The sequence below is a fragment of the Equus asinus genome, unplaced genomic scaffold (assembly GCF_041296235.1).
Source record: "Equus asinus isolate D_3611 breed Donkey unplaced genomic scaffold, EquAss-T2T_v2 contig_197, whole genome shotgun sequence".
NCBI lineage: Eukaryota > Metazoa > Chordata > Mammalia > Perissodactyla > Equidae > Equus > Equus asinus.
Genome location: NW_027224846.1, coordinates 224,840 through 513,197, shown reverse-complemented (window position 1 = coordinate 513,197; position 288,358 = coordinate 224,840). Strand labels below are relative to the sequence as shown.

Here is a 288,358-nt window from a genome sequence, read left to right as displayed (position 1 = left end):
GACTTGGACCTGGGCCAGGCTCTGGGCTCCAGACCTTGGGGCAGAGGAGCTGAGACCTTGTAATCTAACCCTCTCTGATGACACATGGGGAGACTGAGGCCTCAGGCAGGAAGGGACAGCTCAGCCACTGATGTGCTTCCTGACTGGGAGGGGCCCGACTTTTCTTCCCTCATGGGCAGGGCCAGAGGGAGACGCTGAGTCCAGCTCAGACACCACCTCCTGTGGCCACACAGCCAGGCAGCTCTGAGCCTCAGCGGCCCAGGGAATCTGGATGGTGGCCTAGGCAGAGCCTCCCATCACTCATTGCTGAGATGGGCCTGATGCCCTGGCTTCCACAGGAGGCTGGGAGGCTCTGCAGAGGACCTTTCCAAGTGTGAGAGCTCAGGGCTCAGGCAGGACTCTCTCCTCCCAAACCCTCAGGAGCCTGATCCCAGGGTCCCACCTCCAGGCTCACTCACCTCCACATAATAATCCGTCTCATCATGCAGCAGCTCCAGGTAACTGAAGATCAGCTCGAGGGAGGGGATGACACCCTGCTCCATCAAGGTGGGGATGGTGATGAGTTCCAGCACTCAGGTGCCCCCATGAACCCTCCCCTGAAACCCCTTACCCCAGCCACCTGCCCACCCCAGGCTCCCACGTACAGTAGCCTAGGACCCTCAGGAGCCCCCACCACACACAATGCCCTCCTCCCCTCCCCTCCAGGAACACCAAACTCCCCCAGTCACGTCCCAGGGCTGGCTGTGGGCCAATCCCAGGGGGTGTGGCCCCTGTCCCTCCCCACCCCAAAACCATCCTGCTCCCAGCCCTTTCAGGCCTCCTCCTGCTCACTGCCAGTGCAGGCACTTCAGGCTCGGCAGCCCCAGCAGATGCGCTGGAGGAGGAAGGCCCCTCTCCTGGGGCAGGCCTCTAGCTGGGAGGGCGAGCACCCTCGCCTCTGACTCCTGGGCACCTCCCCCCCAGGCACCCTCACCTGCTGCCGCCGCCTCTGCCGGGCTCCATGGCGGCCCCTCTGTGCAGTGGCCAACACGGAGGTCGCCTCCTGTCAGTGCCGAGGACAGGGTCAGAGAGGCCCTGCTCCATTCCACATGTCCCCCAAGGCCCCTGACCTCAGACCCTGGCCATCTGGCTCCAGTCCCCTGCTGCCCATGCTGTTCCCACCTCCAGGGTGCTCTGATTCTAGACCAGTCCTGGCTCCAGGACTCACTCTTGTGTGACCTTGGGCCTGCCCAGGCCTCCCTGAGACTCTTTCCTCATCAGGAAAGAGTGGGGAGAACTCCACCTGCCTCCAGGGCTCTCCTGAGGAGTCCCTGTCATCTGACTGTCATCACCGCTCTCCCCTCAGCTCTCGAGGAGGAGCCAGCACAAATCTCCTCCCATTCCTGTCCGCCCTTGGACGGTATCACCCCACCGTGAGGCCTGCACCACATCATCTCCCTCCATTTCCCAGAGGAGGAGACCGAGGCCCACAGAGGGGCAGAGACTTGCTCAAGGACCCACTGAAGAGAGTCCACTCTCTGTCCCAGCCAGAGTCCCTGTCCCCGCTGCCTTCACCCCTCGCCCTGCCCCACCACTGACCACGGTCCTGACCTCTGCACTCCCAGAGTGTGTCCCAACAATAGCCAAACTGAGACATGGAGGGAGAGGGCAGAGGGTGTTGGTGGTGGCCATGTGGCATCTCCTTCCTACCCCACCGACAGGGGTCTCTGAACCCCAGGATGGCCTTACCATAGCCTCGCTTCCTAGGATGCCCTCAGGATGTTCCCGGGCCCTGGCGCACCCCTCCTCCCAGATCTCCAGCCCCAGGTTACCTTCAGGAACAGTCTCTTGCTCACGTGCTGCTGTCCCCTGCACCACTTCTTAAAGGTGTAGGATCTCTCCCTGGGGGAGTGGGTAAAGAAAGAAAGAAAGAAAGAAAGATTATGGGGTGGTTGAAGGGCAAATCCCATTTGTTTGAGATCCCAGAAGACCCAAACAGCCTGGGGCCTGGATGAGGGATTTCACTGGGTTGCTCTGAGCCCCAAGGTCCCCATGGGACTGGGGAGGGGCCTCTCCTGTTGTCACCTGGGGCCTCCATTCCCATATCTACCACACAGATCTGTTTTGAACACTCTTGGTTTCAGTTGGATGGAGATTTCTGTTGCTGCAAAGGAAACACTTGAGAATCTCCAACTGGGCTCAAGTCAGGATCTGATATTGAAGGAAATGAGTTCCTGGGCAGAATCGCTGGCCTAAGGGCCCTGAGAGGCTCAGAGACCCAGGAACCAGATCAGTCCGTGTCCCAGGCATTCACTGTCTCCCAGGTGGTCTCAGCTGACTGCGGGGGCCATGGCCACCCAATGCCGGGTGCAGGGTCCACCTCCCCCTCGTGGTGCTTGGATGGAGAGCAGCCTACCCACCTGGACACTTGTCCCCAGGTGTCTTTGAGACGCTTAATGGCAGGGCTCTGCAGAGCAGAAAGGATCGTGTGGAAGGATGCGAAATTTCTGAGGCCTAGGCACCCCTAGGGAAGGGAAGAGATTGAGCTGTGAGTGGGGGCTGGAGCTCTCCAGCTCTGGATTCTGTCCCCTCATGGACTTCTCCTGTCCCTGATGAGACAGATGCCCAGGAAACCCAGGGAAGGCACACCTGGGACCTGAGGAGTAGCACTGCCAGGCACAAGGATTTTTAGCTGAACATAAGGAAGGAGCACAGGAAGGAAGTGAGCTTGCCACCACCAGGACCTCAAGTCAAGGTCAGTGTGGCCCTGGCAGGAGTGTCTAGGGCCAGTGCAGGGACTCAGACCACAGACTTCAATATCGACAGCTGAGAAACAAGAGGCAATTCCCATGACTCCAGACAGGGCCTCCATGGGCCTCCCATGACTTACCTCGGCCACATGAATCCACAGCTCCACCATCCTGGCCCTGTCCTGCGCTGTCATGCCCAGGGCCCCGAGGCACATAGCGATGACACTGTTGGCCAAGGTGTTCGTGTGTGCCACAGTGTCACGGATGGTGGGTGCCAGGTACTTGTGGTCCCTGCGGTCTCGCTGGGACCAGATGGAGCCCAGGCAGTGGGCAGGCACCAATTTCTTGAACAGCTCCTGAGGAAGATTCAGAGTGTAGCCAGCACTGCCTCACCCCAGGTCGGCTTCCATGGTCCTCCACAGTCCCAGGCGGGTTGAGGACAGAGCGGGAGCTCAGGAATCAGAGGATGTGATCTCTGAGGTGTGTGGGATTCCCTGGGTTTTGTCTGTATCCACTGAAGGTGTCAGCACAAGATGACCCGGGACACAGTGCTGTGCAGAAGGGAGGGCATTTGCTCCCAGCCCCATCTCACTTCCTCCAGGCTCCGGAAAACAGCCCTCACCGGCCCACCCCAAGGGACATCTTCCACCCATCACAGTCCCCCTCGGGTCCCACTCCCCATTCCCATGCACATTCCCCCGAGGCAGGGAGAAGCACCGGCTTTGTGTGATTGTCTCCACTGGAGTCAGTACACATCACATGCCTGATGTGTGCTGAGGATTTGAAGGCCCCCTGGGCACACGCGTGATAGGCCCAAGGACCTGGCAGCACTTCAGTGAGCTCCCTCCTGCACCAAAGGGCCAGACCCTGCCCAACTTCCTCTCTGTTCCACCTCATTCATCGACACAGCCACCCCGTGCAGCAGGTGCCCTTAGTGTCCGGCTCTGCTGTGCACATGGGGACAGCGAGCGCTTGGGGTTAAGAAAGTGCCCAAGTCGCAGTGTTGGTAACAGGGGAGCAGGAATGTGGATCCAGATCATCAGATTTTGGATCAGGGAATGGCAGGTGTGGGGCAGCTCATGGCACAGGAAGGCAGGGCCCCCCTGCCCTGCAAGCCCCGCTGCTCACCGCCTCCATCCTTGTCAGCTGCTCTGCCACCAGCCGGGGAGGGAAGTCCAAGATGTTCGGCTTCTCCTCCCCCAGCTGGTTTTCGGTGGTCACAACCCAGGGTCTAGTGGGCTCTAGTTCAGGAGCTGGCACTGGGGCTGAAGCTAATGGTGCCCCTTCCTCCAGCCCTGTAGGGTCCGATGCAGGTAACGCTGGCTCCAGCTCTGCCACGGGTGGTGGGGCTGGAGCTGGAGCTGGCTCTAGCCCAGGGGCTGGTTCTGGCTCTGGCTCTGGATGTGGCAGGAGCTTTGGAGCTGGCTCTGCAGCAGGATAAGGAGAAAGTTTCACCCACACACCTGACAGTTTCTCTGCCTTTCCAAAGACAGGAAGGACTCCACTGCCTTTAAGGGAACTCTAGCCCATGAACCTCAATACAGACAGTCTTCTCAGACTCCAGTCCCCTCACCTTTCCGTTTGGCCTCAATGGCCTTGAGGTGCTCCAGGTGGCCTGGCAGAAGGTAGGCATGGCCCTCCACATGTGAGCCACCAAAGCTGACGTGCAGAGTGGCCAGCTGCAGGGTCCAGCATGGAAACTGTAGGGGCTCCCTGCAATCTTGCCCTTGGCCCAGCCAGGTTCCCAGCAGGAAATAGATAGCACTGCGGGGAGGCAGATGGGCCAGAGAGTCAGTGGCCTGGCCTTTCCTTAAACACTGCCCGCCCAAAGCACTCTTGTTAGCATCTGGGCCCCTGTGCCATCCCCTCCCCCTCCAGAGGAGGGGCCCATCCCAGCTCTGAGCCCCGGCTGACTGTCCTGGCAGTGGCAGGCCTGCTCATCCAGCAGGCTGAACACAGAGTCTGTGAGAGTCTCTTGTTCCCACCGACACTCTCCTCCCCAAGGGTCTGGACACAGCCCACCCCAGCCCTCCATGCAAATGGGCCACTGGAATGAAGACACCAGCACATCTGTGAGCAGCTTGCTCACACACCTCCTACTATGGACCTGGTGGTGCCGCTCACAAGAGGTGGATGTGGACAAAGGGAGGCAGAAGGAGCTGGGACTCTGCTGGGATTGGGTCTCTAGGAGGCAACTCAGCCCAGCCTCCCTTCCTGTTCTCAGGGGGCCTGGGACCCATGCATAGCTCTCTTTGAGTCCAGCCCTGCTGGAGTGGAAGCCACCAGAACTCAGCCCTCCCATGGGAATCACAAGATGGGTGAGATGCAGGGTTCTCCCAGGCCTGACCCGGCCACAGCCTCCGTCCTCTCCCCGCACTCTGTTTGCTAGAGACAGGAGGCCCTCGGTCTGCACCCAAAGACCACTCACTTTGGGAGGTGGTGCTGTCCTCCAGCATCCTGCACACAATGGGCCAAGCTGCCTCCATGTGTCCCAAAGGGGATGAGGGCATCGGCCGGGATGGAGGGTAGATGGGACCTGTGAATGATGTCAAGTGTGACTGACTGACTCTCAGATTAGAGGAGAGGCCCAGGGAGGCTGTCTGCTTCATTCACTGAGTGACACTTAGTGTGTCCAGATGCTCTGCACACAGTACGTCCTTCATAGACATTGTTAAATGAACTCCAACCTGAACCACCCCAGGTGTCTGAGTAGGCCTGGGGCCCCTCTGGGGCCCCAGAGATCCCTAAATGGCTACACCAAAGACAAGCACCAGGACCAGCTGGATGGCATCTCAAACTCCTTGACAGGATGCTCTCCAGGTGTTTTTCCAAACTCAAAAAGCCACAAGCCAGTGAAGGGAGAGGAAGACTACTTTCCGTGGGGGACAGAGAAATAATCAACACCAGCAACCACAGCATGACCCACCACCCTCTCTGCAGAGCCAGGCACCAGGGCAGCACCTGGAGGGCTGATCCCATTCATCCCTGGGAGAAGCCTAGCAAGTTCATCCTCTGCCACCCCACATTTCAGAGGAGCCAACTCAGGCTCAGAGAGATGTGGTGACATTCCCAAGACAAGACACAGCTGGCAGTGGGCAAAGTCACCACTGTGCTGAGGAGGAGGTGGGCAGTCACCTGGGAAACAGCTGGTCCAGCACCTGGTGGGCTGTGCTGGAGCCTGAGTAGCTGCAGAGGGAGGTGATGACACTGCAGAGGACTCTGCTGGGGAAGGCTGGCAGCACAGACTCTGAGAGCCTCTGCATCATGCCTGCCTGGAGGGCACGCATCCTGCAGGCCTCAGTGACAGAGTGGACTCATCTTCACTCTGGGTGGGACGAGGAGGGACACAGAGTCAGGGTCACCACTGCAAACCACCAGCATTATCGAGGTCTGCAGCTGACCCAGGAACTCCTAGCCCCTCCCAGACGTGTGCGACAGGAGACACAGGAGCTCCCACACTCAGCAAGGTTCTGGGCTCTCAAAGTACAATCTGACTTTGGTCCTGCGAAGGACTTCACATTGATCTCCCGCGAGGCCATTTGCTCACTGAGGGACAACACACCTCCCTCTGTGCAGAGCACCAGCCCAGTGAATCCTCAACAGACATGCCCTCTCTAGAGAGGAGAACAGAGGCTTAGACATGCCAGGTGGCTTCTCTAGGTCCTGTGGGTCAGAACTGAGAACCGCCCAAACTGGGGGCTGAGGGCCAGCCCTTCTAACTGCCTGAGGCTTCATCGGACCCTGACCCGGAGGGAAATGTTATGTGGCCACCTCACCCCTCACAGGTCTGGAAACAGTGTACAGGGCAGTGACACACTCTGAGAATCCCTTTGACTTCCAAAACACGCTGATGGTTATCTCTCTTACATTAAAGGGAGTTTGGAGACCCTCATTATCGAGGTTCCATTTTCCAAAAAAGGCAAAATTCAAAGATACTCAGGGCCTATTGGGAAGTGACAACGACAGCAACGTTTTCTCTAATCTTCCTAGGGAAATGCAAAGAGTGCCCTCCTACCCTCCTATGCAGCTGGTGGGGAGAAGCGGAAGTCCAGATTCCTTTGGGAATGGGACTGTGGGACACTCATGGGGGACAGCCCTGTTCGGGTCCCAGGAGAACGGCAGTTTGAGGTTGGATTCTGGGCCGGCCCTGGTTATCTCAGGGTTCTGGGTGGGAAGACCCCTCTGTGCCCACTCTCACCTCAGAGCAGCCCTGGTTATTGATGATGGTGCGGTGCAGCTGGTCCCTGTCCAGGGAGATGGAGTACCCGAAGACATCCGCCAGATCTTTGACCACCTCCTGCGTGCAGCTCTGCAAAGACAGTGCCCGAGATCCCGGCCGGGAGGTCTCAGGGGCCTGCCTCGACTTGGCCACAGGAGGAAACCCCAGCACAGATCAGGTACCAAGCAGCATTTGCATAGACCTCCAGCCAGGGAGGGAATGAGATGACAACCGGATGGCTCGGGACTAACCTATGGGTAAAGGAGCTTGGTTCCCAGCACCCACTCTCCCATCCTGCTAGCCACCACCTAGGCTGGGAACATGACACACTGCCAGGCTTCCAACACCGAGCAAACGGCTCCTACCCAGGGTGGGTCCCCGCTCTGCCCCGCCGTCCCTCACTCACTCCCCTCAGACACACAAGTAGGCTCAAAGGGGTGTGCGGGTGGCATCCAGTTTTGGCCTAACCCGGATGGCCTGCCCTGTGTTACCTGAGTGCTCCTCCTGCCAGTTGGACAGAGGCGGTGCAGGTGAGGGCCAAGCCAGTGTCTATAGTGACTGAAAAGGCTCTTTTTCTTGGCTTTCCTGAAGCCAGAGCCTCCACAACTCGGGAGACAGCAGGAGAACATCCTCTTGTCTTCAGTGTCGCCACTCAAGTGGGCTCGATAGGATGCTATGTCTAGAATGTGGGCACCTGGAGACCAGTGTGCTAAGTTCTGTTGGGGTCTGTCTCCAAGGAAGTGAGGTCACTTCCTCAAGGTTCCCTTACCTGGGCCCCTTCCTTCAATCACACCCACCGAAAACCTCTCTGGGATCTTGGCTGCTCACCCTCCTTGCCCATGTCACCTCCAGAACTGTACACAAATAGCCAGCACAGATCCCAAAACAGGACCTTGAGATGGAACCAGGGTGCCAGCTTGAGGACATGCAGCTGAGTTCCGACCTCTTTTTTCCTACAAGCTCTGTGTCCTGGAAATGCCAATGGGCCTCCCAGGGCCTCCTCAATCACCCAACCTGCACAATGGAGACGAGGCCAGAAATATCTCCCTCCGGACATCCTCAGGTGTAGAAGAGACAATAGCAACAACACTTGTGGTCTGGTTTGCATGTGTCTGATGCACACACTTAGAGATGAAAGAATGACAAGAGGGGGTGGGATGTAGTGTGGAGTACCCCTCAAAACAGGCCTGGGTTCCAGCTCTGTGACCTTGAGAAAGTCACTGCCCCTCTGGGCCTCGTTTCCAGGTCTGCACCTTTAAGAGGTGGAAATTAGCGGAAATTCAGATATTTCCATTTACTGGCATGAACCTTGCACGGTCTCCTGTTTGACTTAGAATCAGACCCAAGTGCCTCATGTCGGCCTATGTGGTGGGCATCCTCCACCATGGCTCCCAGTGCTCACTGCCTTCTGCTGTGCATGTCCTTGTGGAACCACAAGTGGTCAGGAACTGCCTTCTGAATAGAATGCAGCCAAGGTCATGGGATGGCCTGCAACCCAGGGTTAAGAACAAAAAGCCTGGCCCTTCCTTCTTACTCATTGGCTTTAGTCCCCTCCGTCTTTCCCTCCTTCTGTTTCCATCTCTCTCTCTGTTTGCATCTTATATCTCTGGAACTGGGGGAGCAAGTGTGCATGTTTTCAGTTGCCCTATGTAGAGGCTCCATAGGAGAGAAGGGAAGGAATGATCGGCCAACAGACAGGCAGGAACTCAGACTTTCAGTCCAAACAAACCCCGTCAACATGCATGTGAGTGAACTTGGGAGCAAACCCTCCCCGTGTCGAGCCGCAATAGAGCCACAGCCCCTGCTTCACAGAGACCTTGAGGCAGAGGCACCCAGCTAAGCTGTGCCCCATTCCTGGCACACACACTTTGTGAGATGTTAAGGATTTGTATTTTCTAGGTGCAATGTCTTAGAGCAGTGTCATCAGAGAGTGACGTGAAAAGCACAGTCTGCCAGTTCCTGCCTTCTGGCCCTGCCTGTCCCCATCTGCCCTCCTCTCTCTTCTCAGGCTCCTTCCAGCTACACCGCCATCTTTCTGACCTTGTCTGGTCAGACCCACTTCTTCCTGTGAGCCTCTGCGCCAGCGGTGCCTTCTCCCTGACACTCAAACTGTTCCCAGACACAGGCAGGCGTGCCTCTCATCTGGCACCCTGCTCACAGCAAATGTCACCCCTATGATGCCTTTCAGAGCCTCCCAGGAACAGGCTCCACTGTCACAGGTCTCCCACCTGCAAGGGCATCTCATCATGTCCTCCTTCTTGGTCTCATCTGGATAAAGTGAGTCCATGAAGGAGGGCTTTCTGCTTGGCGGATGAGGAGGCAGCTTCTTCTGGTTTCCTCAGGATCATGACTGTCTCTTCTGGGCTGAATGTTTCCCCTCCCAAGTCCATTGTGAAAGGAAATTCTCATTCCCTTGCTTTCAAGGGTCTGGTTTCCCCAAGAACACAGGGAGACTCCCCTCTCCCTGGAATGCAGCACCAGCCCCTACACCCAAAGCCTGAAAATTAGCACCCAGCTTGAAACACAACCAGATCCTGAAGTCACTTCCTGCTGAGGCCCCCCATCCATTTTGTAACCCCATTGTAACTCCTTTGCTCACCTTTCCCCTGAGACACAGCTCCCAGCCTGCCCTTGGCTTCTTACAGGAACAGTGGGATTTCCCAGAAGCACTCCCAGCCTGGGCAAGAAATGTTTTGAAATGTTCTCTATGTATTTTCCAGGACATGGGATATGGGGAGAAGTCATTTTGGTTGTGTATGTGCAACAGTTTTGATGCGAATAGCATCTTTTTCAGACAGAGATCAAAGAGTGGGGCTACCGGGTGTAACAAGAAAATGGATACACTGAGCCATCGTCTTCATGGTGTGAAGTCTTACAGAGCAAAGAACATGGTTAAGAGCAGAGACTATGGAGCCAACATCTTATGTTCAAATTCCACCTCAATCACTTCCTAGATATTGGTAGAGGGCAAAGTACTTACCTCATTGGTGCCTCAGTTTCTTCATCTGTTGTTGGCAAGAAGGATAAGCGTACCTAATTTGTGAGGATATGGAGAGTGCTAAAGGAGTTAATGTTTCAAAACACTTGCAACATCCAGCACATTGCATGCCCTGTACGCATACATTACAAATGAAATGCAAATGTTCTTCTGACGCTGTCTGTTTGCTCCAGACGGGAGACTAGGGGCTGGAAGGCTGTAGACAGCACTCCCTGAGACAGGATGAATCGATGAATGAACAACACTGTTGAAGGCATTACCAATGGCACATCCGCCTCCCTATGGACATTCCCAAGCACAATCACACCCAAGCATCCCTCCTCTGTCCTGCATCGTCTTCTGGGATTCTATCCAGGAATCACGGGGGCTTCTTGAAACCTGGGACCCACACCCACCACAGGTTCTCTTCTCTCTGACAGCAAACCCCAGGCCTTGTCCTAATGGCTTCAGCCCACAGGCTCTGAACTGACATCCTTTTCTTCACTTGAGGGAGACATGTCATTCCCAGAGCTGGGCACACAGAGTGTCAGCCTTGGAGGAAATGCCTCCCTGGCCAGTGGCAGGTGGAAGAGCGCCGTGATGGAGTAGGATTTGGGGAGAATCCTCCAGGTGTGGTCAGAAGGGGCCCAGCCAGGGCATTTGTCAGCAAGGTCTGGTTGGTGGACCTTGGTGGCAAAAGAGTGGCGGGGGCAGCATGTTTTAGAGGTCCTGGCATGAGACAATCCACAGGATGGTCATGAAGTCAGAATCAGCCTAGTGAGGTCCAGCTCAATCCACTGTCATCTGTTCCCTGACTGGCTCACTAATCCAGGAGTGATTTACAAGGGCGATATTCGTCTTCTACCATCTTTTCGTTGATTGGCAGGAGCTAGTATTCTTTACAAAACTTGTGTATTTTTACATAGGAAACGATAGGTGAGTTCTGTAACAACCCTTCTTGCAAAGTTCTCACTAATGTATTGAGTCTCTAACAGAATCCACCGCTGGGAACTTCACCAAAGATCCTGACCTTGACTCTCTGGTTTTAGATCTTCCTGATTGGTAAATTTTCTTGACTCCTGGCTCCTTTCCTGAGGTTCGTCCACTTAGAACAATGTAGGACTGCAAGCTCTTGCCACTTGAGAAGTAGTGGTTCAACTCTATGATGATGTTGGTCTTGCTTTCTAAGTGTGTGTGTGTGTATGTATGTGTGTATGAGACTGTTGTCTGCATCTTGCCACGTGGGTCAGATTGACTCCTTTCCTGGGAAAAATTGTCCCTAACCACTTTCTCTGGGCTTCATTTTCACGTCTTGAACAGTGCTGTCCAACAGTAGAATTTCACACTCTATCTAATGAAATTTAAACTTTTTTTAAATACTGACATTTAAAAAAGTAAAAATAAACAAGTGAAACTAAGTTATAATTGTATACGTAAACCCATTATAACCAAGATATTACCATTTGTCCAGGCAATCTATATAAAAATTAATAGTGAGACAGTTCACTTTTTTTTTTTATTGGGATCAACAAATCCATTTACATAGTCTCCATTTGTAAGTTGAAATTTTTTACATATACGGTTTCTGTGTCCCCCACGCAGAACCTGGGCTGACGTGTTAGAGAGGATATAAAGCAGAACAGGCATAAGTAACGATCACTGTCAATCCAGCTCAGCACGAACACTCACCACTGACAAAAAGGCTGTCCCTGAGCAGGGAGTAGAGGCCCCTCGGGGTGACAGGGTGGATCAGCTGGTTCCACACCCAGGAATGCTGCTCTCTGTCACATGGGGTCTCTGTCACACTCTCCATCATGAGCCATGGGGTCAGGGTGTTAGGTGCAGACAGCTTCCATGCTGGAGGCTGCCCCTTCCTCCGCAGGCCCGGGGAGAGAGGAATGTGGGGACTCTAGAGAGATGTCCTGAATCCTCTGATAATGGGGGCCAGAGGGAGGGAGGAGCAAATTGGCAGTCAGTGGGAAGAGTGAAAACTGGGGTGGTCACCGAAAGTGTTCATGACTCTCAAATGCTCAGAAAAGGGACTTCCCTGAGGGAGATCAGTCTACAGCCCAAGACAAGGGGCCCAGGCTGCTCTTCTTGAACAAGGATCCAAGCTGGGGAGGAGGCAGGAGGACGACGAGCAGGAGAGACAGCAGGTGGACAGTGGCTGGCTGGGACTCATCCAGCCAGGAGCTGCTGACACCAGGGTCTCATTAGGGGCTGCAGGCCTCTCTCAGTGGAGTTCAATGTGGCTGAGCTCTTGCTCATGTCTGTCAAATACTGGATGTTGGAGAGGGTGGAACTGAGTGTGAGGGCCTTCAGGTCGTGTCCCTTGGCTGCAAGAAGAGAGGGGGAGAGATGGCCATCACTGAGAGCTGAGCTGAGACCAGATCAGAGTCCTGAACTCAGTATCATCTGTTGCCTTTGCTCCCAGTGGAACCACCACCCAATGCTGTGCTCATCCAAGTCGAAGCCAGCATATCTCTCAGCTCCTCCTCCCTCACCTGCCAGTAACACCAATTGCACTTACAGATTGCTCCTCAATGCGTTCCTTCTGTTCATTCACGTCCCAGGTAGGTCTTACCTTTTCTCACCGGAACCAACACCCTAACATGCTCACTGGATGCATTGTCTAAAGGATGTTCTCTGCCTTGAACATTAGAAGCATTTTTCTGAAGTGAAGATCTCACTAGAACACTCCTGCTCTAGCATCACCCATGGCTCCCTAAGGCCTTCAGGGTTAAGTTCAAGCTTCTTGACCTGGCACTCAAAGCCCTTGCACATCTGGCTCCTGCTGACTCTTCAGCCTTATTGATCCATTCACTCTGAGTTAGGCTTTGTGCTTCAGGCAAACCAAATTCCTGTCAATTCTCCCATACACTATGCTGTTTTTGCCTACAGGGCCATTGCTCATGCAATTTCCTCTGCCAGGAACACGCTCCACACCCTATTTCCCTATATAACTCCTACTCCTTCTTAAAGACCCCAATTGGGCAAAACTTCCTCCAGAGAGCCCTTCTCACCCAAAGGATGCCAGGTGCTTCTCCTCAAAACATCCCACCTTGTATTAGAATTTTCTGTGACTTTCACAAGACCAGGGGCTCTCTGAGGGCTGCATCAGATTGAAATATTGCTATAATCCTTGTGATCAGCATGCTTGCCCTCAAAGCAGAATTGCACACCTCGGCTTCCCAGCTGCCCAGTAATAATTGTGCAGTGGAGTTGTGGGGCTGGAGAGCTCCTCTGGGGAAGGAAGAGGGGCCCCCTAGGCCTGTGGTGGCTTCTGGTTGCTCAAGCAATGAGGAAGTAGGCAGGAACATGCTGCCCGGCTCAGGAGCTGTGGAAAGGGCTGTCGTCTGGGAGACACAGAGACCCCCACACAGTGGGTGAAGCCCCACAGGCTCATCTGCACTCCAGCAGTGGCTGTCCCAGGACAACCATTCACAGGTGAGCCATAAATGTGACAGAAGGAGGGATTGTGTGAGTAGAGGGATGTTCGAGCCTGTGAGTGAGATGAACCCAAGAGAGACAGTGTGCTTGAAGAAGAGAGAGACGCGACAAAGAGATAGGTAGAGGCACAGATAGAGGGGATACCTGGATGGACAGAAGAAGAGCGGACAAATGGAGGGTCACAGGGAAAGCAGGAAGAACAAAGACAAGGAAGAGAAGTTGAGACATGGGAGGAAAGAGGATGGAAGGAGAGAAGGAGAAACAGGCGAACAGGCAGGAGGACAGTTGGACAGATTGATACCTGGACAGATGCTCGGGTGGATAGATGGAAGGAAGGAAGGAAAGAATGGAGGGAGGGAGGGAGGAATGAAGGATAGAAGGAAGAGAGGAAGGAAGGAGTCTGAGAGGAGGGAGAACTGGGAAAATCACCTGCCCACGTTCAGAGGGTGCTTTAAAGGGAGGGTAAGGCTGAGAATACAGGACCCCGAACTCCCAGGCTTGTGTCCACCTGTCCCAATGCTGCCTGTTATTACTCGTAGAGATGAGCATATGGATGTAAACGAAACCTTGAGCCGTACCCTCACAATACACAAAACTCAATTCCTGGACACTTTGACCTAAAGGGGAAAGGTAAAATAATGAAACTTCTAGAAGACAACATAAGAAAACATCCTCGGGACCATAGGGTAGAAAAAACTTCTCAAAGAAGACACACACACACAGACACACTCTCCATAAAAGAAATATCGGTAAACTGGGATTCATTAAAATTTAGGCTTTCGGTTCATCATAAGACACATTACAAGAGGGAATTGGCAAGTCACAGGATGTGAAGAGATTGTCCCAGTTCCAATATTCAACAAAGGATTCACATGGAGAATACAGAAAATCTTCAGCGTATTTATTAGATAAAATGCAGTGAAAGAGATACATATTAATGCTGCTTATTTTAATGAGCCACATTTATTTGACAAGGACAGTGAACAAAGCAATCTGAAAAGCAGGGGGTGAAAAATGAACAGTAGATAAACAGAATCCCAGGAGGGTTTGGAAAAAGCAATAGAAGCCCCTTACATAACAGTTCATTGGCCTTAGAAAAGGAAGGTACTACTGGATTGTGTTAGGAAGTCAGATTGAAATATCTAGTGCCTTCAGTGGAAAAATAAGATAGGAAAAAATAACTATGATAGTTATTTGATTTTCCTCCAAATGACTTTATCCCTTAGATAGCAAGCCACTTTTCTTTTCAATCATCAACACATCAAAGTTTAATTTCCCTCCATTTAGCCTTTTTTGTGGCCATAGGTTAGAAGCAGCAAAGGGGCTCAGCAGGCTGAACCAGTCTGCAGACATACTCTGTCCTGTTCCACACTGGCTCACACACGTGCAAAGTGGGCGCTTCTCACAGGGGAAAAGCCTGCAGGGCTGAGGGGCAGCCACCCCTTGGACCCTGTTTGTTAGTACCATTGGAAATTTCTCCTGAGTCCCTACTCAAAAAGGAAGTGGGTGGGGGGTAGAATAAGAAGGCCATATATTTGAAGGAAATAGGAGAAAATATTTCATTGTGAAAGTAATAAATGTTGCTTTTCAGAAGTCATGTGTATGTTGAAAGTCTATGTCTTAAGGTACCACAATGAAACAACGTACACCTCATCTTCTCCCTCTTTTATCTGAGCATAAGGTTAAAATCCATGAAATTCCTAAGATTAAAAAAACACACAAAAATCACAAGGAAAGTTTTGGAGGTCATGGATGTGTTCAGCACTTGGTTGTGGGGATGATATGATGGGTGTATGCATATGTCCAAACTAATCAATACACATATAGAAAACGTGTGCATTTTTTGTCTATTACTCATACCTCAACAGAGCTAAAAATTAAAATAAATTCCTAAGTTTACTTTTTGAGGGTGTATAAAAGTCAAAATTTCTAATAAAATTCAGATTGTTAATTTCTGAACATAAATAGCATTCCTGCTTTGATGGGTGACCCCACAACTCTCAAAAAAATCAAGAGCAGTTGCTACTGTCAATCTCAGTGGAAGTTATTTTCAACACCTCACCCCCTTCTTTACACCTCATTATTTAAAAACCAAGGAAATAGTCTTCAGCTTTTAAAATGAACAAGTAAATGAGGCAGCTTGACATTATACTTTATTCAAGATTTAATGTTAAGTAAAGGAAATAACTGAGCATGAGCAGAATACCTTCCATAACTCATCTTTTCTCCTATGCTGATAATAAAAATGACACTCTACTTAAACGTAGTTTGCATGATATATTCTCAAGTAAATATACTTAACTGCTGGACATTTGATTTCATTTTTTTCTTTTTTTAATCAATAATTTACACAAAAAAATCAATTTAGGAGATAAAACGTATTGCTATTTAGAATTACTTCCTGATTGTAAATTACTAGAAGTGTAACATGAAGTCAACGCTAAGGACGTTTGAAGTCCTTTAATACATTTTGCCAAATTTCTTTTTTAGAAAATAATGTTAATATAGGACTTTAAGTTTGAGAAACCTGTTTCATGACACCCTAATCTGTTGAAGGATAATTTTGAGATTCTTATTCACTTTCTTCATATTCATCTATAAAACTTATTTGGCATCTTTCATCTTTTTAACATTTTCATCTTTTTAACTTTCAAAGGTTTAACTTTCCAAGAGACGATTTTTTAATGATGAGCTAACTGATGAATTTGTGCACCGACTGTTTTTTTGAGACTGAATATACAAATGGACAAAGGCCAGATCATATATGACAGTATAACTCTGACCCCCAACGTGGGAAGTAAACATCCCAAGAAGCCAAGTCACAGCCCCTGCAGCATTCAGCACAGAACAGTCAGCACTTGGTCAGTAACTGCCAGTTTCCAAAACTCTCGTTCTGCTTTCAACACAGGACCGCCAGAGAAAGCCACGTATGCTCCCTAAACCATCACATAGGATGCCTGCCTTCTACTTAGTGAGCTCCCGCTTCTCCACGTCAACAACTTCCAATCAGGCCACCCCTCCCCCACTCCCCTGACCTCTGCCACCCTCTCCCCTCCCTTTCCCTTCTCTCCTCTTCTTGTGCATGCAACAATCCTCTCCTGTCGCATTACAGTCTCTGCAATATTTTTAACGTGTGATAGAACAGTTCCTCCCTCAGAGTTCTTCCTGGTCCATATTTTCCTAGCTTAGCTTATGCGTTTATTTTTTCCATGTAGGATCATTTATCTAACTCAACAGAAAAGCTCGTTAAAATTTTTATTGGCATTATATTCAATTTATAAAGTAATGGGACTGACCATTTAATGAAACTTCCTAACTTAGAACATAGACTGACTTTCCATTTGCCAACTATTTTTAATTGAAATTTATAGTGTGATCGTTGTAGATTCCACACTGCTGTAAGGAATAACTCCAAAAGTTCCAGTGTACACTTTACCCAGTTCCTTACAATGATAACATTCTGCAAAACTATAGGACGATACCACAGCCAGCTTGTTGGCATTGATGCAATCCACTATCTTATTCAGGTTTCTTCAGTTTTACTTGTACTAATTTGTTCCTGTGTATTTAGTTCTGTACAATTTTATCAGAAGTGCAAGTTTGTGTATCCATCACAGCTAAAATAATGACTAGTTTTATCACCACAAGGTATTCTTGTATTGCCTATTAAAAAATAAACGGATGTTACTTTTTAGAGCAGTTTTACGTTTACAGCAAAATTTAATGAAATATACAGTGTTCTCATATAGTCCCTGCCCCCACATATGCATAACCTTTCTGTTGTCAATATCTCTCGTCAGAGTAGTATACTTCTCACAATTGATGAACATACATAGGCACACCATTATCACTCAAAGTCCATAATTTACATTAAGGTTCACTCTTGGTGTCAGAGATCACTAGGGTATAACTCTGTGGTCCATTTCTGGATTGTCTACTCTGTTCCATTGATTTATGTAGCTGTCCTACAATGAAAATGACGATGCTGTGATTACACTATCTACAAGGCAATACTAAATATTGTTAAAGTGTTTACTGCCACATTATTCTTCCTGTCACGATTGTTTTAGCTACTCTCAGCTATGTGCCTTTCTATATAAATTTTAGAAAAAGGTGTCTCTGTCTACAAACTGTGGTGGAATTTTTATTAGAATAATATTAGACCTATAGATCAATTTGGGGATAATTGAGACCTGTACTCTTTATTCTATCCAGTAGTATGGTGAGGACTGCAGAATTCTCAGCACATAACAACTCCTTCCAAACCCCCACACCAGGAGGAGACTCAACCAAACTCTGGCGTGGCTTCTAGCAGCATAAGGCTGTGTAACCGGAATGACTCCAGCCCACCATTAAAATGCCTTCCTGAGAGCTCAAAGCTAACAGAAAAATTTGCTATTTATTTTAGTCAACACCCAATTATAGGCCTCTGATCCCCCTCCTTAGAGTATTTACTAAAGAGGGCTTACAACTGTCGATATGTATCTCTCACAATTCTCTAAAGGACCTAAGAGCCACTCCTTTGAAATACGATCATTAAGACAGATAGAGCCTCTTTCTCTCAACTTCTGAGTGAGGATAGAATCCTAACTTTGATAACTGCAAAGTAACGAACACAGTGGGTCTAATCACAGTTACACTGACCAACCTTTGTACTTTTTCACTTCTTTGACTCCACTGAGCCCCTGAACCCTGCTCCTTCATTCCCTTTAAAATTCTAAATTCACCTGCGTACAAATCTGAGCGCAGCTCAGCTTCTGTGAGCCGTTACTGAATAAAATCTGCTTTCACCACTTTAACTAATGTCTGTTGCATTTGTCTTTGACAATAGTAAGGCTCTCAATTTATTTGCATCTTCTTTAATTACCGTAATCGGTATTTTATAATTTTCAGCATCAGATCCTGTACACATGTTCCTGAATATATGCCTGAATGTTTCATGTTCTTCGGAGTGGTTTTAAATGATACAGCATTTTCAAGTTTATCATCTGCAGGTTCATCATTAGTTGTAGAAATAAAATGGTCTTTTGTGTGTTGATCTTGTACTTGGTGAACTTTTTGTACTCATGTATTAGTTCTGATTTTTTTTTTTTTTGTAGATTCCCAGACTTTTTTACACAGACAACAATGAAACTAAGAATGGTTATATTTTTCCTTTCTAAACTCTATGGCTTTTATTTCCTTTACTTCTGTTATTGCCAGAAGCTTCAGTATTTTATTGAATAAGAATAGTGAAAGTGGTATTCCTTTCCTTGTTCCTTATTATGGGGAGAATCCTTTAGTCTTTCCCTGTTAAGCATGAAGTCAACTGTGCATTTTCTGTAGATGACCTTCAACAAGTGAAAGTAATTTCCATCTATTTCAAACTTGCTAGAAAATTTTATGACAAACAGGAGTTCGATTTTATCAAATGTTTTCTCTACATCTCTGGCTTATTAACAAGTCTTGACCTTAAACAAATAGACAGCCAGTTATTTCTCTGGTGAAAATTGGTTTACCTGGGATTAGCAAAGAATAGCCATTTGGAGTGTGAAACCATGGCAAGCTATGCAGGAGCACCCAGCAAGAAAGAGAGGAGAAGCTCTTTTATCTCAGAGTGGGGAAAATTGGGGGGCTATTGGACACAGTCTTGAGGGCAGTGGCTTTTCATCGGCAGAGTTGTGACAGTCTCTCCTTGGCTTAGTTTCTGACTGGTCAGGAAGAGAAAGTCTTTATTCTTCCTGTTGCACTGCGCTTTTGACATAGGGCATGAGAACTCCCTCTATTAGCCTTCCAACACTATTTCAACTACGTTTCCGTTTATTAACTTTCACATGTCCCCATTTTGATTGTGATCTTTCTCTGAAAGCATTGTTGATCTGCAGTCAGATTTTTCCAGTTTCAGTAGCCTCTCGTCCCTCGAGGCCAGGAAGGACCTTCTCTGGGAGTCATGTCCCATGTTGGAGGAAAAACACACAGATTGGAAACCTATCGTGGCCACATTTGAGGAACACGGAGTGAGAGGAAGGAGAACTCTCTGGCACTTTTGACCTAAAGTTTGCATGTTATCAAGATCATAGGCATTGGAGATGATCTGAAGTGTCATGTCATCATCAAAGGTTTGGCAGACAAACTTCCAACAGACCTGGTCCGGACACTTTGGAAACCTTCGCATCAGATACTGTCTGCTTCCATTTGGAGAAATCTTTATTTTTAAGTCACCAAATGATGTGCAGTCCCCCAGGGTTTTGTGCTTTCTTTAGGTGTGTCACATGAATCCAAGTCTTGAGTTTTGTGGCAAAAAGCTTGGCTGGCAGTGCCCGATCGAGGAAAATACTATCATCTTGGTTGAGTTTTGTTAGTTTGAAATTTTTGGTAAGTTGTTCCTTGTTTTCAAGTTGTTAAATTTATGAGAATGGAGCTGTTTATATTATTTTCAATGGCTGAAGAACCTGCAGTGATCTATCCCTCTAGTGTGTCTCAGGCCTTTGAGGGTGAAGAGGCTTCCCCAAAGCATCTTGTGGCAGAACCCTGTTTGCTGTTGGCCCCTAACAGCTTGAGTGCATCTGGGTTGGGGAGGAGACAGAGACTTCCAAGAACAAGTTGTTTCTTCTTGAAGGAATGCTGAAGATGCCCAAAGTATGGTACTTTGACATACAAATTATTTTGAGCCAAAAGCAATCGAGAGCCCGCAGATGCAGAAAAAACTCTTGATCTCCACCTTGACTGCTTTAAATGAAGGATAGACTTCCTCTTTGGAAAGGAAATTTATGTTTATAAAGGAAATTTCCATTAGTAAAAGCATCTGCACCAGAAAGAGAATGACTCTTAGAGAATTTTTTTTTGAGGAAGATTAGCCCTGAGCTAACATTCCCCACCAACCCTCCTCTTTTTGCTTAAAAAGATAGGCCCTGAGCTAACATCCTTGCCCATCCTCCTCTACTTTATACGTGGGATGCCTGCCACAGCATGGCTCAATAAGTGTTGTGTAGGTCCGCACCTGGGATCTGAACTGGTGAACCCCAGGCCATCAAAGCAGAATGTGTGAATTTAACCCGTGTGCCACCAGGCCAGCCCCTAGAGAATTTTTTTTTTTTGAGGAAGATTAGCCCTGAGCTAACTGCTGCCAATCCTCCTCTTTTTGCTGAGGATGACTGGCCCTGAGCTAGCATCCACGCCCATCTTCCTCTACTTTATATGTGGGACACCTGCCAGAGCATGGCGTGCCAAGTAGTGCCATGTCTGCACCAGGGATCAGAATCGGCGAACCCCAGGCCACCGAAGCAGAACGTGCGCACTTAACCAGTGAACCACCAGGCCAACCCCTAGAGAATTTTTTTAACTGAGAGATTTATCTGCATAACAAGGCAAGCTTTATTTATTATACATTTTTTCCCCTCCTCTTCCCATAATTTTTCTTCAGCCACTTCCTGCTGCTGCTCACCCAGATGGCTGCCTGCTTCCAAGCTCCCCCATGTGCACCCAGTGTGGACTGGACTTGCAACTGGCAGCTGGTGTGGAGCTGCCTGCTCGAGGGCTGCAGAGCACCATCCTAAGTGTCATCCCCAGCATGACCTACATGGCCAGCAATACTCAGGATCTGCCTCCACTGCACAGGATTGGGGCAGCTGCACTGATGGTTCAGATTGTGGGCAATACCCAGCCCAATTCCCACCCACTTTTGTTGACCACACACCTGTGCTGTTTGCAGATGGTACAGATTTAAAAGAGAAGTCATATCCTGTCGTTAAAGCGGAACTGGTGGGCTGCCTTGAGGAATTTTTCAACACCTGTAAAACTAAAGAGAAACTAGGAGAATTATCAGAAGAGTTCTACAAAAATGAACTACTATTGATTGAAATGTTGAATATACATGTCCCTGCAGTTGCTAAATTGAGACGTCTTTTAGACAGTTCTCCTAGGGAAGATTTACTAGACATTCTGACATCACTTATCCAAACAAGCAACAGAAATGCTCCAAATTTTAGATACTGTGACTCTGGAGGAAACTGTCCAAGATGATGATACCACTGCTGGTGAAACAAATGCAAGAATTGAAATTGCTTTAAAAAAACAGAAAGCTTGGGGCCAGCCTGGTGGCACAGTGGTTAGGTTTGCATGTTCTCCTTCAGTGGCCTGGAGTTTGCCGGTTCAGATCCTGGGTGCAGACCTATGCACCACTCATCAAGCCATTTTGTGGCAGGAGTCCCACATATAAAGTAGAGGAAGATGGGCATGGATGTTAGCTCAGGGCCAGTCTTCCTCAGCAAAAAGAGGAGGATTGGTGGTAGATGTTAGTCAGGACTAATCTTCCTCAAAAAAAAATGATAATAACAATAAAACAGAAAAAGCGAGAAAGATGATAATAAATGCATTATATGAATATGCCTCAATAGGATTTCACACATCCTAGGTACTTTATTTTCTGGCACATTGTTATGGGATATCATGCAGGTGATTTCGACATATCCTGTGTGTTTTCCATGCGTGTCCGACAGCTGATTCTGGCGCGTCCGGCAGGTAGTTTCAGTGAATCAGGCACCTGGTTCCGGCGTATCCAACAGGTGGTCCCGGCATGTCTGGTAGGCGATTCCAGCACATGTGACATGTGGTTCCGGTGTATCCGGCAGGGGATTTCGACGTGTCCGGCAGGTGGTTCCAGCATGTCCAGCACCTGGTTCTGGCATGTTTTGCAGGTGGTTCCGTCATGTCAGCACCTGGTTTTGGCATGTGTGACACCTGTGTCTGGTGTATCTGGCAGGTGGTACTCACAAGACTGGCAGGTGGTTCAGATGTGTCTGGAACCTGGTTTTTGGCATGTGCGACACCTGCATCTGGTGTATCCGGCAAGTGGTTCTCACAAGACTGACAGGTGGTTCAGGTGTGTCAAGCAGGTGGTTCTGGCATTTCAGGCACCTGGTTCTGGCCTCTGCTGTACCTGTTTCTGGTGTATCCATCACATGGTTCCAGCGTGGCTGGCACATGGTTCTGGCATATTCGGCAGGTGGCTTCAGCGTACTGGGTGCCTGGTTCCGGCGTATCTGACAGTGGGTTCCATGGTTTCTGGCAGGTGGTTCCTGCATGTCTGGCATGTGGTTCCGGTATGCTCTGAATGTGGTTCCAGCGTGTCCGTCAGGTGGCTACCATGTGTCCAGGACCTGATTCCGTCGTGTGCGGTTGGTACTTTCAGAGTGTCCAGGTGTTGGTTCCAGCATGTCTGGCCATTGGTTCCCGCATGTCCAGGGGTGATTCCGGTGTGTCCAGCAGGTTGTTCTGGCCTTTTCCAGAAATTGCTTCTGGCGTACCCAGGACCTGGTTCTGGTGTATCCGGCAGGTGATTTTGGCGTGTCCAGCAGGTTGTTCCGACGTGTTACGCTGGTGGTTCCGGCCTCCGTGGCAGGTGTTTGTGGCATGTCTGGCACCTGACTCTGGCGTATATGGCAGGTGGTTTCAGAGTATCTGGTACCTGGTTGCGGCATATCCAACAGGTGGTTCCGAAGTGTCTGGCAGGTGGTTCCGGCGTGTCAGTGAGGTGGTTCCGGCATGTCCAGAAGGTGGCTCTGTCATGTCCAGTGGGTGACTCTGCCACTTCCCTCAGATGGTTCCGGTGTGTCTGGCAGGTGGTTCCTGTGTGACTGGCATGTGGTTCTGGTACGTTCAGAAGGTGGTTCCGGCGTGTCTGGTGGGTGCTTCCGGCATGTCCGGCAGTTGGTTCTGGCATGTCTGGCAGGTGGTTCCGGTGTGTCTGAGTGGTGGTTCCAGTGTGTCCGGCCGGTGGTTCATGCATGTCTGGCGGGTTTTTCCAGCATATAAGCTGCCTGTTTCCAGCGTTTCTGGCAGGTGATTTTGGCATGTCCAGCAGTGGTTCCGGCAAGTCAAGCAGGTGGTTGCAGCTTGTCCGGCACCTGATTCTGGTGTACTTGACAAGTGGTTCCGGCGTGCCCAGCATGTGGTTCTGGAGTTTCCATCAAGTGGTTCACGCGTATCTGGCAGGTGGTTCAGGGTGTCCAGCAGGTGGTTCAGGCATGGCCAGAATGTGGTTCCAGCATGTCCGGCGGGTAGTCTGACATTCTGAAGCACCATGCCAGGCACACTAAAACCAGATGTCCAACACGCCAGTACCACCTGCTGGACACGCCCGAACCACCTGCCAGACTTTTGTGAACCACCTGCCGGACACGTTGGAAGCACCTGCTGGATATGCCAGAAACAGTTGTGGCACACGCCGAAACCTGGTGCCGGACATGACTGAAGACCTGCCAGACACTATGGAGCCACATGCCTGATACACCATAAACAGGTGTCTCACACCTGAACCAGGTGCTGGACATGACTGAAACACCTGTTGGAGAAGCCTGAACCACCTGCTGGACGAGACTGAACCACCTGCCTGACACTCCTTAACCATCTTCAGGACACGCTGGAACCCTCTGGTGGACACGCCAGAACGACCAGCCGGACAAGCTAGAACCACTCGCCTGCCACGTTGGAGCAATGTGCGAGACACGCCGAAATCACCTGGTGGATATGCTGGAACCGGGTCCTGGATACGCCAGAACCAACTTCAGAACAACATGCCGGACATGCCAGAACCATCACCTGGAGATGCTGAAACCACCAACTAGACTCGATGAAATCAGGTCCCAGACATGCCGTAGCCACCTGCCAGACATGCTGGAATCACCCGCCAGACATGCGGGAACCAACTGCCAGACTCACCGGAAGCACCCAATGGACAGGTCAGAACCACCTTCCAGACATCCCAGAAGCTCATGCCAGACACACAGGAACCCCCTGCCTGACACGCCGGAACCATCTGAATGATAAGCCAGTAGCACCCACCGGATATGCCAGAACAACCTGCCAGACAAAACTGAACCACGTGTCAGGCAAGATTGAACCACCTGCCGGATATGCCTGAACCACTTGACAGACACTTCGGAACCACACGCCGGGTACGGCGGAACCACCTGTCAGATATGCCAGAACCAGCTCTCAGACACGCCGGAACCACCTTCCAGACAGGCCTGAACTACCTGCTGGACACACCTGAACCACCTGCCCGACAGTCTGGAACCAACTGCTTGACTCTCTGGAACCACCTGCCGGACAAGCCAAGATTCCCTGCTGGATATGACAGAACCAAGCTCCTTATACACCAGAACCACCCAGGACTCATGCTGGAATCACCCACCGGACACACTGGAACCACCATTAAGACACACCGGAACCACCCCCCACACACGTGGGAATCAGGTAGGGGACACAGTACAACCTGCTGCCGGATGGTCCGGAACCACCTGCCAGACACACTGGAACCAGGTGCCTGACACTCCAGAACCAACTGCTGGACACGCCAGAACCACCTGCCAGATTTGCGAGAACCACCTGCTGGATGCACTGGAATCACCGGACGGATACTCCAGAAACATGTGTCGCACACGCCAAAACCAGGGTCCAGACACGACTGGACCACCTGCAAGGCATGCTGGAACCACCTGCCAGACACGCCAGAACCACCTGTTGGATACGCCAGAACCAGGTGCCTGATTCGCAGAAACTACCTGCCGGACATGCCAGAACCAAGTGCCGGAAAAGGGAAAATAATACTGGGTGAACACTGGGTTTCACCCAGGGGTCAGTGATAGGGAGGGCAAGGAAAGAGACCTAGGAGTCCAGAAAAGCCAGACTGTGGACAAACAAGATTGATGTCGAGCATCCTCAACAAAAACCAATGACAAAAAAACAGACTCACCAACTCCAGAGGGGGCTTGACCGCATCTAAAGGGACCCCTCTCCGATCACAGACATAACACAAAGACAGACTCAGTGACTTCGGGTGGGAGCCTAAAAGCCCCACCTCATCATTCCAGAGGAGATTCATTCTCCAGAGGGATCCGGAACCCTAGACTAGTCAACAGGGATTGCTCCTGTTTCACCAGAGCCAAGCATCGTCCCATCCTGAGTAGCTGGGTCATGCAATCCTTCCATTCAGAGGGGACTCTCACTCCCCTGAGCCAGGCTACCCCCAGATGGGACTCAAACCCTGAAGCCAGACATTAACAGGAAGACTTTATGAGGCAACTTAAAGAAATAAATCTTATAGCCATGCTGTGCGGTTGGCGCCACTCACCTCCATTGAAAGATCCACAGAGCAACGCGCTCAGTGCAGCTGCTGCTGGGTCTCCCGAGGGGGCGGAGACATCAAGCTGGCAACATGAGCACCACAAAGAGGCAAACCCGATATTGGGTGCCAATTTGTTACTGAAAGCAAAACGCGTTCCATCCTGGTGAGTTACATCAGACTCTCTACCAGAAGTAGTTGTCTCACAAAGTAAGCTATATTTGCAGCAAATAGGAGACCATGAGGAATCATTTCCAGAGTCATGGTGTCCCCAGACAAAGGGAAGGAGGGACATTTATTTCAGATGGGGAATGAATATTCAAAAGGGAGAGGTGAGTATCCTCTTGCACAGACTCAGATAGAAAGCATGCTTCCACACACACTGCAGGTGATGGTAACAAGGCCTACGCTCCTCCTGGAGAGAACTTAGCATTAAAAATAAGGCAAAGGTCATACATGTAGCTCTTGTGGGATGGTCTGGTCTGGCACCAGGAGGTTGGTGATGGCATCTTCTTAACATAACAAAAGGAAAAAATTTGGAAAAAGTTAAATTCTTGTAAACCCACTCTTGAGTTCCTCAGGACAACTAGTCAGTGATAAGGGCAGGTCCCTGTCAGTTCTGACAGGGTCACTGTGAATTCAAGGGAGGACTCTGTGAGGTCAGAGGGGGTATATGTGAGGTCAGGGGAGGTATCTGTGAGGTCAGGGGCACTCCCCCTGAGTTCAGGGGTGGGTCTCTGTGAGGTAAGTGGGTGTCTCTGTGAGGTCAGGGCAGGTCTCTATGAGGTCAGATTTGGTCTCTGTGAGGTCAGAGGGGTTGCCTCTGATCACATGGGAGAGCCATGTGGCCAGGGAAGTTCTCTGTTAGGTCAGGGGAGGCCTCTGTGAGGTCAGAGGGAGTCTCTGTGAGGACAGATGTTGTCTCTGTTTGATCATGGGTGGTCTTTCATGTCAGGGGAGGTCTCTGGGTGGCCATGCAGGTCTCTGAGTTCAGGGTCATCTCTGTGAGGTCAGAGTTCTGCAGGGGAGGAAGACATTTCCTCCATCCACTCTGGGTCCTTCTGGCTGTACAATGAATTAAATTCACATGAGACAGAATAGCAGGAGAAAATTAAAGCTTTATAACATGTATACATGGGAGAGACCTAGAAAAACTGAGTAACTCCCCAAAATGGCTGAAGCCATCACCTTAAATACCATCTTCAGCTAAAGACAAAGGAGGATGTTGGGGGTGGAGGGAGTCAGTTATGGGAGATTATCAGAAAAGCACAGTACACAAGAGTAAGGTTATATACAGATATAAGTCCTTGCCTTCTGCATTGATAAGAGTTTCTAGAGATAAGGTCATCCCCCTTCTTCCTGGTACAGAAAGGGAGATATCTTTACAGATGGAGATTTCCTTTACAAATGTAAATATCTCTTAACAGAGGGTAAGTAAATTCTACTTTTCAGAGTTTCTCTCATGTCTGCAGTTTTTTGAAAGATTTTTAAATTTTTTTTTATTTTTCCTTTTTCTCCCCAAAGCGCCCCTCTACACAGCTGTGTATTCTTAGTTGTTGGTCCTTCCAGTTGTGGCATGTGGGATGCTGCCTCAGCATGGCTTGATGAGCGGTGCCATGTTCACACCCAGGACTCAAACTAGCAAAACCCTGGGCCACTGAAGAGGAGCGCGCAAACTCACCACTTGGCCATCGGGCCAGCCCCCATGTCTGCAGTTTTTAAAATTAACCAGCCCAAAATAATCCTCATGCTAAAGAGACGTATCTTGGGATGGCCAATTCCAGTCCCCCACAGTTCTCTGTGTCTTCATGGGAGGTCTCTGTCAGGTCAGGGAGATCTCTGAAATCAAGGGAGTTCTCTGAGTTCAAAGGAGGCTTCTGCGAGGGGATGTGAGGTCTCCGAGGTCAGCAGAGGTCTGTGTGTTGTCAGAGGAATTCTCTGTGAGGTCAGAGGAGATATCTATGATATAAGGGGAGGTTTCTGTGAGATCAGGGTAGGTCTCTGTGATGTAAGGGGATGTCTCTCTGAGGTCAGGGTTGTCTCTCTGAGGTCAGGGTTGTCTCTCTGAGGTCAGAGAGGTCTCTTGATGTCAGCTGTGGCTTCTGTGAGGTCAGGGAGTACTCTGTGGGGTCAGAGGTGGTTTCTGTGGGGTCATGGGTGTTCTCGGTGAGGTCTTGGGAGGTCTCTGTGACATCAGAGTGTGTATCTGTGAGGCCAGGGGAGGTCTCAATGAGGTCAGAGGGGCTTTCTGTGAGTTAGGGGGAGGTCTCTTTGTGGCCAGATGGTGTGTCTATGAAGTCAAGTAAAGTCTCTGTGAGGTAGGAGAGGTCTCTGTGAAGTCAAGGATGTCTCTGTGAAGTAAGGGATATCTCTGTGAGGTCAGAGGGGCTGTCTCTCAGGTCAGGGTAGGTCTGTGAGGACAGAGATGTGTCTCTGATGGTAGGCGAGGTCTCTGTGAGAGAAGGGAGGCCTATCTGATGTCTGGGGAGATTTCTGTGAGATCTGGGTGTTTCTCAGATGGCAGAGAGGTCTCTGTGAGGTCAGGAGAGACCTCTGTGATTTCAAGGAGGTCTCTGTGAGATCAGAGGTCTCTGTGAGATTAGATCTTGTCACAGTGAGGTCAGAGAGCATGTTGTGATGTCAGGGGAGGTCTCTGTGAAGTCAGACCAAGTTCTGTGTGGCAAGATCAGCTCTGTGTGAGGTCAGAGTGGGTATCTGTGAGGTCATGGGAGGTCTCTGAGATCAAGGAGATCTCTGTGAGTTCAGGCAGGCCTCTGTGAGTTCAGGGGAGGTCTATGTGACATCAGGGGAGGTCTCTATGAGATAAAAGTGGGTCTCTATAGGTCAGGGAAGGTCTCTGTGAGATCAGAGGGTGTCTTTCTGAGGTCAGGAGCGGTCCTCAAAGACAGGGAGGTATCTGTGATGTCAGGCAAGGTCTCTGTGAGACAGGGGAGGTCTATTCCAGGTCAGGGGAGGTTTCTGTGAGATCAGAGAATGTCTCAGAGGGCAGGGAGGTCTCTGTGTGTTCAGAGAATGTCTCTGTGAGGTTGGAGAGGTCTCTTTGAGGATAAAGATGGTCTCTTTGAGGTCACTGGAGGTCTCTGTGAGGTCACATGAGGTCTCTGTGAGGTCAGAGTGGTCTCTGTGACATCACTGGATGTCTCTGTGACCTCACACAGGTCTCTTTGATGTCAGGGAGGTGTCTTTGAGATCAGAGAGGTCTCTTTGTGCTCACTTGATGTCTCTGAGTTCAGTGGAGGTCTCTGATGCCACTGAGGTCTCTGAGGTCAGTGAGGTCTCTGTGAGCTCAGGGGAGGTATCTGTGCAGTCAGGGGAGGTCTTTTAGGTCAGGGAGTTCTCTTTTAGGTCAGGGGAGTTCTCTCTGAGGTCAAAGTGGTCTATCTGAGTTCGCAGGAGGTCTCTGCTAGCCCAGAAGACATCACTGTGAGGTGATGTGAGGTCTCTGTGTCATCTGAGGGAGTCTCTATGAGGTGTGGGGAGGTCTCTGTGAGGTCAAAGGGTTTCTCAGTGAGGTCACGGGAGGTCTTTGTGAGGGCACAGTTGGTCTCTGTGAGGTTAGGGAGGTCTCTTGATGTGAGATGGGGTCTCAGCAAGGTCATGGAGGTCTCTGTGAGATCAGGGGATGTCTCCGTGTGTCAGAGCGGGTCATCATCAGGGCAAGGGAGGTATGTGTATGGTCAGAGGGGCTATCTGCAAGGTCAGAGGAGGCCTCAGTGAAGTCAGAGGGCTCTCTGTGAGGTCAGGGGAGGTCTCTGTGTGGTCAGAGCAGACCTCTGTGAGATCAAGGAGGTCTCTGTGAGGTCAGGGGGGTCTCTGTTTGGTTAGAGGGGGTCACTGTGAGGTCAGGAAGGACTTTGTGATGTCAAAGGTGGTCCCTGTGATGTCAGAGGAAGTCTCTGTGGGGTCTCTTTGAGGTCAGGGTGTGTCTTTATGAAACCAGAGGATGAGTTTGTGAGGTCAGATGGCATCTCTTTGAGAACAGAGGAGGTCTCTGTGAGGCCAAATGGGGTCTCTGTGAAGTCAGGGGAGGTCCCTGTGAGGTCACAGTAGGTCTCTGAGGTCAGCTAACGTCTCTTTGATGTCAGAGGAAGTCTTTGTGATTTCAGAGGAGTTCTCTGTGTGGTCACAGGAGGTCTCTATGAGATCAGGGATGTCTCTGGGGTCAGGGAGGTCTTTGAGTTCAGGGGAGGAATCTATGATGTCAGGGGATGTTTCTGTGTCATCACCAGGGTTCTCTTTGAGGTCAGAGAAGGGGTCACTGTAGTCAGAGGTGGTCTCTGAGGTCACTTGACATCTCTATGAGATCAGATGGGGTGTCTGTGATGTTGGACATCTCTGTGAGGTCAGGGGGATGTCTCTGTGAGGTCAGAGGGGGTCTCTATGAGTTCAGCGGAGGATGTGGCATCAGAGTAGGTCTCTTTGAGGTCATAGGAGGGCCCTTTGAGGACAGAAAGGGGTCTCTGTGAGGTCTTGGTAGGTCTCTGTGAGGTGAGAGGGTTTCTTTGTGAGGTCAGGGGAGATCCAGGTGAGGTCAGATGGGGTGTCTCTGAGGTCAGGCGAGGGCTCTGTGAGGTCAGGAGAGGTCTCTCTGAGTTCAGAGGGCATCTCTTAGATTAGGGGAGGTCTCTGTGAGGTACGAAGATCCCTCTCCCCACCACTGCCGAGACAATCAACCTCCCTTGGGACGCAGGGCATGGCTAGCAAGGACCCAGATGAAGCAGGCACTACCTCCCATGTTGGGCACATGACAACCCCGGGGCTCCCTCTCCCAGCAGGGCCAGTGACACCTCCCAGAAAACCTTCAGGACTCAGGGCCCTTTTCTCTGTCCTTGCCCCACTGACAGAGTCTTGGCCCAAATGAGTGGGACAGTCAGCCTCCTTTGGGTATATCAGGCAAGCCCTAGGGTGGTCTCCCTCCGCCCCTCCTCGGTGGACTCAGGGAGTGGGCCAGGAGAGGGCTTCTCTCAGCCCTTCTTGTCAGGTATCTCCCAAGGGGAGCACCCTAGGCGGAAGGAATGCGGGCTTTCCTCAGTCAAGAGTGGAGGATGGGAACCGCTGATAGGAGAGCATGCCTGTGGGTTTCCCCTTCGTTCCCTGGGTGGCATGCCTGTGCTGCCACACTCCTTTGGCAAGCCTTTCTCAGCCTTCTGACTTGACACAGCTTTCCCAACTCCTGGGGAAGAAAGGTTCATTTGTGATGAGAGGCTGTGTTTTTTCCAGCAATAAGTGAGGATGGGGATGAACCAGCTGGCACAGGGAGTCTTGCTGCCCTTCTGGGTCAGTTGGGAGCAAACAGGGCCAGAAAACCTCTTCCAAGGAGGAAAGCAGCTACCTGAGCAGAGAGGGGAAAGGGTCATGAGAAGCCCTGAAGGAAGTGGGAACCCCAGCTCCCTGGCAGCTGCACGGGGCCTCCGCCAGAGGGCGCCCCCACCCCGCCAGATCCCCCCCACCCAGTGCGGGGCTCCCAGTGAGGCCAGAGGCCGGATTCCTCCCCCCACCCCTCCCTCCCACCCGTGCATGCACAGTGGGAGGAATGGTCCTCAGGCCAGGGAGCAGGGCTCCCACAGTCGTGAGAGTCAGTCAGAACCCTAGGTCAGGTCGGGGAGGTAGAGAGGCCATGGGTGCACCTGCCCTCCTCTCCTCAGGTCCCCAAGATTCTGGATGCCCACGTGGCAGCCCACGAAGCCAACGTCCAGCCGTCCCTACAGGTTTTTCTCCCACCGCTGCCCTACAAGGCGCAGGGAAGGCCAGACAGGGTGCTGAAAGGCAGTTTCCAGGCGTCATCCGTGGCCTCCAACCTGGATCTGGGTGCAGGAGGATAGCATCCGACGGGGAAGGCGGGGCGTGACACAATCCCTGCGAAAGATCCCCGAGGGCTGCTCCTGGTGAGGATGATGCTGGCCACCACCCATCTCGACCCTGAGGCGGCTCCCTCCCCTAGACTTGGCCAGAGGTGGCCCGTTCCATAAGGCCACCACCCAGGGATCTCTGACTCTCCCAGGGAAGCCCAGGCAACTGTGGAACGCCCCCATCACCGCAGGCATCCCTCAGGCCAAGGCCAAGACTAAGTCTGGCATCCTCCCTGGGGAGCCCAGGCAGGGCACTAAGGACCCGGGTGAGGCGGGCAGCAGCTCCCAGGTCGGGCACACCAGAATTCCAGCAGCTTCTACCTCTGATAGAGCTGATGACCCTTCACCGAAAACTTTCTGGACCCAGGGCTCTTTCCTTCCTAGCAGTCCCATGGACACCGTCTTGGCTCGAGGGGCTGCGTTGGCTGGCCCTCTTTGGGAAAGTCGGCAAGTTATAGGGTTCTCCTCTCCCTCTGCCCCAGAGTGGCATGTGGGTGGGTCCTCCCAGTGCAAGCACTTACCTGGGGGGATGCCCCATCCGTTACGTAGGTGGCCAGTCTGCTGTGCCGCTCTTCTTTGCAAGGAGCTCCAGGCCTTCTGACAGACTAGGCACAGTCTTCCCTCCTCCTGGGGTAGAAATGTTCAAAGGTGAACTAGGGTCCACCTTTCCTTCTCCTGTTTCTCACCTCCCCTTCTGACCTTCGGCTCAGGTGGCTGCTGGCCTTCTCACAGGGAGGCCTTCTGACCCTGTTTTCCAACAACGACTAGGGGAGGACACCCAGGCTGTCTCTCTGCCAGCTGGCTCATTCCAGGCCTCAGTGACTGGTAGAAAAATCACAGCCCCACATCACAAATGAACCCTTTGACTCCAGGAGGAGGAAAGGCCCTGTCTATTCAGAAGTCCCAGAATGCCTTGCTCAGTAGTGTGGCAAGGCAGACAGGCCACCTAGGGAGCAAACCAGGAGCCCTCCATGCAAGCTCTTCCCTCAGCAGGACTCACCCTCAGCTCCAGGAGTCAGACAAGCCTGATGTCCTGCTGCCTGGGGCACTACCCTTGCCAGAAATCCTAGAATAAGGGCGGAGAGACACCTTCTCTTGGCTCTTTCCCTGAGTGCACAGCCACAGGGCACAGGGGGAGGCGCACTCTGGCTTGCCTGCTTTCCTTCAGCTGTGTTTCACATCCCCTTCCCCCGTTCCGCTCAGGTCACTGCTGCCTCCTTGGAAGAGATTTTCCAGCCCTGTTTGCTCACATCTGACCCAGAAGGGCAGCAAGACTCTCCCTGTGCCAGCTGGTTCATCCCCATCCTCACTTATTGCTGGAAAAAACACAGCCTCTCATCACGAATGAACCTTTCTTCCCCAGGAGTTGGAAAGGCTGTGTCAAGTCAGAAGGCTGAGAAAGGCTTGCCAAAGGAGTGTGGCAGCACAGGCATGCCACCCAGGGAACGAAGGGGAAACCCACAGGCATGCTCTCCTATCAGCGGTTCCCACCCTCCACTCTGGACTGAGGAAAGCCTGCATTGCTGCTGCCTAGGGTGCTCCCCTTGGGAGATACCTGACAAGAAGGGCTGAGAGAAGCCCTCTCCTGGCCCACTCCCTGAGTCTACCGAGGAGGGGCGGAGGGAGACCACCCTAGGGCTTGCCTGATATACCCAAAGGAGGCTGACTGTCCCACTCATTTGGGCCAAGACTCTGTCAGTGGGGCAAGGACAGAGGAAAGGGCCCTGAGTCCTGAAGGTTTTCTGGGAGGTGTCATTGCCCCTGTTTTGGGAGGAAGCTCCTGTGCATGTCATGTGCCTGACATGGGAGGTAGCACCAGCTTCATCCGGGTCCTTGCCGACCATGTCCTTCCTCCTGAGGGAGGTTGATTGTCTCGGCAGTGGTGGGGAGAAGGATGTGAGTGGTGAGACAGGCCTTCCATCATTTCCTGTGTTGCCCTGGGAGGAGCTGGGTACCCCAGGTTTTGGGACCAGGGAACGGGCTGCCTCTGGCCTGGTCTTGGAAGGACTGTCTTGTGGTCCAGAGATTGTCAGTTGCCATGACCATACACTGGAATGGGACTCAGGGATCCTCACCACCCATGCCTCAGTGGATTTCATCCTGCCTCATGCCCCCCTTCCCCATGAAACCAGGTCTGGTTCAGAGGCCACAGATGTGACCTGGGGACCCAGCTTTCACCGCTCTATTGGGCCTATGCTGATATATTATTGGCAGTGGTGAGAGAAAGGGTGGGGGGGGTGGCAGTGGCTGCTTTGGTGGGGTGTGGAGGTGGCTGTAATCCAGACACCTGGCATCTTGGGAATCTGAGGAGAGTGTCATGGACCACTCACACCATCCCCAAGTCCCTGACCTTTCCCAAAGTTCCTGCTGACTCTCACCCCTTTAGAAGCCCTCTTGCCTTTATTTAAGCCCATCACTCCAACTACACACGCCTTGTGACTGGTGCCTGTGGCCTCGCAGTGACCCTAACGATGGCTGAGTATCGGGTCAGCAGGGCTCTGATGGTGTGGGGCACACTCTTCCAGTGATCATTTGCCAGTGAAGGCAGTGGTCCCCATTTCCCTCAGCTGTGCCTCACATCCCCTTCTACTTTTCCAAGGGCCCATTTGCATTGTTTGGCAGTGGTGGTTTTCTCACCCTCTTTGCCTGCAACAGACCGCAGAGTCAGTCAAGCTGTCCCTCTGCCTGATGGTTCATTCCAGGCCTCATTTGTTCTTCTGACAGACACTGCCTCTCATCACAAATGAATCTTTTGACACCCAGAGAGGGAAAGACTTCGTCAAGTCACAAGGCCGAGAACAGCTTGCCAAAGGAGTGTGACCACACAAGGCAGACACCCTAGGGAACAGACAGGGAACTCATCAGGCATGCCCTTCCATCAGCAGGTACTGCCCTCAACTCTGGAGTCAGGAAATCCATGCTCTCCTGTTCCCTAAGGCACTAACCTTGTGAGAAATCTGTGACTGTGAGCTGATACTGGCCCTCCCCTGGCCCTCTCCGTGAGTGCATACATGCGGGACAGTAGGAGAGGAGCACCCTGCAGCTTGCCTGCTTTGTCCAAAGGAGGCCAGCTGTCCCAGCCACCTGGGTCAAGTGATAAATGTCAGTTATAAAACCCAGTGGGGGCTATGACAGATGCAGCTGTGGGATGGGGAGATAGTATTATCCTGTGGGCTTGAGGCTTGGTCATCAGCCATGCTGAAAGGTCAGAGGGGCCTGAGACTTTTTTGCGTGGTGAAACTGACATGTAAAGCAGAGGAAAGTTGCGGCTGATTTGGGGAAGTTGGTTGAGCACCCTTGAGGACCCCTGCGGTGGGAGAACCTGGGCATGGAAGACTGTGTAAATAGGCTGCACTGGGAAGCACTGTGATAAGAAGAGGTGTCTCTGATCACTGATCTGAGAGGTGACATATCCAGGTAAAGCTAGAGTCTGGGGGCCACCCCTCAAGACCACCGGGTTTAGGAATTTGAGATTCAGAGACAGGCAGAGCTAAGTTCAAGTTCTGGCTCTGTCATTTTCTAGCCTCATGATTTTGTCATTTTAATCAAGCTTTCTGAACCTAGCTCATGTCACTTATAAAATGAATAACTTGTCTATAACTAGCAGGGTTATGGTAGAGGTTAAAGAAGCAAATACATGTAAATCCCCATCGCAGGGTTTCAATTAAAGCTACGAGAAATGTTTTCTCTTTTTGGGACCTCCAGGGTCAAAGTGTTTTAAGCCATCCTTGTTCCTGACACATTATCAGTATTTGACCTTGCAGTAGTTAATGATTAATATTGATTTAGGGCCAGCCCCGTGGCCAGGTGGTTAAGTTTGTGTGCTCCACTTCAGTGACCCAGGATTTCACCGGTTTGGATCCTGGACACGGAGATGGCACTGCTCATCAAGCCATGCTGAGGTGGCGTCCCACATAGCACAAGCAAAGGCACCCACCACTAGAACATACAACTACATACTGGGGGGCTTTGGGGAGAAGAAGAAGATTGGCAACAGATGTTAGCTCCAGTGCCAATCTTTTAAAAAAATATTGATTTAGGTGGTACTTTACAGTTTACAAATATATATGTATATACGTAAATTGTGAGGTGAAGAATGTTTCTGCCAATGCTAATGACTAAGACGGAACTCTAGCTAGCATTTCACTAAGATATCTGCAGGAGTCAACTCAATTCCCCCAAATTAAACTCCTGCACTCTCTGTTTGCTCCGCCTGTCCACCCTGTGGGGACTGTGGGACACGACTGGACTTGTGATGTGTGCACTCCTGCTTCTTCCCTGGGTGAGAGGGGTTAGTGCCTGACTTGTGTAATGAGAGTCACTGACATGAGTCCTTAGATCGTTCCACTCACCACTAAAAAGATACTACAGGGGCCGGCCCGGTGGCGCAGAGGTTAAGTTCGCACATTCTGCTTTGACAGCCCAGGGTTTGCTGGTTTGGATCCCGGGTGCGGACAGGGCACTGCTTGGCAAGCCATGCTGTGGGAGGTGTCCCACATATTAACTAGATGAAGGTGGTCATGGATGTTAGCTCAGGGCCAGTCTTCCTCAGCAAAAAGAGGAGGATTGGCAGCAGATGTTAGCTCAGGGCTAATCTTCCTAAAAAAAAAAAAAAAAAGAGATACCACAGGAGCCTGGCCACATGTCCGAGGCCATGTTAAGCAGAGCTAGGGCTGAGTTTCTGATGTTATCTGAATCCCACATGTGGAGGAGCCAAGGGGACTGAAGGCAGGTGCATCCAGAGAGTGGTGGCAGGGCACAGCAGGGAGGGTGGGGGCTCTAAAGGGCTGGGGTGGTGTTGGAGAAGCAATCGGGTGCACCTAACCAAGAATTATTAACCCATAAATTCCAGAGTGGTGTGCTGCTGTGGAGACAAGAATCCCCATGTGACAATTGTGAGGGTTTCCTAGGATATGGTTTTAATCCTAGGAATTAAAAATTAAATAACAACTATGAACAGGAGGTCTAATTAAAGTCTAAAACTATTATTATTTGGCAAGGGCTGCCTTAACCAAATACTACAAACTGGGCTTAAATAACAGAAATGTATTTTCTCGCAATTCTGGAGGCTGAAAGTTGATCAAGATGTCAGCAGGGTTGGTTTCTCCAGAGACCTCTCTCCTTGGCTTGCAGACAGCTGCCTTCTCACCACGTCCTCACATGGTCTTTCCTCTGTGTGTCTTCCTCTTCTTACAAGGACACCAGTCTTATGGTTAGGGCCCCACCCAGAGGACCTCATTTAATGTTCATTAGCTCTTTAAAGACTCTGTCTCTAAATACAGACACAGTGGGGCTTGGCACTTCAACATGTGAGTTAGGGGGACACAGTCCAGCCCATAACACCCCCGATGCTCATTTTGTTATCTGTAAAATGGGGATATTGCTATCTTCCTATGTGCGAAGTCACCAAAGCCTTCTTACTTTTGACCCTGGGAGGGGAGAGGGTCTCCCTGCTGGTCTTCACTCACAGGGCATTCCTGTGGGTTGGGCTGGGTGGGGGCCACTCCCAGGTGAATGTTCAGGGGTTCGTGCCTGGTGTATCCAGCGATACTCCCTACCTATGTGGTCTCTCTTTTGTTTTAAAGACTGGATTCTCATGACTTCCTTCTTTTTCATCAGCTTTATCTGCTTAGTTTTCAAACTGTTCCTGGATGAGACACAGAGGAGGACGGGTGGCAGCTGAGCTCCTGACAATGACACAACAGGTGAGAAGGGACTTGCTCTCATTCCTGGATTGATCCCTCTTTTGCCAAGTGGTCGGGTTTCTCCTTCGGGCCTGGATCCTCTAAACACCCTGGGAAATATTGGTGTCCATTATGTTCACCACCCTGTTAGGCGTGCAGCAGGTGAGGGATGGGTGTGGAAATAATCTTCCCAGCATTCACACTCACTTGCTCTAGTCTCCATTGAGGCTGTGTCTTCACAGAAGAGATGGGAAAGTTTTTCTTCTCATCCAGTGGCTCAGTGGAGAAATAATTCCCTCACTTACCATGTTAGTAGCTGCAGTGGCCTTACATATGTGTGAACACAGGCAATAGAGATGAGTGAGGGCAGAAGCTCCTAGACCAGTGGGGAGGTAGGTGTTTCAGCAGGTGAGTCCAGTGTCACAAGAGCTGGAGTGGAGGCTGTGCAGCCTGGAGGTGGGGGAAGAGGATAGGACGAGAGAGAGCGATGAGGAACCACTTATTTATGTCCCTCAATTTTGAACATATTAAAGTTTTTATAAGCTATAGTGTACAGAGGAAAGACCATGTGAGGATGTGGTGAGAAGACCAACTCTTCATTTCACAGTTTACATATATAACAGCATTTGTAATCTGTAAAGTACCAACTAAATCAATATTTTTTTTTAAGATTGGCACCTGAGCTAACATCTGTTGCCAATCTTCTTTTTTTTTCTTTTTCTTTTCTCCCCAAAGCCCCCCAGTAAATAGTTGCAGCCTGGAGGTGGGGGGAGAGGATAGGACCAGAGACAGCAATGAGGAACCACTTATGTATGTTTCTCAATTTTGAACATATTAAAGTTTTTATAGACTATACTTGAACATTTTGATAGTACCAAAAAAAGATAAAATTCTCTTAACAAAGACAACTCAATTTCCCTCTCTTACTAACCTTGGTTCAAGTTTGAAAGCCAAATGCAATATATGCATAATATTGTTTTCTTAATTATGATTGTGTGCTCTGGAGAAGGAGTGGAGTAGAAAGAATAAAATGCAATGGCAGATTAGGAAGCTCCAAGCTCTCAATTTGTGGTAACATCAAACAAACAAACAAACTTGAATCAGCTGGGGGTGACAGCTTAGGGGACCAAGAAGTGGCAGCGATGGTCTCCTGAAATTTTTTTTACTACCACCACTGCTGGGCCCCAGCAGGAGGACCAACTGGCCCTTGGGGAGTGTGTGAGTGTATGTGTTGTGTGTGTCTTTCCCCTGCCTGCTGGGTAACCCTGGACCTAATGAGAGCTCATGCCTCCCATGAGAGCAGTGGATATCAGTAGGCCAGTGGGGCCTGAAGCATCAGTCATCTTGTTTCTCCAGAGTGGAGGGCACTCAAAGTTTGTAAGATGGGGTCCAGGTGCAAAGGGATGCTGCCCCCTTGGCTCATCCCTGCCATGTGACAGGAATATCCTTCCCTTGGGAAAGCAGCCTGAGTCTCCTGCAGAGCAGGACTGCACTGGCCCAGAGATCAGGACTGCCAGCCCCAGGTCTTGGAGGGTTGGGACAGCCCACTGAATCTCCAGGGGCTCTGGTATATGGAAGAGGCCAATGACCTAGAGGCTTGGGGTCCCACCCACCCTGGTTGGCCCCAGGTCAGGGTGGAGCAGAGAGATTGAGGGGCTGGGATACCAGCACCTGCCTGGCTCTGTGGCGGACAGGGGCAAAGAAGTGGGGATGGGCTCCTCCTTGTTTCTGAGGACACTCTGGTTTCTGCTCCTGATGCCAGAATCTTCTCCTTCTCTTTCTACCTCTCTGGATGCTCCTCCGCAGGAATGTTTGCCAGCAGAGCCTCATCTGCCTGGGTTTTAATAATTGAAGTGCTCCCATGCTCAACTCAGGGCCGTAATCTTTTATCTCTATGCTTTCATTGTTTTAAATAACCTCTGGGTGATCCAATCCATTCTGAAGGCATTCATTACCACCTTAGTGCTTATGCACCCCAGATTTATCTCCACCCAGAATCAGACATACAACTGCCTGGTTGATCTTCTGGCTTGGATGTTGCCTGAACATTACATTCCAAGAATGATCTGACACTAAAAGTTTGTTCAGCGTCATCTGGGCCGTGCCCCAGGCTTCCCCGCTGAGTGGACTGTATCCCTGTTCACCTGGTGACCTCACTCTTTCCAAACTCCAGAAGTGTGTCCTCATCCTGTATCTCCCCAAATCACACACAATTCATTGCCCGGTCCTGCCCAGTCCTCCTCTGGTATGTGTCTCCCAACACCTCTCTCCACTTCCACCCACTGTTCAACTAACCCCCAACCCTATGTTTAGCCATTTGCTCTTTGAAGGACATTGTGTGGTTTCCAGCTTGGAGCAGTGATGAACAGAGCTGCTGGCATCATTCATGTCTAGGATTTGGCATGAACATCAGTGTTGTGGGCCCAAGGGTGGGGTCCTCCAGATCACAGTCAGGTTTGATACTTCACCTCCCAGAAGGACTCGTGGGACTGCTCAAAGCTGGCTGACTTCCTGGAGGTTTCTTTGGTTTTCAGGTTCCTTTTGGAATCAGGGTTGGGAATACAGCAACTCTTTTGTCTTTAGATTCCTTCAGGGCTCAGGGCTAGGACTCCAGAGACTTTCTTGGGTTTTCAGAGGACATTTCGGAAATGGGATCCCAGTCATCTAAATGTTCTGAGGGAAATCCTCCTTCAGGGATGCCAGCCGGGTTATGTTTAAGAACTGTGGGCCTCTATATGTGCACTTTTAACTAAGTGGGATGAACTGACCAAAAGCAGTTCAGAATTGCAATGGCCATCATGGAGAACTTTCAATCTCCCCAAACTAGCTTTTCTTAAAATCATATTGGAAGACCATGGCTCTAAAATGAAGCAAAACAAATGGTAAGTGTATTTTCACTGGATACCCACAAAGCTCTAAAATTGCCTCACTACTAGACATCTTGTCTAAATTCACCAAAACAACTAAAAAGCTGAGGGAAAACAAAAAGGTTTCTTAAGCCTCCTGCTCCCTTCCCCCTTTCTCTGTCTCAGGCACCATCTTGTCTTCCCAGACTCCTTTGTCTCAGGCTCCACCCCAGATGCCACCTTCCACTCTTCCTCTCTGCAAAAACCTGCCCCTTTAAAATCAGACCTCTGAGGATTCAAAAGCTTAACTCCTTATTGCTATTTCTAAGTTAACTGGAACAAATAAAAACTAGAAGGAAAAGTTTAAATATCAACTACCCTAGACTTTTGATGATAGACAAAATGACTCCAAAAGTAGCTCTAAAATGATGCAAATAAAAACCTTCAGTAAGAGACTTCAGCCGTCTCTGAACAGCTAAACTTCACCTTAGTCCATCTGCCAGAAATACAGCTTGGATCCGATTATTCTTTTGAGACATGTCTAAAGTTCTTTAAATGAAAGCTATGAGATCTTTCTTTGTGTCTGTCTATGTGTCTATGTATGCATGTTATAGAGATGTGATATTTTTCTACCTCCAAATGATGTTACTAGAATTGACTTGTAAAAAGCTCAATTTAATTGGCTTGAAATTAACTACTTATAAATTAAGTATTCCTAAATCTCAGAAATATAAAAGAAACTAACTCAAATGCTTTTCAAGTTTATGTGATCTAGAATTAATCTTTAGTAAATAAAAGCTGGCTGAAGGTTGTTGGTGTAAATAAAAAGTAGGCATATCTTCAGAGTCATTAGTTGGGTGTAATGCAAACGTGCAACTTTTCTCTCTGCCTGGGTTCACGAGTCATGTAGGCTCATGCTGTCTCTGTCTGCTACAAAATTTGTCAGCAAGAAAGTAACAAGATGACGGTTGGCTGTTTAATGTCTACTCCAAGCATGATTGCTAAAGCAAGTAATTAAAATAAATGTAAATGAGATCAAAGTTTATACTAAGTTAAACTAAATAATGGCTACTCATCGAATCCCTAAATCATTTTCCAAACTAAACAAAATACCAAAACATTAATTACCGAAGATAAGTTTATCTCATTTTGGCTTCCTGTGGCAGAAAACTAAAGATATTTGAGTCTATTAGTGAACAAGTTCTATGCCATGCTGAGAAATTTTCCACAGAAAAAAGGGCAATGTTTCTAGAAATTTATAAAAGGTATTTTAGGTTTGCTAAGCCACAAAATGCTAATACAGTTCACAATTTCTTATTTCTTAATTTTTACCAGGAATTGGGGACTCTAAGGGTTAAGAATTCTAATATATGTAACTAAAGCTACAAGAAATAAAAAGGGAAACACCCCTGTATGCAAGGGAAGTAGCATGTGTTTTCGGTAAAAGAAGGTATAAGGATTGGAAATGCATTTTATTGAGCAAAAAGAAAGTAATTTTGTCTTAAAAAGAAGCTGGTTATTTTGGAATGGGAAAGAGGGAATCATAGGACAAAATCTAAATGTAAAAAGAAAGCTGTAGAAGGTTTATGGAAAAGAATCTTGTGAAAAGAATTTTAATGTGTGGTCAGGCTGGGTAAGATTAAAATGAATTTATTAAAATGAGCTTTAATACTAAAATAAGGTGATGCAAAATTAAAACTTGGCCTTCTTTTCTATGGAAAGGACAAGGTTTTCTTGGGCTATTGGTCTGCTCGTGATAACAGATTTGGAAAGCTTCTTTGCCTTTAAGTAATATGCCTACAAAACAGAGATTTTATGTTTTATCAAAATGATTTCTTGTGCTTTTTAAAATTAGGTCTCTACTTTCTTAGGAAAACTCAATCTTCTTAGGGTTGAAGTTGAGTTTTGCTTATCACCACGTGACTTTTTTATTTGCCTTTGAAACCTGTTCTGTTACTTTGGTCAAATAGATACTTAAATATTATTTTATACTGATGTGTGATCCTATTTGGTCAAGCGTCCAAACCTTTTGCCATTTTGACAAGCTTCCCAAAATATTCAAATTCTAAATGAAGTTTTTTTCAACCTGGATATAATTTTGGGATTTTCTGAGTGGCACCTCGGACATCTCAAAAGATTTATTCCCTCTCCTTATAAAAAGAGACATATTACACTAATTAGGCTTATTTGATATATCAAATTACATGAGAAACATGGCCAAATAAGCAATAATAAATCTTTTTAGGTTTATTGTATGGGTGAACGTTACTAATGTGTTGTAGAAATTGTATATAATTCCTAAAAATCTGATATGTCCTATTATAACGTTATTAACTGCAGTTCTAGTTACTATCTAAAATGTACATCAAAAAATACCCAAATTTCCTTGTCAATTGTATTTACCCATTGCCTTTTTGTAAGTCTTTTGTCAGTCACAGTCAGTTATTGTTTTACGCTGATGCTTCTACAAATATGTTCCATTTTCAAAGAGATTCTTGAAAAAAGACTGACAAGTACCCTGGAACACAGATTTTGACAACTTTAAAATCATAACTCTGAACTGGGTGGAAATTTCTGGAACTCGAGTGGAAAACTGATTGCTTTGACGTTTTGTTTTCCAGATGTAAACGACCCCTTTTTCTCCTCTACTTTAAGCAATCTATAACTTACAACATTTTGGTAAAGTGTATCTTTGCAACAAGGTTGAAACATTTTTTTTCTCTACCTGATCCCTCCAGAATTTAGGGACTTTTAAGTATTCTTTTTGTGATGATATATGTATTTGCACAGGCTCAGTGAAGATCTGTTCTCCTTGTAACAAAACACAATTAGAAACATTGGTTGCATTGCGCAAGCCAAAGCTTTGACTAGAAGGTTATATTTAAGAAAAATGTACATAGACTCAGACCTGACTGATGGCTTTAAGAAACTGCTTGAAAAATCAGCATAGTACCTTGCTTACAAGGTTCCAGAAAAGCAATCTTTAAAAAGAGCTTATATGGTCAATCACTATCCTTGTTTCATTTATATAAATAATCAGGCGGAGTTTAATACAAACAAATTAGTTTTACTTTGATTACCTTTAATAAAAGCCAAGCTAATTGTGGAGGAAAAAATTCTGTTTTCACCTGTATAGATATTAAATTCTAGCCCTATTAATTGCCTTTAAGGTTTTGTTATACCTGTAAGCTAAATTGGATCCTAAATTCTTCCTGTTTCCTTAAATGTCTGGATACAACACTCCAAAGTGATGTTCCCAATTTTACTGCCCTTGAGACTCTTAGAAGGGACTATACCAGGCCATCCTGACCACCAGAAGGCAGCCAAACTTCAGGGACTTGAGACTTGGGTGCACATCTCACAGCCGAAGAAGGTTCCACCTGACATCTGGTCCTGTACAAACCCTGGGGATCTCCGAATCAAATTGGCTAGGAAGAGAAGCAGCTGACATCTGAGGCGGACAGGTTTCCCAAGATGACCGGACCACTCGTATATACCCGCATCCCACTGCTGTTTCTTATTTATTTTCTCCTTCCCTTTCCTGGAAGGAAAATGCCCTTGTTCACGTTTCCCAATCCCTTTCAAAAGAGGGAAACTTCTCTGATTTTTGGGTTTACCATCAAAAACCTCTGTCTGTTCAAGACAGTAATGACCCCTTAGTTCACCCTATAAGTATTTTCACTGAGATTCCAGATGCTGCTGTTTGTCTAAATTGCTCTGCTGGTCCATTTTGCCAAGTCAGGATGCTATGCTCGCCTAAACTTGTCCTTGCTTTACTTTAATCCATCCTTGGGAGGAGAAAACAAGATGTTTTGAATATTTGTATGAAAAATTTTGTGGGACCATCAATGTAAGTTGAATCATTTGCATATTTCTTAACATGCCCATGTATTTAGGCAACCTTTCAGTATCTAACAACATACTATCTGAGCCTTGGTTATACAATGCTAATTCCTCTATGTTGGTGAATGAGTCTGTAGATGATATCATTTGTGCTGGGACCTTATTTACACTCCCTGATTTATGTTATCTGTGGAGGTTTCAGTAAAGGCCTTTATGCTTGGACAACTCGTTGCTTTGACAGCAGCTGGAGAATACAAGGACAGTGTGCCCTGGCCATATTCACTGTCCTGTTCTCTCTGCATAATGAATCAGAGGGCTCTCATTGGTCTCTCCCATTGAATCTCCATAGTTCCTTTAAATGAGAACTTCCAGGAGGTCTACATGACTCTGGGTTTGCCTCCGTGGGCAGAGCTTTCTTCCCATGGATCAGAGTGAGTGCCAGAGAAAAAATGACCAGAAATCTCTCCTTGACACTAGCAGAACTGGCTGATTCCACAGCCAAAGCAATTTCAGCTCAGCGAAGGTTGCTTAACTCATTGGCTGAGGTAGTTTTGGATAATCATATAGCCCTTGATTATCTACTTGCTAAGCAAGAAGATGTCTGTGCTGTGGTGAACACCTCCTGTTCACTTGGATAAATGCCTCTGGGGACGTAGAAACCCAATTACATAAGATTAGAGAGAAAGCACATTGGCTACCATTAATTTCACTTAGCCCATTGTCCCTTGATCTGTTCAGCTGACTGCCTTCCTGTTTGGGCTCTGGTTTAGAACTATCCTGAGAACTAGGCTTATAGTGTTGCTCTTCATCTTGCTCTGTAAACCTGTTGTGAAGTTCTGTACCCTTTGCCTGTCAAACCTCTGTAAAAATTACGTGCCCAATAAGGTGATGTTATCTCAGCACTTTGAGATGAACTCCAATACCTATGACCTTGGAGAAACATAGACTTCAGATGAGAAATGCCTCAGAGTTCCCCCTCCTAACCTTCCTTGGTACTCAAATGTGGCCTAAATAGTTTCCAACCACTAGGTACTTTACCTCCAACATGGGACACAACAACCAGCAATGGTTCTTCCTGGCACAGAGGGACATTCAGCTTGAAATAGTCCACATACCGGTGTGGCACATCTTGGAGCAGCCTGCCCTGAACCCTATCAATAGGAACCAATCATATAAAAGATCCAAGAAGAAGCTGAATGAGAAACATGTCAGATTTGTGGGAGAAAAAACTACGAAACAACAAAAAAGTGTATAAAATAGTACAAAATAAAATGAGTACTATTCCTAGGTAACTAGGAAGAGAATGTTATTGTGAGTGTGAATTGTTTCTAAATTAATGTTAGTTGAATGCAATTCCCAAAAAAAGCACTTTTCCTGACTCTTCGCCAGCTAATACTAAACTACATATGGAAGAGTGAAAGAGCAAGGAGAACAAAGAATTCTTGGAGTGAACAAAAATAAGAGGGTCCTGCAATACAAGTTATGAAAAAATATTCTAAGATTATTATTGTATTGGTACAAGAAAATGTGTGTTAAGATCTACAAGACATACTATTGAGTCAAAAAAAATAAGCTGCAGAGTAAGTTCTGTACACAAATGTTAATCACGCAATCAAAAGTCAAAAAAATTTTAAGGATATGCATGTGCTTATAAAACTGATCTGAAGGATCAGTGTTTGTGCTTGGGAGTGCATCTGGGAAAGAAACTAGTGGCACTTTCTGGCTCCTCTAAGCTTTGGAGTTACTCAGGGCTCTGACCTAGACCCCTTCTTTCTCTGTCTCCATACTTGGTCTAGCTCACCTCACCCAGTCAGACGGTTGGCTGTGTGCATTAGCTATGTGCTAATGATGTCCAAATCCACATCTCCAGCTTTGGAGCTGCAGACCCATCCAACTAACCATTTCATCGTCTCCAAGGAGGTCAAATATGTGTTTCCAATGTAATCTGAGAAAAACAACTCAAGATTCCTCCCATGCCCAACTTACTTCTCTCCGGTAATTTTCATCTCAGTAGATGGTACCACAATCCATGAAAATACAGATAGTATCCATGGTTCTTCTATCTCCCTCGTCCACCACATCTACTCAATATATCTCACCTACTAAATCTGCAAAATGACCACGTCCCTCTAATGCCAACACTGCCAGGCTAGTCCCAGGGACTGTCATATCTCCCTAAAAAACTGCAAAGACATCTTCTGACCTCTCTGCTTCCACTCTTGTACATCTACTGTCCTCAACGGGTGGCACAATTGTTTAAAAACATCAGTATAACTATTTCACCTACCCTTTTAAACTCATGCAAATGGACTTTTGTTTCTGGCAATAAGAGGGACTAGATTTCTTCTGAGATATTTCCTATTGTATTTTCCTAAGTGATGATACAGAAAAAAAATTAATTTACTACTCTGATGATACAAGCAAAGAAAATCCAGAGAAGCCAGAAATTAGGAGACAGTGTGAATCCAGAAATATATTTCAGAATTGACTCTGGGTCTTGGGAGCAATTCTGGTCTATGGAAGCTGAGAGGCAGGCATTTTGTGTGTGTGGTAAAATATACATAACATAAAATTCACCACATTTAAGTATACAGTTCAGTGGCATTATATACATTCACCTTGTTGTGCAATCATCACCACCATCCATCTCTAGAACTTTCACCCCTCAAACTGAAACTCTGTATCAATTAAACACTGACTCTCCATTCCCTCCTCCCCCAGCCTCTGGTAACTACTGTTCTACTTTCTGTCTCTGTGAATTTGACTATTCTAGGTACCTCATATTAATGGAATCAAGCAGTATTTGTCCTTTTGTGTCTGGCTTCTTTCACTTAACATAATGTCTTCAAGGTTCATCCATGTTTTAGCATGTATCAGAATTTCCTTTCTTTTTAAGACTGGATAATATTCCATTTTATGTACTGTTGATTTAAGAAAATAAAAAAGGCGGTTATTCAGGAATAGCAGAGGAATTACAATTCAGGACAAGCAAAAGCCATAGGCAAGTCCAGCACACAAAGGAGAGGAATGCTATTTTATAGAGAAAGAGGAGTGATTTGGGAGGGTTTGATTTGAACAAAAGTCCATTGGTGGAAAGCAAGAGTTCACAGTGATGATTTCTCAACTCATTGGCTGAGTTGCTGGGGTAGTCAATTTCTTGTTGGGAATGCAATGGACATCTTTTCCTGTTGGGGTCTGTAACTGATGATTCTTCTTGTAATTGATATCAAGTGGTAGCACATGAAGGCTGCCCCTTCTGGCCTCCCAATATCATTTCAAATGAGGTTTCCTTTATTCTGTTTCACAGTATATACAGTATTTTATTTATCCATTCATCCATCAATGAACACGGGTTGTTTCAATCTTTTGGCTATTGTGAATAATGGGGCTGTGAACATTGGTGTACAAAACTCTATTCGAGTCCCTGCTTTCAATTCTTTATATGTAGATAGATAGATAGAGAGAGAGATGGGATGGATCTCCAGAAGTGGGGTTGCCGGATCATATGAGAGTTCTATGTTTAACTTTTTGAGGAACCACTACATTGTTTTCCACAGTAGCTGCACCTTTTCGTATACCCACCAGCAGTGCGCAAGGGTTCCAATTTCTCCACAACCTTGCCAACACTTGTTTTCTGTTTTTTGCACAGTAGTCATCCTAAGGAAGTAGTAACTCATTGTGATTTTGATTTATATTCCCTTAAGGATTAGTAACTGTTGAACATCTTTTCATGTGCTTATTGGCCATTTGTATATCTTCTTTGGAGAAAAGCCTATTTAAGTTTTCTGCCAATTTTTAACCTTTTGTTGTTGCTGTTGGGTTTTAGTAGTTCTCTATATATTCTGGATATTAATTCCTTATCATATATGTGATTTACAAATATTTTCTCCTATTCTGTGGGTGAGAGGCAGGCATTTTACAGGCTGTGTCCACAAGGCAGGAAATAGACCAATGTGGAGAAAGGATCAGACCTTTCTTGCATGAAGTCAGGAACCCAGTGGATGAGCCAGAAAAATCTCGATCCAGAGAAGGAGGATAAGGAATTCTTCCTTTACCATTTTTATTCACCAAAAGGAACAAAATAAAACCCAACTGTCTCCCACTTCCCATATAACAAACTCACTCTAGTTTTAGGTTAGAATTAACACTACCTTTGTGGACTAAAAATGTTAGTTTACGTGTACCAAATTTGAAGATGTCTAACAGAAAACATATAAAATTTATTCTACAGGAATGTACTTTAAAACAAGTTTTTTCTATTGAAAAAACATTTAAGGAAACAATCCAAAGCCGGTCAATATGTTAATAAAAGATGAGAACAACAAAAGGAAAAACAAAGCAGATCCTCAAGATTGAAAATTGAAAATGACAAAATCTATATATTTACTGTCTCATTTTCAAAAGACTGTATTGACATCAAGATGAAAGATTACCAAAAAGGTACAATTGAAAAGAACCAAATGAAACTTGTAGAATTGACACATCACTGAAATTATAAACTCAGCTAGTGGGCTAAGCACATACAAAAGAATTAGTGAACTGGAAGCCAGATTTGAAGATATTATCAACTGTGCCGCAGGGATAAAAAGATGGAAAATGTTAGTGTAAAACTCTCCGTGGAATTTCAAAGCACTTATAAACTTGTGCTCACTTCCAAGGCCTATTGGGGTGGGAATCTTTCTTTTCTTCCTCACTGACCTCATTTGGTAGCATCTTCCCCATTCCTTATAAGCTTCATTCACTCTTGTGGAACATGTTGCAACAGTTAACTTTATGCGTCAACTTGATTGGGCCACAGGGTGCCCCATTTGGGTGAACATTATTCTGGGTGTGACTATGAGGATACTTTGGGATGAGATTAACATCTGAACTGGTATTGAGAAGAGTAGATTGCCCTCCCTAATGTGAGTGGGCCTCATCCAATCAATTGAAGATCAGAACAGAACAACAAGGCTGAGCAAGCGGGAAGTGCTTCTCTCTGTCCGGCTGTCTTCTCCTGTCTTGGTCACACATATGTGAGCCAATTTCTTATAGTCTCTATCTCTGACATCCTCTTCCTATGTATATTTCCTACTGGTTCTGTTTCTCAAGAGAACTCTGATTAATACACACGCAATGTCCCTATCCTGACTTAGTGCCATTGATTCAGTTCTTTCTCTACCTTGGGACATTTTTCCTGATCTTGGCCTGACTGATTATTCTTGCTATGAAGATTTCAGTTAGGGCACCTCAGAGAGGTCTAAAGTTACCATGTCACCAATTGCTGTCCCTTCACAGCTCAGCACAGCGGCTATCTGATCCATCCTTATTTGTGTATTGATCCCTTGCTTTGTCATGGTCTCCCTCCCTCAACTAGAATGTAAGCTCACATAGCAGGCCCTGGAGCTCTTATTCATTTCTCTCCATCATGGAACTGAACTGTTCCACATTGGAGTGAATGACATTTGTCCTTTTGGTTGTGTGTGCCCAAAATAAAGGAGGGTCCTTGACAACCCTGCTCTCTCACCCACACCTCTGCTCCCTCTCCATCACATCCCCTGTGATCTCCTCTGGAGAGCTGTGTTGTCTGGTCATGTCTTCAGGGAAGATTTTACCTGACCTCCAGAATAATTCTAATCCCTTTAGTTCATGCTTTCAGGACAGCAGTTTCTGTTCTGTATAAAAGGAGATGGGAGAAGCAAGTTTTAAAATGAGAGAATTCAATACTATATTAGAGCTACAAGTCACAAAGGGGTATTAGGCATTACATAGCCAGGATGAAAAGAGCAAATTAACAATCAAATGGTGAGTGGGAGGGGGCAGAAAATACATCATGCCGTTCCTTTCTATCTTGTAAGCTTTCTGCTGAAAAGTCAGCTGATAACCTTATGGAGTTTCCTTTGTATGTCATTTGTTGCCTTTCTCTTGTGGCTTTTAGGATTCTCTCTGTCTCTTTAACTTTGGACATTTTAATTATGTGTCTTCGTGTGGGCCTGTTTGGGTTTATCTTGTTTGGTGATCTCTGTGCTTCCCATACATGGATGTCTGTTTCCTTCCTTAGGTTAGGAAAGTATTCAGCTATCGTTTCTTCAAATAGATTCTCTGTCCCTTTGTCTCTCTCTTCTCCTTCTGGGACACCTATAATATGGATGTTAGTGCACTTGATGTTGTCCCAGAGGTCCCTTAGACCGTTCTTGTTCTTTTTAATTCTTTTTTTCTGTCATCTGTTCAGCTTGGGTGATTTCCTCTATTCTTTTTTCTGTCATCTGTTCAGCTTGGGTGATTTCCTCTATTCTTTTTTCTGTCATCTGTTCAGCTTGGGTGATTTCCTCTATTCTTTGGTCCAGCTCGCTGATCCGTTCTTCTGTATCACCTACTCTACTATTGAGTTCCTCTACTGAATTTTTTGCTTCCAGTATTGTATTCTTCATTTCTGATTCATTCTTTTTATATATTTTCCAATTCTTTGTTGATATTCTCACTGTATTCATCCATTCTTCTCCCAAGATCAGTGAGCATCCTTATGACTTTTTGCTTAAAGTCTTTGTCAGGTAGATTGTTTATTTCTGTTTCATTTAGTACTTTTTCTAGGGTTTTGCCTTGTTCCCTTGATCAGAATGTACTCCTTTGCTTCCTCATTTTGCCTCTTTCTTAGCATATATAGCTAAGTATCAGGTGGGTCAGCTATGTCTCAAGATCTTGGAGAAGTGGCTTTATGTAGGAGACACATTTTCAGGCCCAGCAGTGTGCTTCCCTCTTGTCACCAGTTCCAAATGTTCCAGGTGTGAACCTTGTAGGCTACATGTGTATTTCTGTTGTGGTGGTAGAGTTGCTTTTGCTGCAGGTGCCCAGGGAGCCTAGCCTGTCCCCCTGGCCAGCTGGTTGTAATGCTTAGCTGCATGTGGCTGGTATGGACCCTTCAATCTGTTTACCAGGGTTGAGGAGCCCCCAGCACAGTTGGATGCAAGATGTAATAGCGCACTCCTGTTGCAGTTTTCTGTTAAGTGGGTAGATGCCCAGTGTGGCCAGTTGTGAGGCTCAGGTGTTTAAAACTGCTGCAGTCCTCTTGCTTGCAACGCTGATGTCAGCTCTGTCAGGATTGCAGCTGAGTGGGCCTGGCCCCAGGCACAGGACTACCCAATTGTTTCAGGCCTTGGAAGGCGGTGCCAATCCACTATGTGGCTGTTTGAGAAGTACAGGTCTTCTATCTTGATAAGCCCCACAGCCCACATGTCCACACCCACTTTCAAGACAGTGCTGGCACATATACACATCCAGATCACCTGGAGCAGATCCAGTTTCCCCACTGCAGAGGCCCACACACACTCAACCAATGCCGCACACACTTCACCCACTCCTCATGCCCACCCTACCCTGCAGAGGTGGACCAACTCACATGACTGCAGAAGATCCAGGCACACAGTCTATGCAGGCCAAAATGTTCCTTTAGGGCTTGCGGTTGGGTGGGGCCAGTCTCTAGGGTGGGCTGTCTGCCCTGGCTGAGCTGGATTTATTCTACACTCTAGTGGGTGGGGCAGACTCTGGGCTAACAGGCCAGGGGAAGAACTCCACTGGCATCTGGAACATCTGTGTCAGCACACCTGTACTAGGTCATAATAATGGCTACTGTCAACGTCCCCGTCACTGGAGAGGTCTTACGTCTCACAGAGATGCACCCAGAGCCTATCAGGTGAGTCTCTTTTCACCAAAGGACTTTATACCTTTCTTTCTGAATTTAGGTTGCTTCCCAAAACAGGGAAGTTTGTGTGTGGGCCCTTTAAAAGCAGGCTTTTTTTGCCTCTTCTGTCCAGTAACTTTTCTAGTGGTATTCCCCGTTGTAGTTAATAGCCAGCAACATCAGATATTATGACACTATTTTCAGTTATGCTAAATGTAAAGGATGCTTTAGGGGTAACAATCCCCGTCAGGTCCCCCACTCCTCCAGGGAAGGCTGTACACCTTAGGACTGCTCCTAGCTAGCTGTGAAGCTCTGCAGCTCAGGAAGTTGGCTTTTTTTCTCTCAGACAGGAAATTCTGGCTCTTCTGGCTCAGTCAGGAAAGTCTCATGAAGCAGGGGTTCTTTTTATCCACTTTTCAGTTCAAGTTGTATCTTGGTTCTGTTCGTGGGAGGAGGAGAGTTCAAAGTCCCCCTACACCTCCAACATGACCTCTCAAGTTGTGGCTCTTCCAGATCATCTTTGTAAGTGACTTTTAATAGACAGCCATTCAGTCTACACACAGGCTCGGATCGCATGTGATGAAGGAAAACTATTGCTGAGCTCAGCTTGCAAGGAGCTGGAAGTGACATTTTCCCGGGAGAGCACTTAAGCATTTCACTACAGCTGGGAGAAAATAAGTATAACACGTTCAAGCAAAGTACATTGTGCAGCAAAGCTCTGGCTTCTGGCTGTTTCAGATCATCTAGGTAAGTGCCTCACGTATTGCAGTTCGTGGCCTTCACTCAGGATCTCTACGACATCATGAAAGCCTGTTCCTGCTGTACTCAGCTCCCCATAGCTGTGAAGGGACATCTTCCAAGGAGAGACTGAAAACCTTTCACTTTCTCTGGGACAGATCATCTGTAACATTCACCCAGTGCTAGCACACACATTGGAAAACGTTCTACTTTTGGCTCTTTCATTTTGTCTTCATAAGTGACTTTTAACTCAGTGCCAAGCAGTCTAGTCACAGGCTCTCATACCCATGTGAGGAAGGAAAACTATTGCTGAAACCACCTTGTCAGAAGCAGGATGTGACATTTCCCAGGAGAGCTTTAAGATTTTATTACAGCTGGGAGAGATTATCTATAACACACATTCAAGCAAAGTACACTGTGCAGAAAATCTCTGGCCTGTAGCTCTTTAGGATCATCCTGGAAAGTGCCTCTTCACAGCTTGCAGTTCACCGCCTTCACTCGGGCTCTCTCCTGTGTCATGAAAGCACCTTATTACTGAACTCAGTTGCCCATAGCTGTGAAGGGACTTCTTCCAGGAAGAGATTTATAAGTTTTCACTATACCTGGGACAGATTATCTGTAAGAAATATTCAATGAGGGTTCACAGAAAACCTCCTGCTTCTACCTCTTTAGTATCTTCTTGATAAGTGACTTTTAATACGCTCCAGTTCAGTCTACACACAGGCTCTGATCGCATGTGATGAAGGGAAACTATTGCTAAGCTCTGCTTGCCAGGTGCTTGTAGTCACATTTTCCTGGAAGAGCTCCTAAATTTTCACTACAGCTGGGAGAGAATATCTATAAAATCCATTCAAGGAAAGTACACTGTGCGGAAAATCTCTGGCCTGTAGCTGTTTAGCATGGTCCTAGTAAGGGCTCTTGCACACATTGCAGTTCACCGCCTTCCCTCAGGCTCTCTCCCAGGTCATGAAAGCATCTTCCTGCTGAACTCAGATGCCCATAGCTGTGAAGGGGCTGCTTCGAAGGAGAGATTTAAAAGCTTTCACTTCAGCTGGGACAGATTATCTGTAACTTTCATTCAATGAGGTTACACTGTGTAGAAAAATCTCTGGCTTGTGGCTCTTTAGTATCGTCTTCATAATTGACTTTTCATACATGCCATTCAGTCTACACAGATTCTCTCACTCTCATGTGATGAAGGAAAACTATTGCTGAGCTCACCTTGACAGGAGCTGGAGGTGACCCTCTCCTAGGAGAGCTTTTTAACATTTTATTACAGCTGTGAGAGAGTATCTATAGCATCCATTCAAGGAAAGTACACTGTGCAGAAAATCTCTGGCTTGTAGCTGGTTAGGATCGTCCTTCTAAGTGCCTTCTCACACACTGCAGTCCTGAGCCTTCGCTCGGATTCTCTCTTCCATTGCATGAAACATGTTCCTGCTGAACTCAGCTGCCCATATTGTGAAGGGGTTTCTTCCATGGTGAGATTGAAAAGTCTTCACTACAGCCAGGACAGGTTATCTGTAACGTCATTCAAAGAGGGTATACAGTGAGGAAAAGGTCCTGCTTGTAGATCTTTTGGATCTTCTTGATAAGTGACTTTTAATACATTGCCATTCAGGCTACACACAGGCTCTCACGTGTGATGAAGGAAAATTCTTGCTGAGCTCTTCTTGCTCAGAGTCATATTGATATTTTCCTAAAAGGGCTTTTAAACATTTCTCTACAATTTGAAGAGAATATCTATAATATCAATTGAAAGAAAGTGCACTGTGCAGAAAAGCTCTCAACTCTAGCTCTTTAGGATCATCAGCAAGTGTCTTTTCCCACATTGCAGTTCAGGCCCTTCACTCAGGCTCTGTCTCACATGTATTGGAAGAATGCTCCTCCTGAACTCTGCTTCCTGGTAAGTGTGAAAGGTTTTGTGTCTAGAAGAGATTTAAGACTTCTTACTCTAGCTGTGCAATATCTATAACATCCATCGAGTAGAGTACGGTGGTGGGGAAAACTCTTGCTTCTCCCTCTTGAGAATCATCTTGACAGTTGCCTCTTCAATCTTTGCAGTTTTAGTCCTTCATTCAGGCTCTCTCTCACATTTATTGAAAGAGTGTTCCTGAGGAGAGTGGTGTCGAGATGGTGTTGTAGGTGGACTCTGAACTCACCTCTTCCCATGAGCACAACGAAGTTACAACTGTGTTTGAAGCAATTACCCCTAAGAAAGAACTGAAAACTGGGTAAAAGGAAGCCCCGCATCATGAGACATTCCTGACTGAGGCAGAAATTCCTGTCTGGAGAGAAAACAGCCAACTTTGTGAGCTGCAAAGCTTCACACTGGGTGGGAGGAGCCCTAAGGTGTGCAGTCTTCCCCAGAGGAGTGGGGTACCTGACCAGGGGAACACCGCCCCTATAAGCATCCTTCAGACTCAGTACAACTGAAATGAGTGTTATAATACCTGGCTTTGCTGACTATTAACTACAATGAGGAATATCCCTAGAAAGCTATTGGACAAAAGCAGAAAAAAGCCAGCTCTCAAAAGGCCCACACACAAACTTCCCTGTTTTGGAAAGCAACCTAAAATTACCACAAAGAAAGGTGCAAGGTCCTTTGGTAAAAAGAGACTCACCTGATAGTCTCTGGGTGCATCTCAGTGAGATGTAAGACCTCTTCAGGGACTGAGACATTGGCAGCAGCCTTTATCGTGACCTAGTACAGGTGTGCTGACACAGATGCTGGCAGATGCCCTTGGAGTTCTTCCCCTGGCCTGTTAGCTCAGAGTCTGCCCCACCCACTAGAGTGTAGAATAAATCCAGCTCAGCCAGGGCAGACAGCCCACCCTAGAGACTGGCCTCACCCACAGCAAGCCCTCAAGCAACTTTTAAGCCTGCATAGACTCTGTAAATGCATCCTCTGCAGGCAGGCAAGTGGCCCTGCCTCTGTGGGGAAGGGCATGCATGAGAAGTGGGTGGAGAGTGTGGGGCACTGGTGGAGTGTGTGGGTGGCTCTAAAGTGGAATGACTGGGTCTGTTCCAGGGAGTTGGGAAGTGTCCACAGGGCCAGGACTGTGTTGAGGGTGGATGTGGACCTGTGGGCCATGGGGCTTATCAGAGGCAGAAGGCCTGTGCTTCTCAAACAGCCACATAGGGGATTGGCCCATCCTTCCAAAGCCTGGAACAACTGGATACCCCCATGCCTGGTGCCAGCCCCACACAGCTGCAATCCTGAGAGAGCTGACAACATTTTTGCAAGCCAAAGTCCTGCAGCAATTGTAAGCCCCTGAGCCTCATGATCAGCTCTGTTCTGGACCCACCCGCTTAACGGAAAACCTGCAACAGAAATGTGCTATTAGACCTTTTGTTCAACTCTACTGAGGCTCCCCAAAGCCAATAAACAGACTTAAGTGTCCATATCCGCCACACGCAGCAGAGCACTACAACCAGTCAGCCAGGGGCACAACCTAGACTCCCTGGGCACCTACGGCAAGAGCAATCCTGACACAACAGGAGGACACACATAGCCCACACAGCGGTCACTCCTGGAACATTCGGAACTGGTGACAAGAGGGAAGCACACTGCTGGGTCTCCAAAGATGCCTCCTACATAAGGCCACCTCTACAAGATCAAGACACGTAGTGGACCCACCTAATACACAGAGAAAGAGACAAAGTGAGGAGGCAAAGGAGTATATTCCAAGCAAGGAAACAGGACAAAACCCCAGAAAAAGAACTAAATGGAAAAGAAATAAACAATCTATCTAACAAAGAGTTCAAGTAAAAAGTCATAAGGATGCTCACTAATCTTGGGAGAAGAATAGATGAATACAGTGAGAATATCAACAAAGAATTGTAAAATATAAAAAATAACAAATCAGAAAAGAAGAATACAATACTGGAAATGAAAAATCACTAGAGGATTTAATAGCAGAGTAGATGATACAGAAAAACAGATCAGTAAGCTGGATGAAAGACTAGAGGAAATCACCCATGCTAATCAGATAAAAGAAAAAAGATTATAAAGAATGATAACAGTTTAAGGGAACTCTGGGACAACATGAAGTGCACTAACACTGATGACATTCATATTATAGGTGTCCCAGAAGGAGAAGAGAGAGACAAAGGGGCAGAGAATCTATTTGAAGAAATAATAGCTGAAAACTTTCCTAACTTAAGGAAGGAAACAGACACCCAAGTACAAGAGCACAGAGAGCCACAAACAATATACACCCAAAGAGGCCCACACCAAGACATATTAGAATTAAAATGTCCAAAGCTGAAGAGAAAGAGAGAATCCTAAAAGCCACAAGAAGACAACAAGTGGCATACAAAGGAAACCCCATAAGGTTATCAGCTGACTTTTCAGCAGAAACCTTACAGGATGGAAGGGAGTGGCATGATATATCTATTTAAAGTGCTGAAAGGAAAAACTCTACAGCCAAGAATACTCTACCTGTCAAGGTTATCATTCAGAATGGAAGGAGAGATAGTTTCCCAGACAAGCAATATTAAAGGAGTTTATCATCAAGAAACCAGCTTCAGGAGAAATGATAAAGAGACTTATTTAAGTGGGAAAGAGAAGACCACCAATAGGAATTAGAAAATTATCAAAAGAAAAAAAGAGGCAATAAAATAACTGATAATGGCAAAAATAAAGTTAGAAGATACCACCTATGAAGAGAATATGAAGGTCTAAAGAAAAGGTGCTGGGGCTGCCCCGCGGCCGAGTGGTTAAGTTCTTGTGCTCCACTTCAGTGGCCCAGGGTTTCGCTGGTTCAAATCCTGGGTGCAGACATGGCAGCATGCATCAGGCCACGCTGAGGCAGTGGCCTACATAGCACAACCAGAGGCACTCACAACTAGAATATACAGCTGTGTACTGGCGGGCTTTGGGAAGAAAAGAAAAAGAAGATTGGCAACAGTTGTTAGCTCAGATGCCAATCTAAGAAAAAAAGTGCTAAAATTCCCTGTTTCAATGATAGGAGGATAATGGATACATGCACACAAAATGAGAGGTTAGATATGATCAAAAACATAAAACGTGGGCAAAGAGGAATAAAAGAGAAGAGCTTTTATAAAGACGTCAAACTAAACAGACCATCAACTCAATATAGATTTCTATATACATAGATTATTATGTATGAACCTCATGGTAATCATAAACCAGAAAACTATAGTAAATACACACATAATTAAAACAAGGGAAACGAACATAATACTAAAGAAAGTCATCGAACCACAAGGGAAGGGAGTAAGAGAAGAAGAAAGGAACAGAGAAGAACCACTAAAACATCCATAAAAAAGTAACAAAATGGCAGTAAGTACATATCTATCAATAGCTATTTTAAGTGTCAGTGGACTAATGCTCCAATTAAAAGGCATAGGGTGGACAATTGGATAAAAAAGTAAGACCCACATATACGCCGCATACCAGAGACACACTTCAGACCTAAAGACATTCACAAACTGAAACTGAAGGGATAGAAAAAGATATTCCATGAAAATGGCAAAGAAAAGAAAACAGGGGTAGCAATACTTATATCAGACAAAATAGACTTTAAAACAAAAACTGTAACAAGAGACAAGGAAGGACACTACATAATGATAAAGGGAACAATCCAACAAGAAAATATAACACTTGTAAATATCTATGCACCCAACATAGGAGCACCTAAATATATAAAGCAATTATTAACAGACATAAAAGGAGAAATAGGCAGTAACACAATAAAGTAGGAGATTTTAACACTCCACTTACACCAATGGACAGATCAGCCAAACAGAAGATCAATAAGGAAACACTGGCTTTAAACCACACATTAAACCAGATGGACTTAGTAGATATAAACAGAACATTCCATCCAAAAACTGAAGACTACACATTCTTTTCACATCCACATGGAGCATTCTCCAGGATTGATTACATACTGGGCCACAGAACAAATATCAGTAAATTTAAGAAGCTTGAAATAATACCAAGCATCTTTTCTAACCACAACAGTATGAAACTAGAAATCAACTACAGGAAGAAAACCAGAAAAGTCACAAATAGGTGAGATTAAACAAAATCCTACTGATGAATGATTGAGTCAATGAAGAAATCAAAGGAGAAATCAAAAAATACGTGGAGACAAATGAAAATGAAAATAAAACATGCAAAAACCTGTGGGATACAGCAAAATTCGTTCCAAAAGGGAAGTTTATAGCAATACAGGTGAAACTCAACAAACAAGAAAAATATAAAATAAGCAATCTAACAGTGCACCTAAAGGATCTGGAAAAGAAGAACAAAAATATCCTAAATCAGTAGAAGGAAGGAAATAATAAAAATCAGAGCAGAAATAAACGAAATGGAGACTAAAAAATATCAATGAAACCAGGAGCCGGTTCTTTGAAAAGATAAACAAAATTGACAAACCTTAGCTAGACTCACCAAGAAAAATACAGAGAAGGCTCAAATAAATAAAATCAGAAATCTAGAGGAGAAATTTCAATGGACACCTGAGAAATACAAAAGATTATAAGAGAATACTATGAAAACCTATATGTCAATAAATCGGATAAAGTAGAAGAAATGGACAAATTCTTAGAATCATATAACCCTCCAAAACTGAATCGATAAGAAACAGAGAATTTAAGTAGACAAATCACTAGTAAGGAGATTGAAAGATTAATCAAAAACCTGCCATGGGGCCGGCCCGGTGGTGCAGTGGTTAAGTGTGCACGTTCCGCTTCTCAGCGGCCCAGGGCTCACCAGTTCAGATCCCAGGTGCGGACATGGCACCACTTAGCTAAAAGCCATGCTGTGGTAGGCGTCCCATGTATAAAGTAGAGGAAGATGGGCATGGATGTTAGCTCAGAGCCAGTCTTCCTCAGCGACAAGAGGAGAATTGGCAGTAGTTAGCTCAGGGCTGATCTGCCTCAAAAAAAAAAAAAAGAAAAGAAAAACCTCCCAGGAAATAAAGGTCAAGGACTCCATGGCTTTCCTGGTGAATTCTACCAAACATTTAAAGAAGAACTAATACCTATCCTTCTCAAACTCTTCCAAAAATTGAAGAGGAGGGGAACCTTCTCAACTCATTCTAAGAAGCCAACATCACCCTGATACCAAAACCAGACAAGGACAACACAAAAAAAGAAAATTACAGGACACTATCACTGATGAGCATCGATGCAAAAATCCTCAACAAAATACTAGCAAATCAAATACAGCAATACATTAAAAAGATCATACACCATGATCAAGTGGGATTTAGTCCAGGGATGCAGGGATGGTTCAACATGTGCAAGTCAATGTGATACACCACGCTTAACAAAATGAATAAAAATCATGTGATCATCTCAATAGACGCAGAGAATGCATTTGACAAGTTACAACATCCATTTATGATAAAAACTTTGAATAAAATGGGTATAAAAGGAAACTACTTCAATATAATAAAGGCCATGTATGACCAGCCCACAGCTAATATCATTCTCAATAGAGAAAAGCTGAAATCTATCCCTCTAAGAACAGGAACCAGACAAGGATGTCCACTTTCACCCTCTTACTTAACATCATATTGGAAGACTTACCTAAGGCAATCAGGCAAGAAAAAGAAATCAAAGGGATCCACATTGGAAAGGAAGAAGTAAAACTGTCACTATTTGTTGGTGACATGATTTTATATATAGAAAACCCTAAAGCACTCACTAAAAAACTTTCAGAAATAATAAATGAATATAATTTACAGGATATAAAATCAACAAAGAAAAATCGGTTGCAATTCTATACACTAACCATAAAGTAGCAGAAAGAGAAATTAAGAATATAATCCCATTTACAATTATGACAAGAAGAATTAAATATCTAGGAACAAATTTAAGAAAAAGGGGAATGATCTGTACACTGAAAACTAGAAAACATTGTTGAAAGAAGTTGAAGAAGACACAAAGAAACGGAAAGATATTCCATGCTCTTGAATTGGAAGAATTAATATAGTTAAAATGTCCATACTTCCTAAAGCAATCTACTGATTCAATACAATCCCTATCAAAGTTCCAGCAACATTTTTCATAGAAATAGATCAAAGAATCCTAAAAGTTATATGGAACAACAAAAGACCCCAAAGCAATTGGAATCCTGAGAAAAAAAAGAACGAAGCTGGAAATATCACACTCCCTGATTTCAAAGTATACTCCAAAGCTCTAGTAACCAAAACAGCGTGGTACTGGCACAAACAGACACACAGATCAATGGAACAGAATCAGGAGATCATAAATATACCCAGACATCTATGGATTATATCAGCTAATTTTCAACAAGGGAGACAAGAACCTACAATGGAGAAAGGAAAGTCTAATAAACGATGTTGGGAAAACATGCAAAAGAATGAAACTAGACCACTATCTTAAACCATACACAGAAATCAACTCAAAATGGACTAAAGACTTGAACATAAGACCTGGAAATATTAAAATTCTGGAAAAAAACAGTCAGTATGCTCTTCAACATGGGTCTTAGAAGCATATTTTCAAGTATCATGCATGATCAGGCAAGGGAAACAATAGAAAAAATGAACAAATGGGACTACATCAAACTAAAAAGCTTCTGCAAAGCAAAGAAGACCATCACCAAACAAAAAGACAACCTAACAACTGGGAGAAGATATTTGCAAACCATATATCTGATAAGGGGTTAATATCCAAAAAATATAAAGAATTCGTACATCTGAACAACAAAAACACTATCAACCCAATTAAAAACTGGGCAAAAGATCTGAACAGACATTTCTCCAAAGAAAATATACAGATGGGCAACAGGCACATGAAAAGATGTTCAATATCATTAGCTATCAGGGAAATGCAAATCAAAACTACAAGATATCACCTTACTCCTGTCAGAATGGCTATAATTAACAAGACAGGAAACAAGTGTTGAAGAAGATATGGAGAGAAGGGGACCCTCATACACTGCTGGTGGGAGTGCAAACTGGTGCAGCCACTATGGAAAACAGTATGGAGATGCCTCAAAAAATTAAAACTATATCTACTATATGATCCAGCTATTCCACTGCTGGATATTTATCCAAAAACTTGAAAATACAAAGGCATAAAGATACACACACCCCTACGTTCATCACAGAATTATACACAACAGACAAGATTTGGAAGAAACCTAGTTGCCCATCAAGGGACGAATGGATAAAGAAGAGGTGGTATATATACAGAATGGAATACTACTCAGCCATAAGAAATGATGAAGTCCGGCCATTTGTGACAACATGGATGGACCTTGAGGGCATTATGCTGAGTGAAATATCAGAGGGAGAAATTCAAATACCATGTGATCTCACTTATAAGTACAAGATTTTAAAAAACGACAGACAAAAGCATAGAGACAGAGATTGGATTGGTGGTTACCAGAGGGAAAGTGGGGAAGGAGAAAGGCAAGTGGGGTCATTAGACACATGTGTGTGGTGATGAATTGTAATTACTCTTTGGGTGGTGAACATGATGTAATCTACACAGAAATAAAAATATATAACAACGTACACCTGAAATATGTATGATGCTATAAACCACTGTTACCACAATAAAATAAATAAATAAATAAAAAATAAAAAAAAGAGAAGAATGTTCCTGCTGAACTCTGATTCCTGGTAGGTGTTAAAGGTTTTGTTTCTAGAAGAGATTTAAAATTTTCTTTTAAAATTGCCACTACAGCTGGGACACATTATCTGTAACATCCAGTACAGTGCTGAGAAAAAACTCCTGCTTATAGTTCTTTAGGATGATCTCATAGTGACTTTTGATAAGTTCCTGTTCAAGTTTACACACAGGCTCTCATTTCTATGTGAGGAAGAAAGACTATTGCTGAACTCAGCCTGCCAGGAGCAGGAAGTGAAATTTCCCAGGAGAGTTTTTTCTTTTTAAAGATTGGCACCTGAGCTAACAGCTGTTGTGTTGACAAAAATAATCCATAACCAATCTATAAGTAAAAATTTGACACAGTGTATTCTGAGCTGAAACCTGAGGACCATGGCCCGGGGCCTTTCTTCCCGAAGGAAGAAAGGGCACCAAAGAAGTGGGGTGCCCAGAGTGGTTATATACCCCCAGAGAGGATGTTTCACATAGGATTGAAATGTCCCTTTTACAGTAGTCGCGAGACTGCTCTGTCCGCACAGCGATTGATGGAAACAGCAGGTAGGTCTGCTGTCTCAGTGAACGCAGCAGGGTGGCAGTCTGTTGTCTGCAGCTGGGTTGTCACAGGTGAGCTGGGTGGTCCAAGGTGAGTGCAGCAATCAGTTCCTAGCCTAAGGAAAGATGCTTATCCCTAAGGAAATGCCAATGTGGGGGGAAGTTGCACCTTTATCTCAAGGGCCTTTGTTCTTGCCACAGGAAATGTCTAAGCAGATATGCAATGCGTGCTCAACAGCCACAGTCAGGCCCTTTTGGAAAAAACAAGGTCAGGCCGAATTAGGTTTATACCAAATGGCTTGCTCATATACTCCAATATATCCTAATGCTTGCCATTTTTATTTGTCAGTTGCCAATCTTTTCTTTTTCTTCTGCTTTTTCTCCCCAAATCCTCCCAGTAAATAGCTGTATGTTTTAGTTGTGGGTCCTTCTAGTTGTGGCACATGGGACGCCGCCTCAATGTGGCCTGATTAGCAGTGCCATGTCTGCGTCCAGGATCCGAACCAACAAAACCCTGGGCCACCGTAGCAGAGCACGTGAACTTAACCACTCGGCCGCGGGGTTGGCGCTCCCAGGAGAGTTTTTAACCATTTCTCTACAGCTGGGAGAGAATATCTATAAGCTCCATTAGAGGAAAGTGCACTCTGCAGAATCGCCATGGCTTCTAGCTGCTTCAGATCGCCTAGGTAAGGCTCACACAGTGCAGTTCACCGCTTTCACTCAGGCTCTCCCATGTCATGGAAGCATCTCCCTGCTGATCTCAGTTGCCTGTAGCTGTGAGGGGACTTCTTCCAAGGAGAGATTTAAAAGCACTCACTGCCCCTGGGACAGATGAACTGTCTGTTCATTCAATGAGGGTACATGGTGGAGAAAATCTCCTGCTTGTGGCTCCTTAACATCTATTGAAAAGTGACTTCTAACACATTGCAGTTCAGTCTACGCACAGGCTGTCACTTGTATGTAGTGAAGGAAAACTGTTGAGAAGCTCAGCTTGCCAGGAGCTGGGATTGACATGTTCCTAGGAGAGCTACCAAAAGTTTCACTACAGCTGGGAGAGAATAGCTATCATATCCATTCAAGGAAAGGACACCGTGCAGAAAATCTCTGGCCTGTAGCTTTTTTGGATCACCTGGTTAAGTGCCTTCTCACACATGGAAGGACAGGGGCTTCACTCAGGCTCCCTATCCTCTGTCATGAAAGCACGCTCCTGGTGAACTCAGCTTTCTGTAGCTGTGAAAAGTCTACTCCCAAGGAGAGGTTTAAAACCATTCACTACAGCTGAGACAGATTATCTGTATATTCATTCTATGAGGTCACATGGTCAAGGAACTCTCCTGCTTGTGGCTCTTTAGGATTTTCTTGATAAGTGACTTTTAATTCAGTGCCAAGCAGTTTACACCCAGGCTCAAGGACATGTGATGAATGAAAACTATTGCTGAGCTCAGCTTGCCAGGAGCTGGAAGGGACACTTTACTAGGAGAGCTTTTAAACATTTCACCAGAGGTGGGAGTGAATACCTATAACATCCATTCAAGGAAAGCACAGTGTGCAGAAACGCTCTGACCCGTAGCTGTTTAGGATCATCCTGGTACGCTCCTTTACACACATTGCACTTCACGGCCTTCACCCAGCCTGCCTCTCCCCTGTCACGAAATCATATACTGGCTGAACTCAGCAGCCATGTAGCTGTGAAGGGACTTCCAAGCAGATATACAATGCGTGCTCAACAGCCACAGTCAGGCCCTTTTGGAAAAAACAAAGTCAGGCCGAATTAGGTTTATACCAAACGGCTTCCTCGTTTACTCCAATATACCCTATTGCTTGCCATTTTTATTTGTCAACATTTTATCAATACAATGAAACACTACGTAGCCAGTAAAAAGAGTGATATAGCTCCTATGTGTACTTTAGAAAAGCATCCCAGATGTTTTATTAGCTGAAAGAAACCCAAGGTGCAGAATTGTATGCACGGTAGGGTCGTATTTGATATTTTCAAAGGACATTTATATGTCTTGATAAGCATACATGATTTCTGGAAAGATACACATAATATGCCTAGTTACTTTGGAGAGTTCGATAATGGATCAATCTTTTATTGTATAGCAGTCTCCCCTTATCCGTGGTTTTGCTGTCTGTGATTTCAGTTACTTAAGGTCTCTCACGATCTGAAAATATTAAATGGAAAATTCCAGAAATAAACAATTAATGAGTCTTAAATTGTATGCCATGCTGAGTGTTGTGATGAAATCTCACGCCATCCTGCTCTGTCCCTCCCCCCGAAAATGAGCCATCCCTTTGTCTAGCGGGTCCACACTGTACCCACCACCTGCCCACTAGTCACATTAGCAATCTTGGTTATCAGATCAGCTGTCAGTATTGCAGTGCTTGTGTTCAAGTAACCCTTATTTTGCTTAATAATAGCAAAAAAGTGCAAGAGTAATGATGCTGGCAATTTGGAAATGCCAAAGAGAAGCCATAAATTGTTTCCTTTAAGTGGAAAGGTGAAAGTTCTTTACTTAATAAGAAAAAAAGTCATATGCTGAGGTTGCTAAGGTCAATAGTAACTTTCATTACAATATGTTGTTATCATTATTCTATTTTATTATTAATTATTGTTGTTAATTTCTTACTGTGCCTAACTTGTAAATTAAACTTTATCATAGGTATGTATGTATGGGAAAAATCATAGTATATTTAGGGTTTGGTACCATCCGTGATTTCAGGCATCCACTGGAGGTATTGGAATGTGTCCCCTGCAGATAAGGAGGGACTACAGTATACTATTTTATAATGATTAATATTTTAACTATGCAAATATTAAGTAGTTTCATTCAACTTAAAGAAACTAGTTAATAGAAAAAAACAGTAAATATAAACGAGTTTGCTTGTTCAAGAAGTGTTTTGGTTAACAAACTGTGAGCTAGTATGGACTACAATTTTAGTTGCTAAACTGTGAAAATATTTGGCTATGTCTAATAGAATATAAGGTTAAAAAAAGTGTGTTTTAACTGGTTTTTTAAAAATAGTGGGAAAACTTTGCACATACTTAGCTGAAAGGAAGCAGCCTGAGAAGAGGAGGAAGGGATGTGCAGTTAATGAAAGAAAGTCTCTGATGACCCGAAAGGAATCTGTTCAAGAGCACAGAGGAGGATCAGCCTTCCACAACTGTGCTCATGGTTGTTGACATGGTTGTCTATGTTGTCATTGTAGCCACTCACGTTTACTGAAGATTTACTATGTGCCAGGCACTCTGTTATATGCTCTACATATGTTTTTTCACTTAATTTTCCAATTATGTTCATCAAGAAATATTTAATGAGCACGTACTATGTGCCAGATGTGATTTTAGGCTCAGGAGGCACCTGGTCAATAGAATAGAAAAGCACCTGCTCTCATAGAACTATGATTCTCTGAGGGCGATGGATAGTGCACAAATCTCTCTCTCTAGTCCTATCTCTATCTCTGTCTCTATCAGGTGGTGGTGAGAAGAGGAAAAGCCAGATCAGAGGAGAGAGAGAGTGATAAGGTGGAGGTGGGGTGAGGGTGATAGTTTCTTATGAAACACATTCTTGTGGGAAGAAGCAGACAATACAGAATAAACATGTAAGTAAAATAACATGATGAGAAGAGAGGCCACTTTAGATGGGGTATTCAAGAAAGGCTGAGGGAGGGGACCTTTGAGGTGAGACCTATATGATAAGAATTAGCCAAACTTAGCAGGTGGGAGAGAGGGCTTACCAGACAGAGGGACAAGTAAGTCAAAGAACCCAAGCTTGTAAGTTTGCCATGTGTCTGAGGCATTGAAGGAAGAAGGCCCCCATAGCTGGAACATTTTGGGCAGTGGAGAGAGGTAGATGGCGCCAGGTCCTGTGGGGCCTTGTGGGCCATGATGAAATGTTTGTATGTTATTCTATTGGTGAAGGGAAGCCTATGGAAGATTTTAAGCAAGGGAGTGAAAATGGATTCACTAATTCCTTCCAACAAGATTTTCCTTTCTATTTCACTATGAAAGTAGAAGCAGCCAGAAGAAACTTTGCACTGACTCCTGTCAGCCTGTCTACCCACCCACTTGTCTGTGCCCATTTCCCTCATCTTCTAGCTTGCAATAAGTTGAACAGCCGTCTTCCACTCTAACAGTCTCCCCACCGGTGCACTGGATCCTACCCCTTCCTGCATACTCTTCTCTCTCTTGCATCATCATTTCCCCTGTTCAAATAAACCAGTCACATCAGCAAATAGGTCTTAATTTCTCCCTTCTTGGATACCTAATAGATACTGCGAACTAAAAATGTCTGATACTAAATTCATGATCTTCCCCTCAAATCCACAGTTTTCCCCTGCTCAATCCACAGTTCTCTACATCTTAATTGATGGCAAGTCCAACCTTCTGGTTACCCAGGCCACAAACGATGGAGTCCTGTTGCTTAACTTCTTTCTCTCCAAGTTCACCTTCAAAGCACCTGAGAATTCTGTTGTGGCTACCTTGAGAATATTCCAGAATATGACCAGTTATCACAACTTCTGCTATCCATCTGATCTCAAACAGCATCATCTCTCTCTGAACTCACCTCCATGTTTCCATCTTTGCCCACCCCCACTGCCAGTCTATTCTCACCACACCAGTTTGAATGATCCTTTAACAATGAAAGTTAGGTCATGTTAATCCTCTCTCAAGATGCCCAGGACCACCCATCCCAATTTTTCTCAGAATAAACCCACAGTCTCACTGTCACCCGAGCCTCACCATAACCCTGCCCCTTGTTACCCCCTGGCCTTACCTCCACTCTCCCTTTTTTTCTCTCCACTCCAGCCACATCAGGTCTCTTGGCACTTTCTTGAATACTAGTCAGTCTCCTTCTCTTTTTGCTGAGGAAGATTAACCCTGAACTAACATCTGTTGCCAATCTTCCTCTTTTTTTATATGAGCCACCACCAAGCATGGCCACTGACAGATGACTGGTGTGGTTCCACACGTAGGAACCGAACCCAGGCTGCTGAAGTGGAGCATGCTGAACTTTAACCACTAGGCCATCAGGGCTGGCCCGACAGGCTCCCTCTTAATTAAAGGATTTGCACTGGTTATTCTCTGCCTGTTAGGCCCTTACCTGAGATAGCCATAATTTTTTTCTTCCACTTAATTCTGGTATCTACTCAGATGTCACCTTCTCAGAACTCAGTACAAAATAGCAACTCTCTTGTCTGCCACTTCTGTTTTTTTACTCTTCCTTTTCTTTTAAAAAATTATAACTTTCAGACATAATATCTATGTATTTATTTGTGTATATATTATCTGTCTCCTCCCACTAGAGTGTCACCTGTATGAGGTTAAAGACATAGTTTTTGTTTACTCCTTATTCCATGCACTTAGAAAGACTCTTGGGGTATGGTAAACATTCAATTAAAAATTTTGCTTATTCAATCACTCAATAAATTTGTATTGATGTAATTTCTGGAAAGATACATAGAATACACCTAGTTTCCTTTGGAGAGGAGGACTGAGTTAGAAAATAGACCTACCCTTGGTGGTGGCACCTGTGACCCCAGCCCACTTGAAGTGGCGATGATGCCTGCAAAGCCAGAACCCCCAGTAGTGGTGGTGCCAGCACCCCTAGAAAACCCAGGAACAGCAGTAGAGGCAGCACGAGTGACTCCAGCCCCCCTAGTCACAGTGGCACATGAATCTGCAAAGAGCCAGGTAGAAATGGCAGTGGAGCCTGTGACTCCAGTCCCCTCCAGCTAGAGCAGTGCCTGAACCCTGGCCCCTCACCTGTGGCAGTAGCACCTCTGGACCCAACAACTTCAGATGTGGCAGAAGTGGTCCCCAGCTCCTGCCTCATTCTCTCCCTGCCCCCATTGCAGGGGAGAACCCACAAACCAGGTAACACTGGAAGCAGCAGAGGGACACGCCAGCCTGGACCTTGGTGGTGATGCCTGCTACTGCTAAGACACCAGCAGCAGCAAGCCACCAGCAACATCGGAGGCACAAGCAGCACAACAAGGGCACCAAGGACACTGCTAACAGAGGCAGTGGAGGGTGAAAGTACCGGTTCTCAAATACAACCAGAAGCAGCTCAGAATCAAAGTGAACAAAGCATTACCTGAATAAGCAAGATACTCACTATTACAAATGCACCAGCAGAGGAAAAACTCCTCAAGCACCATGAAAAATTATGGTGACATGTTATTACAAAAAGAAAATGACAATTCTTCAGAAAGCAAACTTGAAGTTATGGAAGATTGTAATTTAACCAACAGAGAATTCTGAATAGCTGTCATAAAGAAACTCAATGAACTAGAAGAAAACTCAGAAAGACAGTTCAATGAACTCAGAAATAAAATTAATAAACAGAAGGAGTACTTCATCAAAGAGATTGAAATTCTAAAAAAGAACCAAGCAGAAATTCTGGAGTGGAAGAACTCAAAAAATGAGATGAAAAAGACAGTAGACAACACTGGAAATAGAGCAGACCATGTGGAAGGGAAAATTAGAGACGTTGAAAATAGAACTTAGAAATGATGCAGGTAGAAGAGGAGAGAGAACTAAGATTTTTTAAAAGTGAAGAAATTCTATGAGAAATATCCAACTCTATTAGAAAAAGCAACATAAGGATAAGGGGTATCCCAGAAGGAGAAGAGAGGGAGAAGGGAGCAGAAAGCCTACTTAAAGAAATAATAGCTGAAGGGCCAGCCCCATGGCTGAGTGGTTGTGTTCACGCACTCTGCTTCAGCAACCTGGGGTTTCGCTGGTTCGGATCCTGGGCACGGACATTGTGCCACTCATTGGGCCACGCTGGGGCGACATCCCACATGCCACAGCTGGAAGGACCTACAACTAGAAATACACAACTATGTACCACGTGGCTTTGGAGAGAAAAAGGAAAAAAGTAAAACCTTTGGAAAAAAAAAAAGAAGTAATAGCTGAGAACTTCCCAAACCTAGGGAAAGAACTGGATATATAAGTATGTGAAGCTAATAGAACACTTAAATATCTCAACACAAAAGGACTGTCTCCAAGACATGTTATATTAAAACTATCAAAAGACAGGGACAAAGAAAGAATTTTAAAGACAGCCAAGGAAAAGACAGTAACCTACAGAGGAACCCCCATTAGGCTATCAGATTTCTCAGCAGAAACTCTACAGGCCAAGAAAGAGTGGAACAATATATTCAAAATATTGAAAGATAAAAACTGTCAGCTAAGAATACTCTATCCAGAAAAATTATCCTTCAGGTATAAAGAAGAAATAAAGACTTTCCCAGACAAATGAAAGCTGAAAGAGTTCACCACCACTAGACCTGCCTTACAAGAACTGTTGAAAGGAGCTTTACTACCAGAAATGAAAAGGCAAAGGTAAAACTTTGAGTAAGGTGATAAATAGAGAGAACCAGGTAATTTCAAAGCTATTACAGAATAGGGTGTTAAACACTTAATTGTAGCATAAAAGTTAAAGGAGAAAAAACCATTAAAAATAACTAAAGCTACTTCAATATGGTAATGAACTCACAACATAAAAAGAGATAATTTGAGACAACAAAAACATAAAAGGGGAGGAGGAAAACCTGTATAGGCAAATCAAGATATGATTTTATCAACAGATAAAAGACTATTTTATCTCTGAGACATTGTATACAACCTCATGGTAACCACAAAACAAAAATCTAGAGCAGACACACAAATACAAACAAAAGGAGAAACTGAGAAACACATCACAAAAAAACCACCAAACTAAAATGGCAAGCAGAAACATAAGGGAAAAGAAACAATGGAAATATAGAACAACCAGAACACAAAAGATAAAATAGCAGTAGTAAGTCCTCATATAACAATAATCACCCTAAATGTAAATAGATTGAATTCACAATCAAAAGGCAAAGAGTGGCTAGATGGATTAAAAAACAAGACCCAACAATATGCTGCCTCCAGGAGACCCATCTCAGCTCTAAAGACAAGCATAAACTCAAAATGAAGGAATGGAAGAAGATACTCCAAGCAAATTGCAACCAAAAGAAAGCAGGTGTAGCCATACTTATTTCAGACAAAATAGACTTGAAGCTAAAAAAGGTAACAAGAGACAAAGATGGACATTACATAGTGATAAAGGAGACTCCTTCAAGAAGATATAACGTTAATTAATATTTATGCACTCAATGGGAGAGCACCAAAATATATAAAACAACTATTGACAGAACTAAAGGGAGAAATTGAAAGCAATATAATAGTAGGGTTCTTTAATACCCCACTAGCATCAATGGATAGGTCATCCAGGTAGCGAGTCAACAAGGAAACATTGGCCTTAAATGACACATTGGACCAGATAGACTTAATAAATATATACAGAACATTGCATCCAAAAGGAACAGAATATGCATCCTTCTCAAGTGCACATGGAAAATTCTCAAGGATAAAACATATGTTGGGAGACAAAACAAGTCTCAATAAATTTTAAAAGATTGAAATAATACCAAGCCACAGTTTTTCTGACCACAACAGTATGAAACTAGAAATCAACTACAAGAAGAAAACTGAAAAAAATCACAAAAATGAGGAGACCAAACATCCTACTGAACAACTATTGGGTCAATGATGAAATCAAAGGAGAAATAAAAAAATACAGAGAGACAAGTGAAAATGAAAATAAGACATACCAAATTTATGGGATGCAGCAAAAGCAGTACTAAGAGGGTAGGTTACAGCAAAAAGGGACCTACCTCAAGAAACAAGAAAAATCTCAAATAAACAGTCTAACCTTACACCTAAAGGAAGTAGAAAAAGAAGAACAAGTCAAGTCCAAAATCAGCAGAAGGAAGGAAATAATAACAATCACAGGGGAAATAAATGAAATAGAGACTAAAAAAATCAGTGAAATTAAGAGTTGGTTCTCTGAAAATATAAACTAAACTGACAAACTTTTAGCTAGACTCACTAAGAAGAAAAGAAGACTCAAATACATAAAAACAGAAATAAGAGAAGCCGTAACTGATACCACAGAAATAGAAGTGATCATAAGAGACTACTACAAATGGCTATACACCAACAAATTAGAAAATCTAGAAGAAATGGATAAATTCTTGGACCATACAACCTTCTGTGACTGAACTATGAAAAAAATAGAAAATCTGAATAAACAGAACACCAGTAAGGAAACTGAAACGGTAATGAAAAACTTCACAAAAAATAAAAGTCCAGGACCAGATGGCTTCACTGGTAAATTCTACCAAACATTCATGGAAGATTTAATGCTTATCCTTCTCAAACTCTTCCAAAAAATTGAGGAGGAGGGAATGCTTCCTAACTCATTTTAAAGGCCAACATTACCCTGAAACCAAAACCAGACAGGGACACCACCAAAAAAGAATATTACAGGCCAGTATCTCTGATGAACATACATGCAAAAATTCTTACCAAAATATTAGCAAACTGAATACAACAATACATTAAAAGGATCATACAGCTCAATCAAGTGGGATTTATTCCAGGAATGCAGGGATGATTCAAAATCTGCAGATCAATCAACATGAAAGACCACATTAATAAATTAAGGGATAAAAGTCCTTGATCATCTCAACAGATGCAGAGAAAACATTTGACAAGATTCAGCATCCATTTATGATAAAAAAAATTCTGAATAAAATGGGTACAGAAGGAAGTACCTCAACATAATAAAGACCATATATGACAAACCCACAGCTAACATCATACCCAATGGTGAAAACTGAAAGATATCCTTTTAAGAAAAGGAACAAGACAAGGATGCCCACTCTCACCACTTTTATTCTTTTTTATTGCGATAACATTGGTTTATAACATTGTATAGGTTTCAGGTGTACAACATAATAATTTCACATCTGTATATACTACAGCGTGCTCACCACCAAAAGTGTAGTTTCCATTCATCACCATATAATTGACCCCCTTTGCCCATTTTGCCCCCACATCCTTCCCCTCTGATAATCACTAATCTGTTGTCTGCTTCTAAGAGTTTGTTTCTGTGTCGTTTGTTTTGTTTTGGTTAATCAGCTGTGGGCTAATATAGACAAATTTTTCATAGCTAAATTGCGAAGATACTATGCTGTATCTAATGAGATAATACAGAGTTCAGGAAGCTATACTTTAATTTAAATTGAGTGGTCAGGGAAGGCAAAGATATTTGTTAAAAGATAAACTGAGGCACATTAACATTTTTTAGTTTATTTGAGCAAAAATTGATTTGAATCAAGCATCATCTAATTTAGACTGGATTGCAATATCTTCAAGAGTTAAGGAGAGCTTCCTGAACATAGCCTCATTTGCACTTACTCCTAGCCAGGGGAGTAGAGATCTGCTGAAGGAAGTGAACTTTTTAAATCATGGATGCCTCCTGGCAATTCCAATTTTTGTCTGTGGCTCAGGACTAGAAAGTTGACAGCCATGGAGGTGAGTAAAACTTAAGGGACTGTAGACTGCATGGGTGGTTTTATTCTGGTTGCCTTTATCTTGTGTCCCTTTCTTTGTACAGAGCCTAGAAGCAAGGTCCCCTGGGTTTGGAGCTGTTAACCAGAAGCGGGGAAATGGACCCCCAGGTTTGGAGAGTCTGGCATGATAGAGAAAGGAGTCAGATTGTCCCGAGAAATGGAGGCATTGGAAATCAGGGAGAAGTTTGTGAGGGCAGGGTCAACACCACTGTGGCAAATCCAACAGCCATGTTGAGGTGGGAGTACCCTCCTCTGCAGTGGCCTGAGATGTGTGAACAATGATATTATCTTTCCAGGCCAGAGCAAGACAAAACGTGAACAACCGCAACAACAAAAATAAAGACATTCATGGTGTAAAAATTAGGAAAAGGAAGGTCAGAGAGGGGAGGAGGACTGGAAAGAGACGTTCTCGATCTGACATCTTGGGAGGAAGCATCTACCTCGATGTTGGCCACTGCTCTTCCTACTTAATTTGATTTCGATGTCTCCAGCATTTGCACAGGACCAGATGTCAGGTGGAGCTTTCTTCGGTTGTGAAATGTGCACCCAAGTTTTGACACTTTGTAATTTGGCAGCAGAGTCATGGTCCAAGAGTACTTGGTAGGGTCCTTTCCATGAATCTTCCTTTTGCAAAAGCATTAGAGTAAAATAATATCTGTTTGGAAATGACAAAAGACTTAAAAATCCCCATGGTTAAAGATCTGATCAGAGTTCATTATAATGGAATTGACAAGGAAATTTTGTTATGTCTGTGACCTACGACATTTTAAGACAATTAGTGGAATTACAACTAATAACATTATACCAGGACATATCAGATTTTTAGGAATTTCATATGGCTTCTAGAACACATATTAATAACATGTGTCATACGAATATAATCTAAGAGTGTTTATCATCAGTTATTTGACAATGCTTCTGCTGTAATTTTTTTTTTTTAAAGATTTTATTATTTCCTTTTTCTCCCCAAAGCCCCCCGGTACATAGTTGTATATTCTTCATTGTGGGTTCTTCTAGTTGTGGCATGTGGGACGCTGCCTCAGCATGGTCTGATGAGCAGTGCCATGTCCGCGCCCAGGATTCGAACCAACGAAACACTGGGCTGCCTGCAGCAGAGCGCGCGAACTTAACCACTCGGCCACGGGGCCAGCCCCTCTTCTGCTGTAATTTAACATACCAAATAAGCCTATTAGTTTAATATCTCTCTTTTACAAAGTGAAAGACAAATCTTTTGAGATTTTTCCAGGGGCCATCTGAGAAATTTTAAAGTTATGTTGCATTCAAAAAGATTCCACTTAGAGTCTGATTTGGGGAAGTTGTCAAAACATCTAAAAGTTTGAACCATTGACTTGGGATCACAAACCATTATGAAATAACACTTCATTATCCATTTAACCAAAGTGACAATAGAAAAATTTAAAGTCTAATACAGAAGGTTACATAGTTGTAAACAAAACTTAGCTTTTTTAATATTGAGAAGATTGGGTTTTCTTAAGTAATCAAAAACCTAATAAAGACAATGTGAAGCACAGTAAATCATTTTGGTAAGACACAAAATCTTTGCTTTCAAGCTTTCCAGTTAGATTTAACCAAAAGGTAAAACAAACAAACAAACAAAAAAACCCCAAAAAACAAAAACTTTCACAACCTCTTATCAAGGGCAGACCATAGTCTAAGAAAACTTTGTTCTCTTAACAGAGTGAAACCAAATTCTAGTTTTGCACCAGTGCACTTTTGATATTAAAATTCATTGTTAAAAAACTTAAATAAATCCATGCCGAACACATAAAATTTCTTTCCCAAGATTCCTTTTTCTACAAACCTATAGCTTTTGATATCCATTCAGATTTTATCCTATGCTGTTTCCTCTTTCTCGTTCTGGAACAATCAGTCATTTTGCTTTCCTTACCTACTTTTCATATGCATTGTTTTCTTCCACTCTTGTTATTTCTAAATAGTTTTAATTAAATGTATTTATTAGAATTCTTGGCCCTTAGAATCCTTTATTCCTAGTGATAACTAAGAAGTAAGCAATTGTGGACTATTACACAAGCATTCTGTGAGTCGGCAAATTTGTAAACACATTTCATAATTTCTGGAAGTTTATCTTCCTCACAATGAATTTTTCAATGTGGCACAAAACATTGTGACACATTCCTTGCTAATAGACCACAATATCTTTAGTTACTTTGTAAAAGGAAGCCAAAAGTGGATAAACCTATGTTCAGTAATTAATGTTTCAGTATTTTATTTCATTTGGAAATGATCTAGACGTTCAATTAATACCCATTATTTAACATATTTCAGTATAACTTTAAGGTTTCAAGTTACCAAAAAAGATTTTGGAAACTATTTTTAAATAGATATACTATAAAGAATAATTATTGTTGAAAAGTTCACTTATAAACTTTTATCTATTACATTTATTTAATTCATTTGCTCCCTAAAAATTATGCTTAGATTAGTCATTAAAACATCACAAGATATTACACAGCTAATCATCATCTTAAGTTATCTTTCCTGCTGACAAATTCTGTAACAGAGAGAACATGAGCTTATTTGACTTTTGCTAAACCTAGGTAGAATAAAAGTTTTATATTTAATGCTGATAACTCTCAAGACATGCCTGTTTTAATTAAACCAAAAAACTTAAACTAGCTTTTATTTACTGAAGATTATTCTAGATCACATGAAATTGAAAAACATTTGGGTTAGTTTGTATATTTTTGAGAGTACACTTGATTTATATAAACTCTTGTTTGCCTTTAAGCCAACTAAATAGAGCTCTTTACAAATTAATTTTGGCAATACCGATGCGGGGTTGGTGAGCCGAGGAGTCGAAAGAAAGATTTCTTGGATTCTCAAGGTCTGGCAGTAGTGTTCTTTTATTTAGAGAATAGTGTGGAATAGCATGGGGACAGGATCCATGGGCAGTCAGAGCTGCTGTGTGGGGACAGGACCCATGGGCAAGAGGAGCTGCTGCTGCCACTTCTGCTACAAACATGGGTGGAGAGTAAGGCTAAATTTAAGGCATAGGTATGTGAGCCATCTCTTTACAAGACAAAGGAAAGAACATGTAAAAAAGTTAAAATGTTATCAGTGCAGGTGGGGTCTGGCCATTGGGTGGTCCCACAACTTTTAGATAAGAATCAAATCGGATTCAGTAAAGGCCAGAAGCCACCACCCTAAATCAGTTACATGAGGTTGCCAAACAGTAACCAACTTAAGTCCTTGCCTTCCCCATTAAGAGTTCCCAGAGATAAGGCCATCCTGCCTTCTTCCTGACACAGAGAGGAGGCATCTTTACAGATGGAGGTTTCCCTTACAAATGTAAATGTTTCCCAACAAAGAGCAAGCAAACTCCTCTCCTGCTCCTCGGAGCCTGCTTCTCATCTTCAGTTTTAAAATTAACCAGCCTAAAACCCTCATTAATACCATCTGGAGGTAGAAAAAATACAGATTTATAACATACATACATAGACAAACATAAACACGCAAACAGATCAAACAAAGATCTCCTAGCTTTTATTTTAAAATTTTAGCTGAGAGACAGGTATGGTAATGCAAGACTCACTAGTTTATAAAAAATCAGTTTCATCCAAGTTGTGTTTCTGGCAGAGGGAGTAAATTAACTGCTCAGATGGCTAAAGCTTTTTACTATTATTTGTGGAAGAGATTTTCAATAAGCCTAGTTTTCAAAATTGCCTTTTCTTTTTCTTTCTTCTGATATGAATGACCTTGGTTCCTAGAGAAGACCAGGTAGAATATTTACATTTCAAAAGGCACAGAGAAAGAATACAAGTTCCACTTAGAAGGACTTTTGTTTCTGAAGCCCAGATCCTTTAGAATATCTGCAAGTCTTCTGAGATGAATATCGGAGGTTTTGGATTGGTAAAAAAGAGAGATGGGCTTTGAATTGTTTCTAGATCCACATTTCTGTTCTTGTAAAGACTCAATTTGTAAGACAAGTATGGTTGTTTTTAATTTCTCAGAGAATGGGATTGCAACCAGATTAATATCAAGGAGGGACCCCATCTACCAAGCACATTATCCTCAGTTTGCTTCTTTATATAAGGGAGAAGATCATCAACTAAGATGGAAAACAAAAGATCCCTATGTTCTAGAGTTAGAGCTGTGTGCCTTTGGAATATTTTAGTAAATTCTTCCACAAAGATTTCAGAATTTTCTTCTTTCCCTCTGGGTATATAGTTTCATTCTAGCTTAGGGGAGAAGGCCTAAAAAATTGTTTTCTATCAGGCTCTAAATATCAGCTTCTTATTGGGCCAACTTTTGACCATAGAGATACTTAAAAAAATCCTTTTGAATATCTTGTCAGATTTCAGCCAGGGCAAATAGTGAATATTCCTGGCAGTACTGAACAACTCCATGGACACAAGAGGTGTCCTCAAAGAGGAAAAAAAGATACTACCTTCTCAGGATCCAGAGCCACTCTCCAAGATAATCAAAGCAAGAAAGAAATAATTCCCCTGAGAGCTGGCAACAGTGGGTAGAATCCCAGCTGCAAGTGGAGTGCAACCCACATTTCTGTCCAGCCATGTCCAGCTGCAGATGGGGTGCAACCCACATTTCTGTCCAGCCATATCTAGCTGCAGATGGGGTGCAACCCATATTTCTATCCAGCCATATCTAGCTGCAGATGGAGTGCAACCTACATTTCTGTCTTGCCTTATTGTAGGGGTCCACAACCCGATGATTGCCAGGCCAATTTCTCTGGCCACTAAAGGAGACAAACAATAAGGCAATAGTTATCCCTAGGAGGGAAAGGATCAACAACCAATGGGTACCTGAAAGCAGATTCATACTTTCAGTCAAGATCTAATTCTTACAAATGTTTTGTCCTGCCAATCTGAGTTTGGAATAGAAGGAATAATGTGAAATTTTACCTTCCTCTCTCAACCAGGCACCACAGATAGAGATCTGGAGGGTGACTTTGGTAAGAATTCTCACCCTTTGGCAGCTTCTACCAGTTTTCCTGGATCCTGTCTGCAGGCTCTGGAGCGAGTGGGGTGTCCCAGCAGGCTTCATCCTGGTACCAGACACAGTAGAGGAGGAAAAATAATTTTCCCTCTTCGTGTTTTGTGTTTGGCTGAGACCCCTTTTTCACCAGGGCATCTTCTAAATGGATAATCTTAGCTAGGTTAAAAGTTCTCCACCATGGCCACTATAATTCAAGACTGTCTTTGGTAAGGTTAACTTACTTGCCCATCCTTGAAAGAAAATTTTATCCACTCAAGGTCTCACACTGGACCCAGTCCAGCTTAAGTCACGTCCAGTCCAGACCCAGACCCAGCCCATGTTTTTTTTTTTTTAGATTTTATTTTCCCTTTTTCTTCCCAAAGCCCCCCGGTACATACTTGTATACCTTCAGCTGCAGGTCCCCCCAGCTGTGGCATGTGGGACGCCGCCTCAGCATGGCCCTACCAGCAGTGCCACCGCCGTGCCCAGGATCAGAACCGAGAAACCCTGGGCTGCCAAAGCGGAGGCGTGAACCCAACCACTGGACAACAGGGCCAGCCACCCCCTCCCCCGCCCCTGTACCGCCCAGCTTGTAAGTCGGACCCAATCTGACTCCCGTCAGTTTCCAGACCCAGTCTGGAAAAAGAAATGTTCAAATAAAGTTTGAAAACTCATAAAGCAAGAGCTGCAGAGCTAGGATCCCAGAAGGACTTAACAACCACCTCCAGAGGCAGCGAGAAAGCAGTGAGCTCAAGGGGCTCCACACACACCCACCTGGTTGCTCATTTCTCGGGGGCAGGCACCTTCAGGGTCTCCCTCAGTTCCCTCATTTAACACCAGGACTGTCAACAGGTACAGAACTGTTAAAAGACAAACTTAGGGATACTTAAAAATTTTAAGAGTTTATTTGAGCAAAAATCAATTTGAATTGGGCAGCATCCAATGTAGCACGTAGAAAGGAGCCCCGAGGGGCTGTACAAGATGAAAAACCTTTATAGGCTGAAGGGAGTGGGGACAAGGAAGTTATACTAGGCAAGCAAATTAGTTATTGAAAAGTCACTTTCCTTTAGAGGATGGAAGGGGCCTATCAGGCAGATTACCTAACTAGTGCTGGTGGGGTGATTCCTGGTTGACTGGTGTAAAGTTCCTTCTCTGGGAAAGCTGAACCTGTAATTAAGTTAAGTCTTGGTTTGATGACGTGGGGCTTAGTATAAGTGACTCCATTTTGGGCCTGTTGTCTTGTTTTGAACAGATTAAAGAACTTCAGTTATGGAACTTCTGGAGAGGGAGGCTTGAAATTTGGATGCAAGCTATTGCTCTAAGTGGTAATTAAAATTTTTGTTGATTAACTTTTTTCTTGCCTGAAAGATTAATACATGCATATGATAAAAAATTTAAGTAGTACAAGAAGAAGCACAGTGAAAAGTAAATATTCCCACATCTGATCCCTGAGTGCCAGTTTGTCTCGCCAAAGGCAACTGTGCCATTTCCTAGAGTGTTACCCTCAAATTAATCTGTAGATATGGACCTATATGTATCTTTTTCTGTATTGCATATCTTTTTATATAAATAGGTACCTGCTATACAGGCTGTAGTATACTTTGCTTAAAATATGATCTTTACATAAATATCTTCATTCAATTCAAGAAGGTAAAGTGAATTTCTGAGGCATGTTAATTGCACATACTTGCATGTTGGTGTTCTCATTATTTTTTCCCCCAAACTGTATTCATTTCTGCTAAAGCTGCAGAGGGCACCGTGGTCCTTCCAGAGGGAGGCATGGCCTCACATAGTGTTTGGCAGTTCTTGATTATGGTGCAAATTTTAGGGGTCAGAGAGCTCCTGGTATTACAAATATACATGAATTTGAAATACTTACCTGTGCTCACTTACTTTATGAATTTCATATAAAATTAATTGCAATGTATATTTATATCATTCCATCCCCTTCAACAGGAGTAATTTTTGTTTAATAGATAAACAGTGTTTAATTTCAAAAGCACAAGTCTTTAATCTTGCAACAATTATCTGCAATGATTACAGACATAGTGTCCCTTTCCTTTTAGTCATGGTTACAAAGGAGTTCAGTGGCAGATGGAAACTGTACTGGCTTGGGTCAGTCCAACTCCACCATTTATAAGCTATGCCACACTAGAAAATCATTTATCTTGTAATTCACCATTGTCCCATCCACAAAATGAGAAAATTGTATGAGAATATTTCTAAGGTTCCTTTCAGCTTCAATAAGTCTATGACATCTTCATAAAAAAAGAAACTTGCTAAAATTGAGTATGGATGAGTGTCAAATAGAATACAGATGTATGAGAGGAAGGGAAAAGCAACCTAGGTTACAGAGAAAATCTAAGGTAGTCAGAGTGTTGCAGAGGCTGATGGCAGTCCACCAAAATCCACTCTCCTCTTTCCAACCAGAAAGCGAGACTACATTCCCAGCTTGTGTTTGACAAATAAAAATGGCAAGCAATAGGATATATTGGAGTATATGAGCAAGCCATTTGGTATAAACCTAATTCGGCCTGACCTTGTTTTTTCCAAAAGGGCCTGACTGTGGCTGTTGAGCACGCATTGCATATCTGCTTAGACATTTCCTGTGGCAAGAACAAAGGCCCTCGAGATAAAGGTGCAACTTCCCCCCACATTGGCATTTCCTTAGGGATAAGCATCTTTCCTTAGGCTAGGAACTGATTGCTGCACTCACCTTTGACCACCCAGCTCACCTGTGACCACTCAGCTGGAGACAACAGACTGCCACCCTGCTGCGTTCACTGAGACAGAAGACCTACCTGCTGTTTCCATCAATCGCTGTGCGGACAGAGCAGTCTCGCGACTACTGTAAAAGGGACATTTCAATCCTATGTGAAACATCCTCTCTGGGGGTATATAACCACTCTGTGCACCCCACTTCTTTGGTGCCCTTTCTTCCTTTGGGAAGAAAGGCCCTGGGTTATAATCCTCAGATTTAAGCTCAGAATAAACTCACCCAAATTTTCATTTATAGATTGATTATGGATTATTTTCCTTGACAATGTCAACCACTTAACATATTTATTGGCATTTAATGTGTTTTCAGTCATTTGCTACTGTCAACAATGCCGCAACTGATAGCCTGATATACATGTCCTTGCACAGTCATTCAAATATATGTATACATTCTTAAAAGCAGAATTGCTCGCATAAAGGGTACATGCGCCTTCCATTTTTTGATATTGCCGAATTACCTTCCAAAATAGTTTTATTAAATCAATAGTGTTTTCTACTCCTAAACAACGAACAATTATTAGCAACTGCAGGTCATGTTTTTGGTGAGAGAAAGGAGATAATTCTTGATGCTTCTTAAATCAACTAAGAAAAGGACTGAAAGGAAATGAAATTGCCTAAAGAAAATGTTAATACTTTACTGGGATACATATTTAAAACAAAGGAAAACCAAGCACTATTTCTGGGAAAGAATTCAGAATCACTTTTCCACTTTCGCTAATAAAAGTTTGAGCTCATTACTAAGTGAGTTTTTCCACTCTTCAATAATTCTTTTCCTAAGTCAACCTTTTAGGAACTTACAGCCAATGGGAACAGGAGTTCAAACAAAAAGAAAGAGGAAAAACCTAAAACTCACAGTTTCTAAGGAGCACAAGATTCTTTTGTTTCTGGGCTGGGTAGTAACTTTCAACTCTTGTCGTTTTAAAGGTTTTTAGATTAAAACAGGAAAAAGTATGACTGTTTAAAGGTGGTAATTCTCTTTTGATTGTGGAAAAAAATTTCTCTGCCGTGTTTTCCCACCGATTGCGAAGTCTTCAAGGGTGGGCGAAGGACGGCGTTCGTACCGGCTGCCCGCCCTCCAGAGGCTTCCAGCAGACGGCCGTCGTCCCCGCTGCCGCCAGGACAGCCGCCCTGCGCGCCCCGTGGCCGCCTCTGCTCCAGACGCTGGAAACGCGCCTCCCCCGCGGCGAGCGTCCGGGGACGCAGGGGACGACGCGTGACGCCACGGGGCCGCCGCCCAATCAGACGCGGCGTCGCGGAAATTTTGACCTTTAAGGCGGCGCGGGCGTCTAGCCGGCCGGCGCTCGGCGGGATGGCGGAGGAGGCGGCGGTGGCCGTGTGCGTGCGCCTGCGGCCGCTCAACAGCAGGTAGGCCGTCGGCAGCTCGGCCGCTCGCCCTTGGTGCGCGGTCCCGGCCCGGGCGAAAGACGGGCCGGCCGGGGCTTCTCTCGACGCTGCGCAGCCGGCTCCCTGCGCGCTGGCCGCTGGCCCGGCCGCCCGGTGTCCCGGGGCGCGAGGCCCAGGCTGCTCGCTGCGCCCAGGCTTCGCTCCGGCGGCGGCTGGCTCAGCGTTCAGGACGCTGCGAGCCTGATATTCGCCCATTTGGAATTCTTTCCTTTTGGTACAGTGTAGACACTACCGTCGTTGCTCCGTGGATCTTACATTCTAGAGGAGGAGACACAGAGGTCATGAACCCTATAGAGAGAGCAGGAAGGGCAAGAAATGATGTCTGTTTGCTTCTCTAGTCTCTGCTCCTCCCTCAGAATACTAACACATTTTTGCATTTGAGAAATATGTGTTAAATGTTACTGTGTTAAATAAAGGGGAATATCAAGACGAGGACTTCCCTCTTGTCTAGGAGCTCATTATCTAATGCGTTAGAAGACAGCTCCGGAACAAAACCATCACGACACTGTGACAGGTGCTGTGACGGGCAGGTGGGGAGTGTGCCGGAGGGGTCATTAGCCCCACAGCGAGATGACGGCGTGGGAGACGGGCAGGGCTGGTGTCAGGAAAGTCCTGACACTTTTCAGGGAGAAAGAATAGTTACGTTACTTGATGGAAACGGAAGTCGGGGTATTCCAGGCACAGAGGGATTAAATCTCTTCTCTTGGGGGAACCTTCAGATAGTTGATTTGTCTTGAGTTAGGGTGTATATAGGAAGTCAGAGGAAGCAAAGGTTGAAGAGAGAAATAAACATGATCGAAGTCTCACGTGCCGTGTGTTGAGGATTTCGGATGGTTTTGAAAGATGTTAAGCAAGAAGGATAATCGGAGTTGCGTTTGAATGTATCTTTTCAGCATACAGTGCTGGGTGGGGGAAGGGCGTGAAGACCTTCCCAGGGACGCTCCGGTGAGAGGGCAGGAGGTCAGGGAAGCCCCATTGAAAAGTGGTGACCCCTTAAAGGTGGACTTTCCACATTTCTCCCAATTATAGTATAGGTCATTACCATCCTTTAAAATATTCTTCAGAAGACGAAATCTTTTAAATTATCTTTCATATAACAGACTTCAAAACTAGTTATAAAATGCACTGTTTTTATTCTTTTAGAGAAGAAGCTCTTGGAGAAGATACGCAAGTTTACTGGAAAACTGACAATAATGCTATTTATCAAGTTGATGGAAGTAAATCCTTCAATTTTGGTAAGCTTATAATAGCATCAAAAGTAAACATATTATCCTTTTCCTTTTAAGAGTACAAAAGGCTTATCCAGAATACTGGATTTGACATTAAAGATAAGACTAAGCCGTCTGTAAACTGCTTCAGTGGAAGATTTGAAAAATTGCTCATCCATCCTTTATGATAAGTAAGATAATGAATTGATGTTTAAAACACAGTTATAGTCATAATGCCTTATGACTGAAACTAACATTTTTCCTCTTATTCATTAGTGTATTTGTGGCCTAAGACTCCGTAAGCCCAAAATATGTTGCTTAATGTCAAGTCATCTTTAAGATCTTTCAGTTAGGTATATTCTTTCCACAATTATTTTCAAGAAAACTCTTTAAAGAATAAATAGTGAAGATATTCCTTCTTGGCTAGAATACAGCGGGTACCTACTGCCCCTTTTGTGGAGCTTGTCATATGGTGGGAAGAAAGACTTTAGACTACTAATTACACTTATGATGACATGGCTTTGTGGGAGTTTCTAGCAGGGGATCTAACTAGCTTAGGTACCCGGCACCTGTAGGATGAGCGAGAGCTAGCTAGGGCAAAAGGACTTGGAGGCCCTCAAGGTTGGCCAGGCTGATTTGTGTATTGATTTAGCACATTCTGTATAGTGCTGACCATGTGCCGGACACTGTTCTAAGCACCTCATATATATTAACTCATTTAATCCTCCTAACAAGCCCATGTGATAGGTACCTTCCCATTTTAATGAGGAACTGAAACGCAAATCACACAGCCAGCAAATGGAGGAGTCAGATCTGTGTTCCAGCCACACTGCCATGCTGCCACGTAGGCACCACAAAGCACAGTAAGGTCCCCTCAACAACCTTAGGAGTGAGAGTGATTAGGTTGTTGACTTAGTGTTATGCTAGAAAGCCAATATCTAAGCCTTTAGAGTAAAGATGTATAGAATAGAAAATGATTCCTGGTAAAGGACTATTTGATAGTATCAACATAAATTTTTAAAAGGTAGAACAGTATGTTCCAGAGATGATAAAACCAAGAACAAGGGATACACAGGCATTCTGACTCAAGTGCTGCAGGTTCTCAGTAGCTGTGTATGCTCACAAGGGGTTTGGACTCACCTACCTGTCTAAAGCAGCTGGTATTAAGATTTGAATCATCCTGCCATCTCTCCTTGCCCTGAACTCCTGACCCCTGGCAGCATTCAGATGGCACTTTGGTTTTCCATAGGGTTCTACCTGCAAGTGCAGATGTTGGTCATGGTGCAAGCCGTGTGAGCACTGAATTTCTCAAGACAGTTGATACATTTCCCTCCTGACTGACAAATCCATTTCTTGGGGGCTTTCTAATGTGAGCCCACCACTGAGAGAGTGGTCCATTTTTGATGCACCAACAAAGGAGAGACCACATCCTGGACTGGTGGATTCATCATGGCAAATGCTACCTACCCCCAGCCCTCAGCAGCCAGCCAACCAGCTGTTCTCTGTAACACTTCAGCTTGGCTCGGTGCTTTTCTTCCAATTGTCTGTGTTTCTTGGTTTAGTTTGAGCCAGGCCTTCTTGCTAGATATGTTATAAACACTAAAATTTCTCAAAGAATAGTAATAGTTTGCATTTCCTAAGTATTAACCATATGTTCACAGTAATTCTCTTAAGGAAGATAATATATATTCACTTTACAGGTTAGGGAAGTGAGGCACAGAGACATCATCCACGTTGCCCGAGGTCACATACCTTGTAAGTGACAGAACCAGGATTTGCAGGCAGTCTGATTCCAGATCCCCAGGTTCAGCCACTATGCCTCACTGCCTCTTGAAAGCACATAAGATAGCTGACTTGTGTTTTTTTGTGTGAGAACCAGCACATTTTACTTTATAGAGAAGTGTATTTTCAGAGGACCAATAAGTTGAAGAAAATATTGTGAGTTAAATATTTTATCATACCATATCCTGACAATTTTATTTCTTTGGGCAGCTACTAATTCAAAGTGAAAACACAGTTGATTTGTTTAGTTTAACTTGTGTGGTTTTTTTTTTAGATCGTGTCTTTGACAGTGATGAATCTACTAAAAATGTGTATGAGGAAATCACAGTACCAATCATAGATTCTGCCATACAAGGCTACAATGGTTTGTATCCACTGCAGAAACGTTTTATTTAGTCTTGGGTGTGTGTTCAACGGTATTGATAGTTTTACATACTCTCGATGCTTTTTCAATCTTTGTGTGTGTGTGTTTTTGTGTCCCCAGGTACTGTATTTGCCTATGGGCAGACTGCTTCAGGAAAAACATATACCATGATGGGTTCAAAAGATTATTTGGGAGTAATACCCAGGGCAATTCATGACATTTTCCAAAAAATTAAGAAGGTAAATAGCCAAATTTCCGGTACATACGGGTAAAAGCAGTCACCTCTTGTCATGGTGGAAGGAAGCAGGTTTACAGTTCTCTTTCGATTATCCACGGGGAAGGAAGAAAGGCATAGCGTACATTTGCTTTCCCCACAGCCTTGCTTTAGAGCTTAGAGTCCTTTCATTCTTTCCCTTGAATCCTGAAGCAGTGCTGCTCCTGTCACAAAGCAGGCATTGAGGAACAAGAAATCTTAACCCTGCCTTTGAGGAGCTGTCCGTGATCGTTCAGGAGCAGGAGAGGGTAGATGTGGTGAGAAGACCAGGATAGGCAACCTAATCAGTTAAGGCGGGTTTTCAATTTGTTTTTTCCTTACTGTTTTAATGATTTTTAATGTTCTTATTTGAACATCTGTTTGTAGGGTTTTATTTTAAGCTTAGAGAGTTGGACTGGGCACCCTCTTCTTCGAATTTTATGATGCCATACTTTTCATTATTTCTGAAACAATGCTTTTATATTTCTTTTTTTTTTTTTAAAGATTTTATTTTTTCCTTTTTCTCCCCAAAGCCCCCCGGTACATAGTTGTGTATTCTTCGTTGTGGGTTCTTCTAGTTGTGGCATGTGGGATGCTGCCTCAGCGTGGTCTGATGAGCAGTGCCATGTCTGCGCCCAGGATTCGAACTAACGAAACACTGGGCCGCCTGCAGCGGAGCACGCGAACTTAACCACTCGGCCACGGGGCCAGCCCCAATGCTTTTATATTTTTGTGTTTACTTTTGTCAATATAGAACCATAGGATTTTTTTTGTTTGTTTTACAAAGATAACTTCTCAAAGAATATTTTAATGTTTATTATGAGCACATCAACATTCAGTATTAGGTTTTCATAACTGGGTGATCTCTGATGTTTTTACATATGTTTTCCCCTAGTTTCCTGATAGGGAATTTCTCTTACGTGTGTCTTACATGGAGATATACAATGAAACCATTACAGACTTACTCTGTGACACTCAAAAAATGAAGCCTTTGATAATTCGGGAAGACTTCAATGTGAGTAACAGTGGCTCAAACAATACAGTTACTTATTGGGATTATAGTTCATGAACATTAACCTTTACTTTCCATTATTTTTTAAAATGTCTCCTGTTTCTGTGATTTGTTTTTTGTTTTCTTTCTTAAATGTTTATGAGATCATCTTTTAAGTGATGTGTATCATTTTGAAATATTGACAGTTGTAATATTTTTGTGTAAGGGCCTCAAAAGAACAAGATGGAAGTATCAGGTTAGAATTTGGTGTGCTTTGGTATAGGATATAAATTGTAAATATCATAGATTTACTTCTTATTTTTATACAGAGTAATATTCTCCATTTTCTACTTTTAACTTCTACAAATTAATTCTGTAATAGTTTGCACCTTCTCTTGAGATGCACACTTTTAAGTGACTTCTATTTCTCTACTCTTCCCATCATTAACCTTGTTTCAGAGGAATGTATATGTGGCTGATCTCACAGAAGAAGTTGTTTATACACCAGAAATGGCTTTGAAGTGGATCACAAAGGGAGAAAGTAAGACTTTATGCTGTATTTCCTCAAAACACTTGTAGAATAGTAAAAACTATTCACTTGAATGTATTTAGGCTTCAAATCACACTTTTCACTTTTAAGCTACAGTAAAAGTTAATGTTTTTCTTTGGATTTTAATATATGCCGCTGAAATATGACTCATTTTTACAGAGAACAGACACTATGGAATCACAAAGATGAATCAAAGGAGCAGTCGTTCTCATACCATTTTTAGGATGGTGGGTAATTCTCTCTCTACTTGGTCTTTCCAATTAAGAAGACACTAATTTTTCTACAAGTTGCCTTTTCTGTCTAGATTTTGGAAAGTAGAGAGAAAGGTGAACCCTCTAATTGTGAAGGATCTGTCAAGGTGTCCCATTTGGTGAGTATTGGTAAACCCTGCTAATGTACTCTATGGGCCAAAGCAAAATTTAATTCAGCTGCTGGATGTTTGGTTTCATAAGAACTGTTAACTAAATAGGGAAAAACATCTATAAATTGGTAGTTTATTCTTATCGGTAGCATGAGATAACTAGTTAAAATATAGGAAAAATTCGGGGGTCTTTCTTCCTGTTATGTTATGGCTGCCATCTCCTAAAATTTAGATGTAATGGTTGTAGGAGTTGAGGCCTTTCCTAACCAGTAACGAAAGAGGATTTGGGTTTTTTTTTCCAATCTACATTTAAAACTTAATCTTGGAATTTGGTGATTTTTTTTTAACTTAGTCTCAGCCAGTAGAATTGAGACTTGTGAGATCAACAGAAACCTAGATGGGATGGTTAAAAAATAAATCACATATTCAAGTTCGTTCTTAAGTACAATAAAAAAATACGTTTTATATTATGAGCACAATGTTTTATGGTTTTTATTTTTTTTAATGAAAAAAATTACATTTATTTAACCGATGGAAATGTTGCCACTGTTGACGATGTATTCAAAGTATGCATTCTGTAGATGGCACTCTCTTTGGTTTACAGCACAGGCCTTCCCATGCATCCTCCAAGTTGTGTTGGATCATATGCTGATTCACCCAGAGTTTCTTTTTGTTTTCAAATGGAGTGTTTCTTCCAATAAACTTTATTTTTCCCCCAAGGTAGTTTCTTTCTTTCTTTTTCTTTTTTCTTACTGTTCTGTTGGACATGCGTGTCAGTGAAAGCAAATTAAAATGAATTGAGGGGGTTTGCGGCATTCTACAGATCTGAAGAATTTATTGCAACAGGAGAAACCATTGTGGTCTTTCTTATCATTTAATTTTAACAGTCCGTAGATACTGGGACTTTTTGTTCCCCCTTAATTGCAATTTTTCTCCCAAATGGTGGGTTGAATTTATTTATTTATTTATTTATTTTTTATTGAGTTAATGATAGGTTACAATCTTGTGAAATTTCAGTTGTACATTACTGTTTGTCATTCGTGTTGTAGGTGCACCACTTCACCCTTTGTGCCCACCCCCCACCCCACCTTTCCCCTGGTGGCCACTAATCTGGTCTCTTTGTCTACATTTTTAAATTCCTCATGTGAGTGGAGTGAATCAGAGATTATCCTTCTCTAACTGGCTTATTTCACTTAACATAATTCCCTCAAGGTCCATCCATGTTGTTGCAAATGGGATGATTTTGTTCTGTTTTGCATCTGAGTAGTATTCCATTGTATATATATATACCACATCTTCTTTATCCATTCATCTGTTGATGGGCACTTAGGTTGCTTCCATATCTTGGCTATTGTAAATAATGCTGCAGTGAACATTGGGGTGCATAGGACTTTTGGAATTGCTGACTTCAAGCTCTTTGGATAGATATCCAGTAGTGGAATGGCTGGATCGTATGGTAGTTCTATTTTTAATTTTTTGAGGAATCTCCATACTGTTTTCCATAGTGGCTGCACTAGTTTGCATTCCCACCAGCAGTGTATGAGGGTTCCATTCTCTCCACAACCTCTCCAACATTTGTTAATATTAGATTTAGATATTTTTGTCATTCTAATGGGTGTAAGGTGATATCTTAGTGTAGTTTTGATTTGCATTTCCCTGATGATCAGTGATGATGAGCATCTTTTCATGTGCCTATTGGCCATCCGTATATCTTCTTTGGAGAAATGTCTGTTCATGTCTCCAGCCCATTTTTTGATCGGGTTGTTTGATTTTTTGTTGTTGAGTTGTGAGAGTTCTTTATATATTATGGATATTAAGCCTTTGTCAGGTATATGACTTGCAAATATTTTTTCCCAGTTAGTGGGTTGTTTTTTTGTTTCAATCCTGTTTTCATTTGCCTTGAAGAAGCTCTTTAGTCTAATGAAGTCCCATTTGTTTATTCTTTCTATTGTTTCCCTTCTCTGAGTAGACATGGTGTCCGAAAAGATCCTTTTAATACTGATGTCAAAGAGCGTACTGCCTACGTTTTCTTCCAGAAGCCTTCTGGTTTCAGGTGTCACCTTTAGGTCTTTGATCCATTTTGAGTTTATTTTGGTGAATGGTGAAAAAGAATGGTCAATTTTCATTCTTTTACATATGGCTTTCCAGTTTTCCCAGCACCATTTGTTGAAAAGACTTTCTTTTCTCCATTGTATGCACTCTGCTCCTTTGTCGAAGATAAGCTGTCCATAGGTGTATGGTTTTATTTCTGGGCTTTCAATTCTGTTCCATTGATCTGTGCACCTGTTTTTGTACCAGTACCATGCTGTTTTGATTACTGTAGCTTTGTGGTAAGTTTTGAAGTCAGGGATTGTAATGCCTCCCGTTTTGTTCTTTTTTCTCAGGATTGCTTGAGCAATTTGGGGTCTTTTGTTGCCCCATATAAATTTTAGGATTCTTTGTTCTAATTCTGTAAAGAATGTCATTGGGATTCTGATTGGGATGGTGTTGAATCTGTAGATTGCTTTAGGTAGAACGGACATTCTAACGATGTTTATTCTTCCAATCCATGTACATGGAATGTCTTTCCATCTCCTTATGTCGTCATCCAATTCTCTCAAAAAGGCCTTGTAATTTTCATTATATAGGTCCTTCACTTCCTTAGTTAAATTTACCCTAAGGTATTTTATTCTTTTTGTTGCTTTTGTGAATGGTATTGTGTTCTTGAGTTCTTTTTCTGTTAGTTCGTTGTTAGAATATGGAAATGCTACTGATTTATGCAAATTGGTTTTATACCCTGCAACTTTGCTGTAGTTGTTGATTACTTCTAAGAGTTTTCCAATGGATTCTTTGGGGTTTTCTATATATAAGATCATGTCATCTGCAAACAGCGAGAGTTTCACTTCTTCCCTCCCTATTTGGATTCCTTTTATTCCTTTGTCTTGCCTGATTGCTCTGGCCAGGACTTCCAGTACTGTGTTAAATAAGTGTGTACAGTACTGTGTTAAATAAGTGATGATACATGTCTCGTCCTGTTTTCATGGGGATGGTGCTCAGTTTTTGCCCATTGAGTATGATGTTGGCTGTGGGTTTGTCATATATGGCCTTTATTATGTTGAGATAGTTCCCTTCTATGCCCATTTTGTTCAGAGTTTTTATCATAAATGGCTGTTGGATCTTGTCAAATGCCTTCTCTGCATCTATTGAGATGATCATGTGGTTTTTATTCCTCAGTTTGTTGATGTGGTGTATCACGTTGATTGATTTGCGGATGTTGAACCATCCCTGTGTCCCTGGTATGAATCCCACCTGATCATGATGTATGATCCTTTTGATGAATTGCTGAATTCGGGTTGCCAAAATTTTGTTTAGAATTTTTGCATCTATGTTCATCAGTGATATTGGCCTGCAGTTCTCTTTTTTCGTGGTGTCCTTGTCAGGCTTTGGTATCAGCGTGATATTGGCCTCATAGAATGTGTTAGGAAGTGTTCCATCCTCCCTAATTTTTTGGAATAGCTTGAAAAGGATAGGTATTAAATCCTCTCTGAAAGTTTGGTAGAATTCCCCAGGAAAGCCATCTGGTCCTGGGGTTTTATTCTTTGGGATGTTTTTGATTGCTGTTTCAATCTCTTGCCTTGTGATTGGTCTGTTCAAATTGTCTGCTTCTTCTTGAGTGAGCTTTGGGAGATTGTAGGAGTCTAAGAATTTATCCATTTCCTCTAGGTTATCCATTCTGTTAGCATAGAGTTTTTCATAGTATTCTCTTATAATCCATTGTATTTCTGCAGAGTCTGTTGTTATTTCTCCTCTTTCATTTCTGCTTTTGTTTATTTGAGCTTTCTCCCGTTTTTTATTTGTAAGTCTGGCTAGGGGTTTGTCAATTTTATTTATCTTCTCAAAGAACCAACTCTTTGTTTCGTTGATCCTTTCTACTGCCTTTTTTGTTTCAATAGTATTTATTTCTGCTCTGATTTTTATTATTTCTCTCCTTCTGCTGACTTTGGGCTTTGTTTGTTCTTCTTTCTCTAGTTCAGTTAGGTGTAGTTTAAGATTGCTTATTTGGGATTTTTCTTGTTTGTTAAGATGTGCCTGTATTGCAGTGAATTTTCCTCTTAACACAGCTTTTGCTGTATCCCATATGAGTTTGTATGGCATGTTATCATTTTCATTTGTTTCTAGGTATTTTTTCTTCTTTAATTTCTTCAACGATCCATTGCTTGTTCAGTAGTGTATTGTTTAGGCTCCACATCTTTGTGCCTTTCTCAGCTTTTTTCTTCTAATTAATTTCTAGCCTTATAGCATTATGATCGGAGAAGATGCTTGTTATTATTTCAATTTTTTTTAAATTTGTAGAGGCTTGCCTTGTTTGGCAACATATGGTCTATCCTTGAGAATATTCCATTTGCACTTGAGAAGAATGTGTATTCTGCTGTTTTAGGATGAAGTGATCTATATATGTCTATTAAGCCCAATTGTTTTTTCATTTAGCTCCACTATTTCCTTGTTGATTTTCTGTCTGGATGATCTGTCCATTGATGTGAGTGGGGTGTTGAGGTCCCCTACTATTATTGTGTTGTTTTTAACATCTTCCTTTAGGTCTGTTAATAGTTGCTTTATGAATCTTGGTGCTCCTGTGTTGGGTGCATAGATATTTATAAGTGTTATTTCTTCTTCATGAAGTGTCCCTTTGATCATTATATATTGTCCCTCTGTGTCTCTCTTTACCTGTCTTATTTTGAAATCTGCTTTGTCTGATATAGGAATTGCAACACCTGGTTTTTTTTTGCTTGCTATTAGCTTGAAGTATTGTCCTCCACCCTTTCACTCTGAACCTGTGTTTGTCCTTGAGGCTGAGGTGTGTTTCCTGGAGGCAACAAATTGTTGGATCTTGTTCTTTAATTCATTTTGCCACTCTGTGTCTTTTTATTGGAGAGTTCAGTCCATTTACATTGAGAGTGATTATTGATTCATGTGGACTTAATGCTGTCAATCTGTTGCTCGTTATCTGGTTTTCCTGTGTTTGTCTTCCTGTGTGCTTTAGCCTACCCATTTAATACTGCACTTTCTTATGCTGGGTTTCTTAGCTTTTTCCTTATTTATGTTTTGTGGCTTTGTTGTGTTTTTTAGTTTAGTGTCTACCCTGAAGTTTGTATTTTGAATCTCGTGTATAATATAGTCTATTCTCTGGTGGTCTCTTACTTACTTGGCCTAGACTAATTTAGTCCCTTTGCTCTTCCCCTCCTAAATTATTATTTTCATTTCTTTTTTTTTAAGATTTTATTTTTTTCCTTTTTCTCCCCAAAGCCCCCCAGTACATAGTTGTATATTCTTCGTTGTGGGTCCTTCTAGTTGTGGCATGTGGGACGCTGCCTCAGCGTGATTTGATGAGCAGTGCCATGTCTGCGCCCAGAATTTGAACCAACAAAACACTGGGCCGCCTGCAGCAGAGCGCGCGAACTTAACCACTTGGCCATAGGGCCAGCCCCGTTATTTTCATTTCTTATTCCAACTCGTGTTATGAGTTTGTAGTTAGAGTGATAAGATCCACTTTGCTTTGGTAGTTTCCTTACCTTTGTCCTAATGCTATAGGTGAATATTTGCTATCCTATTCTGGTTCTATTTATCTGTCTCCCTACTCTGTGGATTGTGTCCCCTTTCTCCCTTTTTTCTTTTTTCAGGTATGAGAGCCTTCTTGAGGATTTCTTGTAGTGGAGGACTTTTGGTTACAAATTCCCTTAACTTTTGTTTGTCTGGAAAAGATTTAATTTCTCCCTCACATCTGAAGGATATTCTTGCTGGATAGAGTATTCTTGGCTGAAGATTTTTATCTTTTAAAGTTTTGAATATGTCACTCCATTCTCTCCTAGCTTGTAAATTTTCTGCAGAGAAATCTGCTGAAAGTCTGATAGGAGTTCCTTTGTAGGTTATTTACTTCTGTCTTGCTGCCCTGAGTATTCTTTCTTTGTCTTTCATTTTTGCCATTTGTACTACTATATGCCTTGCAGTAGGTCTCTTCACATTGACAAATCTAGGAGATCTGAAAGCTTCCTCTACACACATTTCTCCCTCAATCCCTAGATTTGGGTAGTTCTCTTCTATAATTTCATTAAGAACACTTTCTGCTCCATTTTCCTTTTCCACGTTCTTGGGAATTCCTATTATCCATAAATTCTTTCTTCTCATTGAATCCGCTATCTCTCAGAGATTTTCCTCATTTTTTTTAACTCTTAGTTCTCTTTCTTCCTCTGTCTGGAGCCATTCGGCCTGTATATCTTCAATTATGCTAATTTGCTCCTCTCTGGTGTCTACACAGGCATTCAGGGAGTCCGTATTCTGTTTTATCTGGTCCATTGTGTTTTTCATCTCTAGTTATTCTGTTTGATTCTTCTTTATAATTTCAATCTCTTTTGTGAAGTAACTCCAGAACTCGTTGGCTTGTTTCTCTATCTTTCTCTCTATCTCATTGGGTTTTTTGATTATAGCTGCTCTGAACTCATTTTCACTTAGTTTACCTATTTCTAAGTTCTCAGGACTTAATTCTGTGTTTTTATTGTTTTCCTTCTGGTCTGGAGCTTTTATAAATTGCTGGATGGTAGAGGAGCGGTTTTTTCACATGGTGGTAGAATTGAGTTGCAGTTACAGCCTGTTGCCACTATATGGGGGTTGAGAGCCGCGTGTTTTGAGCTCTCCGCCTTCGGACAAGATGGCAGCACCCAGCATTGTTTGCCAGGGGGAGGGGCTGTTTTTCTGGCTCGCCGATCTGGATTTGGATCAGTTCTGTTTTCTGGTCTCCTGAGGCCCTGGGTTTATGGGGTCCCCACACACGGAAGCTTTCCCCCATCAGCGGGTTTCCACTATACCGGCGGCAGGAGTCCTGGGCAATCCCCCGGTCACGTGGCCCCTCCCCCACTCCTTCCCTCACCTGCGGCAGTGATCCCAGACTCTAGGGGAGGGAGCGAAGTTCTCTCCTACCCTGTTCCAGCTCCTCTGAGGCCAGCAGCAGGGTCTCTGTCCTCCGTCTTTTTGATACTCTAGGTCTCTGATCTCCTGGCATTAGGTTTATTAGCTGAAATTCAGTTTTTTTTCAGTCCTTTGTTGTAGTTTGGAGGGGAGAGAGTCCCAGGTCACCTCACCCCGCCATTTTGCTCTACCCACCCCGTCCATGAGCACAATGTTTTAGACTGTAAATCACTTGAAGGGAAGAGTAATGTCTAATTCATCTTTATAGCCCCAACACATCGTATGTAGTTTATATTCAATACCTGTTTGTTGAATGAGTGAACATAAGCATTATGCAAACACTCCTTACCACATAAGTAAACCTCCCATTTCCTTCTTGCTGCGCTGTATCAATTCTCTCTGTTTTTGTGCTTCCTTCCTATTCCTTACCATTATTACTTTATTCTCTGTCTTCAGGACCTAAATTCTTTAGCTTGATGTGGGATACGATTTAAGATTATTCTGTTTGGGAGCTGGCCCCGTGGCCAAGAGGTTGAGTTCTCATGCTGCTTTGGAGGCCTGGGGTTTCGCCACTTTGGATCCTGGGTGCGGACCCAGCACCGCTCATCAGGCCACGCTGAGGTGGTGTCCCACATAGCACAGCCAGAAGGACCTACTACAACTAGAATATACAACTGTGTGCTGGGGGGCTTTGGGGAAAAGAAGAAGTCGGGGGGAAGATTGGTAACAGATGTTAGCTCAGATGCCAATCTTTAAAAAATAAAGATTATTTTATTTGAAAACTTCAGGGAAAAAACGAGTAAATCTATAATATGTTTATTCACTTTGAGATTTTGAAAAATCACTCAAGTATCTAATTCTAGTTCACCCCAGTTATTTTACTACACAGTATAATGTCTATTATAATAGCCTATTCTTTCTTCAGTTTAGCAATAAAAAACCCCACAAAACCTAACTTCTGTTTTGTTTTCCAAACCTGGCCTGTGATATTTCACTGCAATTTTTAACTTTTCTCTTAATAATGTAGCTTTAATACTCTTGACATATTCAGTGATCCATTTGGTGACTTTTCTTGTGTTCTTTGATGTTCTATTATCTGGCGACCTTAGATATCATCAAGTCCAGCCCTCCAGCCTCCCGCTCACTCTAAGTATCTTCTTGGAAAGAAGTCTTCCCCAGAGTCATTTTCTGGCTCTTTGGAGGGAGTCTCTGAGTGTCTCCTGGCCTTTCTGGGAGAATAATGTCCAGGTTCTCTTAGCTCTGCTCCGTCTCTGTTCCCTTCTGTGGCTTCTTTTCCCTACCTTTCTAACAAAAACTCAGGCGTGTTCTGTGGCCTTTCTTACTTCCCCGTTGCCCTCTGACATTTGGTTCACATTTGTCTTTTGATGACAGCCATATATTTATTTTGTCTAGAGCTCTGAGTTCTAATTCATATCTTCCTAAAGATTGTTATAATGGTGTGTCTCACTGATATCTCAAATTTTAGTATGTCTAAAACCAAGTTATTTCTTCCTACCATGGTGAATATTCCTTTTTTCCAGTATTATCAGTGTTATCCTGGTCACCTAGGCTGGAAACCCAAGTCAGTTTCACCTCATCTTTTTCTGCCTTCTCTTTTGTCCCGTCATCCCCGTTTTTTATTGATGCTACCCTTTAGCATTCCATGGGTGTCATACTCAAGTCCTCATCTCTTGATTTACTGTATCATTCCCCTGGACCTGGCCCCCATGACCTGGTTTTGCTTCTTCAGTCTGTTATGCAGATTTCTGATGTCACTAAGCTTGTGTCGTGTCACTTCCTTGGACAAGATCTGGCCACTCTTAACCAGTCTAACTTGACGTCCTTCTGCTCCATGTGCGCTCCTCTCTTAAGGATAGGTTGGGCCACTTGGTATCTTTGAACACTAATGCTTATTCCCATCTTTATACCTAAGTTCATGCTGCCTTCACCACCACTTCACCCCTTTATTATGTATCTAGGCCATCTGTGGTAGATACTACACAGGAAAGGTGAGACTTCTTTGAATGTTTTAAAGAAAGAAGTATCTGAGACAGGACTCCAAAGCAGAAGTGTGTAATCACCTGCTCATCACTGGAGGTCTCCACAGAGACAAATAATTTAAATCTTTGACTTTCTTTTAATGCATTAAGAATATTTGCGGAGGCTTTACAGTGTTCTGAGCCCAGGACTGGGCTCTGAGATTAAAAGAGTAAAGAAGACATCCCTCCATACTTACTGTCTCCATGGCAACCTCCCTAGTCCAGGCCACCTTGTCTCCATTCACATTCCTGCCCCAGCCTCCTAACTGGGCTCCTGGCTATGGTCTTGCCCCTCTCCAATCTGTTTGCCCCCCAGGGGCCCAGGTGACCCTTGAGGAAGTTCAGTCAAGCATGTCACTCTTGTCAAAGCCGTCCAATGGCTTCCCATTGCATCCGAAAAACCAGCTTCTGTACCCTATCTTGTCCCATCTCTCCTTCACCAACTCTGCCACACTGCCCTTTCCATTTCTTGAACACACCAAGCTCATTTCTGCTTTGTGACTGGTGTGCTGGTTGTTCTTTAATCTGGAGTATGGTTCCCTTGGTCTTTGCAGGGCTGGCTCCCTCTTCTCCGTCCTTCCAGATCTTAGCTGAATTGGGGGACTTCCCCTGCCATCCTGCCCAAAGAGCCTGTCCTGTCCTTTCCTCTTCCCACTTCTAACACTCTGTTTAAATTGTCTGTATTACGCTTAACATGCTATGTTTCTTATTTGTTTGTCTTTTTCTCTCCTCTCACTAACTTCCTCCTCCCCGAGTCCCACCCTGTGCAGAACATAAGCTGAGAGCAGGGTCCTCATTTGTCTGTTGCGCTGCCATATCCCTAGCACCTAACGTGCTGCCTGCAGCACGACAGGCAGTCAGTTTTTTCCAACAATATTTGTGAAATGGAAGAGAGGCCCATGGTTTTAAAGATGCTACAGTGTGGTCAGAGACGCAAATAAGTAGCTCAACACAGTAAGTGCTATAATAACCAGTCATATCTATAAAGACCTCTGGGTACACCGTTGAAAGGTCAATTCATTCACGGTATAGGGAAGGAAGGATCAAGTTGACAAAGCTACACTGGGAAGGTGGCAGTTGCCTTTGGTCGTGAAGGAAGAGTAGGGGCAGACTAGAACATCAGAATCAGCGAAACACAGGGAATGGCAAAGGGTAGCTGTGCATGGTGTGGAGGGCATAGTCCGTAGTTCAGCCAGAGTTAAGAGTAACTGATGGACAGAAATGAGGCTAGAGCAACACAAGTGCCGGATTATAAAGAATCGTATTCACCATGGTAAGATTTCGAACTTTGTGTAGGAAAGTGAACCTATTCTGGCAGCATTATGGAGGAGGTATTATAAAGAAGGAACAAGATGTTGAGCTCAGTTTGACTCAGACAAGGGAAGGCTTAAATAGTGAGGTGAGAAACAAGGAAACAGATGGGGTGTTCAGATAAACCATGGGTTAAAAATGTTCTTCCAGTACTTTGGATTTTATTATTTCAAGTTACACTTCCTAAAGGTTTATTTTCATGTCTTGCAGAATTTGGTTGATCTTGCAGGCAGTGAAAGAGCTGCTCAAACAGGTGCTGAAGGTAATGAAAACTCATGAAATATTTTGGTCTGAACGTCCTCCTGTTCTTTAACAGAGTAAAAGTGCCACCATGCATTTTAGAGACTAATAAAGTAATGATAATTTTGTGATAAAAGTCTTTAACAGAAAAAGCAGCTTCCTTATCTGGCTTATTATCTGCTTTGTGCTGCTGTAGCGTTAGTTAAAAAGATGAAACTCTGTCGTTGACAGGATTTATAGTTGGAAAGCTCCTGAGAGTCCCATGAACACCATAATCAGTAAGGAAATTCAGAAAAGTGGCAGGATACAAAATTAATCTATAGACATGAGCACCTCCTAACACAACAGCCGGTTGGAATATTTAATGTACGAAAAGACCCCCTTTGCAATAATGACTTAAAAGGCATAATACCTAGGAAGAAACTCAACAAAAATTGTATAAGACCAAAATAAGGAAAACATTAAAACAGACCTGAAAGAGGTAACCAAACACTGAGACAAATGAAAACGCATACTTAGATGGGAAGTTTCAGAACCATAAAGATGTCAGGCCTCTCTCTGTGTTAGTTTCCTGCAGCCTGACATAGAGACACTCAGCTGAGTGTGGCCTGTACCCACCACACCAGTGGATCCTCAGACCTGTGAACAAGAAATAAATGCCTGTTGCTTTAAGCTGGCTTGTTAAACAGCAGTATTCCAGCAATAGCTGAATAACGCACCTGTGCAATAACTGCTGTTCAGAAGGATTTGTTGCAGTATTTTTTTGTGTACATGGCAGATTGAACACCTGCATGTCCCTCAGCAGGGTGCTAGGTAAATAAATTCTGATACATCCATACAATGGAATTCTATGCTGTAAAAAAGAGTGAAAAAGACCAATGTTTACCAATAAGATAGATGATATATTGCCAAGTGAAAAAAGCAAAGTGCAAAATAGTGTGTATAGTATGTTACTATTTATGTAAAGAAGAAAGGGGAAAAATTAATACGTATGAACTTGTATTTCTAAAAATCTCTAGAAGAATAAACTAATAATAGTTCTTGGTTAGAGCGATAGGAACTGGTTGAAAGGAGAATAAAGTGAGAGAAACCTTTTTCAGTAGACTTCCGTTTAAGACATGTGAGCATATTAACAGTTTAAAAATAAGGACTTTTGGTTGTGAACCTCTAGGAACTAACTTGGTTGCACGTCATTAGTTGCCTGTATTGGAGGTTTGGAAAAATAGATTTGAATTGAGGAGTTCGAGGAGCTCTTTTAGGACGTGGTGCAGACATGGGCTTTCCTGCATTCTTATTCTTTTCTTAGTCGTCTTTTTCGAGCTGTTTCTCTTGGGTGAGAGCCTTTCTGCTTCACGTGATGGGTGGGAGGAAGGGAAGGGCGCCTGTCAGCAGTGGGAGGAAAGGTGGGCGCAGATCTAATTTGAAGCACAGACTGTAGCATCTGACCCTGCAATTTCTAATTTCTCCCATAAATTACTGATAAATAAGTTCATCATCTAGTACAGGGGCCAATTTGTTTTCTTATTTATTTAATAAATGCAGGTGTGCGACTCAAGGAAGGCTGTAATATAAATCGTAGCTTATTTATTTTGGGACAAGTGATCAAGAAACTTAGTGATGGACAAGTTGGGTAAGTTTGTCCCATTGTACATTTACCTATTAATGCTTACGTTTTTCATTAGGTTGAAAATTATGATATTTCAGTGACACTCAAATAAATGTACTGATACCCCTGTATGTTCAAAAGCTTCTGTGATTCTATGAGCATGCGTTGCTTCTTATATGTATGACCGTGACCTACTAAATTTACTTTATATTTTAAATATTTTCTAGTTAGTAGTTTTGCTCTGCCTCAAGTAACCAGTAAAGAATGAATTTTTTAAACTGTAGCAAATTTAAGGTTCTGCGTTAAAAATAAACCACTTTTGTTATATAAAAAGTTTTACTCTTTTTCTCCCCAAACTCATCTCTCACTAAGTGGTTTCATAAATTATCGAGATAGCAAATTAACACGAATTCTCCAGAATTCCTTGGGAGGAAATGCAAAAACACGCATTATCTGCACAATTACTCCAGTGTCTTTGGATGAAACCCTGACTACTCTCCAGGTGAGTTTGATTTTTATCTCGAATCAATATGGGGGAAATCATCTTTCAGAAGGAAAAATTAGCTACTAAAATTAGGTGTAATTTTTTGTAATTGACATAACATACCTGTTAAAATAAAATTGGTGTGTCTACTAAATAGCATTCCTTAATCTTCCCAAACTTCAATCATTCATATCCTGCCTCCCCAATTTTTGCCACATCCAACAATATTTTATTGAAATTGACTTGATTTTTTCTTAAATAACTCACTTTTTAAATTTAACTTATTATAAAAGGAAACTTTCTATCAGTCCCATAAATGAAAAACTGGTTATCACTTGGAACAAACAGAAGGTGACCCAAAAAATGGGTGTGCGTGTTTATAACAAAATAATTCTTAAGTTCCTGCTAACAAATTGTTGCCTGCCTTTGCTCTGAGCCTAAGGCCTGTATTTTCTGTTTTCAAAAGAAAAGAAGAATGAGAACTGTCAGTAGAATAGCTGTCTCAATGAAGGGTTCAGTGTTATTTAATGGGCACCCTCACGTACCCAGTTAAAGTTACTTTTGACACTCATGCTCTAAGAAACATCACTTTAAGTAGCTATTGAGCGCTGGATCAAGGTTCTGTCAGAGAAACAAAGGTAGGAGATAGCGTTCCTGGCTTCACAGAATTTATAGTCTTATAGTGAAGATAAGACCTGTCTTCCAGCGTGATTTCCTTGGATTAAAAGTTAAGTGGCTAATAAGTAGGACAGAGTTCAAAGGAAGGAGAGGTGCTTTTGACTGGAAGTGAAGCTTCAGCGCAGAGGGAGCATTTGCCCTGGACTTTGAGGAGTAGATGGATTCCAGTGAGCCAGGGTGTGTAGGCTCTCTGTTGGCATCTGTCTTCAAGATATTTCTCTGACCCTCCTGAAGACTAGTGGCAAAGGTAAGTTATGGACATTGTTACAGGGACGTAGAATGCTGTGTGTTCAGAAGCTGTAAGCCACCTGGGAAGCTTTTACTGATGTTTCTTTACAAAAGAAAATTACAAGAAACCTAAATATTAATTAAACTAATCTTTTGGTGTCAACGTTTAACACTCTTGTATTTTTTCCCAGTTTGCCAGCACTGCTAAATATATGAAGAATACTCCTTATGTCAATGAGGTGTCTAGTGATGAAGCTCTCCTGAAAAGATATAGAAAAGAAATAATGGATCTTAAAAAACAATTAGAGGAGGTATGTATGAACTGTGTATTTCAGTAAAGAATAGAGATGGATTTAGAATTGAGATCTGCCTACATGCCCAGAGACTCTTAAATCCTCAATATCTGAGTTCTACAATCTAAATTTAAAACAAGTAGTTTTTAACTAAGGAGAAATCAACCCGTAAAAACTTTACTATAAACTGCAAGATTTGGTTTCTTGAAATTATTTTAGATTTTGTTTTTCATTTCCAAAGGGCAAAATTTGAGATTTTCAAATGGGCCAAGTAGAGATACGTTTTTTTAAGAGATAAAAACTGTCACAAATACAGAGAATTAGGTTAAAAAGAGAGACGATGAATAGTGTTTAAAACTACTTTGTTTCATTTTACATTATCTTGAATTCCTCTTCTAGCCCTAAGATAGCAATCTAATAAGATAGCATAATTGCTTGTCATTACCATTTGTTTGTTTAAACCATCATGGTCCCCAGTCTGTAAAAAACTTACATTTTACTGATCTTTTTAAAAATGACCTAAAATGTCAAATGGCGGTCTTAGAAGGATCTCTCTTCCTTTGCTATAGGTATTCAAGTCTCTGCTTTATGATTTCTCTGCCTATTTATATATTTTTAGTCAATTAATAGAATTGCTTTAACAGCATTGATATAATCTTATACATGGCATATAGAATAGTGACATGAGGAGAAATGTATATTTTACCCTATTATAAGTTTGAGAAATTATTGATTATGGTAACTGCATATTGGTGTTCTGCAGGTAGGGCATATTTTATTTCAATAAAATTAAAATTCTCAGGCCAGCCCTGTGGCCTAGTGGTTAAGTTTGTTGCACTCCACTTTGGCAGCCCGGGTTCAGTTGCCATCCGCAGACCTACACCACTTGGCGGCCATGCTGTCCTGTTGTCCCATGTACAAAATGGAGGAAGATAGGCACAGATGTTAGCTCAGGGCAAATCCCTTTCAAGCAGAAAGAGAAAGATAGGTACAGATGTTAGCTCAAGGTGAATCTTCCTCAGCAAAAAAAAAAGAAAAGAAAAATTCTCAAAACTCACATACAAATTTATATTTTTTTAAACTATACTTTCAAGGTTTTAAAACCTACCTACATTTATTAATGTAACCCAATATTACATTCTTTAGGTTTCTTTAGAGACTCGGGCCCAGGCAATGGAAAAAGACCAATTGGCCCAACTTTTGGAAGAAAAAGATTTGCTTCAAAAAGTGCAGATTGAGAAAATTCAAAACTTAACACGAATGCTAGTGACCTCTTCTTCCCTCACATCACAACAGGAATTAAAAGTAAAATTTAAAAGACAACAGCTTCTTTTCTTCTTCTTTTTTATTATTGTTTTTTTTAATTGCAGTAACTTTGGTTTATAACAGTATATAAATTTCAGGTGTATATCGTTATATTTCAATTCCTATGTAGATTATATCATGCTGACCACCAAAAGACTAATTACCATCACCACACATGTGCCTAATCATGCCTTTCAACCTCTTCTCTCCCCCTTTCCCCTCTGGTAACCACCAATCCAATCTCTGTTGCTATGGGATTGTCTTTTGTTGTTTTTATCTTCTATTTGTGAGTGAGATCATACAATGTTTGACTTTCTCCCTCTGACTTTTTACTCTCAGCAGCAATACCCTCAAGGTCCATCCTTGTTGTCACAATTAGCCAGATTTCATCCTTTTTTATGGCTGAGTAGTATTCCCTTGTGTATATATACCACATCTTCTTCATCCATTCATCCCTTGACGGGCACCTAAGTTGCTTCCAAGTCTTGGCTATTGTGAATAAGCCTACAGTGAACATAGGAGTGCATGCATCTTTACGCATTCACGTTTTGACGTTCTTTGGATAAATACCCAAGAGTGGAATAGCTGGATCATATGGTAGGTCTAGTCTTAATTTTTTGAGCCATCTCCATACTGTTTTCCATAGTGACTGCACCAGTTTGCACTCCCACCAGCAGTGTATGAGGGTTCCCTTCTCTCTACATCCTCTCCAACACTTATTGTTTCCAGTCTTGTTAATTATAGCCATTCTGACAAGAGTGAGGTGATATCTCATTATAGCTTTGATTTGCATTTCTCTGATAGTGATGTTGAACATCTTTTCATGTGCCTGTTGGCCATCCGTATATCTTCTTTGGAGAAATCTCCATTCAGATCTTTTGCACATTTTTGAACTGGGTTTTTGGTTTTTTTGTTGTTGAGATGTATGAGTTCTGTGTATATTTTGGATATTCACCCCTTTTTTGATATATGGTTTACAAACATCTTCTCCCAATTGTTAGGCTGTCTTTTCCTTTTCTTGATGGCTTCCTTTGCTGTGCAGAAGCTTTTTAGTTTGATGTAGTCCCATTTGTTTATTTTTTATATTGTTTCTCTTGCCCAGTCAGGCATGGTATTTGAAAATATGCTGCTAAGACCAATGTCAAAGAGTGTACTGCCTATGTTTTCTACTAGAAGTTTCGTGGTTTCAGGTCTTACATTCAAGTCTTAAATCCATTTTGAGTTGATTTTTGTGCATGGTGTAAGGTAATGGTCTACTTTCATTCTTGGGCATGTGGCTGTCCAGGTTTCCCAACACCATTTATTGAAGAGACTCTACTTTCTCCATTGTATGCTCTTGGCTCCCCTGTCAAAAATTAGCTGTCCATAGATGTGTGGGTTGATTTCTGGACTCCTGATTCTGTTCCATTGATCTGTGTGTCTGTTTTTATGCCATACCATGCTGTTTTGGTTACTATAGCTTTGTAGTATATTTTGAAATCAGGGAGTGTGACGCCTCCAGCTTTGTTCTTTTTTCTCAGGGTTCCTTTGGCTATTCTGCGTCTTTTGTTCCATGTAAATTGTAGGATTCTTTGTTCTATTTCTGTGTAAAATGTTGTTGGAAATTTGATTGGGATTGCACTGAATCTGCTTTATTATGTTGAGGTACTTTCCTTCTATACCCAATTTATTTAGAGTTTTTATCATAAATGGATGCTATATCTTGTCAAACGCTGTCTCTGCATCTATTGAGATGATCATGGGATTTGTATTTTTCATTTTTGTTAATGTGGTGTATCACGTTAATAGATTTGCAGATGTTGAACCATCCCTGCATCCCTGGAATAAATCCCACTTGATCATGGTGTATGAAATTGTTAATGTATTGTTGTAGTTGATTTGCTAGTATTTTGTTGAGGATTTTTGCATCGATGTTCATCAGTGATATGAGCCTGTAATTTTCTTCTTTTGTGTTGTCCTTGTCTGCTTTTGGTATCAGGATGATGTTGACTTCGTAAAATGAATTTGGAAGCTTCCTCTCTTCTTCAATTTTTTGGAAGAGTTTGAGAAGGATAGGATTAAGTCTTTGAATGTTTGGTATAATTCACCAGGGAAGCCGTCTGGTCCTGGACTTTTATCTTTTGGGAGGTTTTTGATAACTGTTTCAATCTCCTTACTGGTGATCGGTCTATTCACATTCTCTACTTCTTCTTGATTCAGTTTTGGAAGGTTGTATTAGTCTAAGAATTTATCCATTTCTTCTAGATTATCCAGTTTGTTAGCGTATAGCTTTTCATAGTATTCTTTTATAATCTTTTGTATTTCTGAGGTATCTGTTGTAATTTCTCCTCTTTGATTTCTGATTTTATTTATCTGAGCCTTCTCTTTTTTTCTTGGTGAGTCTAGCTAAAGGTTCGTCGATGTTGTTTATCTTTTCAAAGAATCAGCGCTGAGTTTCATTGATTTTTTTTCCTGGTTTTTTTTAGTCTCTATTTCATTTATTTCTGCTCTGATTTTTATTACTTCCTTCCTTCTACTGATTTTGGGCTTTGTTCTTCTTTTTCCAGTTCCTTTAGGTGCACTGTTAGACTGTTTATTTGGGATTTTTCTTCTTTGTTGAGGTAGGCCTGTATTGATATAAACTTCCCTCTTAAAACCGCTTTTGCTGTATCACATAGACTTTGGCCTGTCGTAGTTTCATTTTCATTTGTCTCCAGATATTCTTGATTTCTCATTTGATTTCTTCTTTGACTCAATTGTTGTTCAATAGCATTTTGTTTAAGCTCCATCCATTTGTGGCTTTTCTGATTTTCTTCCTGTAGTTGATTTCTAGTTTCATACCACTGTGGTCAGAAAAGATGCTGGGTATTATTTCAGTCTTCTTAAATTTATTGAGACTTGTTTTGTGGTCTAATATGTGATCTGTCCTGGAGAATGTTCCATGTCCGTTTGAAAAGAATGTATTCTGCAGGTTTGGGATGGAATGTTCTATACATGTGTACTAAGTCCATCTGGTCTAATATGTCATTTAAGGCCATTTCCTTATTGATCTTTTGTTTTGATGATCTCTCCTTTGGTGTAAGTGGATTGTTAAAGTCCTCTACTATTATTGTGTTGCTATTTCTCCTTTTATGTCTGTTAATAATTGCTTTATATGTCGAGGTGCTGTTATGTTGGGTGCATAGATATTTGTAAATGTTAAATATTCTTGTTGGATCATTCCCTTTATCATTATGTAGTGCCCTTTGTCTGTTGTTACAGTTTTTATTTTAAAGTCTATGTTTTCTGATATGAATATTGCTACCTCAGCTTTCTTTTCATTGCCATTTTCATGGAGTATCTTTTTCCATTCCTTCTCTTTCAGTTTGTGAGTGTCTTGAAGTCTGAAATGCATCTCTTGTATGCAGCACATATATGGGTCTTATTTTTTTTATGAAAGATGACAGCTTAAACTTGATATATAGGGAATAGAATTGGTATTCTTATATGCTTATTATATAGCTATGTGTTTCTTATCCTTTGATACAGTATATTTTAGGAAAGAACCTTTTGTGTATTTGCCTATACCTCAACAACACCTAGAACGTTCATTAAAAATACTTAACCCTGATTCCCATATGAAGAGATCCTAATTCAGAAAGTCTGGGATGTAGTCAAGGAATCTATTTGCACTATACTTCTTATGAAATTCTAATGAAATTGATTAGGTGATTGGAAACCACAGGTGTCTAGAGTATGTGGTAATATTTTCTATTTAATGAAACAGAAATAGTAATCTCAGGAAAATTTATCTAGACTATAAATCAACATAGTAATCAAAATTCTGGCTTCCAGTCTGTGTGCTTTTGTTTTTACCAGAGTAGGGGTTTATTTATCCAGCAGATGTTTTGGGGAGTGATAGTGTCATGGTTAAGAGAATGGCCTCTGGAGCTGGACTTTCTGGATTTGAATCCCAGTTCTGTCAATTCCTAACTCTCGACCTTGGGCCCTTTCTTAAATACTTTTTGCTGCAGTTTCCTTATCTGTGAGAAAGCTTGATCCCCACCTCATAGGACTGATGTGACAATTAAGTGAAGTGATATATAGAATGTGCTTAACACTATACTCTCCATACAGCAAATCCTCAATAAGTGTATGCTGTTAAGATTATTATTAATAGACGCTACCTTTAAGTCCACCATACCAGGTAAATGGAAGGCATCAAAACCATCTGTTGGCTCAGCCATGAGTAGGAAACAGCCCAAGGAAAGGGGTAGGGAAAAGTATGCCGGTTAGACATCTACATGTACAAAAGCTTGGAGTCGTGAGAAAACATATTTCTTGGACTTAAAATATTCTGGTGGCAGGGGCATTTAAACCACATTGTAGGATTCGAACATTGCATTATGCTAAGGATATGGGAAAGCCTTGTAGGTAACATGATTGGAATTGCTGTTTAGAAAGATGTGGCTACTGTGTACCTACAATTGATTGGGCCTCCACAAGGCTTGTGGCTCTGGAGATGGAAAAAACATGGGTAAATTGGAGAGCTATTTGGGAGACAGACTCGACAGAACTTTGTGATTGTTTCAACATGGGGACATGGAAAGGGAGAAGGAAGCATCTAGAATGACATGCACACATTACTGGGCTTGCTGGATAGCTGGTAGCAGTATTTGTTGAGTTAAGGAACATTGAGTGAAGAGCAGTGGAGCTGTCCAGTGTTTTATTTGGGTCAGCTCTAGTTTAAGGTGTCAGGCAGTTGAAAATGCAAATATATGAAAATCAAGTGAAAGATCTGGGATGGAGATATCAATTTGGGCATTAACTACTGCAAATCCAAATTAAAGTCGTGAGAATGGATGAGCTTGCTCTGGGAGCATGTTGAGAATGAAAAGAACAGAGGGCCAAAGATAAGATCCTCCCAAACAACTTTTTAGGTAAAAGCAAAAAAGAGGAATGCCTAAAGGAGCCCAGGTTTAGCTCTAGAGTTAAGAAAGAAACCAGGTGAACGTGGTAAACTAAAAGAAGAGAATGTTGCATAGAGAGGTCACATTCTATGTCAGTGATGTCACGTTCTGCTGAGAAGTTAAATAAGACAAATATAGACTAAAACTTTTTGGATTTAGAAACAAGAAGCTCCTTCGCAAAAACAATTTGAGTTATGTATTGGGAATGAAAGCCACCTTGCAGTAGGCTGAGATGGCCAGTAGAAGGGTCTGGCCTTAGATAGAAGGAGAAACACTCCTTCATTATAACAAGGACAGAGGAAAAGGGTAGGAATCAATGCAAGTAATGCTTTTGTAAGTTTAGGCTTGTATTTTCTTTGTGAAATAGGAGGTTTAATTTTTCTTCTGTGGTGGCTGGAGATGGTAGAGACACAGTTTGTAGACCTGCTAAGGGTTTGAAATAGTCTCGCCTTTGTAGGGAATGGAAAAGAAAGCCAACGAGGGGGCAAGGAGTCTTGCCAGGCAGCCTTAAGGGCCCAGGTGATGTTGGTAGCCAGTCTTCTGGCTGTCCACACAGTGTTCAGGAGGCTAATAAAAGCTCAGATGGCAGTGTAATTCATCTGAGTGTACATTGTGATAGGATAAGTGTGGGGAACACAGAATGGGTCTAATAGTTTGAGACCATTGACCCAAAAATGTGATTGAACTGGTGATCTATAGAATCTAAGATGATGGGATGAGAGCCCAAAGGTAGCTGGCAGAAAGAAAACAGTGGATCAAGAGACTAGATGTCCCTCTTAAGCTAACTAGCTATAATGGGATTAACTGAATCACTGGGGTGGAAGGAGTTCTAGGTTTATGAGTTTCAGATGACAGGGTCCAGTGGCTTTGGGAGCGAATGGAGTTGAGCTGAAGGTCATGGGAATCAAGGATTTATATATGAATGTGCTTTTGCAGAGCAGGCTGTGGAAAGGGCTGGCCATTTCAAGCAGAAGCCATATATTCTGGGGACAACAGATAATCTTGACAGGCAACGCAGTGGAATGGGTGGTGGATAAGGTCTGAAGTTACAAGCATGGGCTCAGCCACCAATTGGCTGTATGACTGTACACAACTCATGCAAACTTTTTGGACACTCAGGCATCTATAAAGTGGATGTAGTAAGAGAGGATTGTTGAGAGGATCAAAAAAGATGAGATAATGCTTGTTCTAGTAAAGGGACAAGAGAGGAATATACCTGTAAAATATGGAAAAACACTTAGGCGGTGGTCAGAGAAAGAGAAAGCAGTAAAGCCAAGTGAGTGATGAGGACAGCTAGCTGGGTGGGACAAGAACCAGGAGACAGAGGTATCCCAGGAGGGATGAGGAAGAAGTAGAGAGACGAGGAAGAAGAGAACATAGAAACTAAAAGAAAATGTTGGCTAGAGAGAAGGAAGGAGTGAAGGGTTTGTTTTTGAAAAAATCAAAAGCAGAAAACAGAGGCTTGAGCATTCTTAAAGCCCAGTGGAAGAAGGTAGTGAAGACGACAGATAAACAGATACCTGAGGGAACAGAGTCCCAAGGGAGAACGGAAGGAACAAGATTAGGAGCGCTGGTTGGATCGTGAGCTTTATAAACTGGCAAAGAATTGGCATGGGAATGGCCCTGTGGAAGATTTACTTGCTGAGGGAAGTTCAAATGGGCTGCCTGTCTGTTCCTTCCCAGTTAAGGCTGGGTTCCCAGAAGTGCTTTTGGTCACTATGTTGGTGGCTGTGCTGTCTTCTGTAACACCAGATTACTTGAAGGATTGATACTTAACTAATTCCTTTCAGTAAATTTGCAGAAATTCTTGTAAGTAAGCCTTCAAATACAAAATGAAATTTAAATAATAGTTTCATCAAATTTATTATGAAGTTAACACTAATTTGAAAAGTTTGAATATGTTTTCTTATCTCAGGATGTCCTTAGACTGATAAGATATTAAACTAGGCTGAATAAGAATTCTACCAAGTCAATGGTTGTTAAAAATGGAAACTAGTTCCCTTGTTTTATGATGTTTGAGCCAGATCTGTGTGAGGTAATTTTGATTTCTTCTTCTTTAGGCTAAAGAAAAACGAAGAGTCACTTGGTGTGTTGGCAAAATTAACAAAATGAAGGATTCAAACTATGTAAATGAGTTTAATGTACCAGAGAATGTAACAACAAAGACACATAAGTCTGCTCTAACTTTAGGAGGAGAAATTGATGAATGTGAGTTCTTCTTCAACTACTTTTAATTATAAAAGTATCCCTATAAAGAGAGACTTTATTTATAACTCAGTTAATGTGATAAACACAGTTAAATAAAATGTATGTATTTTAGATGTGATTACGATGATAAAAATAAGTAATTTTAAGAAAGTGAACATTCATGAAGTTCTCTATTTTTTCCATATCTCTTAAGAATGATGTGCTGTAGTTGAAACATTTGAGACAGATATTTTTATTTTTTGTTTTTGTTTTAATCACTGCTCATTAAGTTAGTACCCATATAATGTCTGGCTTAAACTTTGCTAATCTTGAAAGGGTAGCATTTACACAGGAATCTGTTGCAAAGTTTGTCTCTAACATTATAAGTATTTTTTAGGGGCATTTAAAAATCTGCTTACAATGATTAAATCTCAAATTTAGAATTTGTCCTTTTAACCTATACAGTCGCACGTTGATTAATGATGGGACGTGTTCTGAGAAGTGCATCTTTAGGCAATTTTGTTGTGTGAACATCACAGAGTGCACTTACACAAACCTAGGTGGTACACCCTGCTACACACCTGGGCTCTGTGGTACTAATCTTGTGGGACACTTGTTGTATATGCAGTCCATCCTTGACTGGAACGTCCTTATGCCGTGCATGAATGTGTTGTACTAAGGATCCTACATTTTATCACTAATTCTAACCAGTGATCTTAATTCACACGAGTATATAAATGATCACATCTGTTTATATATTCTTGGCATTCATACTGTGAGCACATATTAACTAATTTGAGCTTATTACCTCAGATCAGAATTTTTTTAATCTTTAATTTGAGTTTTAGGAAACTTAATAACATGTTTATGGATAAATTTCTTTTCCCCCTAATTATAGCTCTCTATTCAGAGTCTGATATTTTCAGTAACACTCTTGATACATTAACTGAGACAGAGTGGAATCCAGCAACAAAACTACTAAGTCAGGTAACTTAAATGTATTTTACAGAACATTATCCTTTTACTCTTCTTTAAATTCATTTGTTATTGATGTTTGCTGTTGTGGCACATTTCTAGCTCTGACTGTTTCAGTAGTAGTTGAGGTTCTTATTAAGGCTTCCCCAACTTGTTACACTCCTCGTTGGTAACTGTGGCATACAGAGAGAGGCTAAACATTTCCTAAAGTATGGTAATAGGTAAACCTTTGCTTCTAGTTTTTACCAGCAGATCTTGGTATCTATGATTTTTTGGTAAGTTTCTGTTTTGCCTTGGGCCATCCCTTGAAGGTAAAAAGGGCTGATTTTAAAAGTATCAAAATTCTCAGGCATAAAGTAGAATGGTGTATCAGGGAAGGGTAATATTGCCAAATAATGCTGAAAAATGAAAGTAAATAAAATTATATAGTCTTATGAAAACTTTAAGAAATAAGGAATACTGTAGTGAATACTTTAGTAAGTTTAGATTCCATGTTTGCTTTCTAGGCTGCTAATATTCAAAGAAATATAACATAGTCATATAAATGTATTTGTTAAAGAAAATTTCATTTTAATTTTGAAATAAAATTGCAGTGATTCTTGGGAATTGTTATTATCATTAGCTAACCATTATAATTAGTTGTAATGGTTCTTATAATTAATTATTATGGGGAATTATATGCTTTTGTGTCCCTAAAACACTCTGGAAGGTTTGTTGTTTTTTTCAAATCCCTAGTGTTGGTTTAGTTTCTTTTAACTCATGGCTTACTCTTCCTCATGATGGAACAGAAAGCAGAAACAGGCCTCTGCTCAGCACGGTGAGGCCTGGCAGCCGTTGGAGTTTTAGAGGTCAATAAATAATGGCTCCGTGTCACTTCCTAAATTCAGAGCTGTCTGAGAAATTAAACAGGAGTCAAGCAGGTGGAGAATTACATTATTAGCTTTATTACCAAGGAGCTTAAGGATCTGTGGTCAGATGACTTCCCATTATGTGCCCTACTCCTACTCCCGACTGAATTTTAACAGTCAGGCACAGGCAGAGCATTTGTTTATATGATCTTTCTTTCTTTCTTTCTTTCTTTTTTAATTCTATCTCTTTGAAAATAGTCTTCCTCTATTCTATGTTAGCTAGTTTACCAAAAGGCAGACCTTCTGTTATGCTGTGGATCAAGCTAGACCATTGGGAAGATATTGGAGAATGGCCCAAACTACCAAATGATTCAAGGTTAAATGAATTATTTGACTAATCCAGATTTTAGTTAACAAAACAAAGAACTTGAATCCTCTCTGACTTGAAAATCTGGTTTTGTTTATAATAGGAAAACTTAGAAAGTGAGTTGAATTCACTTCGTGCTAACTATGATAGTCTGGTACTAGACTATGAACAACTAAGAAGAGAAAATGAAGAAATGGAATCGAAATTAAAAGAAAAGAATGGTTTGCATGAATTTGAGGCTCTAGAAAGAAAAGCGGAAAAAGATCAAGAGGTAAAAGATGAAAAGATGTGGAAACACAAAACTAAACTAAAACTACACTTTGTGTGTGTGTGAGGAAGATTGGCCCTGAGCTAACATCTGCTGCTAATCTTCCTCTTTTTTTTGCTTGAGGAAGATTGTCCCTGAGCTAACATCTGTGCTGGTCTCCCTCTATTTTGTATGTGGGACACCATCACAGCATGGCTTGACGAGTGCTATGTAGGTCTGCACCTGGCATCCAAACCCATGGAGTGCACAAACTTAACCACTACACCACCAGGCTGGACCCTAAAACCACACTTTTAAAAGTATCATTTTCTTAAAGATGTTTATTTCTAAGGTTGATATATTGAAAACCCAACCATTTTCCATTTGTACATACAATTTAGAGAATTTAAGAAATAATCAGTTCATTTATATTGCTTTAAAAATAGTTAAATCATAATTGTTTCACTTGTGCTTGTGTGCAAGAAGAGGAAGGAATCAAAAACATCTTTGAGCAGGTTTGGTGAATCTGCCTATTGATGAATTAATCTTGAAGAAATTATTTCCTGATAATTTGTATGTTATCAATAATTTATTGAGTATACCAGAATTGCTGCCTAGAGCATAGCTGTTTCCTTCTGAGACCAATATGAATTTTAATATCTAGTGAATGTTTTATGTATGGATACTACATATTAATGGACTTCATTTTCTTTAGAAAGTATGTACCTAAGTAGTTAGAACATTATTAGAATAGCTGGGAAAGCTGATTTTGCATGTTTCTTTTTCCATAAGAGAGTTATTGTAAAAATTAGTATAACTAATATCAAGTAGTTTTAATGGAATTTTTAGAAATGAAACAGATTAGTTAAATTTTCTCAGTGTATAATGTTAGGCTACATGTTAAGAGAACCTAATCCCCAAATCATCAGACTTTGGAGACAGAAATTGTCCAAAAGATTCAAGAGATTTCTTAGTGCAGAGAGTCATTTACTTAGAGTTTATAGACACGATGAAATTATTTTGCAGAAGTTTTGAACTCACTCATTTTTTGGGAACGAGAATCCATAGCTGTTATCATACTTGTGAAGTGATCTGTGATTCCCTCCAAAATTAAGAGCCAGTGTTTGGTGTGGTTAAAGTATGAGTTAATTTGCAGCTGCTTCTCAGATTTCTGTATGAATAGCCCAAAGGGACACAATCATTTTTCCTCTGTGTCATTGTTTAGTTTCTCACCCTCTTTTCCTTTTTAAAAGGAAAAAAGAATCCTGTGCCAAATATGTTATTTCCATTCTACCTACAAGTTAGTTAATCCTACATTTCATAGGTATTATATCCTAAGACGCAAAAGTTTGTAAGTTCTCCAGAGTTTCATTTACCTTTTTTAATATTCTCATATTGACAAAATGCAAAATGTCATGAAAAAAACAGTGGACTTCAGTCAGTAAAACTGGATTTTATTGAGAGGAGGTGGTCTGGCGTCGTGGTTAAGAACAGGTTCTCTGGGGCCAGACTCCATGGATTTAAGCCCCAGTTTTGCTGCTCCCGACCTCACTGCGGATTCAAGCCTGGCACGCATTATTGACAAGGCCTTGAGCAAGCACCGAATTTCATAGGGCTTCCTTCCTGCGCGTCTCCACCCCTGAGGTTAGATCAGGTGCTTGCCAAGGCCCCTTCGAACTCCAAAATTTCATCTAAGTTTTTGTGTATTTCTTATTATAAATAATATGATGTAAAATTAACTTCGGGCATAAGTGTAGCAGTAATTTCTCTAATTTTTTATTACGTCATTTATATGTTCAATTAGTAAAAACTGAAGCTCACTGAATTGTCACACTCAAAAAGATTACAAAATAACAGAATGTATGACTTGAATCTCACATCTGGATTTTTTTTTCTTTTTTAACCACAGTCAAAGGGGAAAATAATCCTATTCTCTTCAGTTTTTCTTGGACATAAATTGAAATTCTAGGTTCTGTAAGGTAACATAAAAGATCAAGTAATAAAAACTTATTCTTTTCAAAGACAGTTTTACAATATCCATTCCATTTTAAACTGAAAATATTGTAAGTTTATGTGTATGCAGTAAAATATGTTCCAAAACATATATTTTGGGGAAAAGTTTAACCAAAAAAGAGTAAAAGTCAAATTATGGCTTTAGGACCTATGTCATTGCTCTGGTTTGCCAAAGGGTTTCACCAAAAATCACCAAAGCTGTGGATAATTCTCAAGTGGGAATATCATAATATAGGATGTTTAAATAGTGATTTTAGAGGGAGAAATAAGGTCAGTATCATCAAGCTCAGGGAACAAGAGAAATTTCAGTCCTGCTGCTTAAGAAAACAATGCAGATTTCAGCTCTAAGTTTCAGCAGGTGAAATGAAATACTTAAGTTCTTAAGACAAAAACTTGATTTATTTAATTTTATAATTTTCACAACTTGGAGATTTTTGTCTTAAGAACTTAAGTATTTCATTTCACCTGCGGAAAATTACAGCTGAAATCTACATTGTTTTCTTAAGCAGCAACAGATTAACTTTTGATCGTATTGTACACTTTATGCTCAGCATCTTAAACAATATGTTATTGGAAGGTTACACTCAGATCTTTACAAAAGTTGCTTCATCTTTTTCTGTTTATGAGAACCAATACTTCAAATGAAGTGCTATTTCAAATGAGAAGTGGGAGAATTTTTCCTTCTAAATCTTTATTTTCTAAATATTTTCCAAAATTAAGAATGATCATTTAGTTCTTTCTTTTTGGTAAATGTGCTTTTCTTGCACAAAAATTAGAAATAGGCAGCTTTCTTGCACGAAAGTTAGAAACAGAGAAGAAGAGGTAAAAGATGAAGCCAGTTTAAATTACAACCTATACAAATGTCTAAAACTTTGCCAAACAATTGGGCAGCCACTCACCACATGTGGCAGCTGGGCACTTGAATTGGGGCCAGTCTGAATTGACTTCAGTATGAAAAAAGAATGTAAAATATTTCATTTTTTTTATATTGATTACATAAAGAAATGACAATATTTTGGATATATTAGGTTAAATAAAATGTATTATTAAAATTAATTCTACCTGTTTTATTTTTTAATGTGGCTACTAGTAAATTTTAAATTACAAATTTGGCTCACATTATATTTCTGTTGGATGATACTGCCCTAAAATAAGAACGTCAACACTAGTCTGAAATCTGAAACTAGTTTAGGATGGAAACAGCCAGTCGCTTGCATTCTACTAGAATTTGCTTTTACTCTTTAAGGACTCATCTGATTATTAAGATTAAATAATTCTAAGGAAAAATATGTTTATCTTAGGAAATTGTAGTTTACTTGTTTTGAACACAAAAGTTTATGGTACTGAGATAGTTAATGCTATAGCTATTTTGATAGAAAGGAAACTTTAATAGAAATACTTATATCTTTAAGTATTCTTTATACTTTTAGACAGTTGGACAATGTAAAGCGATAACATCATCTTTCCAATATTCCCTGTGGAATAAACCAACAGGGTAGATAGTTGGTAATGCTGTGCATACCTCTGTAGCTTTGGTGAGCACCACATGGAACCAGCCTAATCCAAACCTGCATTCCAGATCACAACGCATTAACAAGCACGCCAGTGTAAAGCTAAATGGCTAATTCATGGGAAGAAAAAATCTTACGGGGTAAATACATTTATGCATTTAACTTACCCAAAACAAAAATCTATTCAGAGAATGTTTTTTAAAAGTTTGATTACAGTTCATCTCCTCCAAGTGATGCCTACTAATGTACTTTTGATGTTATTGTAACTTTATTAACAGATGATGTAACTGTTATTTGGGTTATGCTGAGGTTTTCTTCTTTGTTTTGTGGGGTTTTGGGATTTTTCGTTTGGTTAGTTGGGTTTGGTCTTTTGGGAGAGTTTTTGTATTTTTAAATAATGAGGTGCTCTGCTGCAGTAGCTTGAACAGTTATCTCTCAGCCCTTCTTACTGTGTTAGGTGATTCTGAAGCAGTGAATGAATGCTGTCTTTTTTTTTTTTTTGCTCTGTTTAACTATTGGTTTGCTCTGTTGCCTGTTCACATGCTCTTACAGATGCAACTAATTCATGAAATTTCCAACTTAAATAAAGAATTTAGTTAAGCATGCAGAAGTGTATAATCAAGATCTTGAGGTGAGCTTTTATGTTGATATTTCTGTTGATAAGGGACTAGAGCTATAAAATATACATCATATGTAATTGAACATGATTTCAGAAAAGAGAAGGAATTATATTTTTTAAGTATCAACTTTTAAATTTTACTGTCTAAACTATTAAATGTAAATTCTTTTTAATCCCTTAGAATTTAGATCCAATTAAATTGTGTTTCACTCTCCTTTGATTCTTTTAGAATGAACTAAGTTCAAAAGTAGAGCTGCTTAGAGAAAAGGAAGACCAGATTAAAAAGCTACAGAAATACATAGACACTCAAAAATCAGAAAATGTGAACATGGACTTGTCATACTCATCGGTAAAAATCAGGTTTATTTTGTTGTGTAATCATGTTGGCATTTATAGTGTACCATCACCATCATCATAGCAAATGCTTACGTTGAGCCTACTGTGTGCCGAGCGTTGTTGTAGTTGTTTTACATTTAGTATTTTATTTAATCCTATCACTAACACTATGGGAAAGGGACTGTTGGTATCATTGCCATTCTACAGATAAAGAATCGCTCAGAGAGTTGAGGACATCATTCTTTGAGTGCATGTAAGTAAGTTAGGAGTGAGCTTCCATTAAAAACCAGTAATTCAAAAAACATTTTAATTTTTTCAATTGTTTTATACAAATGCATGAAGAAGTATGTAGTTGATCTCAGCCAAGATATCAGATCTTGGCATTAAGTAACATTTGAATCTCATGGTGAAATTGTTAAATTTTTTTATTTGCTTTCAATCCACCTGATTACTTCAAGAAAGTATCTGTTTGATTCTAGTTTTTAACACCCTTTTTTAAAAGGCAACAGTTTCTAGCTAGAATTTTTTTCTTTTTTTAAAGATTGGCACTTGAGCTCACATCTGTTGCCACTCGTCGTCATCATTTTTTTTTTCTTCTTCTTCTCCCCAAAGCCCCCCAGTACATAGTTGTATGTTCTAGTTGTGGGTCCTTCTGTCTGTGGCATGTGTGATGCTGCCTCAGCATGGCCTGATGAGTGATGCCATGTCCGCACCCAGGGTCCGAACCAGCAAAACCCCGGGCCACTGAAGTGGAGCTCGTGAACTTAACCACTCGGCCACGGGGCTGTCCACTAGCTAGAATTTTTTTAATCTTAGTTTCTGTTGTTCTTTTGTTTTCATTTGAACTTGTCAGAGTACTTTTTGTTACCTTCTATTAATCACAAATGATTCTTTTTAAAAGTGTTGTTACTGTTTGGAGGCCCTGGGAAGAAAGGTACTTTCATATAATCTTCGAGTGTCTACTGACAGAGTGGCAAGCAGAATTGCCCACTTTTTAAAAGTTGTTCTTTATTTCTTTCTCTTTATTCATTCATTCATTCATTCATGCATTAATGTTTTCCCAAGGACATATGGTTGAATTCATGTCAGCTAAAGTCATGTTAAAATGCTGCTTCTCTTTAAAAATGACACAGTGGATCTTTTTATGTATTTATCAGTTATATTTTCTCTTCTGTGAGTTGCCTGTTCGTATCTTTTCTCTCTTTTGCTTTTGGATTGTTTGTCTTTTTTTTTTCAGTTTGTGATTTAATATTCTTAATTTTAACTATTAATTGCTCACCTGTCATGTTTTGGAGAGAATAATTTAAAAATACGTAGGAAACTTTAACAGGCTAGCTGAGCAACAATTGTGTTAATCTTTTTTAAACAATAACAGATTTCTTAAATTACAGTACTTCTATATATATAGTGCTTTTATAATTTGGAAAAAGATAACCAGAATTTTTAAAAATATTTTTATTTTCGAAAATGTCATTTCTTTTCATCTATCCTAAAAAAAATTTGGTGATTAACGTATTTTCACCATTTTTGATTTGTTAGGAATGACATCTGTGTGTGTGTTCTCTAAAGTCTTTTCCAACTCTAAGAAAGTTAGCTTTCAGGAAATCCTTTTTGTTGTGTGTATAGGAAAACATTCAAGACCTCAAACAGATGAAACAGACTCTGTTCGATGCTGAGGCTGTAGCCCTCGATGCCAAGAGAGAAGCAGCCTGTCTCAGGAGTGAAAATCTGGAGCTGAAAGAGAAAATGGTAAGTGATTTTTGTTATATTTATAATAAAGCAGTTGTAATGATCACTACATTTTTGTGAATTTGTATTGTTTCTCTCATAGAAAGAACTTGCAAGTGCATGCAAGCAAATGGAAAATGATATTCAGTTATATCAAAGGCAGTTGGAGGCAAAGAAGAAAATGCAAGTTGATCTGGAGAAAGAATTACAATCTTCTTTTAATGAAATAGCAAAACTCACCTGCCTTATAGATGGAAAAGTTCCAAAAGGTATTTTATAATTTCAGACTTACCTCTTTGCAAATCCAACTGCCTAAAGGATTTTGCACCTCCATTCCAATGATTAAAAGTCCATTGTTCTCTGATGTTTGTAAGTAGCCTAATATTAAATTTCAATATCATTTGGTGTCAGTATTTATAAGTGTTTCCATGGACTTCAAATTATAAAGGTTTAAGAATTATTTTTCAAATGAATTGGACCCGATCTTGAAAAAGGCGATTCAAGAACTTTTAACAATTGGATTACCTGTTGACCAACACTGGTTCTTTCTTTAATAAATTTTATATAATCTGATTAAGTAATCTAAGTTTGTATGTAATTTAAATTGTCCCAATAACTGCAAACTGTTTAATTTACCAAAAATATCCTAGATTTGCTCTGTAATTTGGAATCAGGAAGAAAGATTACTGATCTCCAGAAAGAACTGAATAAAGAAGTTGAAGAAAATGAAGCTTTGCATAAAGAAGTTAATTTGCTCTCAGAGTTGAAATCTTTACCCTCAGAAGTAGAAATGCTAAGGAAAGAGGTAAATATGTTTTTAAGCAAATAACTCTTACTTTGAAATAAAAACCCTTGCAATATTGCCTTAAATATTTTGCCATAGTTTGTTTTAAAGTAACAGTGAAGAGACTGTAAACATTTGACCCTGCTTGTTAGGAACATTTTCAAAGAATATGTAACAGTATACTTAGTAATGAGATCCATGTAGGGGCCATTTCTATAGTCCTCAGATGTAGTGCTTTTCAACAGAGATTGATGGCCCACCCTTAGTCTTTATCTTTTTTGGTGCTGTTGCTGTGGTCATATCACTATGTTGAATAAAGGAGAGTAAGGAGGTAAAGAGGGTGGCATTGATGAAGTTTTAGAGGTTGACGTAAATATTGCAGCCTAGTGAGCAATTCCAGAAACCTTCTGCCAGCCTTTCCTTTTTCTGCCTTTCTGAAAGAAATAAAAAGGACAAGAATTTGAGTACTTACTACATGGTGAGCATCATGCTAAACAACTTTAGCAACGTTATTTAGTCATCCTAAAAACTCTTTAAAGTACATGCTGTTTTTTAGCCCAACACATAGTTATGGATCTAAAAGCTGAGTTACACAGACCTGCCTCCTACCCTGAGCCTGTGGTTACAAGAGCTCTACTGTCTCGCTCCCTCTCCTTTGTCTCAACTTTGGCTCTCCTCTCTTTTTCCCACTTCCTTCTCCTTTATCTTTCACAATGATTAAACTATTTATAAGCTGGATATTGTTGGTTTAAATTAATTACTTAAATAATAGTTTAAATTTAAGTTATTTAAAATTTAAATTATTCATGGATTAAGTTTTTGGAAATCTGAGCTGCATTCAAAGCCTTTAGAAAGAAAATAATAAGTCAAATTCTAAGAAAAACCATAAGATGCCTGAAACACCATAAAGTTAGAAAACACTTTAGAATGATAGATAAGGAAATAAAGACATCCTAATTAAGTGTTTCTTCTCCACTCAATCCTTACTAGAACCCAAACAAAACTTTGATGGTAAAGTTAAGCAGGATAATATATTGTTATAAAGATGTGACAATAAAAATATTACCTTTCCTCAGTCAAATCTGTGCTTAATTTCAATGTCTTTTTTCTTTTTTGCAGATAAAGCTTTTCTTTTCCTGATAACTGCTGTAGTGGATCTTATATTGCTAACATAGCTAAATTTTATTTCTTTTCCGTAGATAAATGACAAATCTGAAGAGCTCTGTAAAATAACATCAGAAAAAGACAAATTGTTTTCTGAAGTAGTTCATAAAGAGAGTAGAATTCAAGATTTACTTGAAGAAGTTGGGAAAACTAAAAGTGACCTAGCAGCTAGCCAGTTGAATTATAAAAGAACTGATCAAGAATTCCAAGATTTTAAAAATCGACATGTTGAAACTGAGCAAAAGTATAAGATGGTCCTTGAGGAGAATGCAAGAATGAGTCAGAACATAGGAAATCTCTCTAAAGAAGCTCAAACACTTGGTTTAAGCTTGGATGCTTTGAACATGGAGGTTGGTACAACACACCCTCTATGGAAATGGTCTTTAGTTTTCTGGGGTTTGGCTTCTATATAGATGCCACAGAATGCTCTGCTTCTCACAGTAACTTTTTCTTATTTTAAAGCTTTCTTACAAAACCCAGGAACTTCAGCAGAAAACAGCTGAGAGTCAAGAAAGGTTAAATGAAGTGAAAGAGCTGAAGCAACAATTAGAAAGTAGAGATTCTAGGCTGCAAACTGTCGAAAGGGAGAAAGCACTGATTACTGAGAAACTTCAACAAACCTTAGCAGAAGTAAGAACCTTAACCCAAGAAAAAGATGGCCTGAAACAGCTCCAAGAGAGCCTGCAGATTGAGAGGGACCAGCTCAGAAGTGACATTCAGGACACCGTGACCATGGTGAGGCTTTGACAGAGTAAACTGAAAACTCAGAGCCTCTTCAAGACGTTCAGGAGCCATCAGTTATTATTTATGATCAAGCAGTAACTATAAAGTTATTTTCATTGTTTCACATTATTCTAATTGAAATTGTGTTCCCTTTCTCTGACAAAGAACATAGATACCCAAGAACAATTACGAAATGCTCTTGAGTCTTTAAAACAACACCAAGAAACAGTTAACACACTGAAAATGAAAATTTCTGAGGAAACTTCCAGGAATTTGCGTATAGAGGAAAACATAGGAGAAAATTCGGATGAATTTCAGGAAAAGGTAAAGGGTATTTCTGTTCGAGTTTTCATATACTATATGTGAGCTTTCTCCTTAACTTCAGACACTTAAGTACATAATGGTGACCTCAATCTTATTGATTATTCACAGTGAATAACTAACAACAGTTTACAAGATTAGCCCTAGTGTCTTTGAAATAACTTCAGATATAACTGCTTACAATCAGTTGGAAAAGGAAAAGGCAAAAATGTTAGTTCAAACTTTGAGCTGATATTTTCCGAGGCCTGGTGTATTTTAAACATCTTTAAAAGCCCCTCTGAATTCTAAGAATGTAAGAAAGATTGAGTGCTTATTATTACTTATGGGTAAAATATTTGTTTTATATCAGATTTTGTGTACTAGTTGAGAGTTCACTATCGATGTGTGTGTCGTGTTCATGTCTGTTTCTAGAGCTGTGCTGTGCTTAAATCTCAGCTTATTCTAGGCAGCATGGTTCGTTTTGTCCTGAAACCTGGGGAGAAGAGCTGCTTTGTTATTTAATTATATACAAGAAAGGCTAGGATGCTAATGATGATTTTTTAAAAGGGAGGTATATTAGTCTGCCATCACAAAATATCATAGACTAAGTAGCTTAAACAACAGAAATTTACTTTTTCCCAGTTGTAGAAGCTAGAGGTCCAAGGTTAAGGAGCTAGAAAATTCAGTTTCTTGTGAGCCCTCTTCCTATCATGCAGATGGCACCTCTCCTCACATGGCCCTTCTGTGTGTGAGCCGAGAGAGCTCTGGTTCTCTTCTGCTTCTGGAGTGGACACCAGTTCTATGGGGTTAGGGCCCCAGCCATATGATCTCATTTAACCCTAATTACTCTCCTTAAAGGCCCTCTCTCCAAATACAGTCATTTTGGGGCTTAGAGCTTCAACATGTGGATTTTGGGAGGACATAATTCAGTCCATAACGGGATTGCCTGTAATTTTATATAACTGATTTATTTACAATGCATTTCTACTTTTCAAAAATGCCTTTTATATGTCAGAATTTTTTATACTATTTTTCATTGTTATTATACTTAATACTATTTAATCCAGAATAATTACTACTGGGAATTTAAAACGTTCACCAATAGGAGAATGGTGAAATAATCTTTCATACATCCATAGCTTGGAGTAGTAGTCATTCATATATATATATATATATATATATATGTATAAATTTATTTTTGTTTGTTTTGTATCTTTAATTGTGGTAAAATATACATAGCATAAAATTTACCATCTTTATCATTTTTAAGCAAACAGTTCAGTAGTGTTAGGTACGTTCACGTTGTTGTGCCACCAATCTCCAGAATTCTTTTTATCTTGTGAAGCTGAAACTCTATACCCACTAAACAATTCCTCATTCCCTCCCTCCTCTAGCCCCTAGCAACCACTTTTCCACTTTCTATCTCTCTTAATTTGGCTACTCTAGGTACCTCACATAAGCGGAATCATGCAGTATGTTGTCTTTTTTTGACTGGCTTATTTCATTTAGCATAGTGTCCTCAAGGTTCCTCTATGTTGCAGCATACATCAGAAATTCCTTCCTTTTTAGGGCTGAATAATATTCCATTGTATGTATATACTACATTTTGTTTAACCATTCACCCATTAATGGGCACTGAAGATTGCTTTCACCTTTTTGCTGTTGGGAATAATGCTGCTATGAACATGGTGTACAAATATCTCTCTGAGACCCTGCTTTCAATTCTTTTGGATGTCAGATTTACTGGATCATATTTTTTATCTTTTGAGGAACTGTCATACTGTTTTCCATCATGGCTGTACCATTTTACATTCCCACCAGCAGTGCATAAGGGTTCCAATTTCTCCAAGTTCTCACCAACACGTATTATTTTCTCCTTTTTTCACAGTAGCTATCCTAATAAGTGTGAGATGATATCTCATTGTGGTTTTTATTTGCATTTCCCTAATGACTAGTAATGTTGAGCATCTTTTCATGTGCTTGTAGGCTATTTGTATATCTTTACAGAAATGTCTGTTCAAGTCTTTACTCATTTTTAAATTGGATTGTTTGGTTTTTGTTGTTGAATTTTAGACATTCTTTATATAGTCTGGATATTAACCCTTTATCAATTGTGTGACTTGCATATATTTTCTCCCATTCCTAGGTTGCCTTTTCACTCTGTTGATTGTGTCCTTTGGTGCACAGAAATTTGTAGTTTTTATGTAGTCCAGTTTATCTCTTTTTGCTTTTGTTGTCTGTGCTTTTGGTGTCATATCCAAGAAATCATTGGCAAGATCCACTTTATGAAGTTTTTCTCCCATGTTTTCTTCTAAGCATCTTACAGTTTTAGTTCTTATGGTTAGGTCTTTGATCTACTTTGAGTTAACTTTTTTATATGATGTAAAGTAAGGGCCCAACTTCTTTCTTCTGCATGAGATATCCAGTTTTCCCAACACCATTTGTTGAAGATACCATCCTTTATGATTGAATGGTCTTGACATCCTTGTTAAAGATCATTTGACCATATGCAAAGGTTTATTTCTGGGCTCTGTTTTCTATTTCATTGGTCTATATATCTGTCTTTATGCCAGTACTGAGCTGTTTTGATTACTATAACTTTGTAGTAAGTTTTGAAATCAGGGTGTGTGAGACCCTCAGCTCTGTTCTTTTTTCAAGATTGTTTTGCCTGTTTGGAGTCCCTTGAGATTCCATATGAATTTCAGGGTGGATTTTTCTATTTCTGCAAAACACTATTAGGATTTTATAGGGATTGCATTAAATTTGTAGATCGCTTTGGGTAGCATTGACTTCTTAACAATATTAAGTCTTCCAATCTGTGAACATGAGACGTCTTTCCATTTATTTGTGTCTTTAATGTATTTCAGATACATTTTGTAGTTTTCATTGTACAAGCCTTTGCCATCTTGGTTAAGTTTATTCCTTAATATTTTATTCTTTTTGATGCTTTTGTAAATGGATTGTTTTCTCTATTTCCTTTTTTAATTGTTTATTGTTAATGTATAGAAATGTAATAGAGTTTTGTATAGTCATGGAATTTCTTTAAAGTAGACATTATCTACAATTGGAAAATTTCCAGGATACATTATTAAATAAAAACAGATACATACTAAAGAACAATTCAGTAAGATCCAACTTATGTAAAGAAACCTCTATATACCTTTATATACTATTACTCTATATAATGAGCTTCTTTTTTCCCATTTACTCTGGGGTACAATATTCCTGCCTTGGAAAAGGAGCTTTCTCTTCCTCTCTCCCTATGCTTCAGTCATTCTTTCCTAGAAAGCATTTTCACTTGCTCTGTATCTTGTATTCTCAGTTTATCTATATTTTGGGTCAACTATGGGCCAAAGGCACTTGACCTTGATTTAAAATTTATGACTTCCACTTTTATAAGGGGAAAGGTTTTTCAATAGTTTTTTGAAAATAAATGCACAGTCAGTAGCCGCTTTTAAACAAATGCAAAATGCAGTCACAGGGCCCCATGAGAAGGAGCAGTAGAGGCGGAGTGAGGGAAAAGGAGAGTTACACTCACCGGACCAGCCAGTCTGTGGTATTAAGTTCATGCTGGAATCATCTGTGTTGATAAAAGGGTCTAACTGGAAATTCTCCTGGGCCATTCTGTTCATCAGGGTTTCTGAAATCTGGGATGCAATGCTGAGGTGAGCTTGGTCTTGTGAAATCGTGTTCATGCTGGAATCACCCATGAGGATAAAGCAGTGGGTCTAGGGATTTCCAGATAAATCTGTTTATCAGAGCACCAGAGGGCAGCCTATGATAGCCTAGTAGGTCTATCATGAAGCCTCTAGGAGTGCCCATTTTCAATCCTGCTTGATGTGTCTCTCTCTGGAAATGAGTTTCTCTAGTGTGTCTCAACAGAAATTTTAAACTTTGTGATTAGTAGGCTTATTCTCATATAAAGGACACAATTTTTTTCCTTATTTAATAATTAGACCTATTAGATTTGCTCATAACCATGGTAGCTGGAATACTTTCTAGGCTGAGTTCAGTTTTGCACTTTGTCTCAATCTGCTTTGTTTTGTGTACATTTCCATATTTAGGAGTAAAGATGCAAGATTCTGAATTATAGTAGCTGACTGACTAATCCCAAAGACTCTGTGTTCCTGCCTTAATTTCTCCTGTAGTTGTAGTTAGCTCTCTGCTCATCCTTGTAGAAGCTCATGCAGATTGCCAAAAAGAAGGGGCTAACCAAATGAAATATGGTTTGTCTGTATCCACTCTAGAGAATTGAGCAACTACTAAAAATTATAATTTGGAGATTATGTAACAGCATGGGAAAATGCATATCATCTAATCTAAGTGGGAAAGAAAAACTAAAAAGGATCTTATATGTAAAGTAGTCATAATTGCAATGTTAAAAAAATTCTTTTAATAGAAGAAACTCTGGAAGGAAATATTCCCAAATTCTAATAGTGGTTGTGTGAAGTTGGTGTCATTGGATGATTTTTTTTCTTGTTCTTTTTTTTCTAATTAAATATAGATTATTACAAAAACTTTTTAAACATCTGTGACCAATATTCAGCTGAGTGTTTTTACTGGGCTAGTATAGGATTATATGGTGATACCCTAATTTCATACTGGTAACATCAATCTTTGTCTCCTTTTACCAAGGAGTCCATGTATCAGGTTACCTTTGGTTAAGACTTATTTATGGATAAATGGATTTATATAACATGCTTTTCTCAAGCAGTATATGAAAAATATGAAAAGGTGAATTATGCTACTATAATATGAAATATGTTTCTAACAAAACTCTTTTGCCCTCTTATCTATAATAAAACTCTGAAAATAAAGATTTGTTAGTAGTAGGGCATAAGTTATGGTTTCCAGCTTTTGAAGGAAAGAAATAAAGAGGGAGAGTTTAAGCTGGCTTACTCCTTCATAAAGTCAGGTTAACCCATCATACATGAAGATAGTTGTGAATTATCTATAGCTGTCCACATAGCTCTTACCAGTGAACAGGCACAAGAGCACGAGCTCTGGAACCAGACCACTTGGATTCAAAGCCTGATAACTTCTCTGAGTGACCTTGGGCAAGTGACCTACACTCTCTGGGATTCAGTTTCCTTGCCTGTCAAACGGAGATAGTAATAGTGCCTACCTTGTAAGGTTATGGGGAAGATTAAATGTGTCACTATGTGAAAATAGTGCCTGGTACATAATAAGTAATAGAAGTTTGGCTATTTTTATTATTAAAACTGTTACTAAGAAATTCTTCTCTAATGTATTAATATTTTAGATGGTTGGCATAGATAAAAAGCAGAGTTTGGAAGCCAAAAAAACCCAAGTGCTGATTGCAGATGTTGATAATGAGCTAACTGAACAACAGAGAAAGATATTTTCTTTAATACAGGAGAAAACAGCACTGCGACAAATGTTAGAGAGGGTTACTGCAGAAAAGGAGCAACTGAAGACTGACCTGAGGGACAGTATTGGAATGGTGAGATTCAGCAATGTGTTTTTGTCTTTGTATGTTTTAGATTTTTACAACTTTATTGAGGTATAATTTACATGCAATAAATGTATCTGATGTGAGTGTCCAGTGTGATGACTTTTGACAAATGTCTCTACTTGTGTTCTCTCCACCCCAGCAAGTTCCCTCCCACCTCCACCCAGGCAATCCTGATCTCATCCTCTGCCCCACATAGTCACTGTCCTGATGTTTTCCACCTCAGCTCACTGTCTCTTCTAGAAGTTCACACAAATAGAATCACACTGCATGTGCTCTTTTGTCTCACTTCTTTCTACACTCCTTTTTACTGCTTGGTAGTCTTCCAGTGTATGAATAGGCCACAATTTGTTTAGCCTTTCTCCTATATTGATGGAAATTTGAGTTATCTCTACTATTTGGGTATTTTGAATAAAGCTGCTATAAACATTCTCATACAAATGTTTTTATGAACATATATTTTTTATTTCTCTAGAGTATGGATCTAAGTGAAATAGCTGGGTCATAGGGAGATGTATGTTTAGCTTGGTAAGAATTTACTAGGCTGATTTCCAAAGTATAGTTGCACCGTTTTACATTCTCATCAGCACATTAAGAGAATTCTGATGGCTCCACATCCCCACCAACACTTCATATTATTGGTGTTTTTAATTTTAGCCATTTCTATTGGGTGTAACCTTGTTTTGATTTGCCTTTCCCTAATGACTAAAGATGTTGAGCATCTTTTTATGTGCTTATTGTGTATCTTTCTATAAACTGTTCTCTCAGTGATGTGTTGTATAGATTTCAATGTACAGATCTTGGACATATTTTGTTAATTGGTTCCTAAGTGTTTCTATTTTATTTATGCTGTTGTAATTTTTCTTAAATTTCATGTTTAATTGTTGTTAATGTTTGCCAATATTTTCAAACCTACTTTAGTTTTTGTTTCTATATGTGGGGGCAATCTAATGTGTAATAGATTGAAATTAATATTTTCAGAAGTTTGCTATGGATCACAGTAGACCCTGACCTTTTGTGTAATTTTCCATGTTTCTTAGGATTGTCTGTTTGGTCAAAGAGCTGAATGTAAATAAGAGTACAGACAAAAGTTGTATTTTCTTCTCGGTATCTGTCTTGTAATGTTTTTTGGTCTTGATACTTGAGAATGTCACTCTTTAAGCATAATAACTAAGATTAGTCCAATTCATGCTAGCAAAGGACGGCTGCTGTTTTGAGCTTGCTCAAAATCAAAGCCATCCCAGCATATGAAAAGCCTATAACCTGCAGTCTCATCGTCTATCGATGAAAGCTTAGAAACAGTCTCTTTTGGCTTCAGGGTAGAAAACAAGCAAACCTCTTATGATGGAATACTAAATCCAGTTCTAATTCTCGTGGTAGGAATGTAAGTTGAGCAATAAAGAAACAGCATAAGAAAGCAGATTCTTGGCATTTACATGATCAAAATAGACTCACTTTCTTTTTAAGTTAGTCTTTTCCAATATAGTTTGCCATGATTTCTCCATTTTCAGGCTGAGGTAAATGCTGATTTTTACCTGATTTCCTAAATGTAAGCTAGTGTCATTTAATCTCAACTTTTTAAAAATTCTAGACCATTGAAAACCAGGAAGAATTAAGAATTCTTAGAGGTGAACTTAAAAAGCAACAAGAGATAGTTGCACAAGAAAAGAACTGTACCATAAAGAAAGAGAAAGAGCTTTCTAGGACCTGTGAGAAACTGGCAGAAGTTGAAGAAAAGCTAAAGGAAAAGGTGAATTTTTAAAGTTATCTTCCTGGCCATATTTCCTGACTAAACTTTTTTTTTTGGTGATAAATTTTGGTTCTAATAGACCTAAATTCCAGAAATAGAATGTACCTCCCAAATGAACAGCTCTCAATGCTAATATTTTGGACAGTTTGAACTCACACTAGGATCTTAGCTAACCTCTTTTGTGTGTATTATATTATCCTAGAGTCTTTCAATGAGAGGGGGCCTTGGTTCATCTAAACTACTCATGATGTATTCATTCATTCATCAAATATTTATTGAGCATTACCGTGGGCCAGGCACTGTTCTGGGCACTTGATATACATTAGTCAGTAAAACAAAGCTCCTGCCCTTATATAGAGCTATATTAGTCATTCTCTAAACTCTAAGATTTGTCACTATTACCATCTCTTAGATGTTTGCAAGTTCCTGAATTATTTCTTTTTTAGAAGTAAGGTGCTGTTGTAATATAATTGTGTAAGAGCTAAGACTGTTAGAACAATTGTACTGCTCTAGTAATTCTAAAATGGACCCACTGATATCTTTCTGTTTATCCTAAGAACAGTGCTACATGCATTATAAATAGCGTAGTGTTTCCATTGTGCTTCTGTGGAATGTTTTTTTCCTAATATATGTTCTCTTAATTCTCATCCCTTTCACTATAACCTAATTGAATTTACTAAAACCTCCTGTCTATTTCATACTCCTCCCAAAGAGGTGATATCAATAGGCTTATGTAAAAGTTAATGCCTCAGTGTTTGTGTGGGCCATCCCCTAAAGACCTTATTGGAACTAAAAATAAATTATCCAAAAAGGTTTTAAGAGATGAGGAATTACAGTTTATTTGCCAGGTACATCTATATATTTAGTCAGTCTCTTTTCTTTTTAAATTTTTCGCATTTTTACTTTGCCTCCTTGATTAACCAAGTGACACTATGTTAGTTTCTTAGGACTTCTGTGTCAAATTATCATAAACTTGCTGGCATAAAAACAATGGAAATTTATTCTGTCACATTTCTAGATTCTCGAATTCCAAAATCATGGTGTCGGAGGACCATGCTTCTTCTGAAGGCTCTAGAGAAGAGTCCTTCCTTGCCTCGTGCTATCCTTGGCTCCCGCTGTCTTCGATAGTCCTTGTTCTGTAGCTGCATCACTTCAATCTCTGTCTCCATCTTCACAGGATCTTCTCTGTGTCTCTGTGCGTCCTTTCCCGTCTCTTATGAGGACATTCTCATTGGATTTAGGGCCCAACCCTAGTCCAGTAGGGTATCTTCTCAATCCTTAACTAATTACATCTGCAAAAACCCTCTTTCCAAATCGGATCACATTGAGGTTCTGGGTAGACTTGAATTTTGGGTGGGACCCTCTTCAGCCCAGTACAGACACTATGCCTAGAAGCTGCTTTACTTTCAGTGCTGCTTGTCTGTTTCCACTAGGGTAGTGTGCAGAGCTGTGATAATGATTCTCTCAGTTTGGCAAAGTACATTTTACATAAGAATTTTAAGATAATATGGCAAAATGGTAATAATAAAAACTTTATTTCTTAAGAGCCAACAACTCCAAGAAAAACAGCAACAACTTCTTAGTGTACAAGAAGAGATGAGTAAGATGCAGGAAAAGATGAATGACGTGGAGAATATAAAGAATGAATTAAGGAACCGAGAATTAACGTTGGAACGTATGAAAATGGAGAGGCTAGAGTTGGCTCAGAAACTCCGTGAAAATTATGAGGACATAAAATCCATAACCAAAGAAAGAAATGATCTACAGAAATTACAAGAGTCCTTTGAAGTAGAGAGAGAGAAACTTAAAGAATACATAAGAAGAATTGAAGTTAAGGTCAGTTAGACCCTTTTCTTCATCTGTTGTGTTTCCTTAAAACTGAGCCAATTGGGAAGGGGGGCAGTGTTGAGATGATGTTGTTAAAATATTCTTTAAACTTCACATGCTAATAAAGGGTCTGGAAACAAAAGAAGAACTCAAAATTGCTCACATGCATCTAAAAGAACACCAAGAAACTATTGATGAACTAAGAAGAAATGTTTCTGAGAAGACAGCTCAAATAATAAATATTCAGAAGAACCTGGAAAAATCCAGTACTGAATTAGAAGAAGAGGTTTGTCTTTTCTTCCTTTCTTTCTCCTTTGAAGGAAAGATAAGCAGTAAGTAGTGACTGAAGTCTGGTTTATTGATTTACTGGATATTATTTGTTGAGTATCTGCTGTGGCAGACACATCCCTGGGTTATACAAGTAAAATGGCAACAAGGTGGACAAAATCTCTGTGATCATGGAGCTTACTCTGTAGTGGAAAGAGGTAACTGATAAATAAGCAACCAACTGAATGAGATCACTTGAGATGATGACAAATACTATGGAGAAAATGAAACACTGGGATAACTGGACCAACCTGTTAAAAGCCTATGTGCCAGACATTGAGACTATGGCTCTGAATAAGACATTGTTCTTTCTCCCCTAGTAAAAAAAATCCTTCAATTCCAGTATGTTAAATGCAGAAATATGACATGCAAACTTATGTGGTATCACTAATGATCATGGGAAAGGGGAACCAATCTATGCATAAAAAAATTGAGAAGTAGCATTGGAGCTCATTTGAGAATGAGAACCAGTCATTTATTGGTATATAATCTGTTCAACTATGACTTTTTTTCTCCTGTAGCATTTGGAAACTAGTATAGAAAAATGGAGAAGCATGCAACTGACCGAATTAACAATTTGTTGGGAAAGTGCAAGGATTAGTTCACTTTGGATGTAAGCTGGAGAAAAAGAAAACTATGACAATATGACTGGCAGAACAGTCATGAGTAGCTTTAGTAGGAATCAAAGGAAAATGAATAAATAGGAGTTTGTAATTGTAATAGGCCATGAGGGTTCAAGATCACTTTCATTGCTCTGGAAAGAAAAGTTATGATAATACTCTCCAGATAATAACTTTGGTATTTTATGAATCTCAAAAGATCCCAGTGCTTCATGAGGAACAGGAGCTACTTCTTAATGTGGAAGAAGTCAGTGATACTCAGGAAACGATGGATGAACTGGAGCTAGTGAAAGATGAGTCCAAAACCAAGGATTCAACAACACTGGCAAGCACGGAAACGGAAAGGCTCAGGCTGACTGAGAAACTCGTCAAAAGTCCTGAAGAAATAAAATCTCTAACTGAGGAAAGAGATAACCTTAAAATGGTAAAAGAAGCTCTTCAAGTTGAACAGGAACAGCTGAAAGAAGACTTTAGAGAAGCTTTGGCTAAAGTAAGTTTCATCCTTTCCTCCTATTTAAGTGTTTTATAAGAATCAAGTCTTTGGGAAAGGGGGCATTTGTGTTATAGTTATGTTACTACCAATTTTGTTTAAATGTCTCTTAATTATGAAGTGATTGGAAACAAAGCAACTAAAAATTGCTCATAAATGCTAAGAAACTATTGAAACTGAGAGAAAATGTTTCAGAGAAGACAGCTATTTTCTTAAATATTCAAAATTTTTTAGAAAAAGCAAGGCTAAATTATAGGAAAGGATAAAGCGAACAAAGCTATTTTCAACCCTTCTTTAAATCTATTCCTCCACATCTCGTAAAGCGCTACCTTCTTCCTCAAGGCTTCAGTCAGAAGTCTGGCTGTCATCCCTACTAGTGTCCGTTCCTCCTTGCTCACTCTCTAATCCAAGACCAAACCTTGTTGATTTTAAGGTGTGTTTGTGTGAAATCCTCTTTCCTCTCCACATGGCCAACACCCGAATCTGAGCCACTATTCTTTCTTTCCCTGGCTTTCTGCAATCTCCTCCTAACTGGTTCCCCACATTCATTCTTATTCTTCTCTAATTCATTCCCCATTCGGAACCCAAGTGATCTTTTCTTCTTAAAGCCGTTTAATAGCTTATTGTTACTCTTGAAACGAAGACCAGAATCCCTCATATGGCCTGTGAGGCCCTGGATCACAGACCTGGCTGGTCTCTGGCCTTATTTCAGCTCCCTCTCCTCCTGCTCAGATTCCTGCAACTCCAGTCTACTGCTCTTCCTCATCTCATGGCTTTCACATGTTCTGGTCTCCCTACGTGCAGTATTTCCATACCCTCCTTTGCCTAACCATGGCTCTCATCCTTCAGATCTCAGCTGAAGATTTCCATCCCCTAGGAAGTCCTTCCTCACCACTCACAGTGGGTTAGGTTTGTTCTTAATACCCTGGGAGAACCCAGCACATCTGTTTGGTAAGATTTGGCATAATGTCTTTCTCCCTAAAGTATAAGTCTCAAAAAAGCAGAGATCGTATAAGTCTCATTTACTATTTTATCTCCAGCCTCTAGTAGGGTACTGATAACACAGTGAGCCCTCAATAAATAAATGTTAAATATCTGAATGATGGAAGAGTAGAAAGATTGCTCTATAAATGAGCCATTGAATCCTGACTTAATTGTTTTAGAAAATATCCTGATTTCTTTTCCTCTAAAATAAAATAAAGTATCTTTGGATATCAATTGTGTTGTGATTCTCTTAAGATCCAAGAGGCTCAAGACAAACAAGAAGAGTCCTGCAATATGAAAGAAGAAGACAATGAGACTAAGAAAATAGTGAGTGAGATGGAGCAATTGAAGGAGCAACTCCAAGCCCGAGAGTCAGCACTACTAAGAACAGAGGTGGAAAAGCTCAGGTGGTCTGAGAGACTTCAGGACAGTCGCGATGACATGAACTCTGTAGCCAAGGAGAGAGATGACCAACAGAGGCTGCAAGAAGTTATTCTGTCAGAAAGTGACCAACTCAAAGGAAACAGAGAAATAATGGCTAAAGTAAGTCTCACCCTTTTCCCCATGTGTGTGGTTTTTAAATAGTTTGGGAGCAAATATTTTCCTAAAAACTAAACCTTTGGAAAAAGGAGTTAAAATGTCGTGGTTATAGTGTTTCTATACATTTCTTACAATTTCCTTTAATAATAAAGCACCTAGAAAGTGAAGAGGAACTTGGATTTGCTCGTGGTCACCTGAAAGAACAGGAGGAAACTATTGCTAAGCTGAGAGAGAATCTTTCAGAGAGAGGAACCGAACTGTCGACCTCTCAAAAGGAATTAGAAACAAACAATGAAGAATTACAGAAAAAGGTAAATTGGGGGTGAAGGAACAGTGGGAGAAAACCTGAGGAAGGTACCTAACTGAATTGCACAGGTTACTGTGTACATTCTCAATTGTTGTGGAAAGCATCCTGGGTTTTTTCCTTTAAAAAAAAAATATATATATATGCATACAGAGGCCAGCCTGGTGGTTCAGCGGTTATGTTCTGTGGCATGTGTCCCACATATAAAGTAGAGGAAGATGGGCATGGATGTTAGCTCAGGGCCAGTGTTCCTCAGCAAAAAGAGGAGGATTGGTGGCAGATGTTAGCTCAGGGCTAATCTACCCCCCCAAAAAAATATATATATTATATACACACAGACACACACACACACACACACACATAAACACACATGTTTTATGTATGTGTGTATTTTGGCTACTTAACTTATTTTATCATTATTTTAAGATCCAAGAGTTTCATGAGGAACAGGAACAGTTTATTAGCATCGAAGAAAACAGTGAGACTCAGGAAAAAATGAGTGAACTGGAACAATTAAAGGAGCAACTCAAAGCTGAAGAGTTGTCCCTACGAAGTATAGAAGGCGAGAGGCTTGAGTTGACTGAGAGACTTCAGGAAAGTCAAGAAGAAATAAAAGTTATAATGAAGGAAAGGGATGAACTGAAAAGGGTACAAGAGGCCCTTCAAATGGAGAGAGACCAACTCAAAGAAAACATTAAAGAAATTGTAGCTGAAGTAAGTTTCCTTCTTCTAACGTTTTTTGGATATAAAAATGGGGTTAAGGTGCTGACAAAGATGTTCACTATTAAGTTTTACTAATTTTCTTCTGATGATAAAGGGACAAAAAATGAAAGAGGAACTGAAAATTACTTATGTTCTTCTGAAGGAGTACCAAGAAACCATTAGTACAAGGAATGTTTCAGAGAAGACAGATCAAGGAGCAAATATTCAGAGAGATTTAGAAAATTCAGATGCTGAATTACAGGAAAAGGTAGGTCTTGTTTTGTTAAGTTGGGGAATGATGTCTGATTGTAGTGTACCTCAGATCCCTGTGGAAGAAAACAGTACATACAGTGGACTAAAATGTAAAAGTGATTACCTTTTTTTTTTTTTTTAAAGATTGGCACCTGAGCTAACATCTATTGTCAATCTTCTTTCCTTTTTTTTTCCCTCCTCCTTCTCCCCAAAGCCCCCCAGTACACCGTTGTATATTCTAGTTGTAGTAGGTCCTTCTGGTTGTGCTCTGTGGGACGCCACCTCAGCATGGCTTGGTGAGTGGTGCCATGTCTGGGCCCAGGATCCGAACTGCTGCAACCCTGGGCTGCCAAAGCAGAGCATGCAAACTTACCCACTCAGCCATGGGGGCGGCCTCAAAAGTGATTACCTTAATGTAGTAACAATTGTCTTTTTCCTAAAGATCTCTGCCTGTGTCCTAACTTGTTTTATGATTTTCTCAGATTCAAGAACTTCAGGAAGAAGAATATCAGCTTCTTAAGATGAAAGTTGTCAGTGAGATTCAGGAAAAAATGTGTGAAATGGAATACTTGAAGAAGCAATCTGAGGCTCAAAAGTCAACTCTGGAAAATATAGAAATGGAGAACGTAAGGTTAACTCAGAGACTCCAAGAAAACCTTGAAGAAATGAGATGTGTTACAAAAGAAAGAGATGACCTTAGGAGTGTGGAGGAGACCCTCAAAGTAGAGAGAGACCAGCTCAAGGAAAACCTCAGAGAGACCATAACCAGAGTGAGTTACCATCTTTCCCCATATAGTAAATAGGACATTTTGTCCTACAAGAGCCGTGGGCAGTAGGGTTGGTGGGAGTGTAAAATTGGTCCAACGTTGGGGAAAGCTGGAGGGGGCACATTTGGTAATATCTTCCAAATATTTCTGTGAGTTTATTCGTTGACCCAAAAAGTACAGTTGTAGCTATTTATCCTGCACACATTAGCACAATTGTCAAGGATATTTGTAGAAGGATAGTCATGGCAGCAAGTTGCAATAACAAAATAAAGCTAACAAAAAAATAGGAAAAATTCTAACTGTGCATTAGTAGCAACCTAATTAAATAGTGCAGCACATTTGGACCGTAGAATCCGGGAACAGATAGAGGGTGCGGTGCAGCACGGCACTGATCTGGCAGCATCCTGTTGGGGACAAGGGTGAGTTGTGGAGTGGTGTATTTAGCATGTATTGACTCCTAAAAGTAACTTAGAGGATAAGGACTGGGAGGAGTAGGGAGGGAGGGTAATCTTCTTACCCTGTAGCTTTCTACATACTGTTTGAATTGTATTACTCTGAATGTACTGTTTTTCTGTCTCTAAAATAAAGGACCTGGAAAAACAAGAAGAACTCAAAATTGCTCACATGCATCTGAAAGAACACCAAGAAACTATTGATAAACTCAGAGAAGTTGTTTCAGAGAAGACAGATGAAATATTAAATATGCAAATACATTTAGAAAACACAAATACTGCCTTAAAAGCACAGGTATTTTTTTAAAGTTGTTATCTGAGTAGCTGAGAGTTTGAATCAGGTCTTTTGTGTAAAGAAACAAGATATGAGTTAGCCTAAAATTGGAGACAAGTAAAGATTTGCCTATTAATTTAGAAACTATTATTTAGCTTTTTATCAAATCTATCTATATCATAATTTATTGTATGCTTATCTCAAGATCCAAGAACTTCAGGAGAAAGAACATCAACTTCTTAAGGCAAAAAATGATCTCAAGGAAAATATGCATCAAACAGAGCAATTGAAGAAGCAATTAGAGGCCCAGAATTCAACTCTGGAAACTATAGAAACAGAGAAGTTCAAATTGACTCAGAAACATCTTGAGAACCTTGAAGAAATAAAACTTGTTGCTAAGGAAAGAGATGGCCTCAGAAGAGTGGAGGAAACCCTCAGAACGGAGCGAGAGCAGCTCAGGGAAAGCCTGCAAGAGACGGAAGCTACAGTAAGCGATACTCCTTCCCTCCCTTGTGAGGAAGCGTGGGCTTTGCTGACAGCAGTGAGCCCTGCTTTCACATGATGGTGCTGCTGGTGTGAGTGAACTGATAGAAACTTTTAGGCACGTAACTTGGTATTGTTCTTGAAAATTGTAAATTCTGTAAGCAATATTTTCTTCATAGACTTTATCCTACATGTATACTTAATCAATTGTTAAGATAAAGAAATATATATATATACATACACATATATACACCACAGTGTTGTTCATTGTAGCAATTTGTAATAAAAAATGGGATACAATCTGAATGTCCATCAGAAGGAAACTGGGTAAACAAGAGCAATATGTCAGAATACTATGCAACACCTAATAAAAGAATGGAATAGATTTGACCGTCCTAATATGGAAAGCCCAGAATGACTCTTAGGAGGAAAAGCAAGCTGTAGAATAGTGCACATATAACATGTTTGCCTCTGGAAAGTGGAAGCAGGCTGTGGGAGGTGGGGACAGGGAGGAAAAGCTTATCACTTTCTAACAACAAAAATACAGAGTAAGAAGTAATAGTTTTATTATTTTTACTAAGAAAATATGTTATTTTCATTAAAAAAATACTAACATTTTAACATTAAGATATGTCACTGTTCTCAAAATTTCTCTAATGATGAAGAATCTGGAAAAACAAGAGGAACTAAGAATTGCTCACATGCATCTGAAGGAGCACCAGGAAATTATTGATAAACTCAGAGGGATTGTTTCTGAGAAGACAGATGAAATATCAAATATGCAGATGGATTTAGAAAATTCAAACACTAAATTACAAGAAAAGGTATGGGGGGAGGGGAGGGTTATTTGATTGGCTGTCTGACTTATTTGTGCCTATAATCCTCTGGGGATATGAAATAGTTTAGCCACATTGGAAGACACGTTGGCAGTGTTTACTGACACTGAACATGTACATGCCTGTGGCCCAGCGATTATAGGTATGTACCTGAGAGAAAAGAACGCATACTTCCACATAAAGATATGTACAAGAATGTTCATAGCAGCTCTAATCATAATAGTGGAAAACTGAAAACAACTCAGATGCCTTTCACTGGGAGAATGGATTTACACCTTGTGGTTTATAAGTTCAAAAACAGGCAAAGTCACCTAAGATGACCAAGGTCATGATAGTGGTTGGCTGTAGTAAGGGGGCACACAGGAACTTTTTGGGGTGCTAGAAATGTTCTATATTTTAATCTGGGTTGTTATTACATAGATGTAAACATATGTCAAGAATAATTGAACTATACACTTAAGATTAGTGCACTTATGTGTATATGTACATGAGTGCATCTATATACATGTGTATATATGCACAAGTATATATATGTATCTATATGTACACTTGTGTGTATATGTACATATGTACACACTTGTGTGTATATTATATATACACTTACGTATATAATCTCAAAAGAAAATAAATTCTGTGTGGAATTATGCAGAATATTAATGAGTGACATTAGAAGCCTATTGTCTTAATCAATTTAGAAACTATTCTTTATACTTGTCTTAAAAACCATCTGTATCCTGACATGTTATTTTATGATTATCTTGATAAGATCCAAGAACTTAAGGCAAATGAACATCAGCTTTTTAAGTTAAAAGAAGATGTCAGTGAGACACAGAAAAAAATGTCCGAGATAGAGCGATTGAAGAAACAATTCAAGGCCCAAAGTTTAACTCTGGATAAAATAGAAACGGAAAACTTAAACTTGGCTCAGAAACTTCATGAAAATCTTGAAGAAATGAAATCTGTAATGAAAGAAAGAGATAATCTAAGAAAAGTGGAAGAGGCACTCAAACTGGAGAGAGACCAACTGAAGGCAAACCTACAAGAAACCATAGCTAGAGTGAGTTATACTCTTTCTTCCTGTCCAGCACACATATTTTTAATACAAGAAGCTTCCTTCTCTTTTAAATAAATGATACTGTTGGTGAAAAAGTAAATGTTAGAGCCTTTTAGGGAGACAGTTTGACAATATCTTATTAAAAATTTATCAGCATATACGTTTGTTACAGCAATTCCATTCCTAGGAATTTATCCAACCAATATATTCACACATTTGGGCAGAAATACAACAGCATTCACTGCAGCATTGTTTGTGGTAAACAAAAGCTAAAAGCAATCCAAGTGTCCGCCATAAGGCACTGGCTAAGTGGGGTTTGTCTGTATAAGGGAACACTAAGCATAAGAATGGGACACTTTTTCTGTGACGTTGATCTAGAAGGGTGTCCAAGGGGTCTGAAAGGAGAAGAGCAAGCAGCCAGTTCAACAAGGAGCAGGACTAGGATGGGCGAGGTGAGGGACAGGGTCTGTACTCTCTATCCTTCCATACTGTTCTGATTTGGGGGTGGTGTGTTGGTGGTTTTTAACTGTGAGAATGCATTTTTTTACTTTAACTAGTTCATCATTAAGAAAAGATAATGTGCCTTTATATTATCATATTTCTCAATTTCTTCTAATAATAAAGGATCTGGAAACACAACAAGAACTGAAAATTGCTCGTATGCATTTGAAAGAACACCAGGAAACTATTGATAAATTCAGAGAGAGAGTTTCAGAAAAGACAACCCAGATTTCAAATATTCAAAAGGATTTAAATAAGGCAAAAGATGAATTACAGGAAAAGGTATTGTTGTTTTATTCTTTTGGGAGTAGTTGTGTCCAAAATTATTTGTAGACTCAGCAAGGAGATAGAAATAGATATATAGACATAGATATGTGCTTGTATGTAACAAATAGACTATTTTCCGTCCTTGAAGGAGTTCTGTTTGCATTCTAACTTGTTTTATAATTATCTCAAGATCCGAGAACTTCAGAAAAAAGAGCTTCAACTTCTTAAAGTGAAAGAAGATGTCAGTAAAACTCATTAAAAAATGAATGAAACGGAAGGATTGAAGAAGCAGTTTGAGGCCCAAAATTTATCTATGCAAAATGTGGAAATGGATAACTTACACTTGACTAAGAAACTTTATGAAAGCCTTGAAGAAATAAGAATTGTAGCTAAGGAGAGAGATGAGCTAAGGAGCATAAAAGTCTCTCAAAAATGGAAAGAGACCAATTCAGAGAAACCTTAAGAGAAATGATAGCTAGAGCGAGTTCAGAATCTACCCCTATCTAGTAACTATTTATAAGAAACAAGCTTTTTTGAAAAGGGTAGCAATGTTTTTACTTTTTTTTTCCGGGAAATTTCTACAAACGGAGGATAATGGGAAAACTATTACTATAACTTTTCACACAAACAGGCAAGTACAGTTTTAAAAAAAGCTAAAATCTATTTCAGAAAATACCATTTTAATTCTTTATTTTTAAGAAAAAATTTGTTAAATAAGCAGACTATTTTCTTTAATGAAATTTTAAAAGAGTTTTTAAACCAAGAAATAGCATTATTCTCAATGGAGAAATAGTTGAAGGATTCGATTTACAAAAGATTAAATAGCCCATCTCTCTATCTCTACCTGATAGGGTTAGACGTGGGCTCTTGTTAGTGACATTAGAAGGGAAGAAGGCAAGATGAATACAAAAAAAGAAATTGAACTGAATCGTCTAAAAAGTAATGTAAACTTCAGATCAATAAGAAAGTTTATGAAATCTATAAAAATCTTTTTCATTCTCATATTTCAATAGTGAAGAAAGAATAAAGTGGAAAACAGTATCATTTGCAATCTCAATAGAAACATCAGACACTTGGGAATCATATTTATGTGGACCCTAACTAAATTTATAAAGAGATTTAATTCATTCAACCAATAATCATTGAACAATTAGTCTTCTGGGTACTGCAGTAAATAAGATAAACAAATGGGAGAAAATGTTTTGTTTTGTACTTGTAGTCAGAAATACAAAATGTAGGCAGGGTATGAATTTTCTGGTCCAAGGTGCTGGGAAGAATATATGAATGGAGCTTGGAGCACCATGGACAGTACAGACAGTCGTGCTAGCATGTTTAGTTGGCAATAATTATTCTAATGCAGAGATCTGGAAGAGTAGGAACCAGAGATAAATCTAAAACCTAATTTGCAGCTATGAACGTTACAGGAACAGATTCTGTCTCCAAAAAATATGTGGTTCTCCCACTTTTTTCCCCAATGAGTTGAGGTTACTCACTAAAAGACTTCATGATACTATTATTCATTTTCTGACCATTTTTTACATTTTTTTGTGTTACAAGTATAATATTTGATTCCATTATTGAAATAATGTACAATGTGTAATTGAAAAAGTAAATGATTAGACATTATATATGAATGGAGTTATAGCTGAAGCCTTGTTTATTTCTTTCCATCCAAGCAGGACCAACAGAACATCAAAGAGGTATTAAAATATGAAAAAATGTTGCTATGTGATGGAAAACAGCACCTTACAGAAAGCCTGAGAGAAAAGTGCTTTAGGATAAAAGTAAGTGCCCCTGTTCAAATTACAAATAAATATTGGGGCCCTTCCAAAGGCCTGTGGAGTCACAGGCACCTCTATGGAATGAATAGATAATGCTCAGTATTCTTCTAAACTTCATAATCTAGTACAGATATGTGTGTGCATACATGCATACATACACAAACAAAACAGTGGGGTTTGGGGCCGGCCCTGGGGCCAAGTGGTTAAGTTTGTGCTCCCGCTTCGGCAGCCCAGGGTTTCCCCAGTTCAGATCCTGGGCACAGACATGGCACCGCTTGTCAGGCCACGCTGAGGCAGCATCCCACATAGCAAAACCAGAGGCACTCACAACTAGAATATACAATTATGTACTGGGGAGGCTTTGGGGAGAAGAAGAAAAAAGATTGGCAACAGATGTTAGCTCAGGTGCCAATCTTTGAAAAAAAACAGTAGGGTTTATGACTTTGAGGCTTCACTGGAAAGGTGGTATTTCAGCAGATACCTGAAAGGAGTCAATGGTTGAGACATACAGGTATCTGGTGGAGAGCAGAACAGGCAGGGAGAACAGCAAGGACAGAGCTCCTGAAGCAGAAGCTGCCTAGTGGGCTCCAGCAACATCAACAAGGGGGAAAGCTAATGAGAAACGAGGTCAGAGTTAACAGGAGGAAGCAGGCTGTGGGGCTTTTAAAAGACTTTGGGTTTTATTCTGAACGAGATGTGGATCCACTGGAGAGTTTTGACCACAAGAGAGACATGGTCTGACTTACATTTTAAAGGGATAGCTCTGATTGTTGTGTTGAAAATTAAGTGATAGCAGGAAGACTATTTGAAAGACTAATTTCAGTAATCATGCGAAGATGGTGATGGCTTGGCCCAGAGAGGTAGTAGTGGAAGCAGTGAGAAGTGTGTGGATTCTGAACATGTAGTGAGGGTAAAGCCAACAGGATTTACTGTCACCCCTATTAGAACACAAGATCCCTAAAGACTTCTGTGTGTTGTTTATGGCTGCATCACTTAGCACAGTCCTGACAGAAGTCAGCCTTCAATATGTATTTATTAAAAGTACAAATGAATGACTAGACAGTGCTGCTCCAACCATAAGGTGATTCCTCCTAAGACCAAAGGCAAGAATCCCCTCTCCAACATCCCAGATTAATGAACATCTATCTAGGTTTTCCTTAAATTATTAAAAGGAGAGCTCATTATTGTCAGAAGCCCCTTACTCTATTGTTTAGCACCCTGAACTAAATATGTTAATACCCGATTGAATGTAAAGTGTTCTTCCACCTGTGCCCTGACCAGCTTGTCACCTGTCTGGTCTCTAGAAAGTTGAGCTGCTGGGCCTAGGCCTAATGGGTGTCTGCCATACACAAGGCACTAGACTGGGTGCTTTACCTCATGAGACAGAGTTTATTGTTCCATTTATAAACAAAGAAATTGAGGCCCAGGAGGAAGTTTAGTCATTGCCCAAGGTCACACAGCTGGTAAATTGGTAAAATTAGGATTTGAAACCAAGTCTAAAACTTGGGTATAGAAGCATTTCTACAAATGTAATTTTATTTCCTTTAATTTATAGTGTCTGTATGTATTTTATAGGTTATATTTAGATATTATCTAACATTTTACTTAATTCCCTAGAAAACTTTGTGGAAATTATTGTAGTCTTCATTTTGTAGTTGGGAGAATGGCTCAAGGATTTCCCCAGTCAGGAAGTGACAGGGCTAGAACCTGAACTCTAACTCTGATAAAAGGTGAGAAATCTCAGATTCTAGGCAGATAATAGAACGTAGGTCATGTGATTTGTTGTCACTCGTTTTGATGCTGGCTCAGTGAGCTGAGGAGTCAAAAGAAACATTTCTTGGACTCTCAAGGTCTGGCAGTAGTGCTCTTTTATTCAGGAAGTAGCATGGAGTAGCATGGGGACAGGACCTATGGGCAGTGAAGAGCTGCAAACATGGGTTGAGGGTAGGGCTAAATTTATAAGGCATAAGTATGTGAGTTGCTTCTTTACAAGACAAAGGAAAAATTAGGTAAAAAAAGTATCAGTGCAGGTGGAGTCTGGTTATCAGGTGGTCTTATAACTTTGGGTAAGAATCAGATTGAATGAGGTCAGGATGTCCCATGCTTCTGTGAGGATGATATAGATTGGTATGTAGGCCAGGAAGCCTTGGGCTTTTCTCCCTGAGGCATCCTTGATCCTCATCAGTTTTATCTGCTCACTCACACCACCTATTGTCAACAGAAGCTAGCATTCAGCCTTGAGCTACAATACATACTAGATTGAATTCATGCAAATTTCTCTTCCAACTTTGTAAATGTTCATTCAAATCATGGATGTTTGGAAGACTAAAAGAAAATGTATCAAAATGATAACAATGGTTGTTTCTGGTTTTCTTTGTTATAGCTGTTTTATAGAGGATTAGAATTGGCCACCCCAAGATATATCTCTTTGGCATGAAGATTATTTTGGGCTGGTTACTTTCAAAAACTGCAGACATGAGAGAAACTCTGAAAAGTAGAAGTTACCCTTTGTAAGAGACATTTCCATTTGTAAGGGAAATCTCCATCTGTAAAGATGTCTCCCTCTCTGTACCAGGAAGAAGGGGGATGACCTTACCTCTAGAAACTCTTATCAATGCGGAAGGCAAGGACTTAAATCTGCATAATAACCTTACTCTTGTTTACTGTACTTGTCTGGTAACCTCCCATACTGACTCCCCCTACCCACAACATCCTCCTTTGTCTTTAGCTGAAGATGATATTTAAGGTGAGAGCTTCCGCCATTTTGGTGAGTTGCTCAGTTTTCCTGGGTCTCTCCCATGTATACATGTTATAAAGCTTTGTTTAATTTTCTCCTGTTATTCTGTCTCATGTGAATTTAATTCGCTGTCCAGCCAGAAGGACCTAGAGCGTGTAGAGGAAATATCTTCCTCCCCTACAGTTTAAACTTCTTAAATTTCCACAATGATTATAATTATTTCTATAATCCAAAATCGACAATAACATTTTCTTTTTGTTTTTTATACACAAAAGTCTCAATTTATTTCTGCCCTATAGAAAGTGTTAAAGCATAAATTTTGTTACAATTCCAGAGCTAGGACTACTTATTGTTAAAGTAGAATGAATTATTAAATTGAATGAATTCTCACTGCCTTTAGGAGCTTCTGAAGAGATACACAGAGATGGATAGTCATTATGAGTGCTTAAATGGACTCTGCCTTGACTTGGAGAGGGAAATTGAAACCCAAAGAGAGCTTTCAATTAGAGTAAAAGCAAACCTCTCACTTCCACATCCACAAACCAGACAGATTCAGAAACTTCTCACTGTCAACCAGAGATGTTCCATGGAGTTCCACAGAGTCATGAAGAAACTCAAGGTACCACCTGTTTTAGTAATATCTTTGTAAATATTGCCATTAATTTCAGTTACAAACCAGTATATTTAAGTCCTGCTTTGGGAGTTGGTGTATTTGCTAATTAGTACATTTGCTACTGAATTAAAGATGGCATGGGTCTGAGAATAGCATGTGCAGGATCCTCAGTGCATCTAGGACCTGCTCATTCAACAAAACCTGAGCTCTGCCTTTGGCCTTAACAATGTGTCAGGGTGCTGGGGAGACAGAGATGAGCAACCGCTAAATCTCTCCTAGTCCAGTGGGTGAGGCAGACATTTGAACAGGTGAGAAGTGCAGTAGTGGACAATGTCCTGGAGAACAAGTTGAAGACAAGACTGGACTGGAAGCTGGGCTCAAGCAGTAAAGCTTAGAGTTCATTTTAGAGATGAGGAGGGGTCACTGGACAGTTATTTTAAGTGGTGGCAGTAATGTGATCGGGTTGCCATTGTAGAGACTTCACTACAGACAAAGAAGAAATGAGTCTGCAGGGGATGATAAGCCTGGTGGCAGAGAGAAGAGACAAGAGGCAGTTACAATTGTCCTGATGAGATGTGATGGGTGACAGTACTATGGGGGAAGGATTCATAGGGATGGAAAGGATGAAAGAAGTTAAAGAAATATTTGGCAGTTTACAATAGTAGGTCCATGTGCTTGACAGTGGAGGGAGGGGAGGGAAGTTCAGACTGAGCCCCAGGATTTGGGCTTAGCCGGGTTTGTGGATAGTGGTGCCATTAACTGATAGAAAGAAAAAACGAAAGGGAGAAGGCAGGTGAGGCAGGAGGAGAGATCTGGTGTTTAATTTGAGATGTTTTGAGATAGAAATACCTATAATGGAACATCCAGGAAGAGAAACCAAGTAGGCTTTTAGTTGTGAATCTGAGGTTTGTCAGGAGAAAAATCAGGACCACAGATAAAGATGTGGGATCCATCAGCATTTGGTGATAGATAGTACAACAGGTGTGAATGAGGCCACCCAGAAGCATAATAGAGTGAAGATAAAAGAGAACTCTGGAAAAGATCAGTTCTCAAGAGGCAGTAGCAGAAAAGAGAGCAACACATGAGTTTGAGGTTGGAAAAGTCAGAGAGATAAGAGAGAACTGAGCAAAAGTGCCATTGGTCAAGTCAGTGGAGGAGAGTGTGTCAAAGATGAAGTGGTCAAGAGTGGCAGATGCTTCAGACAGCCAGAACATGAATGAAGAGATCCCCTCAATTGTTGACAATAGAGCTTACTGGTGACCTTTGTCAGAGCAGTTTTAGTTGAGTGGTTAGGAAAGAGGCCAGATTGTAAATTGTTAAGGAATGGTGGAAGTTGAGGAAGTAGGAAGCGGTATCTTCCCTACCTAGGTAGATTGCCCCTCAGGCTCTAATAGTCTTCAAAAGCCTAACAATCAGATATCCAGAACTTATTCATGAGGTCCATAGAACCAGGGCATTCGAATTCTTGTCCCCTTTAAGCCACACTTGACAGGTAAGTCCTGAGGCAGGGCACACTCACGTTGGCCACCCAGCTGACATAGGCAGGAGAGGATGTTGAAATGAATCTCACTGGGAAAACTGCGTGATATAATTAACCAAAAGGAGGCAATAGAAAAAGGTGGGTTTATAGGGAAAGGCATCATGTTACATTGTAAACATATTGAATCTGAGGTAACTGTAGGACATCCCTGAGGTAGCTCCAGAAGGAAGTCAGAAATAAGAAACTAGAGGTCTGGAAGTCACTCTCCGAAGACGCTGAGAGTAGAAACTTGGGAATAGAGAGAGGTTCTTCCCTTCTTCCTCACTCCTCAGAGGATAGAGACAAACAAGACAAGCCGCCCCACCTCTTAGTCTTGAGAGTTTAGAACTTCCTCTAAACGTGATAAAAGTTTCATTTCCCAATTTGTTTCATGTTTTCCTGCAAGTATGTGTTAAGCTATGTTACAAAGATAAAGGAAGAACAACATGAATCCATCAGTAAACTTGAAATGGTTTTTATTGATGAAGTGGAAAAGCAAAATGAACTGCTAAGTAAAATGCAGCATCTTCAACAAGATGATGATGTACCATCCAGAGAATTAGGGGACCTCCAGTTGAGCCAGAAAATGGATCTACATATTGAGGTATGATTTATTTAAAATGGATTTAATTAGATTTTAAGTCTTTTTATCAAATAGAAAGGTACCTCTTCATGTGCTTAGAGTCATTTTCATTTATGAAATTAAAAACAGCTTGCAGAGGGGCCAGCCTGGTGGCGTAGCAAGTGGGTTCCTGTGCTCTGCTTTGGCAGCCTGGGGTTCGCTGATTCAGATCCTAGGCGTGGACCTGGCACTGCTCGTCAGGCCATGCTGTGGCAGTGTCCCACAGAGAAGAACCAGAAGGACCTAGAACTAGGATATACAACTATGTACTACTGGGGCTTTGGGGAGAAAAAAAATAGGTTGCAGGATGACAGCTGGCCAGATGTAAAGAGTGCCAAGTCATAGACTAGCCTCCTTTCAGAACTACACAGATATAGAAAAGTAGACTTAATATCAGCAAGTAGGATTTCTTGGAAGGCCAGAATAAGTTTCCAAATGCCTTCTAAAACTTCCTAGATCTGTGACTGGGAGTCACAGACATTTGTATTGTAGCAACCCCACATGGAGTGTCCTGCTCTCACCCAGCAGTGTGAGGCCCCTGCAGTTCCCAGTATGCATGCAAGGCCTGCTGTATGCACAGAAAAGCTGCATCCAGAAGCACTTCAGACACTGTCACAGATTCATAGTTTCGAACAGGTTTTAAAAATGCCAAAAGGCAGAATTTGTAGATGTGCCTCTGTTACATAGCCTATACTGCCAAAATTTTATTATTTAAATTAGAATTATATTTCTAATATAATGAGGATAAATTAGAATTATGTTTACTTCAAAATATTAGAAGTGAAAGTTCAGTAAGGTTATTTTCCCCTTTTTATGATATTTGTCTGATATTTAGATAAAAACTTTCCTAAGATTCAGGAGATTCAATGCTTATTTTTCACACAGGAAATTCTCAAAGATTTTTCGGAATGTGACTTCCACAGCATAAAGATGGAATTTCAACAAGTACTGAGTAATAGGAAAGAAATGACCCAGTTTTTGGAAGAGTGGTTGAATACTCATTTTGATATAGAAAAGCTTAAAAATGGCATCCAGAAAGAAAATGATAGGATTTGTGAAGTCAATATCTTTTATAATAAAAAGATAATTGTAAGTAGTACTTTTTTTGTGCTCATTCTTTTTTTTTGTTTGCTTTAACTTTTCTGCCTCATTCTTAAAAAGACTTAGAGCAACTTAATTTTAAGTATATTTTCTTTCATTTATTTGTATATGCTTCTTTATTTTTTTATTTGAAAAAGAGTGACTGTAAATGTGTTCTTCCTCTAACACATTTTGCTTCCTTAAGGTAATTAAATATATCAACTTGTAAAGAAGATAATAAAATGTTGCAGTATAACAATCCATTTCCACTGGTGAAACCTCAAATCTTGCCATTTTCCTCTGTCCTTTCTCGCTTCCGTAGGACCTGAGCCTTTTCCCCCAAGTATCCTCAAACAAGGTGAGATGCTAGCCTGTTTCAGGGCTGTGGGCAGCACCTGTGGTCAAGCCAAAGACAGCTCTAGTCCACTAATTAGTGAGGCCTTGTGCTTCTCACCTCGGTGCTGTTGCTATCATACGTGCTGATCCTTCAACTGTGAGGTTCAAACATGTGGTTTGTATCATTGTTCCCAAGGTGACCAGCCCTTGTGGACAGATTCATATGAACCAAGATTGCTTGAGATCAGTTTTATTAATTTGTTTTACTTTCCACTGATGAGAAGATTCATTCAGCTTTCTGAAGTAATCTCTACCTCATACACCTGGTAAAATTGTCATTAATCAGAAAGTTGCTTGTTATATAGGCAGTTGGAGCAAAGGGAGCTAGATTAATATTATAGCTCCTAAGATTGGTTTTATATTTCATTTGTTTGGGTAGTTCTTTCCTGACACTTTAATTTCATCTGGAAACTATACTTAAATCACATTGAAATGTAGATAACATTTTTAAAAAAGGTTTTCCTGTGGATAGTGAATCCCATTTGTCGAATACCCCAAGCTAGCAAAACAGTAAATGAGCTTTTAAAATAAAAAAAAATGGTCCACAATCAATGAAGAAAAGCATAAAACCAGTGTTTGGGATAAGATAATTTCCATATAATTCAGTGTTTTTCTCATAATATTGAGGGCTCACTTGTGGTTAGAAAGTAGAGATTTCTGCTCTGTGGATCAGCATGGATATGTGGCTTCTTCCACCATCTGAGCATAGCAATTGATAACTTGGTGTGGTGTGGGGTCAGTAGTCCAGAACCAAGGAGAGTCCAGGGTGCCAGCAAGAACACAACTAATTTAGGATCCGCATCTCACAGAACTACCATAAAGCCACAAAGAAAGATACAGGTAAGGCCAAGAAGGCATTCATGATGAGAGCAAAAAGTACATCCCATAAGAATAGGAAGTAAAAAGATGATAGAAGCAATTTCAGAGTGAGTCAGCCTTTGATGTAACGAGGGTATGGATTGGCTGTGACTCCCTGCACGGAAATAGAAGATTTTCAGATTACGAAAAGTCAGTAAATTTTTTTCCTTATAAACACTGAGGTTTGAAATGAAAGAGGAAAATAGATTGTTATTAAGTTTACTGGGTATGCTCTGCTATTAGATGTCAGTTAATGTTTATATATGACATTATATATGTCATAACATACATAATGATTTTAACCTGACCAGTTCTTCAGATTCCTCTTCATATGTCAGTGCTGATCTAATAGAATGAGATTATCATCTTGCAAATCAATATGAATCCTCTCTAGTCCTTATTCTTCTTTTATTCTCATAATCAATATCCAGCGTCTTCTGAAATGTCAGGAACTGGTGCAAGCCACAAAGAATGTTCACATTCTTTTAAAGTACTATTCTAGAATGTTCTGAATAATGAATTTCAACATATGCCTTGTCCTAGAACTCTAGTATTTTCCATAGTGGTTTTTTTAATACGTAATTCATTTTAGAAGCTATAGTGTTGTCTTTACTACTCAATAGGCTATAATAAATGAATCAACAGAGTTTGAGGAAAGAAATGTGACCATCACCAAAGAATGGGAACATGACCTGAAATCAGTGAAAGAGAAAAATGAAAAACTGTTGAAAAACTATCAAACTTTGAAGATCTCTCAAACATCTGGTGCCCTTGTTAATCCTACTACACAAGGCGATAAGAATCTTCATGTCACATCAAGAGCTACACAACTAACCACAGAGGTATGAGATTTCTTATAAGATGTTTTTCAATTTGCAGCTTCATTGTAGAGTTAAAGATGTATCATATGTAACATTTCAGAGCAAAATCACAGTATTGAAGGTATTAGGGAACATGCATGATGGACTTGTTTTTTAAATATAGTTCTATTGGGGCGCTCACTCAACTAATTATAAAGCTACATGTTACATAAGATCTTACCTTTGAATTATAAAATAGAAGTAACTCATGCCTTAATTTGATTAATAGGTATGTATACCACTTAAGGTGTTATTACCATACATTATAAGTTTTCTAAATCATGTGACTTTCTATTAAATTATAATCTATGTCTATAGTACCAAACTAGTTTAGAGAGAAAGAGCAATTTAGCTTTTCTCTAATTATCATCAGTGTCTTTAATATTGGTTAATGTGATCAAAACAAAAATGGAAGAGGCTAAAAGTATAATAAATTTCTTATACAGATTAACCTGTGCCCAAGAATCAGTACATTATTTGAATAATCCAATAACTGTATTAACTGCCCTTACTTGGGAATCTGTACAGCAAACATGCTGTTTTATTTTGTTAGCACACACGTCTTAGTGGGGAACCCGAGTGAATTACAACTTAGCATTTTTACCAAAATAAATATTTATAATAAAACATCAACTGCCAGTTTAATAATTATTACTAGTGGAAACTAGAAGATCACTAATATAGAGTTTATTGATTTGCTGATCACTACAGACCTCAGTCAGCTGCAGAGGTAAAAATAGTGGAAATATGAAACCCATCTTCCAAAGCAATAAGATAAACAAGCACAAGGAAATCCCATTTTCAATGACCCCAGGAAATACCCCATCAGATAATAAATCGTATGTTATTAGTTTGATAATTAGGCCAAATCAGAGTAGCACAGAGCAGGTCAGTGATGTGGAGGTAGAGCAGTGGGGCAGGCAGAGAGTTGGGCAGTCCACCCAAACAAGTAGGAGAATTCAGTGCATGACAGTAGGAGCAGTCAACTCAGGGGGGAAAGATAGTCTGCTTAATGTTTGAATCAGAACAACCAACTAGCCATCTTAGAAGAATAAGTCTGGACTCCTACCTCATTCATTAAACAAAAGTAAATTCCAGGTGGACCAAAAAGAAACGTTTTCCAGGAAAACCTGCATGTGTGTATATGTGAACAGTCTTATATTATGAACAAATTAAGATATTTTTGTACTTATAAAAAACTGGAAATAACCTAAATGTTCATTAGTAGGTGACAGGTTAACTAGTTTATAGTACCTCCATGAAATAGGATATATTTACCCATGAAAACAAAAATGCGAGAGATCTATGTGTTGATAATGAAAAGATCTGGAAAATATATTATCAAGTGAAAATAAAATTTTTAATTTTTTAAAAAGCAGGAGGCCAGCCCCATGGCATAGTGGTTAAGTTTGCATGCTCTACTTCGGCGGCCCAGTTCATGGTTCAGATCCCAGGCACGGACCTACACCACTCATTGGCAGCCATGATGTGGCAGCAATCCACATATAAAATGGAGGAAGATTGACATAGATATTAGCTCAGGGCTAATCTTCCTCAAGCAAAAAAAGAGGAAGTTAGCTCAGGGCTCATCTTCCTCAGCAATAAAAACCCACAAAAAACCAGAAGTATATATTTATTGTTGTTATGTGCTGTAGAGTCAGCTCTGATTCCTGGCAACTCTATGAATGAGTGATGTCCAATATCCTGTCCTCAAGAGCCCTACTCAGCTCCTGTAGACTCACGCCTATGGCTTCCTTTCTGGAATTACGCCATCTCGTATTTCGTCTTCCTCTTTTCCTGCTGCCTTTTACTTTTCATCATGTCCCCAAGGTAGGATAGTCTCAGTTTTACAATTTTTGCCTCCAGAGATAGGTCAGGCTTAATTTGCTCTTGGACCCACTTGTTCATTTTTCTGGCAGTCCAGGGTATCTGTAGAGCTCTCCTCCAACACCATATCTCAAATGAGTCCATTTTTTCCTGTCAGCCTTCTTCACTGTCCAGCTTTCGCACCCACACATAGTAATTGGGAATGCGAGGGTGTCGATAATCTTGGCCTTGGTCTCTAATGATACTCCCTTACTGTTGATGATCTTTCCTGATTCTTCCATCGCTGCCCTTCTGAGTCACAGTCTTCTCTTGATTTCTTGGCTGCGGTCTCCATTTAAACTGATGACTGAACCAAGGGAAACAAAACCTTTAACAATTTCAGTGTCTTCATGGTCTACATTAAAGTTGTATAGTTCTTCTGTAGTCATATCTGTCTTCTTCATGTTCGAATGCAGTCCTGCTTTGGCTCTTTCTTCTTTCACGCTATTCTGTGTGAACTTTCTTCTTACACACTATTGTGTGTGTGACTTACTGTTTTTGTAAACTGTATATTCACATGCGTAGATACATATAGAAAATTTCTAGAAGGATACACTTGAAAGAGTTTAGTAGTCATCGCTTTAGAGTCAGTGGGGGTTCTGAGATGGGGGAACTTAATCTTAATTATATGCCTTTGGATTTTTCCACATACTTGTATTTTTCAGCATAAAAACTAGGTAATAAAAATAAAGGGAAAGATATGTTACATGTATTCCTCTAAAGTGTCAATTAACAAATATACTTTCTGTAAGTAGTGTTAATTTAAAATGTAAGTGCCTATTTAATATGCTTAGCACCATGCTAACTAGTAAATAAAATAAGTACTAACCTTATATAAAATCTGGGCCTCTTTTAGTCCTAAATGATCAGCTTCTAAATGAAAAAAATAATACATGTATAAATTGAGTGACATTTGGAGTCTCCATCTATCCTATGTTGATGCAATCTGAAAGATTAATACCTATATATGATCTTTGTTTCATATAAACTGTGATTCTGTCTTCAAGGCACACCTTATATATGTGTGTTTTTTTTAATAGAAGATTCAAGAGCTGGAAACTTCACTACGTGAAGCTAAAGAAACTGCCATGCAAAAGGAAGACAAGATTATAAAGATGCAGAAAGAGCTTGAGATGACTAATGATATAATAGCAAAACTTCAATCACAAGTTAATGAATCAAATAAATGCCTTGAAAAAACAAAAGAAATGATCCAAGTACTTCAGGTAACTTAAAACTCATTTTATAAATAAAGGCATAATTTTATAAATTATGCATAATAAATATAAATAAATGCATACGTTTATTTTCATGCCAAATAATGATTGTTTTCATCTTCCTGTAAAAATTATTTTTAAAAAACATAAATATTCTTGACAGTTTAAAATATATCTTATTTTTTTAATTTTTTTTAATTTTTTTACTTTTCAAAGTAAGGAAATTTTTTATTTTCACTTTAATTTCTGAATGCCAAAAATGTAGAGGATGTATGTTTGTATATCTCTAGTAGTATATTGAAACATTTTTTCATAAATATGTTTTTTTTTAATTTTTTATTATTGCAGTAACATTGGATTATAACATTATATAACTTTCAGGTGTACATCATAATATATTTCGAATTCTGTGTAGATTACATCATGTTCACCCCACAAAGACCAATTATCCATCACCACAAGTGTGTCTAATCACCCCTTTTGCCCTTCCCCCTCCTCCCTTCCCTTCTGGTAACCACCAATCCAGTCTCTCTTGCTCTGTGTTTGTTTGTCATTTTTATCTTCTACTTATGAGTGAGATCATATGGTATTTGACTTTCTCCCTCTGACTTATTTCACTTAGCATAATACCCTCAAGGTCCATCTATGTTGTCACAAATGGCCAGATTTCATCATTTCTTATGGCTGAGTAGTATTCCATTGTGTATATATACCACATCTTCCATTCGTCCCTTGATGGGCACCTAGGTTGTTTACAAGCCTTGGCTATTGTGAATAATGATGTGATGAACATAGGGGTGCATATATCTTTTATGCCTTTGTGTTTTCAAGTTCTTTGGATAAATACCCAGCAGTGGGATAGCTGGATCATATGGTAGATCTATTCTTAATTTTCTGAGGCGTCTCCATACTGTTTTCCATAGTGGCTTCACCACTTTGCACTCCCACCAGCAATGTTTGAGGGTTCCTTTCTCTCCACATCCTCTCCAACACTTGTTGTTTCCTGTCTTGTTAATTATAGCCATTCTGACCAGAGGGAGGTGATATCTCATTGTAGTTTTGATTTGCATTTCCCTGATAGCTAATGATGTTGAACATCTTTTCATGAGCCTGTTGGCCATCCATATATCTTCTTTGCAGAAATCTCTGTTCAGATCTTTTGCCCACTTTTTAATTGAGTTGTTGGTTTTTTTCTTGTTGAGACTTTCTTTTTATTTTTCAAAAAAATATGCTTCTTATCTAAATATTTAATACTCTGTTAGATAAGTACATTTTAAAATTATATTTTTTTCTACTTAATCCCCTGTTATTGAGTCCCACCTGGTAGCCTATGGGCTTAATCTAACCTGTTTTCTCTAGAAAGAGCAGAGTTGAAATGTTTTTGAGCTTGAATGCTGTTACACAAGTCGCACCCTCCTTCATCACAGCCTTCCTTCCTCGTCTGAGCCACAGCTACTTCTCACTCTTCTGCTACTTGGGTCGGATCCTAATAGGCATTTTGTTCACTGTTCCTGCTCCAGTATCTCTTCTCTTCATTCCAAAATTAGAAACAAGCCAAGAATGCCTACTCTTTTCATTATTTAACATTGTTCTAAAAATTCTGGTTATTTCAATGAGACATGAAACAGAGAGGCAAGAGAAAATAATCTTAATTTTTGTTTTTAGAAATTGTTAGTATAGCTAAAAACCAAGAAAATCAACTGTAAAGCTTTAAAATCTTTGAGAGTAATTTTTTAATACTTCAAATAACTAAATGATCACATTTTTATTCATTCAACAAGTATTTGTTGAATACCTACTATGTGTTGGTCATTGTTCTAGATGCCATGTGTACTGCAATGGAAAAAAAATAAAGCCTCCTTGAAGAGGCTTACATTCTGCTTCATGAAGTCAGAAAATAAACAAGTATATATGTTTGTTAAACGGTGAGAAGTGCAATGGAAAAATATTAAGCCAGACAGAGGTATATAGGTGCAGGGTGAGAGTGGGTGTGAGTAGGAGTGTGATTTTGTAAGGGGAGTTGAGGAGAGCCGCACAATTAAGATGACGAAGTGATGGTGTGAGCTGTCTGGTAGGGAAGGGCCTTCTAGGCAAAAGAAGTAGCAAATGCGAAGGCCGCAACACAGAAGTAGTTGAGATGTATTCAAGGAAACAGCAAGAAAGCCAGCGTCTCCTGAGCAGCGTGGGCAAGGATAGAAGGGGAAATAGGTGAGAAGTAGCAGAGAGCCAAATCATAAAGCATCTTGAAAGCTATTTGTAAGCACTTTGGGTTTTATTCTGGATGAGATGGGAAGTCATCAGAGGATTTTGGCAAAATGATATAGTCTGACTTAAATTTTTAAAGGCTGCCCTTTGAAAATAGAATCCAGGAAGGCGTGTTTGTTAGTGACGTGCCAGCTCCTACAACAAAGGGAACCACAAAATGCAATGGCTCAAACAAAACAGAAGCTTATTTCACACGTAAAAGTGTGGGTTCCAGCTTGGCAAGTGGCTCCTTTCCACATGGTCATTCAGAGGCCCCCGTTTCTCCCATCTTGTTTCTCCAGCACTTCCTTGGTGCTGTTTTCATCTGCATGGTTAAAGCCCAGTTGTAAGCTGTCCGTGCTCAGGCTCACAGAAAAGGGACAAGATGGAGAAGCTAAAAATTGTCTTAAAATCTGTACTCATAAAGGCTCTGGCCCAGAAGTGGCACATGTCTCTTCCTCTCATATTTCTTTTTTTTTGCAAAATATTTAGATTCAATTTATCAAAGAGAAAGCCAAACACGTACCTCTCGTATTTCTTGGAGTCAGAGATGATTCCAAAGTTTTTGGCCTGAGCAGCCAAGAAGATAGAGTTGCTACATACGGAAATGGGAAAGACTGCCAGAAGAGGAAGTTTGAAACCAGGAAAGTTCAGTTTTGGACATGCTGAATTGGAAATGCCCACTGGGGACACCCAAGTTGAGATATGACTTAGGCAATTGAATATCTGAGTCTGAGCAAGATATAGGCGAGAGGTTTAAGTTTGGGGAATCATCAGCATATAAAAATCATGAGACTGGATGAGGGCATAAGCATAATGGAGAGGAGATGTGGAGTAACCAAATGATACTGAGATGGAGCAGCCAGTGAGTGAAAAAGAAAAGGGGGTCTGGGCAACAGAGTGGTTCCAGTTTCTTCATATAAGTGAAGCTAGTGTTTCAAGAAAGAGGGAGTAAGCGACAAATTTCTCCACACTCAGTATAGATTGGTACAGGTGTCTATGGAGAGAGGAATATCTTTCCTGCATACTAAAAGTAACCATTTAGATAATATAATAGAGTATGCCATTGTACAGCATCCATGAGGAAAGAAAGCAAAGTATAGGGTATCCATAAAATCTTTATACAGTTTGAATTTTTAAGAATCTGTTTCTGTATTTTATATAAATATTCTATAAAATGCAACAGTATATTTAACTCGAGATTTGGCATAGTAAAATGCAAAGATATTAACTTTTAACCTATTCACCACTATTTTAATTCACCTGGATATAGCTGTCCAATATAATGTAGGGTTTATTAAGTGAATATAGAAGAAAGTAATTTGAACAAATGACTCATTAACAGTTTTGTTTAAATCTTGATACATTTCCTCTGTTGTATCTTTACAAATTATTTATATCAAGTAGCAGTAAATTTGTTAAAAATTCAAACTGTGCTAGTACTTTAGGGACATCCTGCACAGTGGGAAAAAAAGATCTTATTTATAACTGGCACAAAATATAAAATGCTCAAGTGACTAACCTTAACAAAAAATGAGACAACATATATGAAAAGAACAACAAAACTCTAAAAGGAAATATAGGAGAGCATGTGGTTTAAAATAAGAAATATGCCATTTCCTAGGTTGTAACCTAAATACTGTACAACCATCAGTTTTTCCCAAATTAATTTCTAAAGTTAATGTAATTCAAATCAGAATCTCAAAGGAATTCTTTTTCTGGTAGAGCAAAGAAAGTTTCTCAGCAGACTCCATCTAAAATAGGATGAGCAGGTGCTGTTCACTGAGAACACAGGCGCTCAGACTCCTCAGGCGGCTAGAGGATGTTTAAGGCTGTCAGCGCTTCTGAGTGCAGCTTGGGCACACGTCGTGTGTTTGAAATAAGGAATTCTCACTGTCTTTCATTTCTAAGAGAGTATTTCCAATTTCAATTTCTTTTACTCAAGAATTGTTTTAAAACTGTTATATATGACTAATTTATTTCATTATATTGTGGCAAAAAAATTACTGCAATTTCTCCATTTTTAGAATATATTGAAATTTTCTTTTAGGTGTCATAAATGAATAAATATTTTTAGAGTTCTTTGAACTTTTAAATCAAAATGTATACAAGTATATCAATGGAACAAAATAGAGAGCCCAGAAATATATACACACAAATATAGTCAGTTCATCTTTGACAAAAGAGCAAAGGCAATTCAATGGAAAAGGATAGTCTTATCAACTAGCGGTGCTGAACAACTGGACACCTTTCACAAAAATTAACTCAATTGATTGTAACCTAAATCTAAAACACAAAACTAGAAAATGCCTAGAAGATAACGTAGGAGAAAATCGAGGTGACCTTGGGTTTGGCATTGACTTTTTTTACATACAACACCAAAAGCATAATCTATGAAGGAAAAAAATTGATAAACTGGACTTCATTTAAATTAAAAATGTTTGCCCTATGAAAGACAAGCCACAGACTGGAAGAAAATCTTTGCAAAACACATATCTATCAAGAACTGTTATCCAAAATATACAAAGAACTCTTAAAACTCAATAATTAGAAAGCAAACAGCCTGATTTAAAAATAGGCAATGGATCTGAACAGACACTTCACCAGAGAAGATACACACATGGCAAATAAGCATATGAAAAGATGCTCCACATCATATGTCATTAGAAAATTGCAAATTAAAAAACAATGAGATACCACTGTACATCCACTGTATCTCAAAATATAATGGCCAAAATCCGGAACACTGACTACACTAAATACTGGCAAGGAGTGGGGCCAGGAGCTCTTGCTCACTGCTGGTGGGAATGCAAGTGGTACAGTAGCCACTTTAGAAGAGAGTTTGGCAGTTTCTTACAAAACTGACACCACTCCAGCCAGTCATATGCTCAAGGAGTCCCTGATATCAGCATCTGGTCCAGAAAGCCAGGGTATTTTACTGGTGCCATGACTGAGCAAATACTGGGCTCCTCCCAGAATGGGCTTATCTGACCTAGTCAGCAACCTCCTTAAGCTGAGCATCTCAGCTTTGGAAGCTTGCATCTTTTTAGTCTTTGCTAACTACGTGTGTGTGCAAATGTTTTTATAGGCACTGGGGGTAACGCCTAGAGGAATGAAGAGCTCTCTGGGTCCCTATTTAGATGGGTTTATTTTTGTATTCAATATATAATAGTAATCCATAGTATGGCTGTGGTAACAGCAATAAAAGAAATGAATGATTTATTCAGCAATAATAAGAAATGAGCCATCAAGCCACAAAAGACATGGAGGAACCTTAAATGCACATTGCTAATTTTAAAAAGCCCATCTAAAAACACTGCATACTGTATGACATTCTGGAAGAGGCAAAACTAGGCGAACAGGAAAAGATCAATGATTACTAAGGGTTCTGGGGGAGGGTGGAGGGATGGATAAGTGGAGCACAGGAGATTTTTAGGGCAGTGAAACTATTCTGCATGATACAGTGATGATGAACACGTGTCATACATTTGTCAAAACCCATGGACTATACAATGCAAACAATAGACTCTAATGTAAACTGTGAACGTCAGTTAATAATGTATCGATATTGGCTCATCATTTGTAACAATCATACCACACTAAGATGTTAATAATAGGAGAAACTAGGGGAGGACACGGGTATTACCGGGACTCTATGTACTCTGCTCAATTTGTCTATAAACCTAAAATTGCTCTAAAAAGTTAAACCTATTTATTAAAAAAGATTTTTGTATATGTTTGTATGTATATATGACTGATTTTTTTTCTGAGTCGAAGTAGATGTATGGCTAGATTGAACCAACCTTGAGTACAGAATATCCCCAATAATGTTATATAATATTTTGTGCCTTGAATTCAGTTCTACTTTGATATTTATATTACTGTTCATCTCTTGTCTTATTTTCCTGATTTACCTTTATCTACCCATTTCATTCGTTTCAACCTTTCTGTTTCATTTTGTTTAAGTATATTGTTTTTTAATTGGGAAAAATATTTGTTTTAAGAAATAGAAGTCATAGGTTTTCTAATTACACATTAGCTTCCAATAGCTTCACATGTACTTCACATCAAATATCTATTTGTTACTCATTTTAGGGTTAAAATTTGTGCCTTTCCTCCTTTTCATATGTTTGGAGTTTGCTGTTTTAAAATGTTCCTACTATATTAGGTAGTTAACAAGTCTTTGAAACTGCTCTAAAATTACTTTATTTCTCTTTTCTCTAAAACCTTTAGGACAAAGTTGCTTTAGGAGCTAAGCCCTATAAAGAAGAAATTGAAGAGCTCAAAACAAAGCTGGTGAAAATAGACCTAGAGAAGATGAGAAATGCCAAGGAGTTTGAAAAGGAGTATGTCTTTGTCTTAATTGAATATGACTTTAGTAGCTTAAACTTCCTTTCTAAACTGTATAAATTTAAAATATATTAAGATATTGTTATTGCTTTTTATAAAATAAATACAAACATCTACAGATTTTAAAGTTATTAAATTCTCATTATGTATGCAAAGGTTTTGAAAACAAGCACAATTCTGATCAATTACTGACATACTATGTCGTTGGATACTTCTTGTTCAATCATATAGGAACAGCTTAAAAATGGCCTTTTTTGTTTGAAAGTGAATATTAAGAACGTGTGTGTGTTTTTAGCAGTTTGTCTAAGGTTTCTGTTGGTTCTCTTAATTTCATTTGTTCTTCCTATTGTATTTTTGTGTAAGGTTTTATTTCCTTTTAAATTGTAGTACTTAGTGCCCAAGAGCATATTCCCTTTTTATTGATTTATTTATGTATAGTACCATATACAATAGCATGCCTAAAGTTCTTTGTGGTATAGCATAATGAAAAGAACATTAAACAGAGAGTCAAGGAAACTGAATTAGAAATATAATGTTGCCACTTATTAATATGTCACCTCTGACTCCTCACACTTTTTATTCTTCCTGTAAATGTTTAATAAATGTTTAATGATGATATCTAATTTTGCCCAAAAAGTCGCACTCTGAATCTTCATGCATTCTAACCAGCCTTCTATTGATAGGACTGTTGGTTTTAGTGGAGCATCATTAAAAAGGCAATTTTAGTGGCCAGCCCAGCGGCACGGTGGTTAAGTTTGCACATTCCACTTCGGTGGCCCAGGGTTCACCATCCTAGGTGTGGACCTACACATCACCTGTCAAGCCATGCTGTGGTAGGCATCCCACATATAAAGTAGAGGAAGATGGGCACCGATGTTAGCTCAGGGCCAGTCCTCCTCAGCAAAAAGAGGATTGGTGGCAGATGTTAGCTCAGGGCTAGCTAATCTTCCTCAAAAGAAAAAAATTTTTTTAAATAAATGCAAAGCAATTTTATATAGAATAGAATCAGCAGATACTTTCAGTCTCTAAGAAAGGCAGAAAGTCTCATAATTTAGCATTGCCAATTAACACTCAAGCAAATAATTAACAGAATGTCTTTTTCTCCTGGGTGCAATGAGCAGACTGTGACCTCTGACTGTCACCTCAGATCAGAGCTGCAGTCGAGTGTGCTTTCCTTACAGTGTATACAGAAGGTGCTTTTGGTTTTACGCTTTGGTAATTGTTGTACCTTCAAGAGGTTTCTAGGACCTCATGATAACAACCCAATTATTTGTTTTATGGTGCCCCTGAATGTAATTTTGCTCAATATCCAGTTAATAATACCTATTGGGCTTTCAGAAATTTTAAAAGAATTGGTTTCTCAATGTTAAAAAAAAATTGCCCCTGCAGCCAAACAGAACACTTCCAATTTGATGGTGTTATTTATGGCTATAAAGTGCATGATACCAGGGGGTATCGTGAGGGCTTACCTACTGCTGCTTATGCATATCATATCAATGTGATGTATCTTATCAGAAAATTCTTGACAGCAGTTCTGTTTATTCTTCCATTAAAAATTAGTTGCTGGCCTTTTACATATTTCTGTTGTTATTCTTAATAGAATTACTTGTACAAAAGCCACTGTAGAACATCAAAAAGAAGTTATAAGGCTATTGAGAGAAAACCTTAGACGAAATCAGCAGGCCCAAGATACTTCAAGTAAGTAGAAAATGCTGATATTTCCAGATCTTTTTCCATCTTACTTCTCAGTATACTTACACATTTTGAAGACTGCTATTATATATATGACAGTCAAGAATAAACCTGTTAATCACTAATTTATAAAGAACTATTTTTAAAATGAATTCATTGAGATCATATTTATCCTGTGATACCTCCTTAAGTTTCCTGTAATCTCAACTATTTATCCATTATAGATTCTTAAAAACTATGAATGTAACCTGTGCGCTATCAGATCTTTACATATTAGTGAAGATACCTTCAGTAGTATACAAGAATGACTTACCTGTCAAGGTAGACGTACCCTTCCCAATAAAACACAAGCATATCTTAATAGATTTTAACCATGTGCACTGTAAAAACATAGTCAGTATACAGTAAATATTATCCTACTTGTTGTTGGTACTGAAATTACAGACTTGATGCTTACTGGCAAACTCTTTGAAACTTATCTTAGATACAGTTTTCAAATCTAATCATCAAATTTCTGCATATACATTCCTCAAACTGTATCTTTTCCCATATTTCTGTCTCTTATGTTTCATTTGAAAAGAGAGAATGCTGAACAGTACTTTGGGCAGCTTTGTGTAGTGGGTCCAGCATCGAAATAATGTCACGAACAGTTCTCTAAGCTGACTGCCCTCACTTAACAGCCTGTGAAATCATGAGGAGAACGCCTGACCTTCTAGATTGGATATAGACTTGTAAGGATCAGGCTAAAAGTTGTGTGTGAAAGCACACTGAAAATTCTAAATGTCAGGCAAATGCAAGATGATGTTTGTGTGTATTATTGTCCACGCATTGTCTGGTGCTTGTTTAGTTTGAACTGCCCTAGTGTCCATTGCAGGATAATTGCAGCTCCTACCTGGAAAACTTCAAGGGGTAAAAATAGAACTTTTGTTGTTAGAGAAGGGTCAGGATGATTCCTTCTAATTTGTGACTTTCAGGTACGTGTTGTACCTGAATTCAGAATAATTCAAAAGGAAATGGACATTGAGTGTCTTCCCCACACTCATCTTGCCCCTCCCTTGTAAACAGTCAGTGACCCAGTGGATCATTCCACTTTCTAAGCACCTCACACTTTTATGCAATTTTACCTAAAATTTACAAAACAGTTCTTTACATTACTTGTACACATATGGTGTAAAATACTGAATAGTATATTCTTTAATAGCAGTCTAAGGTTTATTTAGTTAACAAATACGTGTTGAGTATTGGGAGCACATTGACTGCCTTGGGGTGGACCCCACACACGCTGTGTGGTGGAAGCAGCCCTCCAGGGGACCCCACTGGCGTCGAGAGTAGACAGTGAAGGGCAGCTCCGACTGCTGCCGTCACCGTGAGTGATCCTAGCAGGTGGTGGTGGTGGAGGTAGTGGGTGGAGAGAAGCAGGGGTTCCGCAGATACTTAGAATCCATGATGGAATTGGCATAGGAGGTGAGGGAAGAGGAGGAAGTCAAGGATGACGTTCAGGGAGATGGTGCTGAGATGTTTTGTTTTTTATAGTGATTTATTGAACTTACTAATGTTTGCTTTATTGTGAACTTTGGAGATAATTAAAATTATCACCTGTCTGTGTGTTTGCCTCCCACAGTGATATCAGAACATACTGATTCTCAGCCTTCAAGGAAACCCTTAACCTGTGGGGGTGGCAGCGGCATTGTACAACTCACAAAAGCTTTTATTTTGAAAAGTGAATATATATGGCTAGAAAAGGAAATTTCTAAGTTAAAGCAGCAAAATGAACAGTTAACAAAGCAAAGGAATGAACTGTTAAGGTAAGATCTGCTTACCTGATACAGGAATTATGCTTATGGTGGTACGTGTGGGAGAGGATGATGCCTACACATGCATATATATTTTTTGCAGTGGGCAACCCCTCACACATATAGGGGAAGTAATTTTTAGAGCTCATGTAATGTGTCTTTTTTGAAAGGAATGAGAATATGGTAGCACCATTCCAGAGGTTTGCTATCCATCAACTGACCTTTTTTTTTTCCTGAGGAAGATTCGCCCTGAGCTAACATGCCAATCTTCCTCTATTTTTAGTATGTGGGCTGCCAGCACAGCATGGCCACTAACAGAGTGATGTGGGTCCACACTCGAGAACCAAACCCAGGCTGCCAAAGTGGAGTGCCCGGAACTTAACCACTAGGCCACAGGGCTGGCCCATCAACTGATTTTAGCTAAGCCTGTTTTTAACTAAGCCAAGAACCAAAAAGTAAACCAAGATCTTTGAGGGGAGCTTAAATATGCCACAAATATGCCCAAGTCAGTGAGGCTTTACTCAAAGGAGAATCCCTGAGGTCCATTATTGTAGCCCATTAACCTTTATAAACAGTTGTAAAAAATTTAATTAATTGGCTTCTACCAAAGATTAGAATCTTGTGCTAATCTTTACTAATGATGCAATAGAAGAAAAATAGGCATTAAATAAATATGCAAATAGCTACTGTTCTGTGTGAGGCTATTAAACAACAAAAAAAGCAAACAGGACATTATGAAAGGGTCCAACAGAGGGATCAGACCTTATCTAGATGTGGGGAGGGGCGGTGATCAAGAAACTAATATGTAAGAGTAGATCTGAAAATGAGTAGCAGTTAGGCTTGATGACAGGAGAGATGGCTAAGCCTTCTAGGCTGAGGGAACAGCATGTGCACAGGCTTTGAGTCAAAGAGGAAAGTGGAACAGAAAGACATGCAGTGTGGCCAGAGCATACAGAATGAGGCAGAGTAAGTGCAAGATGCGATGCCAGAGGCCACTGGTCCAGATTACACATTGCAGGTCATTCTGAGGCAGCTGGGGTGGTCTCCTAAATGTAACGGGAGGATTACCACCACTGGAGGATTTTAAGCTGGGGCCTAATGAGCTCATACGGCGTCTCTAGCTGCTAGAGCAGAATGGGGGGGAACCCAAAAGTGTGAGGTTGTATCAACACACTTGGCTGACTGATCAAAGAAAGGAGAGCAGGGCCTAGGATTGCTTCCCAGGCTTCTCTGAAGGAGTGAATAAATGCAGGCAGCATTTCCTGTGGGAAGCAACACTATAAGTAATCCAGAAAAGCACAGTGTAATATATCTTTTAAAATAACAAAGGTACATTAAAGATTCATCCATCCAGAAGACTAACTTATCAAATTATTGCCACAGAGTATCAGTAGATAAACCATGCTGGACGACATCACTGATTCATTTGAAACCTAATATCATACTTTTCAAGATTCTGTGATCACGGAGATTTAGTACAATTTTTCAATTTATATTGACCTCATTTCATTTTCTGAACTGTGGAAATAATCCAAACTTAGGAAGCATTAGGTTGAAATTAAAATGTAAATATGATAAAATGGTAAATTATATGTCACATATATTTTACCACAATTAAGAAAAAAAATTTTATGTAAATATGAATATATTTCTGGAATTGAGCAGTCTTACAGTCTCTTTTATTTTTCCCCACATTTAAGCAATAATCATCATCTTTCCAATGAGGTCAAAATGTGGAAGGAGAGAACTCTTAAAAGAGAAGCTCACAAAGAAGTGACTTGTGAGAATTCTCCAAAGTCTCCTAAAGCGACCGGACCAGCTTCTCAAGAGAGACAGCATACGCCTTCTCAATGCAAGGAACAGAATTTACAAGATCCTGTGCCAAAGGACTCACCGAAATCTTGGTTTTTTGATGGCCGATCAAAGTCTTTCCCAGCACCTCACCCAGTTCGCTATTTTGATAACTCAAGTCTAGGCCTCCGCCCAGGTGGGTAAATATACTGGTTACTTGGGGATCGGGGATAACGGTTGGAACTCATTTGTCCCCTGTGGCCCCAAAGGGCAAGTTTAGACAAGAGAAGATGTCATGGAGAAGCTGCACTGCAGAGATGTCATTTGCTGTCTCTGTGAGAAGTTTCTCCAAAGCACAGCACTGAAGTGAAATCACTTTTTACCCCGAGGGAAGTCTTATTCTGCCTCCTGAACCTTCAACTTTTCCCTCAGATAGACAAGCAGCTCTCGAGGACACAGAGAGACACCATCCTACAAACATAACTACTTTTACTGCAAAAGACCTTCTTATCAATTCAATGGGCCAGTATTTCCAGTAGCATTATATTCATTTTACACAAGCCAGATCATAGACTTATATCATTTACATATTCATTCAATGAACAGAAATTTTTGGTCTCCACCTATGTGTCACATATTGCACCCTGATGGTACATTGATAACCAAACCAGATATGGCCCCTGACTTCCTGGAGTTCACAGTCTAGTGCGTATAGACGGTGATCAAGTAGTCAAAAAAGGTACAGTTCTAGAGTTCAAAAGCCTATGAGTTTTTAATAGGTTGTTTTAGGAACATAAGGAAGTCTTCCTTGAAGAAGGGGACTGAGATCTAACAGGTTAAGGTGAGTTAGCTTAACAAAGAGGGGAGGGGAAGGCGATTCAGGCAGAGGGAACAGGGTCGGCCCAGCTGGGAGAGACCGTAACCAGGGGAAGGGTTGGAAAACCACGTGTGGCCAGAGCGCAGTGCACACAGGTTCCTCTGGGTGAAGTCGGTGAAGCCAGAGAGAGAAGAGCCAGATGCGCAGGACTTTGTGGGTTGTGGAGAGGAATTTTTACTTCATCCTGGGAGCATGCTAGAGGAAGCTGTTAAAAGATGTTAAAGAACAGCAGGAGAACATAATGGGTTATCAATTTGAAAACATTACCTCAGCTGTAAGGTAAACTGTATATAAGCTGTATGTTGTGTTGCAACCAAACGTGTTTTTTAATAAGATGACTTTTGCTTTCCATTTTTTTCTCAGAAGAACAAACTGCTGGAGCAGAGAGTGTGGATCCTCAGCCAGGCCCTTGGCACGCCTCCTCAGGACAAGCTGTGCCCGAGTGCAAGACTCAGTAAACTCTGCTGTCACTTTTCTAGGGGCCTAGTGTTCCTTATTTAGAAATGACTGTATTTGTTACTTTATTTTTCTATCCCTGGCAATGATGTCACAGTCCAACTTAATTTCAATTCAGTTTGCACTTTGCCATTAGAAATTGAGGCATTCCAGTCATTTAGAATGGTGATAGACTGCCTTCTTCCTGAATGTGGTAATACTTTAGAAGTTGAATTGTTTTATTTATTTATATATTTTGTGAAGAATAAAGTTATTGAAGGAAATTTCCAGTCTTTCCGTGTATACATAAAATGTATACATTTTCATTAATCTCGTTATCCACATGTGACTTAGATAATACATAAATTAAAGCATCATTTAATTAACAAAATTCCTAAACCTGGGCTCCCCGCAACACATAAAGCATCTATGGATGGGCTTCACACAATCTGTAAAACCTCTGAAATTTTATCTTTTGTGTGTGGATTCAGTTTTCTAGGATACTAGGGTCCCTACTTTCTTATAACATACTCTCTGAGAGGTCTGTTACTCTATAAGAGGTTAAGAACTGTGGTTTTAGAGAGTATCTGATAGTACTTTTATATCATATGACTTTGAAAAACCATATAAAACAGCAAGTTGCATAAGGTTTAGAACAGAGTTAGTGATTTCAAGGCATTCTTGGCTCTTTGGTAAGAAGACTTATTCAAAGGGAGAGATTATTAATTGTATCATAGCCATCACTGTTAAAGTCTATGAATTGGTTATTTCCCTTACCTTAACACACTGTCACAGGTTCACTAGGGTGAAGTGAAACTGTGCCTTCCTATAACGCTGTCCCTCAGGCCTGTCCCTTGGGAGTTTGGTTTCTCCTCTGCACCCAAACCAGACATGATTACAGAGCTGCAGGTTGATTCTCTACGATGTTCACTCCTCCACTGAATAAGAGTATTGCAAAGTAGTAGGTATGTTCACCTGGGTAATAAAACGACTTTAAGGCCATTAAAAATATAATCAGTCTTAAAAATAGATGATGACATAAAGAGATGGAAAGAGATTCCACGCACATGGATTGGAAGAATAAACACGGTTAAAATGTCCATACTACCCAAAGCAATCTACAGATGTAATGCAATCCCAATCAGAATCCCAATGACATTCTTCATGGAAACAGAACAGAGAATCCTAAAATTCATATGGGGCAACCAAAGACGCCAAATTGCTAAAGCAATCCTGAGAAAAAAGAACAAAGCTGGAGGTACCACCATCCCTGACTTCAAAGTGTACTACAAAGCCATAGTGATCAAAATGACATGGTACTGGTACAAAAACAGACACACAGATCAGTGGAACAGAACTGAAAGCCCAGAAGGAAAACCACACATCTATGGACAGCTAATCTTTGACAAAGGAGCTGGGAACATACAATGGAGAAAGGAAAGTATTTTCAACAAATGGTGTTGGGAAAACTGGACAGCCACATGCAAAAGAATGAAAGTAGACCATTATCTCATGCCATACACAAAAATAAAATGGATCAAAGACTTGAAGATAAGTCCTGAAACCATAAAACTCCTAGAAGAAAATATAGGTAGTAGACTCACTGACATCAAACTTAAAAGGATCTTTTTGAATACCAGGTCTTCTCAGACAAGGGAAACAGAAGAAAAAAATAAGTGGGACTTCATCAGACTAAAGAGCTTCTGCAAGGCAAAAGAAACTAGGATCAAAACAAAAAGACAGCCCACCAAGTGGGAGAAAATATTTGCAAATCATATATCTGACAAGGAGTTAATCTCCATAATATATAAGGAATTCACACAACTGAACAACAAAAAGACAGCACAATCAAAAAATGATCAGGGGATAAGAACATTTTTCCAAAGAAGATATACAGATGGCCAAGAAACACATGAAAAGATGTTCAACATCACTAATCATCAGGGAAATGCAAATCAAAACTACACTAAGATACCACCTTACACCTGTTTAAATGGCTATAATCACTAAGACTAAAAATAACAAAAGTTGGAGAGGGTGTGGAGAAAAGGGAACCCTCATACACTGCTGGTGGGACTGCAAACTGGTATAGCCACTATGGAAAACAAGATGGAGGTTCCTCAGAAAACTAAAAATAGAAATACCATATCCAGTTATTCCATTACTGGGTATCTACCTAAACAACTTGCAATCAATAATCCAAAGAACATATGCACCCCTGTGTTGATAGCAGCACTATCCACAATAGCCAAGACCTGGAAGCAACCCAAGTGCCCATTGACCAATGATTGGATAAAGATGATGTGGTATATATACAATGGAATACTACTCAGCCATTAAAAGAAGACGGATCCATCCCATTTGCAACAACATGGAAGGACCTGGAGGGAATTATGCTAAGGGAAGTAAGACTGAAAAAGACAAACACCAGATGATTTCACTCACATGTGGAATATAAACAAACACATGGACAAAGAAAACAGTTCAGTGGTTACCAGGGGAAGGGGGGTGAGGGGTGGGCATAGGGGGTGAAGGAGAACACTTACGTGGTGACAGACAAGAAACAATGTACAACTGAAATTTCACAATGATGTCAACTCTTATGAACTCAATAGAAATTATATATATATATAAGATCAGTCTTCAGATATCCAGTCTAGTAGAATGTTGCTTAACTCTTGAATTTGGATATCTTTCATTCCTCAGATTTGGGAAGTTTTTGGCCATTATTTCCTCAAATAAATCTTTTGTCCCTTTCTCTTTCCTTCTGGAAGTTCCATGATGCATATATTGGTCCACTTGCTGATGTCCCATAAGTACCTTAGGCTCTCTTCACTTTTCTTTATTCTTTTTTCTTTTTTCTTCTCTAACTGAGTAATTTCATATGACCTGGTTTCAACTTATTGATTCTTCTGCTTGATCAAGTCTGCTATTGAACCCCTCTGTGAATTTTTCATTTTAGTTATTTGTATTCTTCAGCTCCAGAATTTCTGTTTGGTCCTTTTTTATAGTTTCCATCTCTTTAATATTCTCATTTTGTTTGTGCATCATTTTCCTGATTTCATTTAGCTGTCTATTGGTGTTCTCTTGTAGATCATTGAGCTTCCTTAAAACTATTATTTTCAAGTGTTTGTCAGGTATTTGTTCATAGGTCACCATTTCTTTGGAGTTGGTTTCTGGAGATTTAGTTTGTTTCTTTGATTGCATCGTGTTTCTCTGTTTCTTTGTGTGCCTTTTGATTTTTTTGCTGACTTTTATGCATTTGAAAAATAGCCACCTCTTCCAGTCTTTATGGGCTGCTTCATACAGGGGAAGACCTTCATCAGTCAGCCCAGTTATAGACTGTGGGCCCTCTGAAAGCTTTTGGGCAGATGTGACTCTCTAGGCTTGTGTGTGTGATTTGCCAATTAGAGAGGTTTGCCAGTTTCTTTTTCAGGAGCTCATAATCTCTTGCTCCCTCTAATATCTGTCTGTAGTACTGCAGCTTCTTTGGTGCTGCATCAGGAAGCCACCCCACTCTCCTTTGTTCTCATTGGCCCCCAGGCATCCAAATTACGTCAGCTCCCATCAGCACCCCAAATCAGGTGAGATAGAAACCAGTCCCAATGGCAGCCCTCCAAAACGCTGGCACATAAGACACACGCTCTGCTCTCCTCCCTCCCTCCCTCCCGAGGATGAAGCTTCGAGTTGGGCACCTACTCCTGATGGTGCTGAGCCACGCTAGGCTCTGTCTGGTGCCAGACCATGCCAGTTCCATCAGCAGTTCGGGTCAAGTGAGACAGAAACCAGTCCTTCAGGCAGCTCTCCAAAAAGACGGAACTGTGAATGAATTTTCCTCTCTTTTCTTTCCCCTGCTCCTCACGATGGAGGAGCTGTAAGCAGGGGTGAGCTGTGCTGGCTTGGGGGAGAGGTGGTCGCAGGGAAAATGAAAGGGCTCTTCTGCCTAGTTTCAGGGTGGAAGTTGTTAGCTTTGCCCTTACCCAGGGGACTGCAACTTCTTACCTGGCTTCTGAAGTTCTCACAAAGATACTTTGGTCCATGTATTGCTGTTAAGACAGTGTCTCTGTCAGGGAAGAAGAGCTGGGACTTTGTATTCCTCCATCTTGCTGATGTCTCCCTCAGAATGTTGCTTAACTCTTATGACCTGAGTTTCAGTGTCATGATGAAAGATTGTGAAGGAACAATGATGAAAGTTAGCAATGGAAACTTGCGAGAATGTTAAAAAGCAGTAAGATGGTCAGACGACGCTAAAATCTGAAAAGTCAAGTCAGGACCAGAGAAGACAAAATACAGTATTGTTCATAGGAAACATTTTCTTGAGAGCCTAGCAGAATCATGTTCAGGAAACTTATTGAGAGCCTGCCATTCATACTCAAATATTTAACTACCTTCTACTGTGTGCTGATCACTGGTCTAGGCACCGAAAGGCACTGCCTTTGTGGGACTCATGTTGTAGCTGGAAAACAAATAACTCATACTTTTAATATGAGCTGATCACAATGTAAGGGTGAAAAAGATATGGTCCCTAACCTTAAACAAATTTAGTCCACTGACTATACAGGGGGTAAGCAAATATCTGCAATACCATGTGACTTAGGCGGTCGTAGAGTAAGCATAATTGTTGAAGATCTGTGAATAAAGGGAGGCTGAAGACAGCTGCATCGAGAAAGAGGTACCTGAGTTGGCCTTGATTAGGGAACTCTCATATTCATAAAAAGTCTATTCCAAAATCCTCAAAAGTCAAAGGAAAGGTATTGGCGCTGGCCCCATGGCCAAGTGGTTAAGTTCGCATGTTCTGCTTTGGTGGCGTGGGGCTCACTGGTTCAGATCCTGAGCGTGGACCTACCACCGCTCATCAAGCCATGCTGTAGCAGTGTCTCACATAGAAGAGCTAAAATGACCTACAACTAGGATATACACCTATGTACTGGAGCTTTGGGGAGGAAAAAAAAAAAAGGAAGATTGGTAACATGTTAACTCAGGGCCAGTCTTCCTCACCAAAAAAAAAGCATAAAAAAAAAAGAAAGGAAAGATGTTGTTAGGAACACAAGGAGCACAGCTGCGTGTGATTACAGTCATTAGACCCAGTGTTAGAAGCTACAGTGGGGCAATGAGAGACAGTTTTACCAAAGACCTTATGTGAACACAAGCAGAAACTAGGGCAGGGTTTTAAAAAATCTTTAAGGGTAATTTTTACCATCCATTATAATTGAATTTCTAATAATCATTCACATTTTTAAGTACAAATGTAACAACTATTGTACATGCCAAGTCCTTCCTCCTCACAACATCCCTGAGGTAGGTGCTATGCCTACCTTCATTTTACAGATGTGAAACAGGTTTGGTCAGCTGGGTAACTTACTCACTTAGCTGGTGAGGGAAAGATGTGGGACTTACCTGCATCTTTCTGACTCCACAGTCTGTTCTTAACCACTGTGACTGTTACGGATACACTTAGCTCCAAGAACAAAAAACCTGAAAAGTGACTAAAGTTTATTTTTCTCACATAAGAAGTCCAGAGGAGTTACTTTAGGGATTTTGTCTTAAGCCTGTCTTCAAGGAACTAGGTTCCTTTTCTTCCCTATTGTCCTTAGTGTGTGCCTCTGACCTCAGACCAAGTCACAAAATGGCTGCTAGGTCCCAAGGCATCATATCCACGTTCCAGGACCGCCCCCCCCCAAAAAAAGGAAGGAGCAAAAGCCAAAGGCCTTTCTATCCAAGAAGAAAGGCCTCCTCAGAAACTCCAGCCCACATTTCATTGGCCAACCCTAGCAGCAAAGGAAGCTGGCAATTTGAGAGTTTTGTTTTCAGCCCCTTGACACAAATAATCCACATCAATCTACAAATCAAAATTGGGGTGAATTTATTATGAGTCAGGTCTGAGGACTAGCCTGGGGCCTTCCTCCCCCAAGGAAGGAAGGGCACCAAAGAAGTGGGGTGTACCGAGTGGTTATACACAGTCTTGGAACAAAGAGCATCCATCATATATGGCAGGAATATCCCTTTTACAATTATCGTGAGATGCTTTGCTGGCCCAGCAGGTCAGAGGTCAGTAGGTCAGTGGTCACAAGGTGGGTGGTCACACAGTGAGCACAGCAGGTCCATAATTAATCCTTAGTTTAGGGAGAGATGCATATTAAAGGAAATGCCGATGTGGGGGGAAGCTACCTCCTTATCTTTAAGGGCATTGTTCTTATCTTTGGGACATTGTAAGCGTTTAAAGCAGATGTACAATGCATGCTCAACAGACCTTTCTGGAAAAACAAGGTCAGGTCAAATTAGTTTCAAACCAAATGGCTTCCTCATATCCTCCAATATAGCCTACTGCTTGTCATTTATTTATCACCCTTACAGTGTAGGAGGCAGGGGAAAGTGAGTTGGGTGGGTGCTGAGTGAACCCACTTAAACAGCACGTGCACAAACAACCTACACACTCACTCTGCTCAGTTACCTGCCTGAGAAAGTTGGAGTTACGAAGCCTAGTGTAGAGGGCTCACGTGACCCAGTCCTTTCTTTTCCTTCTTGTGTCTCTGTTCTCTTCAGCCAGACTTGGCTTTTTGCTCTTACCCAGCATGTTCTTTCCTTGAAGCCTCCACACTCCCACTGAGGCTCAACCTGCTCCCTGACGCCACCGCCAGTGCAGTCAGGACGCCTGCATTCCGCCACTAAGCGTGTATTAGTGTTAGAAGAGACGGCGCGTCACAAGAGAACCACAACCATACCTTCAACGCGAGAGAACGTGTGCTGCCCTCTCAGCAATCATGTCAAGGGCCAGGAGAGAAGGCTCTAGTATCTTCAGTGACCTGGGCTCCTTCTGTTTCGCGGCTCTGCCGTCTTCCACATGCGACTTCTGCCTCATTCCATCTTGAACACCGCAGAACGGCACGTAGTAGACACAAACGACAGGGACTGAGAGGGGTCAAAGCCAAGGGAGTGGTTTCCAGTCCTGAGCATGCTGCGGGGGCTTTTTCCGCTTTTCACCGTTTACTCGGAGTTAGCAGTTCGACCTGAGCTCCACTAGACGGCAGCACGTACACACATTGAGTATACCAATGTGCGAATCCTTAAAAACTCAAGGAAACAGAACCAGCAAACTCGGAAGAAACCTGAACTACACATCCCAGCATTCATCATTAAGCGCCTGACTTGTCTGCACGAAGGTCGGTCTCCGTTTGCCGCTCGCGCAGTGACCTGGAGGACGCCATCCACCTGCTGCTACTCTAAAGTAAGATTTCCTGGTATTTTTTCAATGAAACTTTAAATGGACTGGGAAAAGGAAATGTTTAATTTTTATGTGTTGCTTTGCTCTGCACGTTACTTATTTCAGGAAATCTTAGCAGTTAGATCAGGATTAGGGTGCATTTGGAAGTCTGGTATCTTAAGTTTTTCAAAATAACCAAAGAAGAGAGGATTTTTCAGTGAACATTTTTCTTCCGGGTTCATGAAGACAGAATTCCCGAAAATGCTCTGCCTCTGATAACGAAAAATTAACACTTTGATTCCAGTGTTTACAGTAAGAAAGCCATCACGTTTGCTTTTCATGTTGGAATTTACCATTTCAGGCCATGTTTGCAACTCATTTTCCCAAAAACTCTGTTTTAGCGTGGCAGTGCAGTTGACCTAACAGTAAACCTTCGGCTCCAAACTCCGGGCCCAGAAAGGCGGGGAGGCCGCCCGGAGCCCGGCGCCCAGAGCCGCGGGGCGCACGGGCTCAAGTCACAGCGTTTGATCCGCACGCTCAGGACTGGGGGTGGGTAAAGGTTCCTGGAGTCTCTCATTCCTAAAGTACATATTGAAAATATCTCAACTCTCCCCAAGTTTAAAGTGAGTATGAACCTCTCGTGTAAGAAGGGGGAAAACCAGTGAAAATTTCGTTGCCTCAGAGTGGCTGGGCTTCTTGGTGGCTGGCGAGGGCGGCCGCGGTCGGAGAGCCTCCGGCAGCGGCGAGCTGGTCCCGGAGTCGGGCGCCGGCAGCTCGGGGCAGCGCTGGGAGCAGAGGGAGCGAGCGCCCGGGCAGGGGCGGGGACGGCGGGGCACCCCCTGGAACGCCCGCCTCCTGTCCGCGCGTGGACGCCGCGGGCCCCGGGCGGCCGAGGGCTGGACGGCAGGGGTCCGGGCGACACGAGGCCCGCTGGGCCGGCTGGTGGGAGACCCGGGTGCGACGCCGGCTGGGACGCGGGAAGGAGCGCGCGAGACCGGGCCACGCCTTCGCCCCGCGCCCCGCCTCCCCCGGCGCGCCCGCCCCCGCCTGCCTGACGCCCCCCGGCGCGCCCGCCCCCGCCTGCCCGACGCCCCCCCACCCCCACCCCGCCCCGCCCCCCCCCGGGCGCGCCCGCCCCCGCCTGCCTGACGCCCCCCGCCCCGCCCCCCTGGCGCGCCCGCCCCCGCCTGCCTGACACCCCCCCCGCGCGTCCGCCCACGCCTTCCTGACGCCCCCCGCCCCCGCTTGCCTGACGCCTGCCCGCGTGAGCGCCCCCGGCGGGCGGAGCCGCGCCTGGCTGAGGAGCACGGAGTGGGGCTCGGGAGGAAAGGGCTTAGGGGCCCAGGCCGGAGAAGCCGCCTGCGCCTTCTCGGGCGCGGTGTGTGTGCGCGCGTGCTGCTTGAGTGCGTTCGCTCAACGCCCTCCCAGCTCGTTTCCCTGCCTTTCCCATCCTGAGGGGGGAAGACGGCGCCCCCACATGCCGGCCCCCGCGGCTGCTAGGGCTGGCGGGTGAAACGTGGACCGGGGTTCTGAGCAGGCCTTCCTTCTTGGGTAGAAAGACCTTTGGCTTTTGCTCCTTCCCTTGGTGTTTTTTGGCGCGGATGCGGATATGGTGCCTTGGGACATAGCAGCCATGTTGTGACTTGGCGCGAGGTCAGAGGCACACGTTGAGAACAGCAGGATGGGGGAGAGAGCCTGGCTCCTTGAAGACCACCTCATTTGATCATCGTTTGACTCCTCGCCACCCCGACCTCAGCACTAGCCGTTCCGCGCGCCCTGCAGTCGGCACTGGTCAGACCTGATGCATGCCACCTTTCCCCCGGTCACAGTGTCTCAGTCCTGCCTGTCAGAAGTGACTGACTGTGGCTGTTAAAGCGTTAACTCCCGCCGGCTTAAGCTTGAGAAGAGGATCGGCAGCGTTATGGGGAGGCCTGCGTTTCGTCTGTCTCTCTCACCTGGACCAGGCCACATCAGTTTCCTCATCTGTAAAATGGGGGTATTGGACATGATTTGATTTTCCGGTTCTTTTGTTCAGTGACTTTCTGAGGCCGATGGTGAAATCTTTCCAAGGGACAAGGAAAAACCACAGATGAGAGCCAGCCCTGATGGCTTAGTGGTTAAAGTTTGGTGCACTCCACTTCAGCCTCCTGGTTCAATGTTAGCTTAGGGCGAATCTTCCCCTGCAAAAATAAGAATATAAATAAACAAACTAGAAATGATTGATGGTGCAAACCCAACGGAAGTTTACAGGACAGAAAGCAGGAAGGACATGCCCAGTGGCATAGCAGTGCGTGCGGGCACAGCGGGGAGGATGGGGAGGGGAGGACTCCACCCCTTCTGGATCAGCATTGGGTTCTCAAAAAACCGAAAGGTGGGTCAAGTCCAATGTCTGTCTCTTACTGAGTATCAGTTGAGTGGGCTGTGCCAAATGGTTTTGATGTACAAAGCTAGGTATCTAGAGTGGGCGCTCTTGGAGAATTCTCATGGTGGGAATATTTGTGCTGAGGTGCCATCTTCAGGTTCTTAAAGGAGTACATTGAACCATTCATTCTAGATGTTACTGCATAGGACCATGTCTACAGTGCATGCCATTAAATACACGTGTCTGTAGATTAAACCGCAGGTTCCGTTATGGGTCGACTTGATGGGAAGGTCATCGTCCTGACAGCTGCTGCTCAGGGGATCGGCCGGGCCACTGCCATAGTAAGTTACTATCTCTGTTTGCTTCCTGCCTTTGGAGGTGTTGAATCACGTGGACAGATCCCATGGCTGTTTAATTCTGCTCTACTTTTTTTTATTGGCTTTTGTGCTTCTGTTGTCTTAAGTTACAAAAATAAAAGTTGCTACTCCTGATCCCAGGCGGATGAAGCAAGGCTTACCTCACATATTTATTATGTGACATCTCATAACTTTTGACTCTGAGAACTTATTTCTTTGCCTCAGTTTCTCTGCACTGTAATAAATTTATTACAGGGGGCCTAAAGGAGTGCATAGCCCTCTGAAATCATGTCAGTTCAGACATAGGACTCCAGAGTTCTAAGACTATCAGGTTACCGTTACCTTTACCTTGTAATTTATAGCAGCTTCTTGCACATTATATTCCTCACCTGAGCTAATAATGCAGCTTAACTGTAACGGTAGGATATAGTTTGATATTTGTGAAAACACTAGTATACTCTTAGGAGGAAAAGTGTTGAAATAACCCATTTTTCTCATTATTTGGGGTTTAGTCACCTCAGAAATGGAATAAAGGCTATCAAATCACAGAATAGTAGTATTTTGAGAGGTGTTAATAACAGAATCCTAGTTTTTTAAAAACACTATTGTATTTGATGTTACTAAAAGGGACAAAGTCAGATGACAAGCACAATGTATGTCATGTTGTACTAATTAATGATAAAAATAACAAAGGGAAGGGCGAAGCGAGACTAGATAGTTTGAAATTCCACCCATGAATAAGGAAAACAATGAAAATAAGATAAAGGGAGAAAAGGCTAAAGGATTTTCTATTCATGAGAGCAGCTTAACCAAGTAAACAAAGGATTCATTTGTGTGTTGTCTTCCAGGCTTTTGCAAGAGAAGGTGCCCAAGTCATAGCCACAGATATCAATGAGTCCAAACTTCAAGAACTGGAAAAGTACCCGGGTAAGCAACTCAGCAGCTTGAACTTGGGATTCAGAGTCCATAAGGTATTATAAAAAACAGTACTCGTCTGCTGAAAGAAAATTACTTGGCTGGTCAGCTCCACCGGCCTTCTTCTTAGAGCCTGATTCTTTGATATCAAATCTATATTCTGTGAACCTACAGACAAAAATCTGTATACTTAAATATATAAAAGTTGTATACTTAAAATTTTTTTTATCCAGCATGTTGAAGGATTCAGTACCTAATTACAAAGTTGTATGTGAAATTTAACAGTTGTTGCGTTAACTTTTAATGACAACTTTCACTTCTGTGCCCTACTCAGCACAGTGCTGTCCAGTAGGAAAATGATGTGAACCACGTGTGTGATTTAAATTTCCTGTGGCTACATTTAAAAAGTAAAAAGAAACAGATGAAAATTAATTTTAGTAATGTATTTTATTTAACTAAATATATCTAAAATACCATTTTAACATACTCAATATAAAAAAAATTTATGGAATATTTTACATTCTTTTTTCATACTAAATCTTTTAAATTCACGTGTGTTGTACACTTACAGCGCATTTCAGTTCTGACTAGCTGCATTTCAAGTGCTTAGTAGCCACATGTGCCTGGTGGCTACCATATTGGAGACAGCTCAGCCCTAAAGTCACATATGATCAGAAACCCTAAGAGATCATGCAGATTATTTCGCTGTGTATCACCCCTTACTGCACCACACTGAACTCAACTCCAGCATCAAAGGACTTCAACTAGAGTTCCTCTGAAAGAAATCAGAACAGACAGCTCATTTGAAAGTTAATTCTTCCAGCAAAATAGAACAGGTTATATAATCAAATGCAAATTAGCACATTGAATTCATGAACGGAATTAGACTATGCTATTTTAATTATTGGATTGTTTATTTATTATTGGAAAATTATTTAATTTTAATAATAGGGAATTTTAACTCCAAGTCAGAAAAACGCTGTTGTACTGAAAAAGTACTAAGGGAAGAAAGTCCTCCCAAAACTTTCTCCCCTTTCTCTCCTTTTCTATGTTTATAATCTTTTCTTTCTATATCTATAAAAGAATAATAAACCATATTTTTTTTAAAAACATTAAAATAGTGACTTTCTTTTATTAGAGAATGTTTGGGGTTTTTTACTAACTATTACAGTGTGTCTCTGAGATCCAATGCTGGATCTCTCATGTCTAGCTTTCAAGTGTTTCATCCCTTCTCCTGGCCCCTCATTTCTTCTCCTTGCAATTTAGTGCAGAAATAAGTGATTATACCCTTGACTGACAAAGTTGTTTCCAATAAATAATGGAATTGACATGAAGGTAAAGTGCACAAATGGAAACAGTCTCCTGTCTCACTGCCCTGCCCTTCCCTACCCCTCACTCAGATAGGATTCAGTGTTCCTGGGGCAGTGACTCACCTCTGGGGAAAGAGCAAGCCTGCGCTCTGTTATTACTGCTGGCTCACTGAGAAGCATCTAATATAGATCATACTTCACTGTAAAGTCTTTTCTCAGAAAAGGCCTTTAGTATTCAATTTAGAGAGTGAAGAGAAAGGGAGGGAAAGAGAGGTGTGTTATTGGGAGTTCAGGATGGGGAGGATTTTAAGATTTTTATTAATGAGATTCTTAAGATTCTTAAGACCCTACCAATGGTCAACAATCCTATGAAGGCAAAATGGACAGATACTGTAATCTTTGTACTTCAAAGCAGCTACATCTACAAGACTAAACATTTTTTATGGGTATAAGTAAATAGTTTCCCTTGTTTTATGTTTCAGGTATTCAGACTCGAGTCCTGGATGTCACAAAAAAAAAAACAAATTGATGAGTTTGCCAATGAAATTGAGAGAGTTGACATTCTCTTTAATGTTGCTGGGTAATTCATAACTTTTTAATTTCATTCTCCTCACAGAAAGTTTTCTATGTCTTTTATTAAAAGAAATTTGATAATATGGCCAAATTATTCTTTGTGAACCCTAATATATTCCTTAGGAAATAAAGCTGGATTTTGGACAGAATTTTTGTTACAAGTAAGATTCAGCAAGTAAAACAGCCATAGAAGTTGACATGTGCTTGGGGCCTAAAGGCACTTAAGGATACTCAAGACAACTGCTACCAATCCAACGCTGTTGATCTACCTAAGGCTGGGGACAGGCTCACACCAGTGGACTTGTCACTGATGTTCCACTAAGACTTATAAAATAAAATTAAAAACTGTTTTCCAGGAGTGTCTTTAAGGCAAAGTATATCTGCCAAAAACTGAGTACTCAGTTTATTGAAATGCGAATGTTCCCCATTTGTTGGCACAACATTCTGGCAAGTTCTTTCTACCTCCCAAGCGCAGCATTTCTTATTAGGACAATTAATCCCAGCAAAAGAAGTTTCACTCTGTTGCTTTATATACAGCACAAAGAGAATGGCTTAATTGAACTTGATAGAGTAGTACCAAACTTGCTGAACCATGCTTGAAGGATGAGAGACTGGAGCTGGAGCAGCCCCATGTGGAGCAGCTAGTGCTTGTGCTCACTCTCCCTTTTCAGGCATGACAGTAGAGATGAGGACAGTTGAGGCTTACGCAGGACTAAGTAGATAGAGTCTGATGTTCCACTTTTCTTGTGTGGTGTTAACGTTTATACTGTGGCATTGATAGAAAAATCCTAGAGCCTTCTTATGTATTTTTATGATTCTTCCTAATCATGTTTCAGTATGAAAAAAGTCTGTCTATTCATAGTTTATCATGTGTTACAATGTATGGAAATTAAAGCAACAATTTATGATTATCTATTTTATAAATAATCTGCTCATCTTTCATAGAAGAATATATTCAGAACCATGAAAAAATCAACTAGCAAAATTATTTTTTGAGCATCTATTAAATTTTCAGCAAAGTAAGGGATATAGAAATATAGCATGTGGTTCTTGCTGTCATTTGATTGAACTGGAAGTACAGTGGTACATGGGAATCACAACTGACAATATTTTATAAGTAATTACATAATTTTGGTCCAGGGGACAGTGAAATCAATTAGGACCCCATTGTTATAAAGCTTCCTTGAGGAAATGTGACTTGGAAAATAGCAAAGGCTATTTTGAGGGTTTTCTTTTGTTCTGCTTTGTTTACTCAGTATGTCAGAACTGTACAGTAGCGATATTACTTTGCTGCCCTGAGATGGTGAGATACTTGTTTTCCCTGCAACTTTGATTTCCCTTGAGAATGATAAGTTCTTGCCACCTGAGGGCACTGCTGCTCTTGAAATCAGAGTCCACTGGGGCAAGTGTCCTCAGTTGTTTGTAATGGCGTTGATATTTCCTGTGCATTTGGTATAGAGCTTCTTATGTTTGGGGGCTCCAGACACTTGCCGCCTTCTTTTAAAAGAAGGATCTTGTTTTCAAATAACAAATTTTTTACCTTAAGTTGTTGAGACACTTACTTACCTAATGTACCAAGTGATACTATGTTTGAATTGTTAAAAGTCTTGGTTAGGGAAGGGACAATGGTCTAAGTCAATAAATGAAAATAAAAATGAAAAGGAAGTGGAATAGAAATCGTTTTTAATGATAATTTTTCCCCATTGTTTAATTACTCTTCCAGTTTTGTTCATCATGGAACCATCCTGGACTGTGAGGAGAAAGACTGGGACTTCTCAATGAATCTTAACGTCCGCAGCATGTACCTGATGATCAAGGCCTTTCTTCCTAAAGTAAGGTGACCACCACCAGGATGACCACCACGTTAGTCTCCAGGTCTCCATCCTGGGCATCCAGAAAGAATCCTCACATGTGCTGAAGAGTAATGGTAGTTAACGTAATGACTAACATGTAGTGAACATAAATACCAAGGCATTTAGTATAAATTAATTCGTCTGACCTTCCAGTTCATCCATTCAAAGAATATTTATTAAGCACTTTCTACATGCCAGGCTCCATTCTAGGTGCAGAAGACAAATCAGAGAACTAAACAAAGTCCCTTCTGTCAGGGAACTTCCATTTTGGAGAGGTGAGACAGGATAATATGTAATCAAATAAACATATAACATGTGAGGTAGTTATAAGTACTATGAAGAGAAAAAAAGCTCAGTTATTAGAGAGGTCCCAGAGGGCCTCACTGATAAGGTGAGATTTTCATAGAGGCTGAATGGAGCAACGGAGCTAACCATTCAGGTGTTTGGGGAGAAGCTTCCAGGGAGAGGGACAGCAGGAGGCCTGTGGGACCAGAACAATCCGATGAGGTAGGTACTACTTTGTCCCATTCACTGTACAGAGAAAGAAACTAGGAGGTTAAGTAACTTGCCCAAATCACATAACTAGCAAGTGGTTAGAGCTAAGATTAGGCACACGCTCTCAGGATGGATGTACCCCACTGCTTTTCTGTACCTTGAGTACCCTCCTTACTCTCCTGTCTTTAGCTGAGCCACTGAAGTTCCAGAGAGGTGAGAGACAGCATGTGCTGAAGAGAGAGTATTCCTCCTGAGTCTGCCACCCTTGAATTCTCCAGCCTTCACACAGCTCATCAATGTTTTTCATTTTGTTATACAAATAAGCTTTAAGTACCTTTTGATACAAAGCACCACACCAGGTGCTCTAGGGGAGACAGGTGTAAATATGAAAAATGTTGACTTCAAATGAGCTTGTAAGCCAGCAGTAGCAGACAGCACGGGCTCAGACAATGGACGGGTTGACTGTGTACAGAACCAGCTCAGTTCAAGGTTGTAAATTAAATCCTAGTGAAATGCAGAAGAGCCATTCTTTCCATCCATCCCTGCTGGATGAGATGACTGGAGTACTGAATGCTGCCCTGTGCGGGACAGGAGAAGAGCTTTTTAATGGCGCAGCAGGACTGATACTTTGCTCTGAACATTCAACCTAACGTCAAGAAGGATGCAGATGAATGCTAAAAGGAAAGTTAGAGAAATTGACTTAGTAACAAAGGAATTTGTTTTTAATCTATTTGTTTAGTGCCTAGAAGGGATCTTTGGGTGGGCCCACAGATTGTTGAACTAGCAAATTTTTTAAAAATATAAATTGCCTTTTTTACCTATCTGGAGGTGATGAAAATCTGTTATTTGGAACTTGGATGCATTTTTTGAAGGCTGGTCCTTAACACAGGATTTGGGGAGAAGCAGAGGCTGTGGTAAAAGGGGAGAGCGTCCGTCACAGCTGGTGAGACGTGTGAGACTCATTTGTAAAATGAGCTTGTTCGTGTCTGCAGTGCTTCACGAGTATCAGTGAGGAACGTAGGTGTGAGGCACAGTGGAGCTGAAATTTACACTTGTAAGTGTTAACTTTTAAAATATCGAACAATAACTTGCAAATTAGTGAGTTTGCCTGTGATTTAAAGCACCTTAACAATAATCCATATGAAACAATGACACTCGTTTGTAAAAAACGAAAAGAAAAAAATCCCCCAAAATATTAACCAGTGGGATGGGGAATCAAAAGGAGTCAGTGCCACTTGTTAAGGTGACCCTAACCAACCTGACCCCAAGGTCAGACTCTGGTGTCAAAAAACCTTCGGCACAGCCTGAGCTCTGCCCCTAATTCGCCAGGTGCCCTAGGAGATGGTACTTAGGCTCTCTCAGCATCTGTTTCTTCTATTTATTTATTTACTTTTTTTTTTCTAAGATTTTATTTTTACTTTTTCTCCTCAAAGCCCCCTGGTACATAGTTGTGTACTTTTAGTTGTGGGTCCTTCTAGTTGTGGCATGTGGGATGCCACCTCAGTGTGACTTGATGAGCAGTGCCATGTCCACACCCAGGATTCAAACCAGCAAAAGCCTGGGCCACCGAAGCGGAGTACGCAAACTTAACCACTCAACCGCAGGGCCAGCCCCATGTTTCTTCTGTTTAAAATGAGGGTGATAGATTACACAATCCCTTCCAGCAGTAATTGTCTAGGATCCTCTTGTGTTCGTTAACCATGACACACATATACCCAGTTAGAACTTTCCAGAGGAAGCCAGGATTTGGAGTCCAAGCAGATCTGCAAGGTCAGGTGGTCAAAATATAGGAACACTTGTAGGAAATTTCTGTTCATGGATAGACATTCCAAGACTGAAAGATCGGTCAAAAGGCAGAGGACAAATTGAAGATTCTGTAAGAGGTCAGTGCAGAATCCAAGGTCCACTAGAAAAGAAGATCCATTACGGCAAGGATCTGGGGAGGGCTTGGATGTTTGGGGATTTTTCCTCCTTTGCTGTATTGTAGAAGAGTCCCTAGCACACGGAAGTGCTTAGCAAATGTTGGTTGAATGAGTAAGTGAATCTAGGTTATCAGTCCAGGTTGGGGTCAGGCATGGAATCACTGAAGACCCAAGGAGCCAAGGTCTGCCAAGTTTAGGAGCTGAGTTCTGGTTGATGGGGACAGAAGAGCTGAGTCAGAGTGGGACTGACTAGATACAGCTAGAGGAGATCTTTAGAGACCTTTGTAGCCCTGCCTGAGCTTCTGGAAGATCAGTCCTATGTGGCCTTACTATGTACAGACACTCCACTTTATGGGCCACAGAGGGCTGCTGCTTGGCAGGCAGAGGGAGCATCACATGGGACAGCAGGTTCTGAGCTGGGGGTAGGAAGGCAGCATGGAGGGAGGCAAGGACTTTGGGCTGGAGAATCAGCAGACAGGCCCAGCCGAATGTATGGTACCAGTGTTGGGGCAGCAGTAGCATCTCTAGGCGTGAAATTCTAGTTTGCCTGAGAGATTATTGCATTTCAGAAGATTGGAGACTGAACTCACTTAATAGCCCATTTTTATATATTAAGTTGGGCTGTATGTATTAAAAATGGATTATGTATGTTAATTATATTTCAATAAAACTGGAACAATAAAGTAAAATGGGTTATTTGCTAAAATGGATAAGAAAGAATAATTTTAAGGCTTAGTTTTCAACACCATTCTACTCTACTAATTTTCCTAGTGTTTTTTATGAGGACCCCATTTCATTATGATTCTCTTTATTTTATAGACACACAAGTTGAGTTAAATATATTCTCCCCTCCATCTTCCTTGACTTGGTGGGTCACCTCAGCCTCTCCCGGTGTCCTTCGCTGTCTCCAGCACCATGCCATAGGCTGGTTTCAGACTCTCTGCTTTTAGTATGATTGGTAGCTAAGTATCAAAACGGAAAGTAGGAAGATGACCATAAAGAGATGTATAATCTTGGCAGCCTCATCCCTGATCCATTCGATCATTCACCGTCTCCATTCCTGCCTCTGTCTGAAAGCTACTGGAGAAACTCACCCCAACGGAAGTGACTTTTTTCTCTAGACCCTTTACACTGCCTCTCAAGACTCTGCTCTTTTAGAAACTTCACTTGATTTTCATGATAGAGTATATCCTGGTTTTCCTTCCTCTGTTCTCTAGTTGATATTCTCCCTTTTCCTCCCGGCAGTTATTTGAACTCTTCCCCACTCTCTCGTGGCCACCATCTCCCCTTGTTCTCTATAGTCATCCTCCCAGCCTCTGACTTCCATGAAAAGTTAGTGCCCATTAGGCCCATTCTCTCAACCTCTTGCTTCTTCCTCCAAAACGTTTATGAGTACCCATGCCCTTGCATGTACATAATATTATCTTGAAAACATACGTATATGTTATAATTAATAAAGTGTAAGTTCATTGAAAACAAAACATTTTTTAAGTCATAGCAGCCTGTTTCATTATATATTCTTTTAGGTCTGGGGCAGGGCCCAGTAATCTGCACTTTAAACTAGCACCTCAGGAGATCTTAATTTATCAAAACGTATTGACCGCCTACTGTGCCCCTTGTCTAGGAGGACAACACAGCCCCAGACCCTCCTCTCTCAAAGTTCACAATTGAGTGGGGAAATCCTGCAGGACGTATTTTTAGGAAACACTGCCCTTGACAGGAGGCTGCCATCAGTGCATGTGGCCATGGACTGAGCTCTGCCTGCTGTGTCTGCTTTTACCACTCCTTTCCCGAACCACTACTGCAGCTTCCAGTCGTCTCCAGCATAGGCTGCCAGAGGAACCTGTAATCCCCGGATCTAGACATACCGCTCCTCCTCTGCACTAAGGCCTGCCTTATCTTCAGGGGAAATCCCAAATTCCTAAATTTAGTCCCTGTTGGCCTCTAAGGCCTCTTTCCTCCCAGGGCCTGCCTTCCAGCCAGACCCATCCCTTCCCCCCAGTTCCATAATAGAACCTTTATACCTATGCTTCTCATTCCTTAAAACACGCTTCTCTTTTGTTTTTCTGACTGTTACTCCACAAAAATGGGGTTCTCCTACCCAATGCACGTAGAAAAAAAACAATTAATTACAGCATCAGATTTGGGGAAAGAAAAAAGCTTTATTGCTAGCTTGATCTGCAAAGAGACAGGAGGCGTATTCTCTCAGATCTGTCTCCCTGATCAAGGACTTGGGGCAAAATTTATGGGATGAAGGGCAGGGTGGTCTGAAGGGTGGAGACGGATACTTGGAGGTGAGAAATGAGGTGAGTGATGATCTGTGCAAGTGCAGTCAGCTCCATGGCTCTTCATAGGACGCATATTCACAGAATGGTGATGTTGGCATGATCTGAGGGTGGAGTTTTCAGCCCTTTGATGTCAAAAAGATTACTTAACAGGCATTTGCGCAGGCCCACTTGATGGAATGGTGGTCTTACCTGGCCTGAACTGGACAAGGGGGGACTCTCAGTTCCTGAAAACCCACTCTTATTACTCTGTTGGTAAGACGGGGTCAGTTGAACTGGTCCTGGAGGGCCCACGGTTACACTAATACTCTAGTTTTCAAAAACCGACCCACATATTTCCTCCTAGGAGCCCTCCTCTGAGTGTCCAACAGTGGATTGGCCCCTTCCTACCACCCACCACCTGTTCTCTGTGAAGGCCCATGCTGTCTCTGGATGCTGATTATGTCAGCCACCCAGTCAGACTGGCAGCTCTCCATAGGCAGGGACTGTGTCACTTATCTTTGAATCTCCTGGACCTACACAATACCCAGCCACTGTAGGTATTCATCAAATAATGTGTTCACTGGAGTAAGAGTTTTCTAACATCAGGAACACAGTAAATATGAACATTCATTTGCACTGGCTTAGAGTTCATCCTCGGTCTTGCTGATACTCTTGTGACAGGGAAGGTGGTAGTCCCCCTGGGAGATGTTCTTGCCAGTGAGAGTGTACTCTGCCATCAGTTCCCAGCAGTGATGAGGAGGTTGTTAAGACTGCTTAATAGTACTTCATGTTAACAGCTAATAAGATGGTTCTGCAAACCCAGAGTAAATGCAGATCTTTTAAAGAGGTAGTATTTTTAGCCTGCAGAGTGGCATTTTTTTTTTTATTATTTGTTTTATTTTGGCAGATGCTTGCTCACAAATCTGGCAATATTATCAACATGTCCTCTGTGGCTTCCAGCATCAAAGGTAAGTCTGTTTTCCTCTGGGGGTTGTGATGAACATACTCATAATCTTCACAAGCTAAGGGTTTTGGAAACAAGCATAGCAGATATGATAAAACTTACCCATAACTTCAAAACTGCTCTTTTAAAATTAGTATTAAGTTCCTTGTCTACCAGTCCTTTCACCTTACATGTGATCCAGTGACATTAAATGAAAGTTTGTTTTTTGTGCTCTCCCGTTTAGTTCTTCTAATGGATATGGCAGTGGAGATCAAAGTGGGAGAAGGAAACATTTATTCATTTGATTAATCAAAAATGTATTGAACACCTACTGTGTGCCCCTGCCCCCAGAGAGTTCACAGTCCAAAACGGGGAGCGGGGAGAGGCTCAGGCAAACACACGTCTTCCACCATGTGATAGTTCCACTAAAGCGGAACACGCGCACTTAACCACTGAGCCACCAGGCTGGCCCCAGCTATTTCATTTTAAACTTGAAAATCCATGTGTGCCAGACTGTGCCCTTATCTCCATCTTGCACTGCAATCCTGGCCCTTCAACTTGACTTCTCGTTTAGGGCCCAGATCAACTGTCTTTGTGAAGCACCCCCCCAAGCCCACAGGCAGAGTTACTTCCCGTATTGTCACAGCACTTCATACAAAGCTCTGTTACAAAAAAAAAACAAAAAGAAATAGCCACTGCTGAGAGAACATTCCTTCTCTTTGCGAGGATACACACATTAAGCCTGCATGAGACAGAAATGCAAAGAAATGCCTAAGCTTCTTGGTCTTTTGTTTTGCTTTGCTTTACCCTAATTTTCTTTTCTTTTCTTTCTTTTTTTTTTTTTGAGGAAGATTAGCCCTCAGCTAACATCTGCCGCCAATCCTCCTCTTTTTGCTGAGGAAAGCTGGCCCTGAGCTAACATCCATGTCCATCTTCCTCTACTTTATATGTGGGACACCTGCCACAGCATGGCTTGATAAGCGGTGCTGTGTCCGCACCCGGGATCCAAACCGGCGAACCCCAGGCTGCCAAAGCAGAACGTGCAAACTTAACCACTGCGCCAGTTTTCTTTTTTTATCTTTTTTATTTTATTGAGGTCATAATAGTTTATAACACTGTGAAGTTTCAGTTGTGCATTATTATTTTTCAGTCACCATATGTTGCCCGCAGCCGCAAAGGGCAAGGAATGACAGGCACCGCCAAGGCTATTTGGTTGTTTCAGCAATCAAAGGTTTTGGATAAAGGGAAACAGAACAAGGAGTGGGCATAAGGGAGAACAACAAATCGGTACTTACAACATCCACACCACAATCAGCTGGGGAAGTCCCAATAGTTTGTACGGCGGGTGGGAGTGCCGATTGTCCGGGTCTGAGGCAAGGTGTCCTTTCCTCAGTGAGACTCCCAATTGTTCTATGCCTGTGACTCCCTTTTACCCTAAGGTTTCTCTGGGTTCTGACTCAGGGTTTTAGACATTTGGATATTTTGAGTTATTTCTTCTTGTTCCCACAGATGGGGTGCTTCTATCTTTTTCGTTCCCATGGATAGGATGTTTCTAAAGTCCTGTCAGGTGCCCGTCAGGGTGGCCAGCCCAGACAAGGAACATGACACAGGACTCATTCTTTGTAACTTGTGCCTTAGAGTCAGGGCCGAAGTGGCCCTGAGCCCAGACACATTCCTTTGTGTAGGGCCCAGGCCCAGTATCCTTGGAAGGTGGGGAGGTCAATGAACTCTGTGCACCTTATAAATGGTGCCTCTTCACCCCTTGTGCCCACACCCTAACCCCCTTCCCCCTGGTAACCACTAAACTGTTTTCTTTGTCCATGTGTTAGTTTTTCTTCCACATATGAGTGAAATCATATGGTGTTTGTCTTTCTCTATCTGGCCTATTTTGCTTAGCATATTACCCTCCAGGTCCATCCATGTTGTGGTGAATGGGACAATTTTGTCTTTTTTATGGCTGAGTAGTATTCCGTTGTATATATACCACATCTTTATCCATTCATCAGTCGGTGGACTCTTGGGTTGCTTCCACATCTTGGCTATTGTGAATAATGCTGCAGTGAACATAGGGGTGCATATATCTTTACACATTCATGTTTTCATGATCTTTGGATAAATACTCAGTAGTGGAATAGGTGGGTGGTATGGTTATTTCTATTTTTAACTTTCTGAGGAATCTCCATACTGTTTTCCATGGTGGCTACACCAGTTTGCATTCCCACCAGCAGTGGATGAGGCTTCCCTTTTCTCCACATCCTCTGCAACATTTTTTGGTTTTTCTCTTGGTAATTATAGCCATTTTAACAGGTAAAAGGTGATATCTCATTGTATTTTTGATTTGCATTTCCCTCATAATTAGTGATGTTGAACATCTTTTCATGTGCCTGTTGGCCATCTATATATCTTCTTTGGAAAAATGTCTGTTCGTGTCCTCTGCCCATTTTTGGATCAGCTTGTTTGTTGTTGAGATGTATGAGTTCTTTGTCTATTTTGGAAATTAACACCTTGTTGGATTTATGATTTGCAAATATTTTCTCTCAGTTGGTGGGTTGTCTTTTTGTTTTGTTCCTGGTTTCCTTTGCCTTGCAGAAGCTCTTTAGTCCAATGAAGTCCCATTTGTTTATTTTTTTCTTTTGTTTCCCTTGTCCAAGTAAAAATGGTATTCGAAAAGATACTGCTAAGACTGATATCCAAGAGTGTACTGCTTATATTTTCTTCTGGGAGTTTTATGGTTTCACATCTTAGCTTCAAGTCTTTAATCTGTTTTGAGTTAATTTTTGTGTGTGGCAAAAGATAATGGTCTAACTTCATTCTTTTGCATATTTCTGTCCAGTTTTCCCAGCACCATTTATTGAAGAGACTTTCCGTTCTCCATTGTATGTTCTTGCCTCCTTTGTCGAAGATTAACTGTCCGTAGATGTGTGGGTTTATTTCTGGGCTTTCAGTGCTGTTCCATTGATCTGTGTGCTTGTTCTTGTACCAGTACCATGTTGTTTTGATTACTACAGCTTTGTAGTATATTTTGAAGTCAGGGATTGTGATGTGTCCAGCTTCATTCTTTTTTCTCAAGATTGTTTTGGCTATTCGGGGCCTTTTGTTGCCCCATGTAAATTTTAGGATTCTTTGTTCTATTTCCACATCATTGGGATTCTGATTGGGATTGCATTGAATCTGTAGGTTGCTTTAGGTAGTATGCAAGTTTTAACTATGTTTATTCTTCCAGTCCATGAGCCTGGAATATCTTTCCATTTCTTTATGTCATCATCAATTTCTTTCATTTAACGTCTTAAAGTTTTCATTGTGTAAGTCTTTCACCTCCTTGGTTAAATTTATTCCTAGATATTTTATTCTTTTTGTTGGGATTGTATATGGGATTGTATTCTTAAGTTCTCTTTCTGTTAGTTTGTTATTAGAGTATAGAAATGCAACTGACTTTTGTAAGCTGACTTTGTACCCTGCAACTTTGCTGTAGTTGTTGCTTGTTTCTAATAGTTTTCCTATGGATTCTTTAGGGTTTTATATATATAAAATCATATCATCTGAAAACAGCAAGAGTTTGACTTCTTCCTTGCCAATTTGGATTCCTTTTCTTTCTTTCTCTTGCCTAATTGCTCTGGCCAAAACCTCCAGGACTACGTGGAATAAGAGTGGTGAGAGTGGGCACCATTGTCTCGTTCCTGTTCTCAGAGGAATGTCTTTCAGTTTTTCCCCATTGAGTATGATGTTGGCTGTGGGTTTGTCATATATGGCCTTTATTATGTTGAGATAGTTCCCTTCTATGCCCATTTTGTTCAGAGTTTTTATCATAAATGGATGTTGGCTCTAGTTAAATGCTTTCTCTGCATCTCTTGAGATGATCATGTGGTTTTTATTCCTCATTTTGTTAATGTGTATCATATTGATTGATTTGCAGGTGTTGAACCATCCCTGCATCCCTGGAATAAATCCCACTTGATCATGTTGTATTATCCTTTTAATGTGATGCTGTATTTGGTTTACCAATGTTTTGTTGAGGATTCTTCGTCTATGTTCATCAGCAATATTGGCCTGTAATTTTCCTTCTTTGTGTTGTCTTTGTCTGGCTTTGGGATCAGGGTGATATTGGCCTCATAAAATGTGTTAGGAAGTATTTCATCATCTTCAATTTTTTGGAATAGTTTGAGAAGGATAGGTATTAAATCTTCTTTGAGTGTTTGGTAGAATTCTCCAGAGAAGCCATCTGGTCCTGGACTTTTATTTTTTGGAAGACTTTTGATTACTGTTTCAATCTCTTTACTTGTGATTGGTATATTCAGATTCTCTGTTTCTTCTTGGTTCAGTTTGGGAGGTTGTATGAGTCTAAGAATTTATCCATTTCTTCCAGATTGTCCAATTTGTTGGCATATGGTTTTTCATAGTATTCTCTTATAATTCTTTGTATTTCTGTGGTATCCATTGTAATTTCTCCTCTTTCACTTCTAATTTTATTTGAGCCTTCTCTCTTTTTTTTAAATTAGTGAGTCTGGCCAAGGGTTTGTCAATTTTGTTTTTCTTCTCAAAGAACTAGGTCTTAGTTTCATTGATCCTGTCTACTGTTTTTTTGGTTTCAATTCATTTATTTCTGCTCTAATTTTTATTATTTCCCTCCTTTTGCTGACTTTGGGCCTTTTTTGTTCTTCTTTTTCTAATTCTGTTAGGCGTAATTTGATTGCTTATTTGAGATTTTTCTTATTGGTTAAGGTGGGCCTATATTGCCATGAATTTCCCTCTCAGGACCACTTTTGCTGCATTCCATGTGAGTTGGTATTGTGTATTTTCATTTTTATTTGTCTCCAGTTGTTTTTTGATTTCTCCTTTAATTTCTTCAATGATCCATTGGTTGCTCAGTAGGTTGTTGTTTAGTCTCTGCATGTTTATCTCTTTCCCAGCTTTTTTCTTGTAGTTGATTTCTAGTTTTATAGTATTATGGTTGGAAAAGATGCTTGATATGATTTCGATCTTCTTAAATTTATTGAGGCTTGCCTTATTTCCCAACATGTGGTCCTTCTTTGAGAATGTTCCACGTGCACCTGAGAAGAATGTGTATTCTGCTGGCTTTTGGGTGGAGTGTTCTATATATATCTATTAAGTCTGTCTGGTCTGTAATTCATTTAGTTCCACTATTTCCTTGTTGAGCTTCTCTCTGGATGGTCTATCCATTGATGAAAGTGGGGTGTTAACATCACCTGCTATTACTGTGTTGCTGTTAATGTCTCCTTTTAGGTCAGTTAATAGGTGCTTTATGTACTTTGGTGCTCCTGGGTTACATACACATATGTGTTAAATCCTTTTGGTGGAGTGTCCCTTTTGTTGTTATATACTGCCCTTCTTTGTCTCCCATTGCCTTTTTTTTTTTTTTGGGTGAGGAAGATTGGCCCTGAGCTAATGTCCATGCCAGTCTTCCTCTTTTGTATATGGGATGCCACCACATCATGGCTTGATGGGCAATGTGTAGGTCCACGCCCAAGATCTGAACCCATGAACCCTAGGCCTCCAAATCAGAGCACGTGAACTTAACCACTACATCACCAGGCTGGCCCCATCTCATTGTCTTTTTTATCTTGAAGTCTACTTTGTCTGCTGTAAATATGGCAACACCTGCTTTCTTTTGTTTGCCATTGGTTTGGAGTATTGTCTTCCATCCTTTTACTCTAAGCTTGTTTGTCTTTAGAACTGAGACGTGTTTCCTGGAGGCAGCATATTGTTGGGTCTTGTTTTCTAATTCATCCAGCTATTCTATGTCTTTTGATTGGGGAATTTAATCCATTTGCATTTAGAGTGATTACTGATATATGAGGGCTTAATGCTGCCATTTTATCACTTGTTTTCCAGTTGTTCTGTATTTCCCTTTTTCTTATCCCGTGTATTTCAGACGGATGATTCAGTTTGGTGGCTCTCTATGATGGTTTTCTCAGTTTTCTGCTTATTTATCATTTGTGTCTCAGTTGTGATTTTTTTAGTGGTTAACCTGCACTTTGTGTACAAGATCTCATAGATGAGATAGTCCATTTCTGATAGACTCTTATCTCTTTTGACTAAGCAGTTTCCATCCCTTTCCCCTTCGCCTTCTGCATTATTGTTGTCACAACTTGTTCCATTTTGTGTTGTGAGTTTGTGGTTAAAATGATGAGACTATATTTATTCTTGATATTTTCCTTCCCTTCATCTTTAATGTTATGCTAATCTGTTCTGATAAAGAGTTGCAGTTTTCTGATTTTGTCTGCCTGTTTATCTCCTTGCTGAAGGCTGTGTAAACCCTTTCTTCTTCTTTTCAGGTATGAAGGCCTTCTTGATCAAATCTTGTAGGGGGCCTTGTGGCAATGAACTCCCTGAGCTTTTGTTTATCTGGGAAAGATTTTATTTCTCCATGATATATGAAGGATATGTTTGCTGGATAGAGTATTCTTGGCTTAGAGTTTTTGTCTTTCAGAATTTTTAATATATCATTCCAGTCTCTCCTAGCCTGTAAGGTTTCTGCTGAGAAATCCAATTAAAGCCTGGTGGGGTTTCCTTTGTAGGTGATTTTCTTCTGCTTTACTGTCCTTAGTATTTTTTCCGTGCCATTAAGTTTTGCCAGTTTTACTAATCCATGCCTTGGAGAAAGTCTTTTTACATTGATGCAATTAGGAGTTCTCTTAGCTTCTTTTACTTCTAATTCCAGCTCTTTCCCCAGGGTTGGGAAGTTTTCAGCTATTATTTCTTTGAACAAGTTTTGTGCTCCATTCTCCTTCTCTTCTCCCTCTGGAATACCTGTATTTCTGTTCACTAAATTGCTAATTTTATCCTCCGTAATATCAGCTCTGTCATTCAAGGTCTCCAAATTTTTCTTTATCTCATTTATTGTGTTTTCATCTCCAACATTTCTGATCGTTTTTTTCTTTATAGTTTCAATCTCTTTTGTGAAGAATTCTCTCCGTTCATTAATTTTGTTCCTGATTTCATTGAACGGTCTTTCTGAGTTCTCATAACTTATTGAGTATTTTATGATGGCCATTTTGAATTCTCTGTCATTTAGATTGTAGACTTCTGTGCCTTCAGGATTGCTTTCTGAGTATTTGTCTTTTTCCTTCTGGTCAGGAGTATTAATATACTTCATACCATTCAATGGGGTGGATTTGTGCATTTGCATACTGATAGTATCTGGTCATACATTCCACCTGCCACCACTGGAGAGGGGGCAGCACCTGTGTAATCTGAGCCCACCGTGATCCCTGTCAGCCCTGCTTGTCCGAGCCTGGGCCACTTGTTGGGACTGCAGAGGCCCTGTGGGCTCTCCCACCAGACAAGAAAGCGATTATGCAGGAGCTCAGGGCTGCTGCCTGCTCCCACAGTCCCACTGAGTTGCAGTCCACCCCTTGGGGCTGCAGTGGTACTATGGGCATTCAAGGCAGCTGGGAATTTGTTTGCCTGGGTGCACAGCTCCACTGCCATCTGCTCCTAGGTCACACCAGCCATTAGTGCTTTGTGGGCAGGGCCTCCCCACTGGGTCTGAGCCTAGCCATTCCCTGGGACTGCAGTGGCTCTGGGCTCTCCCACCAGACGAGAAAGCGATCGTGCGGGGGCTCAGGGCTGCCATCACCTGTTCCTGTGGTCACGCCGAGGCACGCTCCCACCCTTGGGGCTGCAGCAGTACTATGGGCCTCCAGCTGGGAGAGCAGCTGCATGCGTGTACAGGTCTGCTGGGGGACCAGAAGAGTACTCACCTATCTCCACCACCTCTCCAGGGGTAGTCCATCCCCCTTCAAATGTATAGCTGCGCAGGTCTCTCAGGCATCCTGAGGTGCTGTGTGGGTATCTTCTGCTGATCAATGAATGACCATTTAGTTGTAGTTCGAAGAGGGAGAGACAAAGGGAACAGCTCACTCCACCATGATGCCGATGTCACTCCTAATTTTCTTTTGGAATCTGCCTAAGGTTTCTCCCAGCTGATGATGAAAAACTAAAACCACTTGTCATTTAAGTGCAGCATCTCAACACCTGAGTCTCAGTTGAGTTGTGCCGATAATGATACTATTTTCCTAAATTCAGAAACTCACCCTATTAAGGGAGAAAACCTGATATCAATTTTTAAAAAACAGTGGGGTGAGAGGAAGCATGACACTGGTTACTGGGGACACTAATTTGTGTTCCCTTTCTAGAGGAGACTGTGTTTTTCATTCCTTCACTTGTCGAACCTTCTCTTCATCCTCAGGAGTTGTGAACAGATGTGTCTACAGCACAACCAAGGCAGCCGTGATTGGCCTCACAAAGTCCGTGGCTGCAGACTTCATCCAGCAGGGGATCAGGTGCAACTGTGTGTGTCCAGGTGAGTTAGGCTCCACAGGGCTATGAAATTGTCCTTTGTGACATCCCACTTGCCACTGTGAGAGAGATCTCCATAAGCTTGTTTACTACCTGTTACTGTGGCCTGTCATTGGGACAAGTTCAAAAGGGAAAGAGTCCCATCCTGTTAAGGTAACAGTCTAACAGTCAGTTGGGAGAGAGATCCTAAGTCATCAGGAATAAGCCACTGAGGCAAACAGTTTACATGCTGCTCATGCACGTGGCGGCAATTCTAAACCACTGGGTTAAGAGACATGAGTCACCAGGGCTTACTGTTTTGGAAGCAGACCAGGGATGACTGTGTCGGGGGGAAGATGAAAAGTAGCCCATGCTCACAGGACAGCGGAAGAAAGTAAGAGGAGCCTCCCAGAACACAGGGGCTCTGCCGTGGAAATCACCTGGGTTGGCCCAGGGATAAAAAGGAGGGATTAATACCTTCCTTGATGCTATACAAAGTGAGTCAGCAAACTATGGCCTGCAGGCCAAATCCAGCCCACCGCCTATTTTGTAAATATAGTTTTATTGGAACACATCCACACCCAGTTTGCTTCTTGTATTGGCAATGACTGCTTTCATCCTACAACAGCAGAGTTGAAAACAAATGGTTCTTAACACCAAGAATATTTACTGTTTGGCTCTTCACCCAAATGTGCTGACCGCTCATAAAAGAAAGGAGAAAAGCAGAACTTATTAGTAGCAAGGACATTCAATGTGTCCAAACTAAAGCATTCAATAACCTATTTCTTAGGAATGACTTCTCATTTTCTTAATATCTGTAGGTGTGTCTATTAATTAGATATGCCCTTTCACCTGGTTCCACTGACCAACATGAATATAGGCTACCTAAGAAGAATTACTAACTTCCTCTCTGGAAAGAAATGAAATGAACATCCAGGATCCAGGTTTTTCTCAGTAGTTCACAGCTGGTGTGGGGATTGAGGAGGGGAAGCATTGCAGTTCCCTGTGGGACCTTTCACGACCTGGAGGGTATGCTAGGATCTGGGGGGGAGTTGACGGGGAATAGGCTGGACAGCCCCACAGGAGATTCTGATGTAATCCAGCCTGGTCTCCCCTCAGGTTGAAAACCACTGATTTATTAAAGAGGGAAGACGACTATATACCTTTTGTTGACACAGAATAACCAATAACCATTTTATAGATAAGAAAGATAAGGTGCGTTTTACTTGAATCAGGCAGTCTCTACAAAGGAAGAAAGCGTTCCAGAGAGGCATGGTTTTCAGTACAGTTTTATACCTTTTTAGAACACAGAACATCCATAAAACACACCCAGGATACATATTCATCAAAGTTTCAGAGAGATACTCAGTTGCAAATTAGCAAGCAGGTCAACATGACCCTGATGTCAGGAAGGGGAACTTATCTTTAAAGAGTTCTGATACTGGTGGGCACAGGAGGGGAAGTGTGCATCCTTATCTTCAAAGAGTGCCTTCTTTTACTTTGAGATAATGCATAATGCCCTCTTTAATGGTTAAGGCAGATGTTTGATAGGCTATAAGTCAGGTGTCTTTAGTTCAAGCCAAATCAGTTTTAAACCAAAATAGCTACCCCATATACCTCAATATGTGAAAATTTCTTGTCACTTTCAAGCTACAGCATTCCCCTTATGGAGGTGTTGTGTATAATTTTTCTTGGACTAAAAAGGTAAACATCGGTAGCACTAAGAAACAGGAGGATACAGAAGAGACAGTTTCACTTGGTTTTAACATACAAACTGGTGATACCTGAGCCTATCTGTTCTTGGTACCATTTACCCGGTGGAATAAATGGCAAAATGATTTGGAAAATGTGATTGTTTTAGCAGCTAGCCTTTTCAGAAGATTGGAAAATATGTTATCAAATTCTCTGGGACAAGGAACTAGCTGTGACTCACTGACCCAGTCCCAGAAGGAAACATGATGGGGAATGAGTGTGTGTGGGATGGTGCTGATGGCTGTAGAGTCACAGCTGGTCAGCACGACTTGGGTAGACAGTAGCATGGTGTGTCAGCCTGTGCCATGGACACAGCAGAGTCAGGTGACAGTGGAATGAAGCAGAAGGCATAGGCTTGATCCACAGCTCTCATTTAATGGCCATTCATACTGGCCACATGTAAGATGTGACGCTCATTTTCCTCAGTGGGAGGAAGCTGTAGAAGCTGTAAGGATTTTGAGGAGAGTGTTAGAGAAGCTCAAGGCATCTTGAGCACACTGCTGGTGAAATTTTGGACTTTAAGGAGGCTGTTGATGAGAGAAGTAAGCAAAATGTTGTCTGAGGGGCTGGCCCCGTGGCCGAGTGGTTAAGTTCGCGAGCTCCGCTGCAGGCGGCCCAGTGTTTCGTTGGTTCGAATCCTGGGCACAGACATGGCACTGCTCATCAGACCACGCTGAGGCAGCGTCCCACATACCACAACTAGAAGGACCCACAACGAAGAATATACAACTATGTACCGGGGGGCTTTGGGGAGAAAAAGGAAAAAAATAAAATCTTTAAAAAAAAAAATGTTGTCTGAAACTGGATACAAGGGGGTCTTTGTTATGTGGTTTCAGAAATTTTATCAGCACTATTGGCTGCAGTGACATGGAAGGTATAAAATGTTTCTAATGAACCAGGCAATGTAGCGAAGGCAATTTCCTCCCAGAGTGGGGAGAGTGCCGCCCCTCCGAGTAAAATGTGAGAGGAGAAAGAAGCTAAAGAAAGGGTTCTTAGAAAAGTGTCAGAAAGTGCAAATTTTGAAGCTTCCCAGCCTCTCCAGAGAAATGGCAAATGGTCATAAAATTAAGGAATTATTTCTGAGCAGACCTCAAATCTGCAGTGCTGTGAGGAGCCCGCTCTAAAGATGGACCTGAAGGATGACTGCAGATCATTTTCCGTGACCGTAGGAAGACCGTGTGGCCTCCTGGAGTACTGTCAGTCAGAAAGAGGCTTCCTGAGAATTTACAGGTTACATACGTTAACAAAAAAAGTCTGGGGAACTTTCTCTGTAGGAAGGTGAACTAAGTGGGGTTGTAAAAATTTTAGTGTCATTCTTATTTTTCTTTTTTTAAGTAAAATATTGTAAATTATATTTTTCAATGAAAAACATGAAACAATGTTAAAATAGGAATTTGAAGCCAATGAAAACTGGCAAGATAATGAGGAAAATTTAGAACCAAGGACTGTGACAAGCATGGAGCTGTCCCTGAGGATTCAGAGTGAACGTGACAGCAAAGAATGGTTTTGAGATCATTGAGACAATGTGGGTCCTTGTACTGGTAAAGAATTGTGTGATATTACCTAGCCCTCAGGGTTGTTGTGAGGATTACTGAGATAATACCTGTAAAACTGCATACAGTCCATAAAGTATCATGTCAGTGTAATGCGACTAAAATGCTGGTGTTTCACTCAGAGTCCCTGCCTAGTGTCATAGTGAATTGTAGTCTGTGCTTTTAAAAATCATGGAAATGCTGTTAAAGAAGTTATAAGCCTATGAAATAAAAGGGCAGGCAGAAGAGGTGAAATTGCTGTTCCAAGTTATGGACAGGATTTCTCTGGTACCTGTATCCTACGGAAAGGAAGTTTAAAGTTGAGTTGCCAATTTCTTTTTCAGTCTAAGTAAGTAACCAAGCTGAATGTCACCCTTTGATTTAGGAACCGTTGATACCCCATCTCTGCAAGAAAGAATACAAGCCAGACCAAACCCTGAAGAGGTATGTCTCCTATTTTAAATGTGTTTAAATCTTTTAGTTAAAAAAAATGCCCTCTTCCTTACGCAGAGTAGACAAATGCATAGAGACAGAAAGTAGAAGGGTAGTAGCCGGGCCTGGGGGAGGGGCCTGGGGAGTTAGTGTTTAGTAGGCATAGAGTTTCAGCTTTGCAAGATGAAGAGACTTCTGGAGATTGGTTGCACAACAGTGTGAATGCACTTCATGCTACTGAACTGTACACTTAAAAATGGTTAAGATGATAAATTTTATATTATGTATATTTCACCACATTTTCAGAAAAATTTAAAAACCCTCTACTTTAAGATTAACTTCCTGATCTGTCACAGTGTCTGTAGGTTTTAGTATAACACAAATAGTTTGAGCAGCGTAGGAGTCACCATAGTCCTGCGTGGCCCACAGTTAATAATATTAATGATACTCTCATGTATCATGCGTGAATAATCGAGGCAGCAGGCCAGTGGCCTCTGTAGATCTCTCTTGCTTTGCCTCCTGAAGGAGCTGCCAGTGAGTTCATACTTTAGCTCACACCACTGATGTCTGGTGTGGTGTCTGGTCACAGGCACGGAGCGACTTCCTGAAGAGACAGAGGACGGGAAGATTTGCAACCGCAGAAGAAATAGCCCTGCTCTGCGTGTACCTGGCTTCTGATGAAGTAAGCGCTATTCTTCCCAGGGAGGTCATTATTCTCAATCACATTGGCCCGCTATTTTTGCTCATCAAGTAATGTCATTTTACAGAGTTACAGCATATGATCGTTAAGTTGCTGCATTTACGAGGTAGGGATAAGTTCTGATTTAATTTGCTCAAAGAAAGACCACTTTGATCTGAGCCACTAACTCTTCCTCATTCAAGTTTATATGTCACCAAATCTTGTAGCAAATAAAATGGAGGATGGAAAAAAATTAAATCACTCAATTTTATGAGAAACAGTTACTTTCAAAAATTACAGTTGGGGAAGCCTTGATTAAGTGTAAATCAAACGAACCTCCAAAATCATGAGAGCTTCAGGTGAAATGGGGAGAGAGTTAACCAGATATAATTGTGTCCAGGAGACACAGAATTGGCATCTGGTGTTCTTAGTTTTACTGGAAACTTATTTAGAAGAATCCCACTGACTCTTTTCCTATGAATTTTTACTGTTTGTCATCATATATGGAAATTCCTAATTCTGTCTCTTTCCACTTTGCATCTATTTAGTAACCAGTTTCTTCCTTTTTTTTTTTTTTGAGGAAGATTAGCCCTGAGCTAACTACTGCCAGTCCTTCTGTTTTTTGCTGAGGAAGCCTGGCCCTGAGCTAACATCCGTGCCCATCTTCCTCTACTTTATATATGTGGGACACCTGCCACAGCATGGCATGCCAAGCGGTACCATGTCCACACCCAGGATTCAAACCAGCGAATCCCGGGCCGCTGAGAAGCGGAATGTGCGAACTTAACCACTGCGCCACCGGGCCAGCCCCCCAGTTTCTTCCTTAATGGCTATTGTATATTTTTAAATGGCTTACAACTGTGAAGGCAGAAACTACATTTATAAGGAATAGAGCACAAGAATATCCCCCTATGTTATGTCTTGAAATGTTACATGCCCTGGAAACTAACATGTGAGCAGAAAGAAGGAAAAGGGAGCAGGCAGGAGAGAGGTGTGTCACTGGCCACTTAGCTCCTCTTTACAGTGATTTGGTGCACATGAGGTGGTTGATGAATGTGGCAGATAGAAGGGTTGAAATGTTTTAGTGACAGAGCAGTTACTACTTGTCAGAACTATTACAACAGCTGTTAATAGCTGGGGAAATTGCTAGGCATTTGATTAATGGAGCATACATTGGCTTTTGTGATTTCTCTGAATCTATATCTTCAGAAGAGCTCACTTGATTTTGAGGTACTGCTGATAAGCTAAATTGTCCTTGTTTAGCCAGAACTTAAGTTACCAAATATTTAGAAATGTTCTGGCTTGAAATGTGCAACAAAAGGACCATTGGCCTTTTAGAGGAGACCAGAGGAGTCCATATATAAAACAGAGAACTTGCCTTTTTAAAAAAACTTGAGGGAATTGGGGTTGTTTCTTGATAAACTGATTTATCTGCTTTATATGATCCGTTTTCATATATTGAACTTGGGGCCAGCCTGGTGGCGCAGCAGTTAAGTTTGCAGTCTGCACTTTGGTGGCTAGGGGTTCACTGGTTTGGATCCCAGGTGTGGACCTATGCACCGCTTGTCAAGCCATGCTATGGCAGGCATCCCACATATAAAGTAGAAGAAGATGGGCATGGATGTTAGCTCAGGGCCAGTCTTCCTCAGCAAAAAAAAAAAAAAAAAAAAAGAGGACGATTGGCAGTAGATCTTAGCATAGGGCTACTCTTCCTAAAAAAAAAAAATTTCTGTTCTTCTATTATGATGTCTTTCCTTCTTGCCTCTTCCATTGTCTCAGGCTTTAGATGAGTTTAAAACTAAGAACACAAATTTGAGTCTTTATTATCCATGTTTAAGTTAAAAGACTGTTAAACCTCTACCACAAGGATCACTTCACCTTGAATTCTTTAGAAAATGAAAAATTCTGTGGGGAAAAAACAGTAATATTTTTAACTCCTTTAGTTTTACACAGATTTAGATGTCTGAAGTTAGTATAGAATATTTTTTTGTAGTTCAATAGATAATTATTAGTATTCACATAAATTTTAAAAACACATTTAGCATGCTCCAGTTCGTGGAATTACCTGTGTATGTTGACCAACTAAATATACACCATCTTTTAAAACAATTCTATTTGTAAATTGACACCACCACTTTATGACTGACACACTTGATTATGTTCAAAAGTTTATTAGTGGCATAAAACTCAGCTAGCTTAGAATAGTTCTGAGTCTCAAAATTAAAGTGTACTATTTTAGCCTCGACTTTATCCTAATTTGGAGAATGGGTATATATCACCAAACTGCTTAATTTTCTGATTCTGAGACCAAATACCTAATAGCCCCTGCGTAGAATGTGATACATGCTCAAACACCAGCTAGAGGCCACTTAGCTCTGGATCACAAGAACACTCAGAAGTTTTAAATCACCCGAAACTTAATTCTAATTTTCCTAAATTCTGTTTGTTAAGTGAAGTTTCCTGTTACCAGGAGAGTAAATTGTTTAGTTATCTCAGTCATACAAAAATTGAAGAAACACAACCTGTGTTAAACCTGGCTAATTGTTGGGTCTCCTTGTGTTTATCACTACAGTCTGCCTACATCACAGGTAATCCTGTCATCATTGATGGAGGCTGGAGCTTGTGATTCAGGATCTCCTTGCTGGGAAGGCAGGCCCTTCCTATACACTGTAAACCCGGCTATGAAGAAAACTCACTCATCATCTCTTTCCTATTAATGGAATATTAATGAAAACAAGCCCTTTTTAAGGATGTCATTGTTCACAAGAATTTGATTCTTTAAATATATTAATCTCTTTTGAAATCATTGTAGCTTAATAACATCACTGCAAAAGAATAGTTTTTAAAATAAGCCTCAATTTGTAAGCATATAAAATTAAAATATGAAGGAAAAAAGTAAGTTTTTTAAAAGAAAAGTGTATTCATTTCTATTTCCCAATATTCAGATGTTTTTGTTCAGGTCTGCATTGGTCTGTATGTGGATACTAATTTAAAATTTTTACACCGTTATAAATGAACAGCAAAGGTAGGAAGGAGTTTGGCTTCACTAACTTATGTTAAAAGAACTATAGACTATTCAGAACTATATGTTGGTCTGTTATATAAAATAAAAATAATCATCAGGTGTTTATACTTAATGGATGTTAGCACTTGGAATTAAGTACTATTTTCTTAGTCTAACTAAAAGATCTTTATTAAAATAAACAATGACATTTGACATGAGCCTAAGAAACATAATAGTTAACTAACGCAGTGATGCAGGCTTGGCGAGCCGAGGAGTCAAAAGAAAGATTTCTTGGACTCTCGAGGTCTGGCAGAAGTGCTCTTTTATTAAGAGAATAGCATGGAGTAGCATGGGGACAGGACCCATGGACAGTGAAGAGCTGCAGGCATGGGGACAGGACCCAGGGGCGGTGAAGAGCTGCAGCATGGGGACAGGACCCAGGGGCGGTGAAGGGCTGCAATGGGTTGAGGGTAGGGCTAAATTTATAAGGCATAGGTATGTGAGTTATTTCTTTACAAGACAAAGGAAAGATCATGAAAAAAATGTTAAAATGGTGTCTTTGCAGGTGGCGTCTGGTTATTGGGTGGTCCTAGAACTTTGGGTAAGAATCAGATCAATGAGGTCAGGATGTCCTGTGCTTCCCGGAGGATGATGTAGATCGGTATGTAGGCCAGGACGCCTTGGGCTTCTCTCCAGCGGGCAGCCTTGATCTGCATCAGCAGTATCATCAGTTTGAGGGATATTTTTTAGATTAAGTATAGATTTCTTCACCAAATTCCAGGATAACAGACAGGAGGATATAAAACTTAGAAATAGTCTCTGGATAAATAAATATAAATGAATCATATAACAGGAAACAAAACTAAAGAAAATAAAAGTTCCAAGAAAAAGTTCAAGTAAATTCATGTATGAGAGAGTACTAGGAAGTTTTTTCTTCTTTTAGTTTTAGCGTTTTGTGTTTGTTTTTTATTTGTAGCTACCTCAAAAGACCAAATGGTATGATGCACATATAGATAATAAATGAGCAGTCTTTTCTCTTAGAATGTTAATTAATATTAACAAGGAAATTTTTAATGGACAATGAAAGGATAACATTTTGTTATAATAATTGCAGTGGATTCTAACATTAACTCATGACCCTCAGGGTCAGTTCTCTCAGAGCTAACTGTGAACTATAAAACAGTGTCAACAATAAAAGTAAACTGGAGCCCAAAAGTTCATGTTCTCTAAAGTAAGGTTAATTAATCAGGTTGATGGATCAATGAGGAGCATATGACTGAAAGAAAAGGAAAAATACATTTCACTCCTGTGGTAAGAGGAAGCTGGATGTCACCAGAAGCCTTTCAAGCTTTAGGGAGGAAGAGTCAGTGTAGGAAAATAACCATTGTAGACGGCCTGAGCCAGGTCATGGGACGGGACTTGGGTTCCTCCATCCTGTCCACAAAGGAGCACCTGAGAGACGAGGAGGAGCGGCTCCTGTCTGCTGGGGATGGTCCTGGACACTGTCTGTCTCGCCTGAACAGCGGTGATTAAAACTGGCAGTTGCTTAAAGGAGTAAAAAACAGGTAAGAAATTCTTTATTTCTGAAGGACATGGAAATGCCCCGGAAGGGGCGCGCGCCCAGGCTCACACTCGGGTGGCGGGGTCGATCAGGGAAGGCAGACCCGAAGCGGAAGGGAGGGGAGGGGAGGGGAGGGACGCGGGCTGCCGCCGGCACCGCAGCATCCACGCGGGCCAGCGGGAGGCTCGAGCCAACACGCGGCCGAGGGGACGAGCCGCCCGCCACGCCGCTCGCTGCAAGGGTCCTGTTCTCGCGGCGCCTCGGAGAAGACGCGCCGCGGTGCGCCCGGAGCGCGCGACGGCACGGCCCGGGAACCGGGCTCCCCGCCGCGGGCTGCCGGCCCGCCCTCCCCGCGCGGCCTCGCCCGACCCTTCCCGCCGGCTCCCCGCCCGCACAGCGCCTAAGGCCGCCAGCGCCGCGCCGCCGAGCCCCGGACCCGTGGAGGCCGCGGGCCCGCCCGGGTCTCCCGCGCCGAGAGGGCGGGGCGCCGCCTGGGGCGATGCGTGCGGGCGCCCGCCCGGTCGTCCCTGGGCCGCGGCGCAGCCGGGTCCCCCGCGGGCCCGCCCGTCCCTGAGCCGCGGCGCAGCCGGGCCCCCCGCGGGCCGCGAGCTGGGCCCCCGAGACACCAGGGTAAGCGGAACCGGCGGGGCCTCAGGGCTTGCGGGCCGGGGGCGCGGAGGCGGGCGCGGCCCTGGGGTGCGTGGCTGTGTGCGCGCTCACTTGTTAGTTGTTGCTGCCGTGGGTTTCTCTCGTTTATTTTAGTTCTTAAAACAACCGGAGGGTGTGGCTCCTGTGGGCCGAGGTGCCGCTGCGCCCAGACGCCGCCGCTGGAGCCGGCACCACTGTCGAGTTGGGGGCGGCCGTGCTGCCCGGGCCTCCCGCGGGGGCGTCAGCGGCCCTGCAGCCGGCGGTGCGGGCTCTGCCGCCGGGGCTGCGTGCGCGCTGCGGGGCGCGGAGAGATGCTCCTCTGCCTTCTGGCTCTTCTGGCCGCTCTATGATCAGATCGCCACGAGAGACTCTAACGGGAGAAGGAAAGCCTAATAGCGTGTGTACACGAGAGAAACCCAGGAAAACAAGTAACTTGCCAAAATGGCCGAGGCCCTCGCCTTAAATGCCATCCTCAGCTGAAGACAAAAGATGTTGGGGGTGGGGAGAGCCAGGGGCTTCAGAGGGTAGGAAGGCAGTTCACAGGTAGGAGAAAAGGAGCAAACATTTGGAAAACAAGTGTTTGGCCACGCAGAAACAGAAGACAGAGGGGAGCCCAGCAAACAGGCTTTTCTAGGCTCCTCCCGCTCTACTGCCTCGTTCTTGTCACACCAAGGTGACATAGCTCGCTTCCTGAGACAGGTTTTTGTATCACTTTTAGGCGCTTAAAGTGAAGGTAACAAGAAAAACCTCTGAGTCTTTTTTTTCTTACAAATAATCCTAAAATAATGTTCATGTTGAAAGAACACATTTTGGGGTCACACATTTTGTTCCGCTTCAGTACACTCTGATGCTTGCACAACAAAATTGCCCGAGAACGCATTTCTCAGAACTATCAACATGTCAAGTGACTGTACTTCCCAGGCAGCAGCCTGTTATCTCACCCTAGAAGCTGGTGTACTTGTTGCCCTAGAAGATTAACAGCAGGAAGCCGCATTTCCTTTAGCCTCCGGTCAAGAAATGGATAACATGAGTGGATAGAGAGAGGCAGATACCCTACTGAGACAAGTCAACCTCTGTTTCCACTGAAAGACTAAAAGCCCTTTTCAACCCCACTCCATCTCTCTAATGGGGCCTCCGCCTGAAGTTATTGCTGCTACAAAGTGCTCTCGTGAAATTCTAGTTTACTGTTTCTCTCCAAGTCAAGAATGTAACGTTTCAATTCAGCAAGTACCCGTGTGTCTTCTCTGGGCCACGCAGGCATGGGGACAGGAGATACAAATATGAATTAAATAAAGTTTCTGCCATTCAGTAACTCAAAATCCAATGGATCAGAATATACCTAACAAAAAATTAGGTAGTGGATTCATGGTATGCTAATGATGTGAGCAAAGTGACTGAATCGCATAATATATTTTCCAGCATATTTTGCCTGTATTTTTATTTTTTAATTTTTTCCTTTTTTTAGGATTTCCCTAGAAGGCATTGTAGAATAAGTGGGAAAAGGTCGATGATGTAGGTCTGAGCCCTGGGGCCTACACCAAAAGTTGCTATCCTGGATGTGGAAGTTTGGCCCTCACATCCATTCCTGCTTGCTTCTTGTATGCCTCTTTGTACAGGCGAAACTGGAAAGCTAAAGTATTTCCTAGACTCCCTCGCAGGTAGAGTTCTGGATGTAAAATTAGCGTCTGGCAAGTAGATGACTTGCCTGAGATTTCGAAGGCAGGGATGAGGCAGAGGCATCTCCCTGCTATTTTTGGCGAATTTCTGTTGACAAGGACGGTGCAGGAGATGCGAGTGTCCAGTCTCCAGAACTGTGGGTGTTGGGAGGGCCTTACAGCAGCAGGGACAGCCAGGTCAGCGTTGTCGTGTTGAAGCACCAGCTCTCTGGCTGTCCGGAGGTGGTTGAGGGAGGTGGGAAACATCTTCTGTGTTCTCTGTCCAGGCAGCTTCCAGATCCCAGCCTCTCTGGGTCTCAGCTACAGTGTTGTTCTTGAACGCTGTAGTCCCTGTGGGGTCTCCTGATTGAGGCAAAAATAGTACATTCCCCAGTGGTTCAGTTACTAGTGTTCTAGAAGTCCTTCCTGGAGGCCCAGCGTAGACCCTGCTCTCTAGCCCTTTCAACAGTTCACTCAATTCCCTGTAGAATCTCTTTCTGCTTAAAATACCCGGAGTGGTTTCTATTTTCTGCGCTGACTCATTAATATGTTTGCTCTGTAGCCTCCAAGAGTCATCTAAACCTAATCTCTTCAGTTTCTTTTGATGGGAAGTGAAGACATGAGATGAGGCCCAGGGGCCTGCAGTGATCTGATGCCTTCAGCTGGGCTGTGCCCTCACCGGGTGCTGCAGACCCCACATTGAGTTTATCCCTGAAGGTATTTGAGTTTGTTACGCATAGACTAGATTATCTCTGACATCTCTTGCTGTACAAATATAATGTAAACGCCTTCTTCATTTAAAACATTTACAGAATGTATTCTGTAACAAGAAATTGTTGAGTATCTGGTTCATGCCCAACTGTTTCCTAGTCCTATTGATAATTGATAGGCTGCTCACAGACCCCAATGATAGAACAGATGTTTCCTCTAGGGGAAAGGGTTTACATCTTTTGCACACAAAGCCTAGGAACACAGTATGTGGGGAATGGAGCTGCCTGTATATGCACTTGTGTGAGGCGGTGGTGTTCTCAGTGTTTTTAGAGTCATGTATCCTGCATGTTAAAGAAAGCACAATTATGATAAGTTCTAAAGAGTTTTTAACAGCTTTATAAAGTTATTAAAGATATCTTGTTGATATCATAAAAGCTCTTTGCCTTTTTCGAAATCCATTCCTTTATTTTTCTGTGGTTTACATGAAGGACTGAAAGGTTTGAATTTACCAGTGTCCCTTCAGCACATGTATGCTTTCTTCTCAGGGAAAATCCTATAAAAGGAGGAGAAAGCATTGAGGGGACTATTTTGGGACTGCATGATGTACTTAGTACTTTTTTAAGATTTTCTGTGACATAGGCATTTTCACCATTTTACTGATGAAGAAACTTATCTGTACTGGTTAAGTAACTTGCCCCAAATGGCCCAACTAGGAGGCAGTGACACAGGATTTACAGTAAGGATTAATCCCATTGTCCTCTAACCACTCCGCATCTTGCCGTTTATGGTGTAGTTGATGCAGATATACACAGAGTTCCCTACAGACACATTCTCTTTCACCTCTCATCCTTTAATCCTGTGGTTTCTCTGCCTGTACTGGTCTTTATTTTCTTCACAAGAGTGGGTCCTCTTTCAAGGCTTGACCCCAGCCAAGTAGGCAATACCTCCTTTCTCCGTTTAACTATGTGACTGTACTTCTCACATCACAATTAAATTACCTTGAGGTAACACTAGCTGCTATAACAGATAAACTCAAGATCTCAGTAACAACACAGAGGCAGCTTATTTCTCCCTCATGGAAAGTTCAATCAGGTGTTCAGCTAGTGGCCTTCTACTCAGTGATTCAGGAACCCACACTCTTTTTATATTATGGCTGTGCCATCCCCTAAGACCGTCGAGTCCTTAGTTTCCAGGCAATGGACAGGAAAAGAGAGGGTATGTGGAAGACTGCATGAGAGGTTTCTTACAAGTGAAGAGTAGAAGTAGCAGACATTGTTCATGCCCACGTCCTGTGGCCAGAGCTCAGTAACATGCCACACTGACTTGCAAGAGAGGCTAGGAAATGTCAAATACCTGTGTGCGCAGGCAGCAGGGGAAACTGGTTTGATGAACACATATCAGTCTCTGTGCCTCCCTTAAAGAATAGAGACTGCATCTCAGTCATCTTGGTATCTTATCCAGTGAAAGTCTGATGAACGTCACTGATTTTGAAGTGATGGGGTTGCTGTCTTATGTGCCCCAAATTGAAACTTACTACATTCTATTATGGTTGCTTAAGGAATGATCTGTCATTCTCTGATTAGGTTTTAACCTCTGAGTAGAGGAACTATGTCAGACTGTTTACTTTTGAATCCCCAGCACAAGGACTAGAACATAGCAAGAGCTTAATAGATGTTTGTCAAATAAGTGAGTGAGTCCTCAGAGAGAAGAAAGAGGGACAGAGCTAGTCTATGTGGAGTTAGGAAATACTAATTGACAAGGTGACTTGTAAGTTAAATGTTGAATGACTGATAGAATTTTACCAAGTAGAGAGAGCAAAAAGGAAGTGCAGGCAGGGATGGTAGTGGTGTTGTGTTACTGTTTTGTTTGTTTCATGGGTAGAAATTTAGAAAACAATCACATGTTTATAAGCCCAATTTTTTTTAATTCGATATTCAAATATTACAAATGAACTTCAGGGATGGGGAGGGAAAATATACAACTTTACAATGTATATGATCTCTATTGACTAAAAGGGTGGTCCTAAAAACCTTGGTATTGGTCTTTAGCTACTAAAATTGTTATTTTCGGTTTATTTGTTGAGATATATCAATACAAAGGCAGTGTTCTGGTTGTGTGTCCTCTGAAGATTTTGCACCATGTCAAGAAGCTAGGGAGATAGATATGTGTGAGCCAAAGGTCCCTCATCACTGCTCCTCATCAGAACTTCTCAGAGCTGGCTCTGCGTCAGAATCACCTGTTGGATTGGTTAGGGTGCTTTTGGCTGCAAGTAACAGGATATTTGGCCAAAATTACTTTCAAAAATACAGGTTTAATTTTTCCCACACAACAAGATGTCTGAAGGTAAGCGCGTCCAGGGTTTGTTCGGTCCCCAGTGATATCAGGCTCTAGGTCACTTTCTATGAGCCAATCTTGCCTTTTTCTTCATGGGTGAATGATGGCTGCTAGAGTTCCAAGAAACATAGTGCCCCTCCACAGCTCCATTTCCACACACACACACACACACACACACACACAATTTAAAGGCACAAAGAGGAGAGGGTTCTCTTGCTTCCCTGTCTTTTTATTAGGAGTCTTACCCAGTGGCCTCCAATAGCCTTGCTCACAAACTTCATTGGACAGAGTGAATTACGCTCAGCTCTGAACCACCAGCCGGCAGAGAGGAATGGTGTTAGAGAGATTGATTTAGCCCAGTCGTGATTTACCCCTTGGGGTGGAGGAGGGCCCCACCGGCATGCCTGAGCAGTGGTTTTAGGTAGTTAGTAAGTCCTGTCTGCCACACTTGGGGGGTTCAGTCTCTGGAGATTCTGATTGTAGTAGGCCTAGAAATAATATTTTAAACTTTCAATTAAATGCTTTTTTCCTAGGTGAGGAGAGAGATTACAAAGGAGAAAAGCAAGTACTGGGTCCTTTCTTACCTAGGGATAATTTCCTTTCATTCATATCTCATTATACAGTGTTTTACTTTACGTGTCTGTATCAGTTAACCAAACAGCAGAGCAGTTGTTTTTCTCTGATAACTTGGTCCCATGTGGTTGGCACGCTAACACTTTCAGATGAGGTCGTTCTTGTTCAGGGAAACATTCTCAGTCGTTTCAGTACTTATTTATCAAGGACATTTTAAGCCCTACTCTTCACTTGATCTGAATTCGTCACGGCTGGGCAGTGCTCCTTTTGGAAAATGAGCCTTAGATCAGAGTTGGTTAGCAGGACCCAGGAACTGGAAGGTTTCTGTATGTTCTATATAGAAGTACTGCGTGAGACTGAGAACCCCCCCTTTCAACACGTGAATGGATAAACCCCGAAGGTAGGTGATGTTTATCATTGTAATCATTATAGAAGGCTTCATGAACAGTCCTGGAGATGCTCCTTCAAATGTACGAATACAGCACATATTGTACTCCAGCAATATATGTAAATTCTCAATAAGAACATCCCAGTAAATGTTGGACAGTCCATATCACAGACAACAAACAACAGGAATAATCAGCCTTTATCCATGTAATGATCTTTTAGCAGTAATTCAGTCGATAGCAGTAAGCCTTTGGACATTTGCAAATCATAGTTCTTTTATTTCCTCTGAAATATTACTGAAAGCACTTTTTTTTTTTTTAAGGAAGATCAGCCCTGAGCTAACATCTGCCTCCAGTCCTCCTCTTTTTGCTGAGGAAGGCTGGCCCTGAGCTAACATCCATGCCCATCTTCCTCTACTTTATATGTGGGACGCCTGCCACAGCATGGCTTGACAAGTGGCATGTCGGTCCGCACCTGGGATCCGAACTGGGGAACTTTAGGCCACCGAAGTGGAACGTGTGAACTTAACCACTGTGCCACCAGGCCAGCCCGCAGAAAGCACCTTTAAACATTTAGATTAATAAGATAACCTGAAAAAGAGAAGGCTGATTTAACAAACATCTCCTCTATGTGAAAGCGTGTTTACAAAAGGGTTTTAATTGTGCTTCACTTGCCAGAAGGAGCAGGGCAAGTGATAGGCTCCTTCAGCTCCACCTTTTCTCTGTCCCATTTGTTGGGTTTCAGGAAAAGGTTTCATTTGGTGAAAGATTTTTGGCTTAAGAAATATTTGAAAACTGCTGTAGAAGATTCTAGGCAGTTCTCCATTTTCTTAACCACAAAAACAAAAATGACCTTAAATTGTAGCGGGTGGGATTAAGTTACCTAAAGTCAAATGACGAGATTCTATCTCTGAAAAATAGTGTTACCAAGGAAAGCTGTATTCCTTTTCTCTAAAGCTTTAAGAATTGCATAAATTTTTTCAATGTATTTTAAATTGCGTAAGAAAGTCTTCTTGTAAAAATCCTAACAGTACAGAAATATAGAGAATGAAAATGAAATTTCAACCTCTTGAATTCCATTTTCCACCCCAAAGGCAACTACTATTAACAGACCTTTTTTCTCTATTTACATCCATACTCATATACAGAACTGCTCATCTTCTTGATGTGCAGTTTTCTCTCAGGTTTGGAGGAAAGACTAAGGAAACTGTTCAGGTCCACAGCTCTATGATTTTGGTGGCATATATCCATAATACTGGAAAGCAAAGCTCAAATTGAGCCAAGATTGTTTCTAAGTGTTTGGGTCAGTCCTGTAGGAAATTCTGTATACTAAGAATGCTAGAGAGTCAGCAGCCGTTGGCGTGTGTATGCAGGTGACACCTGACCTACTGACCTACATGCAAGTGGACAGGCAGATGGTCTTAGCAGCCACGTCCCTGGGCTCAGGTCAAACCTCCTTCTTCTATTGAAATCTGTATTTGAGTCACAGAATTTGATTAAATTCATGTTATTTACTGAATTTATGAAATCTATAAAATTTCACCATTTGACGCAGGATAGGTTTTTTTTCCTAATATAGTGTACAGGTTGTGATATCAGTCTGAATAAGGCACTACCTTGATGGAGAAGCAGAAAAAAACTTGTTTCTGTGTATAGGCGCTTTTATCTAAAATATCTTCCGAGTTCTCAGTGTAATTTTCTGATAAACAAAAATCTCTCAAAGCTTCTCAGCTTAACTGGATTTTTTTAAAAGAAAACCTCCTTAATTCTTAGAATCTTAAGACATGGTTAAGTGGCAAGGTGTCAGCCAGTTAACTATTAATTGAGAATATGTAAATAATATTTGTCATGAGAATAGGACAAAAGTTCTTGTTCCATTCATTTTGTCACCAATGTTGTACAACCATTTAGGTTAGTACAATTTTTTATTCATAATAAACTCTATTAACATTTCTAACAATGGGAAAGAGTAAAGCTGAACATAATACAAGGTAGAAAATAAAAATATTTGTATTTGCTTGTAGAAGATGTTTTCAAACTTCTTGTGGAATGTGTTTTCAAACTTAGAATTAACTATGAGTATATATGAGTGGGATTTTAAATAAAATATTATAGCAAAAATGTAAAAATATAATATAGTGATTTGGTAGAGATGCATGAAGTCAATGATACAGATTAAAGAACCAACTCATTTCACAAGTTTTTACACGGTTTTATTGTGAGGCTTGGCTGACATTGGCTATTAGTTGAAAAAGTTACTTAGCTTCTCTAGGCAGTAGTTTTCTCATTTGAATGTTAAAGAGATTAGACTAGGATATTTCTAAAGACCTTTCCAACTTTTTTTATACCATTACCCTGTGATTCTTAATTTCTTGGAAACCACCTAGTTTCTCTGAATTTCCCCACTTTTTCATTTTTCCATCCCAGATACTCAGCATCTCAGATGCTTAACAGCTCTTAAAACTTCCCTGGGACTGAGGACTTCAAAAGTCTTCCGTGAACACAATGAAAAAATAATTAAGGTCCATTAACTAGAGTATTTTATTTAACCAACATTGTTTAAAGAAAGAGCATTTCACTTAAATTTATTTTTTGGATAACTGACACCTATTTTATTGAATACCAGATTTTTGCTTATTTTAACATTCTCTTTAAAGAAAATCTCTAAATTGTATTATATATTTTAATGCCTTTAATAACAGAAAATATCTCCACATCATTTTCTTTTCTTTTCTTTTCTTTTTCTTGGAGATGTAGAATCACCTTTCTAAACATCTCTTATAATACTGGGGATCTTTCAGGGCAGTTCAGGTATGAAGGTTCTTATGAAGGATGCATTTGGTGGCAAGTGACAGGAACCCAGCTCGAACTGGTGAGGAATTAATTGGCTCACCTAACTGAAAGGAGCTGCTTCTAGGTGTACCAACAATATGAGTATTAATCTGGAGCTCTCTCTCTCTCTCTCTCTCTTTGCATATTCAGAATCTGCTTTGCTCTATGATCATTCTTTGGAAGGCTTTTCTTATATGTCACAAAGATTGTCAACAGCAAGTCTGGGCTTAGCAACTCTAAAAGAAAGCAAGCTCTTTCCCAGTGATTCCAGGAAACACCATAAAGCTGACTCTCATTAGCCAGGTATGAGTCACTTGCTCATGCCTAGAACAGTCAGTGTGACCAGGGAAGGAGCTCCTCATTGTCTAGGCCTGTCCCCCTCTCTGGAACATTGGTGCAGTAGGGGGTTGGGGAGGTGAGGATGACGTGAGCCTCACATGAACCATGGATGGAGACTAGGGGAGCTGTGGATTCCACAAGAGAAAATTAGTGTGCTGTTGCCAAAAAAGGAGGGGAAGAGACACTTGGCAGGACAAAACTGTAAATACTCCTGTGGAAAAGACATTTATCCCCACGTTTTGTACACCTAGATTGCTCTTTTCCATCTCTTTCACTGTCAGCTGTCACTCGTGCTGTTGTCAGTTTGCTTCTTTACAATCTCTTCATTCGTTTGTTTTAATTTATAACGTCTTATCTTCTGAGGGTTTGGAAACCAGATGAGCAGAGTCATTAGAGTTGTTTTCAAAATAAGAGTTAATCGGCTCTGAATGAGGACTGGAGAGCCTCTCTCTGAGTAAGGGGTATAAACTTTCTACTTTTTAATGGATTTCATCACATTTCTTTTGGCCCTTCAAAAGTCATTTCTGGGGGCCAGCCCTGTGGCCGAGTGGTTAAGTTCACACGCTCTGCTTCGGCGGCCCAGGGTTTCGCTGGTTCAGATCCTGGGTGCAGACATGGCACCGCTCATCAGGCCACGCTGAGGCAGCGTCCCACATGCTGCAACTAGAAGGACCCACAACTAAAATATACAACTGTATACTGGGGGGAATCTGGGGAGTTAAAAAGCAGAAAAAAAAAAAGATTGGCAACAGTTGGTAGCTCAGGTGCCAGTCTTTAAAAAAAAGTCATTTCTGCATATTTTCTGATTTCTTTGCCAAAACTGCTTTCTTAATAGGTGATATACTATTGTAATTTTAAGATCCAATGACTATGAACAGTAAATGCCATGAACACGGTTGCTTTAAGTAAAAGTTACATTTTTGTGATTTTTCTAAATTTAAGTGGGTTTCTGACGATAGCTTACGTGTTCTTTTGGAAATGAAAACAGCAGAGAATAAACAGAGCTGAGCAGCTGTAAGTTGCTTTACTGGACTTACTAAAAGACTGGCATTTTATTTTACCTTTCCTCTTTGTAATACTGCTCTGATTGCAGATAAGTAGTTTAGCATTCATGGTGGAGTTTAGGGGAGAATAGGGAAATTTTTTTGAAACACAAAACTATGTATTTCCACAAATATCATATACTGTGCAACACACCAAGTTTTGATCATTTATGTTAAAAAGGACCAGAATAACATTAATAAAATAAATTCTCAAAGGCTTCATTTTAGTCAATAGTTTATCTCTACTAGAAATAATCAGTTGTACTTGTTGGCTGTTTAAAAATACTCTTCGTAAGTAGCATAATTGGCTGATTTTGAGAATTTGGTGGAGGTAGTTCTAGTGGCGCTGCCCAAGAGTTTCTATGTAATTCTACTAAAGAAAAAGGTGAAGAAATGACAGTGGTGAGTGTTACATCCACCTAATCAAGAAGCTGGCCTTGACAGAAAGAAGTAAAAAATATGGTCAAAGAAAATCAATGGGCTTAAGTAATAAATTCTTCAAGGTTAATAGGAAAAGCAGAAGGATTCTTAGAGATTTATGATAATTAGAGAGAAGGAATATGAGTGGCTTATAACCAACACTGTTGGATGCTTATCGTGTGCATGGTTGGAACTACTCGTCTCCATTTTGTAGATAAGGAATTAGTTAGAGAGAGGCTAAGCGATTTGGTATATGATGGAGCTGAACTTCAGACCCAGGTTTGTCCAACTCCAGAGCCAGCAGACCTGGTCACTTACTCTGAGATGAAGGGTCATTCTCTACAGAGGGTAAAGGCCAAGCCCCATGGTTTTGGACGTGATATTCCAAATCTCTACCCTCCTCCCCCGTTACTCTCAGCCTCCTCCTACATGCAAAGTGGGAGCAGCAAAGTTTCCCTCACACCCCACTGGCTTTCATGCTTCTATGCCCTTAAGACAAGGGTTTTCTGAGCCCAACATTTTCCTGTCAAAATGCTGTTCTTTCTCATTATGAGTCTAAATTTTGGAGTAAGTTTTTTAATTCAAAAAATTATATATACATATATATAATATGTCATCATATATGCATATGTTTATTATACATAATAAAAATCAAGCTGAAGGTTCTTTGAGATGCCTTTCTGGCTAACACTGTGTTTTGTAAGGAAGAAAAATGGTGGTGGTGATGGTGGTCGTGGTGGAAAGGATATAATTTTCTTTGAAATTTTAAATTCAAACATCTTGGCACTTTGTTATACAGAAAATGATTCCTTGAGGCAGGAGTCCTGTCTAATTAATCTTTGTCTTTATGGCCTAGCATAGTGCCTGGCACATATTAGGCACTTAAATATGTGTTGAATTAGATTTTCCCTTATCTTACATAATTTTTCCTTTGGTCCTACCTAGGTTTGTAGTTTGTACCTCTACTATAATATTCATCATACATGTTGCATTAGGAATAACTTTGGTTACTAGTAAAAAGAAAACTTGACTAATAGTGGTTTAAACCATTACCTCAAAGCTTGGCAGCCCAAGACTGATGCAGCAACTCAAGGATGTCATCAGGGAACCCACTCCACTTCTGTACTCTCTTTGGTATAAGGCTTTTTATTCTCTTGGTGGAAAGAGGGCTGCTGTCCCCCAGGTAGTGTATCTACATCCAAGGAAGGAGAAAGGGAAATGTTAGAGGTGAAAAGTAAACAGTATGATTCTCAAAAGTCCTTCCCTTATTATTTGGGAATGAAAGCCCTTCCCAGGGACTCCCACTTATGTCTCATTACATAGAGCTGGGACACATGGCTACCTCTAGCTGCAAACATGGCTAAGAATTGGATTATGTGGCTTTTCAGCCTCTATAGCCTGGGCAGCCAGGGGAGAAAAGGTTGAAGTGGGTGTTTACGAAGCCAACCTTGTAGGTCTGCCCTACAAGTTTTTAGTTACTTGGTATAAGTTTATGTTTCCTGGCATACCATAAGCCTATGGAAAACAAAGAATGTGTTTTGGCAATCTTTGAGTTACCCATAATAACCAGCAGGAGACTACCATAGCACTTATAGTGTCTAAGACATTGTGGCTACTCAATCAATGTTGTATTTTTTTACTTTAATTCAGAAATAAGAGCCGGGCAGGAATTAGTGACTCTGGTTTCTCTGAAAATGATGGAGTCCATAGATTTCTCTTTGGTGACTCATTTCCTCTATCAACATTGGAAAATTACCTGGAGCTTTCCTGCTTCATCAAGTTGGCCCATTACAGAGGACAATTTAACAGTAATATTGCCTGGAATGTGTAAAGTATAACTCAAAAAACAGGATGGGAGAGAAATCATGAACATATGATGGTCAACAAGGGCTTTTTTAAGAGAGATAAAAAGGTAGATAAGCAATAGGATAATATATTGTAATCAAAGAAAAGATTAGCAATTGAAAGTTAAGAATAATCTAAAATATCTTAGCCATTCAGAGTTCTAAGGGGAAAAATAAGTACAATTCATTCCTTTAAATGGCTCAAATTGCTGTCTGATTCATTTATTTAAATCCCAAATTGCTATTCTATATCTATACTGTTTCTCCTTCAGAACAGATCTTGTTCCTTTTCCCTCTATCATCTTACTCTTAATTATCAATCATGGAGAATGAAGATAAGACAATTGAACATGAAGATTTGGCACCATCCACAGAGATGAATAACATAGCCTCTACGGATCAAGAAACCCAGGTAAATCTGTGATCAAGTGTAGACCGTCTCAACCATTTCCTTAAGGAAGGGACTTCCAAATCTATGATAGCAACGTGTCCTCTTCGTTCTCTGTCACTCAGTTAACAATTCTCCCATTCTTAATCCCCAAGCTTGTACAGTAGGTGTGACTACCAATTTTCCCAGTCATTTTAGCAGCTAGCCCTACATAAAACTGCAGAAATAGAGAGCCTGTGAAATGCTTTGTGTTCGCAGCCTAAACCCTAGAATGCTTCTGGTTTCTTCCCTCTCTGTTTTTATTGCTTAAATTTAAGTAGATGAATGAATGTGAATTGTTTTTCATCACAGATAGTTATTTTTTTTCTGAACCACTTTGATATATTTACCAACTATTGCTTTGAATCATATCTTAAATAGGCTAATTTTTAAACAGTATTGCAAATGTAATGACATTGTATGTGACTCAGGCATTTATAATGCTACAATAGTGACTCAGTGGTAAACACCCCTAAGAGAGTTCTTGTTCCAAGCAGTAGCTGATTAGCTAGAAATGAAGCTGTATATTTCCCCTATGAACTGTTACCCTTAATTCTAATAATGGAAATTTTATTCGTGATGTGGTGGCTCAGTGAGTATAAAAATGGACAGCAAATGTACAGTTTTAAGTATTTTTTTAATTGCTTTAAACACAGGAGGAGACAGTTATGAACCTCAAAGGTACAGAGGGAAATGAACCAACAGAAGGAAGTAACCTATTGAGTAGCAGTGAAAAAAGGCTGCAGGAAACACCAACTGAATCAACTCATTTGCAAAGACTGAGACAAACATTTGCTTGCCTCCACATGGTTTACTGGATAGAGTGATAACAAATGGTATGTAAATGGTACGGGTGAATTCAGAAAGATGGTAAAAGATGAAGTTGTCATATAATGAAAGATTTCAAATAATATGGTTTAAAGGACAAAAAGAAGTTTATTTCTCTCACACATAAAAACTACTAGGTGGGGTCAGCCAGGTGGTGTACTGGTTAAGTTCACATGCTCCCTTTCAGCAGCCCAGGGTTTCACCATTCGGATCGTGGGTGCAGACGTAGCACCCCTCATCCAGCCATGCTGAGGCAGCGTCCCACACAGCAGAACTAGAAAGATCTTCAACTAGGATATACAACTACGTACTGGGGCTTTGAGGAGGAAAAAAACAAGAAAAAAGAGGAAGATTGGCAACAGATGGTAGCTCAGGGCCAATCTTTCTCACCAAAAAAAGGATACCTTAAAACCATATTTAAAAAAAAAAGAGGGGTCGGCCCCATGGCCGAGAGGTTAAGTTGGCAAGCCCCACTTTGGTGGCCCAGGGTTTCACCAGTTCAGATCCTGGGCGCAGACATGGCACCACTCATCAAGCCACACTGAGCGGCGTCCCACATGCCACAATTAGAAGGACCTACAACTAAAAATACACAACTATGTACCAGGAGGCTTTGGGGAGAAAAAGGAAAAATAAAATCTTAAAGAAAAAAAGGGGAGAGTAGAAACGGGTGGGCTTCCCTTCTGAAAAGAAAAAAAAAAGTTACTGGGTGAACAATTCACAATGGTATGTGTCTTTATTCCACACAGTCACTAGGGGCCCAGGCTGAAAAGCTCCACCATCTTCAACATGGAGGGCTTCCAAGAGCACTGTGGTCACCACCATTCCAGCTGTCAGAAAGAGGAAAAGAGCAGAGATCAAGGACCTTTTCCTCTTCTGCGTCAGAGTAATCTCACAGGATTATGTTAGACCTCCAATGAGAAAAGTGATTGAGAAATCAGTTGTAAACAGAAAAGCATTACATAAATGTTGGTTGTTATTACTGTTAAGTAATGCAACTAAGGTTTAAGCCAACACAGCTACACTTCCAAATGTCACATCATTTTATAAGGAAGAATCCTCGTTTGCAATTCAATTTATTCCCATAGAGCTGCTATTACTTAAAACATTTGGGAGGAGTGACGTCAGCAATATGGCTGAGTGAGCTAGTCCCTTCCTCGCTCTCCCTTTTGAGTTATAACTAAATGGACACTTACTGACCAACAGAGGAAACCCACACAGCACAACAGGATGCCTGAGAGACACACGCAGCTATAAATCTGAGGGTGGGTGGACTGGCCCCCCAGGAAGTGATGGAGACAGGTGAGCACACCCTGTTCTCCCCGCTAACCCTGTGCATGCAACACGAACACTCCAACCTGGTGCAAGCACCTGGAAAGTGGGAACACGCAGCAGGGCAACCATAAGAGGAGGCGGCGGTAACCCTTAGCCTGCACTCGTGGTTGATCTCCCAGTGGAGAGAGGGAGCCCACCACACCCCTGTGCGGTAAAGGAGCAGCCATAGCCCAGGTCCCAGCAGGGAAGCCCTGACCACCAAGCTCAGCAGCCCCACGGACTGCAGATCGTAAACAGGGACCTCAGCAGATTTCCAAGCTGGGGCAAATACTTCGCAGGTGTGCATGAATGCTCACAGTGCAGCTGTGCTCCCAAAGAGGTAACCAGTCCAGGCAACTGTGGGAATAGGTGTGGCAGCTTTGAACCCACATGCACTTACTTTCCTGGCGGGGAGGGGGAGCCCACCATGCCCCAGGGCTGTCAAGGAGCAGCCATAGCTCAGGTCTCTGCCTGGAAGCCCTGCCCACCAAGCTCAGTAGCACCATGGACTGTGGATCATAAGGGACCTCAGCAGATTTTTGTGCTGGGACAAACACTTCCAGGCACACATGAGTGCTCCCAAAGAGGGAACATGTCCCAGGCAGCTGTGGGAATAGGTGAGGTAGCTTTGAGCCCACTGGTGATCACTTTCCGGTGGAGAGGGGGAGCTCAGAGTGCCCCTGAGGCACCAAAGAGTGGCCCTAGCCTAGTGAGGAAGCCCCGCCTGACAAGGACAGTCCACACAAGTGCCTGAATGCATCCCAGGCTGGGGCAAGCACCCATAATACCCCCACAGCTTCCAGCAGATGGGGTACGGCCAGAAACACTACTCCTGCTCCCCGCTAGCGGTAACAGGGGGAATCTGCATCCTAAGAATACCACAAATGCCACAACAAAAGATTAGTTCATCAAACACCATGAGAAACTGCAGCAACAATTCAGGCCAGGCGGAAAATGACAATTCTCCAGAAACCAACATGGAAGATACAGAAATATACAAGCTAAATGACCGAGAATTCAAAATAGCCATCATAAGGAAACTCAACGATTTACAAGAAAACACAGAAAGACAGTTCAAGGAGCCCAGCAACAAAATGGATCTCTTCACCAAAGAGATTAAAACTATAAAAAAAATCAAGCAGAAATTCTGGATATGAAAAACACAAATAATAATCTAGAATCATTAAGAAATAGAATTGATCTTATGGAGGAAAGAATTAGTCTTCTTGAGGATAAAAATGTAAAAATTCTACAGGTGGAGGAGGAGACAGAACTAAGATTTTTTCAAAATGAAGGAATTCTTCAAGAAATATCTGACTCAATTAGGAAAAGCAACATAAGGATTATAGGTATCCCAGAGGGAGAAGGGAGGGAGAAAGAAGCAGAGAGCTTATTCAAAGAAATAATTGCTGAGAACTTCCCAAACATGGGGATGGTTTCAGATTTACAGATAAACGAAGTTAATCGTATGCGCAACTTTATCAATGTGAAAAGACCCTCTCCAAGGCATATAATAGTAAAAACGGCAAAAGTTTGGGATAAACAAAGAATATTAGGAGCAGCAAGGTACAAGAAGATAACCTACAGAGGAAGCCCCGTCAGGCTTTCAGCAGATTTCTCAGCAGAAACCTCACAGGCTAGGAGAGAATGGAATAATATATTCAAAATACTGAAAGACAAAAACTTTCAGCCAAGAATACTCTATCCAGCAAAACTTTTCCTCAGATACAATAGAGAAGTGAAAGCTTTCCCGGATGAACAAAAGCTGAGGGAGTTCACTGCCACCAGACCTCCCCTACAAGAAATAATTAAAGATGCCCTCACACTGGCAACAAAAAGGCGAAGGTCTACAAAGCTCTGAGCAAGAAGGTAAATAGACAGACATGATCAGAAACCTGCAGCTCTCTACCAGAATAGGAAGGTAAAGACTCAATTACAACTTAAAAGAGAAAGGGAAAGAAAGCATCAGAAGCAATGATAAACACTTCAACTTAGCCACAAACTCAGGAAATTAAAAACAGAACATTGTGTAACAGCAATTACCCAGAAGGGGAGAGGAAATGGAAGGAACTTGCTTAGGTTAATGGCGATAAGAGGCTATGAGAAAATGGACTGTCTCATCTCCAATATCTTTCATACAATCCTCACGGTAACCACTAAACAAAAAAATCAGAGCAAAACCACAATTCACAAAGAGAGAGAACTGAGAAATCCCTCTTGGAAAACCAACAAAATGAAATGGCAGTCAGAAATGCAAAGGAAGAGAAACAGTGGAATCATAGAACAACTAGAAAACGAGATAAAATGGCAGCATTAAGCCCTCATATAACAATAATCTCTCTAAATGTAAATAGACTGAACTCTCCAATCAAAAGACATAGAGTAGCTGGATGGATTAAAAAACAAGACCCAACAATATGCTGCCTCCAGGAAACGCACCTCAGCTACAAAGACAAACATAGGCTTAGAGTGAAGGGATGGAAGACAATACTTCAAGCTAATGGCCAACAAAAGAAAGCAGGGGTTGCCATACTTTTTATCAGACAAGGCAGACTTCAAGTTAAAAAAGACAATGAGAGACAAGGAGGGGCAGTATTTAACGATAAAAGGGAAATTCCATCGAGAGGACATAACACTTATTAATATATATGCACCTAGCACAGGGTCACCAAAGTACATAAAGCGATTATTAACAGACCTACAGGGAGAAATTAAGAGCAACACAATCACAGTAGGGGACCGCAGCACCACACTTACTTCAAGGGACAGATCATCCAGACAGAAATTCAACAAGGAAATTGCAGATTTAAATGAAACACTTGACCAGATGGAGTTAATGGACATATATAGAGCATTCCATCCAAAAACAGCGGAATATACGTTCTTCTCAAGTGCCCATGGAACATTCTCAAAGATAGACCATATGTTGGATAGCAAGGCAGCCTCAATAAATTCAAGAAGATTGAAATCATCCCAACCATCTTTTCTGACCACAATGCTAGGAAGCTAGAAATCAACCACAAGAACAAAACTGGGAAAGTCGGAAATATGTGAACATGCTATTGAACAACCATTGGATCATTGAAGAAATCAAAGAGGAAATTAAAAAATAACTGGAGACAAATGAAAATGAAAATACAACATACCAATTCTTATGGGATGCAGCAAAAGCAGTCATGAGAGGGAAATTCATAGCAACACAGGCCCACTTCAACAAGCAAGAAAAATCTCAAATAAGTAATCTTAACATACAGCTAACAGAGCTAGAAAAAGAAGAACAGATAAAGCCCAAAGTCGGCAGAAGGAGGGAAATAATAAACATCAAAGCAGAAATAAATGAAATATAGACTAAAAAAGCAGTAAAAAGGATTGATGAATCTAACAGCTGGTTCTTTGAGCAGATAAACAAAATTGACAGAACCTTAGCCAGACTCAACAAGAAAAAAAGAGAGAAGGCTCAAATAAATAAAATTAGAAATGAAAGAGAAATTACAACAGATACGGCAGAAATACAAAGGATTATAAGAGACTATTGTGAAAAACTGTATGCCCACAAATTTGATAACCTAGAAGAAATGGATGGATTCCTATACTCATATAACCTCCCAAAACTGAATCAATAAGAAACAGAATCTGAACAGACCAATCACAAGTACAGAGCTTGAAAGAGTAATCATAAACTTCCCAAAAAACAAAAGTCCAAGACCAGATGGCTTCTCTGGAGAATTGTACCAAACATTCAAAGAAGATTTAGTACCTATTCTCCTCAAACTATTCTGAAAAATTGAAGAAGAGGGAACATTTCCTAACACATTCTGTGAGGCCAACATTACCCTGATACCAAAACCAGACAAAGACAACACGAAGAAGGAAAACTACATGCCAATATCACTGATGAACTTAGATGCAAAAATCCTCAACAAAATATTGGCAAACTGAATACAGCAATACATTAAAAGAATCATACACCATGATCAAGTGGGATTCATTCCAGGGACGCAGGGATGCTTCAACATCCATGAATCAATCAGTGTGATACACCACATTAACAAAATGAGGAATAAAAATCACATGATCATCTCAATAGATGCAGAGAAAGCATTTCACAAGAGCCAACATCCATTTATGATAAAAACTCTCAATAAAATGGGTATTAAAGGAAAGTACCTCAACATAATAAAGGCCATATATGACAAACCCACAGCCAACATCATACTCAATGGGGAAAAACTGAAAGACATTCCTCTGAGAACAGGAACGAGACAATGGTGCCCACTCTCACCACTCTTATTCCACATATTACTGGAGGTTTTGGCCAGAGCAGTTAGGCAAGAAAAAGAAAAGGAATCCAAATTGGAAAGGAAGAAGTGAAACTTTCACTATTTGTAGATGATGTGATTCTATATATAGAAAACCCTAAAGAATCCACCAGAAAACTCCTAGAAATAATCAACAACTACAGCAAAGTTGCAGGGTACAAAATCAATTTTAAAAAATCAGTTGCATTCCTATACGCTAACAATGAACTAGCAGGAAAAGAAATCAAGAATACAATCCCATTTACAGCTGCAAGAAAAAGAATAAAATACCTAGAAATAAACTTAACCAAGTAGGTGAAAGATGTGTACACTGAAAACTATAAGTCATTACTGAAAGAAATTGAGGAAGATGTAAAGAAATGGAAAGATTTTCCATGCACATGGGTTGGAAGAAGAAACATAGTCAAAATGTCCATACTACCTAAAGCAATCTACAGATTCAGTGCAATCCCAATCAGAATCCCAATGACATTCTTCACAAAAATAGAACAAAGAATTCAAAAATTTATGTGAAACAACAAAAGACCCCAAATAGCCAAAGCAATCCTGAGAAAAAAGAACAAAGCTGGAGGTATCACAACCCTGACTTTAAAACATACTACAAAGCTACAGTAATCAAAACAGCGTGGTAGTGGCACCAAAACAAACAGATCAATGGATCAAAATTGAAAGCCCAGAAATAAAACCACACATCTATGGACAGTTAATCTTTGACAAAGGAGCAAAGAATGGAGAAAGGAAAGTCTCTTCAATAAATGGCGTTGGGAAAACTGGACAGCTACATGCAAGAGAATGAAAGTAGACCATTATCTTTCACCACACACAAAAATTAACTCCAAATGGATTAAAGATTTGAATGTAAGAACTGAAACCGTAAAACCCCTACAAGAAAAAACAGGCAGTACACTCTTTGACTTTGGTCTTAGCCACATCTTTTTGAATACCGTGTCTACTCGGGTAAGGGGAACAAAAGAAAAAGGTAACAAATGGGACTACATCAGACTAAAAAGCTTCTACAAAGCAAAGGAAACCATCAACAAAATGAAAAGACAACCCACCAACTAGGAGAAAATATTTGCAAATCATTTATCAAACAAGGGGTTGATATCCAAAGTACATAAAGAACTCACACACCTCAACAAAAACAAACAACCCGATCAAAAAGTGGGCAGAGGATATGAACAGACATTTTCAAAGGTAGATATACAGATGGCCAACAGGCACGTGAAAAGACGCTCAACATCACTAATTGTTAGGGAAATACAAATCAAAACTACAATGAGATATCTCCTTACACCAGTCAGAATGGCTGTAATTGCCAAGACCAAAAACAACAAATGTTGGACAGGATGTAGAGAGAAGGGAACCCTCATCCACTGCTGGCGGGAATGCAAACTGGTGCAGCCACTATGCAAGACAGTATGGAGATTCCTCAAAAAACTAAAAATAGAACTACCATGTGACCCAGCTATGCCACTACTGGGTATCTACCCAAACAACTTGAAATCAACAATCCAAAGTAACATATGCACCCCTGTGTTCATTGCAGCGCTATGCACAATAGCCAAACATGGAAACAATCCAAGTGCCCAACGACCAATGACTGGATAAAGAAGATGTGGTACATATATACAATGGAATACTACTAAGCCATAAAAAGACAAAATCTTCCCATTTGCAACAACATGGATGGACCTGCAGGGTATTATTTGCTAAGCGAAATAAGCCAGACTAAGAAAGACAAACACCATATGATTTCACTTATATGCAGAACATAAACAAACACACGGACAAAGAAAATAGTTCAGTGGTTACCAGGGGAAGGGGGCTGGAGGGTGGGCACGAGATGAAGGGAAGCACTTATGTGGTGACAGACAAGAAATAATGTACAACTGAAATTTCACAATGATGCAAACTATTATGAATCTCAATTTTAAAAAAACAAAATATTTGGAAGATTTTTCCTTGAGAATTTATCTCAGCACAATTTTGGATATTGTTAGAGTTGGGGTATATTTGTCTTTTAGGAATGGATTTGGTCTTTGGAGGCAGCCAAACATTAAGCTGATATCAATTTGATTAATAAATGGATGTTCAGATTCAGTAATGCTGTTTTTTGTTCAAAAAAGAAGTGTGTGAATGTACCTGTGTGTGTATGTACGCTCTGAAGCTCACGAAATGAAAATGAAAGACATTTTACCATTCTCAACTGGAACAATGGTATGTTATACTTTAGACTCTGAATATGTTTTTACTGAAATTAGTTAATTTTCTAAACTAGCATGAGAAAAAAATCTCAAACTTTATTTAAAACACATGGAGAAAACCAGGTTCCAAAATGTACACTAGTTCATAAGGCAACAGATAATTTAATACCTTTTCTGTCCTTTTTATTATTTTTTTAAACTTTTACCCTTCAAATTATGGCACATTTCTAGTTAAAACATTTACAGGAAAACTGATACAGATTGACATAGGAAAGGTGTAAATGAACGATGTGGTCTGGAGACTCACTGTTTTGAGTTCTGTAATCGTTGTCCATCAGCTGCCTGAGAAGTGGACTCACGTGTGTGAGCGCCTCTTCTCTTGTTTTCTGTACTTCTGTTCCTGAGGCTCACAAGAGGGCTTTCTCCTGTACTCCTTCCTGTGCCCATTTAGAATACATAAGTATTTGTCTTAAGAAGTCAATCTTACATGTGAAAAAATGATTTTCCAAAATCATAAATGAGAAGTAAATTATTAACTAAATTAAAGATGATTTAGAGAAACCTTATACACATATATTTACTGTGTATTTAGAACTGAATTTTGAGTATGGGAGAGGAAAGGAAAATTAGAGATTTTTTTTAAAAGTGGTCTTGAAGTAGAAAACTACCTTGCTGAATTTAGTATAAAATCAGGTTCATGCTGTGATACAGTAAAATTTAGTAGCTGGTAATTCCTACTTTCCCATTATACCTTCAATACTGTATAGAAATTTCAGCCCCTATAGCCAAACTGGAAAATACTGAAGGCCTTAAGTTATTTATTTCATTGTAACATCATCATAAGCCTAGAAAATCAGGAAGAATTCTGTGAGGATGTAAAAACTGGGGCATTAGATTCAGTCTCTAGCAGTATGGTAGACAAGATTCAGTGAACAATTCTCTCACTTATGCCAAGATGAAAACAGTATTTTAAGTCTTTTTAAATGTACCTTTTTTCTGTGAAGAAAACAGGAAGTCATTGGACACCAAAACCAAACTGAGCAGAGGAGATAAATATGCACTCAAGCTGGCCTTCACCCTGGAGGCTTCTGCAAAACACCTGTGAGCTTGAGAGTCATTCTGAGGCCCTGAGAGCATAGGGGGCTGCGCTGGAGCTGGTCCAGGTGGGCAGAAGTCTCAGGAGCATTCATCCTCCCTCACCCACACAAAGCTGGAGCCCAGCGTGGCAGCTGCAGATGGGGCCTGCACCCACACCTATCTCAACTATGGTGCTGGCTGGGGGAGAGGAGCGTCCCACTAAAAATGTGTAACTCCATGCTGATCTGTGCTCCAAATTCACATAAAAAACACAAGCTGAAAATATATCTAAAAGTGATCCCAGATTGGAAGCTTCTAAGCACATGGTAGAAGCAAATGCAGATCCGATCCAGGAAAACTCACATTCAACCTAAGGCTCCAACAATCCCCAAAGGTAAAGTTCCAAGGAAGAGGTCACTGTCACAACAAATTTTAAAAGATCACAACATGCACAAGGAAACAGAGATTTCAAAAATTTGCATTATCAGAAAATAGAAAATATTTTTGGTATCTGTAAAGAAATTAAAGAGGAGATAGCAAATATAAGTACAAAACAAGGAACTATTTTTAAAAAATAAACAAACATTTTGCTAACGACCAAGTCGAATTTCTAGAAATGAAAGATATAGTACAGTAATTGAAATGTAAAACTCAGTGGATAGATGAAGCAGTGGGTTAAGTGACAAGAGAATTGGTGAACTAGTAAGAGATCTGAAGAGATTATCTAGAATGCAGTTCACACAAAGATGGAAAATGTGAAAATGAGGGATAGCAACATGGAGAAGAGTATGACTGTCTGATCTTAGTTCCAGAAAAAGAGAATAGAGAATGGAGAAGAGGAAATATTTGAAGAAATGAAGACTGAGAATTTTCCAGAATTAGTGAAAAACTTAAATCCCAAGCAAACCGAAAGGAAGTCATACCTAAATACATCAAACTGAAATTGCAGAAAACCAAAGAAAAGGAAAAAATCTTAAAAACAGCCAAAGAAAAAGAATTCCCTAAAAAAGCAGAAATTAGACGTAAAAGCAGCAATGAAAGCCAGAAAGCCAAAGAGTAATATTTTCAAGGACCTGAGAGAAAGTAACTCTCAACCTAGAATTGTATATGCAGAAAAACTCTGTCTTAAGAATGAAAATGAAGATAATTTCAGACAAAACTAAGACTTTACTACCAACAGAGCCTTATGAGAAACATAACATGCTTTGCTACAGAGAGTTTCTGTACCATCAATTAGCTCTTATGCGATGGTAAATAGGGAATTGTGTGAGTGCCAGATGGAATTTGCATTTTTGTACATAATTTTTCCTGTCACCTTAGTATTTTTCATCATCAAGCAATAGCAAGTGAATACAAAGTGAATTGAAAACAAAAATCAGATAGATGTTTTCTTACAATTAAAGATAAAGCCTTATCAACTTGAGGACCTTTTAAAAAGCTGAAATCTCTGTGAAAGTGCGTTCTTTTTGGGCAGTTAGTTGCTGGTTTAGGGGCTTCAAAGACTTTTTAAACTTCCCACAATGTTAAGCTATCTAATGAAACCACACGTGGATGAAGAAGCTGACAGTACAGGTGAAGAAGCTGCCAACACTTTTCCCTCAGTTAAAAACAAACAAACCTTTGTTTGATGAATAAGCTACAATCTGCATAAGATTTTGATGGAGCTGCTCTCTATTTAAAGCAAATGCCCTCAAGATTCTACATCTCGGGAAAAAGGAAGTGTGGTTCCAGGGTTTAAGTCTGCAAAGAAGAGACTGACTTTAGATGCGATGTCAGTAGAGATTTAACTGTGCTGATACTGTATTAGAATTGTTACTGTTTTTTAGTGCTTTGGTCACAAGTTTTGAGTTTTGAGTTTTGGGTCGTCTGCTCCAACTCTGTTTTTCCCATAAGTCTTTTTGTTTTCAGTGTCTGATTTTGTAGAACACAAGGTTTTTGAAACAGGGAAACATATTTTGCATTCTAACAGAAATGCCTCTACTAAAGCAAATACTTCAGGTAACCAGATGATTGTCCCAGAGGAAAGGTTTGAGGTGCCACAATGAATGATGGCCCCCCCAAAAAGGTAAGTATCTGAGTAATTCTAAACAAACGTCAACATAGAAGAGAAACAATGCTAATGTTTAATTCAAGGCAGAGCTAAAATAGGGGAGTGTGGTTGTTCAAGTATTCTCATGCTCCTGTGAAGAGGTTAAAGATAGTGATTGTTTCTCTTTTTATTAACTACTGATATATTTATAGTAAAATTAAAAAGAATAATAAGGGAATGGTAAAAAGAAAAAAAGTTCAAGGTAGTAGTTGTAGCAGTGTGGAAGGCGATGGGGGATGGGATTAAGAGGAACACAGAGGTGCCTTCAAGGCACTGGTAGTATCCTATTTCTTCAGATGGTTGGTAATTACCCAGTTGTTCATATCACTGGTGTTCTTCAAAACTTACACATGGTTGTAAATATTTGTATGTGTATTCAGTATTTATTTTTAAAAACTTTTAGATTATATCAAAACCGACATATGACAACTTATTGATAGAAGTTTTCCTGGTTTATTTCAGTTACCATCCTTGTTCTTCTGTGGGCTGTAGTGTGGTCAATTACTGGCAGTGAATGTCTTCCTGGAGGAAACCTATTTGGAATTATAATCCTGTTCTATTGTGCCATCTTTGGAGGGAAACTTTTGGGGCTCATTAAGTTACCTACGTTGCCTCCACTGCCTCCTCTTCTTGGTAAGTACCAAACACTTCCTGTGTCCTTCAGAGTAAATCATATTTTTAAAATAGTAGTTTGGGAAATAAAGGAATAAACTATTTCTGTATTTGCTGTGCTGGCCCTTAAAGCTGATTGTTAAATTGTGATGAGTTTTATGAGCCAGTTGGTAAACAGCAATTTGAAAATTAAATTATATATACTTACAATTAAATAACTTGCATTAAACACAAGAGCAATACTCAAAACCAATCACTTCTTAATTATTTTACTACATTTTCCTCTTATCTCTCCTCTTGAGATTATGGAAATACTATATCACGGTGTGTCACTGCCCATCTGTTCCCAGCTCCACGTTCAATGACGTCAGGTTGGTAGGTTAACATCAGCCCTGGTAGAAGTATCTGTAATACAGAAATCAGCAAATGCTGCAGCCCAGGGCTTAATATGTTGTCAGTCACTCACATCATTGACAAACGAGTGAAGTTCCAACATGTATTACAAAACTATTCTTCCAGAGGCCATGAGAACTGTGCAGATACGACACGTAAAAATTAGTCTTAAAACTAGGTATTATATCTTTAATGTTTCTTTTAAAAATTCCATATTACAAAATTTCAGTGTACTACTTTCAGTATACCACAAAAGACATTTTGTGTCCCTTTCTCACAGATTTATAAATCAAGTTTTATTTAAAAACCATGTACCTTTTACACATGCATATTTGCACACATCTCCTTTTTTTATTTCAAAAGATTGGCCCTCAGCTAACATCTGTTGCCAATCTTCTTTTTTTTTTTTCTTCTTCTCCTCAAGGCCCCCCAGTACATAGTTGTATATTCCAGTTGTCGGTTCTTCCAGTTCCTCTATGTGGGACACCACCTCAGCATGGCCTGATGAGCGGTGCTAGGTCAGTGCACAGGATGCGAACCAGTGAGACCCTGGGCTGCCAAAGCAGAGTGCATGAACTTAACCACTCAGCCACAGGGCCAGACCCCCCCACACACACACATTTCCTAAGTAAAAATTTTTTTCTATTAGTGAGGACCTCAGGATTGGTTAACATAGACCAAAATTATTTTCTTGTGAATTTGTGGTGAGCAATTGAAACTAAATGTAAAAAGAAGTAGAATTATTTACATCTTACTCTACACTGTTTCTCAATATATTTTTCAATTTAGGTAAAATTCAAGTTATTTCACTTAATTCATATTGTTTATCATGGGTGCTTTTTGTTAAAGTTTTTAATTGAATTATTATGACAATGGGTTGTTTCTAGGCCAGCCCGGTGGTGTAGTGGTTGAGTTCCGTGCACTCTGCTTCAGTGGCCCAGGTTCGTGGGTTCCGGTCCTGGCTGTGGACTACACCCTTGTCAGCTATGCTGTGGTGGTGTCCCACATACAAAATAGGGGAAGCTTGGCACAGATGTTAGCTCAGGGCAAATCTTCCTCACCAAAAAACAAAAGGGGGGCTGTTTCTAAATATGCCTGTGTGCTATGATAAAGGGTTGGCAAACCATCTCTTCTTGGAAATAAGATCTTATTGGAGCACACTCATGCTCATTCATTTACATATTGTCTGTGGCTGCTTTTATACTACAGTGGCAGGGCTGAGAACTTATAACAGACACCATGTGGCCCACAAAGCCTGCAGTGTTTCTTGTATGGCCCTTTACAGAAAATGTTTACTAACCCCTGCATCTAAGTCAGAGCTTCTCACACTTTATTATCCAGAGAATGACCTTGGATCTTGTTAAAATGCAGACTCTAATTCAGTAGGTCTGGGGTGAGGCCTGAGATTCTGCCTTTCTAATAAGCTCAAAGACCACACTTTCCACAGAAAAATCATAAGTTTTCAAACCTGGCTGCACGTAGGAATCATCTGGGAAATTTTTTAAAAAGCTGATGCCTGGGACCCACCCCAGAGATTCTGAACTAATTGAATGGAGTAGCCCTGGGTATCAGAATTTTTAAAAGCTCCCCAGGTGATTCTAATATGCAACCTAAGTTGAGGACTACTGTTCTAGACGCCATGAAAAGGCCCTTTACACCTCATCCTTCTCTTTTCCACTCCATGCCTGTTATTGCAACAAGCAAAATACACATGTTGCAAAATGATAAATCCTTGGGCTTTGTGATTACATGAAATCTCCTGAGGTCACTGAAATCATTCTTAAAAGTCACGTACGTAATGTGTCTTACCATCCCTTTCTATAGTGGTACGCTTGTGACAGAAGTTTACTGGCTCTTAGCGTATTAGGGCCAGTATCTAAAACTGAAACATTATCTGAATCCATAAAGAAGACTTGTTAAGGCAGACATGTGTGGTGATTGCCTATTCCATATTTTTAAAAATTCATTGAAATAATTGCCAGAGATGGAGGATGAAGGAGCATTTTTTATTCCAAAAATGAATGTGAAAACAACTTTCCTAGGACACTGTTTCCTTTGCTGATGGTCTGGGTTGCTGGAAATTTTTTTCAATAATGATTTGCTTCAAAATAACTTGAGAGTAGATGAAATAAGATTGGCCATGTATTGATAATTTTTGCATGTTTTAAAAAATTTCCGTAATAGAAATTAAGGAGGAAAGAAGAATACTCCTTATCAAAGAAGGTATTCTTTTCTCCACACCCAAGGGAAAGGCCCCCCCAGGGGCTCAGAGGCCAGAGGGGGCGCCTTCCTAATCACAGTCAGGTGGCCACATCAACGGAGGCCATCGGCAAACAGAACTGTCTCGGGGAAATTGTTTGTACATTCATCTCAGAAATGAAAAATGCTCCTTCATCCCCTCCAAAACTCCAAAAGAAACTCCTACATATTTGTGAGTTCTTATTAGACTATTATTCCTTTTGATTTCAGGTAGTTGTATGCTATAATCAATTTAGGGCTGGTTTAGATTCACATTTTAAGTTTCAGTAAAGAACTGTTGACAAATTAATGAAATGTAAGGTTAGTGCAGCATTTTTGGCTGGTAATTCATTAATATCTATAAAAATGATATACACTGTACCCTGGAGCCTAACATTTCCACTGCTAAGAATTATCCTATGGATATACTTGCACAAACCTACAAATATGTAAGCTCTATGTGGACAAGGCCCATGTTGGTGTAGCTCGTCTCTGCATTACCAGGGTAGAGTAAGGGTCTGGCATGCAGTTAATAAATACTGTGCTCATTTCAGCACTGTTTGTAATGAAAAGTCTGGAAAGTTCCTTCAAGTCCCTTACTTAGTCCAAAAATTATGGTACTTCCACACAACGAGAAACTATTCCAACTATTAAAAAAAACAAGGCAAATATATATGTGCATCATTGGGAATATGTCCACGATATATTGTTAAGTGGAAAAGAAACAGATTATACAATGGTATTTAAACATGCTCTCATTTGTGTCCAGTGCAAAAGAGCACACGTACACACACACAGAGAAGCATGCTTTAATAGGTAGAGAAACTTTCTGGAAGGGCACAGAAAACTCTGGACAGTGGAAACCTTTGGGGAATGAAGCTGGAAAGTTGCACTTGGGGTAGGACATGTACTGGTCACTTTACATTGTCTGTCATGGTTTAATTTTATCATGAGCAAATATATTATTATTCTTTTAAAAACAGCTATTGTAGGCTGGTTCTTACTTTCAAAAATTCTAGAAAGATCATGACTGCAGAATTCATAACTTCTTCTAGATTAAATGGCAGCAATGAGAAATGCCTGGAAGAGATGCTTCCTTGCCTAATGGTGTCTGGAACAAGTCACAAAAAGCTATACTTGTAATTCATCTCTATTCTCATAGCTTACATATAAAACAACCCAAAGTTAGTAAATTTATTTAGTCCTTTGAAGTGTGGTCCATATAAGGACGTGGTAAGAAAAGAGTCCTGCTGGAGAAGAACGGAGTGTGGACGGCTTGCAGTCTCTGAGGAGAAATCCTTCCCCTATCTGGGCATGTGGTATCAGGGAGGGCAGGATTCTCTGACAAACTACCCGGCTTCCTCAGGCACACTCAACTACTTGCAGTTCCCAGAATGTGTCACACTTTCCCTTCATACCTTGGAAGAAACTGTTATTTCTCCCAGAAACTTCTCAACTTCTCCAGCCCCTTCTTCATTCCCCTTCCCCTTCTTTGGCCCCTGCTGACTCACCCTTCCTTGTCTCAGCTTGTATAAGGCCTCCTCATGCTTCCATAAAATTGAGGTTGCCCCCATAGACTGAAAGCTTGTTGAGGGATAGTACTGAGCCTTTGTTCATTGCAATATCTCTAATACCTACTATAGTGTCGAAAGTACCGAAGGCATTTGATAAATGTTGAATGGCTGAAGGAAAGAAGAGTCACCAGCTGACATGACAGAACAATGTCTATTTCATGATAACTCACTTCTAAGCCTTTGCAAAGCAGGTTATATGTTTTTTATTAAATTATCTGGTTTGAAAATAGGTAAAATAGAGCCCATATAGGTATTGATATTTCAAGTAATCTGGCATGGTAAATAATTTTAGAATCTTTCTGCTGTTTGCATACAAAGAGATGACTGAATTGGGCCTTGTATTAAAACATTTTATATTCAGAATTTGATCATACTTTCTACCCAAATACTACATCCTGTTTCTCTCTTTCAGGTTCAATTATTAATGAATTATTAATTATTCTAATCTTTCATTTTTATCTGCATATTAAAGCCTTTTCTTAGCTCCTGTAATTTTTTTTTTCATTAAAAGTTTGACATAATTTCATCTAAGGACTAAGCATAAAAGAAGTGGTTCCTGGGATTATAATCCTGGGATAGTCTCTTCTACATCTAAAGTACTGAAAATATTTTCTGTATTTGAAAACTAAAGATTTGTTTGATTTCTCCATCCCAGGCATGCTGCTTGCTGGGTTTCTCATCAGAAATATCCCTGTCATCAATGATAACGTACAGATCAAGCAGAAGTGGTCTTCCGCTTTGAGAAGCATAGCACTATCTGTCATATTGGTTCGTGCTGGCCTTGGGCTTGATCCACAGGTATTGAAGTATAAATTTCTAATTATTGACTTGGAATTTTGTTCTTCCAATATTGCAAGTATTTAGAATGACTGAGCTTTAGGAAATGGATGTGGACACTTTGCACAGCATTCAGAACGACAGAATGAAATTTATTTCATACAGGACTGTCCCCAAAAGATGTTCCCATACTCTCTCTTGGAGAAAGGTGGAGTTACTGTCTATCTAGGGACAGCACCAAGAATAAAGGCTCCCCTTTTCTCTGACAGAGATACAGGCCGTAGTTATAAATAAGGGTTGTGAGAGAGAAGACATCATATTTTTGGTGTGGAAAGCCCTATACGAGTGTTTAGGACTAACTATGCTGGCTCAGAAAACTGCCTAGCATACAGAATGAGTCTCAAAGTGTGCTTTTTTCGTGTTTGCTTTTGAAAGCAGGAATGAATGTTCTTGAGGATTGCCTTTACATCAGGTTCATTCTGGGGCCACAAATTATACATATGGCCAACACCGAGACGGTTAGATCAGCTAGTGTGGAGGTTATGAGCACAGACTCTGAAAGCAGCCTGGCCGAGCTCAAACCAAGCTCCACCACTCACTAATTTCATGATCTTGGAGAACAGCTTTAACTTGTGCCTTTTTGGATGAGAAAATCTAAACAATGATGATAATATTATCCCCTGTGTCATAGGTTGCTATGAGGACTAATAAGCCAACTCTAAAACACTTAGAACACTGAAATGTTTTTTAAATAAAACTCATTACCTGGAAAATTCATGATGGATGATCCAGACAGTCTGAACACTGAAGAAAAAGCATTTAATGTCATTCTCTCTGTGTGTCTTTAGAGGGTTATTTCGTATGTCTATTTTTATATTTCAGGCCCTGAGGAAGCTGAAGGGTGTCTGTGTAAGATTAGCCATGGGTCCCTGTCTTGTGGAGGCATGCTCATCTGCTCTTCTTGCCCACTTCCTAATGGGTTTGCCGTGGCAATGGGGATTTATACTGGGGTAATGATTTTTCTTTGTCGTATGAAAATACACACGGACATTTAGGACTTTCTCTGACGCTATACAAGTGAATGCATAATATTTTCGTAAGGACATCAGAAAATACAATACAGATATTCCAGCATAATATTATGACTATTAATATACCAGCATATAAACATTATAACTTCAAAATATAGTGTATGTCTTTGTAGGTGCTAACTTTGACAGTTTTATAATAATTTAAACTATTGAGGAAGTAATAGACTTTTATTATGCCTGATTCCATGCCAGTGAGAGATGCCAGATCTCTCCTCAAAGTCCATACAAAGGATAACGAATGCTCAACGGTGATCCACACCTAGCACAGGCCTCCTCCTCCTTTCACCAGGCTCTTATGATTATCTGTTCTGCTGTATTTTCCTCCTGCTGTTAGTTCTTTCTTCTTCTTCTTCTTCTTCTTTTTTTTTTTGGTGAGGAAGATTGGCCCTGAGCTAACTTCTGTTCCCAAGCTTCCTCTTTTCTTTTTTTTTCTCCCCAAAGGCCCAGTATATAGTTGTATATCCTAGTTGTAAATCCTTCTAGTTCTTCTATGTGGGATGCCACCACAGCATGGCTTGATGAGCAGTATATAGGTCCACACCAGGATCTGAACCAGCAAACTCTGGGCCGCCGAAGCAGAGCACATGAACTTAACCACTATGCCACTGGGACAGCCCCCGGTTCCTACTTCTAAGATTTAAGAGCCATAAGAAGTAAATAAATATGAAAGTACTTGGTAAGAATTTGGTGTTGGGGTCAGCCCCACGGCTCATGTTGAGGTGGCATTGGCGTCCCATATAGCACAGCCTGAGGCACTCACAACTACAGTCTACAACTATGTACTGGGGGGCTTTGGGGAGAAAAAAGAAAAGATTGGCAACAGATGTTAGCACAGGTGCCAATCTTTAAAAAAAATAATAATAATTTGGTGCTGATAAGTAGGCAAGAAGTAAGAACTACTTACTTCTCACGGTTAACACTCTCGAGCTATACTGCCTAGATTCAAATCTCGGCTCTGACTTTCCAGTATGTGATCTTCGGCAAATTACCTAATCTCTTTGTGCCTCCATTTCCTCATTTGCAAAACAAAGATAATGATTGTAGCTACCTCATAGGGTGGTTGTGAGGATTAAATTAGTTAATATATGTGAAGTGCTTAAAATGGTGTTAGGTACATAGTGAGCTTCATAAATGCTTTCTGCTATCCTACTGCTGCCGTTATCAGTGTCACTGTTACTGTCACTATGGCCTTCCTCTTCTAATCTGTTGTCTGATTTTTACATGCCAGGTCCTGATAGAAGGCCTCGCATCACTGGATTCCAATCCAAAAAGTCCATGGCCGTGTTTTTCAAACCTCATGCCGTGGATGTTTTGTTTAGATAGAAGGCAGATTCCTGGGGCCTCACCCCATTAGGTCTTCCAGACCAGCCATAAATACAGATTTCAGACAGGCTGCGTAGTCCCAACGCAAGTTGTCCATGGCCACGCTCAGAAGAAGTGTTCTGTAGAACTTGTAGCTGTGCGTGTGTTTCTGTTTGGGACTTCACTGCCTTTGAAAGACTGTAATTGTCTAAAGTGTAACCTCTGAAAGAGTGGAGGTTATTATAATTTCACTAATAATAGTAATAATGAAGAAGATGCTATCATAAATATTTAAAGTGCTGCCTGCTTAGTTTTGTCTTAGGTGCTGTGTCTCCAGCTGTGGTGGTGCCTTCAATGCTCCTTTTGCAGGAAGGGGGCTATGGTGTTGAAAAAGGTGTCCCGACCTTACTCATGGCTGCTGGCAGCTTTGATGACATTCTGGCCATCACTGGCTTCAACACGTGCTTGGGCATGGCCTTTTCCACAGGTAAACTGATCAGTTCATGTGTGCTGTTCTCTTATGCTCTAGCGACATAGATATGATGTTGTGAGTGTGGCATATTTCCTTGATAATTGATTAAGGCAAATTAAAATAGAAAAAGCAACTCCAAGAGTTAGTTCTATACCTAAGGAGAAACCAGTGGCTTCTTGTCTTTACTCCCTTCACCCTCTAAATATAAAATGCTCAAGTACTGTGGTAGGTGTGTGAGGGGGCTTCAAAAGAGCAAAGTCGAAAGAAGGAGAACAGCTTCTGCATGCAGCCACCCGGGAGGGTCAGCCTTCGAGACTGCGCACAGAGGGTGAGCAGGTGTTTCAGTGAGCACAAAGGACAAAGTAGTCCAAGTGGGAGGGACAGTTTCTGTTCTCTCGTCTTTAACATTTTAGGGGAAATAATTATTTTAATGTGTATCTTATTAATACTTAATAACTGTCTGATACAGACATATTTTGTTTTAAGTAGTAATAAAACAGGAACTTAAGGCATTTTTTCCCTACTGTTATTCAACACCTTTATTATCCTTTGGGACAGCACACATTTAAGTTCACTTTTTAATCTGTTTCCAAGACTGGAAGATAAGATTTGCAATTTCATATTATTGACAAAATGTAATTGTGGGCTAAGTTTAGCTTCAGATTATTTAGTGGGAACGCACCTTAGAAAGTCTTGTGTTCTCAGTCTCTCTGCCCCATGGTTATCCTCCCATTTTATGACTATATTTGACGTATGCCAATTACCTAGTACTTCACCTCTTCCCACACCCTGAAGTTGCCTTACGTCTAGTCCCCACCGTGTATCACTGGTGAATTAATCTTCTCAAAGCATTGTTTTGATAGTCTTACTTTCTTGTTCAAGCACCAGCAAGGATTCTCTATTACCAATTAGGTCGAATCTACACCCTTGTCTCTATTTTAACTCTACTGTACCTGTCCAATCGTACATTCTCCCTGCTTCCTGGTATACACCTTTAAAACAATAGTTCTCAGCCTCAGCTGCACACTATAATTACCTGGGAACTTTTTAAAAATACTCATATGTGGGCCCTACCTTAGGCCACTTAAATCATAATCTTTGGGAATGGAAACCACAGCTTTAGAGCAACAGAGTTTGCATTAAAATCACACAGGAGCAGGGTAGGGAGGGCCGTGGGGAGCGGCTGCTGGGGTTTTCATAATCTGAGGGGTGGGGGTGGGGGTGGGGCTAGCCTGAAGAACCTTCCTACTTGACAATACTCTGTACCCTCTGCCCTGCCCTACTAAATGCAGTCCTTAGACCATCTGGATAGGAGCTACCTGGAGCCTCTTTAAAATGTGGATCCCAGGCCCGGCCAGACTTACTGCATCAGAATTTTCAGAGGTGGGGCCCAAGAAGTCTTTTTTTCTTTTAAATAATCTTACTATACGGGAGACTGAAAGTGGTTAGTTACTTTCTACACATTTATAGTAAATTATTTACTGTAATATCTTGCAACGTATACTATTATCACAGATAAATGTTTTTGACAGTCACACTATTACCTAATAGAGAGCTGTCCTAGCTAAATAAAACTACTACAGAGGTAATCATTTTTTTAAATACAAGAGATAATTGAAACTGTAGGGGAGGAAAAACCGTTTCCCACACCAGGTTCGTTGACTGGGGCCCTGTAATCAGACTGACAAGAGACAGACTAACAAGAGAAAAACAGTTTATTAACGTGTGCATTGTGCTTACACAAGACCTCAAAGATGAGTAAGTCAAAGGAGCGGTCAGAATTTGGGCTTGTTCAGCATTTTAGCAAAGAACAATAATTATGTGGAGAAGCACAAGATAAAGGAGCTTTGAGCTTCTAGAGGCAGCAAATTGTGGGAAAAGAAACATATGGGGACCTAACGGTAGATAAGGGCTTGTTTTAGCAAAGTTTGTGATGTGAATTCCTCTGGTGCTGTCTTGGGGCTGATAAGGGCCCATAAGTGTCCCAAGTTGTCTCAGTGATTAACTTCTGTCCTTCCTGGTAAAAAGGAGAGGGGACACCTTTATGAATGTATGTCCTGCTTTTGGGCAAATAGTGAGAGGGCAGAGAGCTTTTCTTATATCTGCTTCTTCTCAATTGCCTTCAACTCAGAATAATCCTTATGCCCCAGTGGCATATTTGGGGTGACATATTGTGTACTCTAAACCACAATGACAAAAACCCACAATAACTAGTTAGTACATTTTTTCTTAGAATAGTGTGTGAAGAAGGGCTTTATGTGTTGAACAACTTTTTTTTTTTTTGAGGAAGATTAGCCCTGAGCTAACATCTGCTGCCAATCCCCTTTTTTGCTGAGGAAGGCTGGCCCTGAGCTAACATCCTTGCCCATCTTCCTCTACTTTATATGTGGGACGCCTACCACAGCATGGCTTGCCAAGTGGTGCCATGTCTGCACCCGGGATCCAAACTGCCAAACCCTAGCCGCCAAAGCGTAATGTGTGAACTTAACCATTGCACCACTGGGCCGGCCCCTTTGAGCAACTTTAATATAATTTTCTGCACAATGTGTTCACAAAGTTTTTTTAATTAAAGTTTCCTAAGTTCTGTATGATATGGGGGAAAATATTGGTTCTACTTACCTCTCTATTATTTCAAAGAAGCTGAGTAAGAAATAAAGATTCTTCTAAGAGCAATTTCAAAAATAATTTGTTTTCAGTTTGCTTTTAGAATAAACATTCAAGAAGGAATGAGTCCTTTACACTCATCATAGTAAGAAAAGATTCTTGATTTTAATTCTCAAATTAAGTTCCTGTATTCTATACATATCAAACCTACTAAAATCAGTGTACATTTGTTATTTTAAAATCAGGCTCGTAGGGCCAGCCCTGTGGGGTAATGGTTTAAGTTCGTGTGCTCTGCCTTAGTGGCCCAGGATTCGTGGGTTCAGATCCCAGGCACGGACATAGCGCTGCTCTTCAAGCCATGCTGTGGCGGTGTCCCACATAAAATAGAGGAAGACTGGCACAGATGTTAGCTCGGCGACAATCTTCCTCAAGTAAAAAGAGGAAGATTGGCAACGGATGTTAGGTCAGGGTCAACCTTCCTCACACACAAAAAAATCAGGCTATTAAATGGCTGTTTGAAAACTAGATCAGTCTACTCACCCAGCCTATGCATATCATACCAATTAGCTCTGAATCATGAATTTTATCTTTCATATTTTCTTAGGCCCTTTAGGTAAAGTTTTTTGAAGTAAATGTACAAAAAAGTGCACAAATCATAGTTTATGCCTATTTTGAAGTTTATCTCTAATAATGCATACCTTTCTTATAAGATAGGCCCATTTTATTAGACACTTTAAGTCACATATATTTAAGACTGTGGAGAGCAGGAAATATCTGTAAACTTTTCCTTCTGTGTAATCAGATGCTTTGTGTGATGATTGAAGTAAAGTCTTTGTATTTATGGATTTAGAGTTCTGACTGAAGATTTTTTTTTATGTGTGTCTAAGGTTCCACGGTTTTTAATGTCCTCAGAGGCATTTTGGAGGTAGTAATTGGTGTGGCAGCTGGGGCTCTTCTTGGATTTTTTATTCAGTACTTCCCAAGCAGTGACCAGGTAAAGGAAACCATCTGTGGGAAAGTCGTGCTCTAAAATGTCACGGGAAAACATTCTGGAACACTCCCTCAGAGCCATGTGAAGGACGTGATTTAGCAAATGACCCCCATTTTAAAACTGCTTGCTGCTCTGTCAGTGCTGTCTGTGAGGCTTAGGAAGACAGCTAAACCTTGAAGATGTTAATGCAGTCCTGGGATTTTCTTCTCCTATTTATATTCTGTACACTTCAGCTTGCACTGTAAAACAAATAACATGAATTCCAAACTAATAGGATATGCAAGTCTTATTTTTATTTTCATTTTTTTGAGGAAAGATTAGCCCTGAGCTAACATCTGCTGCCAATCCTCCTCTTTTTGCTGAGGAACACTGGCCCTGAGCTAACATCCGTACCCATCTTCCTCTACTTTATATGTGGGACGCCTGCCACAGCATGGCTGGACAAGCAGTGCATAGGTTGCACCTGGGATCCGAACTGGCCAACCATGGGCCGCCGAAGTGGAACGTGCGAGCTTAACCACTGCGCCACCCAGCCAGCCCCGCAAGTCTTATTTTTTTAATTAATTTATTTTTTATTTTTATTATTATTCATAATACTCAACTAAATCAAGATATAAAATGGTTCTTTGGGCCCACGGTTTTAGTGTCAAAATACCTTAGATTCTAATACTATCAAATAGATAGACCTTAACATTTCATTAAAATATAGTCTCTTTCTCACCGAGTAGATTGAAGTTCTTTACTGTACATAGTGATTCTTAATGAGAAACAAAGGCTTGTTTGTTTTCCTTTACCCTCTTTAGTCTCTTCTGATAGGTAAACATATAAAAATCTTTTCTTTTCTAAAAGAATTGGTGTTATTTTGAGATTTCAGAGCATTTTGAATGGAATTCAAATCTTAACTGAAGTAAAACTTTAATTAAGAAAATTAATGTTTGCATTATCAGAATGTATGTTGATTTGAATTTTTATTGTGCTGCAAAAAAACTCCAAGTAAAATAGTCTGTAAAAGATTTTATGAATGCATAAAAGAAAATTCAAGGATTTTCTAATTATGCAACAAAGTACAAAGAAAAATGATGGCTTACATTTTGTTGCTTACTGTGTATAAAATGACAGGTGAGTTGAGTAAAGTCCCGCTGTGCTCATCAGGGCAGCGACTATCTACATGCAGCTCCAGCAGACACAGGACATTTCCAGAGACAGTACAGACATAGAAATTTCCAGCATCACTGATCGTTCTGTTGGGAAGCGCTGATCTAGTGCAATCCACACAATAACCCATGAAGAGAATACCTTTAATATGACCATTTCACTGCTGAGGCTCAGGGAGAGATGACTTAAACAAGGTCACGTAGCTAGAACGCCGTAGAGCTGGGTATGAACTCAGTTCATCCACTGCCAGGGCCTGTGCGCTTCCAGTCGAACCCTTCTAAGGACCTGCTGCCTTCTAAAGCAATCAAGAAGTTTAAAGGCTGAACAGGGACAAGTAACGAAAGAGAGGAGCACATTGCTTAGATTTTAAAAATCAACACCACAGACTCCTCTCAGTCTACAGCCACCTAGAGTTTCTTGGTATTCAAAGATTTAGAAAGAAGAACTGGAGAGCATCACATTAAAGAGTAAATAGAGAACCTAAAAATAATAGAGATATCATATCTTTAAGCTTCACAAAAACCCCATGATGTAACTGCTTTCAAGGAGGAGGAAACAAAGCTTGGAGAGGCTAAGTAATATGGCCACTGCATAGCCAATGGTGGGAAAGAGCTTGCATTTTAACCCTAATTTGTCCACTTCCAAAGCCCACACACTCTTTTCTGCTGCTCCGTTCAGCCCTGCGGACTTCTGCATCAATGACTTCAGAGGAGGCTCACTGAGGTTCCTGAACGGGGAAGCTGCGTTTGTACACATGCTAACTCTACTTTTGTTAAGGAAAAGAAAGTAAATGTTATGTCATGCATTTATGTGCACAGATACAGACATTTTTATTTTCTACTAAGTCCTGAATATGGAAAAATCAATAATTAAAAATCAGTTCTATGAAATAATTGAGCTAACCCACGTTTTTTCTCCTCAAGGACAAACTTGTATGGAAGCGGGCGTGCCTTGTTTTGGGGCTGTCTGTGCTGTCGGTGTTCAGCAGTGTGTATCTTGGTTTCCCTGGGTCAGGAGGACTGTGTACGTTGCTCATGGCTTTCCTTGCAGGCATGGGATGGAGCAGTGAAAAGGTGAATTTCATTTTAAGTTCTTCTTCTCATGACTACTTTCTGATTAGATTAGTTCTTTTCCAGATACTTTCATAATATCAAGTTAATAAAATTAATCATAAGAGCTATTTTCTGTACATATACAAATGTATGCCCAAATGCACACATACACTTCCTTTTTTCCTGTTACATACCAATCTATAACTTGATGTTTTTACTTAAAATGTATCATGGTCATATTTCCATGATGCCTCCCTTATTCTTTGTAAGGGTTGCAGAGTATTGCATTGTATAGCTGTACTGTACTTTATTTAACCAGTTTCCTGCCTAAATTTAATTTAACAGACATTTAAATTGTTTCTAATTTTCTGCCAAGACAAAAAGTGCATCAATAAAATATCCTTGCATATACCACTAAGACACTATCAAGTCTAAGAAGCACCATTATTTTACATGCCACCAAGAGAGAAAAAGAATGCTGCCAATTAAACTATGACATCACTTCCTAATTTCAGAAATGAAAAAGTGTGTTTCTTAAAATCAACAAAATATAGCATATCTTTGAGTGTATCTATAGGATTAATTTCTAGAAATAGGATTTCTCTATGAAAGAGTATGCACATTGATACTTTTGATAGTATCAATTTGCCCTTTTTTTAACGTATGCTTTTTAAAAATTTTTTGGTGAGGAAGATTGGCCCTGAGCTAACAGCTATTGCCAATCTTCCTCTTTTTTTCCTCCCCAAAGCCCCAGTACGTAGTTGTATATCCTAGTTGTAGGTCATTCTAGTTCTTCTATGTGGGACGCCGCCACAACATGGCCTGACAAGCGGTGTGTAGTAGGTCTGTGCCCAGGATCCAAACTGGTGAACCCAGGCCGCCAAAGCAGAGTGCACGAACTTAACCACTCAGCCATGCAGCCAGCCCCTTGAGTTGCCCTCTTAAACAGCAGTACCAATTTATATTCCCACCAACAGTTTGTGAAAGGATCTGTTTTTCTGATCTGTGTACTTTCAATCTTTAGATATTTTGCTAATCTGACAGGTGAAAAATGTTTCTCATTATTGATCTGATTTGTATTTCTTTACAAGTGGAGCTAATCATCTTGTCATATATTTACTAGCCAGTTTATTCAAAAGCCTGTGCCCATTTTTTATGATTGTCTGTTTTTCTTACTGACTTTCAAGATCATTAAAATTATTCATTTCCTTTATGTGTATTATGGAAATTAGCTGGTTGCCATTTATTTAATTTCAAGGTACATTTTCATGGATTTGAACTTGAGAGGATCATATACTATTCTGCTTCATGAAGAAATTAGATGTGGGTGACCTAAACTAAATACACATATATCATTTGGGAAAACCAAAGACAACTGTTGAAAATAATTCAGCTTAAAATAATACTACATGAAAAATATATGTTGATTATCAGTCCTGAGGTTGGGTGTGCAGTGCCCTGCAGGTGAGCGGTCTCTGCAGAGGTCTGTAGAGGCAGGGCTTCACTGTGGGCACATGGCACTCCGTTGGAGGCTTTCACTCTCGGGAGGCAAGACATGTGCAGTTGGGCATCCCTTTGCTGTAGAGGAGGGTGGATTGGTGGGGCTGCCTGGAGCCTTGTGTAGATAAGGGACTGAGGCCCCAGGAAAGCAGGCCGCAGTGGATTGGGCTTTGCAGGCAAGGAGCAAGGCTCTGCAGAGCCCTGCTGCAGGCACTGCATGGGCCCAGGGCTGCTGCGTCCTCCTGGGGAGGCTTGGCTGTAAGGCTTATTTCAGGTCTACTTTTTTTTCCTTAGCAGCACCCGTATTATTAAATTCTCCTTTGTGATTTCACGTAACTTAACATCTGACAAGAGGAAAGCTAAAGCATAAACTTCCCAGTATAAATTGGGTCCTCTTATCATCCCTCATCTCTTGTAAACATTTGCTCTTGTCAAAATTTGCTTTTCCGTGGCTTCACTTTCCTTGCAGGCCGAGGCAGGTGATCACACATTGCTGTTCAGTCTCGGGTCTGATCTCAGCTCCCTGGCTCCTCGCTGAGCGCTCACTGCTGAGTGCCTTCCATCCTGCCTGGGCTGCTGACCAGCGCACTGCTCTTGGAGCACTCTGGCCCCCTTGTCCGGGACAGAGCTCGCAGTCTTCACTCCGTGAAGGCATGCCACTGTGTGTGCACTGTGACCCTTGTCGAGCATCTGGGAGCTTGCCTGACATTAGCATTTTACAAACTGTCCCTTCACTTTTGAATGGTAACCTTTTTTAGCATTTAAAAAATAAATTACCAAAGAGAATATTGTTTAGAATAAAGTTTATTTGATTTCTGAGTATGAAAGCGGTATATGCTTATTGTAGAACTTTGAAAAATTTTTTAAAAGTCAGATAAAAGGAAAGAAAAAATGATTTGTAATTTCTCCACCTAAAGCCAACAGCTCTGTAAACTATTTTGGTTTATTTCCTTTCATTTATTCAACAGGAAAATTCTCAAATATGCTTGTAGTAAGTTTCTTCAAATTGAATTTTATAGGTAAATGCTTTCTGTTGTCACTTGTTTAAAAGTCTTCAAAAATTACAACCAACTCATTATATTATACTGTCATGGGTGAAAAGAGGGAAGAGAATTAATCAATTTTTATTGCCACTCCGTATGGCCCTGTGCTAGCCAGTGAGGGGATATTCTCATTTATTCTCATCAAAAAAACCTTTGAAAAAATATTACCATTTACATTTTATAGAGACTGTAAGTCAGAAGGACTTAAATAACATGTCCAAGGTCACAAAATTAGAAAGTGGCACTGGGATTTAACTCAGGTTTATCGACTCCAAAGTGACCAGAATATACCATCATTGTGCAGGGCACGTTTTTATGTTTCGACATCTATTCGAATAACATATAGCAAGTGTATTAAAAACATTATACTTCCAAACTTTGCAATTTCAGATTGTTTGTAAATTAATAAATGATAGGATAAAAAAATAAACAGTGAAAAGGAACCATATCATTTGGAATAGAACATAAAAGAGTAGTTTTAGCAACAGACGTCGAGGGGAAGACGGGTGCCCACCGCAAGTGGACGTGAGCCACTCGCGCAGAAGACAAGGGAGGGGGCCCGGCCAGTTCCGGTTACACGATTCTTCAGAAAACGAGGATGTGAGTCATGTAGAAAAGACCGTTATAAACCAAACAAATCATCTGTTTTTCTGCATTTGCCATAACTTTGCCTGAATTGCCAGCAGCCTGGCTGATTACATAGAAGATCAATGTAATCCCAAAACCCGGAGAGAGAACTGACAGCTTTTTTTTTCATATTTACCTCTGGTTAATCTCCTATGTATGTCTCTTTACACACACACACACACACACACACACACACGTGGATGCACCATAAGCTTTTTAAAACCAGTCTCTGCTATTTTAAATTATGCTGAAATCCAATATCGTTTCCTTAGGGCAGATTCTTAATGCTAAATTTTTTGGGTCAAATAACATGAACATTTTTAGGTTTTTGACACGTATTACCAAACTGGTTGCTTTCTAGAGTTGTATCCATTTACTTTTCCACCAGTAATATGTGAGGTACCTATATCATTACATCGTCATCAGCTTAGAATAATGTTTATCCAACTTTAGCACCACCTGGAAGTCTTGTTAAATTGGACTTGTGGACCCCACTCCCGAATTTCTGATTTAGTTAGACTACGGTGGGGCCTGAGAATGTGTACTTCTGATCAGTTACCAGGTGATGCTGATGCTGCTTCCCTGGGGACCACACTTTGTGAAACACTGCCTTAGAATATTATTGTTTTTAATTTTTATCCTTACTGATAGTCAAAAGTGGTATCTTTTTTTGTTTTATGCCTCCTTGCTTAACAATAAAATTGAATGCTTTTTCATATATTTAGCTATTTGTATTTTTTCTTTTTCTTTGATAGGTTTTTTGTCCATTATCTCCTAAAGTTGAATGTACTGATTATATATATGATATTAGCCCTTTGTGCCTTTTTTTATTGTTCATTTTTAACACACAAATATCTTATAGTTTCACGTGGTCCGATCTATCAATCTCTTATTATGACCTTTCCTCAGTTTATTTTTTCTTAAAGATTCCTTTCCTAGTGAAATCTTACCTATGTTATCTCATTTATTCTTTGCAATAACCTTGAGAGGTAGATACGAGACCCATTTTACAAATGAGGATACCAAGGCCTAGAGATAGTAGATAGAGTGCCTAAGGTCACCAAGCTAATAAGTGGCAGAGCCAGGATGAAAACACACTGTTTGAGTATATGAAAATGATTTTCTAAAGACAGGGTAAAAAAACCTTCATTGAATCACTTATATGGCAGACACTCTCCATATCTTTTCTAATTTAGTACTCAGGCAAGTCCCTACTTCTGGAGGCACCAAATCAATGAGTCCAGGTTTTGGACTGCTTTTCCTCCTTGTTCCATGGTGTAGCATAGGGTCTGAGCACTCAGACTTCCTGGATTAAGCTCAGCCCTACACCTGAGTAGCTGTATGCCCATGTACAAAGTATCTGACTTCTCAGTCTTCGATTTCCATATCTCTCAAGTGGGGAATGATAATAGCAACAACTTCATAGAGTGGAGGATTAAGTGAAATAATCTATATAAGGCAAAGTGCTTAGTCAGAACACACTAATAATTTTTATGACTATCTCTGAGCAGCACAATGTAATAAAAAGAGCATAAAATTTAATCTATGGAAATTGGGATTCCAGTCCCAGAGATTCTACTGTCTAGATGTGTAATCCCAAGCAAGTCACTTACCTTCTCTAATACTCAGTTTCCTCAACTGTACACTGAGAAAAATAATAATAATCACTAAAGAATTATTGTGGCTATTATGTGGGAAAATGGAAATAAAACACTTGTAAACTCAGTGCTGTAGCTATATTGTTGTTAACTATGCTTTGACAAGCTACAATATTTTATAAAATTTTGTTTGCGCCTGTAGTTTTCTGACATTATCTCATACTTTCCTGCTTGGTTTTCCTTGTAATCTTGCCATTATTGTATTCAAATGCACTCACTTTTTTAAGGCCTTTTTCATCTATATTTTTCATCTGTTTTCAAATGCAGTGCTTCTTCTGATGACTTTAACAGCTACAGGATGTTTTTCTTGATATATTTTCAATCTTCTGAATCTTGAAATCTTCTCTCTAAGAAGAGAAGTGTCAGCTTAAGTAGATATTTAACTCATGATGAAACTTCTGTTTCTCTTAACTTTCTCTTTTTGTCCATAATGGAAAGTGATTTCCATTGTTGAAGATTCTTACTAATGGTGCATACAGATAGGTAAAGTGGCCTTAACTTTCAGTGGACACCACAGTCTTCATTCCTCTGAACTCATGTCTTCTTTTGTACTTAGCCTATTTGATGACTCCTTTTTCTTTCTTTTTTTTTTCCTGAGGAAGATTCACCCTGAGCTAATATCCATTGCCAATCTTCTTTTTATTTTTGCTTGGGGAAGATTGTCACTGAGCTAACATCTGCACCAGTCTTCCTCTACTTTGTATGTGGGTCACCACCACAGCATGGCTGATGAATGGTGTAGGTCCACGCCTGGGATCTGAACCTGCAAACCTGGGCCACCAAAGTGGAGTGTGCCAAACTTAACTACCACACCACGGGGCCAGCCCCTCTATTTTCTTTATAAACAGATTCATTTTAGTTTTGAAGTTACAAAAAAACCCACAAGAAGGTACATTGTGGCTCCTCTCTCATCTTTAAGTTTTACAATATATAGGGCCATGTCTGATATTAAATTAGTCTACAGTATTACAATCAAAAACCAAATCGTGGGGCCAGCCCTGGTGGTCTAGTGATTAAGTTCAGCATGCTCCGCTTTGGTGGTCTGGGTTCAGTTCCCAGGCGCAGATGTACACCACTTGTCTATCAGTGGCCATGCTGTGACAGCAGCTCACATACAAAATAGAGGAAGACTGGCAACTGATGTTGGCTCAGGGCGAAACTTCCTCAGCGAGAAAAAAAAAAAAACCAAATTGTGGCCTTTGTCCAAGTTTAGAAATAAAAACAATTTGATAGAGAAAACTCAATATGCCTCTGCTTTCATTGGAGTTCTCAGTACATGAAATACTTTCGAGGACTTCTGTTAAGCCATTAGTCATGGCAACAGAAGGCTAAGTAACCTAAAATTAATGGAGTTGATTTTTGTTCTTTACAACTATGGATATCAGCTAAAGTCTGAACTTTAGCTATGATATACTCTAAAAACTAAATTAAAAAGTAAAATTTAAAGATATGTAGAAGGGTGGCATCTGGACCTTAGTTTGGCAGACGATTCACTGTCATTAAGTGATAAAGGATCTTGGACGTTATCTAATGTAAACCTCTCATTTTACAAATGAGGAAAATTAGGTGCTGAGAGGCGAGTGGCTTGCAGTTGGTGTGTGGCAGAATTTGAACCTCAGTCATGATCTGATTCCTTACGATGTGAAAACATAACTTTATAATGATATAGGAATAGAACTATATAAATAAATCAACCAACCCCTCATATACGGTGTCTTTAAACATTTATAAACTAAGAGGAAATAGAATCTTCACCTTAATAAACATACCAGAAATAACAAAAATTAAGAAAATAGGGAAACGAGGTAATCCTCCTTTGTCAAACTGCTGAGTACGTAAATGAAAGTATAGATCCTTAGATGTGTAAAAATGGTAAAAAAATGTTAAAATGTCGTTCAAAAACATAGATTCTTATTAGTTGATTGAAAAAATCTGTTAAATGTAAATTCTTAGACACTGTTAAGGGTACTGCTAAATTGCCCTACAAAAAAAGCATTATCAATTTGCTCTCCTACCAATTGCTGAGTTTCCTTACAGTCTTATAAATACTAGACATTATTAAAACTTTTTAGTGTTTTTTTCCAATATGATGGCTCCCCCCCCCCAAAAAAAATATATGGTATATCATTTTAATTTGTGTTTCTCTGATTACTGAGTTTTAGTATCTCATGTTTTTTGGCCCTTGTGTTTCTTCTGGTACAAATTACTTGTGCGTATGCCTTGCCCATTTTTCGATTAGGTTCTATGTCTGTTTCTTATTGATTGGATATTGCTCCTTATTCTGTTACACATAGTACAGATATTTTCCCCTGGTTTGTCACCTATCCTTTTTTATGGTTTCTTTTGCCACAAAATATTTTCGTTTTATTCTAGTCAATTATGTCAATCTTTTCCAAGGGTTTTTGTATTGTGTGTTATAAAGTTAGTACTTATATCAATTAGGGTCTTAGAAGGAATGAGAAACCATATAGTAACTGGAATAGGGAAAGCTTATTATTAACCATACTAGGGATTGTCTTGTAAGATGTAAAGAGGCCCCTAAAGAATATAGGAATAGCAGCTATAAACCCCTAGGGCTGAGATGCAGCATCCGCTTCCACCTCCCCACCCCACCCCAACTACTTCGGCACCCAGGGCTGAGAATCCAAGCCTTGTTAGAGCCTTGGTTCACTGGATGGCAGAGAAGTCACCATGGTACCCTGCCTGCAGAAGTTGCTGGAAATCTACCCTCTAAAGGTGTATGGGGTGGTATGTTGCCCAGGGCAGTTGGCTATGAAATCACCCGAGGAGGAGGCTGGGGGCAGCTGCTGACCGCTGAGTGCTGCTGGCCGCCATACACCCTAGGAGCCTGGCTCTGGAGAAGCCACCCGGGCTGCAGGACCCGGTGCGGAAGCATCCTGCTAGGAGGAGCCACCGAACCAGACGAGCGCCTTCCTCTTGGAGTAGCTCTTGGGCGCCCTCTAGTGGCAAAATTTAATATGGTCCAGCTAGCAAAGGGGAAAGACTTAAAAGGGTCCAGCTCCATCTTCTTTTTTTTTTTTTTTGAGATTTTATTTTTCCCAAGCCCCCCGGTACATAGTTGTGTGTTTTTAGTTGTGGGTCCTTCCAGTTGTGGCATGCGGGATGCCACCCCAGCATGGCTTGTTGAGCAGTGCCACGTCCACATCCAGAAATCGAACTGGCGAAACCCGCGGCCGCCAAAGCAGAGCGCGCGAACTTAACTACTGGGCCACTGGGCCAGCCCCTGGCTCCATCTTCTGCAGAGCAACAATTGAAAGGAGGATTTGGAGCCGAGGGGCAGTAAGTTAATAACTGGCACAGCACTTCACTATACCGGAATTTTATTTTTGTGCATGATTTGAGATAGTCATAAACAGTATTCTTTTATAATAAAATAAAATTGGAAACAACTTAAAGGTCTATTAATAAAGAAATGGTTGAATAAACTATGGTACTTCCATATCATACATTATTATGCAGCAATAAGGTGCATTTCTAGATATATGTATAAATATTACAAGATCTTTTAATCATATTGTTGAGTGAAAATTAACTATAAAGTAATACTAAGTATTATGGACACACACATCATGTATTCAGAAGTCGAAGTCCTCCTGAGATGACTTGATGAGATTCTTTATAGTTAACATCCTTTTGCAAACCAACACCAACGCACCTTATGTAATACCTTAACTGTTAGAAGTATCTTTATGCAATTTTTTTGCTGTATTCTAGCTACCTTCTTATTTATAGATGCCACATAGATAAAGCCTATCTCAGGTCAAATTGACTCAGATTTCAAATTAGTAAAATTCTTAGATCTTCTAACTTCACATAATAAAAATCCCTGTATGTGTATGTGTGTTTCTTTTAGGCAGAGGTTGAAAAGATTATTGCAGTGGCCTGGGATATCTTCCAGCCCCTTCTCTTTGGACTGATTGGAGCAGAGGTATCTATTGCATCTCTCAGACCAGAAACTGTGGGTGAGAATTTCAAAGTAGTGTTTTTGCTAAAATCAACTTTTTATATTCAGTTGTAGTATCTGTAGTAGGTTTATATTTGGTGGTTCCCATTGTCACAATTATATAAAAAGTTAATACTGATCTTTTAAGCAGTTGGTTAGAAAAGAATGTTTGTCAATCTAAGACAGTAAATTTTATGCCTTAAATATTGTTGCTTGTAAAGAAAAGTGTCGCTCTTAACTACTATCAAGAAAATGCAGGCCTTAAAATTTTTTTCCAACGATAAGAATGTTCATCTAGGCTTGTCCTGATCAAGGGCCAGAATTTTAAAGATAATTAGGCAGTTCTATAATATGTATCCATGGGATAGAAATGTTTGTTCATTCATTCTTTTATTCATTCATACATTCAAAAGCCATCATATTAAAACTGTTGACTTTTAGTACCATACTCAAAAATTAATTTGTACACGTATACAGATGGTCCCCGACTGACGATGGTTTGACTTAGGATTTTTTGACTTTACCATGGTATGAAAGTGATATGCAGTCATTAGAAACCATACTTCGAATTTTGAATTTTGATCTTTTCCCCGGCTAGCGATATGCCATATGATCCTTTCTCGAGATGCTGGGCAGCCGCCAGTGAGCTGCAGCTCTAGTCACCACAGGATCATGAGGGCAAACGACCCATACACTTCTACCCTTTCTGTTTCTCAGTTTCAGTAAGTATTCAAGAAATTACATAAGATAGTGAACATTGTATTATCAAATAGGCTTTGTATTGGATGATTGCCTAACTGTAGGCTAATGTAAGTGTTCCTAGTACATTTAAGGTAGGCTAGGCTAAGGTATGATATTTGGTAGGTTAGGTGTATTAAATGCATTTTTTTCTTTTTCTTTCTTTCTTTCTTTCTTTTGGTGAGGAAGATTGGCCCTGAGCTAACATCTGTTGCCAATCTTCCTCTTTTTGCTTGAGGAAGATTGTCGCTGAGCTAACACCTGTGCCAGTCTTCTTCTAATTTGTATGTGGGATACCGCCACGGCATGACTTGAGAGCTGTGCTAGGTCCACACCTGGGATCCAAGCCTGGGAACCCTGGGCTGCTGAAGCGGCAGGTGCGAACTTAACCACTATGCCACCAGGCCAGCCCAAAGTGTATTTTTGACTTACAATATTTTGACTTAAAGTTGACTTTCAACTTATGATTGGTTTATCAGGATGTAACCCCATCGTACATCAAGAAAGACCTGTACTCATTATTTCCTTCTTTTCTTGCATCACAGTATTATTCCGTCCATACTAGGGATCCCATCCCTGCCACCTCCTTCTAGATCTCACACAGAGTCTCCCCTTTTTCTGACACATCTTCAGATATCCTTGTCACAGCTTTCTCTTCTGCAGAATTGAAACAGATTTTAATCTCTCCTATCTTAAAATAGTATCTTTCTATTCTGACGCATGTGACAACATAGATGAACCTGAGGACATTACACTGGTTAAGATAAGCCAGTTACAGAAAGACAAATCCCGCATGATCCCACTCCTGTGAGGCATCCAGAGGAGTCAAATTCATAAGGACAGAAAGGAGAGCGGTGGCTGCCAGGGTTTAGGCGGGGAAATGGGGACTTGCTGTTTAATGGGTGTAGAGTTTCAGCTTTGCAAGATGAAAATGTTCTGGAGATTGGTTGCACAAAAATGTGAGTGTTTAACTTAATGCTGCTGAACTGTACACTTAAAAATTGTTAAGATGGTAAATTTTACGTGTATTTTACCACAGTCAAAATTTGAATAAATATATATACATATATATATATATATCCCTTCTTCATTTCACTTCCCCCCTCACCTACCACTCTCTCTCTCTTCCTCTTTTCAAACTTTTCTAAAGAGGTAACTGTGTCCCCCTTTTCCATTTCAACTCTCATGCCCTCCCTCAGAACATTTCAGCCCAGCTTCTGCCCCATTCCACAACCAGCCCCGCCCTCACCACGGTCGTATTGCTGGATACACGAAATACGTGTTAGTCTTGACTTGACTTGATCTCTCAGCAGCATTGGACGCTATTGACCTCTTTACAACACTTTTTACGTTGAATTTTTACATTTTCCAGTGCCCTCTGAGTCTTCCTTTACACTATATATGGCTTAAGTGCTGCTCTTCCTCCAAGTTCTTTCAAAAGATTTCTACACTTCACGCTGGGTATCATTTCTCTGAGCTCAGCTACACTCAGTGGCTTCGATTATAAACTATGTAATTGCAAAATCTTTATCTCGAATTCAACATAGCCAGTTGCTGCTTGGACATCACCACTTGTAAATCCCACAAAACTTGAGGCTCAGTGTGTCCAAGGCTTCCTCATCATCCTCCCCAGACTGCTCCCTCCTGGGAATGGGATCGTCCCTTTTGTATCTTGTACTTAAGGCAACAAATACTTTTGAAAATCTACCACGCTGGGAAAAATACCCTCCAATAAAGAGCCACAGAACCTTTTCATAAAGAAACCATGTTGCAGATTCACAATAGAGCATCAAGCAATGTCTGTCTGGTGTTTTACCAGCCTCTTGAACTTGAGAAAGTTATTTATCCTTTCTGATCTTCATTTTTTTTCAACTGTAAAGTGAGAATAATTACTCCACAGGTTGTAAAGATTAAGTAAAGAGATGCATTTAAAGCTTAATACAGAACCTAGCACAGAGCAAGCACTCAACAAATGTTACTTTTTCAAAAACCACCCTATTACCTAGTACTCACCTTAGCTTTGCCTTTCTCAGGTCCGGTAGCTTGCCTTGCCCTAGTCACAATCTCTTATTTTGCAAATCAGAATGAACTTACCTTTATCAGCAAAGGATTCTGAAGGACTGAACGAAGTAGCTGTACACATCAGCCAGGGTGATGGGCAGTCAGTGCACACACCAGTATGGGGAAACAGGTGTAGAAGCCAGTGTCTATTCTGACTGGTCAGTGCCCAGCCAGCTCTCTTCTGACTGCCTGATTGCCTCCATACTTGCTGATAAATATTTTGAATATCACCTCTGGTCTTATCCTCTGTAAAGAATTCTCAACCACTTTGATGAAAATATTAAGTTTTTTCTCTTCTTCGCCCTCTTACCAGTATATTTACACTGCACTCACCTTTTGGTTCTTTATGTTTCTGTCTTCCTCTGACTTTGGAGTTCATGGAGGCAAAGTCTGTACGTTATGCGTGTTTGGGTATCAGAACCTAGTCCAAATTCTGTTATGCGTAGTTATAGTTTAATAAATTCTTGTTAAATAAACACATGGGAAAAAGTGTGGTTCTTGCTATAAAGCATAAGATAAATAACATTCAAATCTCCTTTGTGGAAATTCAAATATATTTAGTTAATTTCTGGCTTTAATTTAGGGCAAATACCTTCTTTTAAACAAATGGTCTGATTGATCCTTAATATTGATGTTTTGACAAATTATGCCTAATCATTTTTGTCTTTTTAATTTTTTAATGTTTTTAGATTATTTCTGTTGATAGAATTTTGAATCAATAATCAGGAGATTCCATTTCTTCCCCAGTATTTCGTTATGTCTAAAAATTGAGTATTTCTTACAGGCCTTTGTGTTGCCACCCTGGGTATTGCAGTACTGATACGAATTTTGACTACATTTCTGATGGTGTGTTTTGCTGGTTTTAACATAAAGGAAAAGATATTTATTTCATTTGCATGGCTTCCAAAGGCCACAGTCCAGGTAATGATGGATCTTAACTCCTATTTCAATATGATCCCTTAAAATTTTGAATAAGAGGGCTTGTCCAAATTTGGTGAACAAAAGTAACTAAAGTTTGATTTATGAAAAGAATTTTTACTAATCTACTCTAAAAGTTTTATTTTTGGTATGCTGATTCCTTTAATATGATGGCTCATTTAAATTTCTTTAGATCTCCAGGGTACAACTGAAAATCCAATAAATCCCTATGTTACTAGAAAGCAGTAGTAGAGGGAGGGAAGAGTTTGAATTTTCATCAGTCAGAGCTCTCTGAATCACCTAGAGATTTTTCGTTTTGATGTCTTCTAAGAAGAGAGTGAAACAGAAATAGCGCGGCCCATGTTAGTGTTTGGAAATACTTCACTGTCAATATGATTGATGATCAGTTATGCTCAACCTCGGTCTTTATATATAATGGAGAAAGATTTATTGAGAAACAACTCAGAAAATGCTTTATTGATTTCCTAGATTATTAGTTAATATTAAATTTTTCAAACTAGCTGTACTTCCTGTCAGTTGTCTCAATCACATGACCCAAAATTTGTGCACTCTAACAAGGCACTAACAGGTGCTCGAAATTATTGACCATGCATTTGGTAGAATACCTATAATTGCTAATTAAATTAGAACTGTATAGATTATCATTTGTTGCAAATAGCCCTGATTGTATTGTATATTTTCAGACTAATTATAGCAAACAAGATTTAACTGTTGCATCCTTGATTATTTTGCAATTATTTAAATATGTAAATTTCTATTTCATGAGATGAAAATCAGATATTTTTAATTTAGGAAACTTTGAGGGTTGTGTATGCTCTGTAACTATATGCCAGATTTGGTGTGGCTATAGGTTTGGGCATTATCCCAGAGAAGTTTTTTTTTCATCAGACTTTGAAAGATGTCTGGGACATAATGGCTAAGAATACTGTGAGGTTTATATGGTACAATAAGTGGAATAGTTTCTCCCTCAGTGTCTCCAGCTTCTACACTACTTCTGGTAACTTTATTAGGTAACTATCAAAATAATTACTCTAGTAGCTTTGGTTTGAAAGATTTGTTTCTAAAGGTTAAAATTTGAAAGACAGCACTTTCCTGCTGTCAAAGCAAATTTATAATAAGGAGAAATTATCTTGGATGTGGTGAATAATGTATGTACTGTGAAGCAAGTATTGTATGGAATTTTCTTTTTTCTTCTTTTGCCACTGCCTAAGAAACAAGACTTTCTTGTATGTTTTTTTCCATATTAGTGTTCTTCAAACTTTTTGGTCCATGACCTGCTGTAAGAAATATATTTTAAATCACAATATATTTTAAATCAGCATACCTACAAACCTCAAAACATACACACACAACGGAGAACTGAAAGAGAAATATACATTGTAATGAGTGCAGTTCTTGCCAAGAATTCTTGAAATGTTGAATTAGTTATGGTACAAGGAACCTGAAATAACAAAGAGCCCTCACATACAGGGACTAAGTGAGATAGATTTTTCCTTCTCTCCCACCAGCAGTCCAGCATGGACACTCCAGAGCTGGCAGGGTGACACTGTCCTCAGCATGTGCCTTCCATCAGTTCACCATTTCTCATCAGGGGGAAGGGGAAAAAGAATGATGTGCAAGTGTCCATTTCTCTTCAGGGAACAATCCAAAAGTAGCATTTATCACTTCTGCTCACCTCTCAGTGGCCAGAACTTAGATATATAGCTTCATCTAGTTGCAAAGAAGGATGAAAAAAAGTCTTGGTTTGGACAGCAATGTGACCAGCTAACACTCAGGAGTTCTAGTTTAGAAGGGAAAAGGGGCATTCAGATATTTGTGGGCAATTAGTAGTCTCTGCCATTGTGTCTCATCCACACCAGCATTCTCTCTTCTGATTCATTGTCCTAGAGGACAACATTGTTGTGTTTTGTGGAATAAGGGAATAACCAGATTGATTAATATATTATTTTCCCAAGTGCACTAATATGGCATTTTGCCTCTAAAAGAAAATGAAGGTTTTCATAATACTTCCCAGTAGACAAATTTTAAATAAAACATTTCACCAAGACCTAAGGCAAAGAGTTCACCAAATACCTAAAAAGATTACCTTCAAGTTTTGACAGTGCCTACCACTTTCAGGTTTCTTTATGTTTAACAATTAGTTTAGCTCTATAGCAATACATATTCTTATGTTTTTTCATTTAAAACTTTGCCATCTTCCAGTAAGTATCACTACACTTTTTTTAAAAGATTGGTATCTGAGCTAACATCTGCTGCCAATCTTCTTTTTTCTTCTTCTTCTTCTCCCCAAAGCCCCTCAGTACACAGTTGTACATTCTAGTTGTGAGTGCCTCTGGTTGCGCTATGTGGGACGCCGCCTCAGCATGGCCTGATGAGCGGTACCATGTCCACCCCCAAACTAGCAAAACTCTCAGCCGCTGAAGTGGAATATGCAAACTTAACCACTCGGCCACAGGGCTCACTGCACTTTTTCATCTTGTTCTTTTTTAATTCCAGATTCCTGAAGATAAAAGAGTGAGATGACCAGTGACTTTCTTTACTCATAAGGAATTTAGCATACAGAATCGTCTTATAGTCAATTATATCATGAGGCTGTATTTACCTTGTGTTTTGAAATATATTTGCCTGATATTTTTGTAACCCTGCCTTCTGCAACTAAGTACATATGAATCACCATCCCTTCCCCATGCCAGGGCAGGAGAATTTTCAGAATACCAAAACCAATTGCAGTACACTTTGAAAGAAAGAACTTTCTTAGTTGAACAAAAGAACAAGCAGTTTGTTTTTGCAAATGATAAAATAATTCACCTTTTTTCTATGTGCCTGTCTTATATGCCTGTGTCCAACTTTACCATTAAACTTTTACAGGCTGCAATAGGATCCGTGGCCTTGGACACAGCAAGGTCACATGGAGAGAAACAATTAGAAGAATATGGAATGGATGTGTTGACAGTGGCATTTTTGTCCATCCTCATCACAGCCCCAATTGGAAGTCTCCTCATTGGTTTGCTGGGCCCCAGGCTTCTCCAGAAAGCTGCACATCAAAATAATGATGGAGAAGTTCGAGGAGAGCCCTCTGAAGAAGTTTAGAGGTGAAAAGAGAGAATGCTAAATATATGATTAGAAAGCTGTACCAGAGGCTGCTTTTATCAAGATAGATATTGAAATATATAATATTTAAGCTTAAAATGTAACAGAACTTAAAGTGTGGTTATTTCTTTAAACAGCATTTTCAGCCATTACCCTTTCCATGTAGGTGGTAATGTTCTACATTTCTAGCCTGATTTCTCTATCTTCTTCTTTTTGCTTCAAACACTCCATCATTATCTTAATCTGTGTGGGGAGAAATACTCTTTAATGTACTACCACGATATCAGATTAACAGGGGAAAGACCGAGTTCGGTGTGGCGTTCTGCTGGCCAACAGCTCGCTCTGAGTGACTGTTGCCGCCACAGTTTTATGATGCGTGGCCACCTAGCCTCTCATGCCTTGAGTTGTTTTTGGATCCTCTTTTCTTTTTAAATACATTGTAATCTCTCATCAGTTTCTCCCCTCGCTTTCCCTGTTAATCTGCCTCTTCTCCATTTCTGCCCCTCTTACTACCTTTCTGTGAAGTATTGTAACTGATTGGTCCCACCAAAATTTTTATGTACACAAAGTATCTTCATTGGCTCTTCCTCTTGCACCTATTTGGATGACAAAAGCCCTCATTCAACTTCCTGCCTGGCTCCACAGAGTCCCCCACTTCAGTGGCCCCTCTGAGTTTGCCTCCCGCTAAGACGTGCCCTGGTCTAGCCCTTTCTTAGTTGTTTCTTGTGACCCACGTCTTCAGGCTCTTCCTGTTCTCTAGGTGACAGAGAGCCAATTTTCAAATCTATGCCACTCTCAAGAATATCATATTAATCAGGGTAAGTTAAGCTGCTATAATGAAGAAACAAGAAATACAGTACTTAAAAGAAAATGGAAATTTATTTACCTCTCATGAAACTGGCTGCCTGGTCGATGCTGACAGGGTTACTCTGCTCATGAGGTCTACTGAGATTTGTGTCCTTTTTTTTTTTCGGAGGAAGATTAGCTAACATCTGCTGCCAATCCTACTCTTTTTGCTGAGGAAGGCTGGCCCTGAGCTAACATCTGTGCCCATCTTCCTCTACTTTATATGTGGGATGCCTGCCACAGCATGGCTTGCCAAGTGGTGCCATGTCCGCACCCAGGATCCGAACCAGCGAACCCTGGGGCCGCCAAAGTGGAATGTGCGAACTTAACCGCTGCGTCACCAGGCCAGCCCCGATTTGTGTCCTTCTGTCTTGATGTTCCGCCACGCCCTAGCTTAGGACACAGGTTGGAAGTAGATCTCTCCCATGTCTCCTTTCTAGCCTTCAGGAAGAAGGAAAAAAGAAAGTCCAAGGCAAGCAATTTATTTTTAAGAAAGTTGTGAGGAAGTTAGACACATCTCTTCTCTTACCTTCTATTGGTGATAACCACACCCAGCTATGAGGAAGCTGAGAAGTGTCTGTCAATAAACATTCACATTCCTATGAAGATGGAAAGATCAGATTTGGGAGTCAGAGGTACCATTGTATTGGGTGTTACCATCACTTAGTAGCATGTTCTTGCATGTTAACAAGGGCTTTCTAAAGATAGTACCTTTGACCAAAAAACTGACTTCTGTGGCAGGAATTTCAGACGTTGTGACATGACAACAGAGATGATATTAGAAGAAAGGCTTATCTGCATAGGTCGTATTTTATCCCACTTATTCAACAGACCATCTTGGCTTTTGTGTATCACCCGTAAGTTTCTCTTTAGTCTAGGTCAACTCCTGCCTAGTTGCTAGAATAATCACGTTTAAATACAGTTTACACCTTTTATCATGCTGTATACCTGAAGCGTTTATTACTTATCACTTCCCATCTAAACTCTTTAATCTAGAATTTGAAGTTGAAGCTAATCTTGAAGGAGATATTAAATACGTATTAAATGAATGAATTAGAATCTTCTGATCCCACCAAGCTGATCTGCATATGGCCTGTCCACTCCTCTCGTCATTAGACTACCATTCCAGCCACTGCCACCATGACTTTCACCCCTGTCCAAAACTAGCTTAATTCTTATTAAGCTAACACAATATGAAGCCTTAACAGGCTTAATTTTTATGTCAGCCTGACACTGGTTACTCCATGGTAATATATTCCCTTAGTGTTTGTGCTGTCAGTTTGGACTGGGTTAATTCATGCCGAAGTTCAGACAGATGTTTCAAACTGCACTTCGTTGGTTAGGTGCCCCTTGGTGGTACCATAAACCGAATGCTCATCTGGTCCTCCACTTTCACAGACTCTGAAACTAGATCCATTCAACAAATACTTACTAAAGGGCTTTGGTGACCCAGGCACATTATTAAGACTAATATTGTTCGTGTCCTTAAGGATCTGACAGTCTGATAGAAGAGAGAGACAATTAAACAAGAGATTGAAGAATGGTGTGATAAGTGCTGTGAGGCAAGAAGTACAGGAGTGCTAGGGAGCTCGCAGCAGGAGCCCCCAGCTAATCCAGGGGGTGGCCTCGGCTGGGACATGGGGGACGATGAGGACCTGGACAGCAAAGGGCACGTGAGACCGAAGGGCGCAGCAGTTAGCGCTCGTTCCCACCTTCACCAGTAGTTTAAGTACCAGGCTTTGAATACTTACTAACTTATACAAAGTACAGTTAGTATAAGTAAATGAGAATGTTATTATAAATATCCAAGTCCCCAAAGAAGTATCAGAAATGGAACTTCAGTGTGAAGAAATAGTTGAAGAGCCCACTAAGCCCCTGCCGATAGCGTGTTCCATTTTGCACAGCAGGCAGCAAGCTCTTTCCTCCCTCTCCTCGGTGGATGGCCACTGTCTAAATCTCTGTGACTCTGTCCAGTACTGGCCTCTGCAGGGCTCACCGTGTGAAGTCTCAGGTTCATCACCACATCCTAAGTCACAGCTCTTGACTTGGTTGGTGAACTCAGAGTTAACTTGATACAGAGTGTTGACTCCCACCAAGCTAATTTACTCCACCCCAACCACAGATAGAAAGGGTTACTTTAACCTCTGGGTGCCTGAAAGAAGGCTGTATGTACCCTACACACACTTCTGTCAGAGGACTTAGAACCTTTTTTCAGTTTTTTTTTTTTTTTTTACAGGTTTGTCTCCTATTAAATCAGCCCCTTAGGGGTGGGAGCCTTGCCTTGGTCATCTTTGAATCCTCAGCACTTTGCACAGGGCATGGAACACAGTAGGCATTTAATAAATGTTTGTTGACCAAATCAGGAGATCCTCTTCCAGTATCAGAAAACTCCTTGCCACTTAAGAGTTCAGATCTTAGACTGCTTCATCTGTCTCAGTCAGCGCGGGCTACTACAGCAAAACACCATAGACGGAGGGGCTTAAACAGCAGACGTTGACTTTCTCACAGTTCTAGACACTTGAAGTCCAACAGGAGGGTGCCAGCACGATTAAGCTCTGATGAGGGCTCTCTTCCTGGCTTGCCGATAGCCTCCTCTCCCTGTGTCCTCACATGGTGGGGAAATAGAGGGGTTTGGGGCAGAGTGTGCAGCCTCTCTGGTCTCTTCTTATAAGACACTAATCCCATCATGAGAGCCCCACCCTCAAGACTCGTCTAAACCTAGTCACCTCCCAAAGGCCCTACCTCTAAATACCATCACACTGGAGGTTAGAATTTGCTGCGACACAATTCAGTCCACAGCAGGGGTGTCAGAGTTCCAAGGATGGTGCTAGATAAACAGAATAAATTCTTGTTCTTCAGTGCCCTTTTCTCCTAGGGCTGGTGTCATCCATCTTCCCTCTGAGAAGCTCTTTTTTTTTTTAAGCAGACTAAGTTTCAGCTCTTTAAGTATTAACTCCAAATAACCCTGATGAGATTTGAGTGTCCTCAAAATTTCCTCAGCCATAGATTTGCAAATGATCTCATCCATTACATTCTTTAAAAATAATATTATTTTTTCTGATTACAAAATAATATATTTCCATTGCAGAAAATTTAGAACACAGAAAAGTGCAAAGAAGAAAACTGAAACTACTCTTAATGTAAACACCCATTTTATGATTCTTTTAAATTTTGCTCTTACAGTTTTGGGAGGTGTCTTATTTTCAGAAAGATATATCATCCACTGAATTAGTTGGGTGAAAGGTAACATAAATACTTTATATTTGAGTTCCGTGAAGATATATAGATTGAAGAATTTTTGTTGTCTATAATGAATGCTAAGCTTTCCAAAAAAATCATTTATTCACCTGGTAATATTCAAATATTCACTTTGCAATGAATAAAACAGACAAATCCCTGCCTTCATGGAGCTTATGTTTTAAAATCCATTCATTCACTCACTCGAAATATTCTCATAACATGCCTACTATGTGCCAGGCATTATGGTTGCTGGGGAATACAGTGATGAACATGATAGTCAAGGGCTCTGTTTGGTGGAACTTGTATTCTAGTTGGGAGATTGACCCTGTGGGGAATACAAATATGAATGAGACATGATACTTGCCTCCAAGAACCTTACAAGAAAATAAAATATGTACAAATAGCTGTAATCCAAAGGAAGGATTCAGAGTCTGAGTGAGGGGAACTTCTTAAAGGAGATGACACTTGAATTGGACCTTCAAGGGTGGCTATGGTTTGCATTGGTGGGTTAATATTAGGGAGTAAGGTGAAGAAAGGATTAAGTAGGTGGAGGGCCAGTATATTAGCAAAGTTTAAAAACAGTAAAGCTTAGGATATAGTAAATGATTGACACTTAAGGTTGATAGAATTAGTGAGAGGTAAGACTGGAAGAGAAGATTGGCACTTAATTCATACCAAATATATCATTAGCCAAATTTCTATTTTTATTGAAGTGCTTTCAGAAGTACAGAACCATTTATATAGAAGATATTTTAAAAACTATTTTTGGGGCCGGCCCCGTGGCTGAGTGGTTAAGTTTGCGTGCTCTGCTGCGGTGGCCCAGGGTTTCGCTGGTTTGGATCCTGGGCGCAGACATGGCACTGCTCGTCAGGCCACATTGAGGCGGCGTCTCAAACTCCACAACTAGAAGGACCTGCAACTAAGATATACACCTATGTACCAGGGGGGATTTGGGGAGATAAAGCAGGGGAAAAAAAAAAAAAAAAGATAGGCAACAGTTGTTAGCTCAGGTGCCAATCTTTAAAAAAAAAAAAACTATTTTCATCATATTAAATTTATTGAAAACTGCTGTCATGAATAAGGTTCTCCTTGTTCCTCAGAAGTTTTTTGCTTTCAGTGGCATTGATGCTAATATAAACAATTTAATTATTTTTAAGTTGCTGTTAATTTTTTACGAGAAAAAATATCAGATGTTTCTTTAGATGTTGTTTAATCCATTATTAGATGTTCATCACATTGTCCTTAAATAAATGAAGGACATTATTTTTTAAACATTTCTGAACGTATTTCTATATGAATAATTTCTGTAGTTCTCCGTAGCAGGTGGGAATTGCTTCATGCCATTTTGGGAGCAAGTAACATCACAAGTGTTAGTTGACTAACTCAAATCTGGCCTGAGCCCTCTGACCTGGTGAGAATTCCAAAACGCCATTTGTTGATGTGCCCTTCACTTCTTTAGATGGACCCGGAAGCACTTCACCTCCAGCAGTCCACTGCATCTGAGGCACAGAGCCGTGCCCTGGAGGTCATCGGACTTCTCTCAAAGGTCCTTCCTCCCAGTATCCTTGGGGATCTACCTGCTTTCCCTTTCCCTACCATGAGAACAAAGCGTTTAACACTATAAGCACAAAAGACTTTGTCTACTCTTCTAAAACAAGGAGGAAAATAACTTTCCATCTTTGCTGAGATGTCTACACCATGCTGAAGGTGGGAGGGGGTTACAATGAAAAGAGAATTTCTCATTGTCACCCAAGAAAGAGTTGTAATCTGAATCAGATCTTAAGTGATAAATAGGAAAAGGAGAAAGAGAACACTGCCGATAGACAAACTAGAAAAAACACAGAGGCAAAAAGGAGTACTGTCTGCAGGAGGAAAAGTTCGGATTATCACAAGAAAAATTAGATACAAAAGAGCAGTTTGTCCTTCTAAGAAGTTTGGATATTCTCCCATAATAGTTGTTTTTGTCTATATTTTAGGAAGCTTGGAGATTCCATTAGAGGAACCTTATAGACAACCTTTGGGATTGAGAAATCAAGGCTTCTGGGCCCACCTTCAACCAGAGCAGTTCTGCTTTCATTTGTTTCCTATGAAGGTTATTTTGTGAGGGGGGAAAAGCCAAAGGTTCTATACTGATAACAGGATATTGTGTTTACTTTGTACCAAGCCCTATTCCAGACACTTGCCAGGTATCAATTCATTTATTCTCACCACCACATCCTTTACAGTGAGAAAACCGAAGCTCAAAGAGATCATGTAATTGCCGGTGGTCCCATAGCTAAAAAGTGGCAGCGCTGAACTTTGAACCCTGACGGTCATGACCCCACAGACTATGCCCTTTTACGATTGCACTATACTTAAGCTGATTTAAGGGGAAATACGATCTGAGTTTTGATAAATTACTTCTGGCACGTGCAGCCCCTGGCGCTGTTTTTTGGCTAACGGGCTCTGTGACGTCAACTCTGTCCCTGGACTTGTATAACCCAGTAGGTCAATAGTCAGAAAAGACTGAAAACACATCAGGCGGTCCCAGGTGATCCTGGAACCCAGGCCTCCGCAAGCCGAGGCGGCCGCCAAGCCACTGGAAGGCGCCGCCGCCGCCAGCCCCGCCCCGCCCCCACTGGCCTGCACCCTCAGGCCCCGCCCCCGACCCCCGACCCCCGACCCCCGCCCCCTGCCCCGCCGGCCGGCCCGCCCGCTCAGGCCCCGCCCCCGCCCCGCCGCCGCCACCCGCCCCGCCCCGCCCCGCCGCCCCCGCCGCGCCCGCGGCCTTCAGCCTGGCCCCGTGACCCTCGCAGAGGTCCGCTCCTGGCGGCTTCTGCCAGAGCGGCGCGCGGTCTCCGCGGCGGTTGCTGGGTGCCAGGGCCGCTCCTGGGGCGGCGGGGGATGCTAAAGGAATTGTAGGTAGGGTCCATTTTTCTCGACACTGCCCCTTTCCAGGCCCCGGGGCACCAGCGCCTCGTCCCCCGCGCTGGTCCCTTCCGGCGGCCGCGGGAACGCCGCTCCCCCTCCATTCGAGGGAGCGCCCGTCTTCTCCCCACGACGCGGGGCACAGCCGCGGACCCCTCCTCTCCCCCGACTCGGTCCTTCACGCCCTCGCGTCCCTCGCATCGCTGCTCCTGTTCGCTGCCTCCTCTCTCTCGTCTTACAGGTACTCACAAGTAAGAAAAAAGCGGGTCTGTCAGTCCAGACCGCACAATCCATTTTATTCAGCGCAGCCTGTTGTACAAATAGTGAATACCTGCACAGGAGCCTTCACGCGCGCCTGTGACTGGAGACGTGGCCCAGGATTGGCTGCTGATGCAGGGAGAGCGCTCCTCCGTGCTCCTTCACCCTGCCCCGCTCCCGGTGTTGGCTTTCTCACAGTGGACCGCGCTGTAGCTCAGTGCGTTTAGAGGATGGGACAGCTGTTGCACATGCACCGTGTGTCAGGCGCATCATTTAGGAGGCCGCCCAAGAGCTCTGCAGGCCCACGCCAGGCCCCTGACGCCCTCCAAGTGTGCCCTGTAGTCTGTGACAGATCAGACGCAGTGATGGAGAGGGCGATTGGCCCGGTGGCACTGAGGGAGGCCACACCCTACTCCCTGGTTTTTCGCAGGGAGGTAAATAGAACTGTTATTTGTGCAATACAAATGCAGAAAATTAACAGATTACTATCACATCTAAAACATTAATGCGCCAAACGTCTTAGTCGTTTGGCACATTATGAAAACCTATGAAATGCTATTCATATTTGTTACTTTCTATGAGTACCAGAATTTATACTTGTGTTTCTGTCAGTTGATTCTCTCTTGTCATAAGCTCCTGCCCATTACCAGACAAAAAGAAAGAGGCAGGTGCAGGGATAGTAATATATAAGGTAACATTTTGATAGCAGTCCTCTTTTTGTGCATAATTTTCATACTCATCCTGTTTATACACTCTGTGAGATAGAGTTAGTTAACAAAACTCCATTTTACTGAAGAGGGAACTACATAATGACATTGAACAGGACCTGGAACATAGTAAAATATGCATTCAGTATATATTTGTTGAAGAGATAAATGGATAAGATTCTCAAGGAGCCATGCCTTATTCACCTTTGTAATCCCGACACCCAGAGCTAAGTCTAGCAATAGTAGCCCCACAAATATGAGTCAGAGAAGTTGAGTGACTTGCTCAGAGATGGGCATATGTCACATCTTTTTAAGGAATCTACTGCTTTGCCAAGCGTTGTGAATACAACGGTAAGGAAGACTGGTAAGATTCCTGTTCTCATGGAGGTTAAATTCTGGTGAACAAAGATAGAAAATAAACAGGTAATATATGAACAAGGAAGTGTTGATAATGGTGAGTGCAGTGAAGAAGTAAAACCGTGTGAAGTGAGAAAGACTAGGGGAGGGGTTACTTTAGATTGATTGGTTAGGGAAGGCCTCTCTGAGGAGCTGACATTTGTGCTGGCCTCAGTGATATAAAAAAGCCAGCCACAGGGGCTGGCCCCGTGGCCGAGTGGTTAAGTTCGCGCACTCCGCAGCAGGCGGCCCAGTGTTTCGTTAGTTCGAATCCTGGGCGTGGACATGGCACTGCTCATCAGACCACGCTGAGGCAGCGTCCCACATGCCACAACTAGAAGAACCCACAACGAAGAATACACAACTATGTACCGGGGGGCTTTGGGGAGAAAAAGGAAAAAATTAAAAAATCTTTAAAAAAAGCCAGCCACAGAAATATTTGGGGCCAGAGGATTTCAGGTAAAGGGAACTTCAATTGCAAAAGCCGTAAGGTATGAAAGAGCTTGACTCTTTCAAGGAACATCATAAAGACCGCTGTAGCTGGAATGTAGAGACAGCGGTACAGGATAAGCATGAAGAGATAGGGAGGGGCGAAATCAGGTAGTGCTCTGAATCAGCCATGGCAATATACCCGTGGTATACATTTGGAATGTATGTAAAGTGTGATGAGAAACTAGTACAGAGTGTTTCGGAAGGGAGTAATCTGATTACTTTATGAAAAGGTTTGTTCCACCTGTCATGTGGTGAATGGGTCATAGGGATGGGGAGCAGATTAGTAGCAGAAGACACTTGCAGTAATCCAGGAGGGAAGGAAGGACAGTAGCTTGGGCTAAAGTGGTAGGAAGTAGATGACTGTGAGATAGATTTGGAGGCAGAGCCTACAGACTTGATGATGTTTTAAATATAGAGGTGAGAAAAAAAAGGGGAGCTCCTGATTTTCATCTTGAGCTTGAGTGGATGGTTGTGCCCTTTACCAAATGGAAAAGACTAGGGAAGAAATAGTGTGTGTGTGTGTGGGGGGGGGTATATTCTTGTTTTGCTCACCTTAAGTTTGATGTGCTTATTAGAAATCTAAAGTAATTTGGGAGTCGAGTTCTGTGTAAGGGACGAAAGATAAAAGTTGAGAGTCATCAGCATGTAGGAAAAACTACCTAGAGAAAGTGTGTTTGTAGAGTATTCCAATGATCAGAGGTAACGCCGAGGAAAAGAAGCAACCAAAGGAGATGGAGAAGGAGTATCTGGTGAAGAAAACCTGAAGAGTATGATGACTTAAAAGCCAAGACAACAAAGCATGGCCAATGGTATTGAAACATGCTGAAGAGTCACGTAAATAAAGAGATCTGACCATTGGATTTTGGCAACATATGGTGATGTGCTCTGACAAGCACAATGAAGACGAAACGTGACGTGAAGAAATGGACATAGCACAGACTTCTCAAGATACTTTACTATGAAGAGTTGAGAAACGGAGGTAACAGAGGAATATGTGGGGTCAAATTAGGGTCTTAAAGATGGGGATAAAAAGGCTGATGGGAACGATCCAGTAGAGAGGGGGAAAAATTATAGTATAACAGAGAATGTGTATATTAGAGGAGTAAAGTCTTTGAGGAAACAAGAAGGAATAGGATCCAAAGAACTTGTATGAAGTATTGGCTTAGAAATATGAACATAAAATTTACAGTAATAGGAAGAAAGGTAATGAGTATAAGTAGAGATGCAGGTGGATGGGTAGATTCAGTGATTAGAAGGTGAGAGAGTTTCTGCCTGATATTGATTCACTTTTTCTCAATGAATTATGAGCATGATCAGTAAGAGGAGACTAGGGATGTTTGGGTAGGCAGTTTAAGGGGCAAAGGGAAAGTAGAAAATAATCATTGGGAGGACAGAAGGCAATCATACTTGTCTTAGTCTGGGACGCTGTTATAAAAATACCATAGGCTTATAAAACAACAGAAATTTAAGAATTTTTTTTTCTCTAAGTATACTTTTTTGGTGAGGAAGATTGGTCCTGAGCTAACATCTGTTGCCAGTCTTCCTCCTTTTATCTTTTTTCCTCCCCACAGCCCCAGGACATAGTTGTATATGCTAGTCGTAGGTCATTCTAGTTCTTCTATGTGGGATGCTGCCACAGCACGGCCTGATCATAGGTCCACACCCCGGATCCAAACTGGCAAACCCCAGGCCACTGAAGTGGAGCACACGAACCGAACCACTCAACCCTGGGGCTGGCCCCTAAACAACAGAAATTTATTTCTCACAGTTCGAAAGGCTAGGAAGTCCAAGATCAAGGTGCCAGCCTATTTGCTGTCTGCTGAGGGCCCAATTCCTGGTCCATGGATGGCCAAAAGGGGCAAGGGAGCTCTCAGGGTCTCTTTTAATAAGAGCCTTAATCCCATTCGTGAGGGCTCTGCCCTCATCACATAATCACCTCCCAAAGGCCCCACCTTCTAACACCATCACGTTGGGGGTTAGGATTTCAGCCTAAGGATTTTGAGAAGACACAAATCTTCAGTATATAGTAATACTAGAGGAGCATGGTAGCATCGCTGGGCTCGATGGAGTGGCCATTTGATATTTGTGGCCTTCTGAGTGTGTGGCTGAGATAGGGTGGAAAAAAAGATGATAGGAGCCAAGGAGATCAGGAGCTGAAAGACCAGAGTGTGGGGTGGGTAGACTGCCTGGGGATTAGTGGTTAGGTTCGTAGCTAAACTAGTTCTTGAACCCAATCTCCTGACTTTGCAGCTCAGTGGGTTACCATTTTACTGAGAAGTGATTCAGATCATTACTCTTTTGTGCCACTTACCCTTCTAGTTAATATAAAAATAAAAAAGTAATTGTGGCCTGATTTTTTTTGGTCCATATATCCAAATTCTAGACTTCATAGGCTGGTGCTTCTGTCTCTCTTGTCCCTTTAATATTTACTTGTTAAATTTTTTGGCTTGGTTTTCCTGGTGTTGTGGGGTGTTTTTTTTTTAACCATTTCCATCAATATGTGTTTATTAAAGTACAGAAGCCTACCTCTTAAATGATAAAGGGAAGGTGAAGGATGAGATTTGGAAATCTCGTTGCCTGTAGAGCTGGGATGACCAGTGACAGGGAGGCCTGATCTGTGTTCACTCTAATAACAATCGTAATAATGGCATTTGGATAGCCCTTTACATTTTGTGCTATGCTTTTATTTTCTCATATCTCATTTGACTTTGTAACTAACTTTTTCAGATGAGGAAACTGAGGCTCAGAGGGGTTAAGGCTCTTGGCCATGGACACAGCCTAGTAAGCGGCAGCATTATTACACTGTTCTGATACTGAGGCTCACGTTTTTCACTGCAGAAATTTGCCTAAGTGTTTACACTCCATTATATCCAAAGTGATATCAAAGAAAAACTCTGCTAGGTAGAAAGTAATGGCTGGGTGCAGTCCTCTTACAATGCAAAAATTGTTTGTATATGTTTAAAATCCAACAGTTAATGAGATTAGATATTTATCTACCATCCACTGTGTTAGGTAATTCAAAGAACTCGGAAATGATTATGAAATTTAAACTGGTAGGGAAATAGATGGAAATGCAAGTCATTAAGAGACATTTCTTGGACCGTCTCCCACATACCTTAAGTGCTTACACAATACCCTGAATTGACTAAATTCTATATGCAGAGGAGAATGCAGTACCAGTGACATAGTGGACTCTCAGTGAATATTTGTCAAATAAAAGAATGATAATAGTTAAACAAGCAATTACAGTAGTAAGGTGGATGCTGTGAGAAGGGGTAGATGCTATGATAAGGATGCATCCTGGGGGCCGGCCAGGTGGCATAATGCTTAAGTTTGCACACTCCCCTTCGGTGGCCTGGGGTTCACAAGTTCGGATCCCAGGCATGGACCTATACACTGCTCATCAAACCATGGTGTGGCAGCATCCCAGATACAAAATACAGGAAGACTGGCACAGATGTTAGCTCAGTGGCAATCTTCTTCAAGCAAAAAGAGGAAGATTGGCAACAGATATTGGCTCAGGGCCAATCTTCCTCACCCCCCAAAAAAAAAAAAAAAAAGAATGCAAAGTGAAGAGAGCTTCCACAAGAAGGACTTCTTACACTGACATAGAGTTTGCTGAGCAAAAAGCAGGGGTGTGGGGTTAGAAGGCAGCATACAGAATGTAAAGTCTCAGAGATGTGATGCATGGCAAGTTTGAAGAACTGAAATTTCATATGCCTGAAGTTTAGAATGTTAAGTGAAGAATGAAGAGATAGGCAGGGACAAGGTTAGCCCTTATTACAGAGGGCTCTGTAAGCTATGTTTAAGGAATTTGGACATTTTTCTTCTATGGGAAGCCATTGATGAATATTAAGCAGGAAGTTCTCATAATTGCCCTACATTTTAGAAGATTACTCTGGATTGTGGAAATTACACTGGGGAGGACCAAGACTGGAGGCCCTTATGGTGTTTTGGGGGAAAGGTGCTTATGGCCTGGACTGAAATAATGGCAATTTATATGGAGAGAGATGGACAAAGTTTTTAAATATTTAGGAGCCTGATTTAACATGATCGAGTAACTCAGTGGATGTCAGCAAGGAGGGGTAGTGCATAGAAGGAATGACTCCTCGGTTTCTAGTTTGAGCAACTAGGTAGATGGTGGCTCCAATCTCTAAGACAGGAAATTCTCTGAAGAAGGAATAGGTTTGGTGGGGAAAGGTCTTGAATTCAGTTGTGCGTATGTTGAGCTTAAGATACTTGTAAAGACAATCAGGTAGAGATATCCAATGAATAGTTAAATATGCTAGTCAGAATCTCAAGAGAGCTTCTCTAGGCCAGGCTCATTAGCATACTGGTCACCATTAGAGCCACAGGAGTGAAATACATTGCTTAAGAAATGTATGGAGAGCAAGAAGAGAAGAGGGCATAGGGCAGAATGCCGAGGAAGTCTAACATTTCAGTGCGCATTGAGGAATGGACAGAGGAAAAGAAGCCTGTAAAGAAGACCAAGAAGGGACAAGCAGAGGGAGAAGGAAGACAGAGCAAGTGACAAAATGATGTAAGAATTCCAAAGGGGAAGACGACTGCCAGTTTGGTGGTACACCTGCAGGAAGCTTTCCTTGGAGTGACCCTCAAGCGATAGACAGATATCATTTACAAAGAAGAGATGCGGTGGGAAGGTATTCCGAGCAAATAAAAGAAAACAAATAATGCGTGGGAGAACATGTAACAGTTTAATTGACTGAAATGCAGGGTCCAGAGAACTCAAGAGAAAGCTGACAAGATAGTTTGTGCCATGTTGTGGAAAACAGATTCTGGGTAAGTTGTTGGCAACTGTTCTATAGGTGAGAAAAACCAATGTGTTTGGTGCTAAGGGAAAGAGAATAATATAAAGCATACTCTGAACCGTGGAATGCCATTTTATTGTGGAAACAAGATCTAGGCACTTGAAAAGAATATAAATTCAAGATAATATCTGATTATTGAGAACAAACACCAAATACTATAGGAATTTTAACAGTAGCAAAGTCTATTTGAATTGGAATAGTAGTTTTGCCCAGAGTTGTATTTTTCTGATTGAACAATAATGCCAGCTAGTCATTATCTTAAAAAAGAAAAAATAGATCTAGTTTGAATGCTCTTTATAAAGAATATTCTGTTTGTGGGTATGACTCTCAAATTCATTTGTTAAAAGATTTATACTGTAGTTGTTTTTAGTTGATGACCTTTGATGTAAACTCAGACTTGTCTGAAAGACAGCAACAGTTCCAAAGACTTCAAAGGAATACAGCCTCACAAACACAGAATTGATGCACATTGATTTGATTTTGGAATGCTGATACAACCTTGCATACCTGAATAAATTTCCTCTTTGTCCTGGTGTATGATTGTTTTACATTGTTGGCTTCAGTTTTCTAATATTTGTAGAAGACAGTAATTGCTCCTTTCTGAGACTTGCTGTTCTCAAGTTTTCCCTAATTTTAAACTCTAGTTTTGCTTTTAGGGTACTGCTGGGCTCATAAGATGAGTTGGAAAGTGTTGTCTCTGGTTATATTTTCTGGAACAGATTGTTGGGAACACTAGGTTTCTGGAGGGAGACCTGGCTGAGGCCCTAAAAGCTGCATCCCACAGCTTTCCCCTTGGATAGGCAACAAGCAGGAAATGGTATTCGGAGTCAGGGACCAGAAGCCCAGGGGGATCCAGTCTAGGTCAGAGGTGAACAGGCAGCCCCTAGTGGGCCCGAGAAGGAAGAGTCCTGCCTGCCCATGGTCCATGTCCACAGGACCTTCCTCTGGCCTCGTCCTCTCTATGTGCACGTTTTGAGCTTTTGACGGTATTTTCCCCACTTAGAGCTGAAGCCATTGCGGAGACTGAATCAGAAAACAAGGTCCTAATCTGTGTGCAAGAGAAACCGGGAAAATGTTCCCTCTTCCGGCAGAGTGTCGAAAGGCAGCCACTGTCCTGGGCAGGACGTGTGCTAGGGACAGGCACGTGCTAGTTTGACAGACACGCCCAGCTTAGTGGTTGTGGCTCTGCCTGAGAAAACGCCTCCAACCGCTTAGTCCCAAGAGGTCGGAGGGGCCCTCTCTGCTCCTGGACAGGGTGAACCACACTGCAATGATCCTGTCCTCGGCGGGAGGGGCACTTGGGCACGTCCTTCAGTAGCCAGGGAGGGGACTGGCACTTCTCCCTTCTCCACATAAACTGAGCCGCTCACTCTGGGAGATTTCTAAATTCGAGGAGGAATGTGAGTTTCTGGATCTGGTTTCCATGAGCGCTGCGAGCGAAAGACTCACACCTCCACTCCCAGGATTAGAAAGAAGCAACAATTTAATATAATACTCAAAGGGAGCATTTACCATTGACAACAAAATATGGCCCCGCCAAATAGGGAAATAGGTGCTGGGCAAAAGGGGGGAGGGGGAAGAGGGGTTGGTGCCTTCCCTCGTGGCCAACAGGGGACCCCAAGAAACGGATCACAAAGTTCTCCTCATCAGAATCAGGGGAGGTGGCCCTGTGCACCCTGAGTATCAACGCTGTGTCCCCGCTGTAGCTCAGCTGGTCTCAGGAGGGTCATCGACCACCACCACTGGGCCCTTGGTTGGGGGTCTGGTGTCTGGAGAAAGAGAGGCATTTCCTGAGCGGCCTGCCCTGGAACCACAGTGCACACCGCATCCCGGCCCCCACTGCGCTCTGTGCTCCAGCCCTGTGCTCAGTGCTCAGTCAGCCAACAGCACCCCATCTGTCCCTGACACAGGGGCTGATATTTAGCGTCACCCACTTCACAGAGGAGGAAACCAGTCCCAGAAACGTGAGTGCAATCGCCCAGGACGGGACTGCTCAGCAGTGGAGCTGGAACCCAGGGCCAGCTGTCTGCCTCCCCAGGCCCACGCTCAGCCTGAATGTTTCCTGAGCCCATGGTTTCAGCCACTGCCGGTCTGGACACTCACTCTGGCCTGAGCGGTTCTTCTTGCCTTTGAAGAAGAGTCGAATCTTTCTGACCCAGTGGTATCGGGGCTCCAGCTGGCAGGACAGGCTGTAGCTACGGGACAGAGCGGAGCTGGGAGCTCTCAGGAGCCACACATCACATGTGCGTCCTGGAGCCTGCCAGCAGCTGGGGTCGAAGAGCCCCAGGGGTCGCCATGCAGTCAGATCAGGGGCTGACCATGGAGCAACGGCCATGGGCTCTGGAGCTGGTCAGCAGAGAGAGGCTGCCCTGCCCTCCCCCAACTCCTGACCCGACTCACCTCTCCTCCTTGCTCAGGGGCTCCACGGCCTGGAACCAGGCCCCAAAGTGCTCGTCGGGCTGCACGGTGTACAGATTTGCAGCCTCCTGGAGCAGCTCGATCTCGTCCATCAGTTTGAATTGCTAGGACAGAGCAAGCACAGGATGCCCACAGGGCCTGAGTGGGGGACCCTGCAGGGCTCGTGGAGGGGGTGAGGAAGGGGGCAAGGGGCCAGTCTGGGGCCTTTGCCCACTTGGGAGCCCTCCCTCCCTGCGATTCCAGTCAGGGCTTGCCTGCTCTCACACTTGGCCCAAAATAGCTCCTCCTCCAGGAAGGAGTCTTTGATGCCAGCCCTTCCCCCACCCGCCAATGCCATAGGATCCCTAGCTCTGTATATCGAAGTGGGCAAATAAATGTTCCACCCTGGGGATTGGGCCAGAGGGGGTCCTGCCCACTGCGGGGGGGGGGTCTCTGATTTCCAACCCCCACCCTCCCCACCGGGAGGCCGCAGCCGCTTACCTCATTCCATTTCCGACAGTTGAGCACATTGCCCTGGAAAGCAGACAGCCGCAGTCCATCAGAAACAGCCCCCTGGGGCCAGCACTAGCCCCCGTCCACACCTCTTGCAATGTTGCACTACTGCCAGTGGGCAGGCCCATCCAGAGCCCGGACTTGGACCTGGGCCAGTCTCTGGGCTCCAGAGCAGGGGGCGCAGAGCAACTGAGGCAACAGACCTTGTGACCCAACCCTCTCTGATGACACGTGGGGAGACTCAGGCCTCAGGCAGGAAGGGACAGCTCAGCCTCTGATGTGCTTCCTGACTGGGAGGGGCCCGACTTCTCTTCCCTCACTGGCAGGGCCAGAGGGAGACGCTGAGTCCAGCTCAGACACCACCTCCTGCGGCCACACAGTCAGGCAGCTCTGAGCCTCAGCAGCCCAGGGAACCTGGACGGTGGCTTATGCAGAGCCTGCATCACCCACTGGGGAGATGGGCCTGACACCCCAACTCCCACACGAGGCTGGAGGCCCTGCTGAGAGGAACTTTGCCAAACGCAGAGAGCTCAGGGCTCAGGACAGGACTCTCTCCTCCCCACCCTCAGGAGCCTGAGCCCCCGGACCCACCTCCGGGCTCACTCACCTCCACATAATCCTCCATCGTAGCGTCCAGCAGCTCCAGGGAATGGAAGAACGTCACCAGGGAGGGGACGACACCCTGTGCCGCCATCGGGATGGGCATGGCGATGAGCTCCCGCTCTCAGGTGCCCCCATGAACCTTCCCCTGAAACCCCTCAGCCCAGCCTCCTGCCCACCCCACGCTCCCACACAGAGCAGCCTAGGATCCTTGGGACACCCCAACACACACAATTCCCTCCCCCGCTCCGCGCCAGGAACACCAAACTCCATCAGTCAAGTCCCAGGGCTGGCTGTTGGCCCCTCCCAGGGGCAGTGGCCCCTGCCCTTCCCCACCCCAAATCTGCCCTGCTGCCAGCCCTTCCAGGCCTCCTCCTGCTCACTGCCACTGCAGGCCCGTCATGCTTGGCAGCCACAGCAGATTCGCCTGAGGAGGAAGGCCCCTCTCCTGAGGGAGGTCTCCAGCTGGGAGGGGGAGCCCCCTCTCCTCTGACTCCTAGGCCCCTCCCCCACAGTCACCCTCACCTGCTGCCGCTGCCTCTCCTGGGCTCCCTGGCGGGCCCTCTCTGCAGTCTTTAACACGGAGGTCGCCTCCTGTCGGGGCCGAGGACAGGGTCAGTGCGCCCATACTCCCCTCCGCATGTCCCCCAAGGCCCCTGATCTCAGACCCTGGCCATCGGCTCCAGTCCCCTGCTGCCTCTGCTGCTCCCACCTCCAGGGTGCTCTGATTCTAGACCAGTCCCAGCTCCAGGACTCAGCCCTGTGTGACCTTGGGCCTGCCCAGGCCTCCCTGGCCCTCTTTCCTCAGCTGAAAAGTGTGAGGAGAACGTCACCTGCTTCCAGGAGTCTCCTGAGGACTCAGAGTCATCTGCGTGTCATCACTGCTCTCCCCTCACCTCTCGAGGAGGAGCCGGCACAAATCTCCTTGCGTTCCTGTCCTCCCTTGGATGGTAGCACCTCGCTGGGGGGCCTGCACCACTGATCAGTTCCCTCCACTTCCCAGAGGAGGAGATGGAGGCCCCCAGAGGGGCAGTGACTGGCTCAAGGACCCACTGGGAGAGGCTGCTCCCCGTGCCAGCTACAGGCCCTGTCCCCGCTGCCTTCACCCCAGCCCTGGCTCCAAATCTGACCAAGGCCCCGACCTCTGGACTCCAGGGGTGCGTCCAGACCCCAGCTGAACAGACAGGGAGGGGGAGGGCAGGGTGTCTTGGGGGACCTGGCCGAGTGGCCCCGGCCTGCCCCACCCTCACAGGGCTCTCTGACCCCCAGCCTGGGCCAAGCCTTGCCATAGCCTCACCTCCTAGGATCCCCTCAGGATGCTCCCCTCCCCTCTCCTTCTGGCCTCCTTCCAGATCTCCAGCCTCCAGGTTACCTGCACTAGCAGCTCCCTGCTCACGCGTTTCTCTCTCCTGACCCACTTCTTCCAGGTTCGAGAACTCTCCCTGCGGGGTGGGGAAAGAAAGAAAGCAAGCAAGCAAGAAAAACTGTGGGATGCTTGAAGGCAAATCCCATTTGTTTGAGAACCCAGCAGATCCAAACTGCCTGGGGCCTGGATGAGGGATTTCACTGGGGTGTTCTGAGCTCTAAGGTCCCCATGGGACTGCGGAGGGGCCTCTCCTCTTGTCCCTTGGGGCCTCCATTCCCAGATGTCCCAAACAGATCTCTTTGGAACAGTGTTGGTTTCAGCTGCATAGAGGCTTCTGTTGCTGCAAAGGAAACACCTGAGAATCTCCACCTGGGCTCAAGCCAGGATCTGGTCTGGAAGGAAATGAATCCCTGGGATGGAACTGCTGGCTTAAGGGCGCTGAGAGACTCAGAGACCCAGCACCCAGGTCAGTCCCTGTGCCCGGCGTTCGCTGTCTCCCAGGTGGTCTCAGCTGACTTTGGGGGACATGCCGGCCCAAATCAGGCTGCATGGGCCACCTCGCCCTCATGGTGCTTGGCTGGAGAGCAGACCACCCACTACCCACCTGGAAACTTGTCCCCAGGTGTCTTGGAGATGGGCAATGGCAGGGCTCTGCAGGGCAGAAAGGATTGTGTGGAGGGAACAGAAGTTCCCGAGGCCTCGACACTCCTGGGGAAGCGAAGAGTTGGAGCCGTGAGGGGGAGCTGAAGCTCTGCTGCCTCTGGTTTCTGTCCCCTCACGGACTTCCCCTGTCCTGGAGGAGACACATGCCCAGGGAAACCAGGGAGGGCACACCTGCCACCCGATGAGTAACACTGCCAGGCACAAGGATTTGTAGCTCAACACAAGGGAGGAAGTGAGCTTGTCCCCACTGGGACCTCAAGTCAAGGTCAACGTGGCCCTGGCATGAGGGTCAAGGGACAGTCCAGGGACTAAGACCCCAGACTTCAATCCTGAGAGCTGAGAAACAAGAGGCAATTCCCACGCATCCAGACAGAGCGTGCCAAGGCTTACCTCAGCCACCCTGATCCACAGCTCAACCACCCTGGCCCTGTCCCGCGCTGTCATGCTGGGGTCCCCAAGGCAGGTGACGAGGATGCAATTGGCCACGGTGTTGTCGTGCATCACACTGTCACGGACAGTGGGTGCCAGGTACTCTCGTTCCCTGTTGTCGCACTCGGACCAGATGGAGCCGAGGCAGTGGGCGGGCACCAACGTCTTGAACAGCTCCTGCAGAAGATTCGGAGTGTCACCCGGTCCTGCCGCACCCCAGCTCGGCGTCCACAGTCCCCCATAGGCCCAGCAGGGTGAGATCAGAACTGGAGCTCAGGAAGCAGAGCATGTGGCCTGAGGCTTGTGGGAGTCCCTGGGTTTTGTCTGTGTCCACTGAATGCACCCAGTCCAGGATGACCCCGGACACAGTACTGTGGGGAAGGGAGGGGACATTTGCTCCCAGCCCCGTCTCACTTCCTCCAAGCTCCAGAAGGCAGCCCACACATGCCCACCAGAAGGGCCATCATCCACCCATCCCAGTGCCCCTCGGGTCCCACTCCCCATTCCCATGCACATTCCCCCTGAGGCAGGGACAACCCCCGGCTTTGTTTGACTGTCTCCACTGGAGTCAATACACATCACCTTCCTGCTAAGTGCTGAGGCTGTCCGGGCCACCTGCACAGATGGGGGATCCACCCAAGGACCTGGCAGCACTTCAGTGAGTGCCCATCCCCCACCAAAGGGCCAGACTCTGCCCACCTTCCACTCTCTCCCACCTCATTCACCGGCACAGCCACCCTGTACAGCAGGTGCTCTGAGTGTCCATCTCTACTGTCCCCTGTTCTCTAGGGGACAGCGAAGGCTTGGGGAGAAAGAAAGCTGCCCAGGTCACAGTGTTGATAAGGGAGGGAGCAGGGATTTGGACCCAGATCATCGGAATCCCGAGCAGGGAATGGCAGGTGTGGGGCGGCTCATGGCACCGGGAAGGCAGGGGCCACCCGCCCCGTGAGCTCCTCTGCTCACCGCAGCCATCCTCGTCAGCTGCTCTGCCACCAGCTGGGGAGGGAAGTCCAAGATGTTCAGCTTCTCCTCCCGCAGCTGGTCCTCGGTGGTCACGGCCCTGGGGCAGCTGGGCTCTGGGGCTGCCTCTAATGGTGGCCCTTGCTCTGGTCCTGGACTGGCCGACTCAGGGGCTGCTGGCTCCAGCTCTACCACACGTGGTGAGACTGGAGGTGCAGCTGGCTCCAGCCCGGGGGCTGGCACTGGCTCTGGCTCTGGAAGTGGCAGGAGCTTTGGAGCTGGCTCTGGAGCAGGATAAAGAGAAAGTTGCACCCACACACCTGACAGTTTCTGTGCCTTTCCAAAGATAGGAAGGGCTCTACTGCCTCTAAGGGAACGCTAGCCCATGAACCTCAACACAGACAGTCTTCCCAGACTCCAGTCCCCTCACCTTTCCGTTCGGCCTCAATGGCCTTGAGATGCTCCAGGTGGCCTGGCAGAAGGTAGGCATGGCCCTCCACGTGGGAGCCACCAAAGCTGACGTGCAGAGTGGCCAGCTGCAGGGTCCAAGAGGGAAACCACAGGGGCTCCCTGCAATCCTGCCCTTGGCCCAGCCAGGTTCCCAGCAGGAAATAGATAGCACTGCGTGGAGGCAGATGGGCCAGAGAGTCAGTCTCCTGGCCTTTCCTTAAACACCGTCCTCCCAAGGCACTCTTGTTAGCATCTGCGCCCCTTTGCCAGACCCTCCCCCTCCAGAGGAGGGCCCCATCCCAGCCCTGAGCCCTGGCTGGCTGTCCTGGCTGTGGCAGGCCTGCTCATCCAGCAGGCTGAACACAGAGTCTGTGAGAGTCTCTTGTTCCCACCGATACTCTCCTCCCCAAGGGTCTGGACAGAGCCCACCCAAGCCCTGCATGAATGTGGGCCACTGGAATGAAGACTCCAGCAGATTTGGGAGCAGCTTGCTCACACACCTCCTACTATGGACCTGGCGGTGGTGCTCACAAGGTGTGGATGTGGAGAAAGGGAGGCAGGAGGGGCTGGGACTCTGCTGGGAGTGGGTCTCTTGGGGACAACGCAGCCCAGCCTCCCTTCCAATTCTCAAGGGGCCTGGGACCCATGCACAGCTCTCTTTGAGTCCAGTCCTGCCGGAGTGGAAGCCACCACAACTCAGCCCTCCCATGGGGATCAAAAGATGGGTGAGATGCAGGGTTCTCCCAGGCCTGACCCGGCCACAGCCTCCATCCTCTCCCCACACCCTGTTTGCTAGAGACAGGAGGCCCTCCTTCTCGACCCAAAGACCACTCACTTTGGGAGGTGGTCCTGTCCTCCAGCATCCCGCACGCAATGGGCCAAGCTGCCTCCATGTGTCCCAAAGGGGATGAGGGCATCGCCCGGGATGGAGGGTAGATGGGACCTGTGAATGATGTCAAGTGTGACTGTCTGACTCTCAGATTAGAGGGGAGGGCCAGGGAGGCTGTCTGCTTCAGTCACTGAGTGACACTTAGTGTGTCCAGAAGTCCTGCTCAGAGTAGGTCCTTCATAGACATTGTTGAATGACCTCCAACCAGAACCACCCCGGGTGTCTGAGTGGGCCTGTGGCCCCTCTGTGGCCCTAGAGATCCCTAAGTGGCTACACCAAGGACAAGCACCAGGACCAGCTGGATGGCATCTCAAACTCCTTGACAGGGTGCTCTCCAGGTGCTTTTCCAAACTCAAAAAGCCACAAGCCAGTGAAGGGAGAGGAAGACTACTTTCCGTGGGGGGCAGAGAAATAATCACCACCAGCAACCACAGCATGGCCCACCACCCTCTCTGCAGAGCCGGGCACCAGGGCAGCACCTGGAGGGCTGATCCCATTCATCCCTGGGAGAAGCCTAGCAAGTTCATCCTCTCCCACCCCACGTTTCAGAGGAGCCAACTCAGGCTCAGAGAGATGCGGTGACATTCCCAAGGCAAGACACACAGCTGGCAGTGGGCAGAGTCACCACTGTGCTGAGGAGGAGGCGGGCAGTCACCTGGGAAACAGCTGGTCCAGCACCTGGTGGGCTGTGCTGGAGCCTGAGTAGCTGCAGAGGGAGGTGATGACACTGCAGAGGACTCTGCTGGGGAAGGCTGGCAGCACAGTCTCTGAGAGCCTCTGCATCATGCCTGCCCGGAGGGCACGCATCCTGCAGGCCTCAGTGACAGACGGAGTGGACTCATCTTCACTCTGGGTGGGACGAGGAGGGACACAGAGTCAGGGTCACCACTGCCAACCACCAGCGTTATCAGGGTCTGCAGCTGACCCAGGAACTCCTAGCCCCTCCCAGACGTGTGCGACAGGAGAGACAGGGGTCCCAACTCAGCAAAGTTCTGGGCTCTCAAAGCACAATCTGACTTTGGTCCTGCGAAGGATTCCACATTGATCTCCCTCAAGGCCATTTGCTCGCTGAGGGACAACAGACCTCCGTCTGTGCAGGGCACCAGCCCAGTGAATCCTCAACAGACACCCCTCTCTAGAGAGGAGAACAGAGGCTTAGGCATGCCAAGTGGCTTCTCTAGGTCCTGTGGCTCAGAACTGAGAACCGCCCAAAGTGAGGGCTGAGGGACATCCCCTGTAACTGCCTGAGGCTTCATCAGACCCTGACCTGGAGGGAAATGTTATGTGGCCACCTCACCCCTCCCAGGTCTGGAAACAGTGTACAGGGCAGTGACACGTTCTGAGAATCCCTTTGACTTTCAAACACGCTGATGGTTATTTCTTTTACATTAAAGGGAGTTTGGAGACCCTTGTTATCGAGGTTTCATTTTCCAAAAAAGGCGAAATTCAAAGATACTCAGGGCCTATTGGGAAGTGACAACGACATCAACGTTTTCTCTAATCTTCCTAGGAAAATGCAAAGAGTGCCCTCCTACCCTCCTATGCAGCTGGTGGGGAGGAGCGGAAGTCCAGATTCCTTTGGGAATGGGACTGTGGGACACTCATGGGGGACAGCCCTGTTAGGGTCCCAGGAGAACGGCAGTTTGAGGTTGGATTCTGGGCCGGCCCTGGTCATCTCAGGGGCCTGGGTGGGAAGAACCCTCCGTGCCCACTCTCACCTCAGAGCAGCCCTGGTTATTGATGGTGGCGCGGTGCAGCTGGTCCCTGTCCAGGGAGATGGAGTACCCGAAGCCATCCGTCAGCTCTTCCACCACCTCCTGCGTGCAGCTCTGCAAAGACAGTGCCCGAGAGCCGGGCCGGGAGGTCTGAGGGGCATGCCTCGACTTGGCCACAGGAGGAAACCCCAGCACAGATCAGGTACTGAGCAGCATCTGCATAGACCTCCAGCCAGGGAGGGAATGAGATGACACCTGGATGGCTCGGGACTAACCTATGGGTAGAGGAGCTTGGTTCCCAGCACCCACTCTCCCATCCTGCTAGCCACCACCTAGGCTGGGGACACGACACACTGCCAGGCTTCCAACACCGAGCAAATGGCTCCTGCCCAGGGTGGGTCCCCGCTCAGCACCGCCGTCCGTCTCTCACTCCCCTCCGACACACAAGGAGGCTCAAATTGTTGTGCGGGTGGCATCCAGTTGTGGCCTAACCCGGTTGGCTTTCCCTGTGTTACCTGAGTGCTCCTCCTGCCAGTTGGACAGAGGCGGTGCAGGTGAGGGCCAAGCCAGTGTCTATAGTGACTGAAAAGGCTCTTTTTCTTGGCTTTCCTGAAGCCAGAGCCTCCACAACTCGGGAGACAGCAGGAGAACATCCTCTTGTCTTCAGTGTCGCCACTCAAGTGGGCTCAATAGGATGCTATGTCTAGAATGTGGGCGCCTGGAGACCAGTGTGCTAAGTTCTGTTGGGGTCTGTCTCCAAGGAAGTGAGGTCACTTCCTCAAGTTTCCCTTACCTGGGCGCCTTCTTCAATCACACCCACCGAAAACCTCTCTGGGATCTTGACTGCTCACCCTCCTTGCCCATGTCACCTCCAGAACTGTACACAAATAGCCAGCACAGATCCCAACACAGGACCTTGAGATGGAACCAGGGTTCCAGCTTGAGGACATGCAGCTGAGTTCCGACCTCTTTTTTCCTACAAGCTCTGTGTCCTGGAAATGCCAATGGGCCTCCCAGGGCCTCCTCAATCACCCAACCTGCACAATGGGGACGAGGCCAGAAATATCTCCCTCGGGACGTCCTCAGGTGTAGAAGAGACAATAGCAACAACACCTGTGGTCTGGTTTGCATGTGTCTGATGCACACACTTAGAGATGAAAGAATGACAAGAAGGGGTGGGATGTAGTGTGGAGTACCCCTCAAAACAGGACTGGGTTCCAGCTCTGTGACCTTGAGAAAGTCACTGCCCCTCTGGGCCTCATTTCCAGGTCTGCACCTTTAAGAGGTGGAAATTAGGGGAAATTCAGATACTTCCATTCACTGGCATGAAACCTTGCAAGGTCTCCTGTTTGACTTAGAATCAGACCCAAGTGCCTCGTGTCGGCCTATGTAGTGGGCAGCCTCCACTATGGCTCCTGGTGCTCACTGTCTTCTGCTGTGCACGTCCTTGTGGAACCACAAGTGGTCAGGAGCTGCCTTCTGAATAGAATGCAGCCAAGGTGATGGGATGGCCTGCAACCCAGGGTTAAGAACAAAAAGCCTGGCCCTTCCTTCTTACTCATTGGCTTTAGTCCCCTCCGTCTTTCCCTCCTTCTGTTTCCATCTCTCTCTCTCTCTGCATCTTATATCTCTGGAACTGGGGGAGCAAGTGTGCATGTTTTCAGTTGTCCTATGAAGATGTTCCATAGGAGAGAACGGAGGGAATGATTGGCCAACAGACAGGCAGGAACTCAGACTTTCAGTCCAAACAAACCCCGTCAGCATGCATGTGAGTGAACTTGGGAGCAAACCCTCCACAAGTCGAGCCGCAATATAGCCGCAGCCCCTGCTTCACAGAGACCTTGAGGCGGAGGCACCCAGCTAAGCTGTGCCCCATTCCTGGCACACAGAATTTGTGAGATGTTAAGGATTTGTATTTTCTAGGTGCAATGTCTTAGAGCAGTGTCATCAGAGAGTGACGGGAAAAGCACAGTCTGCCAGTTCCTGCCCTCTGGCTCTGCCTGTCCCCATCTACCCTCCTCTCTCTTCTCAGGCTCCTTCCAGCTACACTGCCCTCTTTCGGACATTGTCTGGTCAGACTCACTTCTTCCTGTGAGCCTCTGCGCCAGCGGTGCCTTCTCCCTGACACTCAAACTGTTCCCAGACACAAGCAGGCGTGCCTCTCATCTGGCACCCTGCTGACAGCAAATGTCACCCCTATGATGCCTTTCAGAGCCTCCCAGGCACAGGCTCCACTGTCACAGGTCTCCCACCTGCAAGGGCATCTCATGATGTCCTCCTTCTTGGTCTCATCTGGATAAAGTGAGTCCATGAAGGAGGGCTTTCTGCTTGGCGGACGAGGAGGCAGCTTCTTCTGGTTTCCTCAGGATCATGACTGTCTCTTCTGGGCTGAATGTTTCCCCTCCCAAGTCCATCGTGAAAGGAAATTCTCATTCCCTTGCTTTCAAGGGTCTGGTTTCCCCAAGAACACAGGGAGACTGGCCTCTCCCTGGAATGCGGCACCAGCCCCTACACCCAAAGCCAGAAAATTAGCACCCAGCTTGAAACACCACCAGATCCTGAAGTCAATTCCTGCTGAGGTCCCCCATCCATTTTGTAACCCCATAGTATCTCCTGATCTCACCTTTCCGCTAAGACACAGCTCCCAGCCTGCCCTTGGCTTCTTACAGGAACAGTGGGATTTCCCAGAAGCACTCCCAGCCTGGGCAAGAAATGTTTTGAAATGTTCTCTATGTATTTTCCAGGACATGGGATATGGGGAGAAGTCATTTTGGTTGTGTATGTGCAACAGTTTTGATGCGAATAGCATCTTTTTCAGACAGAGATCAAAGAGTGGGGCTACCGGGTGTAACAAGAAAATGGATACACTGAGCCAACGTCTTCATGGTGTGAAGTCATAGGGAGCAAAGAACATGGTTAAGAGCAGAGAATATGGAGCCACAACTTATGTTCAAATTCCACCTCAATCACTTCCTAGATATTGGTAGAGGGCAAAGTACTTACCTCATTGGTGCCTCAGTTTCTTCATCTGTTGGCAAGAAGGATAAGCGTACCTAATTTGTGAGGATATGGAGACTGCTAAAGGAGTTAATGTTTCAAAACACTTGCAACATCCAGCACATTGCATGCCCTGTACGCATACATTACAAATGAAATGTAAATGTTCTTCTGACGCTGTCTGTTTGCTCCAGACGGGAGACTAGGGGCTGGAAGGATGTAGACAGCACTCCCTGAGACAGGATGAATCGATGAATGAACAACCCTGTTGAAGGCATTACCAATGGCAAATCCGCCTCCCTATGGACATTCCCAAGGACAATCACACCCAAGCATCCCTCCTCCGTCCTGCATCGTCTTCTGGGATTCTATCCAGGAATCACGGGGGCTTCTTGAACCCTGGGACCCACACCCACCACAGGTTCTCTTCTGTCTGACAGCAAACCCCAGGCCTTGTCCTAATGGCTGCAGCCCACAGGCTCTGAACTCAGATCCTTTTCTTCACTTGAGGGAGACGTGTCATTCCCAGAGCTGGGCACACAGAGTGTCAGCCTTGGAGGAAATGCCTCCCTGGCCAGTGGCAGGTGGAAGAGCGCCGTGACGGAGTAGGATTTGTGGAGAGTCCTCCAGGTGTGGTCAGAAGGGGCCCAGCCAGGGCATTTGTCAGCAAGGTCTGGTTGGTGGACCTTGGTGGCAAAAGAGTGGTGGGGACAGCATGTTTTAGAGTTCCTGGCATGAGACAATCCACAGGATGGTCATGAAGTCAGAATCAGCCTAATGAGGTCCAGCTCAATGCACTGTCATCTGTTCCCTGACTGGCTCACTAATCCAGGAGTGATTTACAAGGGCGATATTCGTGTTCTACCATCTTTTCGTTGATTGGCAGGAGCTAGTATTCTTTACAAAACTTGTGTACTTTTACATAGGAAAGGATAGGTGAGTTCTGTAACAACCCTTCTTGCAAAGTTCTCGCTAACGTATTGAGTCTCTAACAGAATCCACCGCTGGGAACTTCACCAAAGATCCTGACCTTTACTCTCTGGTTTTAGATCTTCCTGGTTGGTAAATTTTCTTGACTCCTGGCTCCTTTCCTGAGGTTCGTCCACTTAAAACAATGTAGGACTGCAAGCTCTTGCCACTTGAGAAGTAGTGGTTCAACTCTATGATGATGTTGGTCTTGCTTTCTAAGTGTGTGTGTGTGTATGTATGTGTGTATGAGACTGTTGTCTGCATCTTGCCACGTGGGTCAGATTGACTCCTTTCCTGGGAAAAATTGTCCCTAACCACTTTCTCTGGGCTTTATTTTCACGTCTTGAACAGTGCTGTCCAACAGTAGAATTTCACACTCTATCTAATGAAATTTAAACTTTTTTTAAATACTCACATTTAAAAAAGTAAAAATAAACAAGTGAAACTAATTTTAATGGTATATTTAAACCCATTATAACCAAGATATTACCATTTGTCCAGGCAATCTATATAAAAATTAACAGTGAGATAGTTCACATTTTTTTTTATTGGGATCAACAAATCCATTTACATAGTCTCCGTTTGTAAGTTGAAACTTTTTACATATGTGGTTTCTGTGTCCCCCACTCAGAACCTGGGCTGACGTGTTAGAGAGGAAATAAAGCAGAACGGGCATAAGTAACGATCACTGTCAATCCAGCTCAGCACGAGCACTCACCACCGACAAAAAGGCTGTCCCTGACCAGGGAGTAGAGGCCCCTCGGGGTCACATGGTGGATCAGCTGGTTCCGCACCCAGGAATGCTGCTCTCTGTCACATGGGGTCTCTGTCACACTCTCCATCATGAGCCATGGGGTCAGGGTGTTAGGTGCAGACAGCTTCCATGCTGGAGGCTGCCCCTTCCTCCGCAGGCCCGGGGAGAGAGGAATGTGGGGACTCTAGAGAGATGTCCTGAATCCTCTGATAATGGGGGCCAGAGGGAGGGAGGAGCAAATTGGCAGTCAGTGGGAAGAGTGAAAATTGGGGTGGTCACCGAAAGTGTTCATGACTCTCAAATGCTCAGAAAAGGGACTTCCCTGAGGGAGATCAGTCTACAGCCCAAGACAAGGGGCCCAGGCTGCTCTTCTTGAACAAGGATCCAAGCAGGGGAGGAGGCAGGAGGAGGACGAGCAGGAGAGACAGCAGGTGGGGTGCGGCTGGCTGGGACTCATCCTGCCGGGAGCTGCTGGCACCCGGGTCTCATCAGGTGCTGCAGGACTCTCTCAGTGGAGTTCAATGTGGCTGAGCTCTTGCTCATGTCTGTCAAATACTGGATGTTGGAGATGGTGGAGTTCAGTGTGAGGGCCTTCAGGTCATGCCCCTTGGCTGCAAGAAGAGAGGGAGAGAGATGGCCATCAATGAGAGCTGGGCTGAGACCAGATCAGAAGCCTGAACTCAGTATCATCTGTTGCCTTTGCTCCCAGTGGAACCACCACCCAATGCTGCGCTCATCCAAGTTGAAGCCAGCATATCTCTCAGCTCCTCCTCCCTCCCCTGCCAGTAACACCAACTGCACCTACAGATTGCTCCTCAATGCATTCCTTCTGTTCATTCACGTCCCAGGTAGGTCTTATCTTTTCTCACCGGAACCAACACCCTAACATGCTCACTGGATGCATTGTCTAAAGGATGTTCTCTGCCTTGAACATTAGAAGCATTTTTCTGAAATGAAGATCTCACTAGAACACTCCTGCTCTAGCATCACCCATGGCTCCCTAAGGCCTTCAGGGTTAAGTTCAAACTTCTTGACCTGGCACTCAAAGCCCTTGCACATCTGGCTCCTGCTGACTCTTCAGCCTCATTGATGCATTCACTCTGAGTTAGGCTTTGTGCTTCAGGCAAACCAAATTCCTGTCACTTCTCCCGTACACTATGCTGTTTTTGCCTACAGGGCCATTGCTCATGCAATTTCCTCTGCCAGGAACATGCTCCACACCTTATTTCCCTATATAACTCCTACTCCTTCTTAAAGACCCCAATTGGGCAAAACTCCCTCCAGAGAGCTCTTCCCACCCAAAGGATGCCAGGTGCTTCTCCTCAAAACATCCCACCTTGTATTAGAATTTTCTGTGACTTTCACAAGACCAGGGGCTCTCTGAGGGCTGCATCAGATTGAAATATTGGTATAATCCTTGTGATCAGCATGCTTGCCCTCAAAGCAGAATTGCACACCTCGGCTTCCCAGCTGCCCAGTAAGAATTGGTCAGTTGAGGTGTGGGGCTGGAGAGCTCCTCTGGGGAAGGAAGAGGGGCCCCCTAGGCCTGTGGTGGCTTCTGGTTGCTCAAGCAATGAGGAAGTAGGCAGGAACATGCTGCCCAGCTCAGGAGCTGTGGAAAGGGCTGTCGTCTGGGAGACACAGAGACCCCACACAGTGGGTGAAGCCCCACAGGCTCATCTGCACTCCAACAGTGGCTGTCCCAG

At 41.9% G+C, this 288,358-nt stretch overlaps 1 protein-coding gene, 2 long non-coding RNA genes and 3 pseudogenes across 5 annotated transcripts; 3 read left to right on the top strand and 3 right to left on the bottom strand.

Annotated features, from left to right (window-relative positions):
* Positions 1-30,545: 30,545 nt before the first annotated feature.
* LOC139043305 (uncharacterized) lies at positions 30,546-32,070 on the bottom strand. 2 transcript variants are annotated; one of them, XR_011500393.1, is made up of 3 exons: positions 31,870-32,070; positions 31,127-31,355; positions 30,546-30,831 (listed from the first exon to the last, which is right to left on the bottom strand). It is a non-coding gene; the product is annotated as an uncharacterized lncRNA (long non-coding RNA). The 2 variants fall into 2 exon arrangements; XR_011500394.1 differs by having other exon boundaries at positions 30,546-30,827.
* A 49,644-nt stretch (positions 32,071-81,714) lies between these two features.
* LOC123284164 (centromere-associated protein E-like) lies at positions 81,715-166,177 on the top strand (annotated as a pseudogene).
* Positions 118,006-172,902, bottom strand: LOC139043288 (uncharacterized). 2 transcript variants are annotated; one of them, XR_011500384.1, is made up of 4 exons: positions 172,616-172,883; positions 120,139-120,294; positions 119,333-119,506; positions 118,006-118,294 (listed from the first exon to the last, which is right to left on the bottom strand). It is a non-coding gene; the product is annotated as an uncharacterized lncRNA (long non-coding RNA). The 2 variants fall into 2 exon arrangements; XR_011500383.1 differs by lacking the exons at positions 118,006-118,294; positions 119,333-119,506; positions 120,139-120,294 and adding exons at positions 165,055-165,663; positions 166,671-166,868 and having other exon boundaries at positions 172,616-172,902.
* Positions 172,903-174,377: 1,475 nt separating this feature from the next.
* LOC139043287 (dehydrogenase/reductase SDR family member 6-like) lies at positions 174,378-201,682 on the top strand (annotated as a pseudogene).
* Positions 201,683-203,838: 2,156 nt separating this feature from the next.
* Positions 203,839-258,384, top strand: LOC139043286 (sodium/hydrogen exchanger 9B2-like; annotated as a pseudogene).
* A 15,033-nt stretch (positions 258,385-273,417) lies between these two features.
* Positions 273,418-275,141, bottom strand: LOC139043299 (ral guanine nucleotide dissociation stimulator-like). The gene is made up of 4 exons (XM_070503528.1): positions 274,849-275,141; positions 274,351-274,472; positions 274,054-274,145; positions 273,418-273,719 (listed from the first exon to the last, which is right to left on the bottom strand). Exons 2-4 carry the CDS (start codon positions 274,458-274,460, stop codon positions 273,658-273,660), a joined length of 264 nt encoding a protein of 87 aa, XP_070359629.1. The 5' UTR covers positions 274,461-274,472; positions 274,849-275,141; the 3' UTR covers positions 273,418-273,657.
* Between the last annotated feature and the right edge of the window lie 13,217 nt (positions 275,142-288,358).

Coding starts and splice junctions, on each gene's coding strand:
- LOC139043299 (XM_070503528.1), bottom strand. CDS start 274,460: ATGGACGAGATCGAGCTGCTCCAGGAGGCTGCAAATCTGTACACCGTG. Junction 274,146..274,350: donor CCCCTGAGCAAGGAGGAGAG/GTGAGTCGGGTC, acceptor TCTGTCCCGTAG/CTACAGCCTGTCCTGCCAGC. Junction 273,720..274,053: donor GAAGAACCGCTCAGGCCAGA/GTGAGTGTCCAG, acceptor CTCTTTCTCCAG/ACACCAGACCCCCAACCAAG.